This window comes from Triticum urartu, chromosome 7, assembly GCF_003073215.2.
Source record: "Triticum urartu cultivar G1812 chromosome 7, Tu2.1, whole genome shotgun sequence".
NCBI lineage: Eukaryota > Viridiplantae > Streptophyta > Magnoliopsida > Poales > Poaceae > Triticum > Triticum urartu.
This window is the reverse complement of record NC_053028.1, coordinates 397117760-397406117: the sequence shown is the minus strand read 5'-3', so window position 1 is coordinate 397406117 and position 288358 is coordinate 397117760. Positions and strand designations below refer to the sequence as shown.

The 288358-nt window shown below is 47.2% G+C and overlaps 1 protein-coding gene across 2 annotated transcripts; it reads right to left on the bottom strand.

The window, feature by feature from the left end:
• Nucleotides 1-180212: 180212 nt before the first annotated feature.
• Nucleotides 180213-190871, bottom strand: LOC125526023 (stomatin-like protein 2, mitochondrial). Of its 2 annotated transcripts, XR_007291509.1 has the most exons (10): nt 190660-190871; nt 190332-190578; nt 188383-188532; nt 186399-186456; nt 186138-186230; nt 181484-181516; nt 181015-181106; nt 180826-180885; nt 180416-180741; nt 180213-180341 (listed from the first exon to the last, which is right to left on the bottom strand). XR_007291509.1 is itself a non-coding variant. In XM_048691046.1 (9 exons), the coding sequence occupies exons 1-9, from the start codon at nt 190773-190775 to the stop codon at nt 180490-180492; spliced, it is 1101 nt and encodes a 366-aa protein (XP_048547003.1). In that variant the 5' UTR covers nt 190776-190871; the 3' UTR covers nt 180213-180489. The 2 variants fall into 2 exon arrangements, 1 of the variants encoding a protein (XP_048547003.1); XM_048691046.1 differs by having other exon boundaries at nt 180213-180741.
• Nucleotides 190872-288358: the final 97487 nt, after the last annotated feature.

The window sequence follows — 288358 nt, the reverse complement described above, 5'->3', positions numbered from 1 at the left end:
GAACAGGCCATAAAGGGCCTTATAGTCCGGCTATGGCCTAGCGACGCCCTTCCGAACACCTACTTCGGCCTGGTGAGGCAGCTTGTGGATGCCTGCCCACGGCTGGAAGCCGTCAAGCGGTCCGTCTGCATCGAAGGTGCACGCCGGGCTTTCGCCCGTGTGAAGGTGCAATGGGCCAAGCTAGACGCCGTGAAGCTGATCAAGGAAGGACCGCCGCAGGGCAAGGAGCATCGCACCCCCGAAATTTATTATAAGGGTGTCCTGAAGGGTGCCCGTCTTGTAGCGGACGAATGTCCAAAGGATGTAATATTTGAGTAAACTTGCTCGTGTGATCCTGTGTGATGAAAACTTGTTTCATATGCGCTATGCAACGCTTGTTTGAATTTAAAATATTACCTTCTGTTTGGATGTTTATCCAATCTGAGAGATGGCTAGTCCTCGGCTTCTGCCCCCATGCCGCGAGTGCTGGGGTGTTCGGGATAAAACCTGAGCACTCTTGTTCCCATTTTTGGGTCCTTCGAGGGAGGTGCTCAGCACAGTGAACAAGGCAACCGAACTAATAATGCTTTATCACTCTCACTTAGCCATAGAATTCTATAATTTCAAATTTCGGCGAAGCCCTTGGTATTCAGAAGGCTGAATTCGGGGCGCGATACACGCCTTTAAGCCGGACAGGACCGGCTCCTCGCTCTAAGCGGCATAAGTCTTTAGGGACTCGAAACCTTGCCGAACAGCGGCCAGTCTCTCGCCTTATCATGACAGTCAGTTTTAGCTTTCTCTACTGAGGTGCTTAGCCCAGCAGAACCGGGGCACAATCGCAGTAGTTCTCCTAGTGCTACCTTAGCCGATAGAGCGGAACGTAAGGTACCAAAACATAGGAGCCGGGCAAACCCAACATTTGACCAAAGACATGATTCGGAGCTGATGCATATAATGCTATAAGTTCGGGGTGCCGCACTTGTGGAAGTGTTCGGACTTCTCACACCATATTGTGGGGTACTTAAGCCCCTGGTGTGTTGGTCGTACCAAAGTGTACGGTTGCAAGGTGTCATTAATGAACATATATATATATAAAGAAGAAGAATGCAATAATAGTCTTAATGCTATGCATTGTTTATTCAAAAACGTGCGTTAAAGCAGAATGATACAGGCAGTGCGATAAGCAAAAAGTAGGACTATGTCCCCTCCAAGGGCAAGCTGAGGAATAGTATTAAAGTATGTATTTCACTCGTTATCGTAATCCACCTGGGAGTTCTGTGGTGTGACGTAGCTTTCTGCCTCCTTGGTTGCTGCGTCATGTGTTTGGCAATCATGCTGCCAGTCAGGGTTTCCAGAGATTAAGTCCTGAAAAGAGAAAGATAACAAAGCGGGAAGCCCCTAGTGTGGTTTAAGCTACGTCTTGGGGCATGCCGTAGTTGTGCCCCCCCTCCCCACATGTGCCCATGGTATTTTTAATGCGTAATTATGTACGCGTGGCACGAATTTCGCCGTTTGGCTGGGGCCGGGGTGGGGGCCGCATTGTTATGCGAGCTCGGGACGTGCCAAGCGGTCTAGTTGCCAATTACTCCGGGCGCGCTTGATGGTGTTCGGGTCCTTGAACGCCGAACTAGTGGATTGCCTTAAGATGCTGATGTGCGCTTCCGCTGCGAGGGCCGCAGTGTGCTCCTCTGTTCGGAGAGAGTGCTCTATGTTTCCATTAACTATAATGACCCCTTGAGGTCCTGGCATCTTGAGCTTGAGGTATGCATAATGCGGTACCGCATTGAATCTCGCAAATGCGGTTCACCCGAGCAGTGCATGATAACCACTGCGGAACGGGACTATATCGAAGATTAACTCTTCGCTTCGGAAGTTATCCGGGGATCCTAAGACCACTTCCAGTGTGACTGAGCCTGTGCAATGGGCCTCTACACCTGGTATGACGCCTTTAAAGGTCATTTTTGTGGGTTTGATCCTTGAGGGGTCTATACCCATTTTGTGCACTGTGTCCTGGTAAAGAAGGTTCAGGCTGCTACCACCATCCATAAGGACTCGAGTGAGGTGAAATCCGTCAATAATTGGGTCTAAGACCAGTGCGGCGAATCCTCCATGACGGATACTAGTGGGGTGATCCCTGCGGTCGAAGGTGATCAGACAGGAGGACCATGGGTTGAACTTTGGGGCGACTGGCTCCAACACATATACGTCCCTGAGCGCACGCTTCCGCTCCCTCTTGGGGATGTGGGTTGCGTATATCATGTTCACCGTCTGCACTTGTGGGGGGAACCTCTCCTGTCCTCTGGTATTCGGCTGCCGGGGCTCCTCCTCGTCATCGCTATGTGGCCCCTTATCTTTGTTTTCGGCAATTAACTTGCCGGCCTGCTTGAACACCCAACAATCCCTATTGGTGTGGTTAGCTGGCTTGTCGGGGGTGCCGTGTATTTGACACGAGCGATCGAGTATGCGGTCCAAACTGGACGGCCCCAGAGTGCTTCTTTTAAATGGTTTTCTCCGTTGACCGGGTTTAGAGCCTTTGAATCCGGCATTGACTACCGTATCCTCGGTATTGTCGCTGTTAATGTGGCGCTTATGTTTGTTGCGACGTGACCTGCCATTACCGTCCTTGGTATCTGAAGTACCACGGTTCTTTGATATGTTATTACTGCAAGCCAGCCAGCTGTCTTCTCCCGCACAAAAGCGGGTCATGAGTGTCGTGAGGGCTGCCATAGATTTCGGCTTTTCCTGACCAAGGTGTCGGGCTAGCCACTCGTCGCGGATGTTGTGCTTGAAAGCTTATAGAGCCTCTGCATCCAGACAGTCGACAATTTGATTTTTCTTTGTTAGGAACCATGTCCAGAATTGCCTGGCCGATTCCTCTGGCTGCTGAATTATGTGGCTCAAGTCATCAGCATCTGGTGGTCACACATAAGTGCCCTGAAAGTTGTCGAGCAATGCGGCTTCCAGATCCTCCCAACAGCCAATGGACTCTGGTGGCAAGCTATTGAGCCAATGCCGAGCTGGTCCTTTGAGTTTGAGTGGGAGATATTTAATGGCGTGTAGATCATCACCGCGTGCCATGTGGATATGCAGGAGGAAATCCTCGATCCATACCACAGGATCTGTTGTGCCGTCGTATTATTCTATATTTACGGGTTTGAAACCCTCTGGGATTTGATGATCCATTACTTCGTCAGTGAAGCATAAGGGGTGTGCGGCGCCTCTGTACTGGGCTATATCGCGACGCAGCTCCAATGAGTCTTGCCCGCTGTGTTCGGCCCGGCCGGATTTACTTTTACTGTATCCGGCATGACGTTTATCGTCTCACATAGTGGCGCGCCCTCGTGATCCGTAGATCGATCTTGCATATTTTGCTTTGTTCTCCAATACGTCTCGCAGGTCTGGCGTATTTCCCCATGCCTTTTTATTTGAATGGCGTCGGGGTGTGGGCTGAGCTTTTGGCTGGAATGCCTCTCTATCGCGGCCACGAGGTGGCCGATCAGCCGCGTCATACGCTTCTTCCTCCAGTCGGGGTAGCAACCTGCATTTTGGGTAACTCTTGGAGGGGCGTTCGAGATTATATTCCTCGGCCGCGAGGACTTCAGTCCATCTGTCAGCTAGCAGATCTTGATCAGCTTGAAGCTGCTGCTGCTTTTTCTTAAGGCTACTTGCCATGGCTATAAGCCGGCGGTTGAAGCGCTCTTGTTCGACGGGATCCTCTAGCACGACGAATTCGTCATCGTCGAGGCTTGCCTTGTCTTCGGAGGGAGGTATGTAATTATTATCCTCTTCCTCTCTATCTGCTGCTCTCTCATGAGGCCTGGCTTCTCCATCCTCCTGTGCTGAATCTTGCTGGAGGCGGTTGTCTTCGGCACTGTCTGGGGTGTTGTTATCTCCTGTGCCGGAATCACCGTTTTTGCTTTGGCGGGACTTAGAGCGGCGCCGCTGATGCCGGCGCTTAGGTTGCTTCCTGGAGGGGTCATCCTCCGCTGTCTCGTCGCCATTGTCTTATTTGGGTGTGTCCACCATGTATATATCGTATGATGAGGTGGCTGTCCAGTGCCCTGTGGGCAGTGGTTCCTCTTCGTCTCCCACATCGTTGTCCATACCGTCGATGTCTTCGGAGTCGAAGTCGATCATGTCGGTTAAGTCGTCGACAGTGGCTACTAAGTGGGTGGTGGGTGGGCAGCGAATTTCTTCGTCCTCTGCATCCCAATCCTGCCAGACATAGTTCGGCCAGGATCCTCCTGACAAGGAGAGAGACCTTAATGAGTTTAGTATGTCGCCAAAGGGCGAATGCTAAAAAATATCCGCGGAGGTAAACTCCATGATCGGCGCCCAATCGGATTCTCTAGGAACGGGCGCAGGCAGTTCGGAGTCCGTGGCCGGAGAAGGATCCGGCAGTCTGACAACGCAGCTCTCGTGTAGGGTAAGGTCGATGTTCGGCTCGATCGCTCCTGAGGGTAAGGCCTCCGTGGCAGGGTCCATCCACCCATCCATGGACGGCGCAACTGGCTCCGAATTGAGGGTCGGAGCGGCTGCCGGTGTGATCTTCTGAACACTGTCTGATGGTAGAGCTAAATCGTACTCATCGTGACCGTGCGATGCACAAGGCAGAGGCTCAAATCCGTCGAAGATCAAGTCTCCACGGATATCGGCTGTGTAGTTTAAGATTCCAAACCTGACCTGGTGGCCAGGGGCATAACTTTTGATCTTCTCCAGATGGCCAAGCGAGTTGGCCCGCAGTGCGAAGCCGCCGAATACAAAAATCTGTCCGGGGAGAAAAGTCTCACCCTGGACTGCATCGCTATCGATGTTCATAGGAGCCATCAAGCCTAATGGCGACGACACAGAGGAACTCTCAATGAAAGCACCAATGTCGGTGTCAAAACCGGCGGATCTCGTGTAGGGGGTCTTGAACTGTGCGTCTAAGGCAAATGGTAACAGGAGGCAGGGGACACGATGTTTTACCTAGGTTCGGGCCTTCTTGATGGAGGTAAAACCCTACGTCCTGCTTGATTAATATTGATGATATGGGTAGTACAAGAGTAGACCTACCACGAGATCAGAGAGGCTAAATCCTAGAAGCTAGCCTATGGTATGATTGTATGTTATTGTGTCCTACGGACTAAAACCCTCCGGATTATATAGGCACTGGAGGGGGCTAGGGTTACACAAGGTCGGTTACAAAGGAGGACATATCCATATCTGTACTGCCTAGCTTGCCTTCCACGCCAAGTAGAGTCCCATCCGGACATGAGACGAAGTCTTCAATCTTGTATCTTCATAGTCCAACAGTCCGGCCAAGGGATATAATCCGGCTATCCGGAGACCCCTAATCCCGGACTCCCTCAGTTAGGACCCACTCAAAAGATACACCGTTGAACGATTGAAAAGAGAGATTGCACCGGTTGAAATTAAATGTCTTGAACAAGATATCCACCTCGAAATAACTTGAACGGATTGGGAATGGAAACATGAATCTTTTGAGAGATCTTTAGCACTCCAGAACAAATGAAAAGCGTGAAGTGAATGATTAAGAGGTGCACCGACATGATAAAATATTTGAAACGAGGAGGGGATATGATCGGCAAAGCTTGAATTTAATCCACCGGAGAAGAAAGAGAACGAAGATTGATGAACTAGAAGGTCCGTTATAATCTTCATGATATTCATCAGATAAGAACATTGAGGAAAAGAATGGAGAGACTTCCCATCAATAAAAGGATACTTGATTAAGACATCTGATTCCTTGAAGGAAAAAAGGGGGGGGGGGGGGGAAAACAAAGGCAGCTTGGGACGAATGAAATGAACACCGTTGAGAAGAACTGATAATTGATCTTGCGGATGTTGAAATGATCGGATCCACTTGAAGAGAAGCACATCAGTTGGAAGATAGAATTGAGATGACAACCTTGATTATCATGAAGGATTAGTATTCACATAGAAATATGAGAACACCGCTTAGAAAGGTATGGAATCAACACTTGACATTGAAGCAACTCGAATACCACAAACCAAAACAAGAACAAAGGATTGGCTTGCAAAATAAGCCGAAACAAACATATGATAGATCCCATATCGTATCATGTGTCTGTTGGAAAGATATCCTATGTGATACTTGAATTCCCACTTATAGACTCCTGAAAATGTCTGGTTATGCAATCAGGTGTTGGGGATACAGGGGAAGCATAATATCTCACCCAAACTAACAATCCCTACATCCAGTTGTATCCATCCTTCAACACATAACCAAGAAACCTTCGGAAATCGTTTACCTCAACCTTCGAAAAGCATCTGTTATACGAGTTACATCAATACTCCTGAAATCCCGCCCCAATACTGGGTGGCGTCGACATTATCTCACCAACAACTGCATAAAAGAGATTTTCGATGTTGGCGAACTCAGGTATTCCCGAACTGCAATGATAAAATTGTGATGACAACACCTCAGAGCTCAACTCCCCGGGACACTGCCACAACCCCTAAATGTCAGGAGGCACCAAGAACAATGTTCTCGTCACAAAACCATCGGAACAATTCCAAGATACCCACGTGATCCTAAAAAATCATGAAATTTGCGGAGAGGAGAGTCAAAACTTCTACTTCAGGAGGCCTCACGAGAGCGACGAAGGGACTGAGGAGTAAAAAGAATCCTACTCTCTGATATATATAATCCTAAGACTCAAAACATTTTGTTCTAGACTCGACAACGTCAGCGATTCGATCAAGCAGGGGGCTCCTAAGTCGGGGAAGGGTCTGATACCAACTTGTAACACCCACGATGCGGCTATATCTCCCATGTGTCAAGGCACGACTTAGAGGCATAACCGCATGGTGGTTTAGTCGCAAGTGGGGTAATCTCCACACGATCCCGTGTACTGGATAAGAAAGGGATAAAGAGTTGGCTTACAATCGCCACATCACACAAATACAAGTTAAACATACATCATCCACAAAACAATCAAGGCCCGACTACGGAACCAAAATAAAGGAAGACAACCCCAAATGCTAGATCCCCAACTGTCCTAACTAGGCTCCACTACTGATCAACTGGAAAAGACACAAAACAACGATCAAGATCTTCATCGAGCTCCCACTTGAGCTCGATTGCATCACCTGCACTGGTATCATCGGCACCTGCAACTGTTTGCAAGTATCTATGAGTCACGAGGACTCAGCAATCTCACACCCGCGAGATCAAGAATATTTAGGCTTATGGGTAGTAAAGGGTAATGAGGTGGAGCTGCAGCAAGCACTAAGCATATATGGTGGCTAACATACGGAAAATAAGATTGATAAGAGAAGCAACGCAACGGTCCTGAAACTAGAAGTGATCCTGAAACTACTTACGCACAAACATAACTCCAAAACCGTGTTCACTCCCCGGATTCTGCCGATAAGAGACCATCACAGCTACACACGCGATTGATGCAATTTAATTAGGTTAAGTGTCAAGTTCTCTACAATCAGACATTAACAAATTCCCACCTACCACGTAACCGCGGACACGGCTTTCGAAAGTTCAAACCCTGCAGGGGTGTCCCAACTTAGCCCATCACAAGCTCTCACGGTCAACGAAGGATATTCCTTCTCCCGGGAAGACCCGATCAGTCTCGGAATCCCGGTTACAAGACATTTCAACAATGGTAAAACAAGACCAGCAAAGCCACCCGATGTGTCGACATCCCGATAGGAGTCGCACGTATCTCATTCTCAGGACACACCGGATAGGTCAAGCTATGAGTAAAACCAGCCCTCAAGTTGCCTCGAGGTGGCCCCGCAGGTTGCCCGGTTCGGACCAACACTTAGAGAAGCACTGGCCCGGGGGGGTTAAAATAAAGATGACCCTCGGGTTAATTACTCCCAAGGGAAAAAGGTATAGGTTGTTAGGAAAATGTAAAACCAAGGTTGGGCCTTGCTGGAGGAGTTTTATTCAAAGCGAACTGTCAAGGGGTTCCCATAACACCCAATCGCGTAAGGGACGCAAAACCAAGGAACATAACACCCGTATGACGGAAACTAGGGCGGCAAGAGTGGAACAAAACACCAGGCATAAGGCCAAGCCTTCCAACCTCTACCAAGTATATAGACGCATTAATTAAATAAGAGATATTGTGATATCCCAACATATCCATGTTCCAACATGGAACAAACTTCAGCTTCACCTGCAACTAACAACGCTATAAGAGGGGCTGAGCAAAAGCGGTAACTTAGCCAAACAACGGTTTGCTAGGAAGGTGGGTTAGAAGCTTGATATGGCAATGTGGGAGGCATGATATAGCAAGTGGTAGGTAGCGCAACATAGCGATAGAGCGAACAACTAGCAAGCAAAGATAGAAGTGATTTTGAGATATGGTGATCTTGCCTGAAATCTCGCAAGGAAGAAGAACGAGTCCATGAAGAAGACAAACGGACGTAGTCGAACGGATCCTCACAACTTCGAAATGAAACCGAAGCTATCGAGAGAAGCAACCCGGAAAGAAGCAGGCAACAAAGTAAACAACCATCACATAAACATGGCATGATGCGCAACCAAGTATGATGCATGTTCGGTTGAAAGAGGCATGGAATGGCAAAGTGCACAAGCAAAACTACAAGTTAAGTGGAGCTCAATATGCAACGAGTTGCATATTGACGAAACACCACATCAATTATTTAGTTCTCTCTTGTTTATGTACCCAATAATATTAAATGTTGTTAAACATGGCAAGAGGTGGAGCATATGAAAACTACCTATCTAGGCAAGTTTAAATGAGGCTGGGACAACAAGCAACAAGTCCAGAAAAATCCTCATGAGCATATGTTAGATTTGGTACTGTTCTGCCCTAAACCATATTTTAGATTTGTTAAACATGCAAAGCAAGTACACCATGTTAAACTAGGCATTTTTCTACCCCATTTACATATAAAGTTTATTAAATTCTGAGCTACGGTTATTTAGTTATGAATTAAAGCATTTTAGCATGGCAATTAAGCAAATTTAAAACAAACATCATTTTAAACATGCATGAAAGTTGGATATAATGAAACTAGACATGATTCTAATAATTTTTCATATTAAGTTTGTTTCATTCCGATGCACGGTTTGTGAGATATGATAAGCATGAATACGAGGTACTTTTCTGCAAAACAGGCGCTCTCTAGAAAAATACTAAATTCGCAATAGAGGAAAAAACATGCATTGGGCCATATCTTCCTGGCCCCACATAGCACGGGAGAGGGAGCGGGGCTACTCACCTTGCGGCCCATCATGCCGGAAGTGGAGCTAGGCCGAGGGGAGAGCCGGAGCTGGACTGGGCTGCAGCAGAGGGGCGGCTGGGCCTGATGCACGCTTGCGGCCCAGGAGGCTTGCCACATGTGGGGTGATGGGTCAACGGGCACCGGTGAGCTTCAGCCCGAAGCAGAGGATGCAACGGCGCCGTACCTGGCTGTCGGCGACGTTGGGACGAGGCGGCGCAAGGCTTCCCGGCGACTGAAACGGCGAGGAGGCATGGAAAACAGACAGATTCGGGATGGGGCACCTCGGATCCGTCGGCGGCGCAGCAAACGGAGGCCGGATCCGACGACGTCCATGACTCCGACGAGCTCGGGTAGCTACGACGGCGACCCCAAGAGGCGGCGGAGATCTGCGGAGGGGAGAGAGGGTTTGGGTGAGAGTGAGGGAGATGGAGAAGGGAAGGTAGGCGGCGACGGCGTGGACCTGGCGGTTCGGCGATTCGTCGGACGTGGAGACGGCGTCGCTCGTCGGCGGTGAAGGAGGCAAGGCGCGAAGGGGCGGGTCGAGCGGCACGAGGCTCGAGCGGGAGCGGGCGTGGTCAGCGGGGTCGGGCCCAGATCCGACCCAGGGCAGGCCTCCCATGAGCTCTGGGGGCCACGGTGAAGTGGGTGCAGGGGAGGACACGCGGGGATGCGGGAGTGGGCGCAGGGGCGGCGCGGCTGACGTGGCGGCGGCAACGGGTGGCTCTAGCGGCAACAAGTGGCGGCAGGGTGCTGGCTAGGCACTGAAAGCGAGGTAGAAGACGACGGCGGCTTGCGGGGGAAGGAGGTTTAGGCCATTTTTGGCAGGGGTAGGGGCTATATATAGACAGATGCTAGGGTTAGGGGTTTAGGAGGGGGTTTTGGAGCCTCCGATCACGATCCGACGGCTCCGGAAGCGAGGAGGGGTAGATTGGAGCTTGTGGGCTGTGCTGAAGGCCTCGGGCTGAGAGGAGAGAAGAGAGAAGAGAGAAGAGAGAGGGAGATAGAGAGAGAGAGGCCCGACGTCTGTTTCCGAAGACCGAAAACGTCCGACGTTTGACCGGCTATAGTGCCGCTATATGTTTAACGGTGGGGCTATCAAACGAACTCCGAATGTGACGAAACTTGGAAGTAGGCCTACCTACCACATAACAAGACCGCATGCCAACTCTCATCCCATTCTAAGAACATTTTCCGGCCATTTATAAAATACTATTTCGGACATGCCGCGGACGCGTGCGAGTGCGGTTGGGCTCAAAACGGACAACAGAGAGGACGGGGAGACCTGGACGGATGCATGTTTGAAAAACATGATGATGTAATGCACATGATGACATGGCAAAGACAGTGAAAAACTGGAAGACACCTAGCGCAATGGTCTCGGGGCATTACACTTCTGTCCCTTCCTCGGCTTTTCGTCATTAGACTCGGGGTCCTTGGTACTATCAGAGTCGGCATACTTAACCAGAGCCGCCATGAGTGTCCCCATGTCATTGCAGTGGCATTTAACCCACCCTAATTTCTACTTTAGGGGCGTGAAATGACAATTTTTCTCCAACATCAACACCGCTGAGTCGGCATTGATGCGATCCGACGAGTGCAGGATTGTTGAGACCTGACGCACCCAATGGGTTGTCGAATCACCTTCTTCATGGACACTGGAGGCTAAATCCACAATTGACATGGGCTGCTTACATGTATCCTTGAAGTTGTGGATGAATCGGGCCTTTAACTCGGCCCATGACCCGATGGAATTGGCAGGGAGCCCCTTCAACCAAGTGCGGGTCGTTCCCTCCAACATCAGGGGGGGATATTTAGCACATGCAGCCTCGCTGACATCTAGCAATTCCATGGCCATCTCATAACTCTCAATCCATGCCTCAGGACTTAAATCGGCTATATAGTTAGGCACCTTGCGAGGACCCTTGAAATCCTAGGGCAGATGCTCAGTACGTAGATCCGGTACTAAGCATAGCACGGCCAAATTTCTAAAGGTCACACCTGGCTCCACAGAAGTGGTTGAACGAACCGGAGTAGGTTGACGGGCCGCATACTGTGCCGCCAGCTCGGCCTCTTGACGTGCTCTTCCTTGATCCACTATGTTCTGAGCATCAGCACCTCCGCCCGCCAGGTTATGTCCACGAGGCGGGTTATGCTTCCGTCCACTGCTTGATACAACCGGCTCATCAATATGTCTGCTGTAACTCCGGCTCGGGTGAGGGGTGGAGTGAATCCTGTCACGACTGTAAGAATAAGCCTGCTGCTAAGTCAGTGCTGTCTGAAGAAGCTCTCAAGCCCTCCATGTTTCAACCGCCGTCGGCGACTCACCATCTACCGGGAGAGCCGCCAATCATGATGCCGCAGCGATCATGTTATCCAAAGGGTTAGAATAATGACCCTGTGGCGTCGGCACATGCTGCGGCGGGTTATTGTTCTGACGAGGAGGGTCTGTCGTGCGTGGTTGAACCGGCATACCCGTCATAGGTGCTTTGACCCGGTTTACCACTGCCGGTTTACTGGTTCCTGCTCCTGGCGTGTTAAAGAGATTTCTTGCCTCATAAATCGAGGGCAGGCGAGTCTGATGCCTCCTCCTCATGACCTCGTTTGAAGCATTCTGATCTAGCATGAGCCAGTAAGACTGTGACTGAATCCGATGTGCCTGAGCATCCAAAGCAGCCTGCTCCTCGGCCATCCTAGCATTTTCTGCGTTTAGCTCCTCCTTGGCATGTGCTATCTCATCATGCAGCTTTGTGACCACCGCATTATGTTGATCTTGATCCGCCGGGTTAACCACCGCTGTTAAAAGCGCTGTCGGCTTATCCAGTAAGTCAGTTAAAACCTGAGCCGGCAGGCGCTCAGGGCCTCCTGCTTCAGCAGCCGCTGCCGCTACTGACCCGGAAATCAGCTCTGCTGCAGTCGATGAGTGCTGCATGGGCTGTGTACCGGCCATGAACATTGCAACCCGGTTCGGCGGCTCATAGGGGTCCGGAATACTGTCGCCATCGGAACAGCCCCCAAGTCGGCCATCTTGCAGCTGATACAATGACTCGGTCTCGCCGGTGGATGACTCGCCATCAGAGTAAACAACGGTCTCACCACCAGATGCCGATCTATCCTCAGATTCCGTTCCATGGATAAATCCCACGAAGGCACGATTCATGGCGGGCCAAACCCGGGCGGGTCTCGCGCGCTGAGCCGTCTCGATGATGTCGGTGCAGAGTCCAGCTCAGGGCCCAGTTCGCCAATCTTGCCGATGAAGACGTGAATTCCGTCGAAGGGGACCCGGTACCCGTACTCAATTGAGCCGGCCTCGAGGCCCCAGCCTGCATCGTCGATGTAGAGCTTGCCGCAGCAACTCTTGGTCATCCGGCCCACGGCGTATCCCTTGATCCCTTCAAAGTTACCCTTTGAGAACTTGAAACCATCGTGTGATAGCCCCACGGTGGGTGCCAACTGTCGTGGAATTGTGACGGCAAATGTCCTAGTGTGAGGACTTAGTCGTGGAGCCATCGCAATGAGGTTAGCTTAAAGGGGTTAATCAGGACAAAGGACAGGAGGAGTTTATACTGGTTTGGCCCCTTACGGTGAAGGTAAAAGCGTAATCCAGTTTGAGGTGGTATCGCTAGGGTTTCGATGAGCAGGGAGCAAATACACGGGTTGATGCCCTACGAGCTATAGAGTCCCGACCAGCTCATACAACGTATCCGGCTCGGTGACCTTTCTTACATACCTTACAATACAAGTTTACATACATGGCGGTTTATATCCGTGGGCCTTAAGCTGCCTTCGGGTTTGGGCCTTCTACTAAGCCTACATATGAACCGCCATTGTTAATATGCTCTTGGGCTTCATAGAGATGAATTTCCATAGGGATGACCCGGCCCCTCCTGGGCGGGTCAGACCTAATAGTCGTATCCCCAACACTATATAAATGTTTCCTTACCAAATTCCACTTACCAAAGGCGCTTCACTCCACGGCAACGGCACCAGAAAATAGTCTTGATGACCCACAAGTATAGGGTATCCATCATATTCCTTTGGATAAGTAAGAGTGTCGAACCCAACGAGGAGCAGAAGGAAATGACAAGCGGTTTTCAGCAAGGTATTCTTTGCAAGCACTGAAATTATTGGTAAAAGATAGTTGTGTGATAAGATAATTCGTAACGGGTAACAAGTAACAAAAGTAAACAAGGTGCAGCAAGGTGGCCCAATCCTTTTTGTATCAAAGGACAAGCCTAGATGAACTCTTATATAAAACAAAGCGCTCTCGAGGACACATGGGAATTACTGTCAAGATAGTTTTCATCATGCTCATATGATTCGTGTTTGTTACTTTGATAATTTGATATGTGGGTGGACCGGTGCTTGGGTGCTGCCCTTCCTTGGACAATCCTCCCACTTATGATTAACCCCTCTCGCAAGCATCCGCAACTACGGAAGAAGAATTAAGGTAAACCTAACCACAACATGAAACATATGGATCCAAATTAGCCCCTTATGAAGCAACGCATAAATTAGGGTTTAAGCTTCTGTCACTCTAGAAACCCATCATCTACTTATTACTTCCCATTGCCTTCCCCTAGGCCCAAATAATGGTGAAGTGTCATGTAGTCGACGTTCACATAACACCACTAGAGGAGAGACAACATACATCTCATCAAAATATCAAAACGAATACCAAATTCACATGATTACTTATAACAAGACTTCTCCCATGTCCTCAGGAACAAACATAACTACTCAAAAAACATATTTATGATCAAGATCAGAGGAGTATTAATGATCATGAAGGATCTGAAAATATAATCTTCCACCGGATAAACCAACTAGCATCAACTACAAGGAGTAATCAACACTACTAGCAACCCACAGGTACCAATCTGAGGTTTTGGGACCAAGATCGAATACAAGAGATGAACTAGGGTTTGGGAGGAGATGGTGCTGGTGAAAATGTTGATGGATATTGACCCCCTCTCGATGAGAGGATCATTGGTGATGACGATGGCTTTTATATCCCCCTCCCAGAGGGATGATTCCTCGGCATAACAGCTCCGCCGGAGCCCTAGATTGGTTCTGCCCAGGTTCCGCCTCGAGACGGTGGTGCTTTGTCCCGAAAGCTTCTGTCTGGTTTTTTCCAGGTCAAAACACACCATATAGCAGAAGATGGGCACCAGAGGCCTGCCAGGGGGCCCACAAGGTCGGGGAGCGCGCCCTCCACCCTTGTGGCTGGCTGATGGCCCCCCCTGGTACTTTCTTCACCCAATATTTTTTATATATTCCAAAAACATGCTCCATGAAGTTTTATGACTTTTGGAGTTGCGCAGAATAGGTCTCTAATATTTGCTCCTTTTCTAGTCCAGAATTCCAGCTGCCGACATTCTCTCTCTTCATGTAAACCTTATAAAATAAGAGAGAAAAGGCATAACTATTGTGATATAACGTGTATAACAGCCCATAATGCAATAAATATCAATATAAAAGCATGATGCAAAATGGACGTATCACACTGCCAGCAGAAAGAGGTACTCCTCTTCCCTTATTCGTGCAAATCTTACATCTCCGCTCACACCGTATTCATCCCAGGAAAGAAACTAGATGAATGCTTCTTACTGCACCTTCTTTATGATACTAAATGCACAAGGCCCCCCCCATTTACTATTTTAGCTTAGCTAGAGGTTAGTCGCCCGCCTGGATTTCAAGTCAAGGTCAGTTGATTCTCAGTTAAAAGAAGCAGCACCCGCTTAGGCGCGCGGAGCACCTGGTCCGCCTGTTCACCGAGGAAGCAGCGCATCGGTGTCTATCATAGGGGTGTGGTGCACAGGAGCTACTTACGCCCTATCTAGAGGTCGGAGGGGAGGTGCCAAGAACGGCAGTGCGATGAGGTAGAGGGGAGGGCGGAGGCAGGGGACTGGGCCGGTGGTCGCTGGCGTTTCGAGGAAGATCGTCAACACTGACTGGTTGGAGGTAGATGAAGGCGATCTTCCCATTCTTTGTACATCGGACGGTGCAGAATAAATGGACTGGCCAATTTGTGTTCAATCGACTGTTATTTTCATAGGACCACACCTTGTGGTGTGTTGGAGGAGTATTTGCATTTCCCCGTCATCCCTATGCTCATATTTCAAAATCCCAGAATCTAATTTCGTGTGCCATGCGTGTTGTAGATCTATAATATGTCTCTCGTCATTTATTTCTCACCCACCTGCTACTTGCTACTTTTACAGTGTACTACTTGTGCACACACTTCACCCATACTCACACTATTGTTTTTTATTCATGGATATTTCAGACTTCGGCGCATTGTTGATAAATACACAAAAGAAAAGACACGAGTCTCTCTAGTATAATTCGAGGATAAGCACTAAGCGTTTCAGCACTCTAAAGGGTGCAGTGTCAGCAGATGGAGACAATAAACATAGCTCTATAGTTGATGATCTCAATTGCCACACACAACCATCACAGGTGCCAACTTTAACTTTGCACTATCAAATGTGGTTGCATGTTGCATATATTGTCTAGCTTGTATTGATTCCAATTTGGTTAAATTGCATCTGCTTACTTTACACATTATACCTTTGATAATGACATGCCTTCCTATTTTTTATACATACTAAATCTGTCTATTAACCATGTTCTTACATCAAACTAATGCTCTTGTGTATCCCTCATCAATCACTTATGATGAGACAGTCAGGTCAGTCGGTTACTGTGAGACGTGCTACTCTTTTAAAGAGTGCAGTGTCATCCTGTAACATCCCAAATTTTCAATTTGGAATGTTTTACAAATATTAGTTAAGCATCTATGCATTTTGTTTGAATTGTGTGGCATTTGGATTTTTTTCAGAGGCATTTGAGTTGTTGTTTGAGTTGGATTCACCTTGGCAATTGAAAGTTATCCCTGACAAATACTTGAGAAAAAAATATGAGAGGAGCTAACATCAGACTCCAAAAATGTCAGAAGAAAATATTGCCAAAAGGTTTGAATTCAAATTTGAATTTTATTTCGAGTTGCAGAAAATGTTTTTTTTAGTTTGTGTTTTGCCTCAGGAAAAATGTCCACGTTGTAGGATTAATTCCCCTGAGAATTTGATATATATACATATATATATATATGTCTTATATAAAAATAGTATAATTTTTCTCTTAGTTTAGTTTCTTCTCTCTGTCTTATTCAAAAAAAAGGGAAAAGACCCAGGCGCGAGCCAGGCCAACCGGCCCAGCCCACACCCGAGCCGCAGCCCACCAACGCCCGAGCCGGCCTGCCTCAGCACTCGACCGAACCCTTCCCCCTCTCTCTCACCGACGCGTCGGCCCCACCTCATCTCTTTCCCGCTCGCCACGCTATGTCGCGCCAGAGCGCGTTTGACGCCGCCGCCGCGTCCGGATTCCACGGGATCACGATCCCGAGTCTCCCCCTGCTCCAAGTTGATGGCCTATAAATAGCCCTATCCCTCCTCTTCCGAATCTCCCTAAAACCCTAGCCCAAAACCCACTGTAGCTCATGCCGTCCTCCTTTGGATCTCGCCACAGCCGCCGTAGTCTGCCGTTCGTTCTGACTCCGTTGAGGATCCCCCTGCCCTCAAACCTTGTCAGCCGAAACCCCTCAACCGCGCGCACCTCCCTGACATCCTCTCTCCGTCCAGGGATCGCTGGAGCCGCCGCCTTGAGCATCACCACCCATCGTCGGAGCTGCAGAGCACCGGGCTCTGTTTTCGCCACGCCTCGATGTCCGCGTCGTCCCTGAGCTCCAACAACTCCACCACCGCCTCCGCCTTGCTCCGCCGCATCCGCCCGACGTCTTTTCCACCTTCACCGATCGCCGGAGACCCCGCCCCGCTCGCCGTCGACCTCCGCCACCCTCTGTCACCGTCGACCACCGCCGCAGTAAGTCGCCACCTCCCCTCGCCGTTCGATCCAAAACCTAGGGTCTAGATTAGATCCCAAAGGGGTATGGTTTATTTCATATAGATCGGTTTTAGTTTCGGTTAGATCGGTTTATTTAGTTGCGGTTTAGATAGACCAGTCGATTGGTTTATTTCTGTTAGCCCATGGACACAGTGACCTATTGATCGCCCGTGCGTTAGATAATTTTAGAGCGCTCACTGTTTCGGCCCGTTAGCGCCCTAGTTGTTTTAGTTTTATTCTTCGTTTCTGTTTTTAAAACAGAATAGTTCTGTTCTTGTAAAATCTGTATCTTTTAGGTTATTTATTATTTTTAGTTGATTCTTTTTTTGTTAGTTTAAAATTTCTTGTAGCTTCTGTAGAAATTAGATTCGGCCATGTTTAAGTTTATAAAAATAGTTTTATATTAATTTTAGTAAGATTAGTATTTCGGCTATAAATTGAGCTAGGGTTATTATTTTTAGATGATTCTTTTTGCCACTGCTTAGTTTTGACCTAGCCTAGCAGTTGGAACTTGTTGGGGTATTTGTAGATTATATTAAAATTAGTTTTAGTCGAAATCAAGCTTTTCTAGTTTTATTTAGCTTGCTGATGTTTCCTGATGTTCTAGTTATTATAGAATTTTAGTTTACCACTGTTATATTTTATTTTAGATTACTTTCTGTAGTTACAGAGGGTGAACATTTATTTGCAGAAAAATAAAAAGTTTTATTTTATTTTCTTATTAGTTTTGTTTTAGGTATAACAAGAGTACCATAATAGATATTGGTGTGATTCCCTTTGCATCTAGTTTATATGTTGTTTTCCTTTATGTTAGTTAGCAAAACACTTGTTTTGGTTCTGTTAAGAAAAATGTTAGTAGGATAAAGCTCTTTTCTTTGTGATTGCTTGAAGTGATGAAACCTTGATTTTGTTCTCCTCGAGTTTTGTTTGGTTTTGGTTTGAGTGCTTGTGTGTTTTCCTTTAGCTTGTTGTTATGTTATTTAGTGAAATACTTATTTGAGCTATTGTTTGACTCGATAGAATTTCCGGAGTGCGAAGCTTGCTATCTCGGGTCACTAGCGTTTAAAGGCCGTCAGCCAGGCAAGTCAATTGATCATGTTTTACAATACCTACGATTTTGTTGCATTAGAATTATTTCTCCCCACCATGCATGCAGTAGGAGAATTTGAAGTTATGTCTTGAGTAGTATCCGGAGGTAGGATGAACGCAATTCCCCTAGCTACTATTGCCCGGGACGATGTAGTTTACCTTGCTATGCTTATAGACGGGGTTGGTTGAGAGATTCATAAGGGAGATGTGAGAGTCAAGATGATGACAACCCCATGACTTCAAGCTCAAGATGGACTTCAAATTCACTGCTGGGTGGAGGACGGTTGACGGGCACCCTGGCGAAACCAGCGGATGGCCGGGATGCATGGAGAAGCGCCATGACATCTTGCGGAAAGCTTCACCCAGCCACGAAGAGACGGATGGATACCCCTTGACCGGAGGCTTACCTGTGCAGCTGCGAGCCATTATGGGCTCTGGCTGGGTTGACCTTAGGCATGACTCTGGACGGACGGTGCCAGTAGATGTAGAAGAATGGTAGGACATGGATGGGTACCGGCAGTGCTCAGAGAAACTCTACGGAAGACCCTGTTTCGTTCATACCGTCTTCAAACACCAGGCAGTGCGAGGACATAAAGGAGGGAATGATTCTGCGGGTAAAGTGCACAAGACTCTGTAGAGTAACAACCTAATCGATTAGCCGTGTAACCGGTTACGGACAAATGAGCCTCTGGAAACTGGAGTATTTCAGAAATCTTAGCACCGAACAAATAAATTAATTGAGGGGTTAATTAATAATTGGGAATGAGACATTGGTTGGCGGAACCATCTCAATAACTACCAAAATTTTGTAGTAATTGTAAGCAAGTCCTTTGTCGTAGGGAAAAACTGGATTTTTCGCAAAAATATAAAACTTAGAGCCCCACAGCCAAATTGCATATAGTGTTAGCTTTATTATTGTTGTTCTCTCTATGACTTGCCGGCATATTCTAAATGCTGACCTACACGGCTGCAACGTCTCATGTTGCAGAGGAGTTTTCCGACTAGGAGTGAGGCTACTATCTACGCTTGGCGATTGCCCTATGGAGTCGGATGGACTTGCTATTCGTCTACGCTTCCGCAGCTTATTTAGTTTATTTCTCATGAGTTGGCCTTCGGCCAAATTTATTATGATGTAATAAAGACTCGATATGAGAATCGTGTAATAAATTCAGGTGTGATTGAACTTTGAATCTTTTCATCAATGTACTGTGTGTGCCAGCATGATCTTGGGATGGTACAGCTACACAGAGACTTGACCGATTTTGGGTCGGGTCATTACAGAGATGGTATTCAGAGCACACACTGACCGTAGGACGTAACCCCTAGGATTGGAAAGCCATAGGAAGAAACTATTTTTTTTATGTCCTTATCATTCCGTAATACCCCCCTGTTCATTTCTAACTTCTCTCCGATTTCAACATTCTAGATGGCCGTCAAGTTCATCCCAGTTCTGCTCCTAGAGTTTTGCCAGCCAGATGAGACAATGCTTTTCGGCAGGAGGTTGGTCCAGATCACCAAGGAATTGAAGATTGCTCTGCCTCTATCACCGGGACCCCTATCATGGCATTTCCAGAAGACCGTCGTTATAGGATTAAGGTGCACATACCAGGTAGGACTTTCAGAAGTCTCTCAGCGCCCGTTGACTTCAAGTTCGCTGCTCCCACTTGGATACTCGGGAGAGACATAGCAGTTCATAGTGCACTTGGACGCATCCAGGAGGAATACAGGACCGAGCTTGTTGGATCAGACCACACCATGATCTCTCGCAGGACTGCAGATGGAGAGATCATCCGCACCATAGATGACGACTCTGTTCACTCATATTTCCAAGACTTGGAGGCTCACATCAGGGCTCAAGAGATTCAGATGTGCAGGAGCTTGAAGACGGTCCAAAAGTTGCATCTTCGTGATATTGAACTGGAAGATGCAGCACATGAAGCCCACTATGAGCATGAGGATGAAGTCAAGGATTTTATGGAAAGACTCAAGGACCGGAAGAAATATATTGCCACACTGGAGGAGAAGATGGATCTGGGAGAAGACCTTTTCCCGAGTGGAGATGATGGACCTCTCATGAGAAATGGCCAGGATTATGAAGAGAGCTCCATCGAAGGAAGCCACAAGACGAGGCGCCGCACCAGAGGACGACACACCAGAGGACGCATGGATAATTGATGAAGACCTTTAGTCGACCGCCATGTTATTTTATTTTCGTCGATCAGTTAGGCTGTTATTCTTTGATTAGTCATGAGATTTTGTAATCCGAGTTTGAACCTTGTTAGAGATGAATGAATAAATGATTGGTGTGATTGTGTTTGTGCATTCATTTGGGTAGTGCTATTTTCTCATTAGACCCTTGTTCTATTCTAATTTCTCATCCACTCCATAACACCAGATGCCTCCGAGACGTGACCCCGGTTTCACTTTCCTGCCAGAGCTCACCCAGCTGATTCAACAGCAGAATGCCTTAATGCAAATGCTCATCCAAAACCAAGGCAACAACAACAACAATCCATTGCCACCACCCCCTGTCGATAACCTGACCCGGTTCCTAAGGCTGAATCCGCCGGTGTTCTCTAGTAGCACCGAGCCAATTGTAGCTGATGATTGGCTCCGCAAGATCGGAAGGGATCTAACAACTGCTCGATGCACAGATGCTGAGAAGGTGCGTTTTGCCGCACATCAACTGAATGGACCTGCAGCCTCTTGGTGGGAAAACTACACCGCCACTTATCCGGTCACCACCATGACATGGGATCAGTTCCAGTGGGCTTTCCGCACCGCGCATGTCTCAGCTAGAGCCATGAGTCTGAAGAAGTGTGAGTTCCACAACTTACGCCAGGGGAACCGTATTGTGGGGCAGTATGTGGATGAGTTCAGCAAATTATCTCAATATGCCCCAGATGATGTGGCCACAGATGCCGCAAAACAGGAGAAGTTTCTTGAGGGACTCAATGATGAGCTGGGAATGCAGCTTATGGTGGCTACCTTCAACAACTACCAGGAGCTGGTAGACAAGGCCACTATACTTGAAGGCAAGCAGCAGCGGATTGAAAGCTGCAAGCGGAAATATAGCCAGGGAAAGTACAACTCCGGAGCTCAGCAGAAGCCCCGCTATGCCCCATACTCAGGAGGACATACCCATCACAACCATGGAGGACACAATCATGGAGGACATAACCATGGAGGGAATGGGAACAATCGCAACCACGACAACAACCCCAAGTCAGGAAATGGAGGCAATGGCAACGAACACCGTCCTGCTCCGACTCAGAAGGATCTGAGTCATATCACCTGTTTCAAGTGCCAGAAGACAGGACACTATGCCACCGATTGTCCGGATGCCAAGCAGAGGAATGGAAATGGCAACGGCAATGGGAGCTCAACAAAGAAGCCCAACCCTTTTCCTCGAGCTCAGGTGAATCACATTGACGTGGAGGACGTCTATGATCAGCCAGACACTGTGGTTGGTAAGTTTTTATTAAATTCACGTCCAGTATTGGTACCCTTTGATTCCGGTGCAACGCATTCATTCATATCAAGGGTAGTTGTGGAAAAGTATGGGTTGCCCACTAGGACCCTCAGAACCCCGATCCAAGTCACTTCTCCAGGAGGAGAGATGATGACAGGATGACAGGCTTAGGCTGTCATTCAACCCTCAGCATCGGAAATCATGATTTTCCCGTAGACCTCATAGTCTTAGAATCCCAGGGATTGGACATGATTCTAGGCATGGACTGGTTGACCAAGTTTGAAGGGAACATCGACTGTGCCCGCAAGACGATTTTGCTCACCACCCCGAAGCAGAAGAGGATCAAGTATGTATCCAGATGCACACCGATAAAGAAGCAGGTGAATTCCCTCACGAGAGTGGTTCAGGAGGAAGTGCCTGTAGTACAAGATTTTCTGGATGTATTTCCGGAGGAATTACCAGGAATGCCACCGGATAGAGAAATAGATTTTTTGATCGAGTTATTACCTAGCACAGCCCCAATATCAAAGAGACCTTATCGGATGCCCCCGAATGATTTGGAAGATATCAAGCAGCAGATCAAGGAGTTATTGGAGAAAGGATATATTCGCCCAAGTTCGTCACCTTGGGGGGCCCCAGTTCTTTTGGTAGAGAAGAAGGATGGAACCCTGAGAATGGTTGTAGATTATCGTTCATTGAATGATGTGACCATCAAGAATAAGTACCCTCTACCGATGATTAATGATTTATTTTATCAGCTAGTCGGAGCCAAAGAATTTTCCAAGATCGATCTTCGATCAGGGTATCACCAGCTGAAGATTCGTGAACAGGATATACCCAAAACAGCTTTCACCACCAGGTATGGTTTATATGAGTATACCGTCATGTCATTCGGATTGACTAATGCCCCTGTGTATTTCATGAGCATGATGAACAAGGTATTTATGGAATATCTGGACAAGTTTGTCGTGGTGTTCATCGATGACATATTGGTTTTCTCCAAGAGCGAGGAAGAGCACAAGGAACATCTACGTCTAGTCTTGGAGAAACTCCAAGAACATCAGTTATATGCCAAGTTCAGCAAATGTGAATTTTGGTTGAAGGAAGTCAGATTCCTCGGACATGTTATTTCAGGAGAAGGAATAGCAGTCAACCCCACCAAGGTTGAATCGGTCACCAACTGGCAATCCCCCACCTCAGTCAAGGAGATCTGCAGTTTTCTCGGACTTGCAGGATATTATCGGAGATTTATTGAGAATTTCTCCAAGATTGCTAAACCCATGACCGAGCTGTTAAAGAAGGAACCAAAGTACATTTGGACCGAGGATTGTGAAGCCAGTTTTTAGGAGTTGAAGAAACGTCTGGTTACAGCCCCAGTACTCATTTTGCCGGACATACACAAGGGTTACCAGGTGTATTGTGACGCTTCTCGTCAAGGGCTCGCAAGAGTGCTCATGCAGGAAGGAAAAGCTGTAGCTTATACCTCCAGACAGCTACGACCTCATGAGATGAATTATGCCACACACGATTTGGAGTTAGTAGCCGTAGTGCATGCACTCAAGACATGGAGACATTTCCTTGTCGGAAATAGTTGTGATGTTTACACGGATCATAAGAGCTTGAAGTACATTTTCACGCAGAAGGAGTTGAACCTCAGACAAAGGAGATGGCTTGAATTGATCAAGGACTATGATATGAGATTGCATTATCACCCAGAGAAAGCAAATGTTGTAGCAGATGCCTTGAGCCATAAAAGCCATGTGAACACCCTCATAGCTGGAGGATTACCTCAGAATTTAGCCGACGATCTCAGAGATCTCTGATTGGAGATAGTACCAAGAGGATTTGTCGCCACCTTGGATATTCAGTCCACTCTGATCGAAAAGATCCGTTAAGCACAGAAGACGGACAAGGAAATTGCAGAGGTAAAGGAAAAGATGAGTAACGGAAAGGCTAAAGGTTTTCGTGAGGATGAACACGGAACTTTATGGTTTGAGGATCGTATCTATGTGCCTAATGACCCAGAGGTCAGGAAGTTAATTCTTCAGGAGGCCCATGACTCACCATACACGATTCACCCATGCAACACCAAGATGTATCTGGACTTGAAGGAAAGTTTCTGGTGGACAGGTATGAAGAAGAATATTGCCGAGTACGTAGCAGTATGTGATGTTTGACAGCGAGTAAAGGCGGAACATCAGAAGCCGACAGGGTTACTTCAACCACTGCCGATTCCCGAGTGGAAATGGGAAAAACTTGGAATGGATTTTATCACAGGATTACCGAGGACCCGTTCAGGTTATGATTCTATCTGGGTAGTAGTTGATCGCTTGACCAAGGTAGCTCATTTCATTACCGTGAAGACTACATATACCAGCGCTAAGTTAGCCAAGATATACATGACCAGGATCGTATGTCTGCATGGAGTTCCGAAGAGTATTGTGTCAGATAGAGGAACACAGTTCACCTCAAAGTTTTGGAATCAGTTGCATGAAACCTTGGGTACGAGGCAGGAGTTCAGTACAGCTTTTCATCCGCAGACAGATGGACAGACCGAGAGAGTCAACCAGATTCTGGAGGACATGTTGAGAGCTTGTGCGCTAGACTATGGGTCTAGCTGGGATGAAAATTTGCCATACGCAGAGTTCTCGTACAACAACAGCTATCAGACCAGTCTAAAGATGGCCCCTTTCGAAGCTCTATACGGGAGGAGGTGCAGAACACCATTGCCGTGGGATGGTGTTGGAGACCAAAAACTTTTTGGTCTCGGTCTTATCAGAGACTCCGAAGAGAAATTCAAGCTGATTCGAGATAGACTCAAGATAGCCCAGTCGAGACAGAAGAGTTATGCCGACAGTAAACGCAAGGAGATAACATATGAAGTTGGAGACCGAGTATATCTCCGTGTGTCCCCACTTCGTGGAATCAAGAGATCTGGGGTTAAAGGAAAATTAGCACCTAGGTTCATTGGCCCCTACAAAATCCTCGAACGCAGAGGAGAAGTTGCGTATAAGCTGGAATTGCCAGAAGGATTGTCAGGAGTTCACGATGTCTTTCACGTATCCCAGCTGAAGAAATGCCATGCTGAGATGGCCGATATTCCTTTGAGAGACACAGTGCCCCTAGAGGCCATACAACTGGATAGTGATCTGACTTATGAGGAGAAACCCGTCAGAATTCTCGAGACTGCGAACAGAGTTACCCATAGCAAGATCATCAAGTTTTGCAAGGTTCTGTGGAGCCACCACTCCGAGGAGGAAGCCACATGGGAGCGAGAAGAAGATCTCCGCCGGGACCACCCGCACCTATTTGCTAGCCAACCCGAATCTTGAGGGCGAGATTCATCTTAAGGTGGGTAGGTCTATAACATCCCAAACTTTCAATTTGGAATGTTTTACAAATATTAGTTAAGCATCTATGCATTTTGTTTGAATTGTGTGGCATTTGGATTTTTTTAGAGGCATTTGAGTCGTTGTTTGAGTTGGATTCACCTTGGCAATTGAAAGTTATCCCTGACAAATACTTGAGAAAAAATATGAGAGGAGCTAACATCACACTCCAAAAATGTCAGAAGAAAATATTGCCAAAAGGTTTGAATTCAAATTTGAATTTTATTTGGAGTTGCAGAAAAAAAAATTTAGTTTGTGTTTTGCCTCTGGAAAAATGTCCACGTTCTAGGATTAATTCCCCTGAGAATTTTGATATATATATATATATATGTCCTATATAAAAATAGTATAATTTTTATCTTAGTTTAGTTTCTTCTCTCTGTCTTATTCAAAAAAAAGGGAAAAGACCCAGGCGCGAGCCAGGCCAACCGGCCCAGCCCACACCCGAGCCGCAGCCCACCAACGCCCGAGCCGGCCTGCCTCAGGGCCCGACCGTACCCTTCCCCCTCTCTCTCAGCGATGCGCCGGCCCCACCTCATCTCTTTCCCCCTCGCCACGCTATGCCGCGCCAGAGCGCGTTCGACGCCGCCGCCACGTCCGGATTCCACGGGATCACAATCCCGAGTCGCCCCCTGCTCCAAGTTGATGCCCTATAAATAGCCCTACCCCCCCCTCTTCCGAATCCCCCTAAAGCCCTAGCCCAAAACCCACCGTAGCTCACGCCCTCCTCCTTTGGATCTCGCCGCAGGTGCCGCAGTCCGCCGTCCGTTCTGACTCCGGTGAGGATCCCCCTGCCCTCAAACCTTGTCAGCTGAAACCCCTCAACCGCGCTCACCTCCCTGACATCCTCTCTCCGTCCAGGGATCGCCGGAGCCGCCGCCTTGAGCATCACCGCCCGTCACCGGAGCTGCAGAGCACCAGGATCTGTTTTCGCCACGCCTCGATGTCCGCGTCATCCCCGAGCTCCAACAAATCCACCACCGCCTCCGCCTCGCTCCGCTGCATCCGCCCGACGTCTTTGCCACCTTCGTTGATTGGTGGAGACCCCGCCCCACTCGCCGCCGACCTCTGCCACCCTCTGTCGCCATCGACCACCGCCGCACTAGGCCGCCACCTCCCCTCGCCGGCCGATCCAAAACCTACGGTCTAGAATAGATCACGAAGGGGTATGGTTTATTTCATATAGATCGGTTTTAGTTTCGGTTAGATCGGTTTATTTAGTTACGGTTTAGATAGACCAGCCGATCGGTTTATTTCTGTTAGCCCATGGACACAGTGACCTATTGATCGCCCGAGCGTTAGATAATTTTAGAGCGCTCACTGTTTCGGCCCGTTACCGCCCTAGTTATTTTAGTTTTATTCTTTGTTTCTGTTTTCAAAACGGAATAGTACTGTTCTTGTAAAATCTGTATCTTTTAGGTTATTTATTATTTTCAGTTGATTCCTTTTTTGTTAGTTTACAAATTTCTTGTAGCTTATGTAGAAATTAGATTCGGCCATGTTCAAGTTTATAAAAATAGTTTTATATTAATTTTAGTCAGATTAGTATTTCGGCTTTAAATTGAGCTAGGATTATTATTTTTAGATGATTCTTTTTGCCACTGCTTAGTTTCGACCTAGCCTAGCAGTAGGAACTTGTTGGCGTATTTGTAGATTATATTAAAAATAGTTTTAGTCAAAATCAAGCTTTTCTAGTTTTATTTAGCTTGTTGTTGTTTCCTGATGTTCTAGTTATTATAGAATTTTAGTTTACCCCTATTATATTTTATTTTAGATTAGTTTCTGTAGTTACAGAGGGTGAACATTTATTTGTAGAAAAATAAAAAAATTTATTTTATTTTCTTATTAGTTTTTTTAGGTATAACAAGAGTACCATAATAGATATTGGTGTGATTCCCTTTGCATCTAGTTTATATGCTGTTTTCCTTTATGTTAGTTAGCAAAACCCTTGTTTTGGTTCTGTTAAGAAAAACATTAGTAGGATAAAGCTGTTTTCTTTGTTATTGCTTGAAGTGATGAAACCTTGATTTTGTTCTCCTCAAGTTTTCTTTGGTTTTGGTTTGAGTGCTTGTGTGTTTTCCTTTAGCTTGTTGTTATGATATTTAGTGAAATACTTATTTAAGCTATTGTTTGACTCGATAGAATTTCCGGAGTGTGAAGCTTGCTATCTCGAGTCACTAGCGTTTAAAGACCGTCAGCCATGCAAGTCAATTGATCATGTTTTACAATACCTATGATTTTGTTGCATTAGAATATTCCTCCCCACCATGCATGCAGTAGGAGAATTTGAAGTTATGTCTTGAGTAGTATCATGAGGTAGGATGAACCCAATTCCCCTTGCTACTATTGCCCGGGACGATGTAGTTTACCTTGCTATGCTCATAGACGGGGTTGGTTGAGAGATTCATAAGGGAGATGTGAGAGTCAAGATGATGACAACCCCATGACTTCAAGCTCAAGATGGACTTCAAATTCATTACTGGGTGGAGGATGGTTGACGGGCACCCTGAAGAAACCAGCGGATGGCCGGGATGCATGGAGAAGTGCCATGACATCTTGCGGAAAGCTTCACCCAGCCACGAAGAGACGGATGGATACCCCTTGACCGGAAGCTTACCTGTGCAGCCGCAAGCCATTATGGGCTCTGGCTGGGTTGACCTTAGGCGTGACTCTGGACGGATGGTGCCAGCAGATGTAGAAGAACGATAGGACATGGATGGGTACCGGCAGTGCTCAGAGAAACTCTACGGAAGACCCTGTTTTGTTGATCCCATCTTCAAACACCAGGCAGTGCGAGGACATAAAGGAGGGAATGATTCTTGCGGGTAAAGTGCACAAGACTCTGCAGAGTAACAACCTAATCGATTAGCCGTGTCCCTGGTTACGGACAAATGAGCCTCTGGAAACTGGAGTATTTCGGAAATCTCAACACCGAACAAATAAATTAATTGAGGGGTTAATTAATAATTGGGAATGAGACATTGGTTGGCGGAACCATCTCAATAACTACCAACATTTTTTAGTAATTGTAAGCAAGTCCATTGTTGTAGGGAAAAACTGGCTTTTTCACAAAAACATAAAACTTAGAGCCCCATAGCCAAATTGCATATAGTGTTAGCTTTATTATTGTTGTTCTCTCTATGACTTGCCGGCATATTCTAAATGTTGACCTACACGGCTGCAACGTCTCATGTTGCAGAGGAGATTTCCGACCAGGAGTGAGGCTACTATCTACGCTTGGCGATTGCCCTATGGAGTCGGATGGACTCGCTATTCGTCTATGCTTCCGCAGCTTATTTAGTTTATTTCTCATGAGTTGGCCTTCGGCCGAATTTATTATGATGTAATAAAGACTCGATATGAGAATCGTGTAATAAATTCAGGTGTGATTGAACTTTGAATCTTTTCATCAATGTACTGTGTGTGCCAGCATGATCTTGGGATGGTACAGCTACACAGAGACTTGACCGATTTTGGGTCGGGTCGTTACACATCCTCCCCACATGATTGCCAAGAAATGGCAAGGCTAAATGAAGATAGGCAATGTAGCTCTGTAGTTGATGACCGCAATTCCCCTAAACCACCATCGGAGGTGCTTGCTCTTAGTTGGCAATGTGATATGTGGTTGCATGTTACATATGGTGTCTACCTTGTATTGCTTCTTATTAGGGTTAATTGCATCTGCTTAGTTAACACATTATACCTTCGAATATGACATGCCTTCCTATTTTTGGTATATACTATGTATTTCTATTAACCATGTTCTTACATCAAACTACTTTTCTTGTGTATCCCTTATCAATCACTTCTGACGAGACACCTTCAAATTGACAGTGTAATATTGGTTGCATCTTGCATACCATTTCAACCATGTACTGCCTCTAATTTGTTGAAATGCCACTTATGATGAGACACTTCTAACTTGGTAGTGTGATTTTGGATCTTTCATATGGTGTCTGGCTTGCATATCTTCCAATTTGTTGAATGCATTTTGCTTAGCGTTTTTCGTACATATTCCATCCTCCTACAATGTGGTTGTCGTACATAAAAGTTGTGTTCACCAGCATCATGCATCAACGAATTTGGAAGAGCGGATTTGATTTTGTCGGTGTTCTGGGAACAGGGGTCCCCAGACTTTCCTACCTGCGGCATGGCTCAAAGGGGGGCCCAGCGCGGCCCATCTTCACCAACACAAACCCAAGACCCTCGCGGGGCGGACGACGCGGAGCTTCCTCAGGCGCGGCCTCGTCAGGCTGGCTCACCAGGAGGCAGAGAAATCAAGGCGTGGTACCTCACGATGTGCCCGTGACGCAAGCCATGACGACCGGGGGTGCCAGGCGGGTGCCAGCCCGTGCAGTGTCCTCCCTTCCTCTTTGGTGCAAAGCAGGCAAGCGCAGCCGCGGAGTACCGAGGCATCAGGCAAAGGTTGCCATTTCGGTGCAACGAGACCAAGACCAGGAGGACTACGAGATGGAGGTCACCGTGGAGCCCAAGACGGCATCATCACCAGAGATTTGCGCAGGCGAAGACTACTTTTGTCAGGATAGCTGATACTAGCTGCCCCCCTTCAAATTAGCCCGCCATTGTTGGCTCCCTTCCCTCTCGATATTTGGGAAGAGGACTAGGGCCTCTATAAGTAGGACCAGCCACCCACAGAGCAAAGGGGGCGGAGAGATCCGAAGAAAAGAGAGGGACCGAAGGATGGAGAAGATTAGGTAGAGAGAGAGAGAGAAGGGTAACTGAGCTCCTCCTAGCAGCTCATCGCCCAGCCAAGAACAGACCCTCGCGAGGCTGTTCTTCCTTGTATTGTTCATCATCATCAGCCCAAGAGGCAATCCACCACACCACACACTAGAGTAGGGTATTACACAACAACGATGGCCCGAACCAGTATAAACCATGTGTCTCTTGTGTGTTCTTCCCTTAGTTTATATCCTAGCAAGGCGGAAGAGTGCAGGTAGGCAGGAGGCGAAATCTCCGCGCGCACCCCATTGTTCGAACATCAAGGGTCTGCCGGAACCCGAAATCTGACAGATTCCTCTATTGTGTGTTTGACTTGACAAGTCAAAATCTAAAAGGATGAACGCGTGGGATGATGGTAGTCCTCTGGAGCAACCAAAATAGATGATCTCTGCAGATTCTCCTGCTACTCCTACTGTAGTGCAAGTTCCAAATCTCATCTCCCCTACTCCAGAACCTCAGGTGCTTACTCTAACATGGCAGTGTAATATATATAGTTGCATGTTGCATATGGTGTCTAGTTTCTATTGCTTCTAATTTGTTAAATTGCATCTCCTTAGATTACACATTATACATGTGAATATGACCGATCAAGTACCGAACGTACGGCACCTCCGAGTTCTACACATGTTCAGCTCGGTGACGTCCCTCGCCTTCTTGATCTAGCAAGTTGTCGAGGTAGTAGATGAGTTCCGTTAGCACGACGGTGTGGTGACGGTGATGGTGAAGTGATCCGCGCAGGGCTTCTCCTAAGCACTACGAAGATATGACCGCGGGGTAGGGGTGCCAGGTAGGGGTGCGCCGGGATTCGTCTTCCACCACCCCGTTCTCCTTCGACCATCACGCCCATGTCTGACGCTCGTCGGGCCCGCGCCGAGCGCCGGGCCGCGCTCGCTTCCCGCGTCGCCCAGACGGTCCCTGTCGGCGGGCATCCTCGCCGTTCCTCGTCTCCTGCCGTCAACGCCGCCACCGGCCCGGCGGGGGACGAGCAGCAAGCATCGTCCCAGCATCCGTCCGTGCGGCAAGACGGCCGCACCGCAACTCCCTCGTTCACCCCAGCTGGTTCTTCATCCCGTGCGCTCCGCACGCCCATGGAGGCTCGGGCTGCACTCATCACAGCGAACGAGCTCCTGCGCTACCGTCCCGTCGAGGACGTCTACGAAGAATGGCTCAACCGCGTCGCCGAGCTCGTCCGCGCCGCAGGGGGCTCTCCTGCGCCGTCCGTTCCGCTGCATCGCACCCCGCCACGCGCAGGCAATGAAGCTCCGGCGGCGCCCCGGCCGCATCCTCCTCAGGAAGGCGCCATGGCTCCAAGGCGCGTGGCCCCTGGGCAGAACCCGCTCCGTCAGGCGCCAGCGCAGCAAGAGCAGAGCTGTCAAGAAGTCCCTCGCCTGCAAGAAGCTGCCCGGGCGCTCCCTGCTCCAGCACGTCGCGACAATGCTCCTGCTCCCGCGCGTCAAGACCCCGCGCTGCTCCCAGCTGCAGCGCGTGGGGACATGCAAGAAAAAGCTCCCCATCATCCAAGGCCTCCCGTGGCCACTACAGGCTGCCGCGCCTTCACCGCCGAGCTATGCACCATCACGTGGCCCGGCAAGTTCAAGCCAGACTTGCCTCCTCGCTATGATGGCACGGCTGACCCTGCGGAGTTCCTCCAGCTCTACGAGCTGGGAATCAAAGCTGCCAACGGAGACGAGAAGGTCATGGCGAACTGGTTCCCCATGGCACTCAAGGACGGGGCCCGCACCTAGCTCCTGAACCTGGCTCCAGGCACAAACTCCTCCTGGGATGAGATGCGCACCCGCTTCATCGCCAACTTCCAAGGCACTCGCGACCGGCCACCCGCCGTGAGCGACATGCGCCGCATCAAGCAACAGCCCGGGGAGACCCTGCAGAAGTACATCCAGCGCTTCAACAACGCGCGCCTCAACATTCCCAAGGTGACTAAGGAGGCCATCATCTCGGCCTTCTCCGACGGCGTGCGCGACGTCAAGATGAAGGAGGAGCTGGCGATGCATGAAGACCTGTGCACTTCCTTGGAACTGTTCAACCTGGCAACCAAGTGTGCCAGGGCCGAGGAAGGGCGTCTCTCCCTCCTCGAGCTGCCTGCCGCAGACCCAGAAGAGAAGAAGCCCAAGGCCAGGGATGTGAAACGCAAGGGGGCTGCCGTGCTCGCGGCAGAACCAGTCACCAAGCGGGGCAGAGATCAGCCCGAACCTTCCAAGGGCAGCCGGTACTGTGTCTACCACGACCTCCACACCCACAACACCAACGAATGTCAAGAGCTCCGAGCCGTGCGAGAAGGAAGGATTGGCCGTCGCCCTGACCGCAGTGACCGAGGCTACGGCCGAGGAGGAGGAAGGAACGCAGGATGCTGGGAAGATCGTGGCCCGCGCCAAGGGTGGCGCGATCAACCTCGCGAGGATTGCTGGCAAGAACCGCCTTGCGAGGGAGACTGGAGGGATCAGCCTCGCGAGGATCGCCTGCAAGGCAACGCAGGCCTCCCACCGCTGCCGCCGCAGCCAAGGAGAAATGAGGATCGCCACTAGGACGAGGGGGCTGGGGGCTTCCAGGAGCCGCGCGCGATCGCCTGCATCCTGGGCGGGGCACAAGCCCCAGCCTCTCAGTGCATCTTCAAGTAGTTCGCCCGTGAAGTGAACGCAGTCCTCCCCAGGCTCGAAGCCACGCGCCCTCTCAGGTGGTCGGCGTGCGCCATCATGTTCAGCTCAGCAGATCAGCTCAAGTGTGCGGCTATAGCCGGAGTTCTCTCGATGCTTTGCTCCCCGATCGTCAGCAACGTGGTGGTCACCAAGACCCTCATCGATGGCGGGGCAGGGCTCAACGTCCTGTCCGTGGAGACATTCAACAACCTCCAAGTGCCCTACAGCCAGCTTCAGCCAACCAAGCCTTTCTCCGGTATCACCGACGGCTCCACGGTCCCGATTGGGCAGGTCCGCCTCCCTGTCACCTTCGGGGCACGCGACAACTACCGCACCGAGCTCATCGACTTCGACGTCGCTCACATTCGCCTGCCGTACAATGCCATCCTTGGGTACCCAGCGCTGGCCAAGTTCATGGCCGTAACTCACCACGGCTACAACGTCCTCAAGATGCCAGGAAGCGGCGGAGTCATCACGGTGCCCTGTGAAGAGAAGGACGCGGTGTGTTCCCTGGAACGAGCCTTTCAGGCCGCGTCACTGGAAGACCCGGATCGTGGAAGCAAGAGGCCTCCCGAGACCGCCCCTAAGAAGAAGAAGACATCGTCCGGCCCGACCACTCAGGAGGGAGGCCCCTCTAGGCCCGCGCCTGCCCAGGGGGAACCTCCTTCCATCGCATAGGAAAGCGCGCCCGGCGCCCTCCTCAGGCAGGGTTCGGGGGCTCTCCCCTAGAGGGCCACCGACCTAGCTAGGGTCACGAGGGAGGCGCTTGGGCACCACATGGAGGCGTGTTTCGAAGCACGTTTCCCTCAAGAAGGAGCAAGGCAAGGAGACCCAAACCCTCAGGAGTTCGTCAGCAAGGCCATTCAGGAGCTACAGGAGTCAAGAGTTATGAGAGGCGGCCGCCGCCTACTAGCAGTGGCTCCCCATCCAGGCGAGGATGGTGGGCTGCGCGTCTACATCAACATACCAGGGCTCAACCGAGTCGCCTCTCTGGAGCGCCTTTGGCCCTCGCGAGTGGGGCGCTGCGGAGGCCCACCCCACAGCTACGTTCGCATGCCTTACGGCTTGCCGAACGCAGCTGACGCGTACCAGCGCCTCATGAGGGGCATCACGGGGGCACAAGAGGCCAAGCGTTCCGCAGCCCTGGCAGGGATGGAGATGGCCCGTGAGGAGCCGCCAGCGCCTCCGGAGCCTCCCGAGGCCCCTGGGCCTGGGGGCTCGTGAGGATCGGCTTCCGCAGCCCACCGAGCCTGCTACATCAACGCTCCTTCGTCCTCAACATCATCAGGTGACATCTTTCGAGTTTTATTCCCAGCTGGGATCGCCCCCCCCCCCCAGGGCTGCATTATTCCCAGGCTGTGTGGGTCCGTCCCTGCTGCGTGTATCCCTTTTTTATTCCATGTTGTTAGCTTACCTTGTTGGGGGCGCCCCTCGGGCTGCATGACCCCCCTAGTCGCTCGGGCCTGACCCAGTGATGTCCGCATTCCCAGCATCTATTTGAACGAATCCACTCCTTCACGGCTAATGTGTTTTACCTAGTTGCCTGCTCAGCTGACGCCAACTAACGGAGCTGCTCCCAAACGGCACGACGCTTGCGCATGGGTCCGTCCCTGCAACGCCGACAAACCTGGATGGCTGAGCTCTGGCCGCGGCAGCCCTGCATACCATCACCTCATCAAGCCTTCAGTGCCTCACTACCCCTCGGAAGCAACCAACGGCTGACTATCAATTGTCATGGCAACCCCTTGTTCTTTCTATGATGGACCTGCAGGACCTCCTGAAGGGGCTGCGTCAGGCGAGGCCCTTGCGGTGTCACCTGCGCTCTCGTCCGCGCGAACCGCTTGCATGTTAAAGGGGGGGGTGCCTGAGCATCGCGACTCAGGGCTCCTACTGGCTCTCCAGCCCTCACCCTCTGGCCTTGACCACGGCATCATGACCTGGCATACCAGCGACGGCTGAGACTCGCTCGAGGGCCGGGACCCGAGGACGTAGAGCAGAAAGGGGAGCAAAGGCGAGAGGGGAGAGACACACGAGGACCTCGCCGAGCAACCTCGCGCCTGCTGATGCATGGACCCGGCAACACACCAGAGAGCGGCCCCTGATCCTCGAGATAAGTCATCACCCGGAAGCGCTAGCTGCCGTGGCACCATCCCCGCACCTAACGCTATCCCGTGTTAGCAATGCCGCTCTCCTTTCTCACCAAACGACGGCTGCTTGGGCGCCAAAGGGGACCTCCTGAGCATAGCGACTCAGGGGCTCTTACCGGACTCCGGGTCGCTCACCTCCTGGCCTTGACCATGGCATCGCGACCTGGCATACCAGCGACGGCTGAAGCCGCCTTGGGACTGGGATCTGTCGGCGCAGAGCACCAAGCCCTCGTGAGGTTCGAAAGGGAGGACTGAGCTAAGACGGAATGAGCAACTCGCGCAATTATATGACAAGGGTTATATTAACAAAACAGGATCGCAGGCACCTTACAAGCCCCCACGGGACGCGTTTTTGATTCCTCGCAGGGAACAGATCCTAAAGGGACACAAACTACGCACGACCCTACAAAAGACGCCATCATCAACAATGGGCCGTCAAGCACCGACGCCAACCCCATCCAGATCAGAGTCGGCGGCTAGACGAGCCCGCCCTGCTCCAGGAGCGGCACCGGCTCGGGGGCTCGTAGCTGTCGTCGCTCGTCTCCGGGGTCACGAAGAGCTCGCCGGAGTCACTGGAACCTCCGACGCCTCCACCGCCTGAGCCGCCAAGGGAGCGGTTGGCGGGCCCAGTCCTCGTCGCGGCAGGGTCCTGGCCACCTTCCCCGGGGCAGCACTCCAGCCGGCGCCCGCTCGCATCGAAGACCTTGAAGAGCATCACCGAAGCACCGTCGTAATCCAAGTGGACCGTGAAGACGCCCCTTACCCTGCAAACCCGGACGATCTCTCTCCAGCCCCGGGTCATGAAGACCTCGCCCGGGGCAACGACCACGACCTCTGCCTCGGTCGCGAGGGTGCTGCAGCCAGCGTGCTGCAGCCAGAGCTCCAGGGGCTCCCCCTGCAGGATGATGGAGGCGAAGAAGGAAGGAAGGCAGATCCAAGACCGAAGAGGGATGGCGACGTGAAGCACGAACTCTTGGGAGGAGCCCTCGGTGTGGACCCCTGGGGGACGACCCACACCTTCGTGACCCGGTGGCGCCGCCCGTGGCGGTCAGCATCAGCTCCTTCGGGGCCCTCGACGTGGGCGTACAATGGCAGCGGGAACCCCGGCGGCGCCCGCTCGCACCAAGGCCTCGACACCACCTGAAGGGCCCCTTCGTCCGGGACACGGGGGACGAGCCGTTTCTTCGGCGGGAGTGGGTCTGGTTCCTCTCGGGGAGCTTTTCCCTTCTCTGCCGTCGAGAACCGGCGGATCGGAGCCATCGCAGCAAGACGGAGCAAGGATCGGGAAGAAGGAGAAGCAAGGGGGGATGGACTGGAAGGGCGCGCGCCGTTCCGTACTTATGGCCGGCGAAGGCCAACCGCTGACCTCCACGATTGCAGGTAATCATGACCCACTTTGCACGCAGGGACTTGTCCAGTCTGTGCGGTTGCCGAGGCGCCACGGGGAAGTGGAGGTGCCCACGTCCAATCAACCGCTGCGCGGCGCCCAAGGCCGCAGGCTGTTAGGGCCCGCGGCGCTTCGCTCTGGCCCTTCCGCCTCCCCGCACGGCCAAGTCCGGGCGCGCCTTGGGCCCGGGGGCTACTATCGGCATTCTGGGAACGGGGGTCCCCAGACTTGCCTGCCTGCGGCCTGCGGCGGAGCTTCCTCAGGCACGGCCTCGTCAGGCTGGCTCACGAGGAGGCGGAGAAATCAAGGCGGGGTACCTCACGAGGTGCCCGTGACGCAAGCCATGACGACCGGGGGTGCCAGGAGGGTGCCAGCCCGCGCAGTGTCCTCCCTTCCTCTTTGATGCAAAGGGGGCAAGCGCAGCCGCGGAGTACCGAGGCATCAGGCAAAGGTTGCCATTTCGGTGCAACGAGACCTAGACCAAGAGGACTACGAGACGGAGGTCACCGTGGAGCCCAAGACGGCGTCATCACCAGAGCTTTGCGCAGGCGAAGACTACTTTTGTCAGGATAGCTGATACTAGCTGTCCCCCTTCAAGTTAACCCGCCATTGTTGGCTCCCTTCCCGCTCGATATTTGGGAAGAGGACCAGGGCCTCTATAAATAGGACCAGCGACCCACAGAGCAAAGGGGGCGGAGAGATCCGAAGAAAAGAGAGGGACCGAAGGATAGAGAAGATCAGGTAGAGAGAGAGAGAGAAGGGTGACTGAGCTCCTCCCAGCAGCTCATCGCCCAGCCAAGAACAGACCCTCGCGAGGCTGTTCTTCCTTGTATTGTTCATCATCATCGGCCCAAGAGGCAATCCACCACACCACACACTGGAGTAGGGTATTACACCACAACGGTGGCCCGAACCAGTATAAACCCTGTGTCTCTTGTGTGTTCTTCCCTTAGTTTAGATCCTAGCAAGGCGGAAGAGTGCAGGTAGGCAGGAGGCGAAATCTCCGCGCGCACCCCATTGTTCGAACCTCAAGGGTCTGCTGGAACCCAAAATCCGACAGATTCCTCTATTGTGTGTTTGACTTGACAAGTCAAAATCTAAAAGGATGAATGCGTGGGATGATGGTAGTCCTCTGGAGCAACCAAAATAGATGATCTCTGCAGATTCTCCTGCTACTCCTACTGTAGTGCAAGTTCCAAATCTCATCTCCCCTACTCCAGAACCTCAGGTGCTTACTCTAACATGGCAGTGTAATATATATAGTTGCATGTTGCATATGGTGTCTAGTTTCTATTGCTTCTAATTTGTTAAATTGCATCTCCTTAGATTACACATTATACATGTGAATATGACACGCCTTCCTGTTTTTGGTACATATTACATCTGCCTATCGCACCTTGTTATTACTGTTGGGAAACGTAGCATGCAATTTCAAAAAAATCTTACGCTCACGCAAGATCTATCTAGGATATGCATAGAAACGAGAGGGGGAGAGTGTGCCCACGTACCCTCATAGACCGAAAGCGGAAGCGTTTGACAACGCGGTTGATGTAGTCGAATTTCTTCTAGCTCCGACCGATCAAGTACCGAACGTACGGCACCTCCGAGTTCTACACATGTTCAGCTCGGTGACGTCCCTCGCCTTCTTGATCTAGCAAGTTGTCGAGGTAGTAGATGAGTTCCGTTAGCACGACGGTGTGGTGATGGTGATGGTGAAGTGATCCGCGCAGGGCTTCTCCTAAGCACTACGAAGATATGACCGCGGGAGTAAATGGTGGAGGGGGGCGCCGCACACGGCTAGGCAATTGTCTGGTGTGTGCTAGGCCACCCCCCACATATATATATATAGGTGGGGGAGAGAGGAGGCAGCCAAGGAGGCGCCCAAGAAGGCTGAATCCTACTTGGGGCCTTCCTATGGCCGGTGCCCCCCCCTTTCCTTAACTGCCGGAGGGGGAACGAAAGAGAGTGGGAGAAGGAAGGAAGGGGGAATCATATTCCCTCCTTTTCCTTTCCATTCCCCTCTTTCCTTCTCCTTCTTGGCCGGCCCATATGGGGGGCGCACCAGCCCCTTGTGGCTGGTGTGTTTCCCCTCTTGGACCATAAGGCCCATATCTATTGTCGGGGGTGTCCGGAACCCCTTCCGGTGACCCGATATGTACTTGGTACCCTCCGAAACACTTCCGGTGCCTGAATACCATCGTCCTATATATCAATCTTTACCTCTCGACCATTTCGAGACTCCTCTTCTTGTCCGTGATCTCATCTAGGACTCCTAACAACATTCGATCACCAAACCACATAACTCATATAATACTATATCGTCATCGAACGTTAAGCGTGCGGACCCTACGAGTTCGAGAACTATGTAGACATGACCGAGACACCTCTCCTATCAATAACTACTATTAGAACCTGGATGCCCATGTTGGATCCTACATATTCTATGAAGATCTTTATCGGTCGAACCATTATGACAACATACATAATTCCCTTTGTCCGTCGGTATGTTACTTTCCCGAGATTAGATCGTCGGTATCTCTATACCTAGTTCAATCTCATCACCATCAAGTCTCTTTACTCGTTCTATAATACATCATCCTGTGACTAACTCATTATTCATTTGCTTGCAAGGCTTATGATGATGTGCATTACCAAGAGGGCCCAGAGATACCTCTCCGATACTCGGAGTGACAAATCCTAATCTCGATTCATGCCAACCCAACAAAACACCTTCGGAGATACCTGTAGAGCATCTTTATAATCACCCAGTTATGTTGTGACATTTGATAGCACACAAGGTATTCCTGCAGTATTCGGGAGTTGCATGATCTCATAGTCAAAGGAATATGTATTTGACATACATGAAAGCAGTAGCAATAAACTGTACGATCAAATGCTAAGCTAACGGATGGGTCTTGTCCATCACATCATTCCCCTAATGACGTCATCCCATTATCAAATGACAACTCGTGTCCATGGTTAGGAAACCTTAACCATCTTTGATCAACGAGCTAGTCTAGTAGAGGCTCACTAGGGACACGGTGTTTGTTTATGTATTCACACATGTATCAAGGTTTCCGATCAATACAATTCTAGCATGAATACTAAACCTTTATCATGAATAAGGAAATATAAAATAACAACTTTATTATTGCCTCTAGGGCATATTTCCTTCAGTCTCCCACTTACGGTAGAGTCAATAATCTAGTTCACATCGTCATGTGATTAACACCCATAGTTCACATCACCATGTGACCATTACCCAAAGAGTTTACAGAGTCAATAATCTAGTTCACATTGCTATGTGATTAACACCCGAACAGTACTAAGGTGTGATCATGTTTTGCTTGTGAGAGAGGTTCAGTCAACGGGTCTGCAACATTCAGATACGTATGTATTTCGCAAATTTCTATGTCTACAATGCTCTGCATGGAGCTACTCTAGATAATTGCTCCCATTTTCAATATGTATCCAGATTGAGACTCAGGGTCATCTGGATCGGTGTAAAAGCTTGCATTGACGTAATTTTTTATGAAGAACTCTTTATCACCTCCATAACCGAGAAATATTTCCTTAGTACTCTTAGGTAACTAAGGATAAATTTGACCATTGTTGAGTGATCCACTCCTGGATCACTATCGTACCCCCTTGCCAAACTCATGCCAAGGTACACAATAGGTCTGGTACACAGCATAGAATACTTTATAGAACCTATGGCTGAGGCGTAGGCAATGACTATCATTCTATTTCTATTTTCTGCCGTGGTCGGGTTTTGAGTCTTACTCAACTTCACACCTTGCAACACAGGCAAGAACTCCTTCTTTGATTGTTCCATTTTGAACTACTTCAAAATCTTGTCAAGGTATGTACTCATTGAAAAATCTTATCAAGTGTATTGATCTATCTCTATAGATCTTGTTGCCTAATATGTAAGCAGCTTCACCAAGGTTTTTCATTGAAAAATTCTTATTCATGTATCCTTTTATGCTATCTAGAAATTCTATATCATTTCCAATCAGTAATATGTCATCCATATATAATATCAGAAATGCTATAGAGCTCCCACTCACTTTCTTGTAAATACAGGCTTCACCATAAGTCTGTATAAAACCATATGCTTTCATCACCTCATCAAAGCATATATTCCAACTCCGAGATGCTTGCACCATTCCATAGAAGGATTGCTGGAGCTTGCACACTTTGTTAGCACCTTTAGGATTGACAAAACCTTCTAGTTGCATCATATAAAACTCTTCGTTGTTATATCCATTAAGGAATGCAGTTTTGACATCCATTTGCCAGATTTCATAATGTGGCAATTGCTAACATGATTTGGACGGACTTAAGCATCGCTATGAGTGAGAAAATCTCATTGTAGTCAACACCTTGAACTTGTCAAAAACCTTTTGTGACAAGTCCAGCTTTGTAGATAGTAACACTACCATTAGTGTACGTCTTCCTCTTGAAGATCCATTTATTCTCAATGGCTTGCCGATCATTGGGCAAGTCCACTAAAGTCCACACTTTGTTCTCATACATGGATCTTATCTCAAATTTCATGGCCTCAAGCCATGTGTCAGAATCTGGGCTCATGATAACTTCTTCATAGTTTGTAGGTTCGTCACGATCTAGTAACATGACTTCTAGAACAGGGTTGCCGTATCACTCTAGTGCAGATCGTGCTCTGGTTGACCTATGAGGTTCAGTAGTAAATTGATCTGAAGTTTCATGATCATTATCATTAGCTTCCTCTCTAGTTTGTGTAGGCATCATGGGAATGGTTTTCTGTGATGAGCTACCTTCCCATTCGAGAGAAGGTACAATTACCTCATCAAGTTCAACTTTCCTCCCACTCAGTTCTTTCGAGAGAAACTCCTTCTCTAGAAAGTTTCCATTCTTGGCAACAAATATCTTGCCTTCGGATTTGTGGTAGAAGGTGTACCCAATTGTTTCCTTAGGGTATCCTATGAAGACGCACTTCTCCGATTTGGGTTTGAGCTTATCAGGCTTAAGCGTTTTGACATAAGTGTCGCAACCCCAAACTTTAAGAAATGACATCTTAGGTTTCTTGCCAAACCATAGTTCATACGATGTCGTCTCAATGGATTTAGACGGTGCCCTATTTAACATGAATGTAGTTGTCTCTAATGCATAACCCCAAAACGATAGTGGTAAATTGGCAAGAGACATCATAGATCGCACCATATCTAATTAAGTATAGTTACGATGTTCGGACACACCATTACACTATGGTGTTCCAGGTGGCATGACTTGTGAAACTATTCCACATTTTTCTAAATGAAGGCCAAACTCGTAACTCAAATATTCGCCTCCGCGATCAGATCATAGAAACTTTATTTTCTTGTTACGATGATTCTCCACTTCACTCTGAAATTATTTGAACTTTTCAAATGTTTTAGACTTGTGTTCCATTAACGATACCCATATCTACTCAAATCATCTACAAAGGTTAGAAAATAACGATACCCACCACGAGCCTCAACACTCATCGGACCGCATACATCAGTATGTATTATTTCCAATAAGTCACTACCTTGCTCCATTGTTCCAGAGAACGGAGTTTTAGTCATCTTGCACATGAGTCATGGTTCGCAAGTATCAGATGATTCATAATCAAGTGATTCCAAAAGCCCATCTGCACAAAGTTTCTTCATGCGCTTTACACGAATATGACCTAAATGGCAGTGCCACAAATATGTTGCACTGTCATTATCAATTTTGCATCTTTTCGCATCAATATTATGAATATGTGTATCACTACAATCGAGATTCAATAAACCATTTACACTGGGTGCATGACCATAGAAGGTTTTATTCATGTAAATAGAACAACAATTATTCTCTGACTTAAATGAATAGTCGTATTGCAATAAACATGATCCAATCATCTTCATGCTCAACGCAAACACCAAATAACATTTATTTAGGTTCAACACTAATCCTGAAGGTAGAGGGAGTGTGTGATGGTGATCTTATCAACCTTAGAATCACTTCCAACACACATTGTCACCTCGCCCTTAACTAGTCTCTGTTCATTCTGTAACTCCTGTTTCGAGTTACTTATCTTAGCAAATGGACTAGAATAAAATACCCAGGTGCTACTATGAACACTAGTAAGGTACGCATCAATAATTTGTATATCAAATATACTTTGTTCACTTTGCCATCCTTCTTATCCGCCAAATGGTTGGGGCAGTTCCACTTCCAATGACCATTTCCTTCATAGTAGAAGCACTCGGTTTCAGGCTTGGGTCCAGCTTTGGGCTTCCACATGGGAGTGGCAACTTGCTTACCATTCTTATTGAATTTCCCTCTCTTTCCCTTGCCCTTTTTCTTGAAACTAGTGATCTTGTTAACCATCAAAACTTGATGCTCTTTCTTGATTTCTACCTTAGCTGATTTCAGCATCGCGGAGAGCTTGGGAATCATTTTCGTCATCCCTTGTGTATTATAGTTCATCACGAAGTTCTAGTAACTTGGTGATAGTGACTAGAGAATTATCTCAATCACTATCTTATCTGGAAGATTAAGTCCCACTTGATTCAAGTTATTGTAGTACCCAGACATTCTGAGCACATGCTCACTAGCTGAGCTGTTCTCCTCCATCTTGTAGGCAAAATATTTGTCAGAGGTCTCATACCTCTCGACATGGGCATGAGTCTGCAATACCAATTTTAGCTCTTGGAACATCTCATATGTTCCATGGCGTTCAAAAATGTTTTCCATCCCCGATTCTAAGTCGTAAAGCATGGCACACTAAACTATCAAGTAGTCATCATAACGAGCTTGCCAAATGTTCATAATGTCTACATCCGCTCTTGCAATAGGTTTGTCACCTAGCGGTGCATCAAGGACATAATTCTTCTATGTAGAAATGAGGATAATCCTCAGATCACGGACCAAGTATGCATCATTGCTACTATCATCTTTCAACTTAGTTTTCTCTAGGAACATGTCAAAAACATAGGGGAGCTACAACACGAGCTATTGATCTACAACATAATTTGCAAATACTATCAGGACTAAGTTCATGATAAATTAAGTTCAATTAATCAAATTACTTAAGAACTCCCACTTAAATAGACATCCCTCAAGTCATCTAAGGGATACATGATCCAAATCAACTAAACCATGTCCGATCATCACGTGAGATGGAGTAGTCATCAATGGTGAACATCTCTATGTTGATCATATATACTATATGATTCATGTTCGACCTTTCGGTCTCCAATGTTCTGAGGCCATGTCTGTACATGCCAGGCTCATCACGTTTAACCCAAGTATTCCGCATGTACAAAACTGCCTTGCACCCGTTGTATGTGAACGTAGAGTCTATCACACCTGATCATCACGTGGTGTCTCAACATGATGAACTGTCGCAATGGTGCATACTCGGGTAGAACACTTATACCTTGAATTTTTGTTAAGGGATCATCTTATAATGCTACCATCGTACTAAGCAAAATAAGATGCATAAAAGATAAACATCACATGCAATCAAAATATGTGACATGATATGGCCATCATCATCTTGTGCTTTTGATCTCCATCTCCAAAGCATCGTCATGATCTCCATCGTCACCGGCTCGACACCTTGATCTCCATTGTAGCATTGTCTTCTACAACTATCGCTAACGCATAGTGATAAAGTAAAGCAATTACATGGCGTTTGCATTTCATACAATAAAGAGACAACCACAAGGCTCCTGTCGGTTGTCAGATATCTTACAAAACATGATCATCTCATACAATAACGTTCATCACATCATGTCTTGACCATATCACATCACAACAAGCCCTGCAAAAACACGTTAGATGTCCTCTACTTTGTTGTTGCAAGTTTTACGTGGCCGCTACTGGCTTCTAGCAAGCACAGTTCTTACCTACGCATCAAAACCACAACGGTGATTTATCAAGTTTGTTATTTTAACCTTCAACAAGGACCGGCCGCAGTCAAATTTGATTCAACTAAAGTAGGAGAAACAAGCACCCACCAGCCACCTTTATGCAAAACTAGTTGCATGTCTGTCGGTGGAACCAGTCTCATGAACGTGGTCATGTAAGGTTGGTCCGGGCCGCTTCATCCAACAATACCGCCGAATCAAAATAAGACATTGGTGGTAAGTAGTATGACGATCACCGCCCACAACTCTTTGTGTTGTATTCGTGCATATAATCTACGCATAGACCTGGCTCAGATGCCACTTTTGGGAAACGTAGCATGCAATTTCAAAAAAATTCCGACACTCATGCAAGATCTATCTAGGAGATGCATAGCAACTAGAGGGGGAGAATGTGTCCACGTACCCTCGTAGACCGAAAGCGGAAGCGTTTGACAACGTGGTTGATGTAGTCGAACTTCTTCTAGCTCCGACCGATCAAGTACCGAACATACGGCACCTCTGAGTTCTGCACACGTTTAGCTTGGTGACGTCCCTCGCCTTCTTGATCCAGTAAGTTGTCCAGGTAGTAGATGAGTTCCTTCAGCACGATGGTGTGGTGACGGTGATGGTGAAGTGATCCGCGCAGGGCTTTGCCTAAGCACTACGAAGATATGGCCATGGGAGTAAACGGTGGGGTGCGCACACGGCTAGGCAATTGTCTGGTGTGTGCTAGGGGCGCCCTCCCTGATACGTCTCCAATGTATCTATAATATTTTATTGTTCCATGCTATTATATTATCAATCTTGGATGTTTTATATGCATGTATATGCTATTTTATATGATTTTTGGGACTAACCTATTAACCTAGAGCCCAGTGCCAGTTTCTGTTTTTTCCTTGTTTTTGAGTTCCGTGGAAAAGGAATATCAAATGGAGTCCAATTGAACTGAAACTTTACGACGATTGTTTTTGGACCAAAAGAAGCCCATAGAGTACCGAAGTTGGGCCATAAGAGTCCCGAGTCATCCACAAGACTGGAGGGTGCCCCACCCCCTAGGGCGCGTCCTTTGACCTTGTGGACTCATGGACCCCCCCCCCTGACTTGTTATCGATGCCAACAACTCTTATATATCCCCAAACCTCCAGAACAGAACCTAGATCGGGAGTTCTACTGCCGCAAGCCTCTGTAGCCACCAAAAACCAATCGCGACCCTGTTCTGGCACCCTTCTGGAGGGGGAAATCATCACCAGTGGCCATCTTCATCATCCCGGCGCTCTCCATGATGAGGAGGGAGTAGTTCACCCTCGGGGCTGAGGGTATGTACCAGTAGCTATGTGTTTGATCTCTCTCTCTCTCTCTCGTGTTCTTGATTTGGCACGATCTTGATGTACCGTGAGCTTTGCTATTATAGTTGGATCTTATGATGTTTCTCCCCCTCTACCTTCTTGTAATGGATTGAGTTTTCCCTTTGATGTTATCTTATCGGATTGAGTCTTTAAGGATTTGAGAACACTTAATGTATGTCTTGCATGTGCTTATCTGTGGTGACAATGGGATATTCATGTGATCTACTTGATGTGTGTTTTGGTGATCAACTTGTGGGTCGTGTGACCATGTGAACTTATGCATAGGGGTTGGCACACATTTTTTCTCTTGACTCTCTGGTAGAAATTTGGGGCACTCTTTGAAGTTCTTTGTGTTGGTTTGAATAGATGAATCTGAGATTGTGTGATGCATATCGTATAATCAAACCCGTGGATACTTGTGGTGACATTGGAGTATCTAGGTGACATTAGGGTTTTGATTGATGTGTGTCTTAAGGTGTTATTTTAGTACAAACTCTAGGGTTGTTTGTGACACTTATAGGATAGCCCAATAGATCGATCAGAAAGAATAACTTTGAGGTGGTTTCGTACCCTACAATAATCTCTTCGTTTGTTCTCCGCTATTAGTGACTTTGGAGTGACTCTTTGTAGCATGTTGAGGGATAGTTATATATCCAATTATGTTATTATTGTTGAGAGAACTTGCACTAGTGAAAGTATGAACCCTAGGACTTGTTTCCAATCATAGCAATACCATTTTTCCCTCTTTTACCGCTTGTTACCTTGCTGTTTTTATGTTTTCAGATTACAAAAACCTATATCTACCATCCATATTGCACTTGTATCACCATCTCTTTGCCGAACTAGTGCACCTATACAATTTATCATTGTATTGGGTATGTTGGGGACACAAGAGACTCTTTGTTATTTGGTTGCAGGGTTGTTTGAGAGAGACCATCTTCATCCTACGCCTCCCACAGATTAATAAACCTTAGGTCATTGATACGTCTCTAACGTATGTATAATTTTTTTCATTGTTCCATGTTATTATATTATCAACCTTGGATGTTTTAAATGCATTTATATGCTATTTTATATGATTTTTGGGACTAACCTATTAACCTAGAGCCCAATGCCAGTTTCTGTGTTTTCCTTGTTTTTGAGTATCACAGAAAAGGAAAACCAAACGGAGTCCAATTGACCTAAAATTTCACGGAGATCATTTTTGGATCAGAAGTAGTCCACGGAGTACCGGAGATGGGCCAGAAGAATCCCCAGGCCACCACGAGGGTGGGGGCGCACGATGGGGGACGGGTGATGGTCTTTTCCTACCAATCTATCCCCCTAGGAGCATGCGCGTAGTACTTTGTTTCGATAACTAATAGATTTTTGCAGTAAATATGTGAGTTCTTTATGACTAATGTTGAGTCCATGGATTATACGCACTCTCACCCTTCCACCATTGCTAGCCTCTCTAGTACCGCACAACTTTCGCCGGTACCATAAACACACCATATACCTTCCTCAAAACAGCCACATAACCTACCTATTATGGCATTTCCATAGCCATTCCGAGATATATTGCCATGCAACTTTCCACCGTTCCGTTTGCTATGACACGCTTCATCATTGTCATATTGCTTTGCATGATCATGTCGTTGACATCGTATTTGTGGGAAAGCCACCGTTCATAATTCTTTCATACATGTCACTCATGAGTCATTGACATCCCGGTACACCGCCGGAGGCATTCACATAGAGTCATATTTTGGTCTAAGAATTGAGTTGTAAGTAAATAAATTGTAATGATCATCATTATTAGAGCATTGTCCCATGTGAGGAAGGATGATGGAGACTATGATTCCCCCACAAGTCGGGATGAGACTCCGGACGAAAAAAAGAAAAAAGAGGCCATAAAAAGGAGAAGGCCCAAAAAACAAAAAAACAAAAAAATCAAATGAGAAAAAAAAGAGAAGGGGCAATGCTACTATCCTTTTACCACACTTGTGCTTCAAAGTAGCACCATGATCTTCATGATAGAGAGTCTCCTATGTTGTCACTTTCATATACAAGCGGGAATCTTTCATTATAAAACTTGTCTTGTATATTCCAATGATGGGCTTCCTCAAAATGCCCTAGGTCTTCGTGAGCAAGCGAGTTGGATGCACACCCACTTAGTTTCTATTTGAGCTTTCATACACTTATAGCTCTAGTGCATCCGTTGCATGGCAATCCCTACTCACTCACATTGATATCTATTGATGGGCATCTCCATAGCCCGTTGATACACCTAGTTGATGTGAGACTATCTTCTCCTTTTTCTCTTCTCCACAACCACCATTCTATTCCACCTATTCTGCTATGTCCATGGCTCACACTCATGTATTGCGTGAAGATTGAAAAAGTTTGAGAACATCAAAAGTCTGAAACAATTGCTTGGCTTGTCAACGGGGTTGTGCATGATTTAAATATTTTGTGTGATGAAGATAGAGCATAGCCAGACTATGATTTTGTAGGGATAGCTTTCTTTGGCCATGTTATTTTGAGAGGACATGATTACTTTGTTAGTATGCTTGAAGTATTATTATTTTTATGTCAGTATTAAACTTTTGTCTTGAATCTTTCGGATCTGAAAAGTCATGCCACAATAAAGAAAATTACATTGAAAATTATGTTAGGTAGCATTCCACATCAAAAATTCTGTTTTTATCATTTACCTACTCGAGGACGAGCAGGAATTAAGCTTGGGGATGCTTGATACTTCTCCAACGTATCTATAATATTTTATTGTTCCATGCTATTATTTAATCAACCTTGGATGTTTTATATGCATTTATATGCTATTTTATATGATTTTTGGGACTAACCTATTAACCTAGAGCCGAGTGCCAGTTTCTGTTTTTCCTTGTTTTGAGTATCGCAGAAAAGGAAAACCAAACGGAGTCAAATTGACCTGAAATTTCATGGAGATCATTTTTGGACCAGAAGAAGCCCACGGAGTACCGGAGATTGGCCAGAAGAGTCCTGAGGCCACCATGAGTGTGGGGGTGTGCCCTACCCCCCTGGGCGCGCGCCCCTACCTCGTGGCCACCTCGGGGACCCCCCTGACTTGTTCCCAACTCCAACACCTCTTATATAACCCCCAAACTTCCAGAAAGAAACCTAGATCGGGAGTCCCACCGCCATAAGCCTCCGTAGCCATCGAAAACCAATCTTGACCCGTTCCGGCACCCTGCCAGAGGGGGGAATCCCTCTCCGGTGGCCATCTTCATCATCCCGGTGCTCTCCATGACGAGGAGGGAGTAGTTCTCCCTCGGGGCTGAGGGTATGTACCAGTAGCTATGTGTTTGATCTCTCTCTCTCGTGTTCTTGATTTGGCACAATCTTGTTGTACCGCGAGCTTTGCTATTATAGTTGGATGTTATGATGTTTGAGTAGATGAATCTGAGATTGTGTGATGCATATATGATAAGCATACCCACGGATACTTGAGGTGACATTGGAGTATCTAGGTGACATTAGGGTTTTGGTTGATTTGTGTCTTAAGGTGTTATTCTAGTACAAACACTAGGATAGATTGAACGGAAAGAATAGCTTCGTGTTATTTTACTACGGACTCTTGAATAGATCGATCGAAAAGGATAACTTTGCGGTGGTTTCGTACCCTACAATAATCTCTTCGTTTGTTCTCCGCTATTAGTGACTTTGGAGTGACTCTTCGTTGCATGTTGAGGGATAGTTATATGATCCAATTATGTTATTATTGTTGAGAGAACTTGCACTAGTGAAAGTATGAACCCTAGGCCTTGTTTCCTAGCATTGCAATACCGTTTATGCTCACTTTTATCATTAGTTACCTTGCTGTTTTATATTTTTAGATTACAAAAACCTTTATCTACCATCCATATTACACTTGTATCACCATCTCTTCGCCGAACTAGCGCGCCTATACAATTTACCATTGTATTGGGTTTGTTCGGGACACAAGAGACTCTTTGTTATTTGGTTGCAGAGTTGTTTGAGAGAGACCATCTTCATCCTAGGCCTCCCACGGATTGATAATCCTTAGGTCATCCACTTGAGGGAAATTTGCTACAGTCCTACAAACCTCTGCACTTGGAGGCCCAACAATGTCTACAAGAAGAAGGTTGTGTAGTAGACATCAGTCATCCACTTGAGGGAAATCTGCTGTTGTCCTACAAAACTCTGTACTTGGAGGCCCAACAACGTCTACAAGGATAAATTTGCATAGTATACATCACCCCCCACATATATATAGGTGGGGGCAGAGGGGAGGCACCCAAGTAGGCTAAATTCTACTTGGGGCCTTCCTATGGCCGGCTGTCGGTGTCAAAACCGGCGGATCTCGGGTAGGGCATCCCGAACTGTGAGTCTAGGATCGATGGTAATAGGAGACGGGGGACACGATGTTTACCCAGGTTCAGGCCTTCTATGGAGGTAATCCCCTACTTCCTGCTTGATTGATCTTGATGAATATGAGTATTACAAGAGTTGATCTACCACGAGATCGTATGGCCAAACCCTAGAAGTCTAGCCTATGTGGGTATGGTAATGAGTATATGTCTTGTCCTCTTCGGACTATCCCCTTCGGTTTGTATGGACACCAAGGGGATCTAGGGTTTACACGGGGTCGGTTACATAAGAAGGAATCTTCGGTCGTCAAGCTTGCCTTCCACGCCAAGTAGAGTCCAATCCGGACATGGTGCAGTCTTCGGTCTTCATAGCCCATCAGTCTGGCCCATAGATAACAGGCCTGACGTCCGAGGACCCCTTAGTCCAGGACTCCCTCAGTAGCCCCTGAACCTGGCTTCAATGATGAGGAGTCCGGCGCGCAGATTTGTCTTCGGCATTGCAAGGCGGGTTCCCTCCTTTCGAACTCTAGAATAGTCTTCGGACGAAATAAGTGCATCTGGACCTGTTACGCACACCATACACAACCGCAGAGAGAATATGATATTTGCACGAATCCAATCTGTTGACAGCGTCTCTCCAACACGGCATCGTGTCTGTCCAGTTATAATTTTGAACCGTTTTTCTTCTGACATCCCACATTTCGAGACACGGTTGCTATTGGGACGTCTTGTCGAAACAGAGATCGTGTCTCCTTATCGTGGGATTCCCATCAATGCGGTCATGGGTAACTCAACCGTGCCGTTCATACAGCCCTAGGGAACAGGTGAATCCTAAGGCGAGTGAGGAGGCATTTAATATCTGCTGCCTTTATAAGGGGATAAGGATTCCCCCTTCCTCTCCTCGCGCCTTCTCCCTATCTTCGCCCTTCCGATCTCAAGCTCCAGCGCCCAAGTTCCCATCTTCTTTCCACTCAAGCAACCATGTCCGGATTTAGTGGCCAGGGCAAGTGTGACAGCGTGGTTTTTGCCCTCTCTTATTTGTTTGAGTTTTCATTTGAATTTTTTTGAAACTTGGAGTTTTTGAGTCTTTTCATTTGGACTTAAGCACTTGAGCATCCTTGGCTTTCACCCAAGTGTTTCACTTTTCTCCCAAACCATCATTTCACTTCTGATCCACCTCAAAATAATCTTTGGAATATTTTTCTTAAATGAAAAATATTCATTTTCTCTCTAAAACCCTAAGCCAAATCTGTTTGCTCCAAAGCAACCCTAATTTTTATGGCTCGGAAAATTCTAAGAAAATTCACAAATATTCTAGGGACCCTAGGGCACCTCCCTGAGAAAAATATTTCATCACTTTTTGGAATATTTTTGCTACAGAAAATCTTTTCTGTTCTGGACAGAAATGGGGGTTTCTACAGCAACTACCATTTTACTTGCTCCATTTGACCTGGTCTTTCTTGTGCTTATTTACCTTAGTAACTCTAAGCTAGCCTCCAAAGCATAGCTTCAAACTCCCAGCCATTTGACCATAGTAACATCACAAAGTTACTGTCCAGAAACTTACCAGACTTGTAAAACTTTCTCTATTGCACCTGGATCCAAACCAAACCGTGGTAAACTTCAAAACCACCACGAACAACATGCTAGACATGAATTTTGGACGAAGGCTGGCCTGTGGAGAGAGTTTGCGCGGTGACCACGTGTGTCCATGATGCCAGGCATGCGTGTCGACGCGCTCTGGGAGCCGCCGAGCGCTCTGTTCGCGCTTGCTCGCTTCCCCCGACTGCCAAACCTAGCCAAAACTCGCCACCATCATCGTATCGACACCCTTAACTCCACCCTAGCACTCGCCGACGTCGAAGCTCGCCGCAGCGAGCATGGGCAGGGTCCGGCCAGCCCAACAGTGTGGGCGCACTATGCTTGTTGTCACCCCCTTGATCCTGTGCTCGTCTCTGCTCGCCCACAGTGGCCGCGTGACCTCCGTCGCCTTCTCCCCCTCTCACTGACGCCGCTCGTCGCCGGGCGCCGTGGACAGGTGTCCACTGGCGGAGCCCGAAGCACCCTCACCGCTCGCCTATATATAGAGCCCTCCCCAACCTCTCCGAGCATCCTCCAGCACTCACACACACTCCACGGTCAAGTAGGAAGCCGTATCCCGGGCGGGCAGGCCTCGGGCCGCCGCCCCCGAGCTCGAGCTCGCCGGCGATCCCCTCTGGTAGTCGCGGTAGCTCTAGCCCCTCCCAGGCCTGGGCGACCTCTCCAGGGCCTCCGCCTCTCTCCGGTGAGGCCGTCTCGCCCACTTGGAGCCCCTGGAGCGGCCTCTGCTCGCCGTATTCTTCAACTCCGGCGACCTCCTCGTTCTTCCTCCGCTCGCGAGCTCGATTCCAACGCCGTCTGACCACCCAATAGCCACGCTACGGGTATGGGCAGGTGCGCCTCGACCTCCTCTTGCCATCCCTCCCTCTCGTTTTGGCCGAAGAGCCCTCGTCGCCGACGAAAGCTCCGGCGAAGCCGCGGCCATCTCTGTCTCTCTCTCCCTCTTCCCCACCTGACTAGCGGGGCCCGCTAGTCAGCCACTTAGTACGTGCGTGAAGCGGTACGAGTGGTGGCGCCCCTGGGCTTTACGCCTTCGACGTCACCCCCCAGCCTTTTTCTTTTATTCAAATTCATTTGAATTTACAGAACACTTCAAACCGTTATAACTTTTTAACCATAAGTCCAAATGAATTGATTCTTTTTGCATTGTGTTCTTTGAAAGGAAATCTAACAGCTCAACAAAGATGAGATTTTTCTGAGCTATTTAGAATTTCTGGTGAATTTTAGAAGTGTTCTTGATATTTTCTTTTTGTGTTCAAAATTATTTTCAGAGGGCGAGGCTTGTCTTGAGGATCACCAGGAGGCTTGTGAACCTCATCTGCACTAAGGCAAGCCACAACAACATTTTTATGATGCCATTGCAATATTTGTAATTTTCCCACTTGAATGAAATGATTAATCCATGAATTTAAATAATTATTGAGTAATTTGTATTCTGTTAAATGTTGAATAGTTGTTTGATTTACAGAATAGTTGAAACTAGTTTAGTGAATAAAGCAAGCTAAGATTTATTTGAGGTGATGTTAGAAATAATTTTTATGCATGGTAGTTATATTGTTACCTTCCTGAAATTGATAAAATTTGTTAGAGGATATTCTGTTAAATATTTTGTTAGATCATATTACTTTTTTTACAGAAAGTTTGAACTTAATTTAGTGATAAAGAAAGTAAGGATTGTTGATAGAAAAATCTTTTTCTATGCATATGAAAAAGTTATCGGGATTGCTTTCTTGCGTCAGAAATTAATGAAACTTGTTACAAAAATATTTTGGTTAAGTTGTGAGTCATTTTGAGTAGTAGAGTAACGTGAGTTGTTGACGGTTATGCTTGGTGTATAGATGACATCGGTCATTTTTATGATGCATGTGTTGTTTTGCATTCCATGGCATGCTATGACACCGGTCATTGTTAGTTAAAGTTGAAATTGAAAATAACTCAACTTGAATACACCGTTGACTGGGTCATGGTGCCGCTGAATCGAGTTCTTTCCAGTGCAACCAAATTTTCCTTTATGGGGTGCCTTGATTCGGTCCATTGACACGGCCTCTGGTCGGTGCCTCCATCTAGGGAATGTTATGTCATGTTTGCCCTGGCCTGGCAAGCAGGCATAATCTTGTGTGCTCGTTAATGAGATTATGGTACTGATTTCCCCAAGTGGGAGTTTTCCCCAAGTGGGAGTTTCCCCAAGTGGGAGTTTCCCCGAGTGGGAGTTTGGCCACGACGGTGGTCGGGGTGTCTTTGGTAGACACCGGGCCACCCAGGACCAGCCCGTTGGGGATTTGGGTCGGAGTGGCCGGGAGAGTGGTGTGGCAATGGAGGGGTTTCATCAAAATGCCGTTGGTCCACCCGAATGGGAGTACGAGGCCATGGGTTCCGTGGTGTGGGTACAGTGTGCTACCTCTGCAAAGTGTATAATCTATCAATAGCCGCGTCCACGGTTAAGGACACCTCGTAGTAGGTCCCACCATGAGTCAACGAATAATAAAAATTTCACACTAATCTGTAAACTTTGCATCGTCAAGGATGGCAGAAAGTCCATCGAGGAATTTGGGACCAGATATTGGTCGTGGTTGTGATCGCCGTAAGGATCACGAGTCATTGTGTTTTACCACATTGGTGGTGTGTTTTACCACGTCGGTGGTGTGTTTTACCACGTCGGTGGTGGTTGTGATATGAGAATGATCACGGTTGGTAAGTTGTCCTGAGGGACGTTCGAGCATGATCACAGCATGTTAAAATATAGTGTTGCATCATTAATAATTGGCTAAATATCATGATATTGTTTGTCATTATGATTATGCTTGTTGTGAGCTTGCAAGTACATTCAATGTACTGACCTGGTGTGTCATGCCAGATTTCAGGAAAGTCTCGTTGGAAAGGAGCGCTGTTCGAGTCTAGATCATGTCCACATCCGTTTCCCTGTGAGATGGAGCTTCCGCTACGACTTTATTCCGCTGCCATGTAGTTGTTCGGGTTGAGGCCCCCTTTATGTTCACTAAATAATGTACATATTGATCAGCCGCATCGAGTGTGCCGCTTGGCCTCGACCGCTGTTGTAATATGAACTCTGTTCCGCTAGCATCAATAAAGCGGTTGTTTTCTGTGCCAATATGTTGTGTTTTGCCAGAAGACATGGTCTCTGGGCTGGCAATGCAGGGTAAACCGGTCGCTCTGACACAGGGTGCCACAACGATTGTATCAGAGCCGCGCTGACTATAGGCCACGCTAGACTTGACGTGTTAATGGATGCTAGGCGTGAATAATTTAGTACCGGCTAGCAGTGTCGGCGTTCTGGGAACGGGTCCCCAGACTTGCCTGCCTGCGGCCTGCGGCGTGGCTCAAGCGGGGCCCAGCGCGGCCCATCTTCATCAGCTCAAGCTCAAAGACCCTTGCGAGGGGCCAAGCCTCGCGGGGCGGACGACAGGAAGCTTCCTCAGAGGCAGCCTCATCAGGCAGGCTCACGAGGAGGCGGAGAGATCAAGGCAGGGGTACCTCGCGAGGAACCCGTGACGCAAGCGCGGAGACCACGGGCACCGGCGCTGCGCGCGCTTCCTGCAAAGGGGCCATTGTTCCCTCCACGTCACGAATGTAATGCAAACCTGTTTGCCCCAGAGAAAGGTCATCAGCTAGGCCAGGACAATGCGAGCGCTTGGGGCGAGATCGATGTTGCACACAAATAGGTAAGAACTGTGAGAATGTTGCAAATCAAGCCCCGACGAACCAGCCTATTCCTGAGTCGGACAATCGTCTCGTAGGCTAATATTCGATCCTGCTTCATTGCTTTTCCCCTCGTTTCGCCTTGTAAGCTGAACGCCAACCGCAAATGCATACATGACGCAGGCACATGTTATACTTAATTTGGAAAGAGCCCGGATAATCAATCCGAAGAGATACCACCGAGACGAATTCATGGGTGGAGGGTGAAATGAAATCATATCCGAGAGAATATTGAAGCATGGGGCAAGCCCAAAAGACATGACAGAGTGTATTCATAAGACCAAAGCTTGTTTGATTTGTCTTGGAACTTCTTCGAGCGCGAATATGCCAGAAGCCAGTGAATAATACCCCATTCGGGAGTCAAGCTTGGAAAAGCACCTTTCACCTTACCAATCTCCTCGGAATAGTTCCATTGATATTGGCAAAAAAGGGCATTTCGTACTTGTATGTTCCTATCTTAGTGATTCCAAGAATGCCCGGGGTAATCAGACGCCAAAGGTAGTCCGGTGCGCATCCGGCATTGTTGTGGGATCAAAAGAACCACCAGAAACCGGACAGTCGGAATGACCCGATGGTCTGATTCGACCTTAGACGCTTCGGTCATCGAGCCTATTCTGGCAACTCTCTTTTATCTTCTGTTGTGGCCCAGCTGTTATCGGCGCGTAGTGTGCGGCAAACCGCGTTCGAATACCGAGGCTATGTTGTAAATGACACTCAAGCGATCCAGTGATTCACTTACAGTTAGGACTCCTCAGGCGAATCACCATCCCTATAACTTCACTAACAACCTATAATTCCTCGAAATTGCGTCTAATGCGCTAGCCTTTCTCATTAGAGAGAACAACGAATGCGTTTGCAATACACGGACGGAAAAGCTCTCACATACATAAGCAAGTAGCGTTCTAACTACTTTAACTCCCTCTTGGCACCAATCAAGGCCTTGTGCTTAGAAACCTATCATGCGAGAATAGTCAATATCAGAGTCCCCGGAAACAAGTGGAAGCGCTGAATTATAATTCGACCCATCTTGATGAACATCAGGATCTTGTGTAAGCAGCATAGACAAATGGCCACTGGCAGAAAACAAACTCCTCAGTGTTTCTCAACGATCTCTTTCGAATGAATCATCCTTAGTCCTAAAATTGTCTTGAACTATTTTCAACTCTGATGACTTTGCACCAGAATGATATCAAGAGAGCTTCAAGGCCATGCATTTACGAGCCTAACTGTATTATAGGTTACCCCATGATATCCACATCTTGATAACGCCTCCTGACTTTCTGCAATGATCAACTGTCTCAACGCTCCCATCTAGCATAGTGACTTGTAACATTTACTTTCTGAGCTGGGTGAACGGCTCGTGCAACGTGCAGGAAGGAGCGGACGCCCTTTACCTTGGAGTAGCACTATATTGAATATTAGCTTTACTACACATGTGCACAAAGTCGCAATATCTCATGTACTAAACCGAGCCGGAAGAAGTAGCAGGGGCGGACACCTGTCCTTCGGAGCTCTGACACGACCATGGATCCCTATTATTCTTAGTACTGATGATCTGTGTTGGAGTATGTGATCCACCACCTGAGTCTAGTTCTGACTAGCGTACAGTCTGACGAGCAAGAGAGAGAGTTGGGTACGGACATCCACGAGAGATCTTGATGCTTTAGGCCTATCTTAGCAGAAGAGAGGTGATGTGAGTAGACGTGATCCACCGGGCTCTAATTTCTCTGATGTGGCAAGCGTATCACAGTTGCTGCCTACAGCACCCTGCTGCCTCACCCATCTTATAAACTCCAAACTGGGCGCTGATGGATCAAGGCAGAGCGGGTAGGCTTACCTTGTATATCTTCCTATATTGGCCCACCCCCCTGCACATATAGTCCATGGAGCTCTTCTCATCAGGAACGTTGCCTGCTCTGAATCAGCGAGCGAAAAAGTTATGAACAAACCCTACTTCTTATTGTAGTTACACGAGACAATTGTCCTCGGTCTTGCATGTGAGGAGATTAAGCGTCTCGTTCTTGCCGATCATCTCCTCGTGGAGGTGTATTGTCACACGTGATACTCCTCGCAGCTTAAGTCAGCGAATGCGCTAAGCCCTCACCCCGATGCCCCCTCTGAACCTTATTCACTGTGATACCCAATCTACTGCTTGGTCGCGTCTCAAGCTAGTCAACACACAAGGCAACAACACTGTCTAAGGACTCGATTACGACCTACACCGACACTGGCTCTGCGCTGCGATCAAGGCTCGGAACTTAGCCTAATGCGATAGCTGAGAGCATAACAGCATGTACCACATGCCTGCTACAATACTGCGTCGTGAATTGATTATAGTTCATTCAATTGTGTCCATATACAGGCAGTCGAACTGAGCCGTACGTCACAGAGCTGATGGTATCGTGGACATTGCGATCCTTGAGGTGTGTCTCGTCTCTTTGCCGATTGTGATGGCTCTGAAGAGAAGAATCTCGCACGAAAACATGCTGCGTGCGCAGGGCTACTATCGCAAATGGTTCGTATACCAGAAACCCTTATTTCGATTAGTCGAGTAGTGTGATTTCGAGATGACGATTCCTTTGAACATCCCCTCATCCTCCAATTCGCTCGCTCTGGTAAGGAATCCCCGTAGACTTAGGATGGGTTCATGACTTCTCTCTTGCCTCTCGGTGTGTCGCACCGTCAGAGAAAAATGTAGGATCACGCTGGTATACTGGGATCATTCCGATATTTTTGTGATAGACATTGTTCTTGTGCGCTCCGACTGACATTTAGGGTTGTGGTGTAGGCCGGGGTGATGTGAGCTAGCATCGCCGGGAGTCGGGTCCCTAACCCTTACACTCGACTCCGAGTATCCGGTCTAGGCTACCTGCCTGCGATGACCACTCCAGAAAGGTATACTCTTGTCTATGCACTCTCCCAGCTGTGACAGACTCGAACCTACGCGCCAGCCAACAGTGAACTAATGCATCACGGGTGCGAATATCCTCCCGGGTGTCCCAAGTCCTTACGCAGCCTCGACTATGGAACTGGATCAGGATTAGCTTATCCAAGCCGCTCCAAGTCCCATGTCAAACCGTGTCTCAGATCGTTGCGTGTCGGTTATGCTGTTAACGGATGATGAGTACGAGCGTAGGGCTTGTTAGTTGTGTGATATATATTGTGCCTCCCTGTATCCCCAACACCAGATTGCATAACCAGAAAGTTTCGGGAGTTAATAGGTGGGAATTCAAGTAGCTCTTAGTTATTCTTCCGGTAGATAATTGGTATGGGATTGGGTGATCCTTACCACTTATTTGTTCCAGTCGTACCTTGTTGTTTCATTCATCAACCTTTGTCTAAGTGGCTTCTCACCTTAATGGTCATGTAATGTTAACTTTGGAATGCATTCGTTCAATCTCTGTTCGAATTTATTGTGAAGACTATATGTTGCACATATCTATCCGTTGATTCAGCTTGTCTATCATAGTTCTAACGGATGTCACCTTCTTCAGGATGGCTCCCCCAACGCGTCTGAATCCGCAACGTACCGATGGGACAGTCATGTCAGCGGTTCGATCAAGCAGGGGCTCCTAAGTCGGGATGGCTCTGATTACCAACTTGTAACACCCAATATGCGACTATACTCCATACGTGTCGAGGCACGACTTGGGGTATAAGCGCATATTGGTATGGTCGCAAGAGTGGTTGTATCTTTGCTCATCTCATGTACTGAATAGATAGAATACGAGCTTTGGCTTACAATCGCCACAATGTCACACAATATCATCAAGTTATACAATCATTCAAGAAGATCACAAAGTCCGACTACGGACGGAATCAAACGAATAAAAGACAACCACCCATGCTAAGTCCCGATCGACCCTACTGGGCACCACTACTGATCATCTGGAAAGGAAACATAGTAACGGCCAAGGTCTTCGTCGAACTCCCACTTGAGTTCATCACCTGCATCAGTCTCATCGGCACCTGCAACTGTGTTTGTAGTATCTGGTGAGTCACGAGGACTCAGCAATCTCAAAACCCGCGATAGCAAGACTATTTAAGCTCATAAAGTAATGGGTATATGTGGAGTTGCAGCAAGCACTAAGCATTGTATGGTGGCTAGCTTACGAATACAAGAATAAGATGAGAAACTACGCAACGGTCGTAATCTAGTAATGATCAAGAAGTGATCCTGAACTACTTATTCAAACATAACCCCACCGTGTGTTCTTCCCGAACCTCGTCGAAAAGAGACCATCACGGTTACACACGCGGTTGGTGTATTTTAATTGAGTCTGGTTTCAAGTTCGCTACAACCGGATATTAAAAACTCCCATCTGCCACATAACCGGCACGGCTCTCGAAAGTTTAAACCCTGCAGGGGTGTCCCAACTTAGCCCATGACAAGCTCATGATCCGCGGAGACAATCCTCCATCGCGGGACCCTCCGATCAGACTCAGAATCCCGGTGCACAAGACATTTCGACAATGGTAAACAAAACCAGCAAGACCTCCCACATGCCGACACCCTGATAGTAGCCGTATCTCGTCTCAGGCCACGACGATGAGCTAAGTGGACCAAAATACCAAGTTGCCAGGGGCGGTCGCGCACAGTGCTCTAGTTTGGACCAACACTCATACACTGGCCCGGGGGTAGTAAGGATAGTAATCTCCTAGCAATTGAGATATGTAGCAAATTGGAACCAAGGGCTCCTGGAGTAATGCAAGAACGTCCAAGAGCCCATAAACCCTACCGTGTGAACGCACAACAAGACATACTCTACAAACGAAGCAGCAAGAATCAAAACCACCCTCGAGCAAAAGACCAACCCACCGACATAGAGTAAGCAAAGAAAAAAAGAACCCAAAGCATGCCAACAGTGAACAACCGTACACCGCACGACAAGGCGATCAAAGACAAGAACAGCCAAACAAAGCGATCAAGCACAGCAAATTACAGTAAAAAGAGTGAGCCACAGGCGAGAAACGGAACAACGACAACAAAGGAAAGCTAAGCAGCTGGCCGCAATGGTACAGAGCCCCGCCCCAACACCGACCGCACAACCGCCTACCCAGCAAGAACTAAAAGCCAACTAAAAATCACCAACAGCAGACAGACACACGAAAAAGAACACAGAACAAAAACAATGCAAACTGCAACCAAGCAGCCACGAAAGAACATAGTCAAGAAGAAAACACCAAAGACCCAAACAAAACAAGCAAACGCCTAACACAACATACACAAACCAAAAGCGAGCAGTCACCAAATCGACCACCACAGGCAAAAACGCGCCAACAGCTTCTCAGGCCCGAGATGCCGCCGCGCTATGATGGCGTGATGGACCCGATGATTTTCCTGCTGGCGTACGAGGAGGCCGTCCTCGGGGCCGGGGGCAACGATCGGGTGATGGCGAACTGGTTACCCATGGCCCTCACCGGCATCCCGCGCGCGTGGCTCCTCCACCTGCCGGCGGCCTCTATCACCTCCTGGGAGGAGCTGCGCGACCTCTTCCTCGCCCGTTTCGCCGCACCAGCGCCGCTCGTCGTTGCAGCTCTCCTAGGTGGCTCCCAGGAACCACCCTCGAGTCATCACGTCAAGCCGTTCGCCCGCCGGATCAGCACCGCCTCCAGGTGCCAAGAACCCCCCCCCCCCCGGGCTGGGTGGCGCCCGAGGCCGATCTAACCTTCGACTCGGAGGACCACTCCTTCAACCCCATTGGTTCGGGCGTCCTCCCGATGTTGTGCACCCCCACCATCTGCCAGGTAGCCGTCACCAGGACCCTCATCGATGGTCGTGCCGACCTCAACGTGCTCTCGGTGGAGGCCTTCAGCCTACTCCACGTGCCGCCGGAGCGGCTCCAACCCAGCAGGCCTTTCTCGGGCGTCGGAGCCGGTTCCACCGCCTCCTTGGGACAGATCCGCCTCCCAGTGACCTTTGGCACCTACGACAACTTCCGCACGGAGCTGATCGACTTCGACATCACCCCTATCGGCCTCCCCTACAACGCCATCTTGGGCTATCCGGCCTTGGCCCGGTTCATGGCAGCAACTCACCCGGCGTACAACCTCATGAAGATGCCTTGGAGCAGCGGCGCCCTCACCGTGTCAGGAGACACAAGGGATGCACTGCAGGTGCTCCGGCTTGTTTTCAGGGCAGCCGCGGTGGCGCAGCCCACTAGCACCGACGCCCTTGAACCCAAGGGGGCTGCGCCGGCTAAAAAGAAGCAGCTGTTCACCCAAGACAAGGCAGAAACCAAGCAGGTACCAGTCGACGAGGACAGGTCCACTAGCGCCACCTTCACCATAGGGGCCAACCTCGAGCCCGAGCAGGAGAAGGCCCTAATCAGGTTCCTGCGTGCGAACAAGAAGGTGTTCGCGTGGGAACCAGATCAGTTAGCGGGGGTCCCAAGGGAAGTGATTGAGCATCACCTCAACGTGTACCCCAATGTACGCCCTGTGAAGCAGAAGGCAAGGCGGCAGTCTACTGAGAAATAGGCTTTCATCGTTCAAGACACCCGGAAGCGAGAGGTGGCAGGGGTCATCCGCGAGGTCTGCTACCCCGATTGGCTGGCTAATCCTGTTGGCGTGCCAAAGAAGGGGGGAAAGAGCGCATGTGCGTCGACTTCACCAACCTCAACAAGGCCTGCCCGCAGGATCCATTTTCGCTCCCCTGCATCGACCAGATAGTCGACTCCACCGCAGAGTGTGACCTATTGTGCTTCCTGTATGCCTTCTCGGGATATCACCAGATCAAGATGGCAGTAGAAGACGTGGAGAAGACGGCTTTCCTGACCCCGTGTGGAGTGTACTGCTATACGTGCATGCCATTTGGGCTGGCAACGCAGGCGCGACCTTTCAGCGGCTGATGCACATCGCCTTAGGCCGGCAGCTCGGGAGGAACGCTGAAGCTTACGTTGTCGGTGTTCTGGGAACGGGGGTCCCCAGACTTGCCTGCATGCGGCCTGCGGCGTGGCTCAAAAGGGGGCCCAGCACGGCCCGTCTTCATCAACACAGACCCAAGACCCTCGCGAGGGGCCAAGCCTCGTGGGGCGGACGACACGGAGCTTCCTCAGGCACGGCCTCATCAGGCTGGCTCGCGAGGAGGCGGAGAGATCAAGGCTGGGTACCACACGAGGTGCCCGTGACGCAAGCCATGACGACCAAAGGCGCCAGGCGGGCGCCAGCCGCACAGTGTCCTCCTTTCCTCTTTGGTGCAAAGGGAGCAAGCGCAGGCGAGAGCATCAAGCAAAGGCACCCGTTTCGGTGCAACGAGACCAAGACCAGTCCAACGGCAGGGACGAAGTCATTGTGGAGCCCAAGCCAGCGTCACCACCAGAGTCTTTGGCAGGCGAGGACCAACTTTAGTCAGGATAAGTGTACCAGATGTTCCCTTTCAAAATGGCCAATTGTTGGCGCCCTTCGTGCTCAATATTTGGGAAGAGGCCCAGGGCCTTTGCCTATAAATAGGACTAGCCACCCCCAGGGTAGGGGGATCTAGAATCGGCCAACCCAGAAACAAGCTGGGATCAAGATCGGATCGGAGAGAGAATCGAGAAGAGAGAGAGAGAGAGAGAGAGAGAGAAGGGTGACTGAACTCCTCCTAGCAGTTCGTCGCCCCAGCCAAGAACAGACCCTCGCGAGGTTGTTCTTCCTTGTATTGCTCATCATCATCAGCCCAAGAGGCAATCCACCACACCACACACTGGAGTAGGGTATTACACCACAACGGTGGCCTGAACCAATATAAACCCTATGTCTCTTGTGCTGTTCTTTCCAAAGCTTAGATCTTAGCGAGGCGAAGGGGTGCAGGTAGGTAGAAGGCGAAATCTCCGCGCGCACCCCAGTGTTCGAACCTCAAGGGTCTGCCGGAACCCGAAATCTGACATTTGGCGCGCCAGGTAGGGGTGCGCCGGAATTCGTCTTCCACCACCCCGTTCTCCTCCGACCATTGCGTCCATGTCTGATGCTCGTCGGGCCCGCGCCGAGCGCCGGGCCGCTCTCACCTCCCGCGTCGCCCAAACGGCTCCTGTCGACGGGCGTCCTCGCCGTTCCCCATCACCTGCCGTCAACGCCGCTACCGGCCCGGCGGGGGACGAGCAGCAAGCATCATCCCAGCATCCGTCCGTGCGGCAAGGCGGCCGCACCGCTACTCCCTCGCTCACCCCAGCTGGTTCTTCGTCCCGCGCGCTCCACGCACCCATGGAGGCTTCAGCTGCGCTCATCGCGGCAAACGAGCTCCTGCGCTACCGTTCCGTCGACAACGTCTACAAAGAATGGCTCGACCGCGTTGCCGAGCTCGTCCGCGTCGCAGGGGGCTCTCCTGCGCTGTCCGCTCCGCTGCACCGCACCCCGCCCCGTGCGGGCGACGGAGCTCCGGGGGCGCCCCAGCCGCCTCCTCCTCAAGAAGGCACCATGGCTCCAAGGCGCGTGGCCCCTGGGCGGAACCCGCTCCGTCAGGTGCCAGCGCGGCAAGAGCAGAGCTGCCAAGAAGTCCCTAGCCCGCAAGAAGCTGCCTGGGCGCTCCCTGCTCCGGCACGCCGCGACCATGCTCCTGCTCCCGCACGTCAAGACCCCGCGCTGCTCCCAGCTGCAGCGCGTGGGGACATGCAAGACCAAGCTCTCCGTCACCCAAGGCCTCCTGTGGCCACAGCAGGCTGCTGTGCCTTCACCACCGAGCTACGCAGCGTCGTGTGGCCCGGCAAGTTCAAGCCAGACCTGCCTCCCCGTTACGATGGCACGGCCGACCCTACGGAGTTCCTCTAGCTCTATAAGCTGGGCATCGAAGCTGCCAACGGAGACGAGAAGGTCATGGCGAACTGGTTCCCCATGGCGCTCAAGGACGGGGCCCGCACCTGGCTCCTGAACCTGGCTCCAGGCACGATCTCCTCCTGGGACGAGATGCGCACCCGCTTCATCGCCAACTTCCAAGGTACTCGCGACCGGCCACCCGCCGTGAGCGACATGCGCCGCATCAAGCAACAACCCGGAGAGACCCTGCAGAAGTACATCCAGCGCTTCAACAACGCACGCCTCAAGATTCCCAAGGTGACCGAGGAGGCCATCATCTTAGCCTTCTCCGACGGCGTGCGCGATGTCAAGATGAAGGATGAGCTGGCGATGCATGAAGACCTATGCACTTCCTTGGAGTTGTTCAACTTGGCAACCAAGTGCGCCAGGGCTAAAGAAGGGCGTCTCTCCCTCCTCGAGCTGCCTGCCGCAGACCCATAAGAGAAGAAGCCTAAGGCCAAGGATGTGAAGCGCGAGGGGGCTGCCGTGCTCGCGGCAGAACCAGACACCAAGCGGGGCAGAGATCAGCCCGAATCTTCCAAGGGCAGTCGGTAATGTGTGTACCACGACCTCCACACCCACAACACCAACGAATTTCAAGAGCTCCGAGCCGTGCAAGAAGGAAGGATCGGCCGTCGCCCCGACCGCGGTGACCGGGGCTACGGCCGAGGAGGAGGAAGGAACGCAGGACGCTGGGAAGATCGCTGCCCGCGCCAAGGGTGGCGCGATCGACCTCGTGAGGATCGCTGGCAAGACCCGCCTCGCGAGGGAGACTGGAGGGATCAGCCTCGCGAGGATCGCCTGCAAGGCAACGCAGGCCTCCCTCCGCTGCCGCCGCAGCCAAGGAGAAACGAGGACCGCCATCAGGACGAGGGGGCTGGGGGCTTCCAGGAGCCGCGCGCGATCGCCTGCATCCTGGGCGGGGCTCAAGCCCCAGCCTCTCAACGCATCTTCAAGCAGTTCACCCGCGAAGTGAACGCAGTCCTCCCCAAGCTTGAAGCCACGCGCCCTCTCAGGTGGTCGGCGTGCGCCATCACATTCAGCTCAGCAGATCCGCTCAAGTGCGCGGCCACAGCCAGAGTCCTCCCGATGCTTTGTTCCCCAATCATTAGCAACGTGGTGGTCACCAGGACCCTCATCGATGGTGGGGCAGGGCTCAACGTCCTATCCGTGGAAACATTCAACAATCTCCAAGTGCCTTACAACCAGCTCCAGCCGACCAAGCCTTTCTCCGGAGTCACCGACGGCTCCACGGTCCTGATTGGGCAGGTTCGCCTCCCTGTCACCTTCGGGGCATGCGACAACTACCACACCGAGCTCATCGACTTCGACGTCGCCCACATTCGCCTGTCGTATAACGCCATCCTTGGGTACCCAGCGCTGGCCAAGTTCATGGTCATAACTCACCACGGCTGCAACATCCTCAAGATGCCAGGGAGTGGCGGAGTCATCACGGTGCCCTATGAAGAGAAGGACGCGGTGTGTTCCCTGGAATGAGCCTTTCAGGCCATATCACTGGATGACCCGGATCACGGAAGCAGGAGGCTTGTAACGCCCTGGACACACCCGCCGATGGACGTTACTCCTGGCGGGATCTAGACTGGCCTCACAGATCAATACTAGTCTTTTTTGCGCACTTTGTCCTCACTCGTGCGCACCCGGGAGCAACTTCCTGGTCGGTCACCCATCTTGACACTACTCCAAGCTGAGCACGCTTAACTTTGGAGTTCTGTCCGAATGGGATCCAGGAAAAGAAGGAATTCCTTATTGATATGAGTAGTCTATCATCCCTAATAAGCCAGGCCATCACATACACCCCCACTCAGAGGAACCGACGTCCTTGTCGGGACACAGGAACGTTCCCTCTTGGCACATACGTCTGTGCTTCCAGTCCAGTTCATGTGACATGCCGTGTGCCACGACGGGTCACAAACGTCATGAACAACATGACCACGCACCTGTCCGCAACCATCCATGTAACCGCGAGGGTCGGCTCTGATACCAACTTGTAATGCCTCGGACACACCCGTCGATGGTCGTTACTCCTGGCGGGATCTAGCCTGGCCTCACAGATCAATACTAGTCTTTTCTGCGCACTTTGTCCTCACTCGTGCGCACCCGGGAGCAACTTCCCGATCGGTCACCCATCTTGACACTACTCCAAGTTGAGCACGCTTAACTTTGGAGTTCTGTCCGAATGGGATCCCGGAAAAGAAGGAATTTCTTATTGATATGAGTAGTCTATCATCCCTAATAAGCCAGGCCATCACAAGGCTTCCCGAGACCGGCCCCAAGAAGAAGAAGACATCGTCCGGCCCGGCCCCTCAAGAGGCAGGCCCCTCAGGGCCCGCGCCTACCCAGGGGGAGCCTCCTTCCATCGCATAGGAAAGCGCGCCCGGCGCCCTCCTCAGGCAGGGCTCGGGGGCTCTCCCCTAGAGGGCCACCGACCTGGCTAAGGTCACGAGGGAGGCGCTTGGGCACCACATGGAGGCGTGTTTCGAAGCACGTTTCCCTCAAGAAGGAGTAAGGCAAGGAGAGCCAGACCCTCAGGAGTTCGTCAGCAAGGCCATTCAGGAGCTACAGGAGTCAAGAGTCATGAAAGGCGGCCGCCGCCTACAAGCTGTGGCTCCCCATCCAGGCGAGGATGGTGGGCTGTGCGTCTGCATCGACATACCAGGGCTCAATCGAGTCGCCTCTCTGGAGCGCCTCTGGCCCTCGCGAGTGGGGCGCTGCGAAGGTCCACCCCACAGCTACGTTCGCATGCCTTACGGCTTGCCGAACGCGACTGCCACGTACCAGCGCCTCATGAGGGGTATCATGGAGGCTCAAGAGGCCAGGCGTTCCGCAGCCCTGGCAGAGATGGAGATGGTCCGCGAGGAGCCACCAGCGCCTCCGGAGCCTCCCGAGGCCCCTGGGCCTGGGGGCTCGTGAGGATCGGCTTCCGCAGCCCACCGAGTCTGCTACACCAACACTCCTTCGTCCTCAACATCATCAGGTGACATCTTTCAAGTTTCATTCTAGCTGGGAGCACCCCCCAGGGCTGCATTATTCCCAGGCCGCGTGGGTCCGTCCCTGCGGCATGTATCCCTTTTATTTCATGTTGTTAGCTTACTTTGTTGGGGGCGCCCCACGGGCTGCATCATCCCCAAGTCGCTCGGGCCTGACTCAGTGATGTCCGCCTTCCTAGCATCTATTTGAATGAATCCACTCCTTCGCGGCTAATGTGTTTGACCTAGTTGGCCGCTCAACTGACGCCAACTGACGGAGCTGCTCCCAAATGACACGACGCTTGCGCATGGGTCCATCCCTGCAACGCCGACAAACCTGAATGGCTGACCTCTGGTCGCGGCAGCCCCGCATGGCGCCACCTCGTCAAGCCTTCAGTGCCTCATCGCCCCTCGAAAGTAACCAACGGCTGACTGTCAATTGTCATGGCAACCCCTCGTTCTTTCTATGATGGGTCAACAGGATCTCCTAAAGGAGCTGCGTCAGGCGAGGCCCCTGTGGAGTCTCCTTCACTCTCATCCGTGCGAACCACTTGCACGTTAAAGGGGGGTGCCTGAGCATCGTGACTCAGGGCTCCTACTGGCTCTCCAGCCCTCACCCTCTGGCCTTGTCCACGGCATCGCGACCTGGCATACCAGCGACGGCTGAGACTCACTCGTGGGCCGGGACCCGAGGATGTAGAGCAGAAAGGGGAGCAAAGGCAAGAGGGGAGGGACACGCGAGGACCTCGCCGAGCAACCTCATGCCTGCCGATGCACGGACCTGGCGACACACTAGAGAGCGGCCCCTGATTCTCGAGATAAGTCACCACCCGGAAGCACCAGCTACCGTGGCACCATCCCCGCACCTAATGCAATCCCGTGTTAGCGACGCCGCTCTCCTTTCTCACCGAACGACGGCTGCTTGAGCGCTAAAGGGGACCTCCTGAGCATCGCGGCTCAGGGGCTCTTACCGGACCCCCGGGTCGCTCACCTCCTGGCCTTGACCACGGCATCGCGACCTGGCATACCAGCGACGGCTGAAGCCGCCTTGGGACTGGGACCTGTCGGCGCAGAGAACCAAGCCCTCGTGAGGTTCGAAAGGGAGAACTGAGCTAAGACGGAATGAGCAACTCGCATAATTCTACAACAAGGGTTATATTAACAAAACAGGATCACATGCACCTTACAAGCCCCCACGGGACGCGTCTTTGATTCCTCGCAGGGAGCAGAACCTAAAAGGACGCTAACTACACGCGCCCCTACAAAAGACGCCATCATCAACAGTGGGCCGTCAAGCACCGGCGCCAACCCCATCCAGATCAGAGTTGGCGACGGCCTAACGAGGCTGCCCTGCTCCAGGAGCGGCGCCGGCTCGGGGGCTCGTAGCTGTCGTCGCTCGTCTCTGGAGTCACGAAGAGCTCACCGGAGTCGTTGGAACCTCCGACGCCTCCGCCGCCTGAGGAGCCACCAAGGGAGTGGTCGGTGGGCCCAGTCCTCGCCGTAGCAGGGTCCCGACCACCTCTCCCGGGGCAGCACTCCAGTTGACGCCTGTTCGCATCGAAGACCTTGAAGAACATCACCGAAGCACCATCGTACTCCAAGTGGATCGTGAAGGCGCATCTTGTCCTGCAGACCCGGGCGATTCCGCTCCAGCCTCGAGTCATGAAGACCTCGCCCGAGGCAACGACCGCGACCTCTGCCTCGGTCGCGAGAGTGCTGCAGCCAAAGCTCTAGGAGTTCTCCCTGCGGGATGATGGAGGCGAAGAAGGGAGGAAGGCGAATCCAAGACTGAGGAGGCATGGCGGCGTGGAGCACGAACTCTCGGGAGGAGCCCTCGGTGTGGACCCCAGGGGGACGACCCACACCTTCGTGACCCGTCGGCGCCGACGGCGGCGCCGCCCGTGGCAATCGACATCGACTCCTTCAGAGCCCTCAATGTGGGCGTACAAGGGAAGCGGGAACCTCGGCGGTGGCCGCTCGCACCAGGGCCTCGACACCACCTGATGGGCCCCCTCGTCCCGGCCGCGGAGGGTGAGCCGTTTCTTTGGCGGGAGCGGGTCTGGTTCCTCTCGGGGAGCCTTTCCCTTCTCTGCCATCGAGAACCGGCGGATCGGAGCCATCGCGACAAGATGGAGCAAGGACCGGGAAGAAGGAGAAGCAAGAAGGGATGGACTGGAAGGGCACGCGCCGTTCCGTACTTATGGCCGGCGAAGGCCAAGCGCCGACCTCCACGATCGCAGGTAATCATGATCTGCTTTGCATGCAGGGACTTGTCCAATCCGTGTAGTTGCCGAGGCGCCTTGGGGAAGTGGAGACGCCCACGTCCAATCAACCGCCACGCGGCGCCCAAGGCCGCAGGCTGTTAGGGCCCGCGGCGCTTCGCTCTTGCCCTTTCGCCTCCCTGCATGGCCAAGTCCGGGTGCGCCTTGGGCCCGGGGGCTACTGTCGGCGTTCTGGGAACGGGGGTCCCCAGACTTGCCTGCCTGTGGCCTGCAGCTTGGCTCAAAAGGGGGCCCAGCACGGCCCGTCTTCATCAACACAGACCCAAGACCCTCGCAAGGGGCCAAGCCTCGCGGGGCGGACAACACGGAGCTTCCTCAGGCACGGCCTCATCAGGCTGGCTCGTGAGGAGGCGGAGAGATCAAGGCGGGGTACCTCATGAGGTGCCCGTGATGCATGCCATGACGACCAAAGGCGCCAGGCGGGCGCCAGCCGCGCAGTGTCCTCCTTTCCTCTTTGGTGCAAAGGGAGCAAGCGCATGCGAGAGCATCAAGCAAAGGCACCCGTTTCGGTGCAACGAGACCAAGACCAGTCCAACGGCAGGGAGGAAGTCATTGTGGAGCCCAAGCCAGCGTCACCACCAGAGTCTTTGGCAGGCGAGGACCAACTTTAGTCAGGATAAGTGTACCAGATGTTCCCCTTCAAAATGGCCAATTATTGGCGGCCTTCCCGCTCAATATTTGGGAAGAGGCCCAGGGCCTTTGCCTATAAATAGGACTAGCCACCCCCAGGGTAGGGGGATCTAGAATCGGCCAACCCAGAAACAAGATGGGATCGAGATCGGATCGGAGAGAGAATCGAGAAGAGAGAGAGAGAGAGAGAGAGAGAGAGAGGGAGAGAGAGAGAAGGGTGACTGAACTCCTCCTAGCAGTTCGTCGCCCCAGCCAAGAACAGACCCCCGTGAGGCTGTTGTTCCTTGTATTGCTCATCATCATCAGTCCAAGAGGCAATCCACCACAACTCACACTGGAGTAGGGTATTACACCACAACGGTGGCCCGAACCAGTATAAACCCTGTGTCTCTTGTGATGTTCTTTCCATAGCTTAGATCTTAGTGAGACGGAGGGGTGCAGGTAGGTAGAAGGAGAAATCTCCGCGTGCACCCCAGTGTTCGAACCTCAAGGGTCTGCCGGAACCCGAAATCTGACATACGTCGATGACATTGTGGTGAAGTATTGTGAGGCAAGAACCCTGATACAGGACCTGGAAGAAACCTTTGCCAGCCTCAACAAAGTGGACCTACAGCTCAACCCGGAGAAGTGCGTATTTGGAGTCCCCTCGGGCAAGCTCCTGGGTTTCCTCGTATCCCACAGGGGCATCGAGGCCAACCCGGAGAAGGTTAAGGCAGTCGAAGATATGAGCCTGCCGAGGACCCTCAGAGAAATGCAGAAGCTCACCGGGCGTGTGACTGCGTTGGGGCGCTTCATCTCCCAGCTGGGGGAACGAGCCCTGCCCTTCTTCAAGCTGATGAAACCCAACAAGGCATTCCAAGACCTCAAGAGGTACCTTACCAGTCCGCCAGTGATGGTAGCTCCGCGTCCTCGGGAGCCCCTAGTGCTCTACCTTGCAGCCACCCCCTACTCCGCCAGCGCAGCCCTGGTGGCAGTCAGGGAGGAGCGTTGTGCCAAGCCCGCATTGATCGTCCGAACTGAAGCAAATCAGAGCCAGGAGGGCCTCATGAAGGCCGCAACCACAGTCGGAAAGGGACAGCCACAGCAGGAGAACGTACTCGGAGCAGGAGAGGCCTCTTCAGGTGACCAAGCCTCGGGGGCTCCGTCGTCTCCAGAGACGCCTCGACCTATGGAGGATGCAAGTAGCGCCAACACCCTCAACCTCGTCGAGCATCCCGTGTACTTCGCCGGCACGGTGCTACGGGACGCAAGGGCACGGTATCCCATGCCTCAAAAACTCCTCCTCGCGCTACTAGGGGCCTCGCGCAAGCTGCGCCACTACTTCCAAGGACATCCCATCAAGGTCGTCTCAGCATACCCCTTGGAAAGAGTGCTCAGGAGCCCCAACTCAGCTGGAAGGGTCGCTGAATGGAACATTGAGCTACAGGCATTTCAGCTAGAATTCAGCACGACCAGAGTTATCAAGGGAGCCGCACTTGCAGATTTCATGGCAGAATGGGCAGAAGAGCCGGGTCTCGAGGCAGGCGAAGACCGATCACTTTCCCCAGGAAGTGAAGCACCGGACGGCTGGGTTGTGTACTTCGATGGGGCGTTCTCCCGACACGGTGCAGGAGCTGGCGCAGTGCTTGTGTCCCCTACCCAGGACAAACTCTATTACATCGTGCAACTCTGCTTCCAGCACGGAGAGAAGGTCTCCAACAACATAGCAGAATACGAAGGCCGGATAGCAGGCTTGAAAGCCGTGATCGCCTTAGGGGTAAAGCGCCTCACCATCAAGGGATATTCACAGCTCCTTGTCAACTTCTCCAACAAGATATACAAGCCGAAGGACGAGCACACGGAAGCTTACCTCGCTGAAGTCCGCAGGATGGAGAAACAGTTCTAGGGGTTGGAGCTGTAGCATGTGCCTCACGGCACCAATCAGGAGGCTGACAACATTGCCAAGAGGGCGTCTAGGCGGCTGCCGCAGGAACTTGGCATCTTCGAGGAGCGGCTCTTCAAGCCCTCGGTGGCGCCGTTGCTATCAGGCGCGGTGCAACCAAGGGAGGAGCCTCCTCAGCCGCCTGCCTCGGGAGCTCCGCTTTGCGGCCCGGCATCAGGGGCATGCCTGCTCCTGGCGTTGGAGCCTCAGGAGGGATGTTGGATCCCAGAGCTCAAGGACTGCCTGATGCAAGGGATTCTGCCGGAGAACGAGGAGGAGGCAGAGCGTGTGGCACGGTAGGCCACGGCTTATTCAATCCAGGATGGCGAGCTCTACAGGAAGCGGCCAAATGACGTGTCCCTACGTTGCATTTCCAGGGAGCAAGGAAAGGAACTACTGGCAGACATACACAGCGGAGACTGCGGGCACCACTCGTCGTCACGAACCCTCATCGGCAAGGCGTTCCGCAGCGGGTTCTACTGGCCCACAACACTCAGCGACGCCATTGAGCTGGTGAAGGCATGCGAGGCCTGCCAGTTTCACGCTAAACAGATCCATCAGCATGCGGGGGGGGGGGGCTGCAGACCATACCCCTCTCCTGGCCATTCGCAGTTTGTGGGTTGGACATTCTGGGCCCGTTCCCTCGGGCGCCAGGGGGCTATCGCTACCTCTACGTCGTTGTGGACAAGTTCACCAAGTGGGCCGAGGTGGAAGCTGTCCGCACAATCCCGGCAGGCTCGGCAGTCAAGTTCATCAAGGGCCTCGTGAGCCGGTTTGGGGTGCCTAACCGCATCATCACTGACAACGGTTCGCAATTCACCAGTGATCTCTTCAAAACGTACCGTGCTAACCTTGGAACACAGATATGCTACGCTTCGGTAGCACACCCCCGAAGGAATGGCCAGGCTGAACGAGCCAACGCGGAGGTCCTGACGGGCCTCAAGGCTAGGACCTTCAAGAAGAAGCTGGAGGCCTGTGGCAGGGGCTGGCACGACGAGCTCCAATCCGTGCTATGGTCAATCCGCATGACAGCGACCAAGTCGACTGGCGAGACCCCGTTCTTCCTCGTCTACGGAGCGGAGGCTGTTCTCCCTCACGAGGTCAGACGTCGCTCCGCATGGGTCCTGGCATTCGACGAGGCTCAGCAAGACGCCATGCGGGGGATGGATCTCGTGCTGGGGGAGGAACACCGTCGGGAAGCCGCACTACGAGCGGCAAGGTATCAATAGGCGCTACGACGATACCACAGCCGCAACATCTTCCCCAGGACCCTTGAGGTAGGGGATCTCGTGCTCAAAAGGGTTCTCTCCAAGGAGGGGCTGCACAAGCTCTCTCCCATGTGGGAGGGCCCGTTCAAGGTTGTTCATGTTTCCAGGCCTGGCTCCGCGCACTTGGAGACTCCGGAGGGAGTACCCATCTAGAACCCATGGGACATTCAACATCTCCAGAGGTTCTACCCCTGAGTGAAGCCGCTGCATTTTGGAAAAGGCCCGGTGCCTGTGAAGAAGGCGAATACCTGTGAAGCCGCTGCGTTTTGGAAAAGGCCCGGTGCCTGTGAAGAAGGCAAATGCCTGTGAAGCCACTGCGTTTTGGAAAAGGTCCGGTGCCTGTGAAGAAGGCGAATGCCTATGAAGCCACTGCGTTTTGGAAAAGGCCCGGTGCCTGTGAAGAAGGCGAATGCCTGTGAAGCAGCTGCGTTTTGGGAAAGGCCCGGAGCCTGTGAAGAAGGCGAACGCCTGTGAAGCAGCCGCATTTCAAGAAAGGCCCGATGCCTGTGAAGAAGGCCAATGCCTATGAAGCTCGCCGCCTGTGACACTCTCACGTAATAATGAGTGGGGCTGTACACGCCCCGGAGTCTACGGAGTGCCGCCCTCGGGCCTCGGGGGCTCCCGCCTACGCACAGTGGCAGCACTTAGCTCCGCGCTGGTGAGAAGACGTCGAAGACTAGAATAGGCGCCGTCGCGGCTTTCCCATTTGCTTTCTGCAGTTGGCGTGTTTATTCCCGTTTGAAGTTTTTATTGGAGTTGCTGACGTTCCTGGCTTGTGGCTCTTTGTCTTTCTCGCTCGCTCACCTCGTTTTCTCTCGCGAAGCCTCGCGAGGGACGATCACGAGCGCCCTCGCGAGTGTTTTCTGCCTGATCGTTTGGAGCTTTCCTATCCGTGTCCTCTGCGGGAGCACCCCTCCCAGTCCGTGCCCCACGGGCATCGCGACACGAGCGCAGGACCTGGGCCGATCGCCCCCACAGCTAAGACCATAAGTTACCCCTCCTACTGATCCTTGCAGGGCACGAAGCGCATGAGGAGGCCACGGCCTCGGGAGGCGAGGACCGCGCCAAGCCCGACCGAGCTAAAATAGTTCCCGCACATGGGAGCGCGGCGCGAAAACAAGGCACAAAAATAGCGGAAACAGCGCGATGGTTAAACAGCAACAGTTCTAATACGCCCCCGCAGGGCCCTACATTACTTACTATTTTTGCGCAGGATAAGAAAGAAAACAAAACGGGCGCGATTCGTCCTGCGCCAACCCATAGCGAAGGCTCGAGCTGCTCCGGGGGCTCAGGCGGATCCCTCCTCTTGCTTCACCGGGGCGCGACGGCGGGCTGACCCGCTACCTTCACCCAAGCAGGCGCAACGGCGAGGAGGCTGGTCGTGGCCACCGCTGGAGGAGCTGTTGCCTGAGAGGGGGTTGCCGAAGCTCGGCGAACCCCGAGCACCACCGCATGTACGCTAGTCGACATCTTCATCCTAGTTAGAGCCAGGGCTGGGCAGGCAGCCTCGGTCGTCGTCTTCAGGGCAACACCCGGCACGGCGACCGTCATCCTCGAACACCCTCACGTACAGGGTGGCGTCGCCATCAAACTTGAAGTACAGGGTGCACCACCGGCTCAGGCCACGCGCGCGGGCAAACGTTTGCCAGCCGTGTGTCAGAGCCCCATTCCCAGAAACGGAGACCTCCAGCGACGCCCAGGAGGCCCTGCTGCAGCATCCGTCTGCCTGGAGCCAGAAGCCGCACCGGGCGCTGGTCGGCAGTTCATCTATGAAGAAACGGGGGAGCTGGAGCCTGGTGCTCAATGGGTCTGCCGACCACACGATGAACTCCGGCAGCACCTCCGTAGAGCGAAAGCGTGGCCTAGGGGGGCGCACACCCATGGCGTGCCCCCCGTCGGCAACCTGGCGCCCACCACCGCGCCGGGAACCGCCTCCATGGCCGCGGGAGGCCACCACGGGGACCGTGGTATACTTGCAAGGGCGGCCTCGGCCGCGCTTGGCCAGGGGGGAGTCAGGCCCAGCCTGGGGGGCCTTTCCTTTCTCCACGCCCGAGAATCTCTTTGGAGCCATGGGAGCGACGAGTAATCGAGAAGAAGGAAAGGAGCATCAAGGAGGGACGGGCTGAAGGGGGTCGCCCAGCCCCGTACTTATAGCCGGAGGAGGCCAACCGCCGTGCACCACGATCGCAGGTAATCATGACCGGTTTCTCTGCATGCAGGGACTTATCAAGTCATGCGGTCGTCGAGGTGTCGTGGGGAAGCGCAGTCGCCCACGTCCAATCAATCGCCACGCGGCGCCCAGGGCCGCAGGCTGATAGGGCCCGCGGCGCTTCGCGCTTGCCCTTTCGTTTTCCTACTAGGCCAAGCCCGGGCGCGCCTTGGGCCCGGGGGCTACTGTCGGCGTTCTAGGAACGGGGGTCCCCAGACTTGCCTGCCTGCGGCCTGCGGCGTGGCTCAAGCGGGGGCCCAGCGCGGCCCATCTTCATCAGCTCAAGCTCAAGACCCTCGCGAGGGGCCAAGCTTCGCGGGGCGGATGATAGGAAGCTTCCTCAGAGGCAGCCTCATCAGGCAGGCTCGCGAGGAGGCGGAGAGATCAAGGCAGGGGTACCTCGCGAGGAACCCGTGACGCAAGCCATGACGATCGAGACCAGGTGGGCGCCAGGCAGGCGTCGGCCTGCGCAGTGTCCTTGTTTCCCGTTTGGTGCAAAGGGGGCAAGCACAGGCCAAGGCATCGGGCAAAGGTTACCATTCCGGTGCAAAGAGACCCAGATCAGCCGAACGGCAGGACGGAGGTCACCGTGGAGCCCAAGACAGCGTCATCGCCAGTGCTTTTGGCAGCCGAAGACCACCTTTGGTCAGGATAACTTGCAGTAGATGTTCCCCTTCGAAATGGCCATAACTTGCACTTGAATGAAATGATTAATCCATGAATTTAAATAATTATTGAGTAATTTGTATTCTGTTAAATGTTGAATAGTTGTTTGATTTACAGAATAGTTGAAACTAGTTTAGTGAATAAAGCAAGCTAAGATTTATTTGAGGTGATGTTAGAAATAATTTTTATGCATGGTAGTTATATTGTTACCTTCCTGAAATTGATAAAATTTGTTAGAGGATATTCTGTTAAATATTTTGTTAGATCATATTACTTTTTTTACAGAAAGTTTGAACTTAATTTAGTGATAAAGAAAGTAAGGATTGTTGATAGAAAAATCTTTTTCTATGCATATGAAAAAGTTATCGGGATTGCTTTCTTGCGTCAGAAATTAATGAAACTTGTTACAAAACTATTTTGGTTAAGTTATGAGTCATTTGAGCGTTAAGTTATGAGTCATTTGAGCTAGTAAAGTAATGTGAGTTGTTGACGGTCATGCTTGGTGTATAGATGACATCGGTCATTTTTATGATGCATGTGTTGTTTTGCATTTCATGGAATGCTATGACACCGATCATTGTTAGTTAAAGTTGAAACGGAAAATAACTCAACTTGAATACACCGTTGATTGGGTCATGGTGCTGCTGAATCGAGTTCTTTCCAGTGCAACCACATTTGCCTTTATGGGGGGGCTTGATTCGGTCCATTGACACGGCCTCTGGTCGGTGCCTCCATCTAGGGAAGGTTATGTCGTGTTTGCCCTGGCCCGGCAAGCAGGCATAATCTTGTGTGCTCATTAATGAGATTATGGTATCGATTTCCCCAAGTGGGAGTTTCCCCAAGTGGGAGTTTGGCCACGACGGTGGTCGAGGTGTCTTTGGTAGACACGGGGCCACCCAGGACCAGCCCGTTGGGGATTTGGGTCGGAGTGGCCGGGAGAGTGCTGTGGCAATGGAGGGGTTTCGTCGAATGTCGTTCCACCCGAATGGGTGCAAGGCCATGGGTTCTGTGGTGTGGGTACAATGTGCTACCTCTGCAGAGTGTATAATCTATCGATAGTCGCATCCACAGTTAAGGACACCTCGTAGTAGGTCCCACCATGAGTCAACGAATAATAAAAATTGCACACTAAGCTGTAAACTTTGCATTGTCAAGGATGGCAGAAAGGCCATCGAGGGATTTGGGACCAGATATTGGTCGTGGTTGTGATCGCCGTAAGGATCACGAGTCGATTGTGTACCACGTTGGTTGTGTTTTACCACGTTGGTGGTGGTTGTGATCTGAGGATGATCACGGTTGGTAAGTTGTCCTGAGGGACGTTCGAGCATGATCACAGCATGTTGAAATATAGTGTTGCATCATTAATAATTGGCTAAATATCATGATATTGTTTGTCATTATGATTATGCTTGTTGTGAGCTTGCAAGTACATTCAATGTACTGACCTGGCGTGTCATGCCAGATTTCAGGAAAGTCTCGTTGGAGAGGAGCGCTGTTCAGGTCTAGATCGTGTCCACATCGGTGTCCCTGTGAGATAGGAGCTTCCTCTACGAGCGTTATTCCGCTGCCACATAGTTGTTCGGGTCGAGGCCCCCTTTATGTTCACTAAATAATGTACATATTGATCAAGCCGCACCGAGTGTGTGCTTGGCCTCGACCGCTGTGCCGCTTGGCCTCGACCGCTATTGTAATATGAACTCTATTCCGCTAGCATCAATAAAGCGATTGTTTTCTATACCAATATGTGTGTGTTGCCAAAAGACATGGTATATGGGCTGGCAATGCAGGGTAAACCGATTGCTCTGAGCCAGGGTGCCACAACGATTGGTATCAGAGCCGCGCTGACTATAGGCCACGCTAGACTATGACGTGTTAACTGGATGCTAGGCGTGAATAAATTTGAGTACCGGTAGCAGTTGTCGGCGTGGGAACGGGGGTCCCCAGACTTGCCTGCCTGCGGCCTGCGGCGTGGCTCAAGCGGGGGCCCAGCACGGCCATCTTCATCAGCTCAAGCTCAAGACCCTTGCGAGGGGCCAAGCCTCGCGGGGCGGATGACAGGAAGCTTCCTCAGAGGCAGCCTCATCAGGCAAGCTCGCGAGGAGGCAAAGAGATCAAGGCAGGGGTACCTCGCGAGGAACCCATGACGCAAGCCATGACGATCGAGACCAGGCGGGCGCCAGGCGGGCGCCAGCCTGCGCAGTGTCCTTGTTTCCCCTTTGGTGCAAAGGAGGCAAGCACAGGCCAAGGCATCAGGCAAAGGTTACCATTCCGGTGCAACGAGACCAAGACCAGCCGGACGGCAGGACGGAGGTCACCGTGGAGCCCAAGACGGCGTCATCGCCAGTGCTTTTGGCAGCCTAAGACCACCTATGGTCAGGATAACTTGTACTAGATGTTCCCCTTCGAAATGGCCAATTGTTGGAGCCCTTCCCGCTCATTATTTGGGGAGAGGCCCAGGGCCTCTAAAAATAGAGCTAGCAACCACAGAAGGAGGGGACGGCTGGAAATCTGGTAGAACCATAGCAGAGAGGGAGAGGCGACTGAACTCACCCTAGCAGTTCATCCCACCAGCTCAAGAACACCTCTTGCGAGGCTGTTCTTCCCTTGCACTGTCCATCATCAGCCCAGAGGCAATCCACCACACCACACACTGGAGTAGGGTATTACACCACAACGGTGGCCCGAACCAATATAAACATCGTGTCTCTTGTGTTGTTCATCATTTTCATCTTAGTTCGCACGAGAGGATCGGACGTAGATCGGTAGGGGAGAGATCTCCGCGCGCACCCCAGTGTTCGAACCTCAAGGGTCTGCCGGAACCCGAAACCCGATAGAAGTCAAAGCTGGCTGTTGCATTCTAGTAATTTGATTATTATTATGCTAACATGCTAATGGTTGTGAGTGTAGATGGCTCGGGTGCCGTATCCGTGCCAGCTGTAGCTGATGCCGTACACGTCACCACACCTTCTCCGCAACGTGTGGCGTCGGATGTACACTCACGAAGACGAACCAGTCTACCGTGTGTACTGGGAGCGTCTAGCAGACTCAGTGTATGAGTATCACGCAGTGGTTACTCTGCACACCAGTTCCGATTCCGGCTCTTACACTCGCACTTCTCGGAGCGGTTACGCCTCCACCGCTTCTCAGGCTATCCAGTTTGCCGCATTTGAGGTCCTTGTCGAGCTTTGTTATACGAGGTTCAAATGCAGCAGCACCCAGGTTTCTATTATTACCCATCTCTGCACGACAACAGTCGTGTCCGTTTTCCTCTCATTGATCCGGAGTCTGATAGTGTTGCTAGCAATCTTGCTCGTTATATCACCACTAGCTATCTGATGATCCATGAGCTGGCTCGAGAGCTGAGTCGTGCCTGTACTGCTTTAGCCACTACCTTGATCACTACTAGATCCACCACTACTCCGTCCTCACTGGAATTTACCCCGTATGTCCCAGTTAGTTATAGCTCCCCTATTTCACCGATTACTCCCCCGAGTAGCATAGGCGCCTCTGCCGTGAACCCTCTCAGTGCTCCTGCCGAGTGGGTCTCACTTCTTGCTACCCCTGCGGCCCCGATGCTTCATCCTACCCCTGCCCCGGAGGGAGAGCCCTCGAGGCAGCGGCATCGCGTTACCTTTGACCCGGAGGTTTCCGTTAACCACGTCAGTTCGGGATCTGAGACCGCTTCAGGGGGGACACCGCAGCACCAGCAGAGCAGTAGTGTCTTTGAGTATTCGCAGTCATCTAGATGGTGTACGGATGTAGTTGTATGAGTCATGATGCTTCATGTATGAGAGTAGTGGAACCAGCCATGTTGTTTAATTTTCATGTATGAGTCTATGTATAATTATGTTGGGACTTCAATTGTCGTATTTTCTTCGCTCTTTTTGGTCTTTTTCGAGAGTTGTTGCTGGCTTTTCCCCAATTTTATTCTTGGATGTCTCTCATCCTGATTGCGTTGCCTTGGGAAAAATACTCAATAGGATGACGCAGGGAGGCAGCAGTAGCAACGTTCGCGAGAGAACTCATGTTCGTCGTTCCGCACGACAGGCAGGATATTCTCCTGAGCCGGACGTTCCGCCACCACCTCCACCGCCTGATCCTCCCTCCACCGAGCAAGTTCTGTGTATGTTTGAAGAGAAAAGGAACAATGATCTGATTGAAATACCAAGAAGTGTGCAAGCTATGGTTGGACAGAATGGAAATCAGAATGGTCACCACTCAAAGCTGTCAGATTTTCAGAGAACCAATCCACCCAGTTTCAGTCAAGTTGTTGACCCATTGGATGCAGACGATTGGTTGCGCACCATGGAGAAAAAGCTTGAGATCGCCCGTACTGAAGGAAATGATAAAGTCCCATTTGCAACCCATTACCTTGAAGGCGCAGCTGCCATATGGTGGGGAAATACAAAAGCAATGTGGCCGATTGATGAGGAAGTCACCTGGGAAAAATTCAAGGCTAAGTTCCGCAAGTATCACATCCCTACTGGAGTTATGAAGGCCAAGCAGCGTGAATTTATCGCGCTCGTCCAAGGAAATCAGTCTGTGGCTGAGTATCTGCAAAAATTCAATCATTTGTCCCGTTACTCTCTGTATGACGTGGCCACTGAAGAAAGAAAGATTGATAGATTTCTTGGAGGTTTAAATCCACAACTTTGGTGTGCTCTCAGTATGTTTGATTTCACCGATTTCCAAACTCTCGTGGACAAGGCATTCATTGCTGAGCAGGAGCACAAGCTTATATCGGATAATAGGCCTGCTAACAACGACAACAAGCACAAGTTTGAGCCAAAGAAGGATGGACAACCTGTGCAAAAAGCTCATACCTGGCAGCCGACTCAGGTGGAATACAGGCCAAATTGGCAGCAGAATGTTAACAGGACCACCACTCAAGTCAAGAATATTGTAACCAGTCCAACACATGAGGAGCGCCAGCGCAATAATACTTGTTTCATTTGCGGGCAGCCCGGACATTATGCCAAACAATGCCCCAAGAACAACAAGGTGAATGCTTTGAGCAGACCACAAGTCAACTTTATGGAGTCAGGGCCAACCCAGCAAAACTTCATTGGGCACGTAAATCATATCTCCGCCGATGAAGCCCAAGAGAAGCCAGAAGTCATCATTGGTATGTTTTCTGTTAATGACGTACCTGCAGTAATTTTATTTGACTCTGGGGCTTCCCATTCTTTTATTTCTCAGAGTTTTGCCGCCCAAAACAATTTTCCTTGCACCATTTTGGGCAACAATATGCTGGTACAAATCCCGGGATCTATAATCAAGAGCAATCTAGTCTACCATGATCTGGAGATCAATATCAATGGGATCCACTTTCCAACATCTCTGATAATCATTGAGTCTGAACAGTTGGATATTATATTGGGGATGAATTGGCTGACCAAATATCAAGTCTGTATAAACTGCGCAACCCGAGAAGTCAGTTTGACCAGTCTAGATGGGCAGCTCATCAAATTCTATGCTCGCAAGCATGTACCCAAGCCAGAACTAGTTTGCACCACTGTGGTTGAGTTGGAATTTATTCCTGTGGTGAGTGAGTACCCTGATGTGTTTCCAGAAGAACTGCCAGGCATGCCACCAGATCGAGAACTGGAATTTGCCATAGATCTTGTGCCCAGAACCGCACCAATATACAAGAAGTATTACCGGATGCCCTCATCAGAATTCGTGGAACTAAAGAAACAGCTTGACAAATTACTCCAAAAAGGTTATATTCGTCCCATCTCTTCACCGTGGGGGTCACCTGCAATTTTTGTGGGCAAAAAGGATGGCAGTCTCCGTATGTGCATAGATTACCGTCAGCTGAATGAGGTCACCATCAAAAATAAATACCCACTGCCAAGGATTCATGATCTGTTTGATCAGCTCAGTGGGGCTAAAGTATTCTCAAAAATCGATTTACGGACCGGATATCATCAGCTCAAGATTAAAAAGAAAGATATTCCTAAGACCGCATTCACTACACAATACGGTCTTTACGAATATACTGTGATGTCCTTTGGTCTCACCAATGCCCCTGCCTTCTTCATGCATATGATGAACAAAGTATTCATGGACTTCCTCGACAAATTCGTGGTAGTCTTTATCGACGATATCCTCATTTACTCCAAGAGTGAAGAAGAGCATAAGGATCACCTCCGAGCATTGCTACAACGGCTCCGCGACCATCAGTTATACGCCAAGTTCAGTAAGTGCGAATTTTGGCTGAAGCAAGTCGGGTTTCTCGGACATGTACTATCCACCAAAGGTATAGCCGTGGACCCAAGCAAAGTAAAGAATGTGCTCGATTGGGTACCGCCCACGACCGTAACACAGATCCGGAGTTTTCTCGGATTAGCTGGATACTATCGTCATTTCATTGAAGCGTTTTCCAAAGTTGCTAAACCTATGACGGAACTGCTCAAAAAGGATACAAAGTTTGAGTGGACAAAGGACTATGAGAAGAGTTTTAATGAGCTAAAGACACAACTGACAACCGCACCGGTATTGACTCTTCCAGACATTTATCGCAGCTTTGATGTGTACTGCGATGCCTCCAGACAAGGTATTGGTTGCGTGCTGATGCAAGACAGCAAGGTAGTAGCCTATGCATCACGATAGCTACGACCACATGAGGGAAATTATCCTACTCATGATTTGTAATTGGCTGAAGTGGTTCATGCATTAAAAATTTTGAAACACTATCTCATTGGAAAAAGGTGCCAAATTTTTACCGACCACAAAAGCCTCAAGTACATCTTCACTCAGCCAGATTTAAATCTCCGACAGCGAAGATGGTTAGAGTTGGTCAAGGATTATAACCTTGGAATAAACTACCATCCAGGCAAGGCCAACGTCGTTGCCGATGCGCTCAGTCAAAAGCCCGTCAGCTTAAATGTCGTGTTAACATCATTGCCTACTGAACTTCAAGAGGAGATTGCTCAGCTCAACTTGGTCATCATGGACGCTGGTCTCACTAATATTTTGGAAGTTACCCCCACACTTGAGATGGAAATCCGCAAGGCCCAGCCAGATGATGCCGAGCTACAAAAACATGCAAGGCAACTCCCATATTTCTTCAAGGACAACTTCGGTACCCTCCGATTCCGTGGACGAATTTGTGTACCAAATCAACCGGACTTGAAGAAGAAAATCTTGTCAGAAGCACACGAATCCTCGTATTCCATTCATTCGGGAGGTACGAAAATGTATGAAGACCTTAAGCAAATATTCTGGTGGGATGGGATGAAGAAAGACATTGCCTATTTTGTGGCCTGTTGCGACATATGCAACAAGGTGAAAGCAGGTCATCAGAAGCCAGCCGAACTTCTCCAACCGATGCCAGTTTCACAATGGAAATGGGATGATGTTTGCATGGATTTCATCACCGGATTGCCTAGGACTCAGCGAGGCAAAGACGCAATCTGGGTTATAGTGGACACCCTCACCAAGGTTGCTCACTTCATCCCGATCAGCACCAGATACAGAGCAGATGAACTTGCACAACTGTATGTATCCAGAATCGTCAGTCTGCATGGAGTACCCCGGACAATCACTTCCGACCAAGATTTTGTGTTTACCTCCGCTTTCTGGTCCTGTCTCCATCAAGCCTTGGGGACAGCACTAAAATATAGTACTGCTTATCACCCTCAGACGGATGGTCAGACAGAGCGAGTAAATCAAATACTCGAAGATATGTTGCGAGCCTGTGTGGTGGCCAACAGAGCTAAATGGGAAGATTGCTTGCCATACGCCGAGTTCTCGTATAAAAATAGTTTTCAGACCAGTCTAAAGATGTCACCATATGAAGCTCTATATGGTCGTAAGAGCCGCACTCCTCTAAATTGGTCTCAAGCTGGAGATAGCCGTATCTTTGGAACCGATCTCATGATGGAAGTTGAGAGACACGTCAGGGAAATCAGAGACCGACTGCAATTGGCCAAATCCCATTAGAAGAGTTATTATGATGCAAAACATATGCAGGTCAGTTTTGAACCCGGAGGAAACGTGTACCTCCGAGTCACTCCTATGAGAGGAGTTAAGCGATTTCAGACTCGTGGAAAGCTGGCACCCAGATTCATTGGTCCATTCCCAATTATGTCTCAAGTGGGTACGGTTGCATACCAACTGGAACTACCCCCGGAGTTGTCAGATATACACAATGTATTCCATGTCTCGCAATTGAGACGACGCATATCCCCGCCTGAGAAAAAGACTGCAATGACTGAGATAGAATTGGCAAAGGATTTAACTTATGAAGAAAGACCGTTCAAAATTTTGGATCAATTGGAAAGGGTCACTCGCAACAAAGTCAGAAAAATTTTCAAAGTTCAGTGGGAGCATCACACAGAGTCAGAAGCAACTTGGGAGCAGGAGGATCCTTAAGAGTCAGTATCCAGAGTGGTTTTCCTAAGCAACCGAATCTCGAGGACGAGATTCATTCTAAGTGGGGGAGGTTTGTGATAGCCTGGTTTTTGCCCTCTCTTATTTGTTTGAATTTTCATTTGAATTTTTTTGAAATTCATTTGGACTTAAGCACTTGAGCATCCTTGGCTTTCACCCAAGTGTTTCACTTTTCTCCCAAACCATCATTTCACTTCTGATCCGCCTCAAAATAATCTTTGGAATATTTTTCTTAAATGAAAAATATTCGTTTTCTCTCTAAAACCCTAAGCCAAATATGTTTGCTCCAAAGCAACCCTAATTTTTATGGCTCAGAAAATTCTAAGAAAATTCCCAAATATTCTAGGGACCCTAGGGCACCTCCCTAAGCAAAAATATTTCATCACTTTTTGGAATATTTTTGCTACAGAAAATCTTTTTTGTTCTGGACAGAAATGGGGGTTTCTACAGCAACTACCATTTTACTTGCTCCATTTGACCTGATCTTTCTTGCGCTTATTTACCTTAGTAACTCTAAGCTATCCTCCAAAGCACAGCTTCAAAATCCCAGCCATTTGACCATAGTAACATCACAAAGTTACTGTCCAGAAACTTACCAGACTTGTAAAACTTTCTCTACTGCACCTGGATCCAAACCAAACCATGGTAAACTTCAAAACCACCGCGAACAACATGCCAGACATGAATTTTGGACGAAGGCTGGCCTGTGGAGAGATTTCGCGCGGTGACCACGCATGTCCACGATGTCAGGCATGCATGTCCATGCGCTCTGGGAGCCGCCGAGCGCTCTGTTCGCGCGTGCTCGCTTCCCCCAACTGCCAAACCTAGCCAAAACTCGCCACCATCATCGTCTCGACACCCTTAACTCCACCCTGGCACTCGCCGACGCCGGAGCTCGCCGCAGCGAGCACGGGCAGGGTCTGGCCAGCCCAACAGTGCGGGCGCACTATGCTCGTCGTCACCCCCTTTATCCTCTGCTCGTCTCTGCTCGCCCACAGTGGTCGCGTGACCTTCGTCGCCTTCTCCCCCTCTCACTGACGCTGCTCGTCGCCGGGCGCCATGGACAGGTGTCCACCAGCGGAGCCCGAAGCACCCTCACCGCTCGCCTATATATAGAGCCCTCCCCAACCTCTCCGAGCATCCTCCAGCACTCACACACACTCCACGGTCAAGTAGGAAGCCGTAGCCCGGGCGGGCAGGCCTCGTGCCGCCGCCCCCGAGCTCGAGCTCGCCGATGATCCCCTCTGGTAGCCGCGCCAGCTCCAGCCCCTCCCAGGCCTAGGCAACCTCTCCAGGGCCTCCGCCTCTCTTCGGTGAGGCCGTCTCGCCCGCTTGGAGACCCTGGAGCGGCCTCTGCTCGCCGTCTTCTTCAACTCCGGCGAGCTCCTCGTTCTGCCTCCGCTCACGAGCTTGATTCTGACACCGTCCGACCACCCCTAGCCACACTACGGGTACGGGCAGGTGGGTCTCGACCTCCTCTTGCCATCCCTCCCTCTCGTTTTGGCCAAAGAGCCCTCGTCGCCGGCGAAAGCTCCGGCGAAGCCGCGGCCATCTCTGTCTCTCTCTCCCTCTTCCCCCACCTGACTAGCGGGGCCCGCTAGTCAGCCACTTAGTACGCGCGCGAAGCGGTTCGAGTGGTGGTGCCCCTGGGATTTACGCCTGTGACGTCCCCCCAGCCTTTTTCTTTTATTCAAATTCATTTGAATTTACAGAACACTTCAAACTGTTATAACTTTTTAACCATAAGTCCAAATGAATTGATTCTTTTTGCATTGTGTTCTTTGAAAGGAAATCTAACAGCTCACCAAAGATGAGATTTTTCTAAGCTGTTTAGAATTTCTGGTGAATTTCAGAAGTGTTCTTGATATTTTCTTTTTGTGTTTAAAAATATTTTCAGAGGGTGAGGCTTGTCTTCAGGATCACCAGGAGGCTTGTGAGCCTCATCTGCACTAAGGCAAGCCACAGCAACATTTTTATGATGCCATTGCAATATTTGTGGTTTTCCCACTTGAATGAAACGATTAATCCATGCATTTAAAGAATTATTGAGTTATTTGTATTCTGTTAAATGTTGAATAGTTGTTTGATTTACAGAATAGTTGAAACTAGTTTAGTGAACAAAGCAAGCTAAGATTTATTTGAGGTGATGTTAGAAATAATTTTTATGCATGGTAGTTATATTGTTGCCTTCCTGAAATTGATAAAATTTGTTAGAATATTCTGTTAATTATTCTGTTAGATCATATTACTTGTTTTACAGAAAGTTTGAACTTAATTTAGTGATAAAGAAAGTAAGGATTGTTGATAGAAAATCTTTTGTGATGCAGATGAAAAAGTTATCGGGATTGCTTTCTTGCGTCAGAAATTAATGAAACTTGTTACGGAACTATTTTGGTTAAGTTATGAGTCATTTGAGCTAGTAAAGTAACGTGAGGTGTTGATGGTCAAGCTTGGTGTATAGATGACATCGGTCATTTTCATGATGCATGTGTTGTTTTTCTTTTCATGGCATGCTATGACACCTGTCATTGTTAGTTAAAGTTGAAACTGAAAATAACTCAACTTGAATACATCGTTGACTGGGTCATGGTGCCGCTAAATAGAGTTCTTTCTAGTGCAACCACATTTGCCTTTATGGGGGCCTTGATTCGGTCCATTGACACGGCCTCTGGTCGGTGCCTCGATCTAGGGAAGGTTATGTCGTGTTTGCCCTAGCCCGGCAAGCAGGCATAATCTTGTGTGCTCGTTAATGAGATTATGGTACCGATTTCCCCAAGTGGGAGTTTCCCCAAGTGCGAGTTTCCCCAAGTGGGAGTTTCCCCAAGTGGGAGTTTCCCCAACTGGGAGGTTGGCCACAACGGTGGTCGGGGTGTCTTTGGTAGACACGGGGCCACCCAGGACCAGCCCGTTGGGGATTTGGGTCGGAGTGGCCGGGAGAGTGCTGTGGCAATGGAGGGGTTTCGTCGGAATGTCGTTGGTCCACCCGAATGGGAGTGTGAGGCCATGGGTTATGTGGTGTGGGTACAGTGTGCTACCTCTGCAGAGTGTATAATCTATCGATAGCCGCATCCACGGTTAAGGACACCTCGTAGTAGGTCCCACCATGAGTCAACGAATAACAAAAATTGCACACTAAGCTCTAAACTTTGCATTGTCAAGGATGGCAGAAAGGCCATCGAGGGATTTGGGACCAGATATTGGTCGTGGTTGTGATCGCTGTAAGGATCACGAGTCATTGTGTTTACCACGTTGGTGGTGTGTTTTACCACGTTGGTGGTGTGTTTTACCATATTGGTGGTGGTTGTGATCTGAGGATGATCACGGTTGGTAAGTTGTCCTGAGGGACGTTCGAGCATGATCACAGCATGTTGACATATAGTGTTGCATCATTAATAATTGGCTAAATATCATGATATTGTTTGTCATTATGATTATGCTTGTTGTGAGCTTTCAAGTTCATTCAATGTACTGACCTGGCGTGTCATGCCAGATTTCAGGAAAGTCTCATTGGAGAGGAGCGTCGTTCAAGTCTAGATCGTGTCCACATTGGTGTCCCTGTGAGATGGAGCTTCCGCTATGATGTTATTCCGTTGCCACGTAGTTGTTCGGGTCGAGGCCCCCTTTATGTTCACTAAATAATGTACATATTGATCAGCCGCACCGAGTGTGCCGCTTGGCCTCGACCGCTGTTGTAATATGAACTCTGTTCCACTAGCATCAATAAAGCGGTTGTTTTCTGTACCCATATGTTGTGTGTTGCCAGAAGACATGGTCTCTGGGCTGGCAATGCAGGGTAAACTGGTCGCTCTGAGCCGGGGTGCCACAGCAAGTGGATGGTCTCCTCTGTCAAGGAGGAGGACATTACTAAGCTCTGGGCGGCCGGATATTTGGCAAAGGAGATCGCCCATCATCTGCCAGCCGGGGGACAAGTCGTACCCACGTCGGAGCCACAGAGAGAGTAGTCTTCATCCCCCATTTCCTCTGCGGGCTAGGGCTTCCACTCCACCCTTTCGTCCGCGGGCTGTTGTACTATTACGGGATAGATTTCCATGATCTGTCCCCGAATTCCTTCCTCAACATCTCGGCGTTTATCGTCATGTGCGAGGCCTTCCTCCGCATCCATCCCCACTTTGCGTTGTGGCTCAAAGTCTTCAACGTGAACCCGAAGGTGGTGGATGGTCAGCACGCGGAGTGCGGAGGGGCCATGGTGAGCAAGTTATCCAACGTCTCCTAGCCCAAAGGAACCTTTATAGAGATAGTAAAGAAATGGCAAAAGCAGTGGTTCTACATCACAGAACCTCGTGGCACCACCTGGGCCGCAGCTACCGAATTCCGTGCTAGTGCTCCCATGCGGCTCACCTCCTGGGTCGAGAAGAGTCCGGACTGGTGTTCTCCTAACGAGCTGGTAGCGCTGCAGACACGTGTTCAAAGCATGGTGACCAAGGACGTCAAGCTCATCGACGTTATCCAGGTGATGCTGGTCCGTCGGATTCTTCCGTGCCAGTGCTGAAGCCGCCCTTTATGGGAGTTCAATTTGAAGAAGCACCAGGCCCTGAGAAGGCTCTTCGACACATCTCATGAAGGGGCCTGGAAGTCTCTCTTTAAGGGCAATGAGAAGTCACCGGCCACGGACTCGGACCGAGGTCACAATTGTAAATGCCCCACCAACGAGGTATGTTTCTCTTGACGTATTCCCAACTTGAATGTTTCGAGGATGATGTCTGAGATTTAGTATTGCTCCTTCAGGACTGGGTGGAGAAGGCACATCGGATCCAGTGTCCGGCGCCGCTACCCGAGGAACCGGCCATCCCGCACCTGGCGAGGATGCTGGTGCCGGCGCCATATACGGCATCGGAGAAGAAGGCCAAGGGGGCCAAGAGTGGCCCCCGTCGCAAGGGCGCTTCGGACGCGACGTCCAAAGACGACGAGGCCCATTGCTCCGTCCCCAAGGACAATGACGAGGAAGAGGACGAGGAGGAGGAAAACAACCCTCCTCCCGAGGAGGAAAAGAAGAAGAAGAGGGTGGCCCCAACACATCCGGAGGCGAAAGCGCCCAAAAAGGGGAAGGGTGCCCCAGTGGTAAGCGACATGGCTCATTTACGCGCATATCCAGCCCTTTCTTTTTATTATGCTGACATGGTTAATCCACACTTTTGTAGACCGTCCCGTGACCTTATCCAGTGTTCCTCATCTAGAGGTTTGCTGGCTTTGTCGGAGATGGCGAGCATGTCGTCACCTGTAACGCCCCGAGACCTTTGCGCCAGGTGTCTTCCAGTTATGCGCCATCGTTGCCTTGTCTTTCGCTTGCGTGTTGCATTTCATCATGTCATCATGTGCATTGCATCATCATGTTTTCAAAACTTGCATTCGTTCGGGTTCCCCCAGTTCCGTCCGTTGTCCGTTCTGAGCCCAGACACACTTGCACGTGCCCGTGAGACGTCCGAAATATTATTTTATAAGTGGCCGGAAAATGTTCCCGGAATGGGTTGAAAGTTGGCATGCGGTGTTTTTATGTTGTCAGTAGGTCGTCTGCCAAATTTCATCGCATTCGGAGTCCGTTTGACGCCCCAACGGATAACTATAGCGGCAGTATAGCCGGTCTAACGTCGGACGTTTTCGGTCTCCGAAAACAGTCGTTGGGTCTCTCTCTCTCTTCTCTTCTCTCAGTCCAGAGCTTTCTGCATAGTCCGCTATCAACCGCCGGGCCCCGAAACCCCTCCTTGCACAATGCATCGACCCCCCTCACGTGTGCGTCCGAAAGCTGTCCCAAACCCCCCTCGGGCAGTTGTCACCGTTGGACTCAGAACATCCCCAAACATCTACAAAACGTCTCCATTTTTCTTTTTGGGCCACCTAACCTATTTTTCCCGTCCGTCCAATTACGATCGGAGGGACCTAACCACCCTAAACCGTTTTCATCTGCTAAATATAAGCCCAACCCTAGATCCTAGGGGTCTTGTCCCATCGATCCCACCGCGCCGCCACTCCACCTGGTTTCCTCGGGATCCCTCCCGGACCAACCAGCAGCTTCCTCCCTAATCCGAAAAATCATCTCTCGTTCTCCACCAACCAACTGATTCATCCAATCCAGTAGCCATTTCCTCCTTTCTCCTCTGCCTTGACCGGAGCAAGGCTCCCCCTGATCATGGCGCCCGAGCTCCACCTTGTGTGCCCGCCTCCTCGTCCTCCCAGCCGTAGCAGATGAAAAGGAGGCCTCGCGGATGCCTCCTCTCACTTCTCGTTGACCCAAGGAGTCGAAAGCCTCCCTTCGGCGCCAACCGCGCTGCCGGCGGAGCTCGCCGGAGTAGCTAGCCCTCAGGCGTTCTGGCTCCTTCCCGTCTCCCCAGCAGCTTCCTCTCCCTTCCTTCTCTCTCTCACGATATCTCTCTCTCTCATGCTGTTCACAGGAAGCGCCTCCTCCTCCCTGCACCAAGCCACAGTGTCGCTGCCCATGGAGCTCCACCACCCACCGGATCTGGTGCCCCAAGGCCCGATCCGTCCATTCCAGCCGCCGCCGGACCAGCAAGCCTTCCGCCGGAGCCCTACAGTCCCGTTGTCGCCGTTGCCAAGCCCATGCCTCTGCTTCTTTTGAACCAGGGAAGAGGACGAGCAACGCCAGGCTGCGTTGACCTTTCGATCGAGCCAAACAGGTCGGCCCAGCGCGCCCCTGCCAGCCTCCTCCTCTCCACAGTTCTGGGCCAAGGCCCGTGGTGAGCAGCACCCGAGCCCCCCTGTACTATTGGGCTGCCCAGTTTCGGCCCATGCGTATTTTTTCCTGTTGTGTTTTTTTCCTTTTATCCCAGAGTTTGCAGTTTTACAGAAAAGCCCCTAGACAACATGCATATAATAACTCACATACGGTGCATCATATTAAAACAAACTTAATATGAAACTTGCTTAGAATTTCATCTAGTTTAATAATATGTCATTTTCATCCATGTTTAAAATGTTTAAACATGCTGTTTGGTTAAATTTGTCCCTATGCCATGTTAAAATGATTTAATTCATAACTAAATAACCGTAACTCAGATTTTAATAAACTTTATATGTAAATGGGGTGGAAAATGCCTAGTTTAACATGGTGGCATCACTTTGCATGTTTAACAAATATAAAATTGTGTTTAGGACAGAACAGTACCAAACCTAATATATGCATATGGGGATTTACCGGAATTGTAGTTCGTTGCTTCCGGCCTCATTTAAACTTGACTAGATAGGTAGTTTTATTTTGCTTCACCCTCTTGCCATGTTAATAAACATTCAATATTGTTGGGTACACAAACGGGAGAGAACTAAATAATTGTTGTGGTGTTTCATCAATATGAAACTCGTTGCATATTGAGCTCCACTTAACTTGTAGTGTTGCTTGTGCACTTTGCCATGCCATGCATAATTAAACCGGACATGCATCATACTTGGTTGTGCATCATGCCATGTTGATGTGATGGTTGTTTACTATGTTGTTTGCTTCTTCATGGTGTTGCTTCTTCGGGTTAGTTCCGATAACGTCGCGTTTGTGAGGATTCATTCGACTTCGTCCGCTTGTCTTCTTCATGGACTCGTTCTTCTTCCTTGCCGGATTTCAGGCAAGATGACCATACCCTTGAAATCATTTCTATCTTTGCTTCCTAGTTTCTCGCTCTTTTGCTATGCCTATGCTGCGATACCTACCACTTTCTATATCATGCCTCCCATTTTGCTAAGCCAAGCCTCTAACCCACCTTGTCCTAGCAAACCGTTGTTTGGCTATGTTACCGCTTTGCTCAGCCCCTCTTATAGCGTTGTTAGTTGCAGGTGAAGATTGGAGCTTGTTCCATGTTTGAAACATGGTTATTTTGTTGGGATATCACAATATCTCTTATTTAATTAATGCATCTATATACTTGGTAAAGGGTGGAAGGCTCGGCCTTATGCCTGGTGTTTTGTTCCGCTCTTGCCGCCTTAGTTTCCGTCATATCGGTGTTATGTTCCCGAATTTTGTGTTCCTTACACGGTTGGGTTATAATGGGAACCCCTTAACAGTTCGCCTTGAATAAAACTCCTCCAGCAAGGCCCAACCTTGGTTTTACCATTCGCCACCTAGCCTCTTTTTCCCTTGGGTTAGGCCAGCCCAAGGGTCATCTTTATTTTAACCCCCCCCCCCAGGCCAGTGCTTGTCTAAGTGTTGGTCCGAAACAGAGCCACTTGCGGCGCCACCTCGGGGAAACTTGAGGGCTGGTTTTAGTTGTACGTAGTGTTCATCTGGTGTTCCCCTGAGAATGAGATATGTGCAACTCCCATCAGGATGTCGGTGCATGGGGCGGTCTTGCTGGACTTGTTTTACCATTGTCGAGGATGTCTTGTAACCGGGATGCCGAGTCTGATCGGATTGTCTTGGGAGAAGGAATATCCTTCGTTGACCGTGAGAGCTTGTGATGGGCTAAGTTGGGACACCCCTGCAGGGATTTGAACTTTCGAAAGTCGTGCCCGTGGTTATGGGTAGATGGGAATTTGTTAATGTCCGATTGTAGAAAACTTGAAGTTGATCTTAGTTAAAATACATCAACCACGTGTGTAACCGTGATGGTCTCTTCTCGGCGGAGTCCGGGAAGTGAACACGGTGTTGGAGTTATGCTTGACGTAGGTTGTTCTAGGATCACTTCTTGATCATAGTTTTATCGACCGTACCTTGCCTTCTCTTCCCGCTCTCATTTGCGTATGTTTAGCCACCATATATGCTAGTCGCTTGCTGCAGCTCCACCTCATACCTTTTCCCTACCTATAAGCTTAAATAGTCTTGATCGCGAGGGTGTGAGATTGCTGAGTCCCCGTGACTCACAGATACTTCCAAAACCAATTTGCAGGTGCCGATGATATCGTGCAGGTGACGCAACCGAGCTCAAGGAGGAGCTCAATGAAGATCTTGTCCTTTGTGTTGTTTCGTTCTAGTTGATCAGTAGTGGAGCCCAGTTGGGATGATCGGGGATCTGTGTAGCATTTGGGGTAGTCTTCTTTTATTTTGGTTTCGTAGTCGGACCTTGATTGTATATGGATGATGTAATGCTTTATTCATGTTTTGTGTGAAGTGGTGATTGTAAGCCAACTATGTATCTTTTTCCCTTATGTATTACATGGGTTGTGTGAAGATTACCTCACTTGCGACATTGCTTTCAATGCGGTTATGCCTCTAAGTCGTGCTTCGACACGTGGGAGATATAGCCGCATCGAGGGCATTACAAGTTGGTATCAGAGCCTTCCCCGACTTTAGGAGCCCCCTGCTTGATCGAATCGCTGGTGTTGTTGAGTCTAGAAAAATGTTTTGAGTCATTTAGGATTATATACATCGGAGAGTAGGATTCTTTTTACTCCTCAGTCCCTTCGTCGCTCTGGTGAGGCATCCTAACGTAGAGTTTTGACTCTTCTCTTCTCAAATTTCACTAAAAAATTTAGGATCACACGGGTATCTTGGAATCGTTTCGATGGTTTTGTGACAAGAACATTGTTCTTGGTGCCTCCTGACATTTAGGAGTTGTGGCAGTGTCCCAGGGACTTGAGCTCTGAGGTGTTGTCGTCACAATTTTATCGTTGCAGTTCTGGAATACCTGAGTTCGCCAACATCGAAAATCTCTTTTATGCAGTTGTTGGTGAGATAACCTCGATGCCACCCAGTACTGGGGCGGGAGTTCGGGAGTATTGCCATAACTGTATAACGGATGCTTTTCGAAGGTTGAGGTAAATGATTTCCGAAGGTTTCTTGGTTATGTGTTGAAGGATGGATACAGCTGGATGTAGGATTTGTTAGTTTTGGGTGAGATATTATGCTTCCCCTATATCCCCAACACCTGATTGCATAACCGGGAGAATTTTGGGAGTTTATAAGTGGGAATTCAAGTAGCTCTTAGGATATCTTTCCGACAAATGTATGATATGAAATTGGGGTTCGACGTCTAGTGGTCCGCCTATCCACGGTTGGTTTTATAGTGGTCTCGTTGTGTCTTAAAGAGTCCTTGGCTATGCCGACTCGGGGATGCTTCGTATGTCATGTGCACTGCCTTGTACATGATGGTGATGTACGATCGAGCCCGTGTAGGCCCCACCACAAAAACTTCGGACGAAATCTCTATCATATGTTTGTTCTAGCTTATTCTGCAAGCCAATCCTTGTTTTTGTGTTGAGTTGTGGTATTCGAGTTGCTTCAATGTCAAGTGTTGATTCCATACCTTTCTTAAACGATGTTCTCATACTCCGATGTGAATACCAACCCTTCATGATAACCGAGATTGTCATGTCAATCCTTTTCACCGGTGTGTTTTCTCTTCAAGTGGATCCGATCATTTCAACATCCGCAAGATCAATTATCAATTATTCTCAACGGTGTTTGTTTTTCATCCGTCTCCAAGTTGTCTTTGTTTTCCCACCCTCCCACCCTTGTTTCTTCAAGGACTCGGATTTCTTAATCAAGTATCATCTTGTTGATATGAAGTCTCCCCATTCTTTTCCGTCAATGTTCTTACCCGGTGATGCTCATGAAGATTCTAACGGAGCCTCAAGTTCGTCATTCTTCATTCCTTTCATCTCCGGTGGTTTCAATTCAAGCTTTGGTATTGAGCATAGTCTTTTCTTTTTGTCGAATGCTTTTCTTATGCCGGTGCACCTCATAATCATTCCCCGCTTGCTGTTCAATTGTTCCGGAGTGCTCAAGATATATCGAAGATTCATGTTTCCACTCTGCTTTCGTTCAAACTCTTTCGAGGATGTTATCTCATTCAAGCCTTTTAATTCAACCGGCGCAATCTATCTTTTAAATCGTTCAACGGTGTTTCTTTTGAGTGGACCCTAACCCACAGGTCTTTTCCCAAGATCTTACCTGACTCTTCTAATTTTCCCAGAGCTTCTCAAATTCTTTTACAAGTTTGACGTAAGAATGATTCATCATCAGTCATATGTTTTTCTCCAAGATCTTTCAAATTCTTTTCATCGTTGGCTAAACCTTTCCATTCTTCATTCCGGTGTGCCCAATAATTATTGGTGGTTTTTCTCGTCGTCATTCTCAGATTTTGAAGACCGAAGAAGAGTTTCTCTTAAATCTTGCTCCATTCTCTTCAAGATTCGTGATTCTAGCTTGTTGCCATCCTCTCATAATTGTATTCGATTGTGGGAATTCTTTTCACCTATCCGGAGCAATCAAGAGTCTTCTCAGTTTGATTTTACGAAGTCCATCAATTCAGGTTTATTCATTATCATCTTTCAGTTATCATTCTCCAATCTTACCAGTGCTTCATTCAAGTGATCTCTAATCAGCTCGTGATCTCTTCATTCTCATGGATCTAAATTCACTCAAGCATCTTCGTTCATTTGCTAATTCTTCCCGGTGTTTCTTTATCTTTACTTCGTTCATTTCCAATTCTTACGGTGGTTCGTTCAAGAGTTCTCTTCCTTGGTTATCATATCAATTTATTCGTTCTTCCAAATCCTAACGGTGGTTCGTGGAAGACATTCTCAAGTTTATGTTATATCTCTCTTAATCTTTTTACGAGAATAAGTAATATGTCAAATCCGTTGATTGTCATTAATTTAATTGGTGAAGGATAAGCATAATGTAATTCTTATTCTTATTTCATCGAGTGAACTCAATTCCCTATTCTGGAGGCTCATCAAATTCCTGATTTCAATTGTTTCATCTTCTCTTTTTCCCAGAGTTCCAACCTTTTCAATTATTTCACCACGGAGATTCATCTAAATCGGTACAAGGATTCACCTTGTGTTTTCAACTTCTCTTTCTTTCTGTTTGATCATTCTTTTGTTTACCGGAGTTCTTCATCAAGGTTATACATGATGGTTCATCAAGGATTTAATTCCTTCTAGAAGTGTTCATCAACATTCTTTTCAAAGGAGCTCAAGTTTCTTCATCTTGCAATCCGAAGTGCAATTCTTTCTTCCATATCATCGGAGGTGGTATTATGTCATTCTTGATAATTTCCCTTCGTGTTTCATGGATCACAAGTTTTTCAAGAGTGACATATCTAAATCCATCATTTTCTCTTCGCTCAAGACATCTTTTCAACAAATCAACCTCTTCATTGGATTTATCTTGGGTTATACTTCACCTAAAACTTTCCCTAAGGATTGTTGCTAATTATGGTGCTTATAAATGACTCAAGTTCTTCATTTATCCTTCCGGTGAGATAAGCTTCTCATCTCCTTGTTTATATCAATCCAATCTATTATTTTTCGTTAGTGGCAGAATTTCACCTCATAGTTTTGAGATGTTTTCCATAAGCCCACAACGAGCTTATCCTTTTCGTTGTTGTTAATCCAACAAATCCGCTCTAGCATTTGTGGTAAGCGTGATCTTACAAAGATCTTGTTTCCTTTCGATCATTCCATCCATTCTTTCTTTTCTTCCGGTGGCATTGTGATGTTTCTCTCTTCTCTCATCATCTCAAGTTGTGAGGATCGTCTTCTTTTCGTGCCTATCCATTTAACCGGAGTGTTATCGTAATTGATCCTTATCGTTCCTTGTTACATCTCTTTTCAACCGGAGTGCTGTCTGAATTTGTTCTTCCTTGTTCCTCTTTTTCTAATGGAGGTTTTCAACTTTGCTCATCTTCATTGTATTCTTTCTTTCAAATTTTCTCAACCTTGCAAGGTTCTTTAGTTTCACTTATTTGTCAAAGAAGCAACTTAGTTTTACCTCTTCTCTTTCTCTTACGTTTTCCCTCTGGTGCCATTCTAGATCTCGGGACGAGATCCTCTCGTGGTGGTGGAGTGTTGTAACGCCTCGAGACCGTTGCGCCAGGTGTCTTCCAGTTATGCGCCGTCATTGCCATGTCTTTTGCTTGCGTGTTGCATTTCATCATGTCATCATGTGCATTGCATCATCATGTTTTCAAAACTTGCATTCGTTCGGGTTCCCCCAGTTCCGTCCATTGTCCATTCTAAGCCCAGACACACTTGCACGCGCCCGCGACACGTCTGAAATATTATTTTATAAGTGGCCGAAAAATGTTCTCGGAATGGGTTGAAAGTTGGCATGCGATGTTTTTATGTTGTCAGTAGGTCTCCTGCCAAATTTCATCGCATTCGGAGTCCGTTTGGCGCCCCAACGGATAACTATAGCGGCAGTATAGCCGGTCTAACATCGGACGTTTTCAGTCTCTGAAAACAGTCACCGGGTCTCTCTCTCTTCTCTTCTCTCAGTCCAGAGCTTTCAGCACAGTTCGCTATCAACCGCCACGCCCCGAAACCCCTCCTTGCACAATGCATCGACCCCCCTCACGTGTGCGTCCGAAAGCTGTCCCAAACCCCCCTCGGGCAGTTGTCACCGTTGGACTCAGAACATCCCCAAACATCTACAAAACATCTCCGTTTTTCTTTTTGGGCCACCTAAACTATTTTCCCGTCCGTCCGATTATGATCGGAGGGACCTAACCGCCCTAAACCGTTTTCATCTGCTAAATATAAGGCCCAACCCTAGATCCTAGGGGTCTTGTCCCATCGATCCCACCGCGCCGCCACTCCACCTGGTTTCCTCGGGATCCCTCCCGAACCAACCAGCAGCTTCCTCCCTGATCCAAAAAATCCTCTCTCGATCTCCGCCAACCAACTGATTCATCCAATCCCGTAGCCATCTCCTCGTTTCTCCTCTGCCTCGACCGGACCAAGGCTCCCCCTGATCATGGCGCCCGAGCTCCACCTTGCGTGCCCGCCTCCTCGTCCTCCCGGCCGCAGCAGATGAACGGGAGGCCTCACGTCTGCCTCCTCGCACTTCTCGTTGACCCAAGGAGTCGAATGCCTCCCTTCGGCGCCAACCGCGCTGCCGGCGGAGCTCGCCGGACCAGCCAGCCCTCAGGCGTTCTGGCTCCTTCCCATCTCCCCCGCAGCTTCCTCTCCCTTCCTTCTCTCTCTCACGATCTCTCTCTCATGCTGTTCACAGGAAGCGCCTCCTCCTCCCTGCACCAAGCCGCAGTGTCGTCGCCCATGGAGCTCCACCACCCACCGGATCCGGTGCCCCAAGGCCCGATCCGTCCATTCCAGCCGCTGCCGGACCGGCAAGCCTTCCGCCGGAGCCCTGCAGTCCCGTTGTCGCTGTTGCCAAGCCCCTGCCTCTGCTTCTTTCGAACCAGGGAAGAGGACAAGCGACGTCAGGCTGCGTTGACCTTTTGATCGAGCCAAACAGGTCGGCCCAGCCTAGGGATGGCACCCCATACCTTTACCCATCCCCTCTAAGCTTACCCATCACCCTTACTCATACCTGTCAATGGGTATACTTTTTTCCCATACCTGTTACCTGACAGGGTAGATGGGTACCCGTGGATAAAATTACCCATGTTTGCAAAGCATCGCTTTGAACAACTCATTGTCATAAAAGACAATATATAATTATAATCTATAAACAACAATAGATTATAACAACAACGCACATTTTTAAACAGCAACACATCATAAACAACAATATATTTAATAAACAACATCACTTTCTTGTAAACAACAACACATCAAAACATCAGCATATTGTCATATATTTTGAGTTCACAAATTCATGACAAAGTGAAGAGATAATTTCGAGTTCATATGAATTTTATATGGGTACATGGGTACGTGGTATGGGTTATACGATCCCATACCCGTACCCGCTCTACCCGATGGGTTTAACATTTCCCTATTTATATATCCATGGATATTTTTTGTCCCATACCCTTACCCTAATAGGGTTTTTACCCGCAGGGTACGTGGGTAATGGGTACCCATTGCCATCCCTAGGCCCAGCGCGCCCCTGCCGGCCTCCTCCTCTCCACAGTTCTGGGCCAAGGCCCGTGGTGAGCAGCCCCCGAGCCCCCCCCCCCCCGCACTATTGGGCTGCCCAGTTTCGGCCCATGCCTGTTTTTTTCCTGTTGTGTTTTTTTCCTTTTATCCCAGAGTTTGCAGTTTTACAGAAAAGCCCCTAGATAACATGCATATAATAACTCACATACAGTGCATCATATTAAAACAAACTTAATATGAAACTTGCTTAGAATTTCATCTAGTTTAATAATATGTCATTTTCATCCATGTCTAAAATGTTTAAACATGCTGTTTGCTTAAATTTGTCCCTATGCCATGTTAAAATGATTTAATTCATAACTAAATAACCGTAACTCGGATTTTAATAAACTTTATATGTAAATGGGGTGGAAAATGGCTAGTTTAACATGGTGGCATCACTTTGCATGTTTAACAACTATAAAATTGTGTTTAGGACAAAACAGTACCAAACCTAATATATGCATATGGGGATTTACCAGAATTGTTGTTCGTCGCTTCCGGCCTCATTTAAACTTGACTAGATAGGTAGTTTTATTTTGCTTCACCCTCTTGCCATGTTAATCAACATTTAGTATTGTTGGGTACACAAACGGGAGAGAACTAAATAATTGTTGTGGTGTTTCGTCAATATGCAACTCATTGCATATTGAGCTCCACTTAACTTGTAGTTTTGCTTGTGCACTTTGCCATGCCATGCATAATTAAACTAGACATGCATCATACTTGGTTGTGCATCATGCCATGTTGATGTGATGGTTGTTTACTATGTTGTTTGCTTCTTTCCGGTGTTGCTTCTTCGGGTTAGTTCCGATAACATCGCATTTGTGAGGATTGTTTGACTTCGTCCGCTTGTCTTCTTCATGGACTCGTTCTTCTTCCTTGCGGGATTACAGGCAAGATGACCATACCCTCGAAATCATTTCTATCTTTGCTTGCTAGTTGCTCGATATTTTGCTATGCCTATGCTACGATACCTACCACTTGCTATATCATGCCTCCCATTTTGCTAAGCCGAGCCTCTAACCCACCTTGTCCTAGCAAACCGTTGTTTGGCTATGTTACCGCTTTGCTCAGCCCCTCTTATAGCGTTGTTAGTTGCAGGTGAAGATTGGAGCTTGTTCCATGTTTGAAACATGGTTATTTTGTTGGGATGTCACAATATCTCTTATTTAATTAATGCATCTATATACTTGGTAAAGGGTGGAAGGATCGTCCTTATGCCTGGTGTTTTGTTCCACTCTTGCCGCCCTAGTTTCCGTCATATCGGTGTTATGTTCCCGGATTTTGCGTTCCTTACACGGTTGGGTTATAATGGGAACCCCTTGACAATTCGCCTTGAATAAAACTCCTCCAGCAAGGCCCAACCTTGGTTTTACCATTCGCCACCTAGCCTCTTTTTCCCTTGGGTTAGGCCAGCCCAAGGGTCATCTTTATTTTAACCCCCCCCCCCAGGCCAGTGCTTGTCTAAGTGTTGGTCCGAAACAGAGCCACTTGCGGCGCCACCTCGGGGAAACTTGAGGGCCGGTTTTAGCTGTACGTAGTGTTCATCTGGTGTTGCCCTGAGAACGAGATATGTGCAGCTCCCATCAGGATGTCGGTGCATCGGGCGGTCTTGCTGGACTTGTTTTACCATTGTCGAGGATGTCTTGTAACCGGGATGCCGAGTCTGATCGGATTGTTTTGGGAGAAGGAATATCCTTCGTTGACCGTGAGAGCTTGTGATGGGCTAAGTTGGGACACCCCTGCAGGGATTTGAACTTTCGAAAGCCGTGCCCGTGGTTATGGGCAGATGGGAATTTTTTAATGTCCGGTTGAAGAAAACCTGAAGTTGATCTGAATTAAAATACATCAACCGCGTGTGTAACCGTGATGACCTCTTCTCGGCGGAGTCCGGGAAGTGAACACGGTGTTGGAGTTATGCTTGACGTAGGTTGTTCTAGGATCACTTCTTGATCATAGTTTTATCGACCGTGCCTTGCCTTCTCTTCTCGCTCTCATTTGCGTATCTTTAGCCACCATATATGCAAGTCGCTTGCTGCAGCTCCACCTCATACCTTTTCCCTACCTATAAGCTTAAATAGTCTTGATCGCGAGGGTGTGAGATTGCTGAGTCCCCGTGACTCACAGATACTTCCAAAACCAGTTTGCAGGTGCCGATGATACCATGCAGGTGACGCGACCGAGCTCAAGGAGGAGCTCGATGAAGATCTTGTCCTTTGTGTTGTTTTTTTCTAGTTGATCAGTAGTGGAGCCCAGTTGGGACGATCAGGGATCTGTGTAGCATTTGGGGTAGTCTTCTTTTATTTTGGTTCCGTAGTCGGACCTTGATTGTATATGGATGATGTAATGCTTTATTCATGTTTTGTGTGAAGTGGCGATTGTAAGCCAACTATGTATCTTTTTCCCTTATGTATTACATGGGTTGTGTGAAGATTACCTCACTTGCGACATTGATTTCAATGCGGTTATGCCTCTAAGTCGTGCTTTGACATCTGGGAGATATAGCCGCATCGAGGGCGTTACATCACCGCCTGCTTGCTCCCCCAGGGCCAGTGACGACACCAAAGTGTTATCTCGGAGGGCCGTTCCGAAGGGAGGAGCTCAAGACATTGTCCGGGGGTGCCACAAGGCGGGACCTCCGCTGCCGGACAGGTGGGGGAGCAGATCCCCAAGGAGACCGGGAAGAGGACCGTATTCAATTCAGCCCTCAGCTGGATACGATTCCGGAGATCCATATGGCTCCAGAATCAGGCGAGCACCCTCCTTCGAAGGAGGAGGGTGTGCCAATTCCACCGGTGGCCCCTGTCCACCCAGGGGTGCCGGATGACCTGATGGAGGCGCTACAAGGCGCCTCCGTTGTGGACGAGCACCGCTTCCTTATGGGTGCGGTGATCGAGAAGGTTCAGTTCGCCAAGAGTGGACTAGACAAAGCCTGCAGCAATCTATTGATGGGTTTCGAGGTAAGTGACATAGAAAGAGGAAAACCCCATGTATTAAGTAGCCCCCGAGACACTATCTGGAGTTCGGAAAGAAGAACTGGACAGAGGATCAACCTCTTATTGTAGGAGACTAACAGAATATGTACAAATAAGCAGGCGTCGCTGTTGGCCGCGACCTCGCATACTGCTGAGGTCTCCGAGCTGAAGCGGAAGCTGGAGCGGACCGAGAACGATCTCGGCAAGATTACGGTTCGGCTCCAAGAGAAGCAAGGTGAGGAACGACTTGCTATATGTTCGGGAAAGGATAAGCGATGTGTAGTGACAGTGGTATCATTATATGTGCAGAAGCCGCGACCGAGGTCGAGGCCCTGAAGAAGGCCCTAGGTGAGGTCGAGGAGAAGGCTATCCAGCAGCGAGCCGCCCGTAAGAAGCTCAAGGCCCGGGCCAAAGAAGTCCAGCAGGAGCTCTAGGATGCGGTGAAAAATGTGAGGCCTTGGAGCATGATGCGTCGGTTCAAGGGACCGAACTCGCCAAGGCTCGTCAAAGCGCGGAGACTTCCCGGAATGAGGTCCGGGCCGCCCTCCAGGAGATCCAGGAGGCCAAGAAGATCACGGCGGGTAAGGCATTTAAGATGCAAAGCAAGTATGCGGAGAAGCAGTACCTTTTACTAACTCGAGTTCGGAGTTCCCCAGGGGCCTTTGCGGATTTGCCACGCAGTGTATCCGATGCCGCGGAGTTCTATCGAGCCGAAGGAGGGGGTTCCATGGATAGGCTATTCTGGTCGCATTATGCGGCGCCGGAGCATCCCGTGTCCTTCACCGATCAGCTGAAACAGCTGGTGGAGCTGCATAGGGTGGCCGAACTAGCCATTAAGGATTTGATAATCCGGCTATGGCCAGCCGAAGCTATGCCAAGCAGCTACTTCGGACTCGTGAGGCGGGTGGTGAACGCCTGTCCTCGGCTGGACATCGTGAAGCGCTCGGCCTGTATTGAAGGTGCGCGCATGGCCTTCACCCGTTGCAAGATGTGGTGGGCGAAGGTGGACGTCGTCGAGGTGACCAGGGGGCCACCGGAGGGCATGGAGCTCCGTACACCGGAACGGTATTTTGCGGATGTCCTGGAGGGGTCTCGCCTTGCGGCAGCACAATGTTCACAGGACATTGTGTTTGAATGAATGTATTCATGTTGCCTTTGCCTTGTATTATGATAAACAAACCATGTTTTGTTAATGCAATTTTATTATGCTTTGATTGTTTCCTCCTGTGCGGCCGTGTTATATGTAATCTGAGGGTTGGCCAGTCGTCGGCTTCTGCCCTCACGTAGATAGTACGGAGGTGTTCAAGATGGAATCTAAACAATCTTGATCCAATTACATGGTCCTTGAAGGAGTTGTTTAGCACAACAAACAAGGCAATCGGACTATTCGGCTTAAACGCCCTCACTTAGCTATAGGAGTTTTATAATAAAGCATGGGTGCAGCCCCTGGTTCGAGCCAGAGTGTTGTCATCATCTGATCGGAAGTGCCAATCTTTCTCATAATGCGAATAAAATCTTCGACGATTTGTAACCCTCGAGTAGCTAACCGGCTCTCACCGTATCATGACAGTCAGTTTTCGGCTTTCTCTACTGAGGTGCTCGTCCGGTCCAAGCCAGGGCACAATCGCAGTAGTTCTCCCTTTACTACCCTAGCCGATGGAGCGGAACATAGGGTAGCAAGCACAGGAGCCGGGCAACCCAACTATTGACCAAAGACATGATTCGGAGCCAATGCATATAATGCTAAAATTCGGGGTGCCGAGCTTATGTATAAGAATTGTTCGGACTGTGCTGCCATATTGTGGGGCGATAGGCAACCCCTGGCGAATATGAAATGTAAAAGAGTGTCGATGCAGCAGATAGGCAGATCGAAATAAAACAAAGTAAGAAGCGAAAAACACAGAGACTAGGCCACGAACCATTTTTATTATAATTGGATGGATAAGTCAAGGCGTATCTTGTACAGATGGTGCTAGAAGTATCCGGCCATTTAACGTGCCGGAATCAGTATGGCGCAACGTGCGGGTCCTGAGAAAGAAGTGTGAATACCGTCAGGAAGAACGTATAAAGGTTACCCTACACACATGTGTTGCTTGCCTCCGTTGCGTTCCAGTCCTTCTAGAGGACTTGATATCGGGCCTGCGAGAAAAGGTGCCTGTAATGAGAAAAATAAGTAAAAGTATGTGTGTCCGGTATCGGTTTTGCCGAATTGCAGCCCCCGGGTTATCTCGTGCCTCTGTCGATGTCCATGGAATTTTGAGTGCGTAATTGTGTATGCGTGGTACGAATGCCACTGCCTCACTAGGGCTGGGACAGAGGCCGAATTGCTAGTCGAGCTCTTGACGAGCCATGCTGTCCTGTTGCAGTGTAGTCCGGACCCTCTTGATGGTGTCCAGGGGCTCGGCAGCTGGATTACAATGCTGCTTGAGAAGGCCGCTCTGTACTTCTGCTGCCAGGGCGGCGGTTTGCTCCTCTGTTCGGAGGGAGCGTTCCGTATTGCCATTGACTGTTATGACGCCGCGTGGACCGGGCATCTTGAGCTTGAGATAAGCATAGTGTGGCACTGTGTTAAATCTAGCAAACGCGGTTTGTCCGAGCAGTGCGTGGTAGCCGCTGCGGAAGGGGACGATATCGAAGATTAACTCTTCACTTCGGAAGTTGTCCGGAGAATCGAAGATCACCTCCAGCGTGATTGAGCCCGTACAGCGGGCCTCTACACCTGGTATGAATCCTTTAAAGGTAGTCTTTGTTGGTTTGATTCGTGAGGGATTAATGCCCATCTTCCGTACTGTATCTTGGTATAGCAGATTGAGGCTGCTTCCGCCATCCATCAGGACTCGTATGAGGTGGAATCCGTCGATGATTGGTCCAAGGACCAGTGCGGCCGAACCGCCATGGCGGATACTAGTCGGATGATCCCGTCGATCGAAGGTGATCGGAAATGACGACCATGGATTGAACTTGGGGGCGACTGCCTCTACCGCGTAGACGTCCCTTAGTGCTCTTTTGCGCTCCTTTCTAGGGATGTGCGTGGCATATATCATGTTCATCATTTTAACTTGGGGGGGGGGGTTTCTTCTGTCCCCCGGTGTTCAGCTGCCGGGGCTCTTCATCATCGTCCTCACTTTGTGATCCCTTTTCTTTGTTTTCGGCATTTAACTTGCCAGCCTGCTTGAAGACCCAACAATCCCTGTTGGTATGATTGGCTTGCTTATCCGGGGTGCCGTGAATTTGGCGTTGTTTCTTTTGTAGGGCTTCTTCCGTTGGCCGGACTTGGAGCCACTGAATCCGGCGTTGATTGTGGTGTCCTCGGTGTTGTCTCCATTGCTTCAGCGTTTGTGTCTATTGCGCCGGAGCTTGCCGGTGTTGTTCTTGGCCTTGGTGGGGCCTGCCTCGCTGGCTGTGTTTTTGCTACGAGCCAGCCAACTGTCCTCGCTTGCGCAAAAGCGGGTCATGAGTGCCCTAAGGGCTGCCATTGACTTCGGTTTTTCTTGTCCGAGGTGGTCTGCTAGACATTCGTCATGGATGTTGTGTTTGAAGGCTCCTAGGGCCTCAGCATCCGGACAGTCAACGATCTAGTTTTTCTTGGTTAGGAACCTAGTACAGAATTTTCTGGCTGATTCTCCAGGTTGTTGGAGTATGTGGCTTAGGTCATCGGCGTCTGGTGGTCGGACATAAGTTCCTTGGAAGTTGTCGAGGAAAGCCTCTTCCAAGTCTTCCCAGCTGCCGATGGAGTTCTCAGGCAGGCTATTTAACCAGTGCCGAGCTAGTCCTTTGAGCTTTAATGGGAGGTATTTGATGGCGTGGAGGTCGTTTCCTCGGGCCATGTGGATGTGGAGGATGAAATCCTCAATCCATATTGCAAGATCGGTTGTGCCATCGTATGATTTGATATTGACGGGCTTGAACCCCTCAGGGAATTCATGATCCAATACTTCATCTGTGAAGCAAAGCAGGTGTGCGGCGCCTCTGTATCGGGCCGCATCATGGTGGACCTTCGAGGGAGTCCATCTGCGGTATTCGGCCCGAGTGTTGTTAGGTTTGTCTCGTCTGAATAGGAGGACGTCGTCGTGCCTCGAAGCACGTCCTCGTGATCCATAGATCGATCTTGTGTGTCCTGCTCTACTGTCTAGTGTCTGTCGGAGGTCGTACATGTGACTCCAGACTTTTCCGTCTTTAATATGGCGGGGTGGTGGGGCGGTCTGTTGTTCGGCCTGAGTTGCCACTTTATCCCGACCGTGGGGTGGCCGTTCGGCCGCCCTATCCCGACCACGTGGTGGTCGGTCCGCATTACGCGAGGAAGATATGTGCTCTGGCGCCTCCTCATCGAATTGAGGTAGCAGTCTGCGTTTCGGGTAGCTCTTGGCTGGGCGGTTGAGGTCGTATTCCTCGGCTGTCAGGACATCAGTCCATCTGTCGACGAGCAGGTCCTGTTCGGCTTGAAGCTGTTTTTGTTTCTTTTTCAGGCTCCTTGCGGTGGCTATGAGCTGAAGCTTAAAGCGCTCCTACTCGAGAGGATCCTCAGGCATGATGAAGTCTTCGTTGCCAAGGCTTGTCTCATCCTCAAAGGGTGGACGGTAACTATCATCCTTCGAGTCATCTTCTATGGCCTGTTCGTCAGGGTTGTCTTGCCTGCCGTCATGATCCTGTTCGGATGTACCCCCGATAGGGTCTTTGTTGTTTTCGGCGTCGCCCGGGGTACTATTTTCTCTGGTGCCAGTGTTGCCGTCCTTTGAGCGGCGGGGCATGGGGCGGCGTTTGGGCCGCCGACGCTTGGACTGTGTCTCAGAGGCTTTATTCACATCTGGCTCTTCTTTGTCGTCGCCAGATCCTTTAGGTGTATCAACCATGTACACGTTGTATGAAGAGGTAGCCGTCCAACGTCCAGTGAATGGCGGGTCTTAGCCCTGCTCCTTGTCAGCATCGTCGTCCATACCGTCGATGTCTTCGGAGCCATAGTCAAGCATGTCAGTTAAATCATCCACGGTGGCTATGAGGTGGGTAGCGGGTGGGAAGCAAAATCCTCATCATTCGTTTCTAGCTCGAACCGGACATAGTTCGGCTGTGAGTCCTTCTCCAAGGACAAATTCTTAAAATATTTTAGCACGTCGCCCAAAGGTGAGTACTGGAAGACGTCAGCAGCGCTAAACTCGAAGATCGATAACCGATCTAGCTCGGTGTCCGCGGGCGTACACAGTCCAGAACTTACAGCCGGAGACGAGTCTGAAGTTCCGTTAAAGCGAATGTTGCAGGGCGTTGAGTCCATGTGCGGACCCAACTCCGCGGACTCTGAGGCCTCGGATGGCTCGATCTGCTTTGGCTCTAAGGTCGTTGCAGCCGTAGGAACCATCTCCTGGGTGTGATCCGATGACAGATTTAAGTCACGTTCATCGGGATGAGGGGGAGTGATCGTCGCAGGCTCAAATCCCTTGAAGATCCGACCTGATGGCCGGGGGCGTAGCTGTCGATCTGCTCCAGATGGCCAAGCGAGTTGGCCCGTAGTACGAAGCCGTCGAATACGAAGATCTGTCTGGGGAGGAGGGTTCCTCTTTGGACAGCGTCATTATTGACGATTGAAGGGGCCATCGAGCCTCTTGTCGACGGCACAATGGAACTCTCAATGAAAGCACCAATGTCGGTGTCAAAACTGGCGGATCTCGGGTAGGGGGTCCCGAAATGTGCGTCTAGGATCGATGGTAACAGGAGACGGGGGACACGATGTTTACCCAGGTTTGGGCCCTCTCTACGGAGTTAATACCCTACTTCCTGCTTGATTGATCTTGATGAATATGAGTATTACAAGAGTTGATCTACCACGAGATCGTATGGCTAAACCCTGGAAGTCTAGCCTATGTGGGTATGGTAATGAGTATATGTGTTGTCCTTTCCAGACTATCCCCTTCGGTTTATATAGACACCGAGGGGATATAGGGTTTACACGGAGTCGGTTACATAAGAAGGAATCTTCAGTCGTCAAGCTTGTCTTCCACGCCAAGTAGAGTCCAATCCGGACACGATGCAGTCTTCGGTCTTTATAGCCCATCTGTCCGGCCCATAGATAACAGGCCGGACGTCCGAGGACCCCTTAGTCTAGGACTCCCTCACCGGCGCCCACCCCCTTTCGTTAACTGTGGAGGGGGAAGGAAAGAGAGGGGAGAGGGAAGGATGGGGGAATCCTATTCTCTCTTTTTCCTTTCCCTTCCCCTCTTTCCTTCCCCTTCTTGGCCAGCCCATATGGGGGGCGCACCAGTCCATTGTGGCTGGTGTGTTTCCCCTCTTGGCCCATAAGGCCCATATCTTTTGTCGGGGGTGTCCGGAACCCCTTCCGGTGACCCGATATGTACCCGGTACCCTCCGAAACACTTCCAGTGTCCGAATACCATTGTCCTGAACGAAATATGCCCTACAGGCAATAATAAAGTTGTTATTTATATTTCCTTATATCATGATTAATGTTTATTATTCCTGCTAGAATTGTATTAACTGGAAACTTAGTACATGTGTGAATACATGGACAAACAGAGTGTCCCTAGTATGCCTCTACTAGACTAGCTCGTTAATCAATGATGGTTAAGTTTCCTAGCCATAGAAATGTGTTGTCATTTGATGAACAGGATCACATCATTAGAGAATGATGTGATGGACAAGACCCATCCATTAGCTTAGCACTGTGATCGTTTAGTTTATTGTTATTGCTTTCTTCATGACTTATACATGTTCCTATGACTATGAGATTATGCAACTCCCGAATACCAAAGGAACACTTAGTGCGCTATCAAACATCACAACGTAACTAAGTGATTATAAAGATGCTCTATAGGTGTCTCCGATCGTGTTTGTTGAGTCGGCATAGATCGAGATTAGGATTTGTCACTCCGATTGTCGGAGAGGTATCTCTGGGCTCTCTCGGTAATGCTCATCACCATAAGCCTTGCAAGCAATGTGACTAATGGTTTAGTTGTAGGATGATGCATTACGGAATGAGTAAAGAGACTTGCCGGTAACGAGATTGAACTAGTTATGATGATACCGACGATCGAATCTTGGGCAAGTAACATACCGATGACAAAGGGAACAACGTATGTTGTTATGCGGTTTGACCGATAAAGATCTTTGTAGAATATGTGGGAGCCAATATGAGCATCCAGGTTCCGTTATTGGTTATTGACCAGAGATGTGTCTCGGTCATGTCTACATAGTTCTCTAACCAATAGGGTCCTCACGCTTAACGTTCGATGACAATTTGTATTATGAGTTATGTGATTTGATGTACCGAAGTTTGTTCGGAGTCCCGTATGAGATCACGGACATGACGAGGAGTCTCGAAATGGTCGAGACATAAAGATTCATATATTGGAAGGTTACATTCCGACACCGGAATGGTTCGGGTCATTTCGGATGAGTTTTAGAGTACCGGGGGTTACCGGGCCCCCCCCCCCGGATGTTATTGGGCCTCATGGGCCTACTTGTGGAAGAGAGGAGGCGGGCCAAGGAGTGGCATGCGCCCCCCTAGCCCAAACCGAATTGGACTAGGGTTGGGGGCGGCCCCCCTTTCCTTCTCTTCTCCTCCTCCTTCCCCCCTTCTCCTTATGGGAATAGGAAAGGGGGTGAATCCTACTTGGAGTAGGACTCCCCCCTCCCTTGGGCGCGCCACACCTTGTCCGGCCTCCTCCCTCCCTCCCCCCTTTATATATGTGAGAGGGGGGCACCCCAAAAACACACCAAAGTTTCTCTTACCCGTGTGCGGTTCCCCCCTCCACAATTACACACCTCGGTCATATCGTCAAAGTGCTTAGGCAAAGCCCTGCGCCGGTGAACTTCATCATCACCGTCACCATGCCGTCATGCTGACGAAACTCTCCCTCGGCCTCAACTGGATCAAGAGTTCGAGGGACGTCACCGAGCTGAACGTGTGCAGATCGCGGAGGTGTCGTATGTTCGGTACTTGGATCGGTTGGGTCGCGAAGACGTTTGACTACATCAACCGTGTTACTAAATGCTTCCGCTTTCGGTCTACAAGGGTACGTGGACACACTCTCCCCGCTCGTTGCTATGCTTCTCCTAGATAGATCTTGCGTGATCATAGGAAAATTTTTTGAAATACTACGTCCCTCAACAGTGGCATCTGAGCCAGGTCTATGCGTAGATGTTATATGCATGAGTAGAACACAAAGATTTGTGGGCGATAATAGTCATATTGCTTACTAGCATGTCATACTTTGATTCGGCGGTATTGTTGGATGAAGCGGCCGAGACCGACATTACATGACTGCGTTCATGAGACTGGTTCTACCATCGTACTTCGCACACAGGTGGCTAGCTGGTGTCAATTTCTCCAGCTTTAGTTGAATCGAGTTTGACTATGTTCGGTCCTTGTTGAAGGTTAAAACAGCACACTTAACGAAAAAATGTTTTGGTTTTCATGCATAGGTAAGAACAGTTCTTGCAAGAAGCCCGTAGCAGCCACGTAAATTTGCAACAACAAAGTACAGGACGTCTAACTTGTTTTTGCAGGGCTTGCTGTTATGTGATATGGTCAACCCGTGATGATATATAAATTGTTGTATGAGATGATCATGTTTTGTACCAGTTATCGGCAACTGGCAGGAGCCATATGGTTGTCGCTTTATTGTATGAAATGCAATTGCCATGTAATTGCTTTACTTTATCACTAAGCGGTAGCGATAGTCGTAGTAGCAATAGTTGGCGAGATGACAACAATGCTTCAATGGAGATCAAGGTGTCAAGCCGATGACGATGGTGATCATGACGATGCTTTGGATATGGAGGTCAAAGGCACAAGATGATGATGGCTGTATCATATCACTTATTTGATTGCATGTGATGTTTATCCTTTATGCATCTTATTTTGCTTAGTTCAACAGTAGCATTACAAGATGATCTCTCACTAAATTTCAAGGTATAAGTGTTCTCCTTGAGTATGGACCGTTGCTACAGTTCGTCATGCCGAGACACCACGTGATGATCGGGTGTGATAAGCTCTATGTTCACATACAACGGGTGCAAGCCAGTTTTGCACATGCGGAATACTCGGGTTAAACTTGACGAGCCTAGCATACGCAGATTTGGCCTCGGAATACTGAGACCGAAAGGTCGAGCATGGATCATATAGTAGATATGATCAACATAGTGATGTTCACCATTAAAACTACTCCATCTCACATGATGATCGGACATGGTTTAATTGATTTGGATCACGTGATCACTTAGATGATTAGAGGGATGTCTATCTAAGTGGGAGTTCTTTAGTAATATGATTAATTGAACTTTAATTTATCATGAACTTAGTACTTAATAGTATTTTGCATGTCTATGTTGTTGTAGATAAATGGCCCCTACTACTGTTCCTTCGAATTTTAATGTGTTCCTAGAGAAAGCTAAGTTGAAAGATGATGGTAGCAACTACATGGATTAGGTCCATAACTTGAGGATTATCCTCATTGCTGCATAGAAGAATTACGTCCTGGAAGCACCGCTAGGTGCCAAACCCGCTGCAGGAGCAACTCCGGACGTTATGAACATCTGGCAAAGCAAAGATGATGACTACTCGATAGTTCAGTGTGCCATGCTTTACGGCTTAGAACCGGGACTTCAACGTCGCTTTGAACGTCACGGAGCATATGAGATGTTCCAGGAGTTGAAGTTAATATTTCAAGCAAATTCCTGGATTGGGAGACATGAAGTCTCCAATAAGTTCTATAGCTGCAAAATGGAGGAGAATAGTTCTGTCAGTGAAAATATACTCAGAATGTCTAGGTACCACAATCACTTGACTCAACTGGGAGTTAATCTTCCTGTTGATAGTGTCATTGACAGAGTTCTTCAATCACTACCACCAAGCTACAAAAGCTTTGTGATGAACTATAATATGCAAGGGATGGATAAGATGATTCTTGAGCTCTTCGCGATGCTAAAGGCTGCAGAGGTAAAAATCAAGAAGGAGCATCAAGTGTTGATGGTTAACAAGACCACTAGTTTCAAGAAGAAGGGTAAAGGGAAGAAGGGGAACTTCAAGAAGAACGGCAAGCAAGTTGCTGCTCAAGTGAAGAAGCCCAAGTCTGGACCTAAGCCTGAGACTGAGTGCTTCTATTGCAAAGGGACTGGTCACTCGAAGCGGAACTGCCCCAAGTATTTAGCGGATAAGAAGGATGGCAAAGTGAAAGGTATATTTTATATACATGTTATTGATGTGTACCTTACTAATGCTGGTAGTAGCGCCTGGGTATTTGATACTGGTTCTGTTGCTCATATTTGCCACTTGAAACAGGGGCTACGGATTAAGCGAAGATTGGCTAAGGACGAGGTGACGATGCGCGTGGGAAATGGTTCCAAAGTCGATGTGATCGCCGTCGGCACGCTACCTCTACATCTACCTTCGGGATTAGTTTTAGACCTGAATAATTGTTACTCCCTCCATTTTTGTATACAAGGCCACAAACTCGGATTATAGGTACCAATGCAAAATTTAATGCCTGCTTTATGAGTCAACTTTTTTTCTTGTTTACTCGGATCATTAATACTCCACATGCATGCAAAGAAACTGAGTGGAGAAAGTAGCCGACTATCATTATGACTGCATGCATGCAAGTATTAAACAGGTTGTTAGTACGAGAAAATATCATTAACTTTGCCTCGATTACTGTTGGTTGCCTTGTATAGATGCAAAATGTATATTCCATAGTGGCCTTGTATATAAAAAAGGAGGGAGTATTTGGTGCCAGCGTTAAGCATGAATATTATATCTGGATCTTGTTTGATAGGAGACGGTTATTCATTTAAATCAGAGAATAATGGTTGTTCTATTTATATGAGTAATATCTTTTATGGTCATGCACCCTTGAAGAGTGGTCTATTTTTATTGAATCTCGATAGTAGTGATACACATATTCATAGTATTGAAGCCAAAATATATAAGTTTAATAATGATAGTGCAACTTATTTGTGGCACTGCTGTTTAGGTCATATTGGTGTAAAGTGCATGAAGAAACTCCATGCTGATGGGCTTTTGGAATCACTTGATGCTTGCAAACCATGCCTCATGGGCAAGATGACTAAGACTCCGTTCTCCGGAACAATGGAGCGAGCAACAGACTTATTGGAAATAATACATACTGATGTATGCGGTCTGATGAGTGTTGATGCTCGCGACGGGTATCATTATTTTTTGACCTTCACATATGATTTGAGAAGATATGGGTATATCTACTTGATGAAACATAAGTCTGAAACACTTGAAAATTTCATAGAATTTCAGAGTGAAGTAGAAAATCATCGTAACAAGAAAATAAAGTTTCTACAATCTGATCGTGGAGGAGAATATTTGAGTTATGAGTTTGGTCTTCATTTGAAACAATGCGGAATAGTTTCGCAACTCACGCCACCTAGAACACCACAGTGTAATGGTGTGTTCGAACATCGTAACCGCACTTTATTCGATATGGTACGATCTATGTTGTCTCTTACTAATTTACCGCTATCGTTTTGGGGTTATGCTTAAGAGACGGTTGCATTCATGTTAAATAGGGCACCATCTAAATCCATTGAGACGACACCATATGAAATGTGGTTTGGCAACAAACCCAACTTGTCGTTTCTTAAAGTTTGGGGCTATGATGCTTATATTAAAAAACTTCAACCTAATAAGCTTGAACCCAAATCGGAGAAATGTGTCTTCATAGGATACCCAAAAGAAACTGTTGGGTACACCTTCTATCACAGATCCGAAGGCAAGATATTCGTTGCTAAGAATGGATCTTTTCTAGAGAAGGAGTTTCTCTCGAAAGAAGTGAGTGGGAGGAAAGTAGAACTTGATGAGGTAATTGTACCAGCTCCCTTATTGGGAAGTAGTTCATCACAGAAATCAGTTCCAGTGATTCCTACACCAATTAGTGAGGAAGCTAATGATGATGATCATGAAACTTCTGATCAAGTTACTACCGAACCTCGTAGGTCAACCAAAGTAAGATCCTCACCAGAGTGGTATGGTAATCCTGTTCTGGAGGTCATGTTACTTGACCATGACAAACCTACGAACTATGAGGAAGCGATGATGAGCCCAGATTCCGCAAAATGGCTTGAGGCCATGAAATCTGAGATGGGATCCATGTATGAGAACAAAGTGTGGACTTTGGTTGACTTGCCCGATGATCGGCAAGCCATAGAGAATAAATGGATCTTCAAGAAGAAGACTAACACTGACAGTAATGTTACTGTCTACAAAGCTCGACTTGTTGCAAAAGGTTTTTGACAAGTTCAAGGAGTTGACTACGATGGGACCTTATCACCCGTAGCGATGCTTAAGTCCGTCTGAATCATGTTAGAAATTGCCACATTTTATGATTATGAGATTTGGCAAATGGATGTCAAAACTGCTTTCCTTAATGGATACCTAAAAGAAGAGTTGTATATGATGCAACCAGAAGGTTTTGTCAATCCAAATGGTGCTAACAAAGTGTGCAAGCTCCAGCGATCCATTTATGGACTGGTGCAAGCCTCTCGGAGTTGGAATATACGCTTTGATAGTGTGATCAAAGCATATGGTTTTATACAGACTTTTGGACAAGCCTGTATTTACAAGAAAGTGAGTGGGAGCTCTGTAGCATTTCTAATATTATATGTAGATGACATATTGCTGATCGGAAATGATGCTGAATTTCTGAATAGCATAAAAGGATACTCGAATAAGAATTTTTTCAATGAAAGACCACTGTGAAGCTGCTTATATATTGGGCATCAAGATCTATAGAGATAGATCAAGACGCATAATTGGACTTTCACAAAGCACATACCTTGATAAAGTTTTGAAGAAGTTCAAAATGGATCAAGCAAAGAAAGGGTTCATGCATGTGTTACATGGTATGAAGTTGAGTCAGACTCAATGCCCGACCAGTGAAGAAGATAGAGAGAACATGAAAGTCATTCCCTATGCTTCAGCCATAGGTTCTATCATGTATGCAATGTTGTGTACTAGACCTGATGTGTGCCTTGCTATTAGTTTAGCAGGGAGGTACCAAAGTAATCCAGGAGTGGATCACTAGACAGCAGTCAAGAACATCCTGAAATACCTGAAAAGGACTAAGGATATGTTTCTCGTTTATGGAGGTGACAAAGAGCTCGTCGTAAACGGTTACGTCGATGCAAGCTTTGACACTGATCTAGATGACTCTAAGTCACAAACCTTACATATTTATATGGAATGGTGGAGCTATAAGTTGCTGCAGTTCCAAGAAGAGCGTCGTGGCGGGATCTACGTGTGAAGCGGAGTACATAGCTACTTCAGAAGCAGCAAATGAAGGAGTCTGGATGAAGGAGTTCATATCCGATCTAGGTGTCATACCTAGTGCATCGGGTCCAATGAAAACCTTTTGTGACAATACTGGTGCAATTGCCTTGGCGAAGGAATCCAGATTTCACAAGAGAACCAAACACATCAAGAGACGCTTCAATTCCATCCGCGATCAAGTCAAGGAGGGAGACATAGAGATTTGCAAGATACATACGGATCTGAATGTTGCAGACCCGTTGACTAAGCCTCTCTCATGAGCAAAACATGATCAGCACCAAGACTCCATGGGTGTTAGAATCATTACTATTGGGGGTATAACTATTTGGTATGACCCGCCCAGGACGGGCCGGGTTATACTAAAAACGGTTCATCAAGACGAAGCCCGTGAAGATGTTGAAGATGGCGGTTCATGAAGCAGACTTGCTAAGGGCCCGAAGCCCAAAGGTGACTTAAGGCCCATAGGTGTAAACCGCCATATATGTATGACTTGGATGGTAAGGCAAGTATAATTAGTCACCGAGCCGGACACATTGATGATGAGCCGGCCGGGACTCTGTAAGTCACCGGGTGTCAACCTATGTATAAAAAGGGATGACCCGGCGACGGCTTAGGACAAGAAACAAGAGAGATCGAAAGCTAGGTTAAGCATATTCGCTCCCTGGTAATCGAAACCCAAGAAACACCACCTCAACTGGAGTAGGCTTTTACCTTCATAGTAAGGGGTCGAACTAGTATAAACTCCCCTCCTTTGTCCTGTTTAACCTCATCAAGATAACCTAGTTGCAATGGCTCCACGACTAAGTCCTTCCGCTAGGACATCTGCCGTGACAATTCCATGATAGTTGGCGCCCACCGTGGGGTTCGCGCATGATGGTTTTGAGTTCTTGAAGGGCAGCTTCGAAGGGATCAAGGGATACGTGATACGTCTCCGTCGTATCTATAATTTTTTGTTGTTCCATGCCAATATTCTACAACTTTCATATACTTTTGGCAACTTTCTATACTATTTTTGGGACTAACATATTGATCTAGTGCCCAGTGCCAGTTCCTGTTTGTTGCATGTTTTTTGTTTCGCGGAATATCCATATCAAACGGAATCCAAACGGGATAAAAACTGACGGAGATTTTTTTTGGAATATATATGATTTTTGGGAAGAAAAATCCACGCGAGACGGTGCCCGAGGTGGCCACGAGGCAGGGGGCGCGCCTGCCCCCCCTAGGCGCGCCCCTGACCCTTGTGGGCCACCTGTAAGGCGGTTGACGCCCTTCTTTCACTGCAAGAAAGCTAATATCCGGATAGAGATCGTGTTAAAATTTCAGCCTAATCAGAGTTACGGATCTCCGGGAATATAAGAAACGGTGAAAGGGAAGAATCTGAGAACGCAGAAATAGAGAGAGACAGAGTGACAGATCCAATCTCGGAGGGGCTCTCGCCCCTTCCGTGCCATGGAGACCATGGACCAGAGGGGAAACCCTTCTCCCATCTAGGGAGGATGTCAAGGAAGAAGAAGAAGTAGGGGGCTCTCTCCCCCTCGCTTTCGGTGGCACCGGAGTGCAACCGGGGGCCATCATCATCACCACAATCTACACCAACACCTCCGCCATCTTCACCAACATCTCCATCACCTTCCCCCCTCTATCTAGAGCGGTCCACTCTCCCGCAACCCACTGTACCCTCTACTTGAACATGGTGCTTTATGCTTCATATTATTATCCAATGATGTGTTGCCATCCTATGATGTCTGAGTAGATTTTCGTTGTCCTATCGGTGGTTGATGAATTGCTGTGATTGATTTAATTTGCTTGTGGTTATGTTGTTGTCCTTTGGTGCCCATCATATGATTGCGCGCGTGGATCACACCTTAGGGTTAGTTGTATGTTGATAGGACTATGTATTGGAGGGCAAGAGTGACAGAAGCTTCAACCTAGCATAGAAATTGATGTATACCGGATTGAAGGGGGACCAATATATCTTAATGCTATGGTTGGGTTTTACCTTAATGAATGTTAGTAGTTGCGGATGCTTGCTAATAGTTCCAATCATAAGTGCATGGAATTCCAAGTCAGGGATGACATGCTAGCAGTGGCCTCTCCCACATAATACTTGCTATTGGTCTAGTAAAGTAGTCAATTGCTTAGGGGCAATTTCGCAACTCCTACCAACACTTTTCCACACTCGCTATATTTACTTTTATTTACTTGCTCTTTATTATCTTGCAAACCTATCCGAAAACACCTACAAAGTACTTCTAGTTTCATACTTGTTCTAGGTAAAGCGAACGTCAAGCGTGCGTAGAGTTGTATCAGTGGTCGATAGAACTTGAGGGAATATGTGTTCTACATTTAGCTCCTCATTGGGTTCGACACTCTTACTTATCGAAAACTGTTGCGATCCCCTATACTTGTGGGTTATCAAGACCTTTTTTGGCGCCGTTGCCGGGGAGCAATAACGTGGGGTGAATATTCTCGTGTGTGCTTGTTTGCTTTATCACTAAGTAATTTTTATTTGTTGTTCTTAGTTGTTTTCTATCTTCAGTTATGGGTAGGAAACGCAAAATACCAAAAAAATTAGTTGTACCTACTAAACCAATGGTTGAAGAACCACTCAAAATCTATCACATTGCTGAAGCTTATTACTTGGATCATCTTCGATCCCTAGGTGCTCGTGCTGAAACCCCAACTAGCTTAGTTGAGGGCAAATCTTTAGATGAGCATGCTTGTTATGTGCGACACCGAATATCTGAAAAAGGGAAACTTTTACTGGATCAAATTCATCATTTGCAATGCTATGCTTGGAATTTATGTGAAATATATGATTTTACTTGTTGTTCTGAAAACCCTAAGAAGCACCTTCCCTATCAATGTGAGTTTAGTGATAATGGAATCGTATCTTCATATGATAAGGGTGTTCATAATTACTATGATGTTCAACAAATTAAAGAATTTGTTGCTTTTAAGAGCGCTTACGAAATTGCTTCTTTGATTGAAAAGTATGATGCTACTCTTTACAAATCTGAAAATTTTGTCATACTTAAATATTGCTATCATAATTATGCTTCTAATGCCTATGTTGAACCATATATTGAGGACTACTCCGCTGTCCAAGAAGAGACTAATATTTTGCAGGAGTCTATGGAAGAAGAAATTGATGAAACTGTGAGCTCATTGGATGAAAAAGATGAGGAGGAGAGCGAAGAACAAAAGGAGGAAGAGCGTATTAGCTACCCGTTCCCACCTTCTAATGAGAGTAACTCTTCAACTCATACATTGCTTAATTTCCCTTCGTGCTTACCGAAGGATGATTGCTATGATGATTGTTATGATCCCGTTGATTCTCTTGAAATATCCCTTTTTGATGATGCTTGTCATGCTTGTGGCCAAGATGCCAATATGAATTATGCTTATGGAGATGAACTTGCTATAGTTCCTTATGTTAAACATGAAATTGTTGCTATTGCACCCACGCATGATAGTCCTATTATCTTTTTGAATTCTCCCGACTACACTATATCGGAGAAGTTTGCACTTATTAAGGATTATATTGATGGGTTGCCTTTTACCATTGCACATGATGATTTTGATGAATATAATATGCATGTGCTTGCTGCTCCTACTTTCAATTATTATGAGAGAGGAACTATATCTCCACCTCTCTATGTTTCCAATACAACAAAATTGCAAGAAACTGTTTATACTATGCATTGGCCTTTACTTTGTGTGCATGAATTGTTCTTTTATGACATGCCGATGCATAGGAAGAGAGTTAGACTTCGTCATTACATGATATATGTTACCTTGTGCTCACCACTAAATTACAAATCATTGTTAATTAAAATTGGCATTGTTATACCTTGGGATCCGGGTGGATCCATTACTTGAGCACTATATGCCTAGCTTAATGGCTTTAAAGAAAGCGCTGCCAGGGAGACAACCCGGAAGTTTTAGAGAGTCATTTATTTCTGTTGTGTGCTTTTATAAAGTTTATAAATAAAAATAATGTGCCAAGGTTTGCCTTTAGGATGTTTACATTTGCTTGATGGTTTGTACGGTGCAGGACAGAAACTTTGGCTGTAGTGCGCGATTTTACATTTTTAGCTGGAACGTCAAATGGTTCTGATTCTTTTTGAACTGTCTTCCTATAAAAATTGTTTATTTTTCCTAATTTTTTTAGAACTTTTCAAGTATCATAATTATGGTGAATGTTCAGATTATTACAGACTGTTCTGTTTTAGACAGATTCTGTTTTTGATGCATAGTTTACTTGTTTTGATGAAACTATCAATTTATATTAGTGGATTAAGCTATGAAAAAGTTATATTACAGTAGACACAATGCAAAAACAAAATATGAATTGGTTTGCAACAGTATTTAGAGTAGTGATTTGCTTTATTATACTAATGGATCTTACCGAGTTTTCTGTTGAAGTTTTGTGTGGATGAAGTGTTCGATGATCGAGAAGGTCTCGATGTGAGAAGAAGGAAGAGAGGAAAGAGCTCAAGCTTGGGGATGCCCGAGGCACCCCAAGTAAATATTCAAGTAGACTCAAGCGTCTAAGCTTGGGGATGCCCCGGAAGGCATCCCCTCTTTCTTCAACAAGTATCGGTATGTTTTCGGATTCGTTTCGTTCATGCGATATGTGCAATCTTGGAGCGTCTTTTGCATTTAGTTTTCATTTTTATTTTATGCACCATGCTGGTATGAGATAGTCCTTGGTTGATATATAGAATGCTCTTTGAACTTCACTTATATCTTTTGAGTATGGCTTTATAGAATGCTTCATGTGCTTCACTTATATCATTTGAAGTTTGGATTGCCTGTTTCTCTTTACATAGAAAACTGTCATTTGTAGAATGCTCTTTTGCTTAACTTATATTTGTTAGAGCATGGGCATATCTTTTGTAGAAAGAATTAAACTCTCTTGCTTCACTTATATCTATTTAGAGAGATGACAGGAATTGGTCATTCACTTGGTTAGTCATAAAATCCTACATAAAAACTTGTAGATCACTGAATATGATATGTTTGATTCCTTGCAATAGTTTTGCAATATAAAGATGGTGATATTAGAGTCATGCTAGTGGGTAGTTGTGGATTGTAGAAATACTTGTGTTGAGGTTTGTGATTCCCATAGCATGCACGTATGGTGAACCGTTATGTAACGAAGCCGGAGCATGATTTATTTATTGATTGTCTTCCTTATGAGTGGCGGTCGGGGACGAGCGATGGTCTTTTCCTACCAAAATATCCCCCTAGGAGCATGCGCGTAGTACTTTGTTTCGATGACTAATAGATTTTTGCAATAAGTATGTGAGTTCTTTATGACTAATGTTGAGTACATGGATTATACGCACTGTCACCCTTCCATCATTGCTAGCCTCTCTAGTACCACGCAACTTCCGCCGGTACCATAAACCCACCATATACCTTCCTCAAAACAGCCACCATACCTACCTATCATGGCATTTCCATAGCCATTTCGAGATATATTGCCATGCAAATTCCATCATCATCATATACATGACTTGAGCATTCATTATCATATTGCTTTGCATGATCGTAAGATAGCTAGCATGATGTTTTCATGGCCTGTCTGTTTTTTTGATGTCATTGCTATGCTAGATAGTTGCACATCCCGGTACACCGCCGAAGGCATTCATATAGAGTCATATCCTTGTTCTAGATATCGAGTTGTAAGTAAATAAAAGTGTGATGATCATCATTATTAGAACATTGTCCCATGTGAGGTTATCAAAATAAAAGTGGCCAAAGAAGCCCCACAAAGAGAGAGAGAGAGAGAGAGTCCAAAGAAGCGTAAAAAAAAGAAAAAAAAGAAAAAAATGAGAGAAAAAGAGAGAAGGGGCAATGTTACTATCCTTTTACCACACTTGTGTTTCATAGTAGCACCATGTTCTTCATATAGAGAGTCTCTTGAGTTATCACTTTCATATACTAGTGAGAATTTTCATTATAGAACTTGGCATGTATATTCCAATGATGGGCTTCCTCAAATGCCCTAGGTCTTCATGAGCAAGCAAGTTGGATGCACACCCACTTAGTTTCAGTTAGAGATTTCATACACTTATAGCTCTAGTGCATCCGTTGCATGGCAATCCCTACTCACTCACATTGATATCTATTGATGGGCATCTCCATAGCCCGTTGATACGCCTAGTTGATGTGAGACTATCTTCTCCTTTTTGTCTTCTCCACAACCATCATTCTATTCCACCCATAGTGCTATATCCATGGCTCACGCTCATGTATTGTGTGAAAGTTGAAAAGGTTTGAGAACGTCAAAAGTATGAAACAATTGCTTGGCTTGTCATCGGGGTTGTGCATGATGTGAATATTTTGTGTGGTGAAGATGGAGCATAGCCAGACTATATGATTTTGTAGGGATAACTTTCTTTGGCCATGTTATTTTGAAAAGACATGATTGCTTTATTAGTAGGCTTGAAGTATTATTGTTTTTATGTCAAATGATAGACTATTGATTTGAATCACTCGTGTCTTAATATTCATGCCATGATTAGATTACATGATCAAGATTATGCTAGGTAGCATTCCACATCAAAAATTATCTTTTTTATCATTTACCTACTTGAGGACGAGCAGGAATTAAGCTTGGGGATGCTGATACATCTCCGTCGTATCTATAATTTTTGATTGTTCCATGCCAATATTCTACAACTTTCATATACTTTTGGCAACTTTCTATACTATTTTTGGGACTAACATATTGATCCAGTGCCCAGTGCCAGTTCCTGTTTGTTGCATGTTTTTGTTTCGCAGAATATCCATATCAAACAGAGTCCAAACAGGATAAAAACTGACGGGGATTTTTTTTGGAATATATCTGATTTTTGGGAAGAAAAATCCACGCGAGACGGTGCCCGAGGTGGCCACGAGGCAGGGGCGCACCTACCCCCCTGGGCGCGCCCCTGACCCTCGTGGGCCACCCGTAAGGCGGTTGATGCCCTTCTTTCGCCGCAAGAAAGCTAATATCCGGATATAGATCATGTTAAAATTTCAGCCCAATCGGAGTTACGGATCTCTGGGAATATAAGAAACGATGAAAGGGAAGAATCTGAGAACACAGAAACAGAGAGAGACAGAGAGACAGATCCAACCTCGGAGGGTCTCTCGCCCCTCCCGTGCCATGGAGGCCATGTACCAGAGGGGAAACCCTTCTCCCATCTAGGGAGGAGGTCAAGTAAGAAGAAGAAGGAGGGGGGCTCTCTCCCCCTCGCTTCCGATGGCATCGGAGTGCCACCGGGGGCCATCATCATCACCGCAATCTACACCAACACCTCCGCCATCTTCACCAACATCTCCATCACCTTCCCCCCTCTATCTACAGCGGTCCACTCTCCCGCAACCCGCTGTACCCTCTACTTGAACATGGTGCTTTATGCTTCATATTATTATCCAATGATGTGTTGCCATCCTATGATGTCTGAGTAGATTTTCGTTGTCCTATCGGTGGTTGATGAATTTCTATGATTGATTTAATTTGCTTGTGGTTATGTTGCTATCCTTTGGTGCCCATCATATGATTGCGCGCGTGGATCACACCTTAGGGTTAGTTGTATGTTGATAGGACTATGTATTGGAGGGCAAGAGTGACAGAAACTTCAACCTAGCATAGAAATTGATGCATACCGGATTGAAGGGGGACCAATATATCTTAATGCTATGGTTGGGTTTTACCTTAATGAACGTTAGTAGTTGCGGATGCTTGCTAATAGTTCCAATCATAAGTGCATGGAATTCCAAGTCAGGGATGACATGCTAGCAGTGGCCTCTCCCACATAATACTTGCTATCGGTCTAGTAAAGTAGTCAATTGCTTAGGGGCAATTTCGCAACTCCTACCACCACTTTTCCACACTCGCTATATTTACTTTATTGCTTCCTTACTTACAACAACCCTTAGCTTTTATTTACTTGCTCTTTATTATATTGCAAACCTATCCGAAAACACCTACAAAGTACTTCTAGTTTCATACTTGTTCTAGGTAAAGCGAACGTCAAGCGTGCGTAGAGTTGTATCGGTGGTCGATAGAACTTGAGGGAATATTTGTTCTACCTTTAGCTCCTCGTTGGGTTCGACACTCTTACTTATCGAAAACTGTTGCGATCCCCTATACTTGTGGGTTATCAATACGTTGTGGGCCAAATGACTAAGAGTCATCGCGGCAAGCTCTACATTGACAATGCAGGTGGGGCCCCGAGGCTGGCTCAATCGAGTACGGGTACCGGGTCCCCTTCGGTGGAATCCACGACTTCATTAGCAAGGTTAGCGAATAGGGCCCTGAGCCGGACATCTGCACCGACATCATCGAGATGGCTCAGCGTGCATGGCCCGCTCGGGTTCAACCCGCCATGAAGCGTGCCTTTGTTGGTTTTATCCATGGGGCAGAAATTGAAGATGGATCTGTACCTGGCGGTGAGACGGCCATCTATTCTGATGGTGGATCGTCCACAGGAGAGACCAACTCATTGTATCAACTTCAAGACAGCCGGCTTGGGGGCTGTTCCGATGGTGACAATATTCCGGACCCTGCGAGCCGCCGAACAGATTTGTGGTTTTCATGGCTAGTACGCAACCGGTGCTCGGTTCATCAACCACCGCGGCCATGGCCTCTAGCTCCATGGCCACGGCGGCGGCTGGTGCTGGTGGCCCTATGCGCCCGCCGGCTCAAGTTCTCACCAAGTTGTTGCAGGCATTAGCAACTTTGATGGGGGTGGAGGTAACCCCAGACAGCCAAGATCAGCATAAGGTGGATGTGGCTAAGTTGTGAGATGAGATAGCTCAAGCCAAGAAGGAGTTGGCAGTTGAGAACACTAGGATGTCTGTAGAATGGGCCATTTTGGACGCACAGGCACATTGAATCCAAGCCGACTCCTTTCGGCTCACGTTGGATCAGAATGCTTCAAATGAGGTCATGAGAAGGAGACACCGGAGTCATCAACCCCCGGTTTATGAGCCAAGAAACCTCTTTAACATGCCTGGAGTAGGGACCAGTGACCCGCCGGTGGTAAACCGGACGGCTGAAGCGCCTGGGGGTGGAGCGCCGGTTCAGCCATGAGTGATGGTCTCTCCATGTGTGAACAATTCCCCGCCTCAACATGTTCTGACGCTGTCGGGTCATTATTCCAACCCTTTGGACAATATGATTGCTGCAGCAACATGATTGGTGGCTCTGCCAGTTGAAGGTGAGTCTCCTACGGCGGTTGAAACTCGGAGGGCCAGAGAACTTCTTCAGACAACGTTGGAGCAGCAAGCGACTTATTCTTATAGTCGTGAGCGGATTCACTCAACCCCTCGTCCAAGCCGGAGTTACAGCAGGCACATTGACTCACCGGCGGTTTCAAGTGTTGAACAGTGTTGTAACCAGCCCCGTGAACATGACCCGTCGCGCGATGATGCCAATGCCCAGGTCTGGTGGATCAGGGCAGGGCATGTCGGGAGGCCGAGCTGGCGGCTCGGCAAACGGCTCACCAACAGTCTCCTGTTTACCAACAACTTCAGTGGAAATAGGCGTGGCCTCTAAGACCTTGGGTGTGCCTTGTTTAGTGTCGGCTTTGTGTACTGAGCGTTTGTCCAAGGACTTCAAGGGTCCTCGCAAGGTGCCTAATTACACAGCAGATCAACCTCCTGAAGCTTGGGTTGAAAGTTATGAGATGGCCATGGAGATGCTGCATGTTAGTGAAGTTGCGTGTGCTAAGTATTTCACCATGATGTTAGAAGGGTCGGCTTGTACTTGGTTGGAGGGACTGCCCGCCAATTCTATCAGGTCGTGGGCGGAGTTGAAGGCCCGGTTTATTCAAAACTTTAAGGATACATGCAAGCAGCCTATGTCGATCGTGGATTTGGTGTCTTGTGTTCAGGGTGAAGGCGAGTCAACAACCAACTGGGTGCGCCGGGTCTCAACTATCATACACTCGTCATATAATATCAACGTCGGCTCAGCAGTTTTAATGTTGGAGAAAAAATGCAGTTTCCTCCCTCTTAAACAGAAGCTTGGGCAACTTAAGCACCATTGTGGTGACATGGGGGAACTCATGGCAGCCCTTGTCAAGTATGCCAACTCTGATAGTACCAAGGACCCCGAGTCTGATGACGAAAGACGGGCAAGGGAAAGAAGAGTAGCGGCATGAAGGGACAGTAGTATAACCCAGCCAGTCAGGGTGGAAACGGTAAGCGCAGAGCTGATGGAATTTTAGACTTCGTGGCCAACACTGGTGCGTGGAATAATTACCAGCATCACAATGGGAGGCCGGCTTAGTCTGGAGGGGGAGAACTCGACCTCGAGGCAGTAATGAATCAGCCGTGTCCGAGGCACAGAACACAGGAGAGTCCATCTAAACATCTGTGGAAGGATTGTTTTATCATGAAGGAGTTCAAGAAATCCCATCTTTTCTAGAATAGTCATGGCCCGAATGGCGGCTCAAGATCCGGTTCTCATGGTGTGGGTCATGGAGGTGGAGGTTTAAATTCCGGTTTTCAAGGCCAAGGCAATCAGGGTGGTTACAACCAATAGAATAATCAGAGGAATCAGCAGCAATCTGGTTATCAGAGTAACCTAAAGCAATTGAATAGTGGGCAGTACCACGTTTTCACCACGAGTTTATGTAAGCGGGATCAGAAGCTCCATAAAAGGGCAGTGAATGCCGTGGAGCCGGTGGTGCCCCGTTATTTGCGATGGTCTGAACACTCTATTCTCTGGAGCCATGAGGATTACCTACCCCGGGTTGATAATCTGGGTCATTTGGCACTGGTGGTGGCACCGCAGGTTGGAGGATACAAGTTCACTAAGGTACCCATGGATGGAGGCAGCAGCATTAATATCCTTTATTATGAAACTTTTCGTCGCATGGGATTGACAGAGAAAAATCTTAAGCCGTTGAACACTATTTTTCATGGTGTGGTGCCTGATAAGTCGACATATCCAGTGGGTAAAATATCTTTGGAGGTTGCCTTTGGAGATGAGTACGAGTCCAGATCTGAGATGTTGACCTTTGAAGTGGTTAAGATCAAAAGCCCTTATCATCCTCTGTTTGGGCGGCCGGCTTATGCTAAATTCATGGCAAGGCCTTGTTATATTTATTTACAGCTGAAGATGCCAGGTCACAAGGGCACCATCACAGTGCATGGGAGTTGCAAGATAGCCTTGGAGTGTGAAGAGGGCGACGCGGCTTATGCTGAGTTTGTCTGCACCACGGAGGAGCTGAAATTTTATAAAGATAATGTTGACCCAGCAGATATGACGTCCTTGAAGAAGCCAACCACAGAGCATGATCCTTTATTGAAGTTTAAGTCGGCAGATGACACTAAGCTAGTTAACTTTGTTCATGGCGACTCATTTAAGCAGTTCAGCATCAGTGCTAATCTAGATCCGAAATAGGAAAGCGCGCTCATCGAGAGAACCAGGACATCTTTGCATGGAAGCCTTCAGATATGCCAAGTGTCCCGAGGGAAATCGATGAGCACACTCTTAACATTGATCCTAAGTTTAAATCGGTCAAGCAATTCCTTCGCCGTTTCAATGAAGAGAGGCGTAAGGCTATTGGTGAGGAGGTAGCCCGGCTCTTGGCGGCTGGGTTCATTGTCGAAGTTCTTCATCCTGAGTGGTTGGCTAACCCGGTGCTGGTGCTTAAGAAAAACGGCACCTGGCTCATGTGTGTGGATTATACGGACTTAAACAAGGCTTGTCCGGCTGATCCCTTTGCTCTCCACCATATTGATCAGATTATTGATGCTACGGCAGGTTGTGAGCATCTGAGTTTTTTGGATGCTTATTCTGGTTATCATCAGATCAAGATGGCAGTTAAGGACCAGGAGAAGACAGCCTTTATTACTCCCTTTGGAGCCTTCTGTTACGTATCGATGCCTTTTGGGCTCAAGAGTGCCGAGGCGACTTACCAGCGGTGTGTTCAAAATTGCCTCCATGATCAGATTGGGCGCAATGTTCATGCTTATGTGGATGATATTGTGGTGAATTCCAGGAAGAAGGAGACCCTGATAGATTATTTAAAGGAGACCTTTGACAATCTCTGGGTCTACAAGATGATGCTTAACCCGGCCAAGTGTGTTTTTGGTGTGCCAGCAGGCAAGCTTTTGGGTTTTTTGGTTTCGGAACAAGGTATTGAAGCTAACCCGGAGAAGATAAACGCTATCACATCCCTGGCTAAGCCGGCGTGTATCAATGATGTTCAGTGTTTGGCAGGTTGTATTGCGGCTTTAAGCCGTTTCATAAGCCGATTAGGTGAGAAGGCCATCCCTCTTTATCAGATGATGAAGAAGACAGATCATTTTGTTTGGAGTGATGCTGCTGATCAGATGTTTGAGGCCTTGAAGAAACAGTTGGCTGAGCCGCCGGTTCTTGATGCTCCCATTGATAAGGAGCCTTTATTGTTATATGTGGTTGCCAATAGCCGAGCCGTCAGTGTAGCCATTGTGGTGGAAAGGAAGGAATCAGGCAAGGAGCATCCGGTTCAGCGACCGGTTTACTACATCAGTGAGGTGTTTATTGAGTTCAAGCAGAGGTATCCCCATTGGCAGAATCTTGTATATGGGGTGTTCATGGCTATCTGGAAGCTCAAGCAATATTTTCTGGGTCATCCCGTCACTGTGGTTAGTTCTGCTCCCTTAGGGGATATTATTCAAAACAGAGAAGCCACGGGTCGAGTAGCTAAGTGGGCCATTGAGCTTGGACCCCATGGTTTGAAGTATATGCCTCGCACAGCCATCAAGTCTCAAGCACTTGTAGATTTTATCAATGATTGGACAGAGTTGCAGATGCCTGAGGAGAAGCCGGATAGCACATATTGGACTATTTACTTTGATGGATCTAGGCAGTTGCAGGGCTCGGGGGCTGGAGTTGTCTTGACTTCCCCGTGAGGTGATAAATTTTCTTATGTTCTCCGGTTGATGTTCCCTTGTACTAACAATGCAACTGAGTATGAGGCCTTGCTCCATGTCTTCGAATGGCTAAGGAGATGAACTTAAGCCAGGTGAGGTATTTTGGTGACTCAGACCTGGTGGCCCAACAAGTTTCTGGTACTTGGGATTCCAAGGATCCACTCATGGTGGCTTATCACCGAGAGGTTGATGCTATTGCTAGCCATTTCAAAGGTTATCAAGTGGAACATGTTGATCACAAAAAAAATGAGGCGGCTGATGCTTTGAGTCGGTTAGGGTCCCAGCATAAGCCGGTGCCACCTAACACTTTACTGGATATTCTGCATAACCCTTCAGTCAAATTACCTACAGAGGAGGATTTAGCTATTCCTGACTCGGAAGCACAACTGGTGGTGGCTCTTCATGTTATTCCTGATTGGACAGTTCCATACATGGCTTATATGACCCGGGGCAAGTTACCTGAGGGTGAAACTTTGGCCAGGCAGATAACCCGGCGGTCTAAGTCAATGACTATTGTCAATGGAGAGTTGCATCATTGCAGTGTCACAGGGGCATTTCAACGTTGTGTTTCTCCTGAAGAAGGCTGTGAGATTCTACGAGAAATTCATGAAGGATATTGTGGTCATCATGCCGGTTCTAAGTCTCTCGTAGCCAAGGCTTTCCATCATGGGTTTTCTTGGCTGACGGCTCAAGCTGATGCTAAGGATTTAGTCAGTAATTGTGATGGTTGTCAGAAATTTGCGCGACGAGCTCATGTGCCGGCTCAAGAATTGAGGGTGATTCCAATTTCTTGGTCCTTTGCAGCCTGGGGGCTTGATATGGTTGGGCCTTTCAAAATGTCCAAGGACAAAAAGACCCACCTCCTGGTGGCGGTTGACAAATTTACAAAGTGGTTTGAAGCGGAGCCAGTTAGCAAGTGTGACGCAGCGACGGCGGTTTAATTCATCAAAAAGGTGATCTTCCGGTTTGGTTTTCCCCATAGCATCATAACTAATAATGGCACTAATCTGTCCAAGGGTGCTATGAAAGAGTTTTGTTAGCGAGAACATATTCGACTTAACGTATCATCATGGCTCACCCCCAATCTAATGGTCAAGCTGAAAGAGCCAATCAAGATATTCTGCGAGGCATCAAGCCCCGGCTTATGGTCCCTTTGCAACGGATGCCTAGTTGTTGGATAGGGGAGTTACCCTCAGTGTTATGGAGTATCAATACTACCCCCAATAGATCTATGGGTTACACGCCTTTCTTCATGGTTTACGGAGCAGAGGCGGTTCTCCCTAGTGACATCCGTCATGATTCGCCCCGTGTGGCGGCTTATGTGGAAGCTGATAATGAAAAGGCACGTCAGGACACATTTGACCTGTTGGATGAGGAGCGTGACCTTGCGACGGCTCGTTCGGCGATTTACCAGCAAGATCTGCGCCGTTATCACAGCCACCAGGTTAAAACCAGAACCTTTCAAGAAGACGACTTGGTGCTCTGGCTTATCCAGGATCAGACTGATATGCATAAACTATCCCCACCTTGGGAAGGGCCTTTTGTGGTCAGCAAGAATCTGAACAATGGGTCATACTATCTTATTGATGTTCAAGACCATAAGGACTCACGCACATCAGAGGAGGAGACTCGACGGCTGTGGAATATCGCTCATCTTCGGCCTTACTATAATTGAGCCACCGGCTCTTGTGATGTACATATTTTGACGATGTAATATTATAATGAAAATAATAAAGCCGGCATCCCTGATAATTTAGGGCCTCTGTCGTTTCATTTCTTCGAAACTGAGTCTTTATTATCATTTCATATAAAAGGCTTTATGCCCAAAGTTACAGGGACCAAAGAGTGTTTGATGCATAGCATAGTTCAAACATAGGTATCCAGTGAGCACAGCTCAGAAACATATCACTTGGGGGCTTCCTGTTCAATGAACATAGTTGTATCTACCCTCTTGATTGGCATGGATGCCAGGTGTATTCACCAAGAATCCGGGTTATCCGGCCTGTATCCAAGATGCTCTTCGACCAGGTAATCCTGGACGACCTACCCTATTCTTAACAAGTCAATCTCTTAAATGAGACCCTGAACTTGTCAAGGTTAAAACATTGATTGGGTCTTGAAACAGCTGGCTTACAGAATGCAAGGAGAAGCTCAGGTTGATAAGCCGCCTTCCTTGAAACTTGGTTAAACCGGCCTGTTTTGCACGATGCTACTCCGACCCCGCCATACTCTCAATAAGTCAATCTTTTAAAGACCCTAAACTTATCCAGGTTAAAATGTCGATTGGGTCATGTGAGAGCCGGCTCACAGAAAGTGCAGATACTCCAGCGGCTATCATGCTAGTTTCATTGAAGAAGATATTTTGGCTTGGCGGCCTATGAAAGCCTCGTGTTTTTTGGCTTTTTTATTTAATTTATTTATTTTGTATTTGGATCACCTCTTTTTCTTACCATATGGTTTTTACAAGTCGGGCTAGCAGCCCTGATTATGTCTCATATTTGGGATATTACCCCCTACCCTGGTTATGGACTTCTATGGTCACCAGTGGAATTATATTGGGCATCATGACCTGCCCTGCGGTAAACCGCTAGGGCACTTATGATTTGTTTGTGTGCAGGAAAAAAGGGATAAACAATTGATCTACCTGATGATATCATAAACATAAGTTGCATATCCCCAACTGGCGGATCAATAGTATCATGAAAAATAAAACATGCACGATGGCATGGCAGATCAAGAGTTTCACTAGCCTATTACAAGGCATCTGGTGGCCCAATAAGAATAAGTGTCTTGGAGATATCGACGCAATAAAGTATTTTGCTTCATAAGTCGGCTCATGACTGTTGGTGGGTTGAAGCCTCCGGGTCATCCTGTGCTTCTTCTTCATCCTTAGCTCCTTGCTTATCCATCAGCTGGAAGTCAGGCGTAGCCCAGTCGATACCAGTCAATGCTCTAAACACAGCTTCATCATCAATAAGGTTTGATGGATCTATGTCGGGAGTGAAGGTATGCTTACGAATTGGCGGGATGAGATCTGCCACCTGATGAATCGGCGCATTCACTTTCTGATTATTAGCATCATAAGCTGCCTGATACTGTGATAGCTTGGTCTCTTCGGCCCGCCGGGTTGCCAATGGACGCATTGATCTTACTATCTCTGCAAAATCATCTGCACTGAAGGGAGTCCCATCCTCTTTTACACTTGGGCAACCGTTGGCCAGATCCTCCAGGTCTAGATCTGCTTGCTATGCTTTAGCCCGGCTTAGGGCAGTTAAAGCGCCGGCTCTGGCAGAGGCTCGTTTCAACTCTTCAATCCTCTCGGGAACTACTGACAATATTTCTAATGTCTCCTTGATAAGAGTAGGCAACCATTTTTTATGAAGAGCAGCAGCAATGGTCCGCTGAGCACCAATATATAGTTGTTCTACCAGAGTGTAGACAGCCTTCAACCGGACGCGCATGTCTGAGCCCAAATTGACGCTTCGAGAGTCTGCATCAATTCATTTATTTATTAAGCCGTCACAGTTTATAGCAAATTCAATAGGATAAATGGAATCAAGGTTAATACTTACCAAAGATAGCTAATGACATGTTAGTAATTTGATGCCTTAAGCCGGACAGTTCATCAGTCACCGGCTTAAGAGCGGCTTCAGCTTCTTCTGCTCTATTCAGTAGAGTCGCCTTTTCAGTCTCCTAGCTATCTTTGTCAACACTGAAGGTCTTTTTGAGCTGCTCAATGTTTTCCAAAGAAATCCTCAATTTTGATTGGGCCTTGGATGTTTCAGATTGTTGAGTTTTTATGTTGGCCTTCAGATCATTGAGCTACGAGTCCTTCTCAGAAAGTTCAGCCTGTAATATAAACATAGACAGGGTATTGTGAGTATTGCTAAAGTCCCAAGCACAATACAAGTATGATACTTGGCACTTGGGGGCTAATGCATATTTGCTCTTAAGAACAATTTTGGAAGTCCCAAGCACAATATAAATATTATACTTGGCCCTTGGGGGCTAATGTATGTTGCTCTTTTGTTAAGACAGAATCATTGGCTGACCCGGACAAGTGATGTGATCTGTTTTACAAAGACTATAGCTTGGATCATTGATTTCAAACAAGATGATTAGTCCCGGCTTGATTAAGCCGGCACTTGGGGGCTACAGAAGCAAAGTTGATTTCTTGCTACCTCAGTCCCGACTTAATATATTTATTAAGCCAGCCCTTGGGGGCTACACACACAAAGTTGAAGTGCTGATATTACAAGTCCCGGTTCATATTGAAAGTATGAACGGGCCCTTGGGGGCTACTGGATTTGATCTATTTAAATACTGAAGTTTTACAGTAAATTCTATCCTATCATGTCCAATAAACTTGGTGGCTAAGGGAAGTATATTCATATATAAAGGAGTGGCAGTGTTTACCTCATAGTGCTCCTTCATCATGTTTACTAAGCCAGCTTCAAAGTCGCGGCTGGTATACAGGCGGTTCAAATAACCAGAATGGAGGTCTTGGGCGCTGAAACGAGCATAGCTCTCCAAATCTACCTCCCACTTGCCTTTATCTTCAGCAGAAATTTCTTCCCTGGCGATGTGCCTAGATAAGACAGTAGGATGACCCGGAGTTGTGAAACCATGCCCAGTGATGGTAACATCATCGTCCTTTTCTTCTGTTGGCTTAATAGGACTGGCTGTTTTGATGGGGCTTGGCGGATCAGTGATGGATGGGTTAACATTCATCTGATCAATGTCAATATTGTGGTCTTCTGGTGGCGGATCATCAGTAACATCTTCTGCAGTGGGATGAGAAGAATCTGGTTGTTGTTTCTCGAGTTTAGATGGATTGGCATCATCGACCAGTTTATTCAGCTTGGCCTTCTTGCTGGGTTTTGCCTGGCCCCTGAAAATAAGAAGTGTAAAGAGCTCAGTGCAATGATCAGGTATAAGGTCTAAATAATTGAACATGTTCTTACCCAGGTATAGTCTTGAAGGCTGGGATTTGAGTTCCCGTTGAATCGCCAGAGGAGGAATGAGAAGTCCCCTGATAGTTTGAATCAGACGGGTTAAGAGGTTGTCAGAAATAACCCGCCTTGGGATAAAGTACATCAGAAATATGTAAGACCTCTGGGCGACGTTTACGAGCCGGCGTGTTTGGTAAGCCGGAGGATGTAATTACACCATGACTATGCCAGGTGGTGCGGCGAGCTTTGTGTTGCTGTTTCTTCAAAAGAAAGATGGGATCCAAGTGAGCTAGAGGATGAGAAAAGCTTACTTTCCAGCTTGCTTGTCGGGTTTTCTGTGTTGGCAGAGGCTCTGAGCCGGAGGAAAGAATAATTACATCTGCGTCGCCTGCATGGCTCGCTTTTGCATCGTCCTGATAACAATCGTTGTCAATGAGATGTATAAAAAAGGAGCCAAGTGAATCAAGTTCTACCTCTAATTCATCATCAGCAGCATCATCATCAATATTTAAGCCGGCCATCTCAGCGGTTTTCTTCTTGGAGGGACTTTTGGTGACCTTGGTTTTTGTACGAAACGGCTCAACCGGCTTATATTGCGGTTTCTTCTTCCAAAATGGAGAGTCGGCCTGTTAAGGTCAAAAAGATCATGAGTGGGTATAATTATTGAAAATACTGATGGAGCGAAAGATGTGCAAACTTACGGCTGGCGGTTTGTTGAAGGTGCTAAAAGGACTGAGTCCTGTCTTGCTACATTCTTTTAAAGGTTCGTTCAGCAATTTCTTGGTGGCTTCATTGATTTCTACATCGGACAGTTGGATGTCATAGTGGCACTGGGGATCTTTCACATTGCCAGTGTATTAACACATTAAGCCAGGGCGACGGCTTAATGATAAGATACTCCAGGACACCCAGCACAGGACAAGGTCGACGCCGGTTAAACCATTGGCCATAAGGGCTCTGAGCTTTGAAAATAATGGTGTATATTTGGCCCGCTCCTTTGCACTGAGCAGTGAGGGGAGTGGATGCGTGTTGCTAAGCCGGTGATCATGGTAACCCGCTAGAGATGTGCCTTGACAATAGAACCAAGTCTGGTTCCAGTCTTTGGGGTGACTTGGCAGCTTAGAATAGGGAAAGCTGACATCTCCTCTTTTGAATTCAAACCCCAGCGAGTTCAGTGTTGGGCCCATCAACAAATTCGGTCTGGCGGTTTAAATAGTAGAACTCTCTGAATAAATCAACTATGGGCTCATCTTGAAGATAAGCTTCGCAGAACACTTGGAAATTGCAAATGTTGGAAACGAAATTGGGTCCAATATCTTGAGGATGAAGTTGGAGGAATGAAGCACATCACGGAAGAACTTTGAGCCGGGTGGGCTGAACCCCCGACTCAGGTGATCAGCAAAAACAATCAGTTCTCCGTCCTTGGGTTTAGGAGGAAATTCTTCACTAGAGACCCTCCAGTGAATGACTTCTTTTTTGGCTAAGGTGCCAGTTGCAACATAGTTGTTCAAGTCTTCCTCAGTAACCCGGGATTGGACCTAGTTACAAGCAGAATATGTCTTAGCCATTATCGATGAGTTGAAAGAAAGATTGTGTCGGTTCAAGATTATATGGTTAAGCCAGCTGACGAGTTAAATAGTGAATAACAGTAATGAAGCATGCATAGGTATTAAGCCGGAGATTGACATTTAAAGAGGAGCTATTGGCAACTTAAGAGGGGACTAATGGTATCTCGTGGGTTACTATTTCTATGTTAAGCCGCCCACACAATTGTTGATTTACAGATCTAAGAAAGGGAAAATTACTAAGTGTTGGAAAAACAGGTTTCACAGATTGATATCATAATTTTGGATCAACGGCGCGTCAGATAATGAAAAATAAAATCTAGACCTAAGCTACAGTGCCTGAGCAGTTCATATGTCCAGATCGGATTTTTTTATGCAAAAGGAAATGACCTAATAGTGAAAATAAGCGTTACGGCTACCACCGCGTAGGAGAGGTACCAAGTTCGAATCAAAAATAAGTGCTACAGCGAAGAACGAAGATGAACTTCGACGAACTCATGCAAACCCTAATGGGATCTATGGGAAAAGAAAGAAGCAGGACTCATCAGAGCTGTTGAACAACGAAGGCGCGCGGATGAATTCTGGTCAGATCAGGTCGATGCAGCAGCCGCGGTTGAGGCAGAGGCGAAGGTCGATGGCGGTGGTGTAGCTTGGGTGCTAAGACGACGTGAGGTGGAAGACAGACGAAGAGGCAAGGGGGGAAAGTGAAAGGGGACCCCTGGCCCTATTTATAAGATGAAAGGATAAGTGACATGCGCGGGAATCGAGGAGGTTAAAAAATGGATATGTGACGGCACGGACGCCTTGATTTTCGGAGGTTCATTAAAAGAGAAGATATATTAAGATTTGAGATTTATGTCATATTAATGATAGGTGACGTCACAGCGGGTTACTACGATCTTAGAAGATGACGTCATGGCAGGTTACAGGATCTCGCAAGAATAAATGAAGAAGGATTTCTCTAAGTGTTGAAGATTGACATGAACAAGTTCAAATCAACCTGGGGCCTAATGTTGGGGACATAACTATTGGGTATGACCTGCCCAGGAGGGGCCGGTTTATACTAACGACGGTTCATCAAGACGAAGCCCGTGAAGATGTTGAAGATGGCAGTTCATTAAGCAGACTTGCTAAGGGCCCGAAGCCCAAAGGCGACTTAAGGCCCATAGGTGTAAACCGCCATATATGTATGACTTGGATTGTAAGGCAAGTATAATTAGTCACCGAGCCGGACACAATGATGATGAGCCGGCCGGGACTCTGTGAGCCGTCGGGTGTCAACCTATGTATATAAAGGGATGACCCAGCGACGGCTTAGTACAAGAAACAAGAGCGATTGAAAGCTAGGTTAAGCGTATTCGCTCCCTGGTAATTGAAACCCAAGCAATACCACCTCAACTAGAGTAGGCTTTTACCTTCATCGTAAGGGGCCGAACCAGTATAAACTCACGTGTCCTTTGTCCCGTTTAACCTCCTCAAGCTAACCTAGTTGCGATGGCTCCATGACTAAGTCCTTCCGCTAGGACATCTGTCGTGACAATTCCACGACAATTGCTGTGTAATCTAGATTATTGACTCTAGTGCAAGTGGGAGACTGATACGTCTCCAACATATCTATAATTTTTGATTGCTCCATGCTATTATATTATATATTTTGGATGTTAATGGGCTTTATTTTACACTTTTATATCATTTTTGGGACTAACCTACTAATCAGAGGCCCAGCCCAAATTGTTGTTTTTTTGCCTATTTTAGGGTTTCAAAGAAAAGGAATATCAAACGGAGTCCAAACGGAATGAAACCTTCGGGAACGTGATTTTCTCAACGAACATGATCCAGGAGACTTGGAGTGTGCGTCAAGAAACATGAGGAAGTGTAACATCCCAAAATTCTAAATTTTGGAATGTTATAATAAACAGATAGATTTGATTGCTCGTTCGATTGTTGTGTGATTGATTGACTGAAAGTGAGTGAATTTGAAACTTTTGAAAGTTAAATGAGAGGGAATAAAAGGACTTTCCCAAACTTTCATTCTTGCATTTATGTTCTCCATGAATTCAAATTCTTTTCAAATACAAAACCCTAGAGAGAAGATGATATGACTTCTTCCATTTAATTAAATGAAAAAGGGTTTTTGAAAAGATTTGAATTTCATCCAGAAATATTTTCAAATTCAGAAACTCTAAGCAACTCAATGATTTGAGTTGGGAGTTTAAAAGGATCAAATTTAAAATCCTTTTGAAATTATTTTCAATTTGGAGTTATTTGAGTTTTATTCAAATTATTTTTCTCCAAAAATAAAATATACGTAAAAGAGGGTAACATGATTCCCTACAATAGAAAATTGGAGAAAAATTAATTTGAAATCATTTTGGTATTTTTAAAATGATTTTAGTGGGTTTTATTGAATCGGTAGCATTGTTTGATTTATTGGAATTCTTGAAGATTTTATTTAAAGTTACAAAAATATTTAGCTTGTAGGAAATCTTTTTCTGGAAATTTTGATATATTATATGCCTATATAATATATTTTTTATTTTGGTTTTGTTATTTTTGTTGTCTGGAAAATAATGTTTTAAAAAAACTTCTTCTTTGCCGAACTGGGCCGGCCCAGCCCGACGCCCGCGCTCCCCCGACCTCCCGGGCAGGACTCTGCCCGCTGCACGCCGCCGCGCCGCCATGGCCGCTGTCCCCGCCTCGGACTCCTCCTCGCCGCCTCTCCCTTGCCCCTCTCGCACGCATCTCGCCCCCTCTCTCCATAAATAGCGTCGCCCCTTGCCCCGCCCGCTCCTCCTTCCTGCCACGCCGCCGCCGCACTTCTCGCCAACCGCCGCTGCCGCACTTCTGCTGCTGCCGCGCCGCCGCAGCTGCTCCACCCCGCGCCGTTGCACGCCACCGTGCCGCCTGCCGCACCACCCCGCCACCGTAACCGCCGCGTCGCCGCTGCCCGCCTCATCGGAGCCGCCGCCGGTTTTCTCAGCCGAACCGTTGAACCGGTATAACCCCCCCCCCGGTCTAATTTATTATTTTTACTTTTAGGGTTTCTACGGTTTTTCTTTTAAAAGTCGATTTATATTTTAGTTAGGTCAACTAGCGGACGTTCGTCCGGTAGCTTTCGGTAGAGAATGATTTCGTTCTGTAGAGCTCTGTAGCGAACGTTCGTTCGATAGGATTTTTCTTTTTCTTTTCGTTTTGGCCAGGGACCTATCTGTGAATTCTTTCTTTACAGTTTAGTCCATGAAACCAACGCCCACTTCTTCGTTACGATCTCCTCTATCCAGTAAAAAAACTTAAACTTGTTTTTGAAATTTTAAAATTTCAATTAGATCAAATTTGAATTCAAATTTCGTTTGATCATAACTTGAGTTTTATACCTCCGTTTGAGTTGATTCTTTTTGCAAATTAAAGCTCTTGACCTACACTTTCTGATAAGGCCAAATTGACATAATTTTGGTACTGTTAGAAATTGCTTTATGTTGCAAGAGTTATTTGCTTGATTTTGATGTTTTTCGAATTGTTCTTCGTCCTTTCCGACCTTTTGAGTGATTGCTTATGTGTGGTTACCATTGCTTGCTCACGATAGATTGACAGGAGTGTGACGAGTAGAACTATCAAGAGTTTTGAGTGCGAATCAACTTCATCAACATTGCAGGCAAGTTCACACTATGATCATATCCCTTTATCACCCAGTTTTTATGCATTAGTTCCAATCCTCAAACATTGCATGGTTAGGATGTGATTAACATGTGGGTTGGGAAGTAGTTGATGAGGTAGAACCTATTGCCCTGCTATATTCAAACCTTGGGAGTTACTCATACGAATTTCTTATATTGATATGATATGCTCGTAGACGTGGTTTGGGTGAGTGAAATCCATGACAGATGTGAGATTGTTAATTAATGGTTTAACTTAAGGTGGCAACTTGAATACACATCTGGGTGGATTGAGGCACCTAGAGAACCCAGTGTTGCCTCTATTTTTGGAAATCCCGGGGTTCCGTGTGATTTTCCTATGGACCGCCACCGAGGCTCAAAGGGAACTGAGATGATTCATCCTAGAAACTTATGTCTGCAACCACAAGCTATTATGGGCTCTAGCATAGTTGAGTAAGTTACGTGAAGCTCTTGAAGAGGTGGATCAGCAGGTAGTGGGTTGTAGGTTTGGTATGGTCTGCCCGGAGTAGAGAGTTAATGTTTCTGAAAGACTGTGTCTCGATCATCTGTATCTCAAACATCATGTAGTGCGAGAAATCCAACGGAGGAGATCGAGTCTTGTGGGGAAAAGTGCGCAAACCTCTGCAGAGTGTACAAACTAATCATGGTTAGCCGTGTCCCCGGTTATGGACATCTTGAGTATCTAGTACTTGGAGTATCTTAAGTATCTCATCACTTTTAACTTAATATTGTTGGGTTGATAATTACTTTAATTGGGATTGAGTTGGAGGAACCTTCTCAATATTTATCAAACCAACTTTGTAGTTAAATAAAATATATTCCTTTGTGGTAGGGAAAATTTGGCTGTTCGCAAAAACACTATAACCATAGAGCTTTTCCAGCAGCCAAATATGCATGTAGTGATAGCTATTATTCATCATTATCCTCTGGTGTGAATTTGCCAGTACAATCAATGTACTGACCCTTTGTGGCTGCAATGTCTCATGTTGCAGGAATCTTACGATGAGTAAGTGATACGTTAGGGTTATGATTTCTACACTCAACTTTGTCGTTGGTGTTGATGGGAATCCACAACCTTTGTTACTTCCGCTATATGGATTGAGGTAATAGTATTTATGTTACTTTATACATGTGATTTACCTCTGTTATAAATCCTCGAGTACTGTGTGTGTCAGCATACCAATCCAGGGATGACACTTAAGCACAGAGACTTGACCGTCTGAGGTCGGGTCACTAAAAGATGGTATCAGAGCACATGTTGACTGTAGGACGTGACCCCTAAAAATTGGCAAGCCCATAGGAACGTTTTTTCTCTACAACTTTATTTTCAAAAATATCTTTTACCTCTCTTCTCTTCTAAGCTTATTCAAATTGCCCTTTTAGTTAGACTATACCCCTTTCCCCATTTGACTACACGAAGATTCGACTGATGAGACCACTCCAAGAAGTACAAGATATCGGAAGACCACTTCGGAATGAAGATGATTTTATAGTGCATTATAATGGAAACTACAACAGTTGGAGACCCCAAAGACTAGGAGAATTTGAAGGCTCTGAAGAATTTCCAGATTAGTATGACCTAGTAAGGCTACCCTTATGGAATTAGTTAGACTATTGAAGTTGTCAATACCCGAGATCAAGGTGTGTTGGAGAAGACCGGAACATGGAGAGTTAAAAACTCAAGGTTTTGTCAAGAAAACCCTAAGGTAGGAGATATCAACTATGGAATGATTTTCTCATGGCAATGACATGGGCAGAAACACGGCTATCCGTGATGTTATAACCCGCTTGTGCTATTGTCACCGTGCTGAGTAAGCATGCATTTCTTCGGAAGGATTGGATGGTAGAAGGCTGATGGAGCATCTGTCAGCAAAGGATGCAGTTTTAACCTTAGCTGGTGTATCGCCAGGATCTGGAGTGTTACCTCAAGAAGTTAAGATGGACCTACAGGAAGCAGTATTCGATGAGGAAGTATTTTGTGAAGAACTCAGGACCCCAGAAGCTGAAAGTAGCCAAGCGAGAGGAGCAGAACCTCAAGAATACCAAAGATTTGTCAGGAACTGAAGGACAGTAGGACCATGGCTCATTGCCAAGGATGTTGAAACCCGGAAGTTTGGAACGCAACTCCAGAAATATTGAAGGACGCCACGAGAGATTTTGCATCAACAGAAATGATCTGGCAAAAGGAATTGAGAAAGACAAGCATGATCAGAAGAAGCCATTGGAGGCATGAACAAGACTTGAAGAGTTAGACGACCTTGAAGATTTATTGACCTTTAGAAGACCAAACCCCTGTTATATACCTACGTTAGATGCGACAATTGTGAGCTGTCATTTTTTTGATGTTTTCCGACAGCCACAATTAAATCTGTCTTTTCAAAACTATTGTTTGTATTGTGTGTATCCCTCCCTATCTCTCTCTCACCCCAAAAACCCTTGGACCCAATAGAGGGTGAATGGAGATGAACGCATATTTTCTGGACCGATAAGTCAATTGGAGACGGACTGATGGATTCAGAACATGGAAGATCGCATGAGGAATAACCCTATAGCCGGAAAAGGATATGACCCAGCATGCTCTTCAGTGCTTTGAAAGAGGTGCTGCTACTTGGTGGAGGATGTACCAAACCATCAATGGATGGCAAGGAGTAACCACTTGGAAAGAATTTAAGTTGACTTTGCCAAAGTCTCAGTTTGTGTCCCGGAAGTTGAAGCCTTATGGAAAGTATATGAAGAAACCTTGTGCATGCAAGATTTGTGGAGAAATAGGACACACCCATAAAGAACACAAGGATGAATGCCCTAATTGTGAAGGAAGTCACCCAGTTGAAGAATGCCCAACTGGGCAGATTACTTGTTTCTTGTGTGAAGGGACTACCCACTATCCTGCTCAGTGTCACATTTACCCCATGGTACAACGAACCATCCAGTAGAAGAAGGAAGTAATGAAAGGATCCCTCATGGAAATTTTAGAAGAACCCGTGATGAAGGAGGATGTCGGGGACACACACAAAGAAGCACCAATTAAACCCCACACCAAGTCATGCTATTCATGTGGAGAAGAAGGACACATCTCCTAGAATTGTTTGAAGGGGGATCTAGTAGAATTTCCAATAGAGGAAGTAGAATATGACCCACATGAAATAGAAACCCTGATTGGAACGGAAAAGTCCAGGAAGAGAAGCAGATTGGATTCCAGGAAGGACCTGAGTCATATCACCTGTTATAGGTGCAAAGGAGTCAGGGCACTACCTCAGCAATTGCCCAAAAAGGAAGCCAAGGACCCAAGGAGGCTATATAATCACAAGGAAACCTTGGGAGTTGTCATAAGAAATATGTTTTCATTGTAATGAAGCAGGGCACTTTGCCAGGGATAGTCCCAAGGAGAAGGAGACTTGTGATAATTAGTTGTGTCTGTGAGAAGTAATGTAGTAGTAGTAGAAGTGAGAACATTTTCTTTTGTATTGAGGTGTTGAGTTGAGGCATGTAATGGAAAAGCAAGAGATTGTAATCATTGGAGAATCAATAAAGTTAGCATCATTGGTAAAGATTTGGGTTTTATGAGTTGTTACTCTATGAAGAAGGATTTTGACCATTTCGAGGATATGAGAAATATGGTCTATGGAAGATTTGTGCATTTTAAGGGTGGTAGTACCCTGTGAGAACCCTTGACCCCTGGAAAGGATAATGATATACCACGAAGTGGATTTTGGACAAAATAAGGAGTCTTGTCACAATATGTGGGGTATCCCCAAGAGGATGAAAAGATGAAGTACTATTGGATAAAGAAGGTGTGATGTTGGAAATATGGAGCAATTGAAACCCCGTGATGAGTTTGAGTAATCATGTCTTAGTTTGGTACCAACAGAAGGAAGAGAGACAGTACAATTGGAAGGATTTAAGAATGCCAGGAAGCTGTATTTTTGGAAAATAATCAGTTGCCCCTAGGATGAGCTCAAGGATTACAAGCAATGAGATGGGCCATAACCCACAGGCCCCAGGACCTGCCAAGGAGCAAGCACACTCTTGCTGAAGGAAAAACCCTGGAAGAAGTTACGTTTATCGGCAGACGATCTCATAGGAGTTTACGCAAAACCTAAGAGTTGTGAAGGAATGATAGATGTTTTTTTTTGGCTTGCAGAATCCATGGATTTATCCGAACTTAGTTCGTCGACAAGAGAAATTCTGCAATGCTTGTGAGGATGACCGAGTGTTAGAATGTGAGATTCGCTAAAACATGTACAAGTTAATGATTTGGGTGCGGGATGGATTGATCACCATACCGACTTACTCTTGTTATTCGCCTTACTATATGGGATGGTAAATCTGAGTGACTTACCTATAGTAGAGAGACGACGATATTAAGCCTTGCTTAAACCTTAGAATGGTGTAATCATTTTCCCTTGTACAAGGCAGCTGTTGCCAATCGTAGGACATGCGGTGAGAATGAAGCCTAGACCCATTTCCTGCAGGAGAAGCCATAAATGGTTAACCACCATGAGATATCGATAGTTGTTTAGTATTGGCGCCAGACCCGTCAGCTAAGAAGACCCAGCCACATAAGAACCTTACCTAGATGAAAGACAGAAGAATTGAGGAAAGGGTTATGCCACTACCAGAAGTACTCAGAGAAGGAATTCTCCCGAAAATCTGAGAAGACCGACACTGTCAAGAATAAGGATGCAGTTTATGAGTATTGATGGGACCATAACCATGTCTTTAAGGGTGGTAGCACCCCCAGACCCCCTGTGACGATCAATGGATTTTGAGGAGACCCCCAAACCCTAACCTTTTTCTTTCTAGCCTCTCCGAATCTCGAGGACGAGATTCATTTTAAGGGTGGTAGGTTTGTAACATCCCAAAATTCTAAATTTTGGAATGTTATAATAAATAGATAGATTTCATTGTTTGTTCGATTGTTGCGTGATTGATTGACTGAAAGTGAGTGAATTTGAAACTTTTGAAAGTTAAATGAGAGGGAATAAAAGGACTTTCCCAAACTTTCATTCTTGCATTTATGTTCTCCATGAATTCAAATTCTTTTCAAATACAAAACCCTAGAGAGAAGGTGATATGACTTCTTACATTTAATTAAATGAAAAAGGGGTTTTGAAAAGATTTGAATTTCATCCAGAAATATTTTCAAATTCAGAAACTCTAAGCAATGCAATGATTTTCATGAGAGAAGATAAAATGACTTCTTCAAAACATATGAAATATGATTTGGGAGTTTAAAAGGATCGAATTTAAAATCCTTTTGAAATTATTTTCAATTTGGAGTTATTTGGGTTTTATTCAAATTATTTTTCTCCAAAAATAAAATATATGGAAAATAGGATAACATGATTCCCTACAATAGAAAATTGGAGAAAAATAAATCTGAAATCATTTTGGTATTTTTAAAATGATTTTAGTGGGTTTTATTGAATCAGTAGCATTGTTTGATTTATTGGAATTCTTGTAGATTTTATTTAAAGTTAACAAAATGTTCAGCTTGTAGGAAATATTTTTCTAGAAATTTGAATATATTATATGCCTATATAATTTTTTTTTATTTTGGTTTTGTTATTTTTGTTGTCTGCAAAATAATGTTTTTAAAAAAAAATAAAAAAACTTCTTCGCCGAACTGGGCCGGCCCAGCCCGACGCTCGCGTGGCCCCGACCTCCCGGGCGGGATTCCGCCCGCTGCACGCCGTCGCGCCGCCATGGCCGCCGTCCCCGCCTCGGACTCCTCCTCGCCGCCTCTCCCTTGCCCCTCCCGCACGCATCTTGCCCCCTCTCTCCATAAATAGCGTCGCCCCTTGCCCCGCCCGCTCCTCCTTCCTGTCGCGCCGCAGTCCTCGCGAACCACCGCGCCGCCGCCGCACTTCTCGCCAACCGCCGCCGCCGGCGAGATCTGCCGCGCCGCCGCACTCCTGCCGCTGTCGCGCCGCCGCAGCTGCTCCACCCCGCGCCGCTGCACGCCACCGCGCCACCTGCCGCACCACCCCACCGCCGTAGCCGCCGCGTTGCCGCTGCCCGCCTCGCCGGAGTCCGCCGCCTCGCCGGAGCCACCACCGGTTTTCTCAGCCGAACCATCGAACCGGTATAACCCCCCCCCCCCGGTCCGGTTTATTATTTTTACTTTTAGGTTTTGTACGGTTTTTCTTTTAAAAGCCGGTTTATGTTTTAGTTAGGTTAACTAGTGGACGTTCGTCCGGTAGTTTTCGATAGAGAACGATTTCGTTCTGTAGAGCCATGTAGCGAACATTCGTTCGATAGGATTTTTCTTTTTCTTTTCGTTTCGGCCAGGGACCTATCTATGAATTCTTTCTTTACACTTTAGTCCCTAAACTTCAAATGATCATTACTTGTCGCTCGTTTATCCAAATCCAACGAAACCAACGCCCACTTCTTCGTTACGATCTCCTCTATCCAGTAAAACAACTTAAAATTGTTTTTGAAATTTCAAATTTTGAATTAGATCAAATTTGAATTCAAACTTCGTTTGATCATAACTTGAGTTTTATACCTCCGTTTGAGTTGATTCTTTTTGCAAATTAAAGCTCTTGACCTACACTTTCTGATAAGGCCAAAATGACATAATTTTGGTACTGTTAGAAATTGCTTTATGTTGCAAGAGTTATTTGTTTGGTTTTGATGTTTTCCGAATTGTTCTTCATCCTTCCGACCTGTTGAGTGATTGCTTATGTGTGGTTACCATTGCTTGCTCACGATAGATTGGCCGGAGTGTGACGAGTAGAACTATCAAGAGTTTTGAGTGCGAATTAACTTCATCAACATTGCAGGCAAGTTCACACTTTGATCATATCCCTTTATCACCCAGTTTTTATGCATTAGTTCCAATCCTCAAACATTGCATGGTTAGGATGTGATTAACATGTGGGTTGGGAAGTAGTTGATGAGGTAGAACCTATTGCCCTGCTGTATTCAAACCTTGGGAGTTACTTATACGAATTGCTTATATTGCTATGATATGCTCGTAGACGTGGTTTGGGTGAGTGAAATCCATGACAGATGTGAGATTGTTAATTAATGGTTTAACTTAAGGTGGCAACTTGAATACACATCTGGGTGGATTGAGGCACCTGGAGAACCCAGTGTTGCCTCTATTTTTGGAAATCCCAGGGTTCCGTGTGATTTTCCTATGGACCGCCACCCAGGCTCAAAGGGAACTGAGATGATTCATGCTAGAAACTTTCGTGTGCAGCCACAAGCTATTATGGGCTCTAGCATAGTTGAGTAAGTTACGTGAAGCTCTTGAAGAGGTGGATCAGCAGGTAGTGGGTTGTAGGTTTGGTATGGTCTGCCCGGAGTAGAGAGTTAATGTTTTTGAAAGACTATGTCTCGGTCATCCGAATCTCAAACATCATGTAGTGCGAGAAATCCAACGGAAGAGATCGAGTATTGTGGGGAAAAGTGCGCAAACCTCTACAGAGTGTACAAACTAATCATGGTTAGTCGTGTCCCCGGTTATGGACATCTTGAGTATCTAGTACTTGGAGTATCTTAAGTATCTCATCATTTTTAACTTAATATTGTTGGGTTGATAATTACTTTAATTGGGATTGAGTTGGAGGAACCTTCTCAATATTTATCAAACCAACTTTGTAGTTAAATAAAATACATTCCTTTGCAGTAGGGAAAAATTGGCTTTTCGCAAAAACACTATAACCATAGAGCTTTTCCACCGGCCAAATATGCATGTAGTGATAGCTATTATTCATCATTATCCTCTGGTGTGAATTTGCCAGTGCAATCAATGTACTGACCCTTTGTGGCTGCAACGTCTCATGTTGTAGGAATCTTACGACGAGTAAGTGATACGTTAGGGTTACGATTTCTACACTCAACTTTGCTGTTGGTGTTGATGGGAATCCACAACCTTTGTTACTTCCACTATATGGATTGAGGTAATAGTATTTATGTTACTTTATACATGTGATTTACCTCTGTTATAAATCCTCGAGTACTGTGTGTGTGTCGGCATACCGATCTAGGAATGACACTTAAGCACAGAGACTTGACCGTCTGAGGTCGGGTCACTATAGGAAGGCACGAGGCAGGGGGCGCGCCTACCCCCCTGGGCGCGCCCTCCACCCCCATGGGCCCTCCGTTGCTCCATCGACGTACTTCTTCCTCCTATATATATCCACGTACCCCCAAAACATGCAAGAGCACCACAAAAACCTAATTCCACCACCGCAACCTTCTGTACCTGAGAGATCCCATCTTGGGGCCTGTTCCGGAGCTCCGTCAGAGGGGGCATCGATCACGGAGGGCCTCTACATCAAATCCATGGCCTCTCCGGTGATGTGTGAGTAGTTTATTTCAAACCTACGGGTCCATAGTTATTAGCTAGATGGCTTCTTCTCTCTCTTTGGATCTCAATACAAAGTTCTCCTCGATCTTCTTGGAGATCTATTCGATGTAATCTTCTTTTGCGGTGTGTTTGTCGAGATCCGATGAATTGTGGGTTTATGATCCAGATTATCTATGAATAATATTTGATTCTCCTCTGAATTCTTTTATGTATGATTGGTTTATCTATGCAAGTCTCTTCGAATTATCAGTTTGGTTTGGCCTACTAGATTGATCTTTCTTGCAATGGGAGAAGTGCTTAGCTTTGGCTTCAATCTTGTGGTGCTCGATCCTAGTGACAGAAAGGGAACCGACACATATTGTATTGTTGCCATCGAGGATAAAAAGATGGGGTTTATATCATATTGCATGAGTTTATCCCTCTACATCATATCATCTTCCTTAAAGCATTACTCTGTTCTTATGAACTTAATACTCTAGATGCATGCTGGATAGCGGTCGATGTGTGGAGTAATAGTAGCAGATGCAGAATCGTTTCGGTCTACTTGTCGCAGACGTGATGCCTATATACATGATCATACCTAGATATTCTCATAACTATGCTCAATTCTATCAATTTCTCGACAGTAATTCGTTTACCCACTGTAATACTTATGCTCTTGAGAGAAGCCACTAGTGAAACCTATGGCCCCTGGGTCTATCTTCTATCGTATTAATCTTCCAATACTTGTTATTTCTATTGCCATTTATTTTACTTTGCATCTTTATTTCTCTTTATCATAAAAATACCAAAAATATTATCTTATCATACCTATCAGATGTCACTCTCGTAAGTGACCGTGAAGGGATTGACAACCCCTGTATCGCATTGGTTATGAGGTTCTTATTTGTTTGTGTAGGTGCATGGGACTTGAGCGTGATCTCCTACTGGATTGATACCTTGGTTCTCAAAAACTGAGGGAAATGCTTACGCTACTTTACTGCATCACCCTTTCCTCTTCAAGGGAAAACCAACGTAGTGCTCAAGAGGTAGCAGAGACTGAAGGAAATATGCCCTAGAGGCAATAATAAAGTTGTTGTTTATATTTCCTTATATCATGATAAATGTTTATTATTCATGCTAGAATTGTATTAATCGGAAACTTAGTACATGTGTGAATACATGGACAAACAGAGTGTCCCTAGTATGCCTCTACTAGAATAGCTCGTTAATCAAAGATGGTTAAGTTTCCTAGCCATAGACATGTGTTGTCATTTTATGAACGGGATCACATCATTAGAGAATGATGTGATGGACAAGACCCATCCGTTAGCTTAGCATTGTGATCGTTTAGTTTATTGCTATTGCTTTCTTCATGACTTATACCTGTTCCTATGACTATGAGATTATGCAACTCCCGAATACCGGAGGAACACTTGGTGTGCTATCAAATGTCACAACATAACTGGGTGATTATAAAGATTCTCCACAGGTGTCTCCGATGGTGTTTGTTGAGTTGGCATAGATCGAGATTAGGATTTGTCACTCCGATTGTTGGAGAGGTATCTCTGGGCCCTCTCGGTAATGCTCATCACTATAAGCCTTGCAAGCAATGTGACTAATGGTTTAGTTGCAGGATGATGCATAACAGAACTTTTAAAGAGACTTGCCGGTAACAAGTTGAACTAGGTATGATGATACCGACGATCGAGTCTCGGCAAGTAACATACCGATGACAAAGGGAACAACGTATGTTGTTATGCGGTTTGACCGATAAAGATCTTCGTAGAATATGTGAGAGCAAGCACCTGCGATGGTGGTGTAGGGGAAATGCGGTATTCAAGTACAGAGCTACGTTGAATATCTTCATTTAGACTTGCTATTCCTTGAGAATTTTGTGAGGAGGATGAAACTGCACTCTTTATAAGAGTAGCGCGTCTCATACTAACCCACATGCGTGACTATCTCATCACAAGTGATAGATGCAGGATACACAAGAACAATAGTTTGATGTAATTGAAGGAAATATGCCCTAGAGGCAATAATAAAGTTGTTGTTTATATTTCCTTATATCATGATAAATGTTTATTATTCATGCTAGAATTGTATTAATCGGAAACTTAGTACATGTGTGAATACATGGACAAACAGAGTGTCCCTAGTATGCCTCTACTAGAATAGCTCGTTAATCAAAGATGGTTAAGTTTCCTAGCCATAGACATGTGTTGTCATTTTATGAACGGGATCACATCATTAGAGAATGATGTGATGGACAAGACCCATCCGTTAGCTTAGCATTGTGATCGTTTAGTTTATTGCTATTGCTTTCTTCATGACTTATACCTGTTCCTATGACTATGAGATTATGCAACTCCCGAATACCGGAGGAACACTTGGTGTGCTATCAAATGTCACAACATAACTGGGTGATTATAAAGATTCTCCACAGGTGTCTCCGATGGTGTTTGTTGAGTTGGCATAGATCGAGATTAGGATTTGTCACTCCGATTGTTGGAGAGGTATCTCTGGGCCCTCTCGGTAATGCTCATCACTATAAGCCTTGCAAGCAATGTGACTAATGGTTTAGTTGCAGGATGATGCATAACAGAACTTTTAAAGAGACTTGCCGGTAACAAGTTGAACTAGGTATGATGATACCGACGATCGAGTCTCGGGCAAGTAACATGCCGATGACAAAGGGAACAACGTATGTTGTTATGCGGTTTGACCGATAAAGATCTTCGTAGAATATGTGGGAGCCAATATGAGCATCCAGGTTCCGCTATTGGTTATTGACCGGAGATGTGTCTTGGTCATGTCTACATAGTTCTCGAACTCGTAGGGTCCACACGCTTAACATTCGATGATGATTTGTATTATGAGTTATGTGATTTGATGTACCGAAGTTTGTTTGGAGTCCCAGGTGAGATCACAGACATGACGAGGAGTCTCGAAATGGTCGAGACATAAAGATTCATATATTGGAAGGTTACATTCGGACACCGGAATGGTTCGGGTCGTTTCGGATGGGTTCCGGAGTACCGGGGGTTACTGGAACCCCCCCCCCCCTGAAGTTATTGGGCCTCATGGGCCTAGTTGTGGAAGAGAGGAGGCAGGCCAAGGAGTGGCGCGCGCCCCCCTATCCCATACCGAATTGGACTAGGGTTGGGGGGCCGGCCCCCCCTTTCCTTCTCTTCTCCTCCTCCTTCCCCCTTCTCCTTGTAGGAATAGGAAAGGGGGGCCGAATCCTACTTGGAGTGGGACTCCCCCCCCCTTGGGCGTGCCACACCTTGGCCGGCCTCCTCCTCCCTCCCCCCTTTATATACATGGGAGGGGGCACCCCAAAGGCACACCAAAGTTTCTCTTAGCCGTGTGTGGTGCCCCCTCCACAGTTACACACCTAGGTCATATCGTCGTAGTTCTTAGGCGAAGCCCCGCGCCGATGAACTTCATCATCATCGTCACCACGCCGTCATGCTGATGAAACTCTCCCTCAGCCTCAACTGGATCAAGAGTTTGAGGGACGTCACCGAGCTGAATGTGTGCAGATCACGGAGGTGCCGTACGTTCGGTACTTGGATCGGTTGGATCGCGAAGACGTTCGACTACATAAACCGCGTTACTAAAAGCTTCCGCTTTCGATCTACGAGGGTACGTGGACACACTCTCCCCGCTCGTTGCTATGCTTCTCCTAGATAGATCTTGCGTGATCGTAGGCAAAAAAATTGAAATACTACATTCCCCAACACATCCTCTATATCAATCTTTACCTCTCGACCATTTCGAGACTCCTCGTCATGTCTGTGATCTCATCGAGGACTCCGAACAAATTCGGTCACCAAATCACATAACTCATATAATACTATATCGTCATCAAACGTTAAGCGTGCGGGCCCTACGGGTTCGAGAACTATGTAGACATGACCGAGACACTCTCCAGTCAATAACCAATAGCGGAACCTGGATGCCCATATTGGCTCCTACATATTCTACAAAGATCTTTATCGGTCAAACCGTTATGACAACATACACAATTCCCTTTGTCCGTCGGTATGTTACTTGCCCTACATTTGATCGTCGGTATCTCTATACCTAGTTCAATGTCGTTACCGGCAAGTCTCTTTACTCGTTCTATAATACAGCATCCCATGAATAACTCAATAGTCATTTGCTTGCAAGGCTTATTATGTTGTGCATTACCGAGAGGGCCCAGAGATACCTCTCCGATACTTGGAGTGACAAATATAATCTCGATTCATGCCAACCCAACAAAACATCGTCGGAGATACCTATAGAGCATCTTTATAATAACCTAGTTACGTTGTGATGTTTGATAGCACACAAGGTATTCCTCCGGTATTCGGGAGTTGCATGATCTCATAGTCAAAGGAATATGTATTTGACATACATGAAAGCGGTAGCAATAAACTGTACGATCAAATGCTAAGCTAACAGATGGGTCTTGTCCATAACATCATTCTCCTAATGATGTGATCCTGTTATCAAATGACAACTCATGTCCATGGTTAGGAAACCTTAAACATCTTTGGTCAACGAGCTAGTCTAGTAGAGGCTCACTAGGGACACGGTGTTTGTTTATGTATTCACACATGTATCAAGGTTTCCGATCAATACAATTCTAGCATGAATAATAAACCTTTATCATGAATAAGGAAATATAAAATAACAACTTTATTATTGCCTCTAGGGCATATTTCCTTCAATTACATCAAACTATTGTTCTTGTGTATCCTGCATCTATCACTTGTGATGAGATAGTCACGCATGTGGGTTAGTATGAGACGCGCTACTCTTATAAAGAGTGCAGTTTCATCCTCCTCACAAAATTCTCAAGGAATAGCAAGTCTAAATGAAGATATTCAACGTAGCTCTGTACTTGAATACCGCATTTCCCCTACACCACCATCGCAGGTGCTTGCTCTAACTTCACAGTGTGATATGTGGTTGCATGTTGCATATGGTGTCTAGCTTGTAATGCTTATAATTAGGGTAAATTGCATCTGCTTAATTTACACATTATACCTGTGAGTATGACATGACTTCCTATTTTTGGTACATACTACATCTATCTGTTAACCATGTTCTTACATGAAACTACCGCTCTTGTGTATCCTGCATCAATCACTTATGATGAGACACCTTTATTCGTTGCATATTGCATATGATTTCTAGCATGTTGTCATGTATTGCTTTGAATTTGTTCAAATACATTTATGAGCCACCCTTTTAATTTGGCAGAGTGATATTGGTTTCATCTTTCATATGGTTTCTAGCTTGCATTGCTTCTAATTAGTTCAAACACCTTGTGCTTAGTTTACACTTTACACATCATACATGTCAATATGTCATGTCGTCCTATTTTTCATACATATTCCATCCTCCTATCATGTGGTTGCCTTACATGAAAGTAGTATTCATCAGTATCATGCATCAATTAGTTATGAAGAGCAAATTTTATTCCTTTTTCTTGTGGGTTTGACTTGACAAGGAAAAATCAAAAAAGAGGAAGGAAAAGAGTAAGGAAGGCGATGATGGTGGTCCTCTGCAGCAACGTAAATGGACCATCTGTACGGATTCTCCTCATACTGCTAGTGCATTACAAGTTCCAAGTCTCTGCTCCCCTACTCCACCATCCTAGGTGCTTGCTCTAACTTGGCACTGTGATATCTGGTTGCATGTTGCATATGGTGTCTAGCTTGTATTGCTTCTAATTATTGTAAACTGCATCTGCTTAGCTAACACATTATACGTGTGAATATGACATGCCTTCCTGTTTTTTGTACATACTATATCTGTCTATCACACCATGTTCTTACATGAAACTACTATTCTTGTGTATCCTACATCAGCCACTTATGATGAGACACCTTTAAGTTGGCAGTGTGATCTTGGTTGCGTCTTGAATATGATTTCTAGCATGTAGTGCTTCTAATTTGATGAACGTCATCTATGACGAGACAGTTTTAACTTGGCAGAATGATATTGGTTGCACCATTCATATGGTGTCTAGCTTGCAGTGCTTCTAATTTGTTGAAGTGCCTTCTGCTTAGATTCCACATCATAGGTGTGAATATGTCATGACGTCCAGTTTTTCGTACATATTCCATCCTCGTATCATGAGTTTTCCTTCCATCAGAGTAGTGTTCGTAGTATGATGCATGAATGAGTTCTGAAGAGCGAATTTTATTCCTTTTTCTTGTCGGTTTGACCTCACAATGCAAAACCAATAAAGCAAAAGGAAATTGGTAAGGCATTGGATGATGGTGGTTGTCGGTGTCAAAACCGGCGGATCTCGGGTAGGGGGTCCCGAACTGTGCATCTAAGGCGGATGGTAACAGGAGGCAGGGGACACGATGTTTTACCCAGGTTCGGGCCCTCTTGATGGAGGTAAAACCCTACGTCCTGCTTGATTTATTCTTGACAATATGAGTATTAAAAGAGTTGATCTACCACGAGATCGGAGAGGCTAAACCCTAGAGGCTAGCCTATGGTCTGATTGTATGTTGTCCTACGGACTAAAACCCTCCGGTTTATATAGACACCGGAGGGGACTAGGGTTACACAAGGTCGGTTACAAAGGAGGGGATATCCATATCCGTACTGCCTAGCTTGCCTTCCACGCCAAGTAGAGTCCTATCCGGACACGGGATGAAGTCTTCAATGTTGTATCTTCATAATCCAACAGTTCGGACAAAGGATATAGTCCGTCTGTCCGGAGACCCCCTAATCCAGGACTCCCTCAGTAGCCCCTGAACCAGGCTTCAATGACGATGAGTCCGGCGCGCAGTGTTGTCTTCGGCATTGAAAGGCGGGTTCCTCCTCCGGATACGCCACAGAAGAGTTTAAATAAAAGGATAGTGTCCGACCCTGCAAAATAAGTTCCACATACCATCGTAGAGAGAATAATATTTTCACAAATCTAATCTGCTGACACGTTTTGGCAACATGACATCATGCCATGGCTCGGTGATTATTCGAACCGTTTTTCTTTAACTAGCCCCGCACATAACGCGAGGCAGCTTCTTGACACGTCTTGTCAAAGCAGAGATCATGTCCCCCTTATTACGGGATTCTCATCAATACGGGCGTGGGTAACCCAACCGCGCCATCAATTACGGCGCTTGGGGGATAAGCGAGTTTTACCAGGCTAGTGGGGGCGCATAGTTTTGACCGCCCTTATAAAGGGATAAGGTTTAACCTTTTTCTACCCACGCCTTCTTCCTCCTTGCTCATCCATTCTCGCGCACTCGAGCTCCAACGCCCAAGTACACATCCTTCTCCTCAACCTTCTCCAAACATGTCCGGAGCGGGAGGCAAGTGGATGGCTTCCTCCGTCACGGAGGGACACATCAAAAAGTTGCGCAGAGCCGGATACTTAGCCGCGAATATCGCGCATCGGCTGCCCGCTGCGGGGCAGATCGTTCCTACCCCGGAACCTCACGAGAGGGTAGTTTTCCTCCACCACTTCCTCCGCAGACTGGGGTTTCCCCTCCATCCATTCGTCCGCGGTCTTATGTTCTACTATGGGCTGGACTTTCATGATCTAGCCGTGAACTTCATCCTCAACATTTCGGCATTCATCGTCGTGTGTGAGGCTTTCCTCCGCATCCGGCCCCACTTCGGTGTGTGGCTGAAGACCTTCAATATCAAGCCGAAGGTGGTGGGAGGCCAACAAGCAGAATGCGGCGGAGCCATGGTGGGCAAGATGCCCAATGTTATATGGCTTGAAGGCTCCTTCGTGGAGACCATAAAGGGGTGGCAATCGGCGTGGTTCTACATCACCGAGCCGCGCGACACCAACTGGGTGGCGGCCCCCGAGTTTGGATCCGGAATCCCCACGCGGCTCACCTCCTGGAAAGAGAAGGGTCTATCCTGGGGTTCATCGGTGGAGCTGGACGGACTCCAGAAATGTATCCGGAATATGGCAAGCAAGAAGCTCAAGCTTGTCAACATAGTCCAGGTCATGCTCTTCCGCCGGATCCTCCCGTGTCAACAACGGGATTTCAACTTGTGGGAGTTCGACCCGGCCCAGCACCAGACTCTGAGCGAGCTCTTCGACACGACGCACAAGGACATCTGGAGGGTGCTGTTCAAGGGTGCTGAGGTCCCTCCCTCTCTCACCAAGGACCGTGGGCTAAGCGCGAAGCGCCCTGCGAATCTGGTAAGTTTGGTAGGATTTTTACTTCCCATAGCTTAACCACGTGCGGGGTCTGAGCTCCCATGCCTTCTACAGGACTGGGTGGGGGCATCGGAGAAGATCAACTGTCTGGTCCCTCTGCTCGAAAACACTGCGGACGCTCTCCTGATGGAGGTGCTGACTCCAGCTCCTTACAAGGTGCCGGAGAAGACCAAGAAGAAGGCCAAGGGAACCCGAAAGAGTTCCCGACGCCAGGTGGTATCGGACTCATCGTCTGATGACTCTGTGACGCACTCCTCCCACGTAGACGAGGAGGAAGATGAAGATGCTCCCCCTCCAGCCGGGGGAGACAAGAAAAGGAAGGCCGCCCCAACCGGGGGGGCCGAAGGGTCCAAGAAGGGAAGGACTCTCCTTCCGGACTGCTCCACCACCGCCGCCAAAGACGAAGACGAGTGGCTGCTCAGGGCCAAGCCCCTGGCGAAGTTGTAAGTATTTGGATACCAGAGTAACTCATAGCATACCTTTGTCGCACCGCTTCTCCTAACGCCGAATATGATTATGCAGACCGCCCCAAGCCCGTATCGATGTATCTTCGTCGGGCGGCTCCTTGGACTCGTCGGATATGGATAGCGATCCACTTCCGACCGCCACCTCCCCTTGCCCTATGAACAATGCCGAGGTGTTGTCTCAAGAGGCACCGGGTCGAGGGGAGACAGTCCCGGAGGTGCCTCAAGGCGACCTTCCGGGCTCCGGGAGCAGAGGGAGTAAGGCTCCCGAGGGCTCCAAGTTCGGCCTTCAGCCGAACACTGCGCCGGAACCTCCAGTTGTTTCGGACTCGGGCAGGCGGCCTCCTTCCAAAAGGGGCAAGACGCCTATGCCGGTGACCTTTGTCCATCCAGAGGCACCGGACAACCTGCTGGGAGCGCTTCGCAGCGCTTCCATCGATGAAGAGCACCGCACTATTATGAGTGCGGTGATCCAGAAGGTTCAGTCCGCCAAGAGCGGACTGACTGAAGCCTGTGCCAGCCTTCTAACAGGCTTTGAGGTAAGTATTTGAAATATAGGAAAAATATTACCGCATAGACAGTAGCCCCTGATGCTATGTTTGGTGTTCAAAAAGAAAAGCCAAATAGAGGATCAACTAATATCTACAGGAGTCTAATATAAGTATGTTTGTATGTGTATGCAGGCTTCGCTGCTGACCTCTGTCGCACTGACTGCGGAGGTCGCCGTACTAAAGCAGGACCTCGAAGGGTCCAAGAAAGAGCTCGGCCTTGCCAAAAGGCAGCTCGAGGAGAACAAAGGTAAGTAATACCTAGTCTATAGATATGTATATATACAAAAAGGATGCGATTGCAAAATGACAGGATCATCTTTAACTTGCTAGGGGCCACGACCGAAGTGGCAACCCTGAAGCAAGCGCTATCCGAGGCCGAAAACAAAGCGGCCCAGGAGCACACCGAGCGGGAAAAACAAGAGGCACTGGTGGGCGAGGTGCAGGAAGAGCTCCATGCTCTCGTGATGAAGCACGAGGCGTTGGAGCTTGACTTCAAGACGCGACAGTTCGAGCTTGTCGCGGCCCTTGAGAGTGCAAAGAGTGCCAAGGCTGAAGCCCAAAAGGCCCTCCAGGAGATTGATGCGATGAAAAAGATAGCGGCGGGTAAGGCATTCAATATGCAAAGCAAGCATGTGAAAGTAAATTACTTGTTACTTACCCGAGTCCGGAGCTCTCAAGGAGCATTCGCAGATTTGCCCCGCAGCGTGTCGGATGCTGCACAGTTTTACCAGGCCGAGGAGGGAAGCTCAACGGAGAAGTTGTTCTGGTCTCAGTATACTGGGACCGAACACCCGATGCCTCTGAGCGACCAGCTGAAGCAACTGGTCGAGCTGCACAAGGCGGCCGAACAGGCCATGAAGGGCTTTATAGTCCGGATGTGGCCTGGCGACGCCCTTCCCAACAGCTACTTCGGCCTGGTGAGGCGGCTTGTGGATGCCTGCCCACGGCTGGAAGTCATTAAGCGGTCCGTCTGCATCGAAGGTGCACGCCAGGCTTTCGCCCGTGCGAAGGTGCACTGGGCCAAGATGGACGCCGTGAAGCTGGTGAAGGAAGGGCCGCTGCAGGGCAAGGAGCATCGCCACCCCGAGATGTACTATGAGGGTGTCCTGAAGGGTTCCCGTCTTGTAGCGGATGGGTGTGCGAAAGATGTAATATTTGAATAAACTTGCTCGTGTAATCCTGTATTATGAAAACTTGTTCATATGCACTATGCAACGCTTGTTTGAATTTAAAATATTGCCTTATGTTCGGTTGTTTATCAAACCTGAGAGATGGCTAGTCGTCGGCTTCTGCCCCCATGCCACGAGTGCTGGGGTGTTCGGGATAAACCTGAGCACTCTTGTTCCCATTTTTGGGTCCTTCAAGGGAGGTGCTCATCACAACGAACAAGGCAATCAGACTATAATGCGTTATCACTCTCACTTAGCCATAGAATTCTATAATTTTAAATTTTGGCGAAGCCCTAGTATTCGAAAGGCCGAATTCGGGGCGCTATACACGCCTTAAGCCGGATAGGGCCGACTCCTCGCTCTAAGCGGCATAAGTCCTTAGGGACTTGAAACCTCTCGAGCAGCGACCAGTCTCTCGCCTTATCATGACAGTCAATTTTAGCTTTCTCTACTGAGGTGCTTAGCCCAGCAGAACCGGGGCACAATCGCAGTAGTTCTCCCAGTGCTACCTTAGCCAATATAGCGGAATGTAAGGTACCAAAACATGGGAGCCAGGCAAACCCAACTATTGACCCAAGACATGATTCGGAGCTGATGCATATAATGCTATAAGTTCGGGGTGCCACACTGTCGAAAGTGTTCGGACTTCTCACGCCGTATTATGGGGTATGCTTAAGCCCCTAGCGTATTGGCCGTACTAGAGTGTACGGGTGCTAGATGTCATGAATGAACATATATATATATACAAAGGAAGAATGCAATAATAGTCTTAATGCTATGCATTGTTTATTCAAAAAGGTGCGTTAAAGCAGAATGATACAAGTAGTGCGATAAAAAAGTAGGACTATTTGACATGTCCCTTCCAAGGGCAAGTTGAGGAATAGTATTAAAGCAAGTATTTCACTCGTTATCGTAATCCTCCTGGGAGTTCCGTGGTGTGACGTAGCTTTCTGCCTCCTTGGTTACTGCATCATGTGTTCGGCAATCATGCTGCCGGACAGGATTTCCAAAGATTAACGTCCTGAAAGAGAAAAATAACAAAGCAGGAAGCCCCTAGTGCGGTTTAAGCCGCGTCTTGGAGCGTGTCGTAGTCGTGTCCCCCTTCCCACCTGTGCCCATGGTATTTTTAATGCATAATTATGTACGCGTGGCATGGACTTCGGCGTTTGGCTGGGACCGGGGTGGGGGCCGCATTGCTATGCGAGCTCGGAACGTGCCAGGCGGTCCTGTTGCCGATTACTCCGGGCGCGCTTGAAGGTGTCCGGGTCCTTAATCGCCGAACTAGTAGATTGCCTTAAGAGGCTACTTTGTGCTTCTGCTGCGAGGGCCACAGTGTGCTCCTCCGTGCGGAGAGAGCGCTCTGTGTTTCCATTGACTGTGATGACCCCCCGAGGTCCTGGCATCTTGAGCTTGAGATATGCATAGTGAGGTACCGCATTGAATCTCGCAAATGCGGTTCGCCCGAGCAGTGCATGGTAGCCACTGCGGAACGGGACTATATCGAAGATTAACTCTTCGCTTCGGAAGTTATCTGGGGATCCGAAGAACACTTCCAGTGTGACTGAGCCTGTGCAATGGGCCTCTACACCTGGTATGACGCCTTTAAAGGTCGTTTTTGTGGGATTGATCCTTGAGGGGTCTATACCCATTTTGCGCACTGTGTCCTGATAAAGCAGGTTCAGGCTGCTGCCACCATCCATAAGGACTCGAGTGAGGTGAAATCCGTCAATGATTGGGTCTAGGACCAGTGCAGCGAATCCACCATGACGGATGCTAGTGGGGTGGTCCCTGCGATCGAAGGTGATCGGACAGGAGGACCATGGGTTGAACTTTGGGGCGACTGGCTCCAACGCGTATACGTCCCTGAGCGCACACTTCCGCTCCCTCTTGGGGATGTGGGTTGCGTATATCATGTTCACCGTCCGCACTTGTGGGGGGAACCTCTTCTGTCCTCCGGTGTTCGGCTGCCGGGGCTCCTCCTCGTCATCGCTATGTGACCCCCTATCTTTGTTTTTGGCATTTAACTTGCCGGCCTGCTTGAACACCCAACAATCCCTGTTGGTGTGGTTGGCTGGCTTGTCGGGGGTGCCGTGTATTTGACACGAGCGATCGAGTATACGGTCCAAAATGGATGGGCCCGGAGTGCTTATTTTGAATGGCTTTTTCCGCTGACCGGGTTTAGAGCCTTTGAATCCGGCATTGACTGTCGTATCCTCGGTATTGTCGCTGTTAATGCGGTGCTTATGTTTGTTGCGACGTGACCTGCCGTTGCCGTCTTTGGTATCCGAAGTACCATGGTTCTTTGATATGTTATTGCTGCGAGCCAACCAGCTGTCCTCCCCTGCACAAAAGCGGGTCATGAGTGTCGTGAGGGCTGCCATAGATTTCGGCTTTTCCTGGCCAAGGTGCCGTGCGAGCCACTCGTCGCGGATGTTGTGCTTAAAAGCTGCTAGGGCCTCTACATCCGGACAGTCGACGATTTGATTTTTCTTTGTTAGGAACCGTGTCCAGAATTACCTGGTCGATTCCTCTGGCTGCTGAATTATGTGGCTTAAGTCATCGGCATCTGGTGGTCGCACATAAGTGCCCTAAAAGTTGTCGAGGAATGCGGCTTCTAGATCTTCCCAACAGCCAATGGACTCTGCTGGCAAGCTATTGAGCCAATGCCGAGCTGGTCCTTTGAGTTTGAGTGGGAGGTATTTGATGGTGTGTAGGTCATCACCGCGGGCCATGTGGATGTGCAGGAGGAAATCCTCGGTCCATACCGCAGGATCTGTTGTGTCGTCGTATGATTCTATATTTATAGGTTTGAAACCCTCTGGGGTTTGATGATCCATTACTTCGTCTATGAAGCATAAGGGGTGTGCGGCGTCTCTGTACTGGGCTATATCGCGACGCAGCTCAAATGAGTCTTGCCCGCTGTGTTCGGCCCGGCCGGACTTACTTTTACTGTATTCGGCGTGACAATTATCGTCTCGCATAGTGGCGCGCCCTCGTGATCCGTAGATCGATCTTGCATATTTTGCTTTGTCCTCCAATACGTCTCGCGGGTCTGGCGTATTTCCCCATGCCTTTTTATTTGAATGGTGTCGGGGTGCGGGATGGGCTTTTGGCCGGAATGCCTCTCTGTCGCGGTCGCGAGGTGGCCGATCAGCCGCGTCATACGCCGGGGATGTAGGTTTCGGTGCTTCCTCCTCCCGCCGAGGTAGCAACCTGCACTTTGGGTAACTCTTGGAGGGGCGTTCGAGTTTATATTCCTCGGCTGCCAGGACTTCAGTCCATCTGTCAGCTAGCAGATCTTGATCAGCTTGAAGCTGATGCTGCTTTTTCTTAAGGCTATTTGCCGTGGCTATAAGCCGGCGCTTGAAGCGCTCTTGTTCGACGGGATCCTTTGGCACGACGAATTCGTCATCGTCGAGGCTTGCCTCATCTTTGGAGGGAGGCATGTAATTATCATCCTCCGCCTCTCCATCTACCGTTCTCTCAGGAGGGCTGGCTTCTCCATCCTCCTGTTCTAAATCTTGCTGGAGGGGATTGTTGTTGCCTTCGGCACTGTCCGGAGTGCTATTATCTCTGGTGCCGGTATCACCGCTTTTGCCTTGGCGGGACTTAGAGCGGAACCGCTGACACCGGCGCTTGGGTTGCTTCTTGGAGGGGTCATCCTCCGTTGTCCCGTCGTCATTGCCTTCTTTGGGTGTGTCCACCATGTATATGTCATATGATGAGGTGGCTGTCCAGTGCCCTGTGGGCAGTGGTTCCTCTTCGCCTCCCGCATCGTCGTCCATACCGTCGATGTCTTCGGAGTCGAAGTCGAGCATGTTGGTTAAGTCATCGACAATGGCTACTAAGTGGGTGGTGGGTGGGCGGCGAATTTCTTCGTCATCCGCATCCCAATCCTGCCGGATGGAGTTCGGCCAGGATCCTCCTGACAAGGAGAGAGACCTTAACGAGTTCAGTATGTCGCCGAAGGGCGAGTGCTGAAAAATATCCGTGGAGGTAAACTCCATGATCGGTGCCCAATCGGATTCGACAGGAACGGGTGCAGGCGGTTCGGAGTCCATGGCCGGAGAAGGATCCGACAGTTTGGCAACACGGCTCTTGTGAAGAGTAAGGTTGATATTCGGCTCGATCGCCGCAGAGGATACGGCCTCCGTGGCGGGATCTATCCACCCGTCCATGGATGGCGCGACTGGCTCCGAACTGGGGGTCGGAGCGGCTGCCGGTGCGATTTCTTGAACACTGTCCGATGGTAGAGCTAAATCATACTCATCGTGACCGCGTGGCGCACAAGGCAGGGGCTCAAATCCGTCGAAGATCAAGTCTCCGCGGATATCGGCCGTGTAGTTTAAGCTTCCAAACCTGACCTGGTGGCCAGGAGCGTAACTTTCGATCTGCTCCAGATGGCCAAGCGAGTTGGCCCGCAGTGCGAAGCCGCCAAACACAAAGATCTGTCCGGGGAGAAAAGTCTCACCATGGACTGCATCGCTATCGATGATAGTAGGAGCCATCAATCCTAATGGCAATGACAGAGAGGAACTCTCAATGAAAGCACCAATGTCGGTGTCAAAACCGGCGGATCTCGGGTAGGGGGTCCTGAACTGTGCGTCTAAGGCGGATGGTAACAGGAGGCAGGGGACACAATGTTTTACCCAGGTTCGGGCCCTCTTGATGGAGGTAAAACCCTACGTCCTGCTTGATTTATTCTTGACAATATGAGTATTACAAGAGTTGATCTACCACAAGATCGGAGAGGCTGAACCCTAGAAGCTACCCTATGGTCTGATTGTATGTTGTCCTACAGACTAAAACCCTCCGGTTTATATAGACACCGGAGGGGGGCTAGGGTTACACAAGGTCGGTTACAAAGGAGGGGATATTCATATCCGTACTGCCTAGCTTGCCTTCCACGCCAAGTAGAGTCCTATCCGGACACGGGACGAAGTCTTCAATCTTGTATCTTCATAATCCAACAGTCCGGCAAAAGGATACAGTCCGGCTGTCCGGAGACCCCCTAATCCAGGACTCCCTCAGTGGTCCTTCCAAGCAACTGAAGCAGAGGTCTCTATGGATTCTTACTCCGCCATCCTCCCAACAAGATTCGCAAGACCACGCAAGGCTAAACAGTCAACATAACTGTGTAGATGATGAGCACATCTCCCCTACTCCACCATCCCAGGTGTTTGCTCTAACTTGGCACTATTATATGTGGTTGCATGTTGCGTATGATTTCTAGATTGTATTTCTTCTAACTTTTTTGTATTGCATCTGCTTACTTTACACATCATACCTATGAATATGACACGCGTTCCTATTTCTAGAATATACTATATCTGATCACACCATGTTCTTACATCAGATTATTGTTCTTGCGTATCCCGCATCAGTCACTTATGATGAGGCACCTTTAAGTCGCCATTGTGATATTGGTTGTGTCTTGCATATGATTTCTAGCATGTACTGCTTCTAGTTTATTGAAACGTCGGACAGTTTGAACTTGGCAGAGTGATATTGGTTGCATCTTCCATATGGTGTCTAGATTTCACTACTTCTAATTTGTTGAAATGCCTTCTGCTTAGTTACCACATCATAGGTGTGAATATGTCATGTCATCCTGTTTTTCGTCCATATTCCATCCTCGTATCATGTGTTTGCCTTTCATCTGAGTAGTGTTCGTCAGTAGCATGCATGAATGAGTTCTAAAGAGTGGATTTTATTCATTTTTCTTACCGGTTTGACTTCACAATGCAAAATCAATACAACGGAAGGAAATCAGTAAGGCAATGTATGATGGTGGTCCTTCGGAGCAACTCAAACAGAGGGTCTCTACAGATTCTACTCCGCCATCCTCCCAACAAGATTCGCAAGACAACACAAGGTGGACAGTCAACGTAGTTGTGTAGATGATGAGCACATATCCCCTACTCCACCTTCACAGGTGCTTGCTCTAACTTGGCACTATTATATGTGGTTGCGTGTTTCGTATGATGTCTGCTTCTAATTTTTTTGAATTGCATCCGTGTAGCTTACAACTTATACATGTCAATATGACACGTGTTCATGCTTCTAGAACATAATAAATCTGTCTATCACACCATGTTCTTACATCAAAGTATTGTTGTGTATCCTGCAACAATCACTTACCCATAAGACACATTTAACTTGGGAGTGTGATGTAGGTTGCATCTTGCATTGTCTTCTAGCTTGTGCTGCTTCTAATTTGTTGAAATGGCACTTATGACTAGACACTTTTTACCTGGTAGAGTGAAGTGGTTGCATGTTCATATGGTGCCTAGCTTTCATTTCTTCTAATTTTGTTGAAACGCCTTTTGCTTACTATTTTTCATACATATTCCATCCTCCTATCATAGGTGTGAATATGCAATGTTGTCGTTATTTTGTATATATTCCATCCTCCTATCATGCGCTTGCCTTACATCAAAGTAGTGTTCGTCTATATCATGCATCAACTAGTTATGCAGAGCTAATTTTATTTCTCTTCTTGTGGTTTTGACTTCAGGAGGCAATATCAAAAAATAGGAAGGAAAAGAGTAAGTTAGGGGATGTTGGTGGTCCTCCAGACCGACGCAATGGAGGCTCTCTAGATTTGCCACTGCTACTACTACTGCAGTTGAAGTCCCAAGTCTATATGATGAGTTCATCTCCCCTACTCCACCATGTAGGTGCTTGCTCTAAGTTGAAAGTGTGATAATTGGTTTCATGTTGCATATGTGTGCTTGCTCTAAGTTGACAGTGTGATAATTGGTTTCATGTTGCATATGTTGTCTAGCTTGTATTGCTTCTAATTTGATTAAATTGCACCTGCTGAGTTTATACGTTATACAAGTGCATATGACATGCCTTTCTGTGTCTAGAATACACTTCATCTATCTATCGTACCATGTTCTTACATCAAAGTACTCTTGTTGTGTATCTCGCGTCAATCACTTATGATTGGACGCTTTTAACCTGGCAGTGTGATAGTGGTTGCATCATGCATTGATTTCTAGGTTGTACTGCTTCTAATTTTTTGAAATGTCACTTATGACAAGACACTTTTAACTTGGTAGAGTGATATTGGTTGCATCTTTCATATGGTGTCTAGTTTGCATTACTTCTAATTTCTTGAAAATCCTTCTGCTTAGTTTACACGTCATAGGTGTGAATATGACATGTCGTCCTATTTTTCTTACATATTCCATCCTCCTCATACGGTTGTCTTACATCAAAGTATTGCTTATCTGTATCATGCATCAATGAGTTCTGAAGAGCGATTTTATTCTTTTGTGTTGTGGGTACAGCTTGACATGGCAAAGTCAAAAAAGAGCAAGGAAAAGAATATAGTAGGGAATGGTGTTACTCATCGGGTGCAACGGAAAAGGATCTTCCCTAGAGATTCTGCTGGTACTTATAGTGTAATAGAAGGTCCAAGTCCACCGATTAAATCTATAAACATAGTATCACGTGCTCCACCAGTTGTAGTATCTCCTTCAACTGTACCAACATCTCAACGAGTTACTCGTTTGTTTGCTCCTTAAGTGGTATGTTCCCAAGCTGCCTTCACACCTAACACTACTTCTGAAGCACTGCTGACGCAACAGGACTTGGCAAGATCAGATATATCTCATGAGCATCAACACCAAGACGGTACCTGACCGAGTCAAGTTGCGGTTGCATGCTCCTTTATATTTACTCTCATAGTTTGATGTGCACTAACACTTTCTATATTTGTTGTTGAACTAGAACCACGGCGCAAGCGGAAACAAACATTAGGGATAATGCTTGACAGATTAACAAAATTTAAAGGAAGAAGAATGGAGATCCATTGTGAGACAGGTTTAAAAAGGCCATGTGATGCTACAAAGTCGGCCAAGTTAGTATCAGAGGTATCCATTGCTGTTAGGTGTCATGTACGTATCCTCCCAACGTGGATCCAGTACAGGAATGAGAATGCCGATACCCAGTTTAATACCTTCCTTGACCATTTATCCGTAAGTAATGTTATTCATAACAATTTGTAATATTGTCTTGCTTTGTCCCATACTTTCTAGCTTCCTCCTAATGAGACTCACATTCTTTTTTCAACGGATGAGGTTCAAGTTGGATCTGAAAGATGATGCAACTAAACAAGCATGCACTCATGTTTTTCAGTCTGCTTTGTGACAGTATCGGTATCACCTTAAAAAAACTCACTTTGAAGGCAAGGCTAACAATGAAATCACTGAAACATCTCCAGTGGAATATATTACGGTTGAAGACTCAACAGCCCTTGTTAAACACTAGTCTGATCCAAAGTATCAGGTATGGTATATGTATTTAATCAGATCACATATTGAACTCGTATTTACATATGTGCCTTCCAAGTCTATCTTCTTCTAGGCTAACAGTTTGAAGAATAAGACCAGCCGTTCTAAAGTGAAATTCCAACAGACGACGAGATCTCATAGCTATATTGCACACTGCGAGGCTCTTGTAAATAGCTGCTAGTTCCTTCTTTTTTATGTGCCATATTATTGTATCTATATTGATTTGTTCCAAATATAGAGAAAAGCACGTGCGGACCAAAAAGAACCTGGACCGAATGCAGTGCAAATCTTCAAGGATTGCCACACCAGCAAGATGAAGGGCATAAGCACACCAATTCAAGCCGCTTTTGTAAGTCCTTACTCCTCATGCCTTTAAACTGTTTGTTACTGTGACATGTTCATTTAGCTGCTTGGTTTGCAGCCAATGTCAATTACTTTGTTCACTTTTATACACAGTTGTCTTAACGTATCATTTCACCTCACACAGTTTAAAAGAGAGTAAGGATATTCCTTTGGTCTTGATATATAATCTAGTTGTGATGTTCACGTGCCCACACAATGATACAATAGCCTGTTTGTTTGATATATGTTTACCCGTGATATGAATGATGTCATACTATGTTCATCCTAAACCATGTCTCTTTATCCTTAGATGTCAAAGAATGTGAGGAAATAGACAATACAGTAGGCATGCTACGTGGACATATGTTCTGAAAGTGGTTTTATTATGTAGTTGGCACTACAATACATGTTAATTTATTATAGTAGTTCACCAAAATAAGTTATGTATAAACGTGAAACCTATTTTGTTTGTTTTTGTCTCATTAGTAACTTATTTGGTACACTAATCTACAAATTCAAACTTTTAGCAAGCTATGGAATAAATGATTGAACAGTCACAACCACCTGAAGGTGACGAGGATACCACAGTCACAATGTCACCTCTTGCTACAATGCGTCAGTATCTCTCCACTAACAGTGCAAAAAGCACTTTCCTGCGTAATTCTGGGTTGGTTATCAAGGTAACCTCGTCCAAATCACTACTGAACAAAATCTTCCAGCTAGACAGAGTGATTATCTGTGCTCTAGGCATAAGTCCAATCCCTAATGGAGGTCATTTCTGAAACAAGAGTAGTGATTGACAAATGTCGTCAAGATATGAATGGTTTTGAAATCATACTATCAAACATTTGCTTCGTTGTTCAAGAGCAATGGCTGAAAAAAGGGAAAGATCATGCTGCTCCATCAGATTTTACAGCCTGAAACATTAGGACTTAGGTCAAATGATATGTGCTTCTATACATTTCATGGTGCTTTTATCTGCAAGGATTGTAAACTTTTATGCCAACAGGCCTTTTGTTGTTTGGTTGTAATTTATTTGGTTGTGATACAACATTTATCGTGTTGCCAAAGGCTATAGAAATTACGATGCTACTTTTGTATAGTGTAGGTTTATCTTAGTAATGTATTCAGCATCATCGATCTCCTTTCGGCCGAAAGTTTCGTAGGAGCCCAACCTGCCAACATTCGTCAGGCCCACAATTCCAATTGGGCTAAAAACAATTATGGGTTGTAATCGGCATGTAGCCCACTAAAAATATTTTGGCCTAAATCAGCATAAGCTTTCTTATTTTTGGTAGGCATGTGCCCACAGTCGGTCTTTAACAGGCCTAAAATTTGGGCCCTTAGTAACAACATGCCATTAACATGTGTAAATATCTCACAGGCCTAATATGGCCCATAAATAACATGGTCCTTTAATAGACCGAAACTCATATTGGGCCCTAATTGGGCCAGATTATGCCCATTGCTTTTAGCAGGCCGAAAGATTAGTGGGCCTAAAATGTGCCAAGTAATCCACTGGCCATTTGCAAGCCGAAATGTGTATCAGCTCATGGTGTCCCATTTACAATGTGGATCGTTCACATGCCGAAATTCAGACGGGTCGTAAATGCGCCGACCTAGTACACGGGCCTTTACCAGGCCGGAAGTGTGGTCGGGCTTCATTAGTATCAGCGTTTATATGGGACATTAATAGGCCCGGTGTGACGTTGGGCCACATATGGCCCATGGATTTCGGTCGACGTTAATAGGCCAAAAAACATAACAGGTTGGAAGTGACCCAAATCCACAGTGGGCCACTAACAGGACGAATGTCAGACATGACCGAATATGACCCAATTCTTTCACTTCATTTATGAGCCAAAAGTTTCATTGGGCAATAAATAGGCCCAAATGTTGTAGGACCTTTAACAGACCGGAAACGCACCGGGCCGTAATTTGGCCCAAATACTTAGCGGGCTGTTAACGGGCCAGAAGTGACCATGGGCCGCAATGATGACAAATCTAGAACGGGTCATTGACGGGCCCATTTGACACTATTCCTACGGGCCTTAACTGCGAATGGGTCATCTGCAAGCAGGCCATTAATGGGCCAGCCCGCTAATTTTGACTGGGCCAGTCTTTTTAACCTAAGTGGGTTGTTGTTGGGCCTTGCCACGTGTCGACGTATCATAGGCGCCTCCTGTCCATTGAGTTGTTAACATCTGTCCCAACACGGAGCTAAGACGTGGTTGCTAGAGCCAATGAGAATTTTACACGTGGAAAATTCTCATTGGTCTCGGCTGTTAACAGGTTATCGAATCCAAACTGGAACCTGGTAGCTTAACGGCGACCCATTACGGTGGATGCCACGTGTCGGTTACCCTTGACGAAAGCACTTCCATGACGCGCCATTTATCTTCATGGAAGTGGACACTTCCGTGATGATAATTTTGGTATTGTCATGGAACACTTTTACACATCACATGTATGACTATCTTTATTTTGTTATAAAATCGTCATGGATGTACATGCATGATAGAAAACGTGACCTACTGTGACAAACACGTATCATCACAGAAGTGTTTTTTGTCCAATAGTTGCTCCGATCGCTGGCAAGGTAGAGTAGGACATGGAACACGCATCGGCTCACCGGACTCGAGGCGTCGTCATCTCCCATGCCTTACTCTTCCTCGTTGGAGTTCGTGCCTTGCATGTAGTCGGTGGATGTGAGGTCGATGATAGATCCGTTGTGGTCGGAGTCGGCGACGTCCACCATGATGTTGCAGTGCGGCACCATACGCGGCGCTGGAGTGTGTGACCCCTCCTTGCCAACATCTGCCGCGAGGGTTGTCGCAGCCTCGTGCGTCTGCTGCCTCACATGGCAGGCACGTTGCGCCATACTTGTGGCCGACGAGGCCCGTTCATTCACCACCGCCTCGCGCGCCAATGAAGGGGTTACACATCCAGCACGGCGTTCAAATGCTAGACGGACCGCACTGCCTCTAATGAGTCAGCGGCGACACGCCTCGGCCGGATCCATGCGCCATTTGGGCGGACGCAATGGATTCCCACCAAATGGAGGCCGAGCGCTGCCGTCGGGCGGACTCCTCCCAGGAGCGGCAGAGCGCAAGGTGGATGGTCATCTCCTCCTCGAGGCCGCGTTGGACGAGCTCCGGATCAAAGGATCGGTAGGTGTACGACTCGAATCCGCTGCCCGCCATGCCGAAGAAGATGGAAGATCTCCGGATGGGAGCTTGGCGAACGGGAGTGGACTGAAGGGGAGTGGAGTGGAGTGGAATGCGGCTAGGGTTTCGCCAGGAGTACGAATAGGGTCCAATTTATGTGGGGTCAGGTGGACCAGAGTGGGCCGAAACCAACATGGTGGGCGCATCCGGACGTCCTATATACGCCCCACATATGTGCTGGAAATGGGGGTGTCAGTCAGTCCAGACGTTTGGGCCGGATTTGAGGAGCCCGGTTGAGTGGTAATTTTTCGTCCGAACACTGATCGAGCAGCCTGCACGAGCGTTTAGGACGTGTATGAGAGGTCCGGTTGTCGATGCTCTTATGGGCTTCCCACCTGTTCTAATTGGTGTTGTAGCCGCTGATTGTGCAGCTACTAGCTAATTGAAATGCAAAAAAAGGACAAAATAACTTGCACAATTCCCTTTTTTAGTGTTCATTTATATTTATGACCTCGGATAAAGGACAAAATACCCGCACAATTTCCTTCTTTTAGTGTTTATGTAAATATCACGCCAATCAGCTGCAATTTTGTAACTGGGAAACGAGAATTGTTTCGTCACGAGGCAGCAAGCAAAGTCTAGCGCTGAATTGTGTCTATGTGTCAGTCGTGAAGACAGTAACAATATCAAAGCCTTGCACGGCTTCGACCAGTGCTTTCGTCTTTTATGTTCTCCTCCCCCTGGTTACCGCTTCACTGCAATGTGAATGCACATGAGAATCACAAACCAAACATGGTCATACTTTTCCAAATGGGCGCTCCTAAAAGATCCATCGTCTCGAGGGTCATTGAATTTGATGGATTGAGCGATCGAGCCTCACTTTCTATTATTGCGACACAGGTCTGTTGCGGAAAATTTCTATAACATAGGTTATGTTGCGGAAAATTTCTGCAACACAGGTCATGTTGCAGAAATTTTTGCAAGATATTTTTTGCAACAAAGATCTTATTTCAGTTTTATTTTTACAACAAAGGTCTGGTTGCAATTTATTTCCTCTCTTCCTTAATATTTGTTTTTTATAGATTTCAAATGGACTACTACATACAAATGTATGTAGGCATGTTTGAGTGTAGATTCACTCATTATCTTCATATGTAGTCATTTATTGAAATCTCCAAAAGGACAAATATTTAAGAACGGAGGAAGTAGTTATTTTACGACAGAGATCTCATTACAAATTTAATTTTTCTGTAACATGTCTTGTCACAGTTTTTGCAAGTCATTCGTAGTGGACAGTGAGCAGCAAACAACGGCCACGTTGACTGAAAGAAAGAGAAAAAGGCCGATCGGTCAAGAGGCCATTGACTGAAAGAAAGAGAAAAAGGCCGTTCAGTCAAGACACGTGTCGTGTGGACAAGCCAGTGGATGCTCGCGTGCGATCCGTCGTTAGGCTGGTCATAGTGGAAGTAACATAGATAGTAACATAGATGTCACATAAACAAAAATGATAATGTGGCAATTAGTTAATAAGGAAAAAGGCAAATAGAGTAACATAATATGTTACCATCACATAACGCTTTTCAATGCATAATGAGTCTACAAATTAATAAATGAAGCCAACTATGTTACCTATGACACTACCCACTATGAAAATGGTAACATAGACTAGCGACGCGGATTTTTGGGACATGGTGGCAGGCGATGCCGAAATCTCGAGCGTCCGCATGGGCATCGCGATTGCTACTTAATATAAGCCTCTGCGTAATACGGAGCAAGTAATTCACAGGCCAACATAAATACACAATGTTAGACTAGCCACAATGGATAGTAATATACACATATCTCTAGACTATGTTACTACTTCATAGTGGGTAGTAACTTAAGTGTGGTAACATGTAAAGATTCATTTATTAAGTTATAGACTCATATTGCATTGGGACATATGATGTTACAGTAACTAGCTAAGTTACTACAACTACCTCTCTCTCTTCATTAACCCGTTGCCGCATAAGCAAATTTGCTGAGTTGGACTCGATGTTACTGCTGAAGTTACTCCCACTGTGGCTAGTCTTATACCTTGCACGTGTAGGCCAGATCTCATTTAATATGTGTATGAATACCGGCTCATCTAGCGACGCCCCTTGTAGGTTGGGTCAGTCATAACTGCAGTGGACGTGGGGCAGCCGTCCATAAGAACCGGCCTTGCTCATGGCGTGCCTTGTAGCTCATGTTCGAGTTGCGTCCCTGTGGAGAGCAGAGCAAGAGTGCTTGGCTTTGGCTTCGTTGGGTCATAGTTAATGTACCACTTTGACTAAGCACACAAATTTAGCTGCAACCATGACAAAAAATTTATATACATTTTGGTAATTAAATGCAGCTCGTAGTTCGCTTAGGAATCTTTGGAGCTGATTTTGATGTCTCTAATTTGTCAAAAATGAGAATTATAATTTTTGGTAAACAAGTATGATTGTGAAGCTGAGATCAAAACCAAAGCCGCAAAAAACGTATCATTCTCTCATATCGGTGGTGCTCAAATATTCTATAAGCCATGTAAAAATATTTTAACTTTTATGTAGAATCTGCGAACTGATTTTTTATTAATGTTGTGTTTTAAAATTCAAGTTGTAATTTTCATGATTCGAGCTAACGACGAAGAATGAAGCTAACTGATTTTTTCTGTAAGAAGATGATACATGTAAAGATTTCAGTTGTAAATCAGTAGTCCAAAACATGTGACAAAACTAAAATACCAAACTGTGATTATGGCTAGGGTTAATGAATCACGACCTGCTCCTAATGAATGAATACAGGCTGAGGAGGTAGTACACTGGATAAATGAAGCCATTAATTAGTCCTGGGTGCCTTGATTGCTGGCAGGCATTTACAACGTGAGTGAGTAGTTATAACAAGCAGCCAATACTGGATCATACATTGAGTAGTTTGGTCCAAACTTAAATTACTAACTACTCCCTCCGTCCGGGAAAAGTTGTCTCCGACGACATTTTGCGAAAATCACCTCCCCTTTCCTCCGACAAACAACACACTCCCCGCGCCAGAGCCAGAGCTCCCTTGCTCGTCTCCCCCTCGCCGGAGCCCCCCCCCGCCGGCGCTCCCCCGCGCCAGAGCTCACCTCCTCTGCTCCCCCGCATAGCTCTCCCGCGCGTCGCCGGAGCTCCCTCCCCCCACGCCACTGCCGCGTTGCTTCCCCCCTCCTCGTTCCTCTCATCGTCCCCCCATGGCGAATCACGGCGAGGAAGGCTCGACTTTTTTCGATCTGCTATCCGACGGCGTCCTTCCCCGAGGGCGGCGAGCCGGAGCTTCCCCTGCGCGTCGTCGACCACCTCCTCATTGGCTGGACGCCGTCGACCACGAACCCAGTATTCTCCAAGCGCACGCCGCTGTGTGGGTCGCCGAGACGCCGAGGCCGAGGCGGAGCTCCAGGCCATCGAGGTCGCGTACGCCGCCGAGTCCGGCAAGCGCCGCCAACTCCCAGACTGGTCCAAGGCACCCGCCCCCGCCTCCGTCTGCCCATAGCCCAACCCAGTCCCCTCGCCCCCCTCCTGCCAAGGTGCGGCTCCCCCCTCTTCTTGCCTCCCGCTTTCCCCTTCTTGTACTCCAAAATGCTTCTTTTGAGTACATCAGCTGTCAATTTTAGTCTATCTTGAAGCTTGGGAGCTTCTTTAGCAAGTTCACTGTAAAATTGAGTACAAGATCACGGAAAATTTTCTGGAGTGTATGTTCTGCAGTCACTGAATTTTCTCGAGTGCATGTTTACTGAATTTTCTGAAGTGTATGTTCACTGAATTTGGTTTTCAGTAGTGTTAAGAGTTCAAATCAATAGTGCAGGTTCGTGTACATGGCCACCCCCCATGGATATGCATTGGGGCGCTCCTGGGAGAGAGGATTCATGGCCATCCTAGCTAGCTGCTAGGTGGAGAACGTGTTAGGTTCTTGCTGTCCGTGGCAAAAGCTGGGGCGATCGAGTAGGAGTAGCTAGCAGTGTTGATGGTGTGTGGTGTAGAGAACCATGCAGATGTCATGGGCAGGCACTCATAGTCTAAATTTCATTGATGTCAAATTTTATTTATGTGTCAAGTTTGAAATCAACTTGACTGAACATCAACTTGTTCTGGTTTAGTGTAGAATCACTTAAGTAGATGGAGTAGTTATTTTTTATACTCTCACTGAAGACTGTGTTGCTAAATCGACATCAAGTTTAGGAACAAGTGTGTGTGCCTAAATAATCTTCAGTTTCCACTATATTTACTGTCAAGTCTGAAATTTTGATCTTTACTGTCAAGTCTGATTTGTCTCTGAACATTGGTTACAGTAAATTAGTGGTTAACTGGACATAAGGATTAGATCTTAGCTAGTGCTCTTTTCAGATGGCTTGTTCTCAAAATTTGGTACTCCATTAGAGTAACTTAATTCTCAATATTAACCGTTTCAGTTTCTAACAAGTTTCTTCCATGTGTTCTGAATTAAGTACAGTCAATGATCAAGTGATCTCTTCTCCAAGTTGCCTGAAATTGAATCAGTCATTTAGTTAACTTGGATTTTTTTTTCCAAAATCTGTACATTTAGTCAAGTTTCTTCCATGTGTTCTGAATTAAGTACACTATGGGATCATTTTATTTTACTGTAGATTTGCTTGCAACTGGTTTTAGAAGTATTGCTCGTTTTCCAATTTATGCTGTTTTTTGATCTTTTATGCATAGTTTTATTAGAAGTATTGCTTGTCAAAAGAGTGTTTAGAGATTTTAGGGCTATGTCTAGAAAATCATACCAAGAGTACAAAAGATGAAAGGAGATCTTTCTTGTTGTGGCCAAAAGAAAATGGATGGATATACGTAATGTAGGAGGAGGATCATGTTTTCAGTGCCTTAGTACACAAAAGTAGGCAAAGTTTCTGTAAGAATATACTTAAATCAAGTTTATTCAGTTAACTAAATCAAGTGTATTCAGTTAAGGACAGAATTATTTTGATCAAGTAATTACTGTGACAACATTGCAACATTTCTTCAGAGTACATGATCAGTTTTGCCCCTTTTTAGTAAAGAGGTGCAGCAACTTTCTGGGATTTCTGAAACTTTAGTCACCGGGACAATATACAGTCACCTGGGAGTCACCTGGGATTTCTGAAACAATACCGCCACTTGGACAATTCAAAACAGTTAACTGAAAGTGTCTAAAACAGTTAAGTGTTTCTGGGATTTCTTTTTTCTTCTGCAAGGCATGATTTCTTTTTTCTTCTTCTTTTTTCTCTGGTGTGTCATGTCTTTTTTTTAGACTAAAAGTGAATCAGAGCAAAAATCTTCTATGTCAGTGTGCTAGAAATAAGAAGACAAAATTGGACTAAAATAAATGACTGAAATTGGACAATTGGAAACTTTAGGCATGTTTGCAATTGGACAAATGGTGTATAAATCCAAATAAATCAAATAAATTCAAATGATTCAAATAATCTTAGTTTGCAATTGGAAACTTTAGGCATGTTTGCAATTGGATAAATGGTGCACACTTGTTTATTTCCTCTCTAGTGGCCTAATTCTAGTGGAACTTTGGTTGGTTAGTGCTCTTCTGTTGCTTTTGACTAATCTTAGTTTGACGGACCTGACTTGTGCTCATTTCCAGTGGACTTCACATTCCAAAGGAGGGACAGAATCTGGAGTAATTGATTATTTCCAAAATCGAGTAATCTTCTCAAGTTACATGATCAGTTGTGCTTGACTGAAAATTTTCACAGGAAAATTTTGACTGGAGTAACAGAGGCATAACAGTACAAATTACAGGTATAGATTGCTCTGTTCAACAAACTTCCTATCAGTCCAACAATGTTTCTGAATCTAAACTTTTTCAGTTAACAGAACCTGAACCTGAACATGTTCAGTTAACAGAACCTGAACTTTTTAACCTTCCCTCTCCCTTTCAGGCGAATGTGGATGTTGCACACTATTGTGAAGGTGTAGCACTGCCCAATTAAATTTCCACTTCACATATCTACTTCAATTTCTACTACAAATTCACCTTTTCAACAGCAGACGCGGGGAGAGAAGTCAGACGGCGAGGATGAGCAGAAGCATCAGACGGCGAGGAGGAGCAGAAGCATCAGACGGCGAGGACTCGATCTGGGGGCGTTGGCTTCGCCCAACAGCTGCAGCATCAGAGGCTGGAGGGAATCGCGGCGGCAGCAGAAGGAAGCGGCGGCCGGCGACTTGCCCAAATCCCGCACCGGCGGCCGCGGGCGCGAGGAAGCGGGCAGAGGATGAGGGCGCGGGCCGCACCGGCTAGGGACGCGAGCAGGGCGACGAGGGAGGTGCCTTCAGCCGTGGAGGAGGCGGGCGTCCAGTTGGTCGCCGCGGAGGAGCAGTCACCTCCGTGTGGGCGGCGGCGCAGCTCGCCTTCGTGCAGGCGGCGCAGGCGGGCAGGGGCGCCGCGGATTGGCAGCGGCGGCGCAGCGGCGACGCAGGTGGACGGCAGCGCGCTGGGCTTGTTCCTGCCGCGGGCGTCCGGAGTAGGAAGAAGCAAAGGGGTAATTAGCAGGAGATTTAAAATCCTAAGGGTTTATTTGCAAAAATCATAATGAACTACGCCGTGGACAACTTTTCCCGGACGGAGGGAGTATTACATTGACGACCTTGGTGAGAAAAAATAATTGCTGGCTGATAGCTGGTTTGGATCGAGAAAAGGTCTAAACTGAAAAGTAAATGAAGTAGACGACGATTGCAGCCTGGGACTAAGCTTCAGTGTTTGTGGAGGAAGAGCACGACAATGGCTGATGCATGGCTGGTTATCTTCTTCGGCAAAGCTTGATTATCTTCGAGAAGTGAGACATGGTAGTAGACTGTTGAGTGCGATATGAGTTGACCTCATCTGGCGCTGCAGAACTGTGTGTAGTTGTTCTCCCGCTTCTAGAATGAACCAGAGCACGTAGATAGGGTGGCACTCGAGGCAGCGTATGAGAGGAAGAGATGCAATTTGATTGGGAAATGGCGTGAGATGAAGGTGGTGGAGAGATAACCTGGGACATGGATGAACACATGGTTGTGAAAGGGGTCGATTCGATGCTAGAAAGCGTGTGTGAAAGAGAAAGAGCAAATAGTAGAAGCAGATTGGGTAGAGGAAGAAAAAGGCCTGGGTGATTTAAAGAGGGAGGAGCGTGGTGCATGTAAGCAGAGTAGTATGCTGCAGCTAGCCGTTGTAATGGATGACTGATTAATTGCATGTCAGGCCGTTCCATGCAATTGACGTGTGGGACTTACAGCTGCCTCTCTGATTTAATACAAAGACTGTACGATGCTTGCATGTGTCAGGGATATCATTATACAAGCTGGCAATATAATAAGTGCACGAATCACGTGGGAGTGGACGGAGCTGATTTCCTCCTCGCGTAGCCGCATGTCCACTCGTGATTTATCGCATAGACTTCGCATAGACTAGTAACATATATCGAATTTGCTATTTCACATCTAGATGTAAAATAACTATCTCACATCTAAGTCCTTCATTGTTGAATTTCTTTTGTCTTTAAAATTCGTGCACTGATGATTTGACGATTTGCTCGCCTTTGATTGTACGATCTGGCGATCCGTAGCGTGCGCTCGCGCAGCCCGCACGGGACGTGCATGCAGCATGCCAGCGTGCGCTAGCCCATGTGTGCTAGCGTGGGCCGCCTTTCCTTTTTTTTTTGTCTATTGTTGTATTGTCTTGATACACTGCAGCTGTGGCAGTTTGTGAGGTTTTTTTTTTGTCTTTTTTTTCATTTTTTATTTTTCTCCCCCTTGCGATACTATGATATGTGTATATATCAGATGACGTGTACAAGCATCTCCTTTGTGCGTGTATATACCATATGATTGTTCATGCATTTTTTTCGTTGTTTTGATTTGTATTCATCTATGCAACACGTCCACGGAATAGTAAATCATGTATCGAAATTGTTAAAACTCATATAGATGAGTGTGATGTCTCATCTAAGTTTCAATCCATTTGTTTTGTCTCTATAAATTTTGTGCAGTTCTTTGATCGGGATTGTTTTATCCTGCGCGTCTGGTGTCGCTCGTCTGTCATTCATTTTTACAGCCCATCACACCGTGCGTATTTATTTTTTGGGCCGTTTTTCATAGTCTTTTTTTCCTGTGTTGTAGTTGAAGATAAGTGTTGTTTGTATAAGTTGAAGAGACGAGCTGACCGTTGGCTCGTCGGCTCTGTTTCTTCGCTCTCTCTATCCCATTGCTCTTTGTCTAAGGAGTAGAGGTGACCCGGCCAAGTTTCTAAACAGTATAATGACGGGCAATGGCCAATTTCTTGTTTTTATTTTTGTTCTCATGTCTAACCCTAATACGTAAGAACCTTGTGTCCTTTTATTATTCTTGTTTCAGTTGCAAGTCGATCACCGACATGCATCTGGGTCCAAACTGTTTTGGTCTTTTCTGCAAGTATACTCCAAACTGGGTTTGCCTTTTTATTTTTTATTCTAGTTGCAAGTCGACCACCGACATGCAAACTGGAGCTTGTCTCGTTTATTTTTATTGTCGCAATTGCAAGTAAACCACCGAGATGCAACTTGGCCCGACATATTTTTAGATTATGTTGCAAGTGCACCCTTGTCATGAAACTAGTTACTGTCACCGTTGCATCTTGTTGATCTCCCGGCATTGGATGATGTATTCTTGTGTCTTCTTGTTATGTTTTGTCTAATTGTCCCTTAAATAAGGCCCAATCCATTTTTTGTTCTAGGTGCAAGTCCAACCACACACTGACATGCAATAGAGGTCCCATCTTTTTAAACTTTTGTTTTTTCTCCTTTTAGTCTTTTAAATCCATGGTTTTTAAAATTTTATAAGTATTTTTTAATTCATCATTTGATTTATTTTTTCACCATTTTCCTGCAAGCTCTACCTTCTGACTCCCTTATTGTTGTTTGTTTATTGTATATCCTGTTGTTGGCTTAGGCATGTTCGACTCCGTTTTTATTGGCCCTCAACTCATAACTGGGGTTTGGCCTTTTTTGTCCTAATTGCAAGTCCATCCTCGACTCGCAAATGGAATCCGTTCTTTTTTTGTCCCATTTGCAAGTCCGCCCTTGACTCGCAACTGGGATCCGATCTTTTTTTGTCCCGGTTGCAAGTCCATCCTTGACTCGCAACTCGGGCCCAACGTTTTTTCCTCCCAATTGCAAGTCCGCTCTCGACTCTGGGACCCGAACTTTTTTTGTCTTAGTTGCAAGTTCACCATCAACTCGCAACTGGGGCCCGACTTTTTTCTATTTGCAAGTCCACCCTCGACTCACAGTTAGGGACCGAACGTTTTTGTCCCAGTTGCAATAACCCTCGACTTGTAACTCAGACCTGGCCCTTTTTTGTCCCAGTTGCAATCCACACTTGAGTCGCAGCTGGGCATGGCCTTTTTTTCTTGGTTGCAATTGCACTCTTAACTCGCAATTGGGTCTCAATGTTTTTTGTCCTAATTGCATGTCCACCCTCGACCCACAATTGGGGTCCTGCCTTTTCTTTCCAGTTGAAAATTCAACTGTGGCCAAACCATTTTTGTCCTAATTGTAAGTCCACTCTCGATGCAAATGGGGCTAGAATTTTTTTCCAAGTTGCAAGTCCGCCCTAGACTCGCAACTGGGGCCCAACATTTTTTGTCTGAGTTGCAAGTCCACCCTCGACTCGTAATTAGGGCATAGCCTTTTTTGTCCGAGTTGCGAGTTCATCCTCGACTCGCAACTGGGGCCCAACCTTTTTTATCCGAGTTGCAAGTCCACCCTCGACTCGCAACTAGGGTCCAACCTTTTTTGTCTAAGTTGCAAGTTCGCCATCGACTCGCAACTGGGGCCCAACATTTTTTGTCCGGGATGCAAGTCCACTCTCGACTCGCAACTAGAGCTCAACCTTTTTTGTCCGAGTTGCAAGTTCACCCTCGACTCGCAACTAGTGTCCGACATTTTTTAGTCTCAATTGCTAGTCCTCCCTCGATTCGCAACTGGGCCCGACCTTTTTCCCAGTTGCAAGTCCACTGACGACTCGCAACTAGAGCTCGACCTTTTCTAGTCCCAGCTACAAGTCCACCCTTGACTCGCAATTAGGGTCCAACCATTTCCGTCGCCAGTTGCAAGTCCAAACTCGACTCGCAACTGGGGTCCGACCTTTTTTATTCCCAATTGAGAGTCCACCCTCGACTTGCCATTGGGGGTCCAACATTTTTTTCCTACTTTCAAGTCCACCCTAATCGGCGAACAAACTGAAGATGAGCCGACCCAAGCAGCTAGGATACCTTTTTTGTTTTGCTTCATTTTCTTCATCTTTTTCTGCTTTTTTATTTATCATTTTTCTTCATTGTTTTACATCTCCTTTTTTATTTTTTACTTTTCAGAAGTTGATCTCATTTTTTCATATTCTGGTAATTTTTGTTTGTTCATAAATTCACAGGTTTCAATACATGTTTCAAAATTTGTAAATTAGTTCATTTTTCTAAAATTGTTCATGCTGATAAAAAGTTTAAAAGCAAATCCGAATGTGTTTATTTTTTTTGTTCTCTTCTTATTTATCTATTTTATTTGTTTTTTCCTGTTCACTTTTAGTTCAATGTATATAAAAAAGTTCGCTTTTAGTTCATCGTATATAAAAAAGTTCATGTATACCAAAAACAATGTTCAATGTGGATTGGGAAAAAAATAGTGTGTATTCAGAAAATGATCATCATATATTAAAGCATTGTTCACCGTATATTAGAACATTTTTGGTATTCGTCAACATTTTTTATAGTTTGAAAAAACTTCTGTAAATTCATGAACATGTTTTTGAAATATGTGTTGATGAAATTTTGTTCTTTACTGAAAATTAATTATATAAATATAATAGTGTAAAACACAAAAAGCAATAGGCAAAAAATAAAATAAATCGTTGGTAGCCTCGAAGCTAGCTATGGGAGATGTCCTTGTAAATGTATAATGATCAGAGGCAAGAGGTAACAAGTCGATTTAGCACTAGCGATCATTTTGTTTTCCAGAAAAAGCTAGCGATCAGGTTCCTTGTATGGGTAGCTAGCAACCAGATTTTCTTTTTATGAGGGGAGCTAGTGACCAGATTTGCATATACGCCGGTCACCAAGGCAGACGCAGGACGAGGTAGTTTTTAGTTTTGGGCTTTCACAAATTAAAATCAAACAAACAGGACAAACAAACAGGAAAAAAAAACTTATCTCACATCTAGATGTGACATAGACGGACCCAACATATATATGTTACTAGTCTAAGTTACTCTCCAGCATTAGAAACCAAGCGTTTTCCTTTCCAAATGGCCAATCATTGGTAGAATCCAAATCCGTAGAGAAATCTTGCCACGGATTCTCAACGAAAATCCAGAGACTTACTGCTAAGAACGAAAATCCAGAGTAAAACCATTGCAGAAGTAAATAGAGTAGGACGACATGCAAACTGTGAACATGTAAAACTGACAACGGAACACACGAATAAAAGGCTGCAGTGAAATATTGCCATCAAGAGTATGCTGGCATCGTGAGCGATATACTTGCATTACACAAGTCTTGCAGGCTGCCGTCAAAATCTCCCCAGTCGCCTAGCCTCCTTTGCATTTGGCGCCTGGATAACTAATGTAAGGTCAATTACCATATCAACCTAAGCCGACTCAACATAACATGAATTAAGCTCGAAACCTCAAATGCTGCTGGTGTTTTCAGTGACACCCTCCTATCTAAAAAGGGTTCCCTTCGGTACTTGAACAGGCTGATCATTCTTTACGCTTCTGCAGGGAGAACGTGCTGCCATGGCCTGTTTGCGTGCTGGGTGGCATCGCGCTGGTCACAGAAGGCAGGCCGAACGTATCGCCCTCTTCTTGCGGTCCTGCTTCCTCAACTTCTTCTGCCTGTTGGTTCCCTCCTTTCGGGCTGCTGGACTGGCTTATATGCTTGTATATCTGGAGAGACTGGGCTATCATAGATGATGGGTTGCCAGCGTCGCTTGGAAGAAGCATTGTCGTGGTCTACATTTCATAATGAAACATCAGTACTTTGCCAAACACCATAAGGATTCATGAATCAGGGAAATGAAACTTAAAATATCTCACATTCTTGGCCAGAGCAGCAAATGCTGTGATGTACTGTTCAGCAATTCTCAGTTTTGCAGCCTGACAGGAGAGAATGAACAGCACAACATGAGCAGCGAAACCTTACTGTTTTGATAGATAACTTCTCCATAAGCAACAGTAATGTCAATTAAATGCAATATTAAAATGGGAGTTGGCAAATCATGATACCTCAGCACTGCCTTCAGCTCTCATGGACTCTGAGACCATTCTAATCCCTTCGGCCGTAGCTTGTGACTTGGAAAGAATCGCTTCAGCCTCACCTGATGTTTATTACCAAAAATAAATGAGCCCAAATGGCACACAAATTCCCCTTCAGAAAAAAAATACAAAACAAAATGTTTCAACCTAACCAAAACCATCCACACTAGCAGCCCAATCTTCAAATGAGCAAGATGATGAACATGATAAATAGAATAAAGAGGATGCATGATGTGAGCACAATTATGACAAAACTTATCAGGTGCATGCGGACCATATCTGAAGAGGTTAGCACAACAAATGGGGAGATGGGCAAGTTTGAAAGCAAGGAGGGTGATGGCAGAACAAATAGCACAAACAGAACCGATGCATGCTACACAAATCAATAGACCACGTTGTCATTGCAGCATAGAAATGATAAGATTTGAATTGAACATACCCTTGGCGCGGTTTGCCTGATCCAACATAGCCCCTGTTAAGAATAAATGGTAAGTGTCAAACATAAAGACCCAGCTTTTAGTAAAATTTCATATAGGTCATACTACTATATGCGCATGTTATCTGAGCCGCTGGTCCTCCTTGGGATCAGAGCAGTTGGTTGTATAAACTAACTTATTCAGGATTCTAACACTATTATTATATGAGCGCTGCTATGCACACAACGCTGTGCGGACGATTTATGCACAACAGCGCATATCAGTTCATCCATGCATACCATCAAAGTGCAGTACACGGCTGGATTGCCTATCGTGCCGCTGTCGTGCAGGCATGCATTGTCCGCACAGCAGTTTTGTTATTGCATGGTGCTTGCATGACCTGTCCCTACTTCATAAATGTTGGGGCCATCATTGGTCCTATACGGTCATGGCGTCAGCATACTTTGCTGGACTGGGTGCGAGGCCATATGATCTGCTGACGAGTCATACCAATGAAGCCAACGGCCCAATTCATTGGCTGCTGCCAATTGTCCACATCAGTTTCTTTATTCTACCCTTACAACCAGCCTGCACCCGAAACAAGAATTCAGGATCCTTTTTGGGTCCGTTTGAATTTTGGGTCATACTTTGACTAAAAATATGAGATGTATATTATAAAAACTATACTATTAGATATTTGTTCGAAAGAGCTTTCCTACCATATAATTATTGTGACATATAGTTCATATTTTATTAGTTAAATTTTATGATCAAAATGTAAGGGGCCCAATAAACCCCGACACAGGAAGTAGCACATCGAAAACCTCAAATTGTCTTCTTGACATCATCATCAGCTTCGAATCTACTTATTTGCCCACAGAGATTCCATAGAGGCCGTTTCGTGAGTGGCACTTTCTCCACTGCTCCGAAGAACTCTCTAATAATGTTGTACACCTTACTAATGTTGATTATTCTTCCTCAAATTCCTAATTAGGTCCCTTGTGTACACATCAATGTGCTTGTGAGATGGCCAATGCATCATCTCCCTGCATATTGGTGTCAGGATGTGATTGTGCTTCACTCGGTGCTCTGTTATGTACCATCCATTGTCCACCATGCATAGCAGCCTAATCATCGCTGGGCATCCACACCGGCGGAACCTTGTGTTCTCACACAATGGCTTCCCCTGTTTCTTTAACCAATCTCCTGATTAGTTACACCCCTATTTTCAGAAATGGGCACAAATATGCATAAATAGGGACTTACCAAGTACCCCCAAACAAGATCCTGATTGTATCCTCATTGAGATGTGGAGAGGCCTCGGAGACATAGCGATAGTATCGCTAACTAAGCTTTTCAACCTCATTTTTCGGGCAAACAAGATGCCAGGAGAATTGAGGCGGAGTATATTAGTAGTAATCTTCAAGAACAAGGGGGCTGTTCAAAGTTGTACTATTTACCGTGGAATTAAGCTGATGACCATAAAATGAAGCTATGGGAGAGTTATTGAGCACCGCTTAAGAGGAATGACAAGCGTGACTAAAAATCTGTTTAATCCCATGCCTGAGGGGTCGACCATGGAAGCCATTTTCTTGGTACGACAACTTATGGAGATACAAGAAGCAAAAGGACCTGCATATGGTGTTTCATTGACTTGGGGAAGGCCTATGATAAGATACCAGAAATGTCATGTGGTGGGCCTTGGAGAAACAAAGTCCCAACAAAGTACTCCCTCTGTAAACTAATATAAGGCCGTTTATATTAGTCTATAGAGGGAGTACATTACACTCACCAAGGACATGTACAATAATGTTGTGACAAGCGTTCGAACAAGTGATGGCTACACTGATAACTTTCCGATTAAAACTGCACCAAGGGTCAGCTTTGAGCCCTTATCTTTTTGCCTTGATGATGGATATCACAAGGAGATATCCCATGGTGTATGCTCTTTGCGGATGATGTGGTGCTAGTCAATGATAGTTGGACTGGGGTTAATAGAACGTTAGAGCTTTGGAGACAAACTTTGGAATCAAAAGGTTTCATTTAGTAGAACTAAAACTGAGTACAAGAGGTGTGGTTTTAGGGGCTGTTTGGTTCTAGGCCTAGTATTGCCACACTTTGCCACACATTTTTGCCAAGCTTGCCTAAGGTTAGTTCATCAAAATGAGAGCCACAAGTTGGCAAGCCTAAGGGAATCTTGCCACACTTTTTGTATGTATGCCATGTGGGACCCAAGTGTGGCTTGCCTAAGGTGTGGCTTGAACCAAACACTCACCTAAGTTGGTCAAACTTGCCTAACCATAGGTGTGGCAATCTTTGGCAAAGTTAGTCACAAACCAAACAACCCCTTAGTACTACTAGGCACAAGGAGGTTAGCCTTGATGGGCAGGTGGTACCTCATAAGGACACCTTTCGATATTTGGGTCAATGTTGCAAAAGGATGGTAATATCGATGAAGATGTGAGCCATCGAATCAAAGCGGATGGATGAAGTGGCGCCTAGCTTCTGGCGTTCTCTGTGACAAGAGAGTGCCACAAAAGCTAAAAGGCAGGTTCTATAGGACGGCGATTCGACCCGCAATGTTGTATTGCATTGAGTGTTGGCCGACTAAAAGGCGACATGTTCAACAGTTGAGTGTAGCGGAAATGCGCATGTTGAGATGGATGTGTGGCCACACAAGAAAGGATCGGGTCCGGAATGATGATATACATGATAGAGTTGGGGTAGCACCGATTAAAGAGAAGCTTGTCCTACATCGTCTGAGATGGTACGCAGACCTCCAGAAGCTCCAGTGCATAGCGAATGGTTAAAGTGTGCTAATAATGTCAAGAGAGGTCGGGGTAGACCAAACTCGACAAGGGAGGAATCCGCAAGGAGAGATCTGAAGGACTGGAATATCGCCAAAGAACTAGCCATGGACAGGGGTGCGTGTAGAGTACAGAGTATTCACGTGCAATAACCATGAGTTGGTTTCAAGATCTAATGGGTTTCAGCTCTAGCCTACCCCAACTTGTTTGGGACTAAACTCTTCTCACACCAGATACCAAACCCATGTTCCCAGAAATATAGGTTATAAAAGTCACACGCCTCTGTGAGTGAGTCTAAGGTGGCACTCAACTCTGGTTTACACACTTCATTTCCAGGGCTGTCTGCAAAGCCTTCGATGTTTTTTTTTCTAGAACCCTCATCCTGCTAGGTTATGGTGCTCTTTCAAGTGGGTTACTACCAACTCTAACCCTGTGGTAAACAAAAGGAAGCTTATTTAGCGAACGACCACATCTCAATGACAAGTACCAATGACATGCTAATATGCTTATTCCTAGCAAATCCAAGTATGACATGTATACACGCCACGGTGCATCATTGACCACTTAATACATACTAAGCCAAGAAACTGATTGTTTGATCCCAAAAAAAAGGCCACTGACTGTCTTTAAAATGCCTTGGTGTCAGTTCAGCAATCTGTCAGCACCTTCCGAAATAATCTTTCCTACGTTAACACACATCGCCTCACGTATTCAATCTACTTGCAAATATGAATGAACAATTCATTTGCGACCCCCCATCATGCTCAGTGGCATACATAATACGCACTGCGCCATACCAATTTCCAACCTGTTCTATCTGCTCCTAAAACAGTCAGGGATTCCACACTAGCACTTGCTGTCCCCCAAGTCAGAATTACGAACTGCGAATTTGTTACATTCTGGTAGTTGTTTAGCTCTTAATCCACCCCGGCGCCTGGGGATCCGGCTTGATTGCAGATTCACCGGACTCGGAGGGCACCCTGTTTCTGCTGTTAGCATCATTCGCTTCCAACTCGCCGCCTTGCAAATCCGCCGCGACGGACGACTCCGGAACGCCTCCCACAAGCCTGCTACCCACTTCGCTTCTTGCATTCAGATCCGACCCCGACTGCTGCACTCCATTGGGGAAGATTGGCAGACTGCAACGGCGAATCGTGCAGATCAGCTCACACAAGTGGGGGCGGCAAATTCAGCAAGATCATATAGCTATACGCTTACTGGCACCAGATCCACATGAAAATCACCGCAGCGGCGCCATCCATTGTTGTAGGTGCGACGAGCGCTTCCATCCTCTCCCCCTCTGCGGCACCTATAGTCTTCCTTGGAAAGGTGGAGTTCTGTATGCAGTGCGTCCAAAAAAAAATATGTACCATCATACAGCTACAAGTCAACCACTGTACTCCGGTCCACCTGCCAGCCTCATGTCTAAGTTGTGGGTCCTGCCCCTCATGCGCTACGAAATGTACGGAGCACTCTCTACGTCACGAAGAACTCGTACCTATACGACTACAACGCGCACAGTCAATAAACGAATATCTGCCGCTCGCACAAGTCTCATTTAATGAAGGCGGCAGCGATCCATCGAGCAACTCGTTCGGTCAGGATAATGGGACTATATGCCGGTATGAACCATATTGCCGCGTCCCAACTTTTATTGTTATTTTCAAGCAACACAACTTAAAATATCACAATCCATCACTGCTACTAAAATAGGTTAACATAGACATCACTAACAGTAAAGCACTTGGGATGAATTAATGTGGTTAAGCTACAATAAAGGTGGAGTCCATCTCATAGGCATCCCCTTTTCAGATGAATTATTAGAGAAAATACCAATTTGAACAAAGATAAAAGATCATGTGCTACTCACCTTCTGACTGGAGAATTTGAGCACGCTTTCTCCTTTCTGCCTCTGCTTGCATCTCCATAGCATTCTTCACGCCCGGTGGAGGAGAAATGTCCCCTGCAAAGTCGGTTTGGAAATATCAGAAATTTAACAGATATATAAATCTAATAGGTCAAAAACAGGAAAAGGTACTGATCTCAGAGGAAAGTAATATGCAGGATCGGTTTAGAAACACCAGAAATTAAACAGATATAACTGTAATATGTCAAAAACAGAAAAACATACTGATCTCATAACGAAGACACTTCAAGCCCCAGTCTGTCGAAGCCTCATTTATGGACCTCTGTCAAAAAAGAATTTCAGAAGGTACAACATATAACTGTGCTGAAGTATGATAAGGAAATGGAAATAGTGAAGCCCAATACATTAGAAGAAAAAGAGCACATGACTTTGTAATATTAAGTTGCTTCTTGGTAAACCTGGGAATAGTTTGTAATCCAGATTAAACCCAGCCCAATCCATACAAGTATAAGTCCAACAATCAGACCAGACCAGACCAAACTGCAAATGCTATAATCCAAACCAATCCAAACTGTACGTATTTTCAAGCCAAACCCATCCAACCCAGTCCCCACATACAATTTCAATCTGAAGTTTCAAACCAAGGGCGTGTCCAATTACTACGGGAAGAGAGGCGTTGGAAGGGTGATTAGCTGCTGCTGCATGTTACTCACCACCACAACGTACGTACATAGAACAAGCTATAATGCTAGATACTATATATGACTAGCTGCACTCCGTCCATCACGGTATAAGACGATCTTGTTCGCACTGTCCGACCTCGTCGGCCAACTCGCCGGCGCCGTCGAGCGGGAAGAAGGGGCACCTCGTAGGGCGCCATGTGACTGTTGTATATCACACTGTCTGGCAGTAGTTGAGCAGTTCGGCCACGGCCTGCGCCACACACAGCCTGCAGTTCGCCACCGCCTCCGCCGCCACCGAGCTGCGCCATGCCCATCGCCAGCCCCTTGTTCGCACCGTCGCCGGAGTCGTTGGACATGAGCTTCATTGCGCTTGGTTGAACGCGACCAGATACATCAGCCCATGCCGGTGGCGTTCTGGGTGTTGAGAAGGCTGAGCATGTAGCCCGTGTCCGCACCGCCACGGCCAACCAGAGCATGCAGTCCTACCGCGGGACGTCGCCGCGGCACTGTGCAAGGCTCCATGTCGCCAAGGAGGAGCAGCCAGCGGTGGCCATGGCGTAGCAGGCGGAGGCGTGCGGGACGAGGCCGCCAGAACCTGGTCGATGCTGGTTTGTGTCTCTACTAGAGCATGGACGTGACATGGCGAGCAGGAGCATCATCATCGGCACCAGTAGTGGAGACGACAAGGAAGACGTTGCCAATGGGTGATTGCTTTTCCTGGCAAAAACAAGGGTGATTGCTTTGATCGGGACCCTAACCTGGTCCCTGATTTAGTTCTCCGTCCATGGGTTAGAATGGTTTGAGACTGTTTGTTCTGTGACCAGACCGAACCAGACCGAACCGATAATAGGAAAAGCCCAAACCAAACCAGCTTACATTAGGAGCTCAGCCCATTTAATCCAAACCAAAAGAGACCAATAGGAAAACCGATTTGAAATTGTGGTTTGTGTCCAAACTGTTCCCAGGTTTACTTCTTGGTTAAGTTGGCTAGTTAAAAGGGGCATGATTTTAAGATACAACTACTTCATGACAGACATTTAGTGACAGTAATCCACAGAAAAAGGCAATCAATCTTCAAAGGAATTGTACAATTATTCTTCAGAGAAGAACTTTATATACAGAACTGGTAAATCAAACTAGGATGTTGTTGCTGAAAACTCAGATGCAATAAAGTTATTTTACCTTTCAGGCTTTCACATTTAATGTTACTGTATAAAGTAAAGACCCTACTGTTTTTGCAACTGCTCTTTATATTCCATGTTTATATTTGTAAGTTAATTCCTCGTTCTTGCAAAAAATAGTTAATACATAAACCAACATTTAGTTTACCATCACAGCAATGTAAACAACCACACTTAACAAAGTCTAGCTATTCTGAATAGATGAGATGAGAACAAGGATTTGTTGGTATATAGATGATGTACAGGCCATAGTATTACAGTTAACATAAGAACACTGCCCATTACTTTTATTACTTATAATAACTTGTAGGTGCTGTTCTCTGCAACAGTTGCCTTGATATAGAAAGAAAAACAAATAGCTCAGATGCGAACAAAATGTCATACCACAATCTTCTCATTCAATGTGTCCCTCTCTTCAAAAGTCTTGTCCAAGGTTATCTTTCCAAGCTCACTTCTCATAGTTGTCTGCGCAAGTTGAATGACTGCAAAAATGGGATTCTCCACGCCATATGAAGCACGGTAGGGATCAACAATCTGCAAAGTTCAAAAACAGAAAGATAAGAATTAATACTAAGGACTTGTCAATTGCCAGCAACAGTCTCTGATTTCCAGAACGCTGACAGTAGAAATGCGAATCCCCACACACTTCACAAAGTAAATAATCAAAACACAAATACTTGCTATATATCTTAAGTTCTTAACAAGAGAATGGAGAAATGTTTCTTTCTTTAGTTAACTTGCAGATACATGAATTAGACCAATAAAAATAACAAGAATGCTCAATATGAACCTGTACAGTGGAAAGAGCATAAACAGACATAACTAATTAATCAACTGTGACGAGTTATCTGAAAGTGTCAGATATCCTCAACACAGATAAAGCAAGCTTGCTAACTTTTATGATCAAACAAAACATATACATACCCACGAAATACAAATCTAACTACCAATTACACCATTCATCACAGTTGCCATCCAACCTGAACCATTTCAACAACATTGAATCAAAAAAAAACTAAGTGTGCTCCCATGAATCCTGTGAAGATTACATGACAAGGAAATGAGCAGTACATGTACAAATGCAACTCATTGCAGTGGAGCTTTACCATCTATATCCCCAAACAATCTAAACAGGATATACCCCAAACCATGTGAAATGCTCAAGAATGGACCTACAAATTACCAAGAGAGCACCTAAGTCAATTATTATTACAAATGTATGCACCCTCTGCCAATGAAATTTGAACAGCAGCATATCCGCACACTTGCTTTTACAGTCAATTGTTACTGCTGTGGCCCTAGGTCAGACCCTAACACTTTTGTGCACCACAAGTCCAGAGCCTTGTTCATTATGGACCCTCATCACCTACCAGATGCACATAAGCCAGATTAACATAGACAGCAGACAAGGTATGGAAGAATGATACAAGTGCCAACATACGAGTCGAAACTAGAAGCAGTATGGAACAACATTGGTTGATATCATGTAACTGACAGGGAATTACATGATGAGGCCATGCATCATCTTAACTTTGCTAATGCTACAGTCATTGAAAGTGAGCCCATGCATTGATCACGTTAAACATAGGCCATGGCATCTACAGCTCAATGCAATCAGGAGGAGCATGCTATACCCATCCTCAAGTCCTACAGAAGTAGATCAACCTGCACCAACTGGACAACTAGTGCCACAACCAATATCCCCACAGAAGTAGAGCAACCTGCATAAACTGGACACGCAGTACCACAATAAACCCCAATATCCCATGCTGATAAATACCAGAAAAAGAATACCAACTATGGGATATCTTTTCTGTCCTAATACAAGGCAAGCTGACTCTGTGAATGTTAGGTGGATAACTAAGGTGAACAGAAATCTTGAGTTTGCTCAGGAAGTGGCCACAAGAGGAGTAATTTACAAATATAAGCATCACACACGAAATCTGTTTTAACAACCAGATGAATTGTCCTAAACTCCAAATCAAGTATTATCTACCCGTCTTCACACTTCCAGCTTGGTTCTCCAGAGTAATTTCCATTGTGACAGAACTTCCGGATTGGAGTATCAAACCACCACCAACAGCAGCAATACAGCATGAACTTGAGGCTATAAAAATCCATCATTGAGGCGCATTTCTAAGACCAGATGACCTGTCCTAATTCAATGTGATGGTGGCTCATGACAACATATAACACGAAACTTCTACCGAAACACGCCGCATTCATCCACCATCTCCCCTGAACGACCGGAAAAGCACCAGATCCCTAGAAGTAACAGCAGAAATGCAGCCTCGCTAGTGAGGACCAAAAGGCAAGGCGAGAACGAGGTATACCTTGACGTAGAGGACGCCGTCGATCTGGATGACCACGTTATCCTTGGTGATAGCGGACTGGTCGGGGATGGGGATGGCTTCCTCCTTGAGAGAGTGCACGTAGGCGATGCGGTCGACGAGGGGGACGAGCCCGTGGATCCCGGAGTCGAGCGTCTTGAGATACTTGCCGAAGCGCTCAATCACGAAGGCCTTCTTCTCCGGCACGATGCTCACGCCCCAGTTCACCGGCGTGCTCAGCGCGTCGAACCTGATACCACCACACGGCGAAACGTCAGACCGCTAGAAGGTTCCGGAACGCGGAAGGAAGTGCTAGGGATTTAAGCGTTACCGTGAAACCTCGTCACGGGCGTAGTAGCGGGACATGGACCGGGCGGCGCCGAGCTGGCGGGGAAGGAGGAGAAGATGCCGCGCGGGGGCGGCGGATCGGCGGAGGAGAGTCGCCATCGTGCGAAATCGGAAGGGAAGAAAGTGCTGGGCTTTTCGGGCGACTCGGGTAGACGGAAGGAAGTGTGAGGTTTTCCTCCCGTGATTTAGGCGAGTCGATACTCTTCAAAAGAATTATATGAGCACAAATCATAAAGAATGTTTTATGATTTGTGAATGTCACATGGGTGGGTAAATGTTTTATAATTTATGAATATCATGTGTCATTCATTAGGATGGATCTAATATAATTCTTTTGAAGAAAATTATATGAGACCAGGTCTCACGGTTTACTCTCTTTTTTTCTTATTTATTTTCTTTTCTATCACAAAAATAATACATTAGAAACTTCAAATACTATTATGTCGGCTAATTACTAAACAATACTATAACCCAGCTAGCTAGGAGCGTTCACAACGATCTCATGCTCTACACCGTACGATTATCTCACTCAATGATCTATATCCTCTTGATGTCCCATTGTATCTGTAACGCCCTCGATACGGCTATATCTCCTACGTGTCGAAGCACGACTTAGAGGCATAACCGCATTGAAACAATGTCGCAAGTAAGGCAATCTTCACAACATCCCATGTAATATAGATGATAATCATGGCCCGACTATGGTGCCAAAATAAAAGATCAACCCAACATGCGACACGGTCCCGATCGTCCCAACTGGGCTCCACTACTGATCATCAGGGAAAGACACGTAGTAACGGCGTGAGTCCTCGTCGAACTCCCACTTGAGCTCAAGCGCGTCATCTGGAACGGAGTCATCAGGCCCTGCATCTGGTTTGGAAGTAATCTGTGAGCCACAGGGACTCAGCAATCTCGCACCCTAACGATCAAGACTATTTAACCTTATAGGTAAAAGCAAGGTAATTATGTGGAGCTGCAGCAAGCGACTAGCATGTATGGTGACTAATCTGTTCGCAAAATAGAGCGAGAAGAAAAGGCAAAGCACGAATGAATAACTAGAGAACAACCTGCGGCAAGCATTACTCCAACACCGTGTTCACTTTCCGGACTCCGCCGAGAAGAGACCATCACGATAACACACTCAATTGATTCATTTTAATTAAGTTAAGGTTCAAGTTATCTACAACCGGATATTAACAAATTTTCATCTGCCCATAACCGCGGGCACGGCTTTTGAAAGTTCAAATCCCTGCAGGGGAGTCCCAACTTAGCCCATGACAAGCTCTCATGGTCAATGAAGGATATACCTTCTCCCGAGACATTCCGATCAGACTCGGTATCCCGGTTCTACAGGACACTTCGACAAGTTAAAACAAATCCAGCAACACCGCCCGAATGTGCCGACAAATCCCGATAGGAGCTGCACATATCTCGTTCTCAGGGCACAGTCGGATAAGCAATCCGTACAACTAAAACCAGCCCTCGAGTTTCCCCGAGGTGGCGCTGCAAGGGGCTTTAGGTTGGACCAACATTCAGAGGAGCACTGGCCCGGGAGGGGTTTAAATAAGATGACCCTCGGGCTCCGGAAACCCAAGGGAAAAAGAGGCTAGGTGGCAAATGGTAAAACCAAGGTTGGGCATTGCTGGAGGAGCTTTATTCAAGGTGAACTGTCAAGGGGTTCCCATTATCACCCAACCGCGTAAGGAACGCAAAATCCGGGAGCATAACACCGATATGACGGAATCTAGGGCGGCAAGAGTGGAACAAAACACTAGGCGAGAGGCCGAGCCTTCCACCCTTTACCAAGTATATAGATGCATTAAGCTAACAAGATAATATAATGATATCCCAACAAGAAAATAATGTTCCAACAAGGAACGGTCTCCGATCTTCACCTGCAACTAGCAACGTTATAAGAGGGGCTGAGCAAAGCGGTAACATAGCCAATCAACGGTTTGCTAGGACATGGTGGGTTAGAGGTTTGACATGGCAATTTGGGAGGCATGATAAGTAAGTGGTAGGCATCGTAGCAAAGGCATAGCAAAAGAGCGAGCATCTAGCAAAGCAGAGATAGAAGTGATTTCGAGGGTATGATCATCTTGCCTGCAAAGTTGTCAGAGTTGACTGGATCCTCGAAAGCAAACTCAACGGGCTCCTTGTTAGCGAACTCGTCTCCCGGCTCTATCCAAATAAGACAAACAAGTAAAAGGAACGCAATCAACCACGTGCACAACTCAAGCAACAAGATGCAACCATGGTATGCTATGTGGGATGCGATATGTGATGCATATGCAAGATTTGACAAAGAATAATTGAACCTGGCCTCTACTTGGAAATCCAAGTGTGCCACTGGAAAGGTGAGATGATTTCGCTTGAAAACGATATAAAGAACGCCGGAATCAGAGACATGGTTTGGAAATGGCAAGCAAAACAAATATGGCACCGGTCTGCGATAAACAGCAAGTAGCCATCTAAATGCAACAAGATAAATATGCTACAGCACCCAAACATGGCAAAAAAATACATGGCAGGGATCCATTCATGAAGCTTAACAAAAGATGAACACTGAGCTATGGCCAATTCATCCATTAACAGGTTCAAACAAGCATGGCAAAAGTGCAATTGGTAAACAGATTTCAGACTTAGTGAAATTAACACTTGTCTGGAATTTCAGATCAGATAGCACACTTTGGAGCATGAAAACTATATTCTACAGGAACTTAACATGGCAAACTAAAGCATGGCATGGAGCTACTCAAAGAGCTTAACAAAAGTCCCTTAGTGACCTTGAGCCAAAAGGGATCAGAAAATACAATTGCAAGTATGTGAACATGGCAAAAATATAAACAGATCACAGACTTAGAGAAAAACTGGAGTATGCAAATCAGATATCAAGTAGGCATGTTTACGAGCTCGATGCACTCACTATAGAGCAAGGCATGACAATCTAAGCATGCACCCATCAATAATACACATTATACAAGCTAGACATGGCAAGAACAACAACATAGCATGCACGGATCAACTACAACATCCTCGGCAAAATCGCTAACAAGTAGACAATCTGCCCAGATTCACGAAATAGCAAAAGTAGAGCTCGATTGACTCAAGTTAGGGTGCTCCATAATTGCAAACAAAGACATGGATGGATAGAGCACTACAAGATTAACAAATCACCCTTACTGGTCATCCTCAAAAGAGGCACGGATCACTAGGAAACAACATGAACATATGGCATATTGATTAAAACAGACCAAGGACTTAGTGGAATTGCTAAGTCCCTGAAATCAGCATTAACGAATGCATCACTTTGCAAGCTTGTGCTAGTCACCACACATATCACAAAAATACATGGATGACACTTCTGGAAAGATGACAAAGCATATAACAAAACGTATGTAGAGCTCAGGGGTATATCATGCATACATTAAACATGGCAAAAATAACAAATAGCTATTTGGAGCAGCAGATCTGACAATTAACTCAAATAGCACTCTTCCAATAGCATTTCGGGCATCAAGATAAACTCAAATGAAAATGATGCAATGAGATGAAATGATGTGCTCTTTGAGACGAACATTTTGATATGCTATATGCCCAAAACGGATCTACGGATGCAAAGTTACGGTACGATGAACATGGCAATATAATCTGCAGACTTAGGAAAAAAATGGAGTCAACCCTAATTTTCAGATCTGGATCCGGCGGCACTGTTCACGCGCCGAACCCGATGTTCGCCGGAAAGCTCGTGGTCACCGGAGTTCGTCGTGGGGGTGGTCGAAGCTCGCCGGAGGAGCTGGTGAGGAGGAGTCGCCGGCGCGGCGCGGTTCGGCGCCGGAGCTCCGGTGGCGCGGCGCGACCGGGCGAGGCGGCGGGAGGACCGGCCGGCGAAGGTCGGTGCGGAGGCGGCCGGCGATGGCGCCGCGGCGGCCGGGGCGCTTCCCGGGTGACGGCGCGAAGGAAGGACGGCGGCGGGGCGCGCCTCGGCTCGGCGGAGGAGATTGGGCCGGGAGGGCCTGCCCCGGGCCCGAGCGGGCTGCGGCGGCGGCGGAGTGGAGCCACGTGGCGCTCGCTGATTCGCCGCGGGTGGCGGCGGCAGCTTTGTCCGTCCGGGCCGGACGTGTCCGGCGCGGCGCGAGGCATTTTTTTAGGGTTTGAGGAAGAAGGACACATGGATTTTGGAGGAGGGCTATTTATAGACATAGAGGGAGCTAGGAGTGTCCAAATGAGGTGCGGTTTTCGGCCACGCGATCGTGATCGAACGCTCTAGATGATGGAGAGGGTTTTGGTGGGTTTTGGGCCAAATTGGAAGGGTGTTGGGCTGCAACACACATGAGGCCTTCTCGGTCCCTCGGTTAACCGTTGGAGCATCAAACGAAGTCCAAATGGTACGAAACTTGACAGGCGGTCTACCGGTAGTAAACCAAGGCCGCTTGGCAAGTCTTGGTCCAATTCGGAAATGTTTAACCCCCACACACGAAAGGAAGGTAGAAATAACCACCGGAGGAGAACGGAGCGCCGGAATGCAAAACGGACAATGGGGAAAATGCTCGGATGCATGAGACAAACACGTATGCAAATGCAATGCACATGATGACATGATATGAAATGCATGACAATGATAACAACACACGGAGACAAAAACCCGAACCCGAGAAAATAAAATAACTTAGCGCCGGAAACGGCAAGAGTTGGATTACATATTAGGTAAATCATATCCGGAGTGTTACAACACTCCACCACTACGAAAGGATCTCGTCCCGAGATCTAGGACTGGAAGAACGCCGGGTACTCAGAACGGAGGTGATCCTCACGTTCCCAGGTGGCTTCACGGTCGGAATGGTGTGACCACTTGACTTTGAGGAATTTGATTGACTTATTGCGAGTCTTGCGTTCAGTCTCTTCAAAAATAGCAACGGGGTGCTCACGATAAGAGAGATCTTCTTGAAGCTCAATGTCTTCGAAGTTGACGTTGCGGTCAGGAGTCTTAAAGCACTTGCGGAGCTGAGAGACATGGAACACGTCATGCACATTTGCAAAGTTTGAAGGAAGCTCGAGTTGATAGGCGAGATCGCCTCTCTTGCTGACGATCTTGAAAGGTCCCACGTATTTAGGGGCAAGCTTCCCTTTGATACCAAAGCGACGAGTACCTTTCATTGGAGAGACATGGAGGTAAACATGATCTCCGATCTCGAAAGCCAAATCACGGTGCTTACTATCATAGTAGCTCTTCTGGCATGATTGCGCTGCTTTGAGGTTATCTCGAATGACTTTGCACATTTCCTCTGCCTCTGTGATTAAGTCATTTCCCAGAAGTTGACGTTCGCCGGTTTCAGACCAGTTGAGAGGGGTACGGCACTTCCTGCCATACAGGATTTCGAATGGGGCCTTGCCCGAACTTGCTTGAAAACTGTTGTTGTAGGAGAATTCAGCATATGGAAGACAATCTTTCCACTTCATGCCGAAGGAGATCACACAAGCCCTGAGCATATCTTCAAGAATCTGGTTGACACGCTCGACTTGACCACTAGTTTGAGAATGGAAAGTTGTGCTGAAGCGGATATTGGTGCCCATGACCGAGACTTGCCAAGCGGCCTTGGTTTACTACCGGTAGACCGCCTGTCAAGTTTCGTACCATTTGGACTTCGTTTGATGCTCCAACGGTTAACCGAGGGACCGAGAAGGCCTCGTGTGTGTTGCAGCCCAACACCCTTCCAATTTGGCCCAAAACCCACCAAAACCCTCTCCATCATCTAGAGCGTTCGATCACGATCGCGTGGCCGAAAACCGCACCTCATTTGGACACTCCTAGCTCCCTCTATGTCTATAAATAGCCCTCCTCCAAAATCCATGTGTCCTTCTTCCTCAAACCCTAAAAAAATGCCTCGCGCCGCGCCGGACACGTCCGGCCCGGACGGACAAAGCTGCCGCCGCCACCCGCGGCGAATCAGCGAGCGCCACGTGGCTCCACTCCGCCGCCGCCGCAGCCCGCTCGGGCCCGGGGCAGGCCCTCCCGGCCCAATCTCCTCCGCCGAGCCGAGGCGCGCCCCGCCGCCGTCCTTCCTTCGCGCCGTCACCCGGGAAGCGCCCCGGCCGCCGCGGCGCCATCGCCGGCCGCCTCCGCACCGACCTTCGCCGGCCGGTCCTCCCGCCGCCTCGCCCGGTCGCGCCGCGCCACCGGAGCTCCGGCGCCGAACCGCGCCGCGCCGGCGACTCCTCCTCACCAGCTCCTCCGGCGAGCTTCGACCACCCCCACGACGAACTCCGGCGACCACGAGCTTTCCGGCGAACATCGGGTTCCGCGCGTTAACAGTGCCGCCGGATCCAGATCTGAAAATTAGGGTTGACTCCATTTTTTCCCTAAGTCTGCAGATTATATTGCCATGTTCATCATGTCGTAACTTTGCATCCGTAGATCCGTTTTGGGCATATAGCATATCAAAATGTTCGTCTCAGAGAGCAAATCATTTCATCTGATTGCATCATTTTCATTTGAGTTCATCTTGATGCCCGAAATGCTGTTGGAAGAGTGCTATTTGAGTTAATTGTCAGATCTGCTGCTCCAAATAGCTATTTGTCATTTTTGCCATGTTTAATGTGTGCATGATATACCCCTGAGCTCTACATACGTTTTGTTATATGCTTTGTCATCTTTCCAGAGGTGCCATCTATGTATTTTTGTGATATGTGTGGTGACTAGCACAAGCTTGCAAAGTGGTGCATTCGTTAATGCTGATTTCAGGGACTTAGCAATTCCACTAAGTCCTTGGTCTGTTTTTATCAATATGCCATATGTTCATGCTGTTTCCTAGTGATCCGTGCCTCTTTTGAGGATGATCAGTAAGGGTGGTTTGTTAATATTGTAGTGCTCTATCCATACATGTCTTTGTTTGCAATTATGGAGCACCCTAGCTTGAGTCAATCGAGCTCTAATTTTGCTATTTCGTGAATCTGGACAGATTGTCTACTTGTTAGCGATTTTGCCGAGGATGTTGTAGTTGATCCGTGCATGCTATGTTGTTGTTCTTGCCATGTCTAGCTTTTATAATGTGTATTCTTGATGGGTGTATGCTTAGATTGTCATGCCTTGCTCTGTAGTGAGTGCATCGAGCTCGTAAACATGCCTACTTGATATCTGATTTGCATGCTACAGTTTTTCTCTAAGTCTGTGATCTGTTTATGTTTTTGCCATGTTCACATGCTTGCAATTGTATTTTCTGATCCCTTTTGGCTCAAGGTCACTAAGGGACTTTTGTTAAGCTCTTTGAGTAGCTCCATGCCATGCTTTAGTTTTCCATGTTAAGTTCCTGTAGCATATAGTTTTCATGCTTTAAAGTGTGCTATCTGATCTGAAATTCCAGACAAGTGTTAATTTCACTAAGTCTGAAATCTGTTTACCAATTGCACTTTTGCCATGCTTGTTTGAACCTGTTAATGGATGAATTGGCCATAGCTCAGTGTTCATCTTTTGTTAAGCTTCATGAATGGATCCCTGCCATGTATTTTTTTGCCATGTTTGGGTGCTGTAGCATATTTATCTTGTTGCATTTAGATGGCTACTTGCTGTTTATCGCAGACCGGTGCCATATTTGTTTTGCTTGCCATTTCCAAACCGTGTCTCTGATTCCGGCGTTCTTTATATCGTTTTCAAGGGAAATCATCTCACCTTTCCAGTGGCACACTTGGATTTCCAAGTTGAGGCCAGGTTCAATTATTCTTTGTCAAATCTTGCATATGCATCACATATCGCATCCCACATAGCATACCATGTTTGCATCTTGTTGCTTGAGTTGTGCACGTGGTTGATTGCGTTCCTTTTGCTTGTTTGTCTTGTTTGGGTAGCGTTGGGAGACGAGTTCGCTAACAAGGAGCCCGTTGAGTTTGCTTTCGAGGATCCAGTCAACTCTGACAACTTTGCAGGCAAGATGATCATACCCTCGAAATCACTTCTATCTTTGCTTTGCTAGATGCTCGCTCTTTTGCTATGCCTTTGCTACGATGCCTATCACTTGCTTATCATGCCTTCCAAATTGCCATGTCAAACCTCTAACCCACCATGTCCTAGCAAACCGTTGATTGGCTATGTTACCGCTTTGCTCAGCCCCTCTTATAACGTTGCTAGTTGCAGGTGAAGATCGGAGACCGTTCCTTGTTGGAACATTATTTTCTTGTTGGGATATCATTATATTATCTTGTTAGCTTAATGCATCTATATACTTGGTAAAGGGTGGAAGGCTCGGCCTCTCGCCTAGTGTTTTGTTCCACTCTTGCCGCCCTAGATTCCGTCATATCGGTGTTATGCTCCCGGATTTTGCGTTCCTTATGCGGTTGGGTGATAATGGGAACCCCTTGACAGTTCGCCTTGAATAAAGCTCCTCCAGCAATGCCCAACCTTGGTTTTACCATTTGCCACCTAGCCTCTTTTTCCCTTGGGTTTCCGGAGCCCGAGGGTCATCTTATTTAAACCCCTCCCGGGCCAGTGCTCCTCTGAGTGTTGGTCCAACCTAGAGCCCCTTGCAGCGCCACCTCGGGGAAACTCGAGGGCTGGTTTTAGTTGTACGGATTGCTTATCCGACTGTGCCCTGAGAACGAGATATGTGCAGCTCCTATCGGGATTTGTCGGCACATTCGGGCGGTGTTGCTGGATTTGTTTTAACTTGTCGAAGTGTCCTGTAGAACCGGGATACCGAGTCTGATCGGAATGTCTCGGGAGAAGGTATATCCTTCATTGACCGTGAGAGCTTGTCATGGGCTAAGTTGGGACTCCCCTGTAGGGATTTGAACTTTCAAAAGCCGTGCCCGCGGTTATGGGCAGATGGGAATTTGTTAATGTCCGGTTGTAGATAACTTGAACCTTAACTTAATTAAAATGAATCAACTGAGTGTGTTACCATGATGGTCTCTTCTCGGCGGAGTCCGGGAAGTGAACACGGTGTTGGAGTAATGCTTGCCGCAGGTTGTTCTCTAGTTATTTGTTCGTGCTTTGCCTTCTCTTCTCGCTCTCTTTTGCGAATAGGTTAGCCACCATACATGCTAGTCGCTTGCTGCAGCTCCACATAATTACCTTGCCTTTACCTATAAGCTTAAATAGTCTTGATCGCGAGGGTGCGAGATTGCTGAGTCCCTGTGGCTCACAGATTACTTCCAAACCAGATGCAGGGTGATGACTCCGTTCCAGATGACGCGCTTGAGCTCAAGTGGGAGTTCGACGAGGACTCATGCCGTTACTACGTGTCTTTCCCTGATATTCAGTAGTGGAGCCCAGTTGGGGCGATCGGGACCGTGTCGCATGTTGGGTTGATCTTTTATTTTGGCACCATAGTCGGGCCATGAGTGATTAGATGATGTAATGCTATTTATGTACTTTGTTTGACGCGGCGAGTGTAAGCCAACTATGTACCTTCCCCTTTTATTATCTATATTACATGGGATGTTGTGAAGATTGCCTTACTTGCGACATTGTTTCAATGCGGTTATGCCTCTAAGTCGTGCTTCGACACGTAGGAGATATAGCCGCATCGAGGGCGTTACAGTGTCCCTTAGACGTTTTCTACCGCTTGCATTCGGAGCGTTCCGGCCGGCCCAAAACGTTAATAGGCTGCTATTCCGAGAACCGATCTGGGTGCCCTCTTGTTGACTGCAAGCTAATGTTGCGATTTTCGATTGATCGGACCTCCAGAAACCGATGACGTCACCCCTTCCCGATCTTCACTTCGATTGAAGGCGCCCGTCTCCAATCCTATCCCGAGCAGCAGCGCCCATCGGGACGTACCTGCTCCGATGCCATAGGCGCACTGTCGTCATGCGTGTCTGTGCTTCCTCCACACATATTCCCCAGTCGAAGGTAACATCCAGCAGACATGGAGACACATATCCTCTTCTCCCTTAATTCCATATGGTGCACCACCGAACGCAACTTTGAGCGATAACGCTGACCGACATGCGCCAATTTGCCTGACGGTAGAACGAGATGGCAGATGCTCTTCCGCGGACCTGCTCGCTCCTCGATTTGGTCTAGATTAGGTTCAAGGCAAGAGCCCCCAAAGTAGGCCATGGAAATGTCGCCATTGTTTTAGAGTCCGTGCATTGCGGCATCTACCTTCTCCGCCTTCTGTTGTCGTGTAAGCATCCTCTCCTTCCGCTTCCCTGTTGAATACATTTTTTCTTTGGCTGCTCAGAATCAAATCATTGACCATGTGGCAGCAACAGGAACATAATGGCTCTGGTTCTGATAAATTTTACGCTATGTAGCACAACAGCCGCAACTACTACGGGAGGACGCTCCGCCATGATCATTATTTGTACCACTTTTTTCCCTTACTATATAAGCTCCTCGAAGGTTGAGGTTATGAAGCCTTGTTTTCTTAACTTTTTGCTATGATTGGTTCAGGGCTTCAGGCCCTGCTTAGCATTGGAAATACACTTAACACCATGAAAAATGGTCTGTTATGAGTGATTTAACAAATCCTTCAGATAGTTAGCCTGGTTGTTGTGATCTTATTGTGGTGCCATTTTATGTTTTCCCTGCAAAAAAGGTGTCAGTTATGTTTGGTTTTCATATAAATCACATTTTGCTATCATTCAAAAAAATTCGTTTTGTGTGCTCGTACAGCTCATGAAGCGGCAGGGGTGGCAAATATTTTTCATGCTAGACAGGTTATCCATGATGAGTGTTTATTCACTTGTCATTGCATGAGAAAGTGGCAAGAAAATAGAGATGCCCAGTCCCGAAATGAGAATAGTAATAATAATAATGTGACGCCCCAAGACCGAAGCTTCAGATGCCTTCCAGGGTTTCCGAGATTCGTTGTGTGTTTTGTTTTTGCTTGTTGCATTCATCATTGCATCGTGTGCATTGCATCATGTCATCATGCCATCATGTCATTTTTTAACTCAACTAAATAAATGGCATGGATCTTTGATCCATTTAAATCGAGAGAATTCACATGGTGAGTTCTCTTTATTACATATATCCTCCCAATATTATTATGGAGCTATTATAAAATATTCAATTTATTTGGAATTCACTTTAACACACTTGCATATTAAATCCCTTGGCCTTTTCTTCTTCAAGTGTTGACTCTCTAACCTTGCCATTTTATCCTTTCATCATTTTCCGGAGCTCCGCCAAAAATCCGAACATTTGTGGACCTTCCTAACCCTCACTTCCTATTCGAACCATTTGAATTTAAATCAAATGAGTTTGAACTTAAATTTTGAAAAATGCCCACTCCATTTTTTTCTTGGATCATACGCATTTTTGCGAGTTCGGGAAAATCAACAGCTTGCCCAAATTCCTTTCGCTAACCCCCTCTTCCTTTTCCTTATCTCTAATGTTGTCCTGTTAAAGAAATTAGAGAGAAAGGGGAGAGAGAGCTTAGCCCAGCGGGCCAATCAGGTCGAGTGGCCAAGGCCCATGCGCCCCCTTTCTAACCCTGGGCCTCCCAACCTCCCAGCAACCTCCCTCTCCTCAGGCCCACCTTACCCTTCTAAACCTAGCCCATTCGATCCCCCTCCTCCTCCCGTTAGCGCTGCCAGGGAGAGCCTCGGCTCGATCCGCATTCTTCTCCACCCCGCGCCCAATCCCGCTCGGTCTCCCTCTCGATCTCTCCCTCACCCGATGCCTCTCCTTCCCTCGTCCTCCTCCCGACCGCTCCACGCCAGGAGCAGCACCTTGCTCTGCCACCTAGCGCAGCCGCCGCTGCCTCCTCTGAGCGCCGCCCTTGCAGGTCTCCTCTGTCCGCGAGGCTGGTTGTGGTAAACCTCGTTGTGGAGCCTCCTCATCGGCAAGCCGTTCAGCCTCCTCCCCTCGCGACCTCCACGCCTCCCCATCATCACCTCTGGCAGGAAGACGCCGCCAAGCTCCGTCCCGTGCCCGAGCGCCTCCACCGCGAGCTCACCTGACCCACGCGGCCATGGCACCGCCGGCCTCCATGGTTTGCCTGCGCCCTGCCCTCCTCGTCGTCCTGCTCGTCCTCGTCCTCGCCGTTGGCCATGGACGTGCGTTGCCGCTAGCCTCTGCTGCGCACGTCCCATCTCCCATGGTAACGACCCCTCTGCTCGGGAGCCGCACGTTTGCTACCTCCTCGCCCCCTGCCTTGTTGCTGTCCACTAGAGGCCTTTTGTCTCGCGTTTGTTTTGGATCAGCAAGGATGAGACACCAAGAACCGTACCCGGACCGCCAAGCTTTTCTCCGAGAATTTTGCCAAGTACCATGATGATGCGCCAAGTTCCTCTACGGACCGTGTATGACTATGTGGACTCGTCAAGTACCCTTTGGACGCGCCAAGTTCCATGACGACCCAAGTACCACGACTTCGCCTCTTGCTTGACAAGTACCGCACCGAACGTTGAGGACCCACCAAGTTCATCTACGTGCGTGTATGACTACACATCCGGGATGCGTCGAGTACCTCTACGAAAGACCCGAACGTCTATGAGCCGTGTACAACGACCGTTGCCAAAGACCGTTGAGTGAACGTCTACTCACGTCGTGTTTTTTACCAAGTTCGATGACGACCTCTGAAGAACTCGGATTCACCAAGTTGCACTAACGTCGCCTCCGGAAAACCTTGGAGTCATCAAGTACCTCCCCGAATGAATGTGAACCACTACTTCCTCTACGAACTTGAACCGCTCTGAGAATGCTCTTTTGGGAAGGTATAACCCCGAGACGACCGTCCGAGAATGTTTGCTTGTGTTGTATGAGATGCACCCTTTGTCTGCACCGTGTCCGTAGTGTCTCTCGCTTCCATGCCATCGACTCGTGGGAACCCGGTAACCGGGATCACCCCACCATCTTTTGCACGGTCCCGCCACACTTCCTTTGCACCGGTATCTCCATGAGCTACCGGAACCGTTATGTTGCTGTGGCAACATTTTCGGATTTGTTCCCGTGGCCCCTTTTCCTTCCGCCATGGCGACAAATGCTCCATATCATGTTCATATCAACATTTTCATAAAAATTGCATAAACTTGAACATGTCATCCGCATCATGATAATAACATTTAAAATGTTTAAAAAATGTTGTTTGCATTAAATTGCCAAATGCATATGAGGATTTACCAGAATTGTTGTTTGATGTTTCCGGCCTCATTTAATATGCCTAGCTATGTATTTTACTCATGTTTCACCTGTTGCCATGTTAACCAACATTTACTTTTGTTGAGTACCTAAACGAGATCGAACTAAATAACTTGAATGTGGTGTTCCGTCAATATGCAACTCGTTGCATATTGAGCTCCACTTAACTTGTAGTGTTGTTTGTGCACTTTGCCATGCCATGCTTCATTAAACCAGACATGCATCATACTTGGTTGTGCATCATGCCATGTCTATGTGATGGTTATTTACTATGTTGTTTGCTTCTTTCCGGTGTTGCTTCTTCTTGTTAGTTCCGGTAACGTCGCGTTTGTGAGGATCCGTTCGACTACGTCCGTTTGTCTTCTTCATGGACTCGTTCTCCTTCCTTGCGGGATCTCATCCAAGATGACCATACCCTCGAAATCACTTCTATCTTTGCTTGCTAGTTGATCGCTCTATTGCTATGCCACGATACCTACCAGTTGCTATATCATGCCTCCCATATTGCCATGCCAAGCCTCTAACCCACCTTTCCTAGCAAACCGTTGTTTGGCTATGTTACCGCTTTGCTCAACCCCTCTTATAGCGTTGCTAGTTGCAGGTGAAGATGAAGTCTGTTCCATGTTGGAACATGGATATCGTTTGGGATATCACTATTATATCTTGTTTACTTTAATGCATCTATATACTTGGTAAAGGGTGGAAGGCTCGGCCTTATGCCTGGTGTTTTGTTCCACTCTTGCCGCCCTAGTTTCCGTCATACCGGTGTTATGTTCCTTGATTTTGTGTTCCTTACGCGGTTGGGTTATAATGGGAACCCCTTGACAGTTCGCCTTGAATAAAACTCCTCCAGCAAGGCCGAACCTTGGTTTTACCATTTGCCACCTAAGCCTTTTTCCCTTGGGTTCTGCAGACTCAAGGGTCATCTTTATTTTTAAACCCCCGGACCAATGCTCCTCTGAGTGTTGGTCCAACCTGTCAGCAGCCGGTGACCACCAGGGGCAACTTTGGGTTGGCCTACCGGAATCTTAGACAATCCGGTGTGCCCTGAGAACGAGATATGTGCAGCTCCTATCGGGATTTGTCGGCACATTCGGGCGGCTTTGCTGGTCTTGTTTTACCATTGTCAAAATGTCTTGTAACCGGGATTTCGAGTCTGGTCAGGTCTTCCTGGGAGAAGGAATATCCTTCGTTGACCGTGAGAGCTTGTGATGGGCTAAGTTGGGACGCCCCTACAGGGTTTTGAACTTTCGAAAGCCGTGCCCGCGGTTATGGGCAGATGGGAATTTGTTAATGTCCGGTTGTAGAAAACTTGACACTTAACTTAATTAAAATGCACCAACTGCGTGTGTAGCCGTGATGGTCTCTTTTCGGCGGAGTCCGGGAAGTGAACACGGTTCTTGTGTTATGCTTGAACGTAAGTAGTTTCAGGATCACTTCTTAATCACTTCTAGTTCATGACCGTGCTTTGCTTCTCTTCTCGCTCTCATTTGCGTAAGTTAGCCACCATATATGCTAGCGCTTGCTGCAGATCCACCTCACTGCCTTTTCGTACCCATAAGCTTAAATAGTCTTGATCGCGAGGGTGTGAGATTGCTGAGTCCCCGTGACTCACAAATTACTTCCAAACAGTTTCAAGTGCCGATGATACCGTGCAGGTGATGCAACCTAGCTCAAGGAGGAGCTCGATGAAGATCGTGTTTGTTGAGTTGTTTCATTTCCAATTGATCAGTAATGGAGCCCAGTCGAGGCGATCGGGGATCTAGCTTTAGGGGTTGTCTTCTTTTATTTTGGTTCCGTAGTCAGACCTTGATTGTATTCTGGATGATGGAATGCTATATTTATGTATTGTATGAAGTGGTGATTGTAAGCCAACTCTTTATCTCTTTCTTATTCAGTACATGGGATGTGTAAAGGTTACCCCTCTTGCGACATGCCTACTATGCGGTTATGCCTGTAAGTCATGCTCCGACATGTGGGAGATATAGCCGCATCGTGGGTGTCACAAGTTGGTAATCAGAGCCTTCCCCGACTTAGGAGCCCCCTGCTTGATCGAATCACTGGCTTTATTGAGTCTAGAAAAATGTTTTGAGTCTTTTAGGTTTATATATATCAGAGAGTAGGATTCTTTTTACTCCTCGGTCCCTTCGTCGCTCTGGTGAGGCCTCCTGACATAGAGTTTTGACCTTTCTCTCCTCAAATTTCACGATTTTTTTTAGGATCACGCGGGTATCTTGGAATCATTTCGATGGTTTTGTGACGAGAACATTGTTCTTGGTGCCTCCTGACATTTAGGGGTTGTGGCAGTGTCCCGAGGAGTTGAGCTCCGAGGTGTTGTCGTCACAATTTTATCGTTGCAGTTCCGGAATACCTGAGTTTCGCCGACATCGAAAATCTCTTGTATGCAGTTGTTGGTGAGATAACCTCAACGCCACCCAGTACTGGGGCGGGAGTTCGGGAGTATTGTCATAACTCGTATAACGAATGCTTTTCGAAGGTTGAGGTAAATGATTTCCGAAGGTTTCTTGGTTATGTGTTGATGGATGGATACAACTGGATGTAGGATTTGTTAGTTTGGGTGAGATATTATGCTTCCCCTGTATCCCCAACACCTGATTGCATAACCAGAAAGTTCTGGGAGTTTATAAGTGGGAATTCAAGTAGCTCCTATGATATCTTTCCGACAGATATATGATATGAAATCGGGGTTCGACGTCTAGTGGTCCGCCTATCCACGGTTGGTTTTACAGTGGTCTCGTTGTGTCTTAAAGAGTCCTTGGCTATGCTGACTCGGGGACGCTTCGTATGTCATGTGCACTGCCTTGTACATGATGGTGCTGTACGATCGAGCCCGTGTGGGCCCCACCACAAAAACTTCGGACAAAATCTCTATCATATGTTTGTTCTGGCTTTTTCTGCAAGCCAATCCTTTGTTTTGTTTTGAGTTGTGGCATTCGAGTTGCTTCAATGTCAAATGTGGATTCCATACCTTTCCTAAGCGGTGTTCTCATACTCCTATGTGAATACCAATCCTTCATGATAATCGAGATTGTCATGTCAATCCTTTTGCAACCAGCGTGTTTCTCTTCAAGTGGATCTGATCATTTCAACATTCGCAAGATCAAACCTCAGTTTTTCCAACGGTGTTCGTTTCATCCGTCCCAAGTTGCCTTGTTTTCCCGCCCTCCCACCCTTTTCCTTCGAGGACTAAGATTTCTTAATCAAGTATCCGTCTTATTGTTGTGAAGTCTCTCCATTCTTTTCCGTCTATGTTCTTATTCGGTGATTCTCAAGAAGATACTAACGGAGCTTTAAGTTATCATTCTTTGTTTCTTTTCTTCTCCGGTGGATTCAAATCAAGCTTTCGGTGTTGATCTTATCCTTTCCTTGTTTCAAATGTTTTCTCATGCTGGTCCACCTCTTTATCATTCACCTCTCACTTTTCATTTGTTTCGGAGTGCGAAGATATCTCAGAAGATTCGTTTCCATTCCCGATCCGTTCAAGTTATTACGAGGGTGTTATCTCATTTAAGCCATTTAATTTAACCGGTGCAATCTCTCTTTTCAAGCAATCGTTCAACGGTGTTTCTTCTAAGTGGGCCCTAACCCACAGGTCTTTCCCAGGATCTTACCTGACTCTTCTAATTCTTTCCGGAGTTATTTTCAAATTCATTTCAAAGTTTGACGTAAGAATGATTTGTCATCATTCATATGTATTTCTCCGTGATCTTTCAAATTATTTTCATCGTTGGCTCAACCTTTCCAATTTTCATTCCGGAGTGCATCAAAAATTCTCAGTGGTGGTTCTCGTCGTCATTCTCAACATTTGAAGACCGAAGAAGAGTTTTTCCCCCAAATTATATCCGTTCTCTTGAAGATTCATGGTTCTAGCTTGTTGCCATCCTCTCATAATTGTTTTCGATTGTGAGAATTCTTTTCAACCATCCGGAGCATTTCAGGAACCTTTGCCAGTTTGATTCTCTGAAGGCTATCATTTCAGAAGATTTATGCATTCCAGATCTTAGTTCTCATCCTCCAAATCTTACCGGTGCATCGCTCAAGTATTCTCTAGTCAGTTCATGATCTCTTTGTTTCACTTGTATCTAAATTCCCTCAAGTATCTTCATTCGTTTTTTCTAATTCTACTCGGTGATTTGTGCCTTTGCTACTCTCTTTTTCAATTCTTACGGTGGCTATTCAAGATTCTCCTTCCTTCGTTTTCATATCAATTCATTTGTTGTTTCAAAATCCTACCGGTGGATCGTTGAAGACCTTCCCAAGTTTGCGCTATGTCTATCCTTTCTACGAGAATAAGTAGTATGACAAATCCATTGTTTGTCATCGATCTAAATTGGTGAAGGATAAGCATAATGTAATTCTTATTCTTGTTTCATCCAAGTGATGGATTCATTCTTCTGGAGTGTAAGATCCATCTAAATCATTACAAGGCTTCTTGTGTTTTCAACTTCTCTTTAAATTTTTATCATCATTTTGTTACAGGAGTTCTTCATGGAGGCTCTACATGATGGTTCATCAAGGATTTTATTCCTTCTCGAAGTGTTCATTGAGATTCTTTGTAGAGGAGCTCAAGTATTCTTAATCTTACATTCCGAAGTGAAATTCTTTTACATTATCTTTTGAGGTGGTGTTATGTCATTTGTGACAATTTCCTTCATGTTTCATGATTCAAAAGTTGTTAGGAATGAGATATTTAAACCCATCACCTTCTTCCTTGGAGTTATCTTGGTATAGATTTCACCTAAAGCCTTCCATTGGGAATGTTGCTATTTATGGTGTTTATCGATGATCCAAGTTTCCTCCTATTCTCACGATGAAAGATGTTTTCATCTCTCTGTCGCTATCAATCCAATCTATTGTTTTCCGTTAGTGGCAGAATTTCACCTCATAATTTTGAGATGTCTTCCATAAGCCCACATCAAGCTTATCCTTTCGTTGTTGATAATCCAACAACTCCGTTCGAGAATTTGTTGTGAGCGTGCTCTCTCAAGAGCTTGTTTCCCTCCGTTCATTTCATTCCATTCTTTCTTCTTCCGGAGGCATTGTGTTGTTTCACTCTTCTCTCATCATCTCGAGTTGTGAGGATCGTGTTCTTTTCGTGCTTATCCTTTTAACCGGAGTGTTGTGCCCTCTGCTCAAGTTCTTTTCGCCTTATCAATTCTTGCATCTCTTTTCAACCAGAGTGCTGCCTGAATTTGTTCTTCCTTGTTCCTCTTTATAATGGAGTGTTTTCAACTTTGTTCATCTTCATTGTATTCTTTTTCAATTTGTCCAACCTATCAAGGTTCTTTGGTTTCACTCGTTTTTCAAAGAAGCAACTTAGTTTTACAACTTCCCTTCCTCTTCCGTTTCCCCAGTGCCATCCTAGATCTCGGGATGAGATCCTCTCGTAGTGGTGGAGTGTTGTGAAGCCCCAAGACCGGAGCTTCAGATGCCTTCCAGGGTTTCCGAGATTCGTTGTGTGTTTTGTTTTTGCTTGTTGCATTCATCATTGCATCATGTGCATTGCATCATGTAATCATGCCATCATGTCATTTTTTTAACTCAACTAAATAAATGGCATGGATATTTGATCCATTTAAATCGAGGGAATTCACATGGTGAGTTCTCTTTATAACATATATCCTCCCAATATTATTATGGAGCTATTATAAAATATTCCATTTATTTGGAATTCACCTTAACACACTTGCATATTAAATCCCTTGGCCTTTTCTTCTTCAAGTGTTGACTCTCTAACCTTGCTATTTATTCTTTCATCATTTTCCGGAGCTCCGCCAAAAATCCAAACATTTGTGGACCTTCCTAACCCTCACTTCCTATTCGAACCATTTGAATTTAAATCAAATGAGTTTGAATTTAAACTTTGAAAAATGCCCACTCCAATTTTTCTTGGATCGTATGCATTTTTGTGAGTCCGAGAAAATCAAAAGCTTGCCCAAATTCCTTTCCCTAACCCCCTCTTCCTTTTCCTTATCTCTAGTGTTGTTTTGTTAAGAACTTAGAGAGAAAGGGGAGAGAGAGCTTAGCCCAGCGGGCCAATCAGGTCGAGTGGCCAAGGCCCATGCGCCCCCTTCTAACCCTGGGCCTCCCAACCTCCCAGCAACCTCCCTCTCCTAAGGCCCACCTTACCATTCTAAACCTAGCCCGTTTGATCCCCCTCCTCCTCCCGTTAGTGCCGCCAGGGAGAGCCTCGGCTCGATCCCCATTCTTCTCCACCCCACACCCGATCCCGCTCGGTCTCCCTCTCAATATCTCCCTCACTCGCTGCCTCTCCTTCCCTCGTCCTCCTCCCGACCTCTCCACGCCAAGAGCAGCACCTTGCTCCGCCACCTAGCGCAGCCGCCGCTGCCTCCTCCGAGTGACGCCCTTGCAGGTCTCCTCTGTCCGCGAGGCTGGTTTCGGTGAACCTCGCTGTGGAGCCTCCTCATCGGCAAGCCGTTCAACCTCCTCCCCTCGCGACCTCCACGCCTCCCCATCATCACCTCTGGCAGGAAGACGCCTGTAACTCCCCAAGACCGGAGCTTCAGATGCCTTCGAGGGTTTCCGGGTTTTCGTTGTGTGATTTGTTTGGTCCGTTGCTTTTCGTCTTTGCATCATGTGCATTGCATCATGTCAATATGCAACCCGTTTTAAAACTCACTAAATAAATTGCATGGATCTTCGTTCCTTTTAAATCGAGGGAATTCACATGGTGATTCTCTTTATAACTTATCCTCCCGATATTAGGGAGCTATATTAAATATTCCATTCTTTTGGAATTAACCCTTGACACACTTGCAAATAAATCCCAATGCCTTGGTTATCTCAATTCTTGGTCTCCGACTTGCCCTCATTTTCTTTTATCGTTTTATCGAGGCTCTTCCTAAATGTTCAACATTTTTGGAAACTTCGGATCCCTACTCCTTTCAAACGAGTTGAATTAAATTCAAATACATTTGAATTTATTCTTTCAATCTTGGTCTTTCCTAATTTTCTCGGTCCTAACATATTTTTGTGAGTCCGGGAAAACTATCCGCGCGTCCAACGTCATCCCCTATCCTCTCTTTATTTTCTTCCTTATCTCTGTTTTTTTTCTTTTGAGTGGGAGAGAGGGTGCCCAACAGGCCATTTAGGCCCAGCTGCACCTCAGGCGAGCCGCAGCCCACTTGGGCCTCTCTAGGCCCACCCCAGCGCTGGCCTCTAAGGCCCAGTCCCCACCTACAGCTAACCCTAGCGCCAGGGAGCTTCTCCTCTCGCGCCGCCACAGGGACGAGGAGCCCGATCCCATCTCCCCTCCTCACCTCTCGTTCCTTCCTGCAGTGAACCCAGACCCGCTCGATCCCCATCTCTAGTGCCCACGCTCCTCTCTCCTCTCGCCCGATCCATGGCCTCTCCCTTCCTCTCGCTGCCGCCTCATCTCGCCGGTTCGTCGTCGTCGTTTTTGATAGGAGCAGCTACTCACATGGCCGCTAGCCCCCGCAGTACCGGCCGACCTGCCGCCGCCATCGCGAGCCTGCGCCCCCGCCGGCTACCAAGCCCCTCGCCTCGCGTCTCTGTTTCTCCTCACGTCGCACGAAGCACTCCCGCGCCGCCAGTGAAGGCCAACTCTGCGGCACCTTCGGTCGCTGCCGTCCAGGACGACCCCAAGCTCCTGCTGCAGTCGCTGCCCGAGCCGTCCTCTCCGGCCAACTCTGCCACGCCTCGCCCCTTCCTCTGCTCCCTTTCGTCCTCCTCCTCGTCGCTTCCATAGCCACAAGCTGAGGCTTGCCTCGCCACCCCTTCAACCGTCCTGTGCCCGCGGTCGCGCAGCACCATTTTTGCTACTTCTATGAGCATGTGGCCCTTGTTGGACCGAACGCCTCCGTCCCCAATCCGTCAAGTTCCCCGGAGCTCACTTGGACACCAAGTACAATGATGATCCGCGAAGACCCTAGCTGCGCCAAGTTCCTCTTCGACCAACATACAACTACCGGTGCACTCCTCAAGTCCGACTACAACGTGAACAACTACCATCTCCGAAGAACCGTACCCGGACCGTCAAGCACCTTCTCCGAGGATTTTGCCAAGTACCATGACATGACGACCCTCGAACGCGTCAAGTACCACTATCGTCAAGTACCTCTTCGCAAGACCAAGTTCCTCTACGACATGTGTACGACTACCGCCGCCGTGATTTTCGACAAGACCTCGTGAGCCTCTACTTCCACTACCGCTCCGATGATCGCCGATGAACGATAGGACGACTACTTCGACTATCGTCGCGTGAACCACTACTTCCCTCGACGTCCGAGAGCGTCTACTTCCCCTACACCGCTTCGAACTCGAACCCCTCCGTTAATGCACGCTTCGAAGGTATAACCCCAAGACGACCATCCGAGAACGTTTGCATGTGTTGTATGAGATGCTCGTGTTTTGCACCCTGTTCAAATTGTCACTCGTTTTCCTTGTCGCCAACTCGTGGGACACCCGGTATCCGGCAGTGCCCCATCATCTTTTGTACGCTCCTGTCACTTCTCCTTTGCATCGGTATCTCAATCGAGTTACCGGAACCGGAACGTTGCAGTGGCACCGTTTTCGTTATCGTTGCCGTGGCACCCCTTTCCTTTCCAGCACGGTGACAAATGCTTCATAATACTCTTGTCAACTTTTAATAAAAAATTGCATAAACTTGTTCATGTCATCTGCATCATGATAACAACAATTAAAATGTTTAAAATTGTTGTTGCATCAAATTGCTAATGCATATGGGGATTTACCGGATTTGTTGTTTGTTATATCCGGCCCCATTTAAATTGTTTAAATGGTATAGTTTTGTTATGCTTCACCTCTTGCCATGCTTAACAACATTTAATATTGTTGAGTACCTAACCAGGAGTGAACTAAATAATTGATGTGGTGTTCTGTCAATATGCAACTCGTTGCATATTCGGCTCCATTTAACTTGTAGTTTTGTTTGTGCACTTTGCCATGCCATGCTTCATTAAACCGGACATGCATCATACTTGATTGTGCATCATGCCATGTTTATGGGGTGGTTGTTTACTATGTTGTTTGCTTTCTTTCCGGTGTATTTCTTCTCGGTAATCCGATAACGTCGCGTTTGTGAGGACCCGTTCGACTACGTCCGTTTGTCTTCTTCATGGACTCGTTCTTCTTCCTTGCGGGATCTCAGGCAAGATGACCATACCCTCGAAATCACTTCTATCTTTGCTTGCTAGATGCTTGCTCTTTTGCTATGCCTATGTCGCGATACCTACCACTTGCTTATCATGCCTCCTATATTGTTGAACCAAGCCTCTAACCCACCTTGTCCTAGCAAACCGTTGTTTGGCTATGTTACCGCTTTGCTCAGCCCCTCTTATAGTGTTGTTAGTTGCAGGTGAAGATTGAAGTTTGTTCCTTGTTGGAACATGGAGATGTTGTTCCTTGTTGGAACATGTTTACTTGTTGGGATATCACAATATATCTTATTTAATTAATGCATCTATATACTTGGTAAAGGGTGGAAGGCTCGGCCTTATGCCTGGTGTTTTGTTCCACTCTTGCCGCCCTAGTTTCCGTCATATCGGTGTTATGTTCCCGGATTTTGCGTTCCTTATGCGGTTGGGTAATAATGGGAACTCCTTGACAGTTCGCCTTGAATAAAACTCCTCCAGCAATGCCCAACCTTGGTTTTACCATTTGCACTAACAACCTACCACCTTCCCTTGGGTTCTGCAGACTCAAGGGTCATCTTTATTCTAACCCCCCCGGGCCAGTGCTCCTCTGAGTGTTGGTCCGAACTGAGCTGCCTGCGGGGCCACCTCGGGGAAACTTGAGGGTTGGTTTTACTCGTAGCTAGTCTCATCTGAGTGTGCCCTGAGAAAGAGATATGTGCAGCTCCTATCGGGATTTGTCGCACATTCGGGCGGTGTTGCTGGATTTTTTTTAACTTGTCGAAGTGTCTTGTAGAACCGGGATACCGAGTCTGATCGGAACGTCTCGAGAGGAGGTCTATTCCTTCGTTGACCGTGAGAGCTTGTGATGGGCTAAGTTGGGACTCCCCTGCAGGGATTTGAACTTTCGAAAGCCGTGCCCGCGGTTATGGGCAGATGGGAATTTGTTAGTGTCCGGTTGTAGAAAACCTGAACTTGACCTTAATTAAAATACATCAAACGCGTGTGTTACCGTGATGGTCTCTTTCCGGCGGAGTCCGGGAAGTGAACACGGTGTTGGAGTTATGCTTGACGTAGGTTGTTCTAGGATCACTTCTTGATCATAGTTTCACGATCGTGCTTTGCCTTCTCTTCTCGCTCTCATTTGCGTATGTTAGCCACCATATATGCTAGTCGCTTGCTGCAGCTCCACCTCATACCTTTACCTTACCCATAAGCTTAAATAGTCTTGATCGCGAGTGTGCGAGATTGTTGAGTCCCCGTGGCTCACAGATACTTCCAAAACCAGTTTGCAGGTGCCGATGAAACCGAGCAGGTGACGCAACCAAGCTCAAGGAGGAGCTCGATGAAGATCTTGTCCTTTGTGTTGTTCCGTTCTAGTTGATCAGTAGTGGAGCCCAGTTGGGGTCGATCGGGGACCTTTGTCGCATTTGGGGTTCTTCTTTTATTTTGGCTCCGTAGTCGGACCTTGATTGTATTTGGATGTTGTAATGCTTTATTCATGTAATTGTGTGAAGTGGCGATTGTAAGCCGACTATGTATCTTGTTCCCTTATGTATTACATGGGTTGTGTGAAGATTACCTCACTTGCGACATTGCTTTCAATGCGGTTATGCCTCTAAGTCGTGCTTCGACACGTGGGAGATATAGCCGCATCGAGGGCGTTACAACGCCGCGAAGATCTGTCCCGCGCCCGAGTGCCTCCACCGCGAGCTCGCCTGACTCACGCGGCCATGGCACCGCCGGCCTCCATGGTTTTCCTATGCCCTGCCCTCCTCGTCGTCCTACTCGTCCTCGTCCTCGCCGTTGGCCATGGACGTGCGTTGCCGCTAGCCTCTGCTGCGTGCGTCCCATCTCCCATGGTAACGACCCCTCTGCTCGGGAGCCGCACGTTTGCTGCCTCCTCGCAGGGTCTCCCCTACCCTGCCGCTCTCCTTCATGCCGAGGCCTCCCCCTGCCTTGTTGCTGTCCACCAGAGGCCTTTTGTCTCGCGTTTGTTTTGGATTAGCAAGGATGAGACACCAAGAGCCGTACCTGGACCGCCAAGCTTTTGTCCGAGAATTTTGCCAAGTACCATGATGATGCGCCAAGTTCCTCTACGGACCATGTACGACTACGTGGACCCGTCAAGTACCCTTTGGACGCGCCAAGTTCCATGACGACCCAAGTACCACGACTTCGCCTCTTGCTCGACAAGTACCGCACTGAACGTTGAGGACCCGCCAAGTTCATCTACATGCGTGTACGACTACACATCCGGGATGCGTCGAGTACCTCTACGGAAGACCCAAACGTCTATGAACCGTGTACGACGAACGTTGCCAAAGACCGTCGAGTGAACGTCTACTCACGCCGTGTTTTTTTACCAAGTTCGATGACGACCTCCGAAGAACCCGGATTCACCAAGTTGCACTAACGTCGCCTCCGAAAAACCTTGGAGTCATCAAGTACCCCCCCGAACGAACGTGAACCACTACTTCCTCTACGAACTTGAACCGCTCTGAGAATGCTCTTTTGGGAAGGTATAACCCCGAGACGACCGTCTGAGAATGTTTGCTTGTGTTGTATGAGATGCACCCTTTGTCTGCACCGTGTCCGTAGTGTCTCTCGCTTCCATGCCATCAACTCGTGGGAACCCGGTAACCGGGATCACCCCACCATCTTTTGCACGGTCCCGCCACACTTCCTTTGCACCGGTATCTCCATGAGCTACCAGAATCGTTATGTTGCTGTGGCAACATTTTCAGATTCGTTCCCGTGGCCCCTTTTCCTTCCGCCATGGCGAGAAATGCTCCATATCATGTTCATATCAACATTTTCATAAAAATTGCATAAACTTGAACATGTCATCCGCATCATGATAATAACATTTAAAATGTTTAAAATTGTTGTTTGCATTAAATTGCCAAATGCATATGAGGATTTACCGGAATTGTTGTTTGATGTTTCCGGCCTCATTTAATATGCCTAGCTGTGTATTTTACTCATGTTTCACCTCTTGCCATGTTAACCAACATTTAATTTTGTTGAGTACCTGAAACGAGATCGAACTAAATAACTTGAATGTGGTGTTCCGTCAATATGCAACTCGTTGCATATTGAGCTCCACTTAACTTGTAGTGTTATTTGTGCACTTTGCCATGCCATGCTTCATTAAACCAGACATGCATCATACTTGGTTGTGCATCATGCCATGTTTATGTGATAGTTGTTTACTATGTTGTTTGCTTCTTTCCGGTGTTGCTTCTTCTTATTAGTTCCGATAACGTCGCGTTTATGTGGATCCGTTCGACTACGTCCATTTGTCTTCTTCATGGACTCGTTCTCCTTCCTTGCGGGATCTCAGGCAAGATGACCATACCCTCGAAATCACTTCTATCTTTGCTTGCTAGTTGCTTGCTCTATTGCTATGCCCCGATACCTACCAGTTGCTATATCATGCCTCCCATATTGCCATGCCAAGCCTCTAACCCACCTTTCCTAGCAAACCATTGTTTGGCTATGTTACCGCTTTGCTCAACCCCTCTTATAGCGTTGCTAGTTGAAGGTGAAGATGAAGTCTGTTCCATGTTGGAACATGGATATCATTTGGGATATCATTATTATATCTTGTTTACTTTAATGCATCTATATACTTGGTAAAGGGTGGAAGGCTCAGCCTTATGCCTGATGTTTTGTTCCACTCTTGCCGCCTTAGTTCCCGTCATACCGGTGTTATGTTCCTTGATTTTGCGTTCCTTACGCGGTTGGGTTATAATGGGAACCCCTTGATAGTTCGCCTTGAATAAAACTCCTCCAGCAAGGCCCAACCTTGGTTTTACCATTTGCCACCTAAGCCTTTTTCCCTTGGGTTCTGCAGACTCAAGGGTCATCTTTATTTTTAAACCCCCGGACCAGTGCTCCTCTGAGTGTTGGTCCAACCTGTCAGCAGCCGGTGACCACCAGGGGCAACTCTGGGTTGGCCTACCGGAATCTTGGACAATCCGGTGTGCCCTAAGAACGAGATATGTGTAGCTCCTATCGGGATTTGTCGGCACATTCGGGCGGCTTTGCTGGTCTTGTTTTACCATTGTCGAAATGTCTTGTAACCGGGATTCCGAGTCTGATCAGGTCTTCCTGGGAGAAGGAATATCCTTCGTTGACCGTGAGAGCTTGTGATGGGCTAAGTTGGGACACCCCTGCAGGGTTTTGAACTTTCGAAAGCCGTGCCCGCGGTTATGGGCAGATGGAAATTTGTTAATGTCCGGTTGTAGAAAACTTGACACTTAACTTAATTAAAATGCACCAACTGCGTGTGTAGCCGTGATGGTATCTTTTCGACGGAGTCCGGGAAGTGAACACGGTTCTTGTGTTATGCTTGCACGTAAGGAGTTTCAGGATCACTTCTTAATCACTTCTAGTTCACGACCGTGCTTTGCTTCTCTTCTGGCTCTCATTTGCGTAAGTTAGCCACCATATATGCTAGTGCTTGCTGCAGATCCACCTCACTACCTTTTCCTACCCATAAGCTTAAATAGTCTTGATCGCGAAGGTGTGAGATTGCTGAGTCCCCGTGACTCACAGATTACTTCCAAATAGTTTCAGGTGCCGATGATATTGTGTAGGTGATGCAACCCAGCTCAAGGAGGAGCTCGATGAAGATCGTGCTCGTTGAGTTGTTTCGTTTCCAGTTGATCAGTAGTGGAGCCCAGTCGGGGCGATCGGGGATCTAGCTTTAGGGGTTGTCTTCTTTTATTTTGGTTCCATAGTCGGACCTTGATTGTATTCTGGATGATGTAATGCTATATTTATGTATTGTGTGAAGTGGCGATTGTAAACCAACTCTTTATCTCTTTCTTATTCAGTACATGGGATGTGTAAAGATTACCCCTTTGCGACATGCCTACTATGCGGTTATGCCTCTAAGTCATGCTCCGACATGCGGGAGATATAGCCGCATCGTGGGTGTTACAAATAAATTCCTTGGAAAGTGTTGGTATGGAAGACACATGTGGATATGACTAGCCATGGATTGTGAAGAATGATGGAAAGGAAATAAACGTAATTTTCTATTTAGGAACCGCCTATAATGTGTCTAGCATGGAAGTATTGGAAATTCTCGGTCGTTTTTGTTAACAGGAAAAGCATGCTTCTCAAAATAACTTTATCTCTCTATCTTAAACCCTAAGCACTGACACCTCTGCAAATCTCTACTTCCCTTTGTGAATGGCCTACCTATTTTACTTTTATGCAATTTTATATTAATTTGAGTCTCCATGTTCTCTTATAAAGCATCAATTGGAGAGCACTATTGTCATACTTGTGCGTTGGGTGTAGCTAATATTGAGTGTGTTTCATGAATGGATCAATGACTGAGCATAATGGGCTAGGAATAACTTTCTTTAGTGTTGATATTTTGAAAGACATGTTGCTTGTTGATATAGTTGAGTATTTATGTTTTCATGTCAAACTATAGAATATTGCTTTGAATCACTCAAGTCCAAATATCCATGCCACGAACGAAAAATATATATGATGAATATGATAGGTAGCATTCTACATAAAAAATTATGTGTTTATCATTTACCTACTCGAGGACGAGCAGGAATTAAGAGCATCTCCAGCCGCGCCCCCAACAGGCCCTATCCAAGCGTTTTTTTCCGCGCCGGCGCCCAAAAATCAGCCCAGTCACGTCCCCAGGAGCCCTTTTTCACTGGTTTGGGCCGAAATTGGCGCCGGCGGCCCCAGGCTGAACCCGACGCGCTAGGGGGCGCCCGGGGGCGCCGGGGCGAGCGGTTTTGGCGCGAAAGAGCCGCGGGCCTGCCGAGTCAGAGGCACGCACCTCGTCTTCCCCAAAACGCCTCAGTTTCCCGCGGGGAATCAATGGCAAGGCTACCGCCAGTCAGCCTTGCCATTGATTCCTCACGGGAGGCGCGTCACGGGCGGGCGGGCGCGACGACGCCTCCCCTCCCGCCACGTGTACACACGGCGCGGGGCTATAAAATTAGCGGCTCCCCCTCGCCGCTGGCCACACCAGCCCAAGCCCAAACCAGCCACCGAGCTCTGCCTCCCTCCCGCACGCTGTCGAGCTCTGCCGGTCTCCCCTTTCCTTCCTTCTCGATAGCCGAACGCTTCCCCGGCGACGCGGCGGTGGCCAACGGCTTCGGCCGCCGCTCGCTCCGTGAGTGGGAGGCACACCTCCTTTTCGAGGTCAACATCCCAGCGCCGCCGGACATGCCGCCGGGCCGACGGGGTGGAAGCTCAGCTACGGGGGCGTCCCCATCCCCCTGGTGCCCGACGTCAACACACGCCCCGGCGTCTTCGCCGCCGAGGTCGACCGCATGAGGGAGTCCCTGCCAAAGGAGCACCGCGCCCTCCCCCAGTACGCTGCCGACAACCACACGTCATGGGCAGCGTACTTCCAGCGCCGATAGGCGCAGCGGCTGGCGTCCACCAACGGGGCACCGGTGGTGGACGGCGTGAAGAACATTGACGGGCGTCGCTATGGTGGGGTGCCCCCGGCCGCACGCTTCACGAGGTGCTAACGTACCTTGAGGGCGGCAACAACCCACCGCTGGCATACCCTGCCGCGGCGGCCGCTCCGCCCCCCGCCGGAGCACCGGGTAATGGGCGCCGAGGAGGTTCGGCTCCTCCTCGTCCTCCTCTCAATCCTCCTCCCACTCCTCCTCCCATTCCTTCGGCTCATCGGCGCTGCTCGGCGTCAAGGCCGAGCCCGCCGCGGAGACGCCGCTCAGCCAGCGCACGCGCAACGCTGGCATTGTCATCAACGAGGGCGGCAGGCGCGCCTCCTCCTCGGCTCCCCCGTGCTTCGTCAAACCAAAGACGAAGACGGGGCTCCCCTCGTGAAGATGGAGCCCGGGCTCGCCGGCGGCGAGGAGCTCGACGACGCGGCGGCCCTCAAATGGGCATGTGAAGACTGGGCACGCATGGAGCTGGAGCGCCAGCGCCTCGCCTACGAGCGCTTCGAAACTCGGCGTCGTGTCCGGGAAGAGGGAGGCATCGTCGTCCTCGACGACAGCGACGACGATGCACCACCGCCACCGGTCCGCCAGGGCGACGCCGGGCAGGGGTCCAGCAGGGGTGGACACGTCAAGAAGGAGAAAGCCGCCGCCGACGACGAGGATGGCAGCGACGTTGGTGACTTCGCCGCGCTCAGCGACTTCTTCGCCCCTTAGTTAGGTTTTTTTAATAACTTATGTAAAACGTCGAACATGTCGGATATATGTCAAGTTTGCCGAACTTTAGCCGAATGTTTTGTCCAATTTGTTGAATTTTGCCGAATTCTGTTTTTTAAACCCGCGTATGGGAACCGGCAAGCCCCCATGCTGATTTTAGCGCCGGTTCGCCCCCAGGCGGCGATTTTACGCGCCCCTGGGGGCCAACGGCTGGGGATGATCTAAGCTTGGGGATTCTTGATACGTCTTCAACGTATGTATAATTTTTTTATCGTTCCATGTTATTATAGTATCAATTTTGAATGTTTTATATATATTTACAAGCAATTATATATCATTTTTTGAGACTAACCTATTAACTTAGTGTACAGTGTCAGTTGTTGTTTTTAGCTTGTTTTTGGCTTTTCAGAATATCAGTACCAAACGAAGTCCAAATGCCATGAAACTTTTTGGTAATTTTTTCCAAACATAAGAGACTCTGAAAGCTTCGGAAGGGGACGAGAAGATGGAGTAGTGGCCCACGAGGCACCAGGGCGCACCCGGGGGGAGGCGTGCCCTGGTGGCTCGGTTTGACCTAACTCCGCCTCCATAAATCTATAATACCTAAATAGTTCATCCCTACTATCTTATTTCTCTTAACATGTAGGCTATCCACCTCAGCACACTTGCCACATCAATATTTTTTTAGTGACCTACATATGGGATCAACCACTACAACACCCCTGCCACATAAGCTTCGGTTAATTGCTAAGGACCCACCACAACCTGGCCTCACGGACATCCTGTCTCTCCCTGATTGAGCGCTACAGGCTTTGGCGTGCAACCTCATCCCCACGATATTTTTCCTAGAGCGTCTGCAGCCTCCGGCCTCTTTAGCTTCTCCATCAAATCCCTGGCCGGTTGCTTTTCCTTGCTCATATTCGTCTTCTTTCCTTTAGCCTTTCCCCTTCCATGTCTATTTCAATCCCCAGTCAATATTATATGGCTCCTCCGCTTCTTATTCTTCCTGTTCCCAATCTCCCTTCACCTGTCGCTTCGGCCTGCTTCCATGGCTGGATGAAACTACAAGGTGTCAAATCCAACAGGGATTTAAGTGGCGGCAAGGATCCACAGTGGTGTTGGACTGGTTGCAACGGTAGCCGATTCACTGGGCATTGATGCCGCTTCTAACTACCTCGATTGGTTATATCATTGTCAGTGTCGTCGACATTGCGGACCAATCGGCGTCCTTGACGGCGCTAGGTAGTGTGCAAGCGCCGGTAGAGATCGATGGGCGCCCTCTACTGGCACAACTGTAGTATGCATTGTCCATGGCGCCGGGCAACATGCAAGCTCTGCTGCAGATCGATAGTTCATAGTTGAAGGCTTGAAGCAGCAGGAAAGGCAACCTGAAGGTGCTCCTTTTTTACTTTCGGCTGTCCACTTCCTTGAGTTATTTGTTGCTCCTCCTCTCCCCCAATTAATCATGCTTAGAACATTTACAACTTAATTTCAAATCTTGCAATCATCTATTTTATTGTTATTATGTAAATTCTGGGGAGGCTAATTAATTTCGATTACTGATGCTATCGAGTACTGTCAGTGGCAAATATGTTTTATGTCCTTGAAAAAAATGTGACGATCGTTGTTCAGGCCCTTAAAAAAATTGTTTTCCATTTTTTGGATTAGGCTCTGTCCATTCATTGATTTTTTTATTTTTTGTTTGCAGGTCCCCGCGCCTTCATGTTATGGTGTGCCACAGCCACACGATTCCTCAAGTGCTTCTTCATGGAGTCTATAGGCGAAGAACTGGAGGAAGGTGAACAACAGTGAGCTGCACCTCTTTATATTCTCTTATCCATTTTTTTCCTCTCTGCCTCTCTCCACATCTATTTTTCCAGGAGGTTGAAGGATGGACTGCGACTGGCATTTATTAGGCTGGATTAGATATGCTAAATTGTTTGATTACCATGGTCACCAAGGCACTTAGATGTATATGTGCTTGGCCACAGAAGTCACATTCAGTTTTCCTCTGTTTCAATAAGCCGCCATGAAACTGTTCGCTGATTGTCCCTACAGTTGCTTGCTAATGTGATCCATGATGTTGCTACTTTGCAACATTACATATTATTGGCTCCTTTTTCCTACCACACTAACAGGTTAATACAATTATTTGATTGAGTGCGTATGCAGTTTCATTATTTTTCCTTCAAATTTCGTCATGCTATTACAAGTATATGACATACTACCTCCATTCCAAAATATGGTAGGCTAGCCTACCAAAACATCTTATATTTTGGAATGGAGGTAGTATATTCTTATGACATGTGCAGTTCTATGTAGATTTCCTTTTGTCACGTACAATTGGAATCGGGTGGTTAAGAAATAATTGTACATAAAGGATCAAGAAACAATGGTTGCTCATTTTGTGGTATGTTCTCATATACTATTATCAAATTTATTTATGTAGGATCACCAAAGGTTTGTAATTTTCTTTGATCTTTGGATAGAAGTCTTCACCTTTATTTACCATGTTTGTTCTTTCCTTTTGTCTAATAATGTAGGAATTAATAATTACCAATCAAGAATAAAATTGTTATTATGCTAACAAGATTTTTGCTAATAGTTTAAAAACACACACTAACTTTCGGTGTTTATTTGAATCTAGCACCTTTCTTTCTAAGATAAAGCATTCTTCTATATGTACTTAAGGTACATTTTGATTAAGACGAATTATGAAAAAAATAGTCCTTAAAAGATTATAGTGTTTGTGTGTGTTTACTCTAAACTTGCAGCTACTGAACTTTGTTTTGTCAAATAGTTGTGTGATTTTGGCAAAACAAATCGTACTTTCCGGTACATGCTCCTTACTGTATTACTCTTAAGCATTTGACTGTTCTTTGTTTACTAGGGAGGTGTGAAATCCATCATAGTTTATGTTCTCTGTCGAGACATTGTTTCAGTATATGCATACTATGTATCTTTATACCATAATTTCTGGCAAATGGTTATTTTATTTAGCAAATGTAACAGATTATGATGTCTATGCGAGCCTCCTTTTTGTGCTATCACGTCATACCAGTGTCCTACTACTAACAATGATTATAAGAAATATCAATATCTGTACTTCATGCTTCATCCCTGAACATATATTCTCTCAAGAATGTTTTGTTATCCATTTTTTGCGGGCAAGAATGTTTTGTTTTCCTGAATGTCTATTTCAAGCAGTGTCTAATTATTTTTGTCTTTAGCATATATTCCCGCAGCAACGCGCGGGGTGTCATCTAGTTCTCTAAAATCGGGAAACGAACAGAGAGCCACCCGAAATATTTTTTCCGCCGCCGCAAGTTCCTGTTCTTGCGAGATTCCATCTGGGGGCCTTTTTCGGCACTCTGTCAGAGGGGGAATCAATCACGGAGGGTATCTACATCAACCTTGATGCCCTTCCGATGATGTGTGAGTAGTTTACCACAGACCTACGGGTCCATAGTTAGTAGCTAGATGGTTATCTCTCTCTCCTTGATCTTCAATACAATGTTCGCTTTGATGTTCTTGGAGTTCTACTCGATGTAATCACTTTTTGCGGTGTGTTTGTTGGAATTTGATGAATCGTGAGTTTATGATCATATTATTCATGAATATTATTTGAGTCTTCTCTGAACTCTTTTATGCATGATTATTATAACTTCATATTTCTCTCTGATCTATTGATTTGGTTTGGCCAACTAAATTGATTTTTCTTGCAATGTGAGAGGTGCTTTGTGATGGGTTCGATCTTGCGGTGCTAATCCCAGTGACAGAAGGGGGCATGACATGTATTTGTACCATTGCCATTAAGGATAAAAAGATGGGGTTATTCATGCGTCAATTTACTTTGTTTACATCATGTCATCTTGCTTAAGGCGTTACTGTGTTCCTTATGAACTTAATACTCTAGGTGTATGCTGGATAGCGGTCAATGTGTGGAGCAATAGTAGTAGATGCGGAATCGCTTTGGTCTACTTGTCTCAGACGTGATGCCTATATACATGATCATTGCCTTGAGCATCGTCATGATTATTTGCTTTTCTATCAATTGCCCAACAATAATTTGTTCACTCACCATATGCTATTTTCAAGAGAGAAACCTCAAGTGAAAACTATGACCTCCGGGTCTACTTTTATCATATACTAAAAATCCTAAAAATACCTTGCTGCAATTTTCCTTTATTTTGTATTTTTTGTTCAACATATCTATTAGTTACTACATAATTTTATCTTGCACGTAACCACCAAGGCATTGACAACCCCTTGTGCGCGTTGGGTTGTAAGGATTTGTTATTTTGTGTGTAGGTGCTGCTAACGAGGTGTTGCGTGGTTCTCCTACTATATTGATAACCTTGGTTCTTAACTGAGGAAAATATTTATCTCTATTGTACTGCATCATCCTCTCTTCTTCGGAAAAATCCCAACGTAGTTCACAAGTAGCAAGATGCATTTTATTAGAGGAGAGAATTCTACATGCTTCTAAGAAGGGAGAAACATGTATTTCATCCTAGTTGATTCATTTTATTTCTCTGCTATTACTTGGTTTGCTCTGGTTTCTACTTTGATTTTTTCTCACACTACCTACTCCCATTATCCAATGCCAAGATCGAGGGGGAGAGGAAGTTCAAGCTTAGGGGAGAAAAATCACTTTTGGAACTTTATTGAAAATTCTTTATTTGATCTTTTGGGGACATGGTTGCACCTAAAGAAGTATTCACCTAGTGGCACTCTCTTCTATACATGTCATCCCAATCTTGGCATTCTTGATGGTCTTGTTTCTCTTTCTTAGAAAAGATTCTCTTGTGTTATCTAACCTTGTTTTCTCAATCCTATCTCTTCAGGAATTTTCTCAAGTACCTCAAGGTAAGTATATGCATCACTCATGTGCATGATGACCTCTTGCATGTTGCACATATTATTTGCAACAAAGAATCATGGACATGAAGATACTGCATTCTCATCATTTTTGCTCTGATGCATATAGCCAAGATACATGTAACACATTACGAATTCCTTCTTATTGTGCATTTACATTCCAAAGGTTATTATCACTTAAATGGTTGCACACTTGTAGGGGGGAGCATATGCATATTACATGTCTTCTCAAAGATTTCATATATTTCTTGTTATTTTTATTTGAAGCTTTCATGTATGTTGTCATCAGTTATCAAAAAGGGGGAGATTGAAAGCACATTTGCTCCCTTGGTGGTTTTGGTAATTCATGCCAACATACATGTTGTTGGACAAACACTTTCACCTAGTATATTTCAGAAAAGTTCAACATTGGCATGGCAAGGATGCGAGAATGAGGACCACTTCAAAATGCTAAGGACATGGATTGGCACAAGCTTCAAGACTCTACATTTTTGGTTAAGTGATCCAAGATCACATTGAGTCCATAGGAAAACCAATAGTATTAAGGGGATGAGGTTTTTATCATGGCACAATTGCTCAAGTGCTTGAAGATATTGCTCCAAAAAAACCAACCACCTTCTCCTAGTCATATTTGTCCAAACCCTAAAAAGCCAACTCGTTCCCACCAAATTCCATAAACCTAGACCCACCGAGTTAATCCTAGACAGTGCCAAAGACAAACCCTAGAATTTCGGTTGTACCGAGATGGTGATCGATCTCAGTGAGTTGCATTGACCAAGTTTTTGTAACCCAATTAGTTCATTTCGGAATCACCGAGTTGAAACGATCAGAATTATCGAAATGCGGTCTTGCTTAGGTCATCACATATCAGTCCATCTTATATTTCTTTCTCGGTCTCACTGAAAGGCCCAACGTTCGAATCTTTTACACAGGTCGGTCTCACCGAGTTTTTGGTTCGGTGTCTAATATGTATCCAAAGTATCTATAATTTATGAAGTATGCATGCCATGTTTACAACAATTTTATATGGTTTTGGTGCACTTTTATATGATTTAAATGGAACTAACACATACTGACGTTGTTTTCAGCAAAACTACCGTGGTTGTTTTTTGTGCAGAAATAAAACTTCTTGGAATGGGCAAAAAATTATGATGATTTTTGCGACTTGTAATCGGTATTGGTATTTCCCCGAAGAGGAGAGGATGATACAACACAATAGAGGTAAGTAGTCACTTAGTTATGAAACCAAGGTTATCAGTCTAGTAGGAGAACCAAGCAACACTATGTAAACAACACATGCACACAAACAACAAATACTTGCAAGCCAACGCATAAGAGGGGTTGTCAATCCCTCAACAGTATTGAGATAGACTAAATTGTATAGGTTTTGACAAATAGATCTTACAAAAATACAAAATAAAAGAAATAAAAGAAAATTGCAGCAAGGTATTTTTGGTTTTTGAAAGTGCAACTATCCCTAGGTGGTTTTGGTAATTCCTAACAACATATAGCTCATTGAGCTAATGCTATTCCAAGATTAATATTTCAGGAAAAGCTCAATGAATGTCATGGCATGGATGAGGAAAGTGGACCCCTCAAAATATTAAGGACAAAAAGATTGGCTCAAGCTCAAAGCTCAAGACTCTACATTTTATATTTTAGTGATCCAAGATCACATTGAGTCTATAGGAAAAGCCAATACTATCAAGGAGGGATAAGGTGTTGCTTGATGAGGTTCTTGCTTCATAGTGCTTAGTGATATGCTCCAAAACCCTCAACTACCTTCCCACATCCACATATGACCTAAACTAAAAGTCAAACTCGGCCCCACCGATTCTTTTTACCTGGCGCCACCGAGTTCAGATGTCATAGCCACTACCACAAACCCTAGGCAAATCGGTCTCACCGATAAGGATTTCGGTCACACCGAGATGGGGTTGTAATCTCTCTATTTCCCTTTGTAACGTTTCGGTCCTACCGAGATGAGCGATCGGTCCCACCGAGATTGCAATGTAAACTCTCTGTTTTCCTTTTGTAACATTTCGGTCCCACCGAAATGAGCGATTGGTCCCACCGAGTTTACCTGACCAACTCTCTGGTTAGCTTATTACCAAAATCGGTCCCACCGAGTTTGTGTAATCGGTCACACCGAGATTACGTTATGCCCTAACCCTAACCATATCGGTCCTACCGAGTTGCATCTCAGTCCCATCGAAAATCCTAACGGTCACTAGGTTTGCTAAATCGGCCCGACCGAGTTTCTCCATTCGGTTTCACCGAGATTGGTAAATTGTGTGTAACGGTTAGTTTTTGTGTGGAGGCTATATATATACCCCTCCACCTACTCTTCATTCGTGGAGAGAGCCATCAGAACATACCTACACTTCCAATACACATTTTTTGAGAGAGAACCACCTACTCATGTGTTGAGGCCAAGATATTCCATTCCCACCATATGAATCTTGATCTCTAGCCTTCCCCAAGTTGCTTTCCACTCAAATCTTCTTTCCACCAAATTCATATCCTGTGAGAGAGAGTTGAGTGTTGGGGAGACTATCATTTGAAGCACAAGAGCAAGGAGTTCATCATCAACACACCATTTGTTACTTCTTGGAGAGTGGTGTCTCCTAGATTGGCTAGGTGTCACTTGGGAGCCTCCGACAAAGATTGTGGAGTTGAACCAAGGAGTTTGTAAGGGCAAGGAGATCGCCTACTTCGTGAAGATCTACCGCTAGTGAGGCAAGTCCTTCGTGGGCGATTGCCATGATGGGATAGACAAGGTTGCTTCTTCGTGGACCCTTCGTGGGTGGAGCCCTCCATGGACTCACGCAACCGTTACCCTCCATGGGTTGAAGTCTCCATCAACGTGGATGTACGGTAGCACCACCTATCGGAACCACAACAAAAACATCCGTGTCTCCAATTGCGTTGGAATTCTCCAAACCCTTCCCTTTACATTCTTGCAAGTTGCATGCTTTACTTTCCGCTGCTCATAGACTCTTTGCATGCTTGCTTGAATTGTGTTAAGATTGCTTGACTTGTGCTAAGATAGCTAAAATCTGCCAAAGACTAAAATTGGGAAAAGGATAGATTTTTAATTGGTCAAGTAGTCTAATCACCCCCCCTCTAGCATACTTTTGATCCTACAAGTGGTATCAGAGCTCCGGTCTCCATTTGCTTTGATTTCCATAGCTTTTGGTGGTCATAGCCTTGGTTTCACAACCTAGGAGAGTATGGCGTCTAGCAAGGGAAATTACCACCGTAGAGGTCCTTACTTTGATGGTACTAATTTTTTTAGTTGGAAGCATAAGATGAAAATGCATATTCTTGGACATAACCCCGCCGTTTGGACCATTGTGTGTGTTGGCTTGCAAGGTGAATTCTTTGATGGGAGAGATCCGAATCGTGAAGCTACCACGGATGAGTTGAAGATGCTACAATACAATGCTCAAGCTTGTTATATCCTCTTCAACGGATTGTGCCCTGAAGAATTCAACAAAATCAGCCGTCTTGAGAATGCAAAGGAAATTTGGGATACTTTGATAGACATGCATGAAGGTACCGACTCCGCCAAGGAATCCAAGTTGGATGTGCTTCAAAGTCAACTTGACAAGTTCAAAATGAAGGATGGTGAAGGTGTCGCTGAAATGTACTCTAGGCTTGCTCTTATCACAAATGAGATTGCTGGCTTAGGAAGTGAAGAGATGACCGACAAATTCATCATCAAGAAGATCCTAAGAGCCTTGGATGGAAAATACGATACCGTATGCACATTGATACAATGATGCCAAATTACAAAGATCTCAAGCCAACAGAAGTCATTGGAAGAATTGTTGCTCATGAGATGTCACTCAAGGATAAGGAGGAGCTCCATAACAAGTCAAGTGGTGCTTACAAAGCCTCATGTGAAACCCCCACATCATCAAGTGAGAAACAAACCTTCAGTGAAGAATTGAGCCTAATGGTGAAGAACTTCAACAAATTCTACAAGAATAGAAGCAAAGAGAGAAGTTCCAAGTTAAGGTCCTACAATGAAAAAAGATCTTCTAGTCGAGAGCGAAACTGCTACAATTGTGGAAGACCCGGACACTACTCCAATGAGTGTATGGCTCCCCACAAGAGAAGAGAAGATTCTCCCAAAAGAAGAAGTAGAAGAGAAGAATCACCATCAAGGGAGAGAAGGAGTAGGGATGATCGATATGAATGAAGACACCCTCGGAGAAGCAAGGATTCGGAAAGGAAGGACAAGTCATCAAGGAGCTACACAAAACGAAGACATCAAGCTCATGTTGGTGAACGGGTATCCGACTTCGACTCCGACAATGACTCCGAGAAAAGCTATCACTCCGACTTCGAATATACTCAAGATGAAGGTGTTGCCGCTCTAGCACTTGTGTCAACCAACTCCTATGACATATTTGATTCACCAAATGAAGGAATTGGAAGATGCTTCATGGCCAAAGGTCCAAAGGTATCACACCCTGAGTATGTTGATTTCAATAGTGATGAAGATGACTTGTTAGGTGATGATGATTTACTTGTTGACAACTATAGTGATGAATACTATGATGAAACGTCAATAGATCATGCTAATCAAGATGAAACGAATGGCAATGATAAGGAGAAGATTGAGTCTCTAATTAAAGAACTAAACACTCTTAAGTTAGCTCATGAAACTATCTTAGGAGATCATCGAGAACTTTTAAGGACTCATGAGAAATTACGCTTTGAAAAGCTCAACCTTGAGCAAGAGCATGAGTTTTTAAAGGAAATCAATGATGATCTTCGCAAGAAAATTTCTTCTTATATTGCCAAGCGTTTACTCTTATCCACTTACATGCCTCAAGTCAAGTCTAGTAACAAGAACAAGAAAGATTCTTCTTCTAGTAGTAACAATAATCATGCTAAATCCAATATTGTTGCTTCTAGTAGTTCTCTTGATTCCACTAATGATTCTCTTAGCCAAGTTACACTTGAGCAAGAAAATAGCTTATTGAAGGGAATTATAGAGAAAGGTGTTTACAAGAGCCTTGCCGGGAGTAAGCAATTTGAGGAAATTGTTCGCAAGCAAGGAAGGCACCGGAAGAATCAAGGTATTGGTTTTGAACGAAAGTTCAATGCCAATGGAGTTGAGTGGGAAGAAGATCAATACTCCAAGACGAAGTTTGTTCCTCAACAAGAGAAGTATGACCCTACTTCTTTCAAAGGGACACAAGCTCAAGATGATCTTCCACCACAAGACCACAAGCAAAAAGGCAAGGACAAGCTTCAAGAGGTAATTGATGCATTTGAAGAAGCTCCTAAGGCCTTGGTCAAGTGGGTTCCCAAGACTACATCAAGTTCCACTTCATCAAGTACAACTACAACTCCGAGGATTCCCATCAAGATGGTGTGGATCCCGAAGAAGAAGAACTAGAGAGTTCTTGAGGGTGACTCTGCCAACATACTTCACTCTCATCATTTTGGCAAGAACGAGTGCAATCAACTTCCACATCTTGCACTAGTTCAAGGAGTCACAAACCCTCTTGTTGGTAAGACAAGGGACAAGGTAACCAAAAGCTTTCATAGACATCATCTTGTGTGTGCATCACTCTATGTCTATGGATATCCTTGTTTATTCCTTGTGGGACTAACCCGTGTAGGTATTGAAAGTGCAACTCACTCCAAAGGATAGCTCCAAATGATCTACATCAACATAGAGCATCCACATCTTCAACACCTACATGAAGTCATCATCGACAAAACCCAAGGTTAGTTCATCCCTCTTAGGGGGGATCTCACATCTAGGGGGAGATTTACTCTAACGATTGAGTTAAAGCAACTCTAATGGTGTGAACACAACAACGCTTTATGTAAAAGTGGTAACCCCACTTGTGCTTAAACGATGAGTATGACCTATGATCAAATGTTCTCATTTGACTCCTAAGTCAATATACTCATATATAGATGACCTAGTCATCGCCAATTGCTTGATAGATGCAAGAATTGTTTGTGCATGCTTTGCCACATATTTCATTTGTCATTTTATTGTGTGAGCATGTTGGTTGCATAATTTACTCATTCGAGGACATCCACTTGTTGTTTTGATTGTTTGGTTTCCTTTTCTTTTGGCCAAGTGGATGGACAAGAATGCCTAAGAACCTTCTCTAGCTATCTATGCTTTTCTCGTCTCAAACTCTATTCATGCTGCATCACAAAATTTGATCAAGTCAGATTCGAACCACTCTGTGTGAGGAGCACTCAGAGTCCCCGATTCGTCATAGACTTAAACTTCCAAAACTTCTTTGTGCGTTTCGGTCTGACCGATTCACCCATTTCGGTCATACCGAGATCACTAAGTCGATCTAGGTTTTCAATCTCGGTGCAACCGATTCGAACTTTTCGGTCACACCGAGTTTCAGTAACTGCTTGCAGTTATGAATCTCGGTGCCACCGAGTTGTTCCACTCAGTCACACCGATAGGGTCGGGCTATATATACCCACGGGTCAAATTTTGGAAAACTTTCCGAACCTCCTCGACCCGCGCTTAGCCTGCTCTGCCTCCCCGGGTCTCCGGATCGTCCTCCTCGTCGCCAGCCGCCTCCTGTCGCTGGTCTCCGCCGCCGTCAACGGGAATCATCCCCGCTGTTGCTGCCGTAGCGAGTTCATCGCCGAACTAGGGTATGAACTCGATCACTGTGCTATCCTTATCTGATTCCTAGCACATTGTGTTCGCCATGTATCTTGCCACGATTGAGATCATTCTATCCATCAAAAACACTCCGTAGTTTAGTCGTGAATTGAGAATTTAGGGTTAGGTTTCCGCCGAAACCATCTCGAACCCACCGAGTTGTGGAACTCGGTACCATCGATTCGGCTCAGGCCATTGCACATGCGATTCTCGGTCTGACCAAGAATTGCAAATCGGTGTGACCGAGTTCAGGACTTTGTGAAAGCCTAGCAGTCTCGGTGCCACCGAACTGTGACTCGGTCTGACCGAGTTCACTAGTTTAGGTTCCAACAGCTGCTTCAGTATCACCGAGTTTACAAATCGATTGATCCGAAATGCTCTCTGTGGAAAACTAAAACTAAGTTTTTGACTCATTCTTTTGCAAAAACCTCTGCATTTTGTGATGCTCATCCACTCTATCTCATCTATATCTATTCACAGGGTTTGCTGTCAGTGTTTGCAATATGTCTGATCAGAGTGACAGCCAGAACAAGTCAGCGGAGTAGGTTCACTTGAGTGAGGGCACTAGTCCCTCTAGCAGCTCAGATGATGGTAGCAGGAGCACCCCAAGCAACTTACCCAAAGCTGCCACCAGGGCCAGAAAGAAGAAAACTTCTGAATCTAAGGATGAAGACTATGTGGCAGTTGAGGATGAGGCCACTTCCAAGAAGAAAGTGGTTAAGAAGGAATATAGCACTGCTGCTGCCACTAAGCCTGGTATGAAAACCAAAGTGCCTGCAAAGAGAATTCCCATGTCTAAAGCCAGAGCCTCTACTCAAGTACCTTTGGAATCTGAACCCAAAGAGGGTGCTGCAGAAGGGAAGAAGAGGAAAGAGAGGGTCAAGAAGACCACTGCCAGAGTGCTTGGGAGATCCTCAATCATGAGAGACTCTGAAGAGGAAGAGGAAGAAGATGCTACACCAGCACCCAAAGCTCAGAAGCTTATGGGTGATGCCATCAGGGCAGGGGCTATTCCATCTAAGCCTAAGACTGCTCCTAAGGCTGCTGCTCCAGCTCCAAAGCCAAAACCAAAGAGGGGCACCAGGATCATCCCTGCTGAGGAGAAGAACAAGGCCCCAGTGCCTGAAGCTGAAATGGAAGAAGAAGATGATGAGTCACATGTTTTGAGGAAGTTAAAGCCAAAAATTCTAGATCATAATGATGCTCATCCAGTAGCTAAGAACATGAAGATCAGGAAGGATTCAGGATTGAGGCTATGGAGAGAGTCTGATCCATATGCCACCAGGAGAAGGACTGCTGTGGACTACAAGTTCCATACAAAGGAACAACAGGATTTCTATGAGACAGTGTTGCTTGACAAGAAGCCCATAGTGTGTGACATGAGATGGGTCGACTGGGAGTACATCAAGGAGAATGATGAACATTATCCAGGTGTGTATGATAGTTTCAAGGCTTGTGGAGTTGATGAGTTTGTGCCTCAGAAGCTCACAAAATGGAATGATGAGCTCATCATGCAGTTCTACTCCACAGCTCATTTCTACCCAGATGGAAGGATTGTCTGGATGTCTGAAGGTACGAGGTACCAGTCAATGGTTGCTGAATGGGCGAAGTTGATCAATGCCCCAAAAGAGAGTGAAGATGACTTGGATGTCTATGCCAACAAGAAGAAGGATCACAACACCATGGCACACATGTACAAGGAGATCCCAGATGCTGCTCTTGAGACACACAAGTTTGGATCTATACATTACCTTTTGTCAGGCTTGCCAACTATCAACTGGATCCTCAGGCACACTCTCTTGCCAAAGTCAGGTGATCACAAGATGATCAGAGGCCATGCAATAAACTTGCTTCACATCTTTGATGTCCCACAGAAGTTCAAAGTCATGAGCCTCATAGTGGAAACCATAAAGAGGACAGCTGCAGATCAGAAGAGGAGTTGTGGGTATGCCCCGTAGATCCAGGAGCTGATTAACTTCAAGATGGGCACCGGCACATATCTGTTGGACAAGGAGCACCTGCCCATCTACCCAGAATTTGAGGACAACACTGTGGTGATGGATGAAAATGAACCATCTTCTGTGCATGCACAAGCCAAGAAGGAGAAGGCAAAGGCTGAAAAGGCTGCAAGGATGCCAACTACTAAAGAAGCATCTCAGTATCTTCTGAAGAGCAAGCAAGATCAGCTTGGCTACTTGATTGCATCCACTCTAAGGATTGAGAAGGGACTGGCCACCCTGACTCAAAACCAGGAGAGCCTGGAAAGGATCGTGGAGCAAAAGTTCTATGACTTGGATGTGAAGGCAACTGAGATCCAGTCTGTTGTGGAGCAACTTCAGGATCATATGCAGGAGAGGAAGGGCAAGACAACCACTGATGCATTTGCCAGAGTGCATAGAGCTCAGAGATCTGCTGCAGTGCCTGTTCCGGACACCAGATCCACTTCATCTGCACCAGCTACAGATTCAGTGCCACCAGCTCTAGCACCTACTCCATCAGCTCCATCTACTTCGACTGAAGCCTTCGTTCTTGGAGTTATCCGGACACCACCACCTAAAGATCAAGCCTGAGAGACAATTTAGTGCTATGCATTTTCTAGGAACTTTTTGGTAACTTGTTGCCAAAGGGGGAGAAAAATGTATAGATCATAGGCTTTGAGAGAGAGCGTTCCTTTTTATTCTCTCTTGCTTTGGTGGTTGAACTTTATTTGCTTGTTTGAGATACTTTCTGTCTGCGTGATACTTGGATGATCATGTGTTTGATCATATGCTACATTAATGCTTGTTGGATGACATTATCATTTTATCCCTATATGATCATTCACTTTGCTTGGTGATGAGTGCATGTATTTAATTATTATCACTTTAAGCGCTCCACCAAGATGTATGTGACATGGAAGAGTAACCCATGAGCCTAACTCTCTGTGCATTTGCAGTCCAAAGCAAATCATAAACTATGCACAAATTTAGGGGGAGCTCTTGCTTTTCACATACTTCTCAAAGCGACAATGTTTTTCACTCTTATTATCATTTGTCAAAGCTTTGATCTATATGTTGTCATCAATTACCAAAAAGGGGGAGATTGAAAGTGCAACTATCCCTAGGTGGTTTTGGTAATTCCTAACAACATATAGCTCATTGAGATAATGCTATTCCAAGATTAATATTTCAGGAAAAGCTCAATGAATGGCATGGCATGGATGAGGAAAGTGGACCCCTCAAAATATTAAGGACAAAAAGATTGGCTCAAGCTCAAAGCTCAAGACTCTACATTTTATATTTTAGTGATCCAAGATCACATTGAGTCTATAGGAAAAGCCAATACTATCAAGGAGGGATGAGGTGTTGCTTGATGAGGTTCTTGCTTCATAGTGCTTAGTGATATGCTCCAAAACCCTCAACTACCTTCCCACATCCACATATGACCTAAACAAAAAGTCAAACTCGACTCCACCAATTCTTTCTATCTGGCGCCATAGAGTTCAGATGTCATAGCCACTGCCACAAACCCTAGGCAAATCGGTCTCACCGATAGGGATTTCGGTCACATCGAGATGGGGTTGTAATCTCTCTGTTTCCCCTCGTAACGTTTTGGTCCTACCGAGATGAGCGATCGGTCCCACCGAGATTGCAATGTAAACTCTCTGTTTTCCTTTTGTAACATTTCGGTCCCACCGAAATGAGCGATCGGTCCCAACGAGTTTACCTGACCAACTCTCTGGTTAGCTTATTACCAAAATCGGTCCCACCGAGTTTGTGTAATCGGTCACACCGAGATTACGTTATGCCCTAACCCTAACCTATCGGTCCTACCGAGTTGCATCTCAGTCCCATCGAAAATCCTAACGGTCACTAGGTTTTCTAAATCGGTCCGACCGAGTTTCTCCATTCGGTCTCACCGAGATTGGTAAATTGTGTGTAACGATTAGTTTTTGTGTGGAGGCTATATATATACCCCTCCACCCACTCTTCATTCGTGGAGAGAGCCATCAGAACATACCTACACTTCCAATACACATTTTCTGAGAGAGAACCACCTACTCATGTGTTGAGGCCAAGATATTCCATTCCCACCATATGAATCTTGATCTCTAGCCTTCCCCAAGTTGCTTTCCACTCAAATCTTCTTTCCACCAAATTCATATCCTGTGAGAGAGAGTTGAGTGTTGGGGAGACTATCATTTGAAGCACAAGAGCAAGGGGTTCATCATCAACACACCATTTGTTATTTCTTGGAGAGTGGTGTCTCCTAGATTGGCTAGGTGTCACTTGGGAGCCTCTGACAAAGATTGTGGAGTTGAACCAAGGAGTTTGTAAGGGCAAGGTGATCGCCTACTTCGTGAAGATCTACCGCTAGAGAGGCAAGTCCTCCGTGGGTGATGGCCATGATGGGATAGACAAGGTTGCTTCTTCGTGGACCCTTCGTGGGTGGAGCCCACCGTGGACTCGCGCAACCGTTACCCTCCGTGGGTTGAAGTCTCCATCAACGTGGATGTACGATAGCACCACCTATCGGAACCACGACAAAAACATCCGAGCCTCCAATTGCGTTTGAATTCTCCAAACCCTTCCCTTTACATTCTTGCAAGTTGCATGCTTTACTTTCCGCTGCTCATAGACTATTTGCATGCTTGCTTGAATTGTGTTAAGATTGCTTGACTTGTGCTAAGATAGCTAAAATCTTCCAAAGACTAAAATTGGGAAAAGGATAGATTTTTAATTGGTCAAGTAGTCTAATCACCCCCCTCTAGACATACTTTCGATCCTACAGTTTTAATATATTATAGGAAATAGACCCGGGGGCCATAGTTTTCATTAGAGGCTTCTCTCGAGATAATAATGTTGGGGAACGTTGCATGGAAAACAAAAAAAATCTACGCACATGCAAGATCTATCTATGGAGATGCATAGAAACGAGAGGGGGGAGTATGTCTATGTACCCTCGTAGACCATAAGCAGAAGCATTTATTAATGCGGTTGATGTAGTCGAACTTCTTCGCGATCCAACCGATCAAGTACCGAATGTACGCCACCTCCTCGTCCAGCACATGTTCAGCTCGGTGACGTTCTTGCCTTCTTGATCCAGCAAGACGGGTGAAGTAGTGGATGAGTTCTGGTAGAACGACGGCGTGGTAATGGTGGTGGTGATGCTATCTCCGCAGGGCTTCTCCTAAGCACTCCGAAAATATGACCGAGGGACGAAACTGTGGAGGGGGGCGCCACACATGGCTAAGATATTGTCGTGGCCTTTGTGTGGCGCCCCCTCCCTCATTTATATAGGTGGGGGGATGGGAGGCAGCCAGGAGGCGCCCCAAGGGTGTCTGTCAGCCCCCTTGGGCTCCTGCCCTGTGACGCCCCCCTTACCTTGTTTGCACAAGGGGGGAAGGAATTTTTGGTTAAGTGATCCAAGATCACATTGAGTCCATAGGAAAACCAATAGTATTAAGGGGATGTGGTTTTGATCATGGCACAATTGCTCAAGTGCTTGAAGATATTGCTCCAAAAAAAACCAACCACCTTCTCCTAGTCATATTTGTCCAAACCCTAAAAAGCCAACTCGTTCCCACCAAATTCCATAAACCTAGACCCAATGAGTTGATCCTAGACAGTGCCAAAGACAAACCCTAGAATTTCGGTTGTACCGAGATGGCAATCGATCTCACTGAGTTGCACTGACCAAGTTTTTGTAACCCAATTAGTTCATTTCGGAATCACCGAGTTGAAACAATCAGAATTATCGAAATGCGGTCTTGCTTAGGTCATCACATATCAGTCCATCTTATATTTCTTTCTCGGTCTCACTAAAAGGCCCAACGTTCGAATCTTTTACACAGGCCGGTCTCACCGAGTTTTTGGTTCGGTGTCTAATATGTATCCAAAGTATCTATAATTTATGAAGTATGCATGCCATGTTTACAACAATTTTATATGGTTTCAGTGCACTTTTATATGATTTAAATGGAACTAACACAGACTGACGTTGTTTTCAGCAAAACTACCGTGGTTGTTTTTTGTGCAGAAATAAAACTTCTTGGAATGGGCAAAAAATTACGATGATTTTTGCGACTTGTAATCTGTATTGGTATTTCCCCGAAGAGGAGAGGATGATACAACACAACAGAGGTAAGTAGTCCGTCAGTTATGAAACCAAGGTTATCAGTCTAGTAGGAGAACCAAGCAACACTATGTAAACAACACATGCACACAAACAACAAATACTTGCAAGCCAACGCATAAGAGGGGTTGTCAATCCCTCAACAGTATTGAGATAGACTAAATTGAATAGGTTTTGACAAATAGATCTTACAAAAATACAAAATAAAAGAAATAAAATAAAATTGCAGCAAGGTATTTTTGGTTTTAATATATGATAGGAAATAGACCCCGGGGCCATAGTTTTCACTAGAGGCTTCTCTCGAGATAATAGTGTTGGGGAACGTTGCATGGAAAACAAAAAAAATCTACACACATGCAAGATCTATCTATGGAGATGCATAGAAATGAGAGGGGGGAGTATGTCTATGTACCCTCATAGACCGTAAGTGGAAGCATTTATTAATGCGGTTGATGTAGTCGAACTTCTTCGCGATCCAACCGATCAAGTACCGAATGTACGACACCTCCTCGTCCAACACATGTTCAGCTCAGTGACGTCCTCGCCTTCTTGATCCAGCAAGACGGGCAAAGTAGTGGATGAGTTCCGGTAGAACGACAACGTGGTAACGGTGGTGGTGATGCTATCTCCGCAGGGCTTCGCCTAAGCACTCCGAAAATATGACCGAGGGACGAAACTGTGGAGGGGGGCGCCACACATGGCTAAGAGATTGTCGTGGCCTTTGTGTGGCGCCCCTCCCTCATATATATAGGTGGGGGGAGGGGAGGCAGCCAGGAGGTGCCCCAAGGGTGTCGTCAGCCCCCTTGGGCTCCTACCCTGTGGCGCCCCCTTACCTTGTTTGCACAAGGGGGAAGGAAAAGGGGAGGAGAGGGAAGGAAGGGGGAGGCCGACTCCCCCTTTTGCTTCTCTTTCCCAAGGGCTTCAGCCTTAGGAGGGGTGTGCCAGCCCCTTGTGGGCTGGTCTGTTCCCCCCTTTGGCCCATATGGCCCATTAACCTCCCAGGGGGTTCCCGGAACCCCTTCCGGTGATCGATGACTAACTGGTACCTCCCGAAACTCTCCCAGTGTCCAAATAGCATCGTCCTATATATCAACCTTTACCTCCGGACCATTCCGGACCTCCTCGCGATGTACCTGATTTCATCCGGGACTCCGAACAACATTCGGTCACCAAATCATATAACTCATATACACTTTATCGTCAACGAACGTTACGCATGCGGACCCTATGGGTTCGAGAACTATGTAGACATGACCGAGACACCTCTCCGGTCAATAACCAATAGCGGAACCCGGATGCCCATATTGGTTCCTACATATTCTACAAAGATCTTTATCGGTCGAACCTTATGACAACATACGTAATTCCCTTTGTCTATCGGTATGTTACTTGCCCGAGATTCGATCGTTGGTATCTTCATACCTAGTTCAATCTCATTACCGGCAAGTCTCTTTACTCATTCAATAATACATCATCTCTTAACTAACTCCTTAGTCACTTTGCTTGCAAGCTTCTTATGATGTGTATTACCGAGAGGGCTCAGAGATACCTCTCCGATACATGGAGTGACAAATCCTAATCTCGATCCATGCCAACTCAGCAAACACCTTCGGAGATACCTATAGAGCATCTTTATGATCACCTAGTTATGTTGTGACGTTTGATAGCACACAAGGTATTCCTTTGGTATCCGGGAGTTGCATGATCTCATAGTCTAAGGAATATGTATTTGACATTAAGAAAGCAATAGCAATAAACCGAATGATCATATGCTAAGCTAACATATGGGTCTTGTCCATCACATAATTCTCCTAATGACGTGATCCCGTTATCAAGTGACAACACATGTCTATGGTTAGGAAACCTTAACCATCTTTGATCAACGAGCTAGTCTAGTAGAGGCTTACTAGGGACATGTTATTTGTTTATGTATCCACACATGTATTTAAGTTTCCATTCAATACAATTCTAGCATGTATTTTGGAAGAGGTTTCAATTGACTATGATAACAAAGTTGCTATCTATGATGATTATGGTGATGACATGTATGCTATATTGAATAATGATAACCATGAAACTTGTCATCATAATTTTAATTTTCAATCCCATGATAGTTATTTTGTTGAGTTTGCTCCCACTACTATTCATGAGAATAAATTTTCTTATGTGGAGAGTAATAAAATTTCTATGCTTGTGGATCATGAAAGGAATGCTTTATATGATAGTTATATTGTTGAATTCATTCATGATGCTACTGCAAATTATTATGAGGGAGGAACTTATGCTTGTAGGAATTGCAATAATATCAAGTTTCCTCTCTATGTGTTGAAAATCTTGAAGTTATGCTTGTTTTGCCTTCCTATGCTAGTTGATTCTTGTTCCCATAAGTTGTTTGCTCATAAAATCCCTATCATAGGAAGTGGGTTAGGCCTAAATGTGCTTCCATGTGCTTCATGATGCTCTTGTTATGTTTCAATTTTTATCTTTTATGCGAGCATCATTGAAATCATCATGCCTAGCTAAAAAGGCATTAAAGAAAAGCGCTTGTTGGGAGATAACCCAACATTTACCCCTACCGCTTTTATGTGTTCACATGATTAAGCTACTATAGTAATCATGTTTTATCGCTTTCGTTTCAATAAAGTGCCAAGTAAGACCTTTGGGATGGTCTATGGCGATAGTTGATTTGGTCTTGCTGAAAAACAGAAACTTTTGCACCTAGTAAAATAATTTTCATTTTTTACAAAAGAGTGATAAAATCCCGATTCCTTTTGAACAAGATTGATATACAAATTGTGCAGGTTTTCCTAAATTTTAAGAATTTTTGGAGTATCAGAAGTATGGTTGTTGTCCAGATCATTACAGACTGTTCTTGTTTTTGACAGATTCTGTTTTTGCATACTTTGCTTGTTTTCTAGTTTCTATGGCTTATATTCCAATATAGATTGTATAAATGATAGGGTACAGTAGGCATTATGTGATAACAATTATGAATCTTGTATTTGACAATACCGAAGTGAATGGTTTGCTCTTTATCATACTAATCTATCTCACGAAGTTCCGTTAAGTTTTGTGTGATTGAAGTTTTCAAGTTTTGAGTGAGATATCGATATGAGGAGGATAAGGAGTGACAAGACCCTAAGCTTGTGGATGCACAAGGCACCCCAAGGTAATATTCAAGGAGGATGCAAGCAACTAAGCTTGGGGCATCCCCTCTTTCGTCTCCAACATTATCGGTAACCTCACTTGGAGCTACATTTTTATTCGTCACATGATATGTGTTTTGCTTGGAGCTTTCTTTTGTTAGGATTTTCTTGCTGTTATTTAGAATAATGTTTTGCATCTTTCTTTTTAATAAAAATGTCAAGGATAGCCTTTACCATGCTTATTTTGCAAGTCTACTTGTTGCTGTTTCAAAACAGAAAGTTTATCGCTGTTGCAAATATTCCCAAGAAAAGTAAGAATGTGATAAAATGTTGAAACTTTTTGAAAAATAAGCTCTGATAAATGTTCTATAGTGTGGTAAATTTTTAGAATTTTTGGAGTTACAGAAGTATGATTGTTCTTGCATTCTTTACAAACTGTACTGTTTTGGCAGATTGCTGTTATGATTGCATTGTTTGCATATGTTTGCTAGTTTAATGATTCTATTTGAGGAAAGGAGTATTAAATATGCAGAGGCATTTAGTATGCAATGTTAAATTATAATTTTAGTGATTTGCTACAGTAGAGAATGATAAGTTGTTGCATTGATTTATACTAACGTATCTTACAAGTTCTTGTTGAGTTTTATGTGGATGAAGTTTTTAAGAATTAGGGAACTGTGTTATGAGAAGAATGAAGAAGACACAAGAGCTCAAGCTTGGGGATGCCCAAGTGTAATGCCTCGAGACCGATGTGCCAGGTGTCCTCCAGTTATTCGCTGTTGTTGCCTTGTCATTGCTTGCGTGTCATGCATTGCATATCATGTCATCATGTGCATTTCATTTGCATACATGTTCGTCTCATGCATCCGAGAATTTTCCCCGTTGTCCGTTTTGCAATCCGGCGCTTCTATGTAACCCGGTGTCCCTTTCTACATCTTTTCGTGTGCGGGTGTTAAACGTTTTCGGATTGGACCGAGACTTGTCATGCGGCCTTGGTTTACTACCGGTAGACCGCCTGTCAAGTTTCATGCCATTTGGACTTCGTTTGATACTCCAACGGTTAACCGAGGGACCAAAAAGGCCTCGTGTGTGTTGCAGCCCAACACCCCTCCAAAGTGGCCCAAAACCCACCTAAATCCCCTCCATCCTCTCGGTCGTTCGATCACGATCGCGTGGCCGAAAACCGCACCTCATTTGGACTCTCCTAGCTCCGTCTACATATAAATATGTGATCCCCTCCAAAATTCGCGGTCTAACCCTAGCCTTCCTCTACCTCGCGCCGCCGGACATTCCTTCTCCGCGCCCGGACACGTCCGGGCCGCCCTCCTCAACCAACCACGGTGTGCCACGTCGTCACCGCCGCCTGCCTCCTCCAATCCCGCTGCGACACGTGTCCGCCCGGTCTCCCTACTTCGCTGCGCCACCCGCTGGCCCAGATCCGGCCCGTGCGGGGCCGAACCGGGCCAGATCCCGCACCGCCATCCAAGCGCCCCGCCGCCTCCCGCCCGAGCGCGTGTCTCTCGTCGCCTCCATCGCCGGCCACCCGTGCGTCGCCGGAGTTCCGCCGCCCCGCCGGACCTTCTCCGCGCGCCTCCTCCTGCCCCGTGTCGCCGGTGCGCGCCACCACCCGGTTGCCCGCGCCGCCCTGCGCCGGATCCCGCACCTCGCGCCGCCCGGGACCCCTCGTCGCTGGTGGCCTCTGCGCCCTCCTTCGCCGCCTCGCCTCGCCGGCGGGAACCGCCGTCGCCACCCCTGCCTCCCCGATCCGATCGGGATCGAGGGAGAGGACGACGGTCTCGTTGACCCTCCGCGGTGGGCCCCGCTTCCAGGCCCAGCAGCATCGATCCAGATCTGGCCCAGCTGGCCCGCCTCGCAAGCCGGCCCAACCCCCTCCTCCACAGATGGGCTCGGCCCAGTGGTGAGCCTCTCCTATTTCCCGCCCTGTGCACGTCTTAGTTATCTAGCGCTCATGTTCTTTTTCTGGAATCTGCTAAGTCCCCAGATTCCAGTAATTTTATGTATATTTCATCGCATCATAACTCATAATCCGTTGCTCCGATTCGTGCGTGTAGCATATCAAAATGTTCGCCTCGAAGAGTACATCATTTCATATCATTGCATCATTTGCATTTGAGCTCATCTTGATGCCCGAAATGCTGTTGGAAGAGGGCTATGTGAGGAATATTGCAGATCTGTTTCAGCAAATAGCCTTTTGTCATTTTTGCCATGATTAATGTGTGCATGCTATGATCCTGAGCTCTACATGTGTTTTGTATAATGCCATTCCATCTTTATAGGGGTGTATGCCATGTATTTTTGTGATATTTGTGGTGACTAGCACAAGCATGCAAAGTAGCGTAATCGTTGATGCTGATTTCAGGGACTTAGAATTTCACTAAGTCCTTGTCCTGATATTGTTTTTATGCCATATGTTCATGTTGTTTACTAGTGATCCGTGCCTCTTTTGAGGATGATCAGTAAGGATGTTCTGTTAATATTGTTGTGCCCTATCAATCCATCCCTTTGTTTGAAATTATGTAGCAACCTGGATTGAGTCAATCGAGCTCTACTTTTGCTATAAAATGTTCCTGGCAGATTGTTAACATGTTTAGCGATTTTGCCGAGGTTTTTGCTATTGATCCGTGCATGCTATGTTGTTGTTCTTGCCATGTCTAGCTTCTATGCCATGTCTTCTTGCTGGGTGTATGCTTAGATTATCATGCAATGCTTTGTAGTGAGTGCATCGAGCTCGTAAACATGCCTACTTGCTAATTGTTTTGCATGCTCCAATTTTTCACTAAGTCTAAACCTGTTTATGTTTTTGCTATGTTCACATGCTTGCAATTGTATTTTCTAATCCCTTTTGGTTCATGGTCACTAAGGGACTTTTGTTATATGCTTAGAGTAGCTTCATGCCATGCCTTCCTTTTCCATGATATGTTCCTGTAGCATGTAGTTATCGTGCTCTAAACATTGCTTCCTGATGATAAATTCCTGACATGCTGTTAATTTCACTAAGTCTGAAACCTGTTATCTTTTGCACTTTTGCCATGCTTGTTTGAACCTGTTAGTGAGTGAATTAGCCGTAGATCAGTGTTCATCTTTTGTCAAGCATCATGCCTGGATCCCTGCCATGTATTTTGTTGCCATATTTGAGTGCAGTAGCATGTTGTTCTTGATGCATTTAGATGGCTACTTGCTGTTAATCGCAGATCGGTGCCATATTTGTTTTGCTTGCCATTTCCAAACCGTGCATCCGTTTCTGGCGATCTTTATATCGATTTCAACCGAAATCACCTCACCTTTCCAGTGGAACTCTTGGATTTCCAGGTTGAGGCCAGGTTCAATCATTCCTTTGCAAATCATGCATATGCATCACATACCGCATCCCGCATATCATACCATGTTCGTGTGTGGTTTGTTTACTATGTTGTGTGCTTCTTTCCGGTGTTGCTTCTTCGGGTTGGTTCCGATTACGTCGTGTTTGTGAGGACCCGTTCTACTACGTCCGTTTGTCTTCTTCATGGACTCGTTCTTCCTTGCGGGATTTCAGGCAAGATGACCATAGCCTCGAAATCACTTCTATCTTTGCTTGGTAGTTGCTCGCTCTTTTGCTATGCCTATGCCACGATACCTACCACTTTCTATATCATGCTTCCCATATTGCTAAGCCAAGACTCTAACCCACCTTGTCCTAGCAAACCGTTGTTTGGCTATGTTACCGCTTTGCTCAGCCCCTCTTATAGCGTTGTTAGTTGCAGGTGAAGATTGGAGCTTGTTCCATGTTTGGAACATGGTTATTTTGTTGGGATATCACAATATGTCTTATTTAATTAATGCATCTATACACTTGGTAAAGGGTGGAAGGCTCGGCCTTATGCCTGGTGTTTTGTTCCACTGTTGCCGCCCTAGTTTCCGTCATATCGGTGTTATGTTCCCGGATTTGCGTTCCTTACACGGTTGGGTTATAATGGGAACCCCATGACAGTTCACTTTGAACAAAACTCCTCCAGAAAGGCCCAACCTTGGTTTTACCATTCGCCACCTAGCCTTTTTCCCTTGGGTTAGGCCAGCCCAGGGGTCATCTTTATTTTAACCCCCCGGGCCAGTGCTTGTCTAAGTGTTGGTCTGAAACAGAGCCACTTGCGGCGCCACCTCGGGGAAACTTGAGGGCTGGTTTTAGCTGTACGTAGTGTTCATCCAGTGTTGCCCTGAGAACGAGATATGTGCAGCTCCCATCAGGATGTCGGCGCGTCGGGCGGTCTTACTGGACTTGTTTTACCATTGTCGAGGATGTCTTGTAACCGGGATGCCGAGTCTGATCGGATTGTCTTGGGAGAAGGAATATCCTTCGTTGACCGTGAGAGCTTGTGCTGGGCTAAGTTGGGACACCCCTGCAGGGATTTGAACTTTCGAAGCTGTGCCCACGGTTATGGGCAGATGGGAATTTGTTAATGTCCGGTTGTAGAAAACCTGAAGTTGACCTTAATTAAAATACATCAACCACGTGTGTAACCGTGATGGTCTCTTTCCGGCGGAGTCCGGGAAGTGAACACGGTGTTGGAGTTATGCTTGACGTAAGTAGTCTTGGATCACTTCCTGTTCATAGTTTCTCGACCGTGCTTTGCCTTCTCTTCTCGCTCTCATTTGCGTATGTTAGCCACCATATATGCTAGTCGCTTGCTGCAGCTCCACCTCATACCTTTACCTTACCCATAAGCTTAAATAGTCTTGATCGCGAGGGTGTGAGATTGCTGAGTCCCCGTGACTCACAAATTACTTCCAAACAGTTTCAGGTGCCGATGATACCGTGCAGGTGACGCAACCTAGCTCAAGGAGGAGCTCGATGAAGATCGTGTTTGTTGAGTTGTTTCGTTTCCAATTGATCAGTAGTGGAGCCCAGTTGGGACGATTGGGGATCTGTGTAGCTTTTGGGGTAGTCTTCTTTTATTTTGGTTCCGTAGTCAGGCCTTGAGTGTATTTGGATGATGTAATGCTTTATTCATGTAATTGTGTGAAATGGCGATTGTAAGCCAACTATGTATCTCTTTCCCTTATGTATTACATGGGTTGTGTGAAGATTACCTCACTTGCGACATTGCTTTCAATGCGGTTATGCCTCTAAGTCGTGCTTCGACATGTGGGAGATATAGCCGCATCGAGAGCGTTACAAGTTGGTATCAGAGCCTTCCCCGACTTTATGAGCCCCCTGCTTGATCGAATCATTGGCGTTGTTGAGTCTAAAAAATGTTTTGAGTCTTTTAGGATTATATATATATATATATCGGAGAGTAGGATTCTTTTTACTCCTCAGTCCCTTCGTCGCTCTGGTGAGGCATCCTGACGTAGAGTTTTGACTCTTCTCTTCTCAAATTTCACTAAAAAAATTTAGGATCACGCGGGTATCTTGGAATCGTTCCGATGGTTTTGTGATGAGAACATTGTTCTTGGTGCCTCCTGACATTTAGGGGTTGTGGTAGTGTCCCGGGGAGTTGAGCTCCGAGGTGTTGTCGTCACAATTTTATCGTTGCAGTTCTGGAATACCTGAGCTCGCCGACATCGAAAATCTCTTTTATGCAGTTGTTGGTGAGATAACCTCGACGCCACCCAGTACTGGGGCGGGAGTTCGGGAGTATTGCCATAACTCGTATAACGGATGCTTTTGGAAGGTTGAGGTAAATGATTTCCGAAGGTTTCTTGGTTATGTGTTGAAGGATGGATACAACTGGATGTAGGATTTGTTATATTTGGGTGAGATATTATGCTTCCCCTGTATCCCCAACACCTGATTGCATAACCGGAAAATTTCGGGAGTTTATAAGTGGGAATTCAAGTAGCTCTTAGGATATCTTTCCAACAGATGTATGCTATGAAATTGGGGTTCGATGTCTAGTGGTCCTCCTATCCACGGTCGGTTTTACAGTGGTCTCGTTGTGTCTTAAAGAGTCCTTGGCTATGCCGACTCGGGGACGCTTCGTATGTCATGTGCACTGCCTTGTACATGATGGTGCTGTACGATCGAGCCCGTGTAGGCCCCACCACGAAAACTTCGGACGAAATCTCTATCATATGTTTGTTCCAGCTTATTTTGCAAGCCAATCCTTTGTTTTGTTTTGTTGTGGTATTCGAGTTTCTTCGAAGTCAAATGTTGATTCCATACCTTCCCCAAATGGCGTTCTCATACTCCTATGTGAATACTAATCCTTCTTGATAATCGAGTTTGTTATGCCAATCTTGTTCAACCGGTGTGTCTCTCTTCAAGTGGATCCGATCACGTCAACATTCGCAAGATCAAGTATCAGTTTTCTTATGAACGGTGTTTGTTTCATCCATCTCCAAGTTGCCTTTGTTTTTCCCGCCCTCCCTCCCTTGCTTTTCTCCGAGGACTCATATATCTCAATCAAGTATCATTTTATTGATGTGAAGTCTCTTCTTTCTTTCCTTTCAATGTTCCTATCTGGTGATTTGATTCTCATGAAGATTCTAATGGAGCTTCAAGCTCATCATTCTTCGTTCTTTTCTTCTCCGGTGGTTTTAAGTCAAGCTTTGTTGATCATACCCTTTCCTCATTTCAAGGCTTTCTCATGCCGGTGTAATTCTTAATCATTCACCTCTCGCTATTCAATTGTTCCGGAGTGCTCAAGATATCTCGAAGATTTGTGTTTCCACTCTGCTTTCGTTCAAGATCTTTTGACGATGTCACCTCATTCAAGGCATTTAATTCAACCGGTGGAATCTCTCTTTTCAAGCAATCATTTCAACGGTGTTTCTTTTGAGTGGGCCCTAACCCACAGGTCTTTTCCCAGGATCTTACCTGACTCTTCTTATTTTCCCGGAGCTATCTTTAAATTTCTTTTCGAAGTTTGACGTAAGAATGATTTATCATCAGTCAAATGCCTTTCTCCAAGATCGGTTAAATTATTTTCATCGTTGGCTCAACTTTTCCATTCTTCATTCCGGTGTGCCTCAATAATTCATGGTGGTGTTTCTCCTCGTCATTCTCAATATTTGAAGACCGAAGAAGAGTTTCTCTTATTCTTGCTCCATTCTCTTCAAGATTCATGATTCTAGCTTGTTGCCATCCTCTCTTAATTATTTTCGATTTTGAGAATTCTTTTCACCCATCCGGAGCAATTCAGGAGTCTTTTCAGTTTGATCATCCGGAGCCCATCATTTCAGAAGAATTATTCATTCCAGCTTTCAGCTCTCACTCTCCCAATCTTACCGGTGCATCGTTCAAGTGATCTCTAATCAGTTCGTGATCTCTTCGTTCTCATGTATCTAGATTGTCTCAAGTATCTTCCTTCATTTCACAATTCTTGCCCGGTGATTCATCCCTTTACTTCGTTCATTTTCAATTCATACGATGGTTCGTTCAAGATTTCTCTTCCTTTGTTATTGTATCAATTTATTCGTTGTTCCAATCCTACCGGCGGTTCGTTGAAGACCTTCCCAAGTTGGCGCTATATCTATCTTAATGCTCTCTACGAGAATAAGTAGTATGTCAAATCCGCTGCTTGTCATCAATTTAAATTGGTGAAGGATACACATAACGTAATTCTTATTCTTGCTTCATCCAAGTGATTAATCCTTTATTCCGGAGGTTCATCAAATTCTTGATTTCAGTTGTTCACCTTTTCTTCCGGAGTTCCAAGTTTCCACTTTATCTCGTAGCAAAGCTTCATCCAATCTTTGCAAGGTTTCACTTGTGTATTCAACTTCTCTTTCTTTTTGTTTGATCATTCTTTTGTTACCGGAGTTCTTCATGAAGGTTCTACATAATGGTTCATTAAGGACTTAATTCCTGTTCGAAGTGTTCATCAACATTCTTTTCAAGGAGATCAAGCATTCTTCTTCTTGCAGTCCGGAGTGCAATTCCTTTCTTCCATATCATTGGAGGTGGTATTATGTCATTCTTGATAATTTGAGTTCATGTTTCATGATTCACATGTTGTTAAGAATGGGGTATTTTAAATCCATCAACCTCTTCATTGGAGTTATCTGGTGTCATGTTTCACCCAAAGCCTTCCCTAAGGATTGTTGCTATTTGGTGCTCATAAAGGACCCAAGTTCTTCTTTCATCCTTCCGGTGAAATAAGCTTTCTCGTCTCCTTGTTCATACCAATCCATTTCCTTTTTCCCGTGAGTGGCAGGTTGTCACCTCATAATTTTGAGATGTATTCCATAAGACCATATCAAGCTTATTCTTTTCATTGTTGGTTTTCCAACAACTCCGTTCTAGCATTTGTTGTATGCGTGCTCTCTCAAGATCGTGTTTCCCTTCGTTCATTCCATTCCATTCTTATTTTTATTCCGAAAGCATTGTGTTGCTGCTCTCTTCAAACCTTCTTCTTGTTCTTGTCAGGATCTTGTTCTTGTCATGCCTATCCATTTAACTGGAGTGTTGTGTCCTTTTGCTCAAGCTCTTTCATTTTATCAAGTTTTTCATCTCTTTTCAACCGGAGTGCTGTCCGAGATCTTTCTTACCCCTTGTTCCATTCATTCAATAGTTACGGAGGTAGTGTATTGTGATTTCATCAAGTATCTTCTCATCTTATCAAGTTCTTATTCAATTCCTTTTCTTTTCAATCGGAGTGCTGCCTGAAGTTGTTCTACCATGTTCCTCTTTTCTAACGGGGTGTTTTCAAATTTGTTCATCTCCGTTGTATTCTTTTCTCGAAATGGCTTAACCTTTTTCAAGGTTCTTTGGTTTCACTCGTTTGTCAAAGGAGCAACTTAGTTTTACCTCTTCTCTTTTCCTTCCGCTTTCCCTCCGGTGCCATTCTAGATCTCGAGACGAGATCCTCTCGTAGTGGTGGAGTGTTGTAACGCCCCAAGACCGATGTGCCAGGTGTCCTCCAGTTATTCGCTGTTGTTGCCTTGTCATTGCTTGCGTGTCATGCATTGCATATAATGTCATCATGTGCATTTCATTTGCATACATGTTCGTCTCATGCATCCGAGCATTTTCCCCATTGTCGGTTTTGCAATCCGGCGCTTCTATGTAACCCGGTGTCCCTTTCTACATCTTTTCATGTGCGGGTGATAAACGTTTTTGGATTGGACCGAGACTTGTCATGTGGCCTTGGTTTACTACCGGTAGACCGCCTGTCAAGTTTCGTGCCATTTGGACTTCGTTTGATACTCCAACGGTTAACCGAGGGACCGAAAAGGCCTCGTGTGTGTTGCAGCCCAACACCCCTCCAAAGTGGCCCAAAACCCACCTAAACCCCCTCCATCCTCTCGGTCGTTCTATCACGATCGCGTGGCCGAAAACCGCTCCTCATTTGGACTCTCCTAGCTCCCTCTACCTATAAATATGTGATCCCCTCCGAAATTCGCGGTCTAACCCTAGCCTTCCTCTACCTCAGGCCGCCGGACATTCCTTCTCCGCGCCCGGACATGTCCGCGCCGCCCTCCTCAGCCAACCACGGCGTGCCATGTCGTCACCGCCACCTCCCTCCTCCAATCCCGCTGCGACACGTGTCCGCCTGGTCTCCCCACTTCGCCGCGCCACCCGCCGGCCAGATCCGGCCCGCGCGGGGCCGAACCGGGCCAGATCCCGCGCCGCCGTCCAAGCGCCCCGCCGCCTCCCGCTTGAGCGCGCGTCGCTTGTCGCCTCCATCGCCGGCTACCCGTGCATCGCCGGAGTTCGACCGCCCCGCCGGACCTTCTCCGCGCGCCTCCTCCGGCCCCGTGTCGCCAGTGCGCGCCACCACCCGGTTGCCCGCGCCGCCCTACGCCGGATCCCGCGCCTCGCGCCGCCCGGGACCCCTCGTCGCTGGTGGCCTCTGCGCCCTCCTTCGCCGCCTCGCCTAGCCGGCGGGAACCGCCGTCGCCATCCCTGCCTCCCCGATCTGATCGGGATCGAGGGAGAGGACGACGGTCTCGTTGACCCTCCGCGGTGGGCCCCGCTTCCAGGCCCAGCAGCATCGATCCAGATCTGGCCCAGCTGGCCCGCCTCGCAAGCCGGCCCAACCCCTTCTCCACAGATGGGCTCGGCCCAGTGGTGAGCCTCTCGTATTTCCCTCCCTATGCACGTCTTAGTTATCTAGCGCTCATGTTCTTTTTCTGGAATCTGCTAAGTCCCCAGATTCCAGTAATTTTATGCATATTTCATCGCATCATAACTCATCATCCATTGCTTCGATTCGTGTGTGTAGCATATCAAAATGTTCGCCTCGAAGAGTACATCATTTCATATCATTGCATCATTTGCATTTGAGCTCATCTTGATGCCCGAAATGCTGTTGGAAGAAGGCTATGTGAGGAATATTGCAGATCTGTTTCAGCAAATAGCCTTTTGTCATTTTTGCCATGATTAATGTGTGCATGCTATGATCCTGAGCTCTACATGTGTTTTGTATAATGCCATGCCATCTTTACAGGGGTGTATGCCATGTATTTTTGTGATATTTGTGGTGACTAGCACAAGCATGCAAAGTAGCGTAATCGTTGATGCTGATTTCAGGGACTTAGAATTTCACTTCCTTGTCCTGATATTGTTTTTATGCCATATGTTCATGTTGTTTACTAGTGATCCGTGCCTCTTTTGAGGATGATCAGTAAGGATGTTTTGTTAATATTGTTGTGCTCTATCCATCCATGCCTTTGTTTGAAATTATGGAGCAACCTGGATTGAATCAATCGAGCTCAACTTTTGCTATAAAATGTTCCTGGCAGATTGTTAACATGTTTAGCGATTTTGCCGAGGTTGTTGCTATCGATCCGTGCATGCTATGTTGTTGTTCTTGCCATGTCTAGCTTTTATGCCATGTCTTCTTTCTGGGTGTATGCTTAGATTATCATGCAATGCTTTGTAGTGAGTGCATCGAGCTCGTAAACATGCCTACTTGCTAATTGTTTTGCATGCTCCAATTTTTCACTAAGTCTGAATCTGTTTATGTTTTTGCTATGTTCACATGCTTGCAATTGTATTTTTTGATCCCTTTTGGTTCATGGTCACTAAGGGACTTTTGTTATATGCTTAGAGTAGCTTCATGCCATGCCATCCTTTTCCATGATATGTTCCTGTAGCATGTAGTTATCATGCTCTAAACATTGCTTCCTGATGATAAATTCCTGACATGCTGTTAATTTCACTAAGTCTGAAACCTGTTATCTTTTGCACTTTTGCCATGCTTGTTTGAACCTGTTAGTGAGTGAATTAGCCGTAGCTCAGTGTTTATATTTTGTTAAGCATCATGCGTGGATCCCTGCCATGTATTTTGTTGCCATGTTTGAGTGCAGTAGCATGTTGTTCTTGATGCATTTAGATGGCTACTTGCTGTTAATCGCAGATCAGTGCCATATTTGTTTTGCTTGCCATTTCCAAACCGTGCATCCGTTTCCGGCGATCTTTATATCGATTTCAACCGAAATCACCTCACCTTTCCAGTGGCACTCTTGGATTTCTAGGTTGAGGCCAGGTTCAATCATTCCTTTGCAAATCATGCATATGCATCACATACCGCATCCCGCATATCATACCATGTTCGTGTGTGGTTTGTTTACTATGTTGTGTGCTTCTTTCCGGTGTTGCTTCTTTAGGTTGGTTCCGATTACCTCGCGTTTGTGAGGACCCGTTCGACTACGTCCGTTTTTCTTCTTCATGGACTCGTTCTTCTTCCTTGCGGGATTTCAGGCAAGATGACCATAGCCTCGAAATCACTTCTATCTTTGCTTGGTGGTTGCTCGCTCTTTTGCTATGCCTATGCCACGATACCTACCACTTGCTATATCATGCCTCCCATATTGCTAAGCCAAGCCTCTAACCCACCTTGTCCTAGCAAACCGTTGGTTGGCTATGTTACCGCTTTGCTCAGCCCCTCTTATAGCGTTGTTAGTTGCAGGTGAAGATTGGAGCTTGTTCCATGTTTGGAACATGGTTATTTTGTTGGGATATCACAACATCTCTTATTTAATTAATGCATCTATACACTTGGTAAAGGGTGGAAGGCTCGGCCTTATGCCTGGTGTTTTGTTCCACTCTTGCCGCCCTAGTTTCTGTCATATCGGTGTTATGTTCCCGGATTTTGCGTTCCTTACACGGTTGGGTTATAATGGGAACCCCTTGACAGTTCGCTTTGAATAAAACTCCTCCATCAAGGCTCAACCTTGGTTTTACCATTCGCCACCTAGCCTTTTTCCCTTGGGTTAGGCCAGCCCAAGGGTCATCTTTATTTTAACCCCCCCGGGCCAGTGCTTGTCTAAGTGTTGGTCCGAAATAGAGCCACTTGCGGCGCCACCTCGGGGAAACTTGAGGGCTGGTTTTAGCTGTACGTAGTGTTCATCCGGTGTTGCCCTGAGAACGAGATATGTGCAGCTCCCATCAGGATGTCGGCACATCGGGCGGTCTTGCTGGACTTGTTTTACCATTGTCGAGGATGTCTTGTAACCGGGATGCCGAGTCTGATCGGATTGTCTTGGGAGAAGGAATATCCTTCGTTGACCATGAGAGCTTGTGATGGGCTAAGTTGGGACACCCCTGCAGGGATTTGAACTTTCGAAAGCCGTGCCCGCGGTTATGGGCAGATGGGAATTTGTTAATGTCCGGTTGTAAAAAACCTGAAGTTGACCTTAATTAAAATACATCAACCGCGTGTGTAACCGTGATGGTCTCTTTCCGGCGGAGTCCGGGAAGTGAACACGGTGTTGGAGTTATGCTTGACATAAGTAGTCTTGGATCACTTCTTGATCATAGTTTCTCGACCGTGCTTTGCCTTCTCTTCTCGCTCTCATTTGCGTATGTTAGCCACCATATATGCTAGTCGCTTGCTGCAGCTCCACCTCATACCTTTACGTTACCCATAAGCTTAAATAGTCTTGATCGCGAGGGTGTGAGATTGCTGAGTCCCCGTGACTCACAGATACTTCCAAAACCAGTTTGCAGGTGCCGATGATACCGTACAGGTGACGAACTGAGCTCAGGAGGAGCTCTATGAAGATCGTGTTCGTTATGTTGTTCCGTTTCCAGTTGATCAGTAGTGGAGCCCAGTCGGGACGATCGGGGATCTGTGTAGCTTTTGGGGTAGTCTTCTTTTATTTTGGTTCCGTAGTCGGACCTTGAGTGTATTTGGATGATGTAATGCTTTATTCATGTAATTGTGTGAAATGGCGATTGTATGCCAAGTATGTATCTCTTTCCCTTATGTATTACATGGGTCGTGTGAAGATTACCTCAGTTGCGACATTGCTTTCAATGCGGTTATGCCTCTAAGTCGTGCTTTGGCACGTGGGAGATATAGCCGCATGGAGGGCGTTACACCAAGGCATCCAAAGTTAATATTTCAAGAAGTCTCAAACATCTAAGCTTGGGGATGCCCTAGTAGGCAGCCCACTTTTCGTCATCAACAATTATCGGTTAGCCTCGGTCGAGCCTAAGTTTTTGCTTCTTCACATGATGTGTGCCATTCTTAGAATTTCATTATTTTGCTTGCTATTTTAATGAAATACTTAGATCTAAATTTTTTTAAATAAGAGAGAGTCCTCAAATAGCTACCTATTTACTTAACTACTCATTTGATCTTCACTTATATCTTTTTGGAGTAGTTTGTCGAACATTCTCATGCTTCACTTATATTATTGTGAGAGCTGATAATAGTGATGAAAATTTGCACAAGCTTTGAAATTGGTCCTAATATAATTAATATCCAAGAATAATATAATAAAAACTCTCATGTAGATCATTGGATATGATAAGTTTGATTCCTTGCAATAGTTTTTCGGTATGGAGATAATAATATGTGAGTCATGTTGGTGAGTAATTATGCTTTAGTAAGAATATTGGTGTTAAGGTTTATGATTCCCTATGCAAGCACAAAATTCTATAGTTATGCAATGAAATTACATCCTACTTGTGGTGCATTATTCGGTGTTAGTTATGCTCAATGCTCGTTTATGTAAATTTTCGTTCCTTGGTTGGTTGCTTCTCAATCTATTTGCTAGCCTCAATTTGTACTAAGTGGCAATACTATTTGTGCATCCAAAATCCCCAAACTCAGTTTTGCCACATGAGTCCACCATACCTACCTATATGCGTTATTCCCGTGCCGTTCTAAGCAAATTTGATGTGTCATCTCTAATTTTCAAAATAAATTTCCTTTTTGTGTGCTCGTACCGCTCATGAAGCGTCATGGGGTGGCCAATATTTTCCATGCTAGATGTGTTATTCTCAAGATGAGTGTTTATTCACTTGTAATTGCATGAGAGTACGACAAAGGTATTAGGGATGCCCGGTCCCAAAATGATTTTTTTACTTTATGTTGTAAAATAATAAATTCCTTGGAAAGTGTTGGTATGGAGGGCACCCGTGGATATGAGTAGCCATGGGTTGTGAAAGAATGGTGGAAAAAGGAATAAACTTTATTTTCTGTTAGGTAACCGCCTATGATATATCTAGCATATGGAAAGTGTTGCTGTTATAATGATAGGAAAAGTGATTGAAATTATCATTGATCAAACTTGTGCAATTTGCCAGCATTCACACTTCATAAATTATTTCTTCTATCATTTACCTACTCGAGGACGAGTAGGAATTAAGCTTGGGGATGCTGATACGTCTCCAATGTATCTATAATTTATGAAGTATTCATGCCATGTGTACAATAATTTTATATGGTTTTGGTATGATTTGCATGGAACTAACCCAGACTGATGATGTTTTCACCAGAACTACCGTGGTGTTGTTTTTTGTGCAAAAATGAAAGTTCTCCAAATGAGCTGAAACGTTTGACAAATTTTTGGAACAAAAGAGACCCCCGAAGCTTCGTGGAAGGACCAGAAGGTGAAGGACACAAGACACCAGGGCGCGCCTAGTGGGCCCGACTTTCCCCAGTGGGTTGTGCTCACCTCGAGGCACATCTTCGCGTGAAACCGACGCCCAAAATCCTATAAATGGAGAAACCATCAGAAATAACCCTAGATTAGAAGTTCCGCTGCCGTATGCCTTTGTAGCCATGAAAAACCAATCTAGACCCCATTCTGGCACTCCACCGGAGGGGGAAATCATCACCAGTGGCCATCTTCATCATCCCGGCGGCCACCATGATGAGGAGGGAGTAGTCCACCCTCGGGGCTGAGGGTTTGTACCAGTAGCTATGTGTTTAATCTCTCTCTCTCTATCTCTCTGTCTATCTCATGTTCTTGAGATGTCACGATCTTGATGTATCACGGGCTTTGTTAATATAATCGGATCATGTGGTATTTTCCCTTCTCTATCTTGTTGTGAATTGAGCTTTCCCTTTGTGATTTCATTTTATCGGATTGAATACTTTTATGGATTTGAGAGCACTTGATGTATGTCTTGCTATGAATACCCGTGGTGATAATGGGGTATCATATTGATTCACTTGATATGTGTTTTGGCACTCAACTCGCGGATTCCTGAGGTGACATTGGGGTAATATATGCATAGGGGTTGATAGACGTTCTCGTCTTTTGATTCTCCGGTAGAAATATTGGGGCACTCTTTGAGGTTCTTTGTGTTGGATTGAGTATTATGAATCTGAATTTGCTATGGTGTTATTTTAGTACGAACTCTTGATAGATCGATCGAAAAGAATAACTTAGTGTTATTTTAGTACGAACTCTTGATAGATTGATCGAAAAGAATAACTTGGTGTTATTTTAGTATGAACTCTTGGATAGATCGATCGGAAAGAATAGCTTCGAGGTGGTTTCGTACTGAAAGCACAAGTGCTCCCCAAGTGATTTTGGTAATTAATGTCAACATATCTCTTGTTGGACTAATACTTTTATCTAGTATATTTCAGAAAGTTCAACAAAGGCATGGCATGGACAAGAGGATGTGGAACCCCTTCAAGAAGCTAAGGACAAGGATTGGCAAAAGCTCAAGACTCTTCATTTTTCATTTTAGTGAACCAAGATTACATTGAGTCCATAGGAAAACCAATACTACTAAAAGGGGATTGAGGTGTTTCTTAATGGCTTGCTTGCTCAAAGTGCTTAGTGATATGCTCCAAAGCCCTCAACCACTTTCTCATTTCCACATATGTCCTAAACCTAAAGTCAAACTTGGCCCCATCGATTTGATCTATCCGGCGCCACCGAGTTCATTTGACATAGCCAATGCCAGAAACCCTAATCAGTTCGGTCTCACTGATGGGATCTCGGTCTCACTGAGATGGGATTGCAAACTCTCTGTTGCCTATTGCATCTATTTCGGTCTCACCAAGATATGTAGTCGGTCCCACCGAGTTTGCTTGACCAACTCTCTGTTTTGCTTGTTACCAAAATCGGCCTCGAGGAGTTTGTCTAATCGGTCAAACCGAGTTGAGGTTTTACCCTAACCCTAGCACATCGGTCCCACCGAGTTGATCATATCGGTCCCACCGAAAACTCTAACGTTCACATTTTGAACCATATCGGTTTGACCGAGTTTCTCGATTCGGTCCCACCAAGTTTGGTGAATTGTATGTAACGACAAGATTTTGTGTGGAGGCTATATATACCCCTCCACCCATCCTCCATTTGTGGGGAGATCCATCAAAACGTGCCTACACTTCCAGCATTCATTTTCTGAGAGAGAACCACCTACTCATGTGTTGAGACCAAGATATTCCAATCCAACCAAAGAATCTTGATCTCTAGCCTTCCCCAAGTTGCTTTCCACTTAAATCATCTTTCCACCATATCCAAATCTGTGTGAGAGAGTTGAGTGTTGGGTAGACTATCATTTGAAGCACAAGAGCAAGGAGTTCATCATCAACACACCATCTATTACCTTTTGGAGAGTGGTGTCTCCTAGATGGTTAGGTGTCACTTGGGAGCCTCCGTCAAGATTGTGGAGTTAAACCAAGGAGTTTGTACGGGCAAGGAGATCGCCTACTTCGTGAAGATCTACCCAAGTGAGGCAAGTCCTTCATGGGCGATGGCCATGGTGGGATAGACAAGGTTGCTTCTTCGTGGACCCTTTGTGGGTGGAGCCCTCCGTGGACTCGCGCAACCGTTACCCTTTGCGGGTTGAAGTCTCCATCAACGTGGATGTATGATAGCACCACCTATCAGAACCACACCAAAAATCTTCGTGTCTCCAATTGTGTTTGCACACTCCAATCCCATCCCTTTACTTTCTTGCAAGTTGCATGCTTTACTTTCCGCTGCTCATATACTCTTGCCATGCTCACTTGAAATGTATTGTGAATGTTTAAACTTGTGCTAAAACTCCACCTTAACTTAAAGAAATTAAAAACTGCTACTTTTCTTTGTTGAGGGTCTAATCACCCCCCTCTAGACACCTCTTCTCGATCCTACAATTGGGATCAGAGCATTGGTTTCCATTGCTTTGGTTTAATCACCATTGGAGGAACATGGATGAGTCTACATTGGGGAGTCTTAGACATAGAGCGCCTATGCTTGATGGAGAGTTCTTTCATGAATGGAAAAAATGAGATGCTTGAGATTTTCAATGAATATCACTTGAACAAGTACATTACTAGCCCTTGTGCACCCCTTGTTGATCCTTTGCATCCTACCCCGATGAGTCTATTGCCATGATCCGCAATCTTAGAACTGTCAACCTTATTACTAGAGGTCTGCCTAGAAATCTGTTTGGTTGCTTGCCCACTCTTGATTGTGCTTACACCATATGGAGATTTCTTGAGGAACGATTCCCAAACTATTCTTTGCAAAACTTAGATGAGATTCTTCACAAGTCTATAACTTTGAGTAAGATGAATTCCAATGATCCTAAGTTTGGTGATTGTTTATTTGAGCTTCGTGACCTTATGCGTGCCAAAGGAGATGTTGGAATCATTAGCAATATCATCTCCGAAGCCATTAGAATTCATAAAGATGAACATTGTGATGATCACTCATCTAATGAATCACTCTCTCTAGGAATTTATCAATCACAAGACGATGTTGAACATGGATACTGTGATGAGGATGATGATAGTGACTTTGATCTCGATGAGTCTATGAGGCACTTTGGTCTTATGGCTAATCTTCACGGCTACATGGCTGGAGGAAAGGAATGGGTTCTTGATAGATGTACCGATCACATGACCGGAGACAAGGATATGTTTCATGAGCTAGCTGAAAATGACGGCCCTCGAAAGTATGTCACTTTTGGTGATAACTCAATGGGTAAGGTGGTTGGCCTTGGTAAGGTGGCCATCTCACATGATAGCTCCATACAAAATGTTATTCTTGTTGAATCTCTTGGCTATGATTTACTTTCCGTATCTAGACTTGCTGACTTTGGTTTCAATGTCCTATTTACTGAAGTAGATTGCCAAATGTTTCATAGAGATAATCATAAAATGGTCTTTATCGGTATACGTAGAGGTGATCTATACATTGTTGATTTCACTCAAAAGGCTCAACCTAGAACTTGCTTAATTGCTAAATCTTCCAAAGCTTGGTTGTGGCATAGAAGGTTAGGTCATGTGGGCATGAATAATCTTGATAAGATTATTAAAGGTGATCATATATTTGGAGTAAAAGATGTTATATTTGACAAGGATAGATTGTGCAGTGCTTGTCAAGCAGGAAAATGGCTTGGAGGAAGCCACCCCGTGAAGAACATCATGACCACGAGAAGACCGCTCGAGCTACTTCATATGGATCTCTTTGGTCCCAACCGAGGGAGTCCTGGACTAAGGGGTCCTCGGGTGTCCGATCTATTGGATATGGGCCGGACTGATGGGCCGCAAGGATACAAAGACCGAAGACTCTACCCGTGTCCGGATAGGACTCTCCTTGGCGTGGAAGGCAAGCTTGGTGTCAATTATGAAGATTCCTTTCTCTGTAACCGACCTTGTGTAACCCTAGATCCCTCCTGTGTCTATATAAATCTGAGGGCTAGGTTCGTAGATAGTCCCGAATAATCATAGCCAGGTTAGACTTTTAGGGTTTAGCCATTACGATCTCGTGGTAGATCAACTCTTGTAATACTCATATTCATCAAGATCAATCAAGCAGGAAGTAGGGTATTACCTCCATAGAGAGGGCCTGAACATGGGTAAACATTGTGTCCCCTATCTCCTGTTACCATCGATCCTAGACGCACAGTTCGGGACCCCTACTCGAGATCCGCCGGTTTTGACACAGAAATTGGTGCTTTCATTGAGAGTTCCACTTTGCCATCCTCAAAAGGTTTGATGGCTCCTTCAATCATCTACAATGATGCTTTCCATGGGGAAGTCTTCCTCCCCGGACAGATCTTCGTGTTCAGCGGTTTCGCACTGCGGGCCAACTCGCTTGGCCATGTGGAGCAGATCGAAAGCTACGCCCCTGGCCACCAGGTCAGATTTGGAAACTTGAACTACATCGTAGATATCCGTGGAGACTTGATCTTCGACGGATTCAAGACCACGACAGCCGCTCCCTGCCACCACGATGAACATGACCTGAATCTGTCATCGGTCCACACGCAGGAGATAGTACCCGTAACTGCTCGAGCCATAAATCCGGAGCAGAACGTGCCATCCGAAGAAGGAAGGCTCAACCCCGCCGCGGAAGCCGCGGTCTCAGCGGTGTCGAAGCCGCACACAGACTCAACTTCAAGTGACATCTATGTCGCCGGAGCTACGGACTCGTTTCCGGTTATAAGTTTCGAACTATGTGCGTCCGCGCATGTCGAACAGGATCGGTCATCGATCGCCGAATTCAGCGCCGCGGACATCTTCCGGCACTCGCCTCTGGGTGACATGCTAAACTCGTTAAGAGCACTATATTTAGCGGGAGGCTCACGACTGAATTATGTCCAGCTCAAACCAGAGGCTGATGATGGAGAATTTACTTCCCACCCACCGCCCACTTCATAGCCACTGTCAAAGACTTAACTGACATGCTTGGTTACGGCTCCGACGACATCGACGGTATGGACGACGATGCCGGAGAAGAAGAGGCCCAGAACCCGTCATTCACCGGACACTGGACGGTCACTTCCTCATATGATGTATACATGGTGGATGCACCAAAGGAGAATAGCGGCGACAACAAGGAAGATCCAGCTGAGGATAAACCTTCTGAGATACAATGATAGCGCCGTCATCAGCGGTGCCGCTCTAATTCACGCTGCAATAAAGATAACAACACCGGCACAGGAGAAGATAACACCCCGGAAGGTGCCGAAGACAACGAAGACCCCGTTGACGCTGCTACTAAATAGGATGAACGGGAGGATGTGATGAAGCCATGTACCTAGGGTAGGGGCACGGGCCTGTCCAAAGAGCCCTACCCTGGGACATCCCTAGGAGAAGTCACCTTTCAATTGACTTGAAGGTATCCCACTCGACGGGTTCAAGACACTCGACCAAGAAGCCATCACTCGACCATGAAGCCAACCACTCGACTACCAGGAGGCCTATAGTCACTCCGCAGGCAAACGGTCAGCTGTTAAGTAGTCTTTATGGTCATTATAGCACTTTATTAGGGGCGTTACCAGTAACGCTCGACCTTAAATGTACCTTAAAACCCTGCATTACTGAGGGCAGGAGGGGGCCGGCGAACTCTATATAAGCCACCCCCCTCCTCAGTATGAAGGGTTCGCACCTCTGTTATTCACACGCCAGTAATCCAATCGACCGCCTCCGGGCACCGAGACGTAGGGCTGTTACTTCCTCCGCGAAGGGCCTGAACTCGTACATCTTGGTGTGTTTACAACTTCCCAATAGCTGAGATCTAGCCTCTCCATACATACCCCCCTACATCACTGTCAGAGTTAGAACCACGGCAGTTGGCGCCCACCATGGGGCTGGAATCTTAGCACCTGATTGGAGAAGTTGCGATTTTTCCGATCCCTTTGATCATGGTTTCGTGCGGAGTTTTGGTGGAGGGCCGCGAGATCCGCCTCGGTGCGCTCATGTTCATCGCCGACGACTCCGCCTGGCTTCAGGAGGCGCCACTCGACATCGACGCGCTCCCCGTCCGTGGTGCGACGCATTTCCGCGCATGTGTTCGTGGCGTCCTCCTGCGGCAGCCATCGACCCAGTATCGGTCGGCCCCCGTATCGCCTCCCCGCTTTGTCTCCCACCGGCGCAAGCGCTCCGGTCGGTCGAGACTTCAGAGGTGGGTGAGGCATGCCGTGGCTCGCCAGTCGGTCGCCCCGCAAGTCGCGGCAATCGAGCCCGACGAATCCCTCTGCGGCCTGTTCGACTGGCTCCGCGGAGACCGCATCCGAGTGCGACAGCAGCGACCCAACGGCTGAGATTCTGGCGGTCGATGGAACGCACAGTCCTCCCGGTTTCCCTCGCGCTGATGGAGGCGCGGGTGGGGGCGACCCGTCGCATCCCCACGATGAGTATCTCCCTGAACCTCTCACGTCATTACAGCGAGAGGAGCTTCGCCGCCAGAACATGGACGCACTCCGCACTCCTATCGTCGGAGAGACCCCCGAGGCCCGGGCCTTGGAGGACGCGCGCTTGGCTAACTTGGCCGAGCGCACTCGACTGGAGAATCTCCAGCGAGCACTCGACGAGCAAGCGCGTCAGTGGGCTCCCGAGTCTAGTCGACGCCAGCTCTTCCCGCCGACGCAGGTATACCGAACCCCAGTTCAGAATTTGGCCGCCGCGGCCCGTATAGCAGAATCGATTCAGCCCTCCCAGTCGGAGGCTGGCAGGGGCTTGTTGCAGATCAGAGCGTTGCTCCGGGCGGCGGGAAACCAGAATTCCGCTGTTTCTCAGTCGCGGAATAGGATCCACAGTCGATCCATTGCAACAGATACAGTCTAGTCGGCTCACAGCCCGAGGTCGCCCCCGAGGCGTGAGGGACGTGGTGACCGGCATGATCAGTATAGAAGGAATGAGCAGTATGATCACCGATCCAATTGTGATGATCGACGTCGAGTGCCAACCCCTCCCCCGAGGAGTGGGTCATATGCGCCTCGACATCGAGATGACAGGCGCCCTCATAGCGTTGGGCAGAGGATTCCAGTCGACCCCAGGGACCCAGGCTTTGACGCGAGATCTGTCCTCGTTCAAGGTTTGGTTGACAAGAACAGGGCTCATCGGTAAGGCCAGAACAGAGATGCGCCCGCCAGCAGCAGAGTACGTGTTTCAGGGCCAGTGTTTCAGTCGAGCCATCAGGGCCGCAGTGATTCCTCCCAACTTTCGGTTGGCGACTGGAGTCAGCAAGTTCACCGGTGAGTCTAAGCCTGACACTTGGCTCGAAGATTACCGAGTGGCTGTACAAATTGGCGGTGGCAATGATGAGGTGGCCGTGAAGCATTTGCCTCTCCTGTTAGAGGGCTCGGCCAGAGCGTGGCTGAATCAGTTAGCACCCAGCAGCATCTACACTTGGGAGGATCTCTCTCGAGTGTTTGTCACAACCTTTGAGGGAACATGCAAGCGACCCACATGCCTTACAGAATTGCGGTCTTGCGTGCAAAAGCCGAGTGAAACTCTGAGGGATTACATCCAGAGGTGGATCACTTTGCATCACACAGTTGAGAACGTACCGGATCACCAAGCAGTTTGTGCCTTTAAAGAAGGCGTCAAGAACAGAGAGTTGAACCTGAAGTTCGGTCGGACCGGAGAAATGTCCCTGAATTGGATGATGGAAATTGCCACCAAATACGCTAACGGAGAAGATGAAGATCGACTCCGGAGTGGCAAGCAGAAAGCAGTCGCCCAGGAAACCGGAGGCAATTCCAGTCGGAAGCAGAAGCGGAAGGCCGAGCCAGCCGCCCCTGGGGAGGCCCTGGCCGTAACCCAGGGAAATTTCAAGGGAAATCCCAAAGGCCCCTGGAAGCCCAAGAAAGTCAAGGATCAAGATGGAAATGATGTTTTGGATCTGCCATGTCACATCCACACCAAGAAAGATGAAGAGGGTAATTTTATTTACCCAAAGCATACCACTCGACAGTGCCGGCTCCTGATCCAGCAGTTTCAGGGCAAACAACCCAAAGATAAGGAAAAAGAGTCGGACAGAGTTGAGGACAAGGAAGATAGCGACGATGGATACCCCCAAATCAATTCCACCCTGATGATTTTTGCTGATGTCGAAAGCAAAAGTCGACTGAAAGTCATTAACCGTGAGGTGAATATGGTTGCTCCGGCGACACCCAGTTATCTGAAGTGGTCTCAGACTGCCATCACATTCAACCAGTCCGATCACCCTACGCACATTGCCACCCCTAGGAGGCAAGCTTTGGTGGTCGACCCAGTTGTCGAAGGCACTCGACTGACCAAAGTACTGATGGATGGTGGCAGTGGCCTGAACATATTGTATGCTGAAACATTGAAAGGGATGGGCATTCCGATGTCCAGGCTCAGCGCCAGCAACATGAGCTTCCATGGAGTCATTCCTGGAAAGAAAGCCGAGTCACTCGGCCAGATTGCTCTCGACGTGGTTTTCGGTGATTCAAAGAATTACCGCAAGGAAAAGTTGACATTTGAGGTTGTGGACTTCCAAAGTGCTTATCATGCTATTCTGGGCCGGCCAGCTTATGCACGCTTCATGGCTCGACCGTGCTACGTGTATCTCAAGTTGAAGATGCTCGGCCCCAGAGGTGTGATCACCGTTACCGGCAATCGGAAGAAAGCAGAGGAGTGTTTCAGAAAGGATCAAAGATTGCTGACACTCAGATGGCAGTTGTTGAGCTACAAGAGTACCAGAAGATTGCTGATCCGAGTGAATTGCTACGAGCCAAGAAGCTTGCTTCAGAATCTGCTTTTCAGTCGTCCGGTGAAACTAAGCCAGCTCACATTCACCCGACCGATCCCGACGCTGCTCTGACTCACATCTCAACGACGCTCGACTCCAAATAGGAAGAAGCGCTCATCCAGTTCCTCTGTGAGAACTGGGACGTCTTCGCATGGAAGCCTTCTGACATGCCTGGAGTTCCCAGGGGGCTGGCTGAGCACCGTCTATGAGTCGACCCGAAGTTCAAGCCTATGAAAGAACATCTTCGACGGTCCGCCGTCCAGAAGAGGAAAGCTATTGGCGAGGAGGTGGCTCGGCTCTTAGCAGCGGAGTTCATCCGAGAGATTTACCACTCCGAGTGGCTCGCCAATGTTGTCATGGTCCCCAAGAAGGACAAGTCATTTCGCATGTGCATTGACTTTAAACACATCAATCGGTCCTGCCCGAAAGATCATTTCCCTCTCCCCCGCATCGACCAGGTAGTGGACTCGACCGCGGGGTGTGAGCGTTTGTCTTTTCTAGATGCTTATTCAGGGTACCATCAGATCCGTCTGTATGGACCCGACGAGATCAAAACGGCTTTCATCACCCCATTTGGGTGCTTCTGTTATGTCACCATGCCCTTCGGCCTCAAGAATGCTGGAGCCACGTTCATGAGGATGATTCAGAAGTGTTTGCTCACTCAGATCAGTCGGAACGTAGAAGCATACATGGATGATATTGTGGTTAAGTCATGGAAAGGTTCCGACCTACTGACTGACCTTGCCGAAACCTTTGCTAAACTCAGGGGATACGATATCAAGCTCAATCCATCAAAGTGCACATTCGGAGTTCCAGGTGGAAAGTTACTCGGTTTTCTCGTTTCCGAACGAGGAATCGACGCCAATCCCGAGAAAGTTGGCACCATACTCCGGATGAAGCGCCCTGTGCGTGTACACGATGTCCAGAAGCTTACAGGTTGCTTGGCCGCTCTAAGTCGATTCATTTCTCGTCTCGGTGAAAAGGCTTTGCCTCTTTACCGACTGATGAAGAAGTTTGACAAGTTCGATTGGACTCCAGAAGCTGACGCAGCGTTTGCAGAGCTCAAAGCTCTGCTCTCCACCCAGCCGGTGCTTGCTGCCCCAATCAGTAAAGAGCCTCTGCTGCTGTACATTGCGGCCACGGGACAAGTTGTCAGTACAGTACTCACGGTCGAGCGGGAAGAAGAAGGAAAGGCCTTCAGAGTTCGGCGCCTAGTATATTATGTGTCTGAAGTTTTGACCCCTTCGAAGCAAAGATATCCCCATTACCAGAAGCTTGTATATGGGATCTACATGACCACGAAGAAGGTTGCACACTACTTCTCTGACCATTCCATTACAGTCATCAGCGACGCTCCACTATCAGAGATTTTGCACAACAGAGATGCAACTGGTCGAGTGGCTAAGTGGGCGATTGAACTCCTTCCCCTAGATATCAAGTTTGAAGCAAAGAAGGCCATCAAGTCCCAAGCAATTGCAGATTTCATCGCCGAGTGGATTGAACAGCAACTTCTGACTCAAGTTCACTCGGAGCACTGGACCATGTTCTTTGATGGATCTAAGATGCTGAATGGTTCTGGTGCTGGGGTAGTATTGGTCTCCCCCCGAGGAGATAAGCTCAGATACGTTCTCCAGATTCACTTCGATTCCTCCAACAATGAAGCAGAATATGAAGCACTCTTGTACGGGTTGCGCATGGCCATTTCACTCGGCGTCCGGCGCCTCATGGTCTACGGCGACTCAGATTTGGTGGTTAATCAGGTGATGAAGGAGTGGGACGTCAGAAGCCCAGCTATGACTGGCTATTGCAACGCAGTAAGAAAGCTAGAAAAGAAATTCGAGGGGTTAGAGCTTCATCACATCCCCCGACTGAAAAATCAAGCAGCAGATGATCTAGCAAAGATAGGCTCCAAGAGAGAAGCCATTCCCAGCAATGTGTTTTTGGAGCACATCCGCTCGCCGTCAGTCCAGGAGGATCCTTTCACAGAAGAAGCCCCGCAACCGAAAAGTGCCACAGATCCGACTGAAGTCGAAATTCTTGCTGTGGTCGACCTAGTCATGGAGGTCTTGGCTATCACTCCCAACTGGACGGTACCATACATCACGTATATCTTGAGGAAAGAACTCCCGGAGGACGAGGAAGAGGCTCGACAGATCGTCCGCCGATCCAAGGCCTTCACAGTCATAAAGGGACAGTTGTATAGGGAAAGCGCGACTGGAATCGGTCAGAAGTGCATAACACCAGAAGAGGGTCAGATGATCCTTGATGATATCCACTCAGGGACCTGTGGTCACCATGCGTCCTCTCGGACCATTGTGGCTAAAGCATACCGAGCAGGATTTTACTGGCCAAGAGCAAATGAGATGGCAAAAGAGATAGTCGACAAGTGTGGAGGTTACCAGTTCTACTCCAACATGTCACACAAGCCTGCATCAGCCCTGAAGACCATTCCACTCGTCTGGCCCTTTGCTGTCTGGGGACTGGACATGGTCGGCCCACTGAGAACGGGCAGGAGCAGATTCACGCATGTGCTTGTGGCAGTCGACAAGTTCACCAAATGGATTGAAGCCAAGCCTATCAAAAATCTTGATGCCAGCACTGCTATCGGTTTCATCAGAGAGTTGATATTCAGATATGGGGTCCTGCATAGCATCATCACTGACAATGGGTCAAACTTCGATTCAGACAAGTTCAGAGCTTTTTGCGCCTGTCAAGGCACACGAGTCGACTACGCGTCGGTCGCACATCCTCAGTCGAATGGACAAGCTGAAAGAGCAAATGGTCTGATTCTCAAAGGATTGAAGCCTCGATTGATGCGCGATCTCAAGCACGCAGCAGGCGCTTGGGTCGACGAACTTCCGTCGGTTTTGTGGGGGCTGAGGACCACCCCGAACCGGTCGACCGGAAGAACGCCATTTTTTCTGGTTTACGGAGCCGAAGCCATCCTGCCGAGTGATCTACTTCACAATGCCCCCAGAGTCGAGCTTTATAACGAAGACGAAGCAGAGCAAGCCCGGCGAGACGCAGTCGACCTCCTAGAGGAGGAGAGGGAAATGGCTATGATCAGATCGACCATCTATCAGCAAGACTTGCGTCGATTCCATGCCAGAAATGTGAAGAGCCGAGCCTTCCAGGAAGGAGATTTGGTCCTCCGAGTGGATCAACAGAAACCACACAAACTTGCTCCTACTTGGGAAGGCCCCTTCATCGTCACCAGAGTCCTCCACAATGGAGCATATCACCTCTACAATGTTGATCACCAGATCGATGAGCCACGAGCTTGGAATGCGAAACTGCTCCGCCCCTTTTACACTTGAGTTCTCCCTTGGACGAGATGTAATAAGAAAAAATTTCTGCAGTTCATTTTTACCAAAGACAAGAGTGTCCCAATAATTGCTGTCACTCTTGTTTGCATACAAAATCCCCTAGTGGGTGACTTAGCTGCGAATCCGTTTCGCCTAAGTTTGAAAAATCCTATCGAGTGGAGAGCAATCCTCCCACTCGGGGGCTTAGCTGCAGTACGGTACTCGCCTAAGTTCTCCCACTTAGAGGCTTAGCTGCAGTCAGGCACTCGCCTAAGTTTGAAAAAATCCTACCGAGTGGAGAGCAATCCTCCCACTCGGGGGCTTAGCTGCAGTCCAGTACTCGCCTAAGTTCTCCCACTTAGAGGCTTAGCTGCAGTCAGGCACTCGCCTAAGTTTGAAAAAATCCTACCGAGTGGAGAGCAATCCTCCCACTCGGGGGCTTAGCTGCAGTCCAGTACTCGCCTAAGTTCTCCCACTTAGAGACTTAGCTGCAGTCAGGCACTCGCCTAAGTTTGAAAAAATCCTACCGAGTGGAGAGCAATCCTCCCACTCGGGGGCTTAGCTGCAGTCCAGTACTCGCCTAAGTTCTCCCACTTAGAGACTTAGCTGCAGTCAGGCACTCGCCTAAGTTTGAAAAAATCCTACCGAGTGGAGAGCAATCCTCCCACTCGGGGGCTTAGCTGCAGTCCAACCACTCGCCTAAGTATTTGAAAATCCTACCGAGTGGAGAGCAAACCTCCCACTCGGAGGCTTAGCTGCAGCCCAACGCTCGCCTAAGTGTTTAAAAATCCTACCGAGTGGAGAGCAAACCTCCCACTCGGAGGCTTAGCTGCAGCCCAGCGCTCGCCTAAGTATATAAAAATCCTACCGAGTGGAGAGCAAACCTCCCACTCGGGGGCTTAGCTGCAGTCCAAGCACTCGCCTAAGTGATTAGAAATCCTACCGAGTGGCGAGCCAGACTCCCACTCGGGGGCTTAGTTGCAGCCCAATGCTCGCCTAAGTGTTTAAATATCCTACCGAGTGGAGAGCAAACCTCCCACTCGGGGGCTTAGCTGCAGCCCAGCGCTCGCCTAAGTGTTTAAAAAACCTACCGAGTGGAGAGCAAACCTCTCACTCGGAGGCTTAGCTGTAGCCCAGTGCTCGCCTAAGTACAGGACACAACCCAATCCGCAAGTCGGCTGCTACCTTCTCCTTCGGAGCTGCGCCGCAAATACAAGGTTATTCCGAGTGAAGATCAAGTTCCACTCGACGAATCAAACCATGAAGATATTCAACGAGAAATCAAGATCAGATAAAGCCTAAAAGGTCCTAGACCTCAGATCAAAGTACTCGAGCCCTCGGCTCGGCAGAGTTTAACGGTTACAAATCCACTCGGCATTCCGAGGCAAATTTAAAGTGAAGCATAAAAGTTTTTCATTCCTCAGGAGGAGGACTGGAAGGGGCGATGAACTCGTCCAAGTCGATCCCGTCTGCAATACGAGTGGCAGCAGCAATAAAAGTCTCCATGAAGTCTTGAAAGTTGTGCTTCCTGGTATTGGCAACTTGGATGGCGGCCAGCTTTTCTTCTCGCGCCTCCTTGCAATGGACGCGGACCAGAGACAGAGCGACATCAGCACCACATCTAGCAGAAGATTTCTTCCATTCCGCCACTCGACCCGGGACTTCATCCAGTCGGACCATCAGGGACTCAAGGTCGTTCTGAAGCGTCGTTCCAGGCCAGAGTGATGTGTCGATCCGCGACATCGCAACCTTCAGCCGAGCAAGATAATCAACAACGCTGGTAACACGAGACTCCAGTCGGAGCACGTTCATAGCAGCCTCGTCCTTCACGAGAGAATTGGCGGGATCCAAGCCTGGCTCCACTCGACTGGTTTCCTCTTCGAAGCTCTGGCAGAATTCTGCAAACACGATTCAAGAATAAGATAGTGGCCGTATGCGGGCTCGGTAACTACAAGACAGCCGGGTTGGAATAATTACCTTCGAGCATGACGAACAGCTTCTTGGCGAGTCCACCGAGATAAGCCTCCAGATCTTTTACCTTCCCCGCCAGCTCACCCGCCTTGTCGTGCATAGCCATCTTTTCTTTCTTCAGTCGACTGGACTCTCGATTAGCTGTCTCGAGAGCAGTTTTCAGTCTGGAGTTCTCCTGTTCAAGAGTTCCGACCGAAGCCAGTTTCTCTTCTGCGAGCTTCGTTTTGCTCGAGGCCTCCTTCTGTGCCTCTGCAAGATCTTGATCCTTCTTCTTCAGAGCTTCCTCCAGTTTATCTACGGCGCGTCGAGTGGAACCAACATCAAGAATGGACAAGAAAGAAAAGCCACCCGTTAAGAATGGAGAACCTCACCAGCCATACCTTTTGCTTCTTCTTGCGCCTTCTTCAAATTCTCCTGAGCAAGCTTCAAGTTAAGGTTGAGCTGGATCTGCTGATTCTCCAACTCAGTATAGCGGGCTACAAGTTCACAAGATTTCTGTAAAAAGAAAAATCAGTCGACAGACGTCTAAGACAAGTTGCTTCCGAGCAACCAAGAGACAATGATGACGTTTCTAAGACTACAGCCGAATCAAGAACATTCGACAGTAGTCTCGGGGACTACACCCAGTGGGTGCACTCAGCGTGCCCCCACTGTAAAAAAAAAGAGTCGACTACCCGCAGTCGACCGGATACAGTCCCACTCGACATGGCCTGACCAGACCGAGTGAAGAAATACAGCTATAGCAACACAATATAAAGACTACAGTCGACTGCCAGTAGTCCACCGTAGTCTCGGGGACTACACCCAGTGGGTGCACTTAGCGTGCCCCCACTCGTCCAAGAATTTACAGACACACCCAGTGGGTGTACAGATACAAAGATCTTCGGAAAAGAGATCCTTCAAACAGCATATCATAACAGACCAAGTGTTGAGTCGACTGACCTAGACATTGCTCTGAAGAGCCGAGCTCGCGTCATAAGCTGTTTGGCTGGCCTCCCGAGCCACCTTCACTTGCTCCATCATGATCCCCGCCTGGCGTATAGCCTCTTTTGCAGCAGCCGCTTGGTCCTCAGGGACGGGGTATGCGGCAAAAAGCGAAGACGGATCCGCAGTCGACGTCAAGGGCCGCACACTCGCCAGAGGAATGGTGAAGGTCACAGAAGCCCGAGTGGTGTCACCACCATCCCAAGCTACGGCCTCAGACGCCGGAGCGGATTAGGGGGTCTTGTCAGCCGACGCCCTCTTGTGCCTCCTCACTCTCAACGGATCGTTGTCGTCGTCATCCGGGAGGTCGATAACATGAGGAGGGGCTACAAGGGAAACATTCAATCGACCAGGGTTGCAATAAATGTTTAGTCGACTCAAAGCGGAACATCAGTAATCGTACCAGGGTTGGAGGTAACAGCATCCTCCATCTCTTGGTTGTCGTTCTTGGTGGAGATCTCAGAAGTAGCAGCACTGTAAGCCTCGAAAGTCAGTCGGTTGGCTCAATGGATCGACCAAGGATCCGTCCACGGTCGACAAAGGAAAACAAGTTTTATTATTACCCAGAAATGGTGGGGATGGCCATCTTCATCTTGGGCAGAGCCTTGGGCGGCTTGGACGGCGCTGCGCGTGGGTGCTTGGGAGCCTTTCCAGTCGGCGTAGGAGAAGAGGTCCGAGGGCGTTTCGACGACTGCCCAACAGGAGCAGTCGCCCTACCACGCTCCCGCGCTGGATCGTGTGTGAGCTTGTATCGCCCCTCCGGGCGGGGGGGGGGGGGGCCAACCCCCCCCCCCCCCCTTCCCCGGGGGGGGGGGGGGGGGGTCAACCTCCTCCTCCTCCTCTTCGCTGGAGTCGACGTCATCGCCTCCCTCTCCTTCACCGTCGGACTCCCACTCGCCTTGATCGTCTCCGCTCTCACCTCCGCTCGCCTCCCCTTCCTCAGTTGGCCCCTGTGCCCCGTTGGGCGTCGAGTACATCTCAGTAGTCTCCTGAAAAACAATAGACAAGACAAAGGTTAATCGACCAACTCAAAGAAGACCAATGAAGAAAAAAAAGATCTCAGTCAGGAGCATAAAGACATACCTGGTCCACGTCATACGAGTTGTCGAGTGGAATTACCCTCCTGGCTCCTCGGGGGCTGTCCTTGTTTCCTGTGATGCTCGACAGCCACCCCTCCAGCATCTCATCAGTGACCTCCTCCGGGTGGATCCGAGTGGTGTCGTCGAGACCCGAGTACAGCCACATCGAGTGGTCACGAGCCTGGAGCGGTTGGATGCGCCTCCGGAGGAAGACCTCCAGCAAATCCATACCCGTCACGCCCTCACAGACAAGCTCAACCACTCGACCGGCCAGCACTTTGACTTGGGCCCTTTCCTCCGGTGCCACTTTTAGAGAAGCATGTTTTTTAGCTCGGTCGAGTGAGAAAGGGGGGAGACCAGTCGACTGTCCTGGGGTCGCCTGGTCTTGACAGTAGAACCAGGTCGCCTGCCAGCCACGGACCGACTCCGGAAAAGTGATAGATGGAAAACAACTCTTTCCCCTCGTCTGGATCGCCAGGCCCCCGCACAGCTGGATCACCTGCGTCCTTTCATCACTTGACTTGGCCTTCTTGACCGATTGAGAACGGCAGGTAAAGATGTGCTTGAAGAGACCCCAATGGGGGCGGCAACCCAAGAAACCCTCACACATGGAAATGAAAGCAGCGAGGTATACGATGGAGTTGGGAGTGAAGTGGTGAAGCTGCGCTCCGAAGAAGTTCAGGAAGCTCCGGAAAAAGGATGGGGTGGCAGAGAAAACCCGCGGTCGACATGGGTGGCTAGGAGCACGCACTCACCGTCGCGGGGCTGAGGTTCGATCTCTCTCCCCGGGAGACGCGCGGCTTCGTGGGGAATGACCCCCCCCTCGACCATGTCGTCGAGATCTTCTTGCCGGATCACCGACGGCATCCAATCGCCTTGGATCCAGCCTCGGGGCAGAGCAGACCTTGAGGAGGATCCGCCCCGAGCGGACCTCTTCCCTTTCCCCTGCGCCGCCGCCTTCTTCGCGCGCTCCAGGGTGGATGTCTTGTCCTTCTCCATCGTCGCCGGCAAATCTTTCACGGACCCGCGGCGCTAGGATGAGAACGGAGGTGGCGGAGGAACTCGCGAAGGGAGAGAGGAAGAAGGAAGCGCACTATTTGGAAACCCCGAGCCGGCAACTTATAAGGGGCCGCTTCCGAGTGGCTGACTGGTAGGCCCAGGCTATCCAGTCAAATCCCGCAGCAGACGCGTGCGCAGTACGTGGCGAAAAAGGCGACACGAGGATCGAGGAGCTTCCACTTTATCGCTTCCGATTACTACGGCCGCTCCCGTCCCGCGCGCTTCCCGAAATCCGAATCCCGCGACACCCGCGGGCCGCAGAACAACTTGTTAAAACAGAAGACCCCGCTCGCGCCGACACTCGGTATGTCACACATAAAGAAATTCATTCGACGAAAGGCCTGGAATGGATCAAGGTGACTGAAAGAGGTTGATGACGTCATCCGTGACGGTTGGCCCAAAACGAGGCGCTCACGTAGCCCAAAGAACCAGTCGGAAAGATCTCCAACTCTTTCCCCACTCTAACCTCGATCCATTCGGGGGCTAATGATGAAGCCATGTACCTAGGGTAGGGGCACGGGCCTGTCCAAAGAGCCCTACCCTGGGACATCCCTAGGAGAAGTCACCTTTCAATCGATTTGAAGGTATCCCACTCGACGGGTTCAAGACACTCGACCAAGAAGCTATCACTCGACCATGAAGCCAACCACTCGACTACCAGGAGGCCTATAGTCACTCCGCAGGCAAACGGTCAGCTGTTAAGTAGTCTTTATGGTCATTATAACACTTTATTAGGGGCGTTACCAGTAATGCTCGACCTTAAATGTACCTTAAAACCCTGCATTACTGAGGGCAGGAGGGGGCCGGCGAACTCTATATAAGCCACCCCCTCCTCAGTATGAAGGGTTCGCACCTCTGTTATTCACACGCCAGTAATCCAATCGACCGCCTCCGGGCACCGAGACGTAGGGCTGTTACTTCCTCCGCGAAGGGCCTGAACTCGTACATCTTGGTGTGTTTACAACTTCCCAATAGATGAGATCTAGCCTCTCCATACATACCCCCCTACATCACTGTCAGAGTTAGAACCACGATAGGATGGGCAGGTTAGCCCTGGTAAACATGCCACACACGAAGACTCGAAGGATGGCAGTTATCTTCCGCTATCCGAGGATGAGGCGAGCCTCGACACTGAGGATTTCATCGTGCCTGAGGAACCTCTTGAGCAGGAGCGCTTCAAGCGCCAGCTAATAGCCACCGCAAGGAGCCTGAAGAAGAAGAAGCAGCAGCTTCAAGCTAACCAAGATCTACTCAATGATAAATGGACCGATGTCCTAGCATCCGAAGAATACGGCTTCAACTGCCCAGCCAAAAGCTACCCGAAGCGCAGATTGCTACCTCAGTTTGACGGCGAGGTGCTGGAACACATACCACCATAGCGCAATGCGGCTGACCGACCACCATGTGGTCGGGATAAAGCAGCAACTCAAGCCGAATACCAGCCTGCCCCGCCTCATCGCAAAGGCAGAGGTAAATCAGCTCACGGTCATACATATGACCTTCGATAATACCTGAACAATAAAGCAAGACGTACCATATCGATCTACGGATCACGAGGACGTGCCCTGACACACGATGACAGCCATCTATTCGGACGTGACAAACCTAGTCATGCGCGGGCTGAAAGCCGCAGACGGACCCCATCAGAGCTACGTCGCGATACGACCCGATATAGACGCGTCGCACACCCTCATTGCTTCACAGACGAAGTCGTGGAACATGAATTCCCAGAAGGGTTCAAACCCATGAATATAGAATCCTACGATGGAACCACAGAACCCGCAGTATGGATCGAAGACTTCATTCTCCATATCCATATGGTCCGCGGCGATGACCTCCATGCCATTAAATATCTCCCCCTCAAACTCAAAGGACCAGCCCGGCACTGGTTGAACAGCCTGCCCAAAAATTCCATCGGCAGCTGGGAGGACTTGGAAGAAGCCTTCCTTAATAACTTCCAAGGTACATATGTTCGACCTCCAGACGCTAATGACTTAAGCCATATAGTTCAACAGCTCGGAGAGTCCGCAAGGAAATTCTGGACTAGGTTCCTAACTAAAAAGAACCAGATCATCGACTGTCTGGATGCCAAAGCCCTAGCGGCCTTTAAACACCGCATCCGTGACGAATGGCTCGCTCGTCACCTCGGCCAAGAGAAACCAAAGTCCATGGCGGCCCTCACGGCACTCATGACCCGCTTTTGTGCGGGCGAGGATAGTTGGCTGGCCCGTAGCAAAAACAATGCAAGCAACGCCAGCACCCCTGAACCTAAAAATAGCAACGACAAGTCTCGACGCAACAGATACAAGCGTCGAAACAACAATGACAACACCGAGGATACAGCGGTTAATGCCGGATTCAGTGGCTCTAAGTCCGTTCAGCGGAAGAAGCCGTTAAAAAAGAATAACTCGGGCCCATCTAGCTTGGACCACATACTTGATCGTCCGTGCCAGATTCATGGCACCCCAGACAAACCACCAAATCATATCAATAGAGATTGTTGGGTTTTTAAATAGGCCGGCAAGTTAAATGGCGAAAACAAGGATAAGGGATCGCAAAGCGAAGACGACGACGAGGAGCCCCGGACGCCGAACACAGGGGGACAGAAGAAGTTTCCCCCTCAGGTCAAAACGGTGAACATGATATACGCTACCCACATCCCCAAGAGGGAGTTCAACTGTGCGCTCAGGGACGTCTACGCGATAGAGCCAGTCGGCCCAAAATTTAATCCATGGTCGTCATGCCCGATCACTTTTGATCGCCGGGATCATCCGACCAATATTCGTCATGGCGGTTCAGCCACACTGGTCCTGGACCCAATAATTGATGGGTTCCACCTGACGCGAGTCCTGATGGACGGTGGCAGCAGCCTCAACTTGCTCTATTAGGATACAATGCACAAAATGGGCATTAACCCATCACGGATCAAGCCCACAAATACTACCTTTAAGGGAGTCATACCGGGTGAGAGGCCTGCTGCACGGGCTCAATCACACTAGAGGTTGTCTTCGGATCTCCGGACAACTTCCGAAGTGAGGAGTTAATCTTCGATATCGTCCCCCTTCGCAGCAGCTACCACGCACTGCTCGGATGAACCGCATTTGCTCGATTCAATGCGGTGTCACACTACGCTTATATCAAGCTGAAGATGCCCGAACCATGCGGCGTCATAACAGTCAATGGAAACACGGAATGCTCCCTCCGCACCGAGGAGCACACCGCTGCCTTAGCGGCAGAAGTACATGGCGGCCTTTTCAAGCGGAACTTCAATTCGGCGGCTGATCCCCCGGACACTGTCAAGAGAGTCCGAACCATTCCATAGAAGGACAGCTCGGCTCGTTAGGAGCTCGACTATCAAATTGGCCTCCGTCCCAGCCCTGACCAAGTGGCGGCAACTGTACCGCATGTACATAATTACGCACTAAAAGTACCATGGACACAGATGGAGGCATAATCAGCCTGTGATCCGCAATACGGCTCGACCGCCCCAGACACACATAATTTCACTATTTCTTTCTTCTCCTTTTCTTCCTTTTTTACAGGACCTTTCTGGCGACTTGACCGTTGATTCTTTTCGAAGGATAAAAACACCAAGGCGACAAGAATCATGGACGTACTAGGGAATCTTTAGGTGGTTTCTTTAATGATCCCTTTCACCTGTTTTTAGGACCCACACGCAGATCTCCCTTGGTTAAGGCATAGTAAATAGCCTTCTGCTTATTGCATTATTTGTATAAATGCGCTTTAACGCACCAATGAAATTATCATAGAAACAGTTTGCGCCCCAAATTCTACGGCCCTAGCTTACCACTTGTTCTTCTTCTGTTTCCTTTTTGTCTTTTCTTTTCTGGTAACTTTATCAGATAACACCCGTACACTTTGGTGCGTTTCAATTTGCCAGGGGCTTCATAGCGCCCCATAGCATGACAACAAAAGTCCAAACACTTTTATAGTATAGTTCGGCACCCCAAATTTAGCACTATTTGCATTGGCTCCGAATCATGTCTTTGGTCAATAGTTGGGTTGCCCGGCTCCTGTGCTTACTACCTTTCGTTCTGCTATATCGGCTAGGGTAGTAAAGGGAGCACTACTGTGATTGTGCCCTGGTTTACCCAAGTGTGCACCTCAGTAGAGAAAGCTGAAAACTGACTGCCATGATGTGGCGAGAGCCGGTCAGCTCTTCGGAGGTCTCAAATCCTTAAGCTTTTTACGAGCAACCTGCTCCTTGACCGCTTTTCCCTCGGCTTCGGTCAGGGCCTTTTTCATTGCCTCGACCTCGGTCGTCGCCCCTACATACGGTTAGTATATATCATTTATTCTTTCCGAATACATAGCGAGTCACTACATACCTTGCTGGTCCTCCAGCTGCTTCCTCGCCTGTCCGAGCTCCTCTTCGACCCGCTCCAGTTTCTGTTTTAGTCCTGAGACTTCGGCAGTGTGAGAGGTCGCGGGCAGCAGCGATGGCTGCTTATTCAAATCAGACACGGTTTGGTTAGCTTCCTGCGAAATTTAATTGATCCTCTGTCCGGCTTTTCTTTCCAAACACCGGGCAGTGTCTCAGGGGCTACTGTATATATTGGGATTTTCTCAGTTAAACACCGCTTACCTCAAAACCGGTCAGCAGGCCGCTGCAGGCTTCGGTCAGTCTGCTCTTGACGGACTGAACCTTCTCAATCACCGTACCCATAAGGATACGGTGTTCTTCCACAGTGGAAGCTCCTCGTAGAGCTTCCAATAGACTATCCGTCGCCTCTGGTTGGACAGAGGTCCCCGGCAGGACGGGCACGCCTCCTTCCCTTGAAGGAGCTGCTTGTTGGGCTCCGAGGCCGTATGCTCAGAGGAGGACCGAATTGAGCAGGGCCCCCATTGTCAGTCTCCATGGGGGCATGTTCCCCTATGTGTCCATCGGCCGAGGTGTCGCCCTCCAGCGCCGCCTTGACGGCCTCCCGAACCTCTCCCTGGCCTGGGAAGGTCCTTTGGGACAACACCTCGTCGTCTCCCTTGGCCTTGGGAGAGTAAGCAGCTGACGGTGTCTCACTGGCCATCTCCTTTGAGTCCAACGAGCCTCTTGATGAGGATCGCTGGGAGCTGTCGTGGGCAAGACTACAATGACATGATTAAACTATATAAAATACCATAAGGTGGAAAGGCCGGATAAATGGACGTGTATGGGTTCTTAGCGCTCACGATGCGGCCAGGGGCTTGTTCCGGGGGCGTCGCTCCATACTGCTGTCGACGCCCCACGCGGAGCTGCCCACGGGAGGGCCTTTCCCCTTCTTGGGCGCCTCCGCCTCCAGAATTGTGGAGGCCGCCCTCTTCTTCCTCCCCCCATCAAGGGGAGAATCGCTCTCCTCCTCCTCCTCCTCCTCCTCCTCATCGTCGTCGTCTTCGACGGCGGAGGAGCGGGTCTTGTCTTCGGACGTCGCATCCGAAGCACCCTTGCGGCTCGGGCCACTCTGGACCCCCTTGGCCTTCCCCTTGGCCTTCTTCTCCGGCGCCTTATAAGGCGCCGACACCAGCATCTTCGCTAGACGTAGGATGACTGGTTCTTCCGACAGCGGAGCCGGACACTGGATCCGCTTCGCCCTCTCCATCCATTCTCGAAGAAGTAACGATAATAAAAGCTCAGATATCATCCTTGAAATAAGCAAGTAGAGGATGCGTTAAAAAACATACCTCGTTGGCAAGGTGGTTGATGTCGTGCCCGCGGTTCGAGTCTGTGGCTGGTGGTGTCTCGTTGCCCTTGAAAAGAAACTTCCAGGCATCTTCGTGAGTGGTTTTGAAGAGCCTCTTCAGGGTATGGTGCTTCTTCGGATTGAACTCCCATAAAGGGCGGCTTTGGCTTTGGCACGGGAGAATCAGGCAAACTAGCATCACCTGGATTACATCGACGAGCTTGATATCTTTCTCCACCATGCTTTGAATGCGCGTCTGCAGCGCTATCAGCTCGTCTGGCGAAGACCAATTCGGGCTCTTCTCAACACAGGAGGTGAGTCGCATGGGAGCGCCGGAGTTGAATTCAGCAGCTACGGCCCAGGTGGCGCCGCGGGGTTCTGTGATGTAGAACCACTGCTTCTGCCATTCGTTATCAGTCTCCACGAAAGTGCCTTTTGGCCAGGAGACATTGGTCAGTGTGCTCACCATGGCACCTCCGCACTCCGCATGCTGGCCATCCACCACCTTCGGCTTCATGTTGAAGACCTTGATCCACAACCCTAAGTGGGGTTGGATGCGGAGGAAGGCCTGACACACGACGATGAACGCCGAGATGTTGAGGAAAGAGTTCGGGGATAGATCATGGAAGTCTATCCCATAATAGTACATCATCCCGCGGACGAAAGGGTGGAGTGGAAACCCTTGCCCACGGAGGAAATGGGGGATGAATACCACCCTCTCATTGGGCTTCGGTGTGGGGACAACTTGCCCCTGGGCTGGAAGACGGTGGGCGACTTCCTTCGCCAGATACCCAGCCACCCGAAGCTCGATAATGTCCTTCTCCTTGATGGTGGAGGCCATCCACTTGCCTTGACCTCCGGATCCGGACATGTTTGAGTACTTGCTCGAGTCGGAAAAAAGATGAGAACTTGGGCGCTAAAGCTCAAGAGTGGAAGGGCAGAGGAAGAGAAAGGCGTGGGAGAAGAAGGAGGAATCCTTATCCCCTTATAAAGGCAGTGAATATCAAACGCCTCCCCACTCGCCCCAAAACTCGCCTATTCCCAAGGGATTTGTAAACGACACGGTTGGGTTACTCACGCTCGTATTGATGAGAATACCGCAATAAGGGGACACGATCTCTGCTTTGAAAAGACGTGCCAATGGAAACCGCATCTCGAAGCGCGGAACGGCGGACAAAAACGGTTCGATATTGTGACCGAACAGACGTGATGTCATCTTGCAAAAAGTTGTCAACAGATGAGACTCGTGAGATATTATATTCCTTGCGGTTGTGTGTGGTACTTGTGTTGCAGATCTAGACACCTTCATTTTATCCGAAGACTATCTTGGAGTATTCGGGAAGTGGAACCTGCCTTGCAATGCCGAAGAAAATCTACGCGCTGGACACATCGTCATTGAAGCCTGGTTCAGGGGCTATTGAGGGAGTCCTAGACTAAGGGGTCCTCGGGTGTCCGATCTATTGGATATGGGCCGGACTGATGGGCCGCAAGGATAGAAAGACCAAAGACTCTACCCGTGTCCGGATAGGACTCTCCTTGGCGTGGAAGGCAAGCTTGGCGTCAATTATGACGATTCCTTTCTCTGTAACCGACCTTGTGTAACCCTAGATCCCTCATGGTTCTATATAAATCATTGTTGAGGAAATTGTTAACTAGTAGCTGCTCGGTTGGCTAGCGAGTAGGGGATTAATCGGCTAATCAGCAAGTTAATCGGCCATTTAATCAATTAATCAGACGATTTTTCGATTTATCGGCTACTCGGTGACCCTATGCGTAGGGATTAACCGGCAAGTTAACTGGTTAATCGGATGAATTATTGAACAGGTCGGAGGGCTAGGTCCGTAGATAGCCCCGAATAATCATAGCCAGGTTAGACTTTTAGGGTTTAGCCATTACGATCTCGTGGTAGATCAACTCTTGTAATACTCATATTCATCAAGATCAATCAAGCAGGAAGTAGGGTATTACCTCCATAGAGAGGGCCCGAACCTGGGTAAACATTGTGTCCCCTGTCTCCTATTACCATCGATCCTAGACGCACAGTTCGGGACCCCCTACCCGAGATCCGCCGGTTTTGACACCGACACCAACGCCTATAAAAGTCTCGGTGGAAACTCATTTGGTCTAGTCATAGTCGATGATTTTTCAAGATTTACGTGGGTGTTCTTTCTTGATGATAAATCACATGTCCAAAAGATCTTCAAGAACTTCGCTAGGAAGGCCCAAAATCAATTTGAAGTGAAGATCAAGAAGGTTCGGAGCGACAACGGAACAGAGTTCAAGAATGCAAATGTGGATACCTTTCTTGACGAAGAAGGGATTTCACATGAGTTCTCGGCTACGTACATGCCTAAACAAAATGGAGTTGTTGAGAGGAAGAACCGGACTCTTATTGAGATGGCGAGAATGATGCTTGATGAGTACAAGACGCCAAAACACTTTTGGGCGGAAGCGGTTGAGACAGCTTGTCATGCAACAAATCCCTTATATCTTCACAAGCTACTCGGCAAGATGACACACAAGCTTCTCACTGGTAACAAACCCCAAGTTGTATACTTTTGAGTATTCACCTCAAAGTGTTACATTCTTGATAAGCATCGTCGTTCTAAATTTGCTCCTAAATCTCATGAGGGTATCCTACTCGGTTATGGCTCAAACTCTCACACCTACCGTGTCTACAACAATTTCACCTGAAAGGTTGAAGAGACGGTAGATGTGAAGTTTGATGAATCTAACGGCTCGCAAGTAGAGCAATTGCCAATTGATGTAGGAGACAAAGAACCTTCGGAAGCAATCCAAGACTTGTCTATTGGCAAGATTCGTCCAACGGAGGTGAAGGAGAGTACCTCATCCATCCAAGTGGAAGCTTCTACCTCACGACAAGGTGAACCAAGAGTGGACATGGAGGCATCCACGAGTGAGACATGCCAAGATGAAGAAAACGAGGAAGTACACCAAGATGAACCTCATGAACCTCCTTCTCCACCTCGTCAAGAAAATGACAATGTCAACACCGAAGAAGGCCAAGAGGAAGAACAAGATGATGAAGAAGATGTTCCACCCCGACCCAAACAAATGCTCTCACGAGTTCGAGCAAGAGTGTCACAAGACCATCCCGTCGAACAAATCTTCAACGACATTCAAACTGGGAGAATCACTCGCTCTAAAACTCGTTTGGCTAATTTTTGTGAACATTATTCATTCATCTCTAGCATTCAACCTATGAAGGTTGAATAAGCATTGGAAGATCCGGATTGGATAAATGACATGCATGAAGAGCTACACAACTTCTAGAGGAACCAAGTGTGGACATTGGTCGAGAAGCCCGACAACAATGACAACATCATCGGTATGAAATGGGTGTTTCACAACAAGCAAGATGAAGATGGACAAGTCGTTCGCAACAAAGCACGTCTCGTCGCCCAAGGCTACACTCAAGTCGAAGGTATGGACTATGGTGAGACATATGCCCCTGTTGCTAGACTTGAGTCCATCCGCATCTTACTTGCCTATTCAAATCACCATGATATTACCTTGTACCAAATGGACATTAAAAGTGCTTTTCTAAATGGTAAAATTGAGGAGTAAGTCTATGTTAAACAACCTCCCGGCTTTGTTAACCCTAAGAAACCTGACCATGTTTACAAACTCCACAAAGCTCTTTATGGTCTTAAACAAGCTCCTAGAGCGTGGTATAAATGCTTGACCAAGTTCCTTATTGAAAAAGGCTTTGAGATTGAAAAAATTGACTCTACTCTTTTTAATAAAAGGGTTAATGGTGAATTATTTGTGTGTCAAATTTATCTTGATGACATTATATTTGGTTCGACTAACCCTCATTTTAGTGAAAAGTTTGGAAAGCTAATGTCGAAGAAGTTTGAAATGTCTATGATGAGTGAACTCAAGTTCTTTCTTGGTTTGCAAATCAAGCAAACTAAGGAGGGTACCTTTGTCTCCCAAACAAAGTATACCAAGGACTTGTTCAAGAAGTTCAACATGCAAGAATGCAAAGGTATGAATACACCCATGCCTACTAGTGGACATCTTGACTTGACTTGTAACACCCATGATGCGGCTATATCTCCAACATGTCGGAGCACGACTTAGAGGCATAACCGCATTGTAGGCAATGTCGCAAGAGGGGTAATCTTTACACATCCCATGTACTGAATAGGAAAGAGGAACATAGCTGGCTTACAATTGCCACTTCACACAATACATGACTATAGCATTACATCATCCAGATACAAACAAGGTCCAACTACGGAACCAAAATAAAAGAAGACTACACCTAATGCAAAAGATCCCCGATCGCCCCGACTAGGGTCCACTACAGATCAACTGGAAACGAAACAACTCAACGAACACGATCTTCATCGAGCTCCTCCTTGAGCTCGGTTGCATCACCGGCACGGTATCATCGGCACCTGCAACTGGTTTAGGAAGTAAACTGTGAGTCACGGGGACTCAGCAATCTCACACCCTCGCGATCAAGACTATTTAAGCTTATGGGTAGGGAAAAGGTAGTGAGGTGGAGCTGCAGCAAGCGCTAGCATACATGGTGGCTAACTTACGCAAATGAGAGCGAGAAGATAAGCAAAGCACGGTCGCGAACTAGAAGTGATCAAGAAGTGATCCTGAAACTACTTACGTTCAAGCATAACTCCAACACCGTGTTCACTTCCCGGATTCCACCGGAAAGAGACCATCACGGCTACACACGCGGTTGATGCATTTTAATTAGATTAAGCGTCAAGTTTTCTACAACCGTACATTAACAAATTCCCATCTGCCCATAACCGTTCAAACCCTGCAGGGGTGTCCCAACTTAGCCCATCACAAGCTCTCACGGTCAATGAAGGTTATTCCTTCTCCCAGGACGACCCGACCAGACTCGGAATCCCGGTTACAAGACATTTTGACAATGGTAAAACAAGACCAGCAAAGCCGCCCGAATGTGCCGACAAATCCCGATAGGAGCTGCACATATCTCGTTCTCAGGGCACACCGGATTGTCCAAGGTTCCGGTAGACCAGCCCAGAGTTGCCCCTGGTGGCCACCGGCAGCTGACAGGTTGGACCAACACTCAGAGGAGCACTGGCCTGGGGGGGTCAAAATAAAGATGACCCTCGGGCTCCGGAAACCCAAGGGAAAAAAGGCTAGGTGGCAAATGGTAAAACCAAGGTTGGGCCTTGCTGGAGGAGTTTTATTCAAGGCGATCTGTCAATGGGTTCCCATTATAACCCAACCGCGTAAGGAACGCAAAATCAAGGAACATAACACCGGTATGACGGAAACTAGGGCGGCAAGAGTGGAACAAAACACTAGGCATAAGGCCGAGCCTTCCACCCTTTACCAAGTATATAGATGCATTAATTAAATAAGATATATTGTGATATCCCAACAATAATCATGTTCCAACATGGAACAAACTCCAATCTTCACCTGCAACTAACAACGCTATAAGAGGGGCTGAGCAAAGCGGTAACATAGCCAAACAACGGTTTACTAGGACAAGGTGGGTTAGAGGCTTGACATGGCAATATGGGAGGCATGATAAAGCATGTGGTAGGTATCGCGGCATAGAAATAGAGCGAACAACTAAGCAAGCAAAGATAGAAGTGATTTCGAGGGTATGGTCATCTTGCCTGAGATCCCGCAAGGAAGAAGAACGAGTCCATGAGGAAGACAAACAGACGCAGTCGAACGAATCCTCACAAACGCAACGTTATCGGAACCAACCCGAAGAAGCAACACCGGAAAGAAGCAAACAACATAGTAAACAACCACGGCATAAGCATGGCATGATGCACAACCAAGTATGATGCATGTCTGGTTTAATGAAGCATGGCATGGCAAAGTGCACAAGCAATCCTACAAATTAAGTGGAGCTCAATTTGCAATGGTGCATATTGATGAAACACCACGACAAGTTATTTAGTTCGATCTCGTTTATGTACCCAACAATATTAAATGTTGATTAACATGGCAAGGGGTGAAGCACAACAAAACTACCTATCTAGGCAAGTTTAAATGAGGTTGGAAACAACGAACAACAATTCCGGTAAAACCCCATATGCATATTTTAAGGTTTGGTACTGTTCTGCCCTAAGCACAATTTTAGAGTTGTTAAACATGCAAAGTAAAGCCACTATGTTAAACTAGGCATTTTTCTACCCCATTTACATAGAAAGTTTATTAAATTTGGAGCTACGGTTATTTAGTTATGAATTAAAGCATTTTAGCATGGCATATGGGCAAAAATTACACAAACAACATTTTAAACATGGATGAAAATGACATATTATGAAACTAGATGAAAAACTAAGCATATTTCATATATAAATTGTTTTAATCCGATGCATGATTAATTAGTTAGGATATGCATGAAGTGCAAGGGTGTTTCTGCAAAACTGGCAGTTCTCAGGAAATTAGCTAAAACGTTCTGTGGAAAAAAACACATCTCGGGACGAATCTAGTCGGCCCAACCATGGAAAAAAGGAGGGCGCGCAGCTGGCCTCACCATGGGCCGAGGCCCAGTTGCTGGGGAGGCTGCAGGAGGGCGCGCTGGGCCGGAGGTGCGCTGGGCCATGGCAGGCTGAGGTCAACGCTCGCGGTCGAGGGGACTTGTCACTGGTCATCGTTGTTTCCACACGCAGAAGCAGAGGCCGGCGACGAGGTCTTGGGGAGGACCGACCACGGAGATGAGCTGGAGGGCGCGGCCTGCGGGGTCCAGCTGGAGGCTCGCTGACGAGGCGGCTGGCCGCGCAAGAAGATGAGGACGGCGGGGTTCAGAGGAGGACGATGCCACCAAGTCTGCTCCAAGGTGCGGCGGCGCTGGAGACAGGGGACTTGCAGCGGTGCGATCCAGGCGACGGGACAGAGGGGGCGCGATCGGGGCTCTCGCCGAGGTCGTCTGGGAAGCAGAGCAACAGAGGGGCTTGCGGCGGGGCTCGGTGCCTCGTCTCGCTGGAAGACGAATGGGACGGCGACGGCCTTGACGCGATCCCGGCGACGCGGACGGGGTGAGGAGGAGCAGAGGCTGCCTGCTCCGGGCGGTGGCATGCGAGGACTTGGCCGGCGGGGAGGGATCGAGGAGCTCGGGCTCCAATCTCCTGGACGAGGGAATGCTCGGGCGCGGTGCCTCCCGCTCAACTGCTGTGGGCACAGGAACGAGGAGGCGAGGTGGTAGGACGGCGGATGGATCGATCTGGCTGGATTTTTGGATCGGGCATCTGGCTGTTGGTAGGTGGGGAATGGATCCCGAGGGGAACTGGCTGGCGGCGGCTCGATGGGACAAGGCTCCTAAATTTTAGGGTTTTGTCCGGTTATATAGGTAGGGGATTAGATGTTAGACTATTTGGTCCCTCCGATAAAAATCGGACGGTCCGAGATGAATAGGTTAGGTAGCCCAATAAACAAAATGGAGATGTTTTGTAGACGTTTGGGGATGATTCGGATCCAACGGTGACGACTGCCCGGTTCGGTTCCGGGACAACTCTCGGACGCGCGCGCGAGGAGGGCCGCGGGCTAACGAGAGAGCTTAGGCTAGGCCTGGCGGTAGGTAGTGGACTGTGCAGAAGGCCTCAGGCTGAGAGAAGATAAGAGAGAGAGAGAGGCCCGGCGACTGTTTCAGGAGACCGAAAACGTCCGACGTGTGCCCGGCTATAATGCCGCTGTAGTTTAACGGTTGTGCTCTCAAACGAACTCCGAATGCGATGAAACTTGACAGGCGGTCTATCTACACTATAATAAGACCACACGCCAACTTTCAACCCATTCCGAGAACATTTTCTGGCCACTTATAAAATAATATTTCGGACGTGCCGCGGGCGCGTGCAAGGGTGTCTGGACTCAGAACGGATAACGGAAGGAACGTGGAGGCCGGGACAGATGCAAGTTTGAAAACATGATGATGCAATGCACATGATGACATGGTGAAAAGCAACACACAAGAAAATGACATGACAACGTCGGCGAATAACTGGAAGACACCTGGCACAACGGTCTCAGGGCGTCACAACACTCCACCACTACGAGAGGATCTCGTCCCGAGATCTAGGATGGCACCGAAGAGAAACGGAAAAGGAAGAGAAGAGGTAAAACTAAGTTGCTTCTTTGACGAATGAGTGAAACCAAAGAACCTTGCGAGGTTGAACAAATTCGAGAAAAGAAAACAATAACGGTGAACAAAGTCGAAAACACTACGTTAGAAAAGAGGAACAAAGAACATTGCGAAAAAAAACCTTGAGGTTGAAGGGCATGATATATATTGAAATCACTCCGGTTAAAAGAAGATAGAGAAGGATTAAGAATGATATAATTTGGATAGCACTCCGACTGAAAAGAAAAGGAATTGAATAAGAACTTGATAAGATGAGAAGATACTTGATGAAATCAACAACACACTGCCTCCGGAACTATCGAAAGAATGGCACAAGGGTAAGAAAGATTTCAGACAGCACTGCGGTTAAGAAGGGAGGCAAAACGTGATAAGATGAGAGAACTTAACTGAAGGACACGACACTCCGGTTGAATGGAAAAGCAAAAGAAATAACATGATCTTTGATAAAACGAGATGATGGTTGAAGAAAGTAATATCATAATGCCTCCGGAATGAAAGAATAGAAGTTGGATCGTCGAAACAAAAGAACGGAGAAGAAAACAACATCTTCTACCTCCTATGAGCTTGAAAAGCATCTTTAGGAGAAGGGTTGAACGGAATTGTCGGGAAAACCAACAATGAAAAGAGTAAGCTTGTTGTGGGCTTATAGAAAACATCTCGAAATTTTGAGGTGAAATTCTGCCACTAACGAAAACAGTAGATTGGATTGGTATGAACAAGGAGACGAGAAACTTATTTCATCAGGAGGATAAATGAAGAATTTGGATCATTTATAAGCACCATAAATAGCAACAATCCTTAGGGAAAGCTTTAGGTGAAATATAAACCAAGATAACTTGAATGAAGAGATTGGTGGATTTAAAATATCTCATTCCTGACAACTTTTGAATCATGAAACGTGAAGGGAAATTGTCAAGAAATACATAACACCATCTCAAAAGATAAGTTAGAAAGAATTGCACTCCGGATTGCAAGATGAAGAATGCTTGAGCTCCCTTGAAAAGAATCTCAATGAACACTTCGAGAAGGAATTAAATCCTTGATGAACCATCATGTAGAGCCTCCATGAAGAACTCCGGTAATAAAAGAAATGGTAGGAAGGAGGAGAAATTGAAAACACAAGGTGGAGCCTTGCAATGATTTAGATGGATCTTCGTGATGATATACTGCGGAAAACATGGGACTCAGGAAAAAAGAAAAGATGAAACAATTTAAACTGAGATTTTGATGAGCCTCAGGAATAAGGAATTAGATCACTTGGATGAAACAATAATAAGAATTACGTTATGCGTATCCTTCACCAATTAAATTGATGACAAGCCATGGATTGCATACCACTTATTCTCGTGGAAAAAGATTAAGATAGATATAGCGCCAACTTGAGAAGGTCTTCGACGATCCACCAGTAGGTTTTGGAAACAACGAATAAATTGATAGAAAAAACAACGAAATAGAATTCTTTAATGGACCACCATAAGAATTGAAAACGAACTAAGTAAAGGGGTGAATCAAGATGCAAGATAACGAAGAGATCCTGAACTGATTAAGAAAACTTGAATGATGCTCCGGTAAGATTTGGAGAGCGAGAGCCGAAAGCTGGAATGAATAAATCTGAGATGATGGGCTTC

Bases quoted from the DNA above. Each gene is read 5' to 3' on its own strand.
- LOC125526023 (XM_048691046.1), bottom strand. From the start codon at position 190,775: ATGGCGACTCTCCTCCGCCGATCCGCCGCCCCCGCGCGGCATCTTCTC. The intron at 190,579-190,659 runs GTAACGCTTAAA...TGGTGGTATCAG, and splicing joins GCCCGTGACGAGGTTTCACG to GTTCGACGCGCTGAGCACGC. The intron at 188,533-190,331 runs GTATACCTCGTT...TGAACTTTGCAG, and splicing joins ACGGCGTCCTCTACGTCAAG to ATTGTTGATCCCTACCGTGC.